Genomic DNA, 268,727 nt, shown 5'->3' on the forward strand with positions numbered 1-268,727 from the left:
TAGTACTGTTGATGTCATTGCACCATATTTAAAATATGAACACCTCTTTGTAAGTCTACAGCTAACAGAAGAGGGAGGCAGCCAGTCCACACCAAGGCCAGCAAGCTCCTGCCGGTAAACTTGCCACGCAGTGCCAGGTGACATCCTTCAGCGAGAGCAGGAAGGTGATGCAATGTGTGCTCTGGTCTCTGTACACGGAGAACAGCGCTAGGAAATGGAGCCCTGGGGCCTCCAGATGCCACATTGTGGACACTGACCCTGAACTCAGCTCCACGGCATGTTTCAGCAACTCCTGCACCTAGGGCCCTGGGTGCTTTTATCTGCAGCGTGTAGCACTGTGGCTCTGTATGCACTGGGAAGAGTCTGCCTGGAGCATATAGGACAAGGTTAGCATGATTCTGAAAATGGAGGGCTCAAGCTGCTGGACTCGGCCTCTTCCCAAGGACACATGGAAGCAGCCTGCAGTGTAGCCTGGCTTAAAGCAGCCGGCTGACACCAAGCTGAAGTTGTTATCCTGCACCTCCTGACAAAGAAAGATATGCAAACAACAAAACTCTGCCTCCTGCAAGCCAAGCACCTGGGAGCCAGCCTGTCTGGGTAGGACCTGCCCTTGTGCCTCTGCAGTGAGACAACCTTCCTGCTCCTCCACAGGAGGTGTTCATTACAGGCTGCCTTTGCCCTGCTCAGACTCCACTGGTTGGGCTGACACGTCATGTCTGAGTAGAAATTTCATTGATTTTATTATGTACAGCCAGTGTTTTACATGGCAGGATCAAGAGGCAGAAGGCAGAGAGTGATTAGCTGAAAAAGAGAACCAAAGCAGGAGGCCAGCAAGGGCAGATGCAAGGATGGGGAGGCGAGGGCAGACAAGAGCATCAACAGTCAGGGAAGAGATGAGGCTCTCCGGAGCCACAAGCCAGTTACACATAGGAAAGACATTGGCTGTTCACATGGTCTCATCTTGCTTCCCAGCCTTACACAGGCATCCTGATCCCAGCCATGGCCTTTCTTATCTCTGCCTCTTAGAAGGTGCATGTGGTCGCCTTGCTCGTGCAGTCCTGACCTGCTCTGCTGGCTGCAGAACCTCTCCTCCTCCTCCCTCAGCCCATGGTGCCTCAGGCAGTTGCTGGTAATTCAGAGGCTGAGCCCTGCTATGCAAAGGGGCTACAAAAATAGCTCCCAAAGGCTCTGGATGCAGCCAGCTATCTGGAAGGAAATGTGAACCCATGCAGAAAAGTGGACTGAGAACACTATAGAGGTCCTGACCAAGGAAAAAACTCCTCTCTGGCAAGCGGGAATCCCTTTGTTGGCCTCCAAAGGCAGAGCTCTGCATAGCTCTTGGCAACCCCAGTGGACACCCTTGTGTTCTCGGTATCCACCACCCCCTTCTCAACTGCTTTTAAGACCATCACTGTACATACCCTTTCTTTACACTACCAAGCTAGAGACTCTCAGTGCCACAGTTAGTCCAGCTGTGCTATACTGTCACTTCATCCCAGGAGCACAAATCAGGGAGAGCCAAGTGTAACTTACTCCTGCATGAGCACTCTGCAACACCCATGCCCGATAAACTGACAGCACAGAAGACAAACATGACAAGAGCTTGCTTTACAGATCACTTTATCCGCTCGATGGTTAACAGGGCTCTGGGGGCAAAATTACTGAACTCTCCAGTTCCAGCTCCCAGGCAGCTCTGCTGCTCCCTTGATCCAGGGCTGAACAAAATCAGCCAGTTTGCTGCATGCCCCAGCAAAGGCTCAACCTCATCTGACCAGTGCAGAGCACAGAACCAGCAGCTGCAGGGAGGTGAATTCGCCACTGGCGGAAGTCACTGCCTCCACTCCTGGCTGCGGGATTGCTCACTGTGGAGCCAGCCCAGCACCATGAATAGGCCTCAGCAGTGTCCATGTATTCCTGTTTCACTTCCAAAACAAATGAGCTGAATGCAGCGTCTTGATATTTAGCTGGTGATGAGAGCAGGATAGCATTCCATTTGATTTCCCCAGCAGAGATCCTCGGTAAATCTACACTGTGAAGGAGAGACCAAGTTAATCTGGAACTGAATCAGGCATCTCATTCTTCAGTACAGCAGTACAGATCAGAACACACTAGGGTGGAGGTTAAGCAAAGACAAGGCAGTACCCAGCCCTCAGCCCATCAAGGCCAAGCGCTGCCTGTTCAGAAGGCCCTGCTGGCACAGCGGGAGCCACCACCTCACAGAAGCTCTCCTGGGGCACGAGGCTACTTCCCAGCCTGACTTCTGCTGTCAGCGGGACACCGGCGGTCTCACCGCAGTTTCAAGAGTACATCAAGTCAAGCATCAAGCACAGTAAGCTCAGACTGCAGGTAATGAGTAACCAGCTCTGGCCTGCACTCCCTCCCAGCCCGGACCTGGCCAGGAGACCCTCTGAGCTGCACGCAGAGATGACAATCACCTGGGAATCCGCGAGAGACTGGGGTATTTCAGCAGTCAAGGGGCAGCGCAGCCTCGCTCCAATGCGCCTTACCGGCTGCCCTTCCTGACGTGGCTTAAAATAAACCACAAGTACCGACGGGGGCACTGTTCATAAGAACATGTTTGCGTACCTAACCAGCACGTAACAGTGCTCTCTGGTGTAACACTCGGAACACATTAAGCAGAGGCGTATGTGCCTAGGGTTACACACGCTTCCAAACCAACACTTTAACATGGATTGCTTTGAATTCCCTGAAATAGGAAGTACAACCAGTGCAGAGTCTCACCCATCCCATCCCCTCACAGAAGAGTTTGTGATAACACAACAGTCAGACCTTCATCGCTTTACTGCCTGTAAATACTTCGGTGCTTGTAGAACTGTCCCTGCATCACATCTCCAGAGTTCTCCTCATTTTTCCCAGCGAGGCCAGAAAACACCTCAGGACTAGGGTCACAACAGCGCTCTCCAAGCAGTTAAGCAATGGAACACCAGCATCCTTTCCGTCCACTCAGCCCTCCCTCTCCTCCTGACCAGGATCTTTTTAGGCAACTAACTAGCTAGAAGAGAGCCACATTCTGAGCGACTCCAGGAATAAGGAATAAGTCCACACTTCTTGTAGCGAAGTGCCAGAGCTGCTTATCACCTGGATGCACAGAAGAAACACCTGCACCATATATAAATCGCCTATCATCATCCTCCCTGGAAAACTCATTATTGTAATAATCTAATCACTACGCTATCCACTGGATCACTCCCACTAGCATCCATCCTGATTAGTTCCTCTGGTATTAATGTGGATGTCACAAGTACTTCCACGTGATTTTCCAGGCTTGTGTGCTTAAGGCCATCCTGGTTTCTGCTTCAAGACACAAAGCAGTTTGTTCATCACCTGTAGGACACCTGGGCACCAAAGCCCCAGGATTCATTAACTAAGCCAGTCGTCTTCCCTTAGGTATTCCTCTCAGTGAAAAACTGCCCTCAGAGCCCACCAAGCTCTCCTTGGCGCAGGAAACCTGTGTTCCCGTTTGGTTATTTTGGCTACCCTCCAGAGCCGAGTGCAACACAAGCATGCAACGCTCAGCAACCGCCTGCCCACAGCTCTGGTGCCTCATACCCATGCAATACGTGGGGTCAGTCTTTAAAGCGAGGGGAGCAGCCGGGGTTGCCTGCATTGCTCCTCCAGGGCTGTGCCCTCCCGCAGGCGCCGGGCCGCTCACGTCAGCCTGCGGCAGGCAGCACAACTGCTGGGGAGAGGCATCCTCTCCCGTAGTAACAGGAGCGAGGATAACTCTGTCTGCTCAGCCCAGGCATCTTATCACAGCGCCAAGAGTTTTACTACCAATTCCTTCAATGCTCTTTTACATTTCACTGGCTCTGCCTCAGACATGGCTGGAATATCAAGTGTAATTCCACGTGCAGGAGCATCAGCTAACCCATGCTGCCCTCTTCAGGAGCTGCTGCTGCTATTAAATCATTACCAGAGCACAACCCTGCGAGGCAGGGCGTGATTTGAACTGGTTTTCATGAACAGGCACATCACGAACTTCATTTGGGGAAGATACAGTGCTTCTGAAAAGGAAGGGCTTTTTCTATGGCACTAAACGCCCTAGTCTTTAGCTCAGGCTCATAGGAGCAAGAACCAGCTTTTCTCTAGGTAAAACATGCAGCCAGGAGGCACAAAGGAAGTTGTAGGAGTAGGGAGTAGCTGTACCCACTGCCTGTAACTCCAGGAGCAAGCAGATGGAAGGAGATGAAGGGTAGCAAAATCCATCCTCCCTGTGTCACATTCTGATGCAGGGGATTCCCTGATGGCACATGCCATCACACCCACACCACAGGCATGGGCTTGAAACACTGGCACCTCCTACTTCAGCAGAAGACTTCATAATTCAGGAAGCAAAGCATCCGGTGACAAAGCAGTCACTGTGAGACGAATATGCTGCCCCAGAACAAAAAGGATGGGCATGTGCTGCACAGGAGAGGAAGAATGCCAGGAGCCAGCACACGCACTGTGCTGGGCTTGTCCAGTCATGAACTCCTGAAGCAGGTGTCAAGAAGGGGTATCAAACAACAGGGACAGAGCCATCAAAATCCAAGCATTAATAGATCACCTCAAAGCTAGAACAAGGGAGGATTTTAGCATTACATCAGTACAGGGGAGGCCAGAAAGAAAGGCACTGAGAGAACTTCAACTAGTTATGTTTCATTAAAGAGCTGGAAATCAGCACAGCAAGGCTGTGTTTGAAGGGCACAGCTACATCAGGGAAGGTCATGGTCCAGCATGTGCCACAAAGGCCCACCAGTCACGCTGTCTCAGAAATGGGCTTTTAGCTTCTGCCCATTACACAGGAGGAAAGCGCTAGACCCAGCATGTCCAAAGCAGCTGTCTGGAGGCAAACTGCAGCCCATTTCAGAGATCATGTGTTTACAGGTCAACAACATTTAAATCTTTTGCTCCCATCTACCACCCAGAGACATCTTTGCATTTTCCTTTTATTTATTACCAAAGCCTATTCTCATTCCAGCCCATAGAGGCTGATGAAGAGTGTTTCTCTATTTTTCATTCCAGAGGATTATTACTTATGTTGAACCCATTTGTCCCTAACAGAGATGTAAGATGTAGTTCCCTAGGAATTCAGATGTTACTTCAAGTTCTTTTCCAATATCCAATTTGCCCTTTATTTATTTAGGGAGTTATTTCGGCAAGAACCTTGCTGCTGAGAGACACCAAGACTTGTTTACAGCACTGGTGCTGAAGGCAGCCTGGAGCTGGGGGAGTCGGGCAGGTGGCAACGTTACAGATCAGAGAAGTAATTACAACAGAGAATACAACATTAAATAAAAACAAAACCAGCAAAGACAAGGGAGGAAAAGGAACTATAAATTGGGACAAATGCACTGGTGTTCAGGGTAATCCCAGTGCAGAGGCTGGAGCGGGCTCCTGTGCAAATGCGTCCCAGTCAGACGTCACCCCATCTCGGAGCAGCTCTCCCCATGCACTGTGCCCCCACTGGGCTGCCCTGGCGGTGGCTCCTGGGCCACTGCTCAGCAGAGGGGCCCGGCTGGCTGCAGCGGGGAGCACGGCGCCGATAACTCCCAGCCACAGACACCCCAACTCTGCTGCAGACGCTGCGCAGCCCTGGGCAAGCGTCTCCAGCCTCTCTCGTGTCAGAGGTGCTGTGTGACAAGGACACTCCTCACCGTCTCACATGAAAGTGATGTCCTCGGGACCAAGCAGAGCCACTCTGAGCCTGCCTGACAGGAGAAGGGGGACTGAACAGAATCCTGCAGCTGGGTATTCGCAGGCCCCCTTGCAACACAGCTCACAGCCAGACCTGCCTGAGGAAGGGGCCTGGCCCCAGGCAGGTACCAGGGGCTGAGAAGCCTCATTCACGTGGATTAAGGCTCCTCGTATGGAGAATGGCCATGTCCCTGTCACAGCACCATGCTGCCAAATGGACCACCCCCCCGCGGCACTTGCTTGGCAGCACCAAAACCTGCATTCCCCTTAATGCAGGGACTGCTGGAGCACTGAGAAGGTTCGTCCCTGCCCCAAACACAACATAGCTGCTAATTATTCCCACTGCTGTTAGCTCCCTTTGATCTCGCTCTCTGATCATTTAATGGGAAGTAGCTTACGCAGTAATTGAATGTTGGAACCAGCAGACCCCCCCCAGCAGGGGATACGCATTATTTACCCATACAAAATCTTCCAAGGGTTATTACCATGTAAACTGTGATGAATTAAATTCACAAGAATTATTTCTGAGGCATGTAAATGGGAAGATTCCTGCAGAGGAAAAGCTGGGGAGCTGGCTCCATCCTGAGAGCAACACAGCCATGGAGTGAGAGGAAGCCCAGAACTTACCCCCACGACTCGTGCTACACAGTGAGCAACCAAGTGTGCAAAGGAATGGGAATGCTGGAGAGTAGAGCCAGCATGTCAAAATTTCCATCTAGAAAGACCACAAGCTCTGACCACTTTCGTGCTAGCATCCCCTTGCATAGGCATGAGGATCCCTCACCAAAGACTCAAATCACCATCCACCGCACAGAAGCCTCCTTAAATATTCCCTGGTCCTCAGTGCCTCGCAGAGAGCTCAGAATGGATCCCAGATGCTGACTGAACCTCTTCCTCCCTTTTCTTCCTCCACCCCAAACAACCAGAAAAACATCACAAGATGAGCAGCTCTCCTACCCAAGTCCGGTGGGATCTGACATACACACAGCAAGGCACTTGTCTCCTGTCTTTAGATCTGACTTCCACTGCTGGCAACACCAGTCTAACCTCAAGTTCCAATCTAAAGCCCATTCAGCCCAATATCCTGCTGTTGGCAATGACAGAAGAACGGCTAGAGAAAAACACAGCACTTAGAGCAGGTAGGCACAGGCCAGCCTCCAGTGCTGCACTTCAGAAGCTTCCCGAGCCAGAGGGCAGTGACTGCTTGGGATGTGATGTTCACAGATGGGTTTTTCTTCCAAATCTTACGCTTCCATTTTTTGAAACTTTTAGCACCTACAGCATCCTGGCACAAGATTGCTCCCAGAGATCTGTGAGACATCTCTTTCTCTACAGGAGTCCTAAGTCTTCAGCGTGTCACATTTACTCAGGTGCTACTGACTTCACGCATTCCTAAAAGAACAAGACACCGATTCCTCCCCCACCCCGTGCTGTCTCCAGGTTTTCCCTGGCTAAGTTACAAGGAATGGTGTCCAGGGAATTTTCCCAAGTGCCAGCTTTGACATATCTTGGGCATACTCAGCCAAACATCCCCACGAATTCCTGCCTGCAGCCGCAGAGAGCAGCACGGAACAGCTGGGAGAGAAGCTGCCTCAGGCAGGTGGGAGGGGAGAGTGAGCACTCTCATCCCATGGGCATGGTGGTGCTCCTTCTCTGAGGGCACAGGAAAGCCCCTGGCTCTGCTGGGCAATGGGCTGTTCAGCTGTGTCCCTCCTGCAGGAACTCCTACATGCAGCTCCAGCACAACGGGTTTGGTTCCCCACTGAGAGCAGTAGCGCAGGTGCAGTACAGAGCAGAGGGAAATCGCATGTGTAGCTGGGGAGCCATTCGTCACAGCCTTTAATTTCTTAGAGTGAAGAAGACAGAAGAATATAGGATTCATTACTTTAAATTCTATATAGAGACAAACCAGCAAGCGCATTTAACAACCAAAATATACTTTATAGACAGTAATGGATACTGTAAAAGTGTAACCTCGTATTTGGATTATCAAAGGCAGAGTCTATCAATTTTTTGTTTTGTATTAAAGTTGTTTTTTCCATCTGTTGAAAGTGGCTCTTTGTGATTTCACAGGGCATTACACTTTATGTGTCTCATTTGCTGCACCCAAAGGAATTTCATTCTGCTACATTAAAAAATACCTTGGGATGCTGGCTAAGCTTTTAACTTTCCAGAACACACTGTTCCACGTCTGTCTCCATCCCAGCAGCTACCTTCTTTGAATGCCTAATTTATACATACATATATGTATTCAATGCAATCCACATGTCACATTGCCTTTGTCACAATGAGGATTTTGTCTCTATCCCTTTGTGCCAAATCCATGCTCACCTGCCCAGCTGCCACCACTCTGATCCGGAAGGGACACCCTGAGCTTCGTAGCACACCTAGATCCCGTGCACTGCGCACAGGTGAAGCAGGGAGCTACATCAAAGTTCGTTTGCTGCAGATGTCCTACAGACACACTGCACACCCAGACGCACACAGTATGATTTCACTCTCCTGTTAATCTTACTTTATCTTTTAAGGTAAAGTGCAGGCCACGCTCGCTGAGCATTACCATGCCAAAGCAGGACTGTCTTAATAAAGGATCGTCTCCTTCGCAGCACCAGGACTGCCACCCATGAGAAGTGCCATCACAAAACCCACTTCCAAATGCATCATCTATCCTTCCTTTATAACCACGGCAACCAAACCGTTGAGCAATTTTGCCTCAGTAGTAATAAGCCTGGTCTCCCATTTGTACCGTGCACTCAGCTCTCCCTGCACACTTGCCCTTCCTCTTATTGTCACTACATTGAATTGGCTCAGATCTTGCTGGCTTTAGATCCTGTTCTGAGGGATTTTACTACAAAGTAAATTCGGGGAAGGCTTAGTACATTGCTGAAGCTAAGCTTCCTACTGGGCCTTCCCCAGCCACATTATTGCTTCACAAAGCAACGTGTTAACAATTCCTGTTAACAGGAGCTGAAGGTGTAGTTTCGTGGGTGACCTGGTCCTGCTGGGCAACACACACTGGCAAAAGCCGAGAGAGGGGCTTGGTCCTGCACAGTTGTGTGAGCTGGTGAGCACTTTTATAGAGCAATACAGCCCGCTGTGTCCTACCAGGAGCTGTGTAAAGCAGAGCCAGTCACTTTGAAATGTAGCTCACTCCCATGATGACGAGTGTCACATTCCTTCTAAAGTCATAATGGAGAGAATCTCCGGGGCAGAGGAAGCTGCACAGCATTTTCATTGCTACAACAGGCAGGGATCCCGAGTGCACGCTGCTTCTCTGATCTTCACTGCAGTGACCCAGAAAGTTCTCTTCCCCAAGAGCTCCAGCCTGCTTGAACTGGATATTTGCTCAAAGGGAGGATGCTCCTGCTCAGAACGTGGATGAAAACCCACCCACTTCTATTAATTCTCCTCACCGTGGCAAGCAGCTGCTCATTTCCAGAGCATGACCTGGCTTCACAGGACGCCTCGCTCTGCCGCCCTGGCCAGACTGTGCGTGTGCTCTGTGGGGAGCTCTGCCCCCAGCGGCACCATACGAGGTGTAGGGCAGCCGCTCAAGGAGTCAACACCGAGGTTCCACCCCATGCCAAGTGGAGCATGTCGGAACCAGTCAGGTGGAGGAGCCCCCGCACTGCCGCAGCGGCCAGCTACGACCTGCCCCGGTGGAGCGAGAGCAGCCCCTGCCCAGCCGCGGCACGCAGGCACAGCACGGGGCGCAGGGAGGCACTGACCCCGGGCTCCGCACAGAACCCACGCTGGGCGTCCCAGGCAGCACTGGGAACTCTGAGCTCGTTTCCTGCATTTTCTCACAACCTCCAATATTATTATAGTGACGCACAACACCAGAGAATATAATTGCTGCAGTGATTACTTACAGCCATTACATTAAGCTTTAAAATGCTCCTTTCAAATTGAACAATGTTTTTTCAAAGTCAACAGCTGTTTCACAGCTTGAAAGCAACAGTTAAGATAAATTAAATAAAAAGGGTAATAAAATCACAGACTAAATTTAATTTCCAAAGCACATGCAAACTCCAGCAAAGCCCTTAAAGTATCTTTTAAAAACATCCACAGAAACAAAAGTCAATACAACCAACAATTACACTGTGCTCATTAATAGGAATGTGATGTATGAGCACAACCGTGTACATCTAAATATATTTCAAACAGAGCACAAAAACAAATTCATGCAGCATTTATAGCACTATTCGGAGGGATAAATCAAACAAATTTCAAATGAGATTTGTAAATCTTGGGATGAAGAAAAAAAACCCCAACAACATTTATAATAGATATTCTTCCTCTTAAGGTACATCCATATATATAAAGCATGGTTAATGGTTAATCCCTGCCCTTAGGATAAAAAGGCGATCCGGCTTGTGCTCAAGAGCAGTACAGTGCCAGAGGCCTGTATCAGCTCTTGAAAAGCACCACTTTCCAAGGCAACAAAGGCAATCCAAAGGCAACACTTACTTTTCTAGAGTGTCTGACTTCGCCTACATGCCAAAAGACTTTTCTCCAGGCTGATTCCTGTTTGCGTTGGGAAAACACTATTCACAATTCAAATGGCCTCTGCTTGGCTAGTGATGAAGTGCCAACACTACACATCCATTTGCTGAGGCAGGAGCCATGCCCTGGCTTCCTTCCATACTCCTGGCAGAAGAGCTTCCCACCTGCAGCGCCATTCCAAGCAGGCTGCCTCCCAGGCAAGCTGCCTCCTTGCCTTCATCCTTTACATTGGTAATCAGCTGCTCAGCATTTTACACTCTATCACACTTGAAAAGAAAATGACACAAGAATCAAGAATACATATTCCACCTTCTTCATCACAACTGGGGTTTTGACATGTTGAAGGGCTGTTTCTCATAAATGCTCATTAGTAAGAAGAAATATCCCAAATCAGTTTTCCTCATGCATCTTCCCAGTAGGCAGCCAGATTTGGTGCCGCAGTTTTACAAAGCACAAGCATGAGCCAGGTATATTGCAACAGACAGGTACCTTCTCCAAGCTACACACCACTTTTCCTCCTTCCTTCCTCACTGCTTATCCCTTGCAAGCAGCAATAGGGACTTTGACAAGAAGAGATCAGCCAGCCACTTGTTCTAGAAATCACTGGGCCTACCTCCATAGGAAAAACTGCACCAAGTACATGTCCAAAGGAGTGAGGTGAATATGCAAAAGAGGATGTACCTCACTGCTCTTAAGGACGGGCACCTCTGTGAAGTGGATTACACAAAATATCTTCCTACACTTGGTGCACAAGCAGGATTTTAGCAGCCACTCAGAACAAGACAATGTGTTGGCATATATTCAGGATGTGATGCACTTCACCTACATTTATCTGCCAGAAACTCAAGAAGGCCACCTAAGCTAGTCTGTTCCCTTTGTGGACTGAGGAGACAGACACCCACAAAGGGCTGCTTGCCTACGCCAAGTATCCCACCTCAGCTGGGATGGATCCCTTTCTCTCAAACAACTCCAGAGAACCTAGAAGGTTGATTTAGGCTGCACGCCTAGGGGAACCTGGACTAGTCTAAAAGTAGATCTCCTACCTGAGGTCCAGCTGAGATGACTTAAAGAGTCCTCACTGCCGTGGAGATGCTTTTAAAGGTTTGTTGTAACAGGTTTTGGTTTCTTTCAATGCTGAAGGAGCTGTCTGAACATGTTTGCAAATATGAAGGAGATTTAAGTTGATATAAGCAAAAAAAAAAAAAAAAAAAAGAAATAACTAGATTTTAAAAATAGTCTAACTTACATATTTCCATGCAGCAAAGGTAACTAAGGCTACATATGTACAATACTAATGCTGACTGTGTCTCGGTTACATCTCAGCACTGACACATATGTCCCAGATGGATGTTACGTAATGTTTTTGGAAAAATAAGCATTTTCCAGTGATTTCTGAAAGTAGAACTGGGTGTGCTGTTATAGCCTGCTCCAGAAAGAACACTGCGTGTCCTACACACACTGCAATGAAATGCATTCCAAAGTGCCATGCAAATGTCACCTTATCTCACTTAAAGTTATTCCATCTAGTAATATCAGAGAAATGATGACAATATGTTGTTCTACATGAAAGTACATGACAGCGCTATTTTTGAGACCTGGCAGCTGCCACTCTTGGCACAGCAGATGGCACTGATAAAAACACAATGCAGGGAACAGGTTGATAAAGACAGAGCCCTCATCACATTTTCGCTCTGCAATTACACTCAGCTCTAGAATACAACTGAAGTGCATGGCAGGGTCACTCCTGAGCAGGAAGACTCTGCTCATCTGCGGAAAATAATTCTTGTAGAACAATTAACTGTCCGCACATTATTAAGCAGAATCACTTTTCATCTCCTGTTCACAGGAACAGGAAAGACATCCAAAATCTTATGTGTTCCTCGTACTTTCATTCTCACTGAGGGAGACAACCTTTCATGCCCTGTAATGCAAATCCAGACTCAGCCAGGATACCACTTGCAGCAACCTTCAATCTACACTCCACAACAACAACAACAAAAAACAACAACAACAAAAAAACCACAACAAAAAAAACCACACCCCAAAACAAAACCCCAGCTTTTTTTTAGGGGGGGGAGTTGTTAAACGAGAGCATTGCTCATGGGAGGTACCAGCCAACCACTCCTGGAAGCAGAAACAGCCTGCTTACCCCACGGCACACACGGCAGGACAGAAGCAGGAGCAGCCCTCCAGCCCCTTCATCCCTGCCCTGCAGACAGGGCACTGCTAACGCTGTGGGCACTTCTGCTGCAGTGGGCAGGGAAGCTGCACACATCCTGCTGGTGCCGACAGCTGGCAGGGACTCACTGCCATCATCTCACAGAAACACTACTGCAGAGAACAAGGGTGCTAAGCAATATTCACAACCTCTTAATGCCAGTGAGACTCTTGGTTATAGTAAGGCTTTCTTTGCAAGTAGGCAAACTAATAAAATCAACCATAATTTTAAGTTCTAGCTGAAAACCTGTTAGCTTTTGTAACAGAGAATCTAGAACTGGGGCACAAACATAAAATGCATATAAAATGTTTAATATACAACTTCGAACCACAATACCTTTTGAAGTTGATTCCATCCTTGCTTATTAAGTAATCAGAGTAACTTACACCAGAAGCTTGACACCTACTGCCTCCAACTCACAACTGCAATCGTTAATCATCATCAAAATACCACATGGTTAAAAATGTGGCTACAAACCTTCGACCTCTGCCAGGTTCACCTCACTCCTCATGCCCTGAGCAGCATAGGCTTCATCTTCCAGGTTGGTTTTGAACTTTTATGCTTTCCACTCACAAAGGCATCTATGGATCTATGCTCACCTCACATGGCTACAGAGTCCTTTTCTTTAATAGCCCACTTTAAATACTGCTGGACCCCCTTTTCTTTGTATAAATAATTGGTTTAGGGGTTTGAGGGTCCCACTTTACATACCACAGTGACACGGTTTAGGCCAGCTAACGGCAAGATAAGATATCTTCAAACATACTGATTTTTATAGACATGCGATTTATAAAATACCCAGACAACCCTCAAAACGTTATAAAATGTTCGGAAAGTTCAGTGAAACTTCCATAGCTTCCCCTTGGTTTCTCACCTTTACAAAACAGGAAGGTCATGTACCAACAACATACAGTTTTCATTTGTTGTCAAATTTGTTTTTCTCCAAGAGTACCTGCAGTAACTGAGGAGCACGATGTAAACTCCTGCTTAGGAAACCATCACTGCCAGAAGTCCTGGTGGAAGGGAACACAAACGCTCAGGACAGGCTTGCCTGTCCTGGCAACTGCCAGAAGCCACCAGAGAGAGCTGTGTGGCTGCACACCACGGCTCATGCCAGCCGAGCACTGCAGAGATCCCAGGATAACACCAGGGTGCTCTCCGGATTGCTGGATGCCACACAGTGGTGGAGAACATTTCAGCTTTAATGAAAACGCCAAAGTCAACTCATCTGACACTGCTCTGTCCATCAGCAGAGCAAGTAATTTACACATCCCTACTCAGGTTTATGTATTTGGGGCATCTGTTTAGTTTTTATTACTTCTGGCCTTGGCTCCCACACTCCTTCACAGATCAAGTAACTGCTTTCCCTTGCTGCTAATTTCAACAGCTGGTTATTACTCTCCAGCCTCCTGCTACACTCACCTGGGGAAGAGTCATAAATAAATGTGTACAAGCAAGCAGATGCTGTCATTTCGCAAACTGATCCACCTAGTAAAAATCACCCTGCTCAGGACTGAAGTGCTGAATTACTGAGCATGTATCTTGAGATCATGTTCGTAAAATCCAAAACCAATTGACTTTGTTCATTAAATCAAATGAGTAAATGAGGAAAGAGTGTTACGAAAGAGAATTTACTACAAATAAATAATTATATTCTGAACAGACCCAACACCTGCTCTTCCCAATAAACACAAAGGCAAAGTCAGATACAAAGCACGGGGTTTGGTATTTGGTGTAACTGACCACTTTTACATCAGTGGCAGACAAGGTAACATCAAGTAACCATGGGACCTGGAATCTCTGACTGCAAACAGAAGAAACACAGATGGCTCATCAGGCTTTGTTAGCTGTGCTGTGTGCTCCTTATTGGGGGGTTAACTGGGTCATTTCTTTTCAGATGTCAGTGCTAGGAGAAAGTGAGTGTGTGCTCCACATTTAGAATCCACACACACTATAAAAGAGAACAAGCAGTGCTTTGCAGGCTATGCCACAGGAAGATGCAGGGAAGAAATGGTTTCCTCTGTGTTTGAGAAGGGCCATCTTCCTGCAAGGTTAGGCAGTTTGGCTTCCACAGCCTTTAAAGAATTTGCTTCTGATGAGGCCAGCCCACCTTTCAGTGGCAGTGGCCTAACCCGCAATCACTTCTGCAAGTTACACAGGTGACAATAATCTTTGTCAGCTGGCACCAGGAATTAAATTATCTCTTGCTGACTTAAAATGGGAACATCTAGCACTGAAGTGCTCTGCTTCCTTGGTCAGACAGCTCACAAAACCCCCATCTGCACTAGTTTACAGCCATTTCTACACTAGTACACATGTACTGCAGGGTCAATTACTCTGACAGCAAAACTTCCCAGTTCTGCTTCTGCAAATCTGTTGGGGTTTTCCCAATAAAGACAATTCCAACAAAATGATAACATAGAGCAGAATATTATGAGATTTTAGTGGATTTTCCTCCTAAACTAAAAGCCAGACTCACACACTACAAACAAGGCTTCACGTCTGAAAACCTGTCCTATTAGTTTAGCAGATACACAGCTCAGCCCTTTCAAGACTATTGATGCTATGTCAGCATTTAAATCATTGTACTAAAACGCGACTGACCAGAAATAACTAGAGAAACACTGAACCTCCCCGAATACCCAAACCCCAAAATCTACCCAATACTTCTTCACCTACACTAAAACTGATAAAGCTCATCATAAACTTAACACCCCACGATTGCGTCAGAGATGGTGTGTTCAGAACTTGGTGCTATTTAAAATACCAGAAAGAAAACCCAAACCCCCAAAATGTCTTTTTTTTTGGGGGGGGGGGGGGGGGGAGGGTGAATATTAGCATTTAAGCTAGGAAAACTACCATTAAGCAAGGATTGTATGAACAAACTTGAAGAGGAATAAAAGTTACTACAAGTGGCGATAAAAATTGGGCAGTCTATAAGCACAAGCCCAGACAAACAAATTACAAATACTGAACACAAGGTCTAACAAGAAGTTTTCCTTAACAGTTCAATACTTCCCCTACAGCAGCATAAATTAACATTTAGCAATCAAAGAGGAGAAAATTCTAAATGAAGGTGCTAAAATCACACAGTCACAGGACGAATTTAGGTGCCAAGAGAAAGGAGATGGAGGACAGACGGGCCAGCAGGATAAGCTGCTGAAGTGTGATGGAAGTCATTCAAACCAGACAGCAGAACTGGGGCAGAGGAGAGGCACGAGCAACAGCGACAGGACTCACAGCAACTCTTTCTTCAGAGGCACTAGTAGCCACTGAGCAGGGGGGACAGAGGAATGGGTGTCTCTCAGTACAAAAGGTGATGGGTTCAGCTTTTTTCTGCAAAAGTAAGATTTTGCATCAAGCCAGATTTCAGCCCCAGACAAGCAACACTATCTCATGAGTTACAAATTCCTTGTTTCTTGTTATGTTGCTTTAAATTTTGGTTTGTGATGTTAAGACTTTCCTCAGAGTTGCTGAATTTTAAGCAAAATAACATTTACAGTCCCATATGAAGTACTGAGAACATGTTCAGGACACATCATCGAAGCAAAGTGGGGCTGAAAGACGCTGTGTGAAGTGCACTACAAGCCTGAGGTGCATATTCCACACCGGAAGCACGACCTAAGTATAGATTAGAACCATGCAGCATCAACAACCCAAAGGACTCCGCCTCGCAGCAGTGCTCAGTCCTGACGCTTCCAGGCTCCTCTCAGGTTACTCAGCTCAGCACACAAGGTCCTAGACAGGCTTTCTTTCTAATACTTGAGAACAACATTAACTAGAGCATCTCCTCATCTTACAGTAGTCATCTACTTGTGAATAGCCATCCCACTTTCAGAACAGGGAGGCTTCCAAAGCGAAAACAGCTATCTTCCTCATCCCACGGCTGTTAAGATGCCAGGCACAGCAGAATTAAGACTTCATCGGATTTACGTGTTTCTCTTTAACACAAACGGCTGCACCAGTTATAGAGTTACTGAATTCCAACAGAGCCGCTGGACAAGAGCCCACACAGCACTACCTGGAGAGTTTTACTGACGCTCTACTGCCCGCAGAGCCCTGCGCTGCAGTTTCACGGAGTCTTTAACCCGAAAAACCAGCGACGCCTCCGAAAGGGAAGGCCCCTCTCGCCTCACCCCGCCGAGCCCGCTGCCGCTCCCCCCACGGCTGCGGGAGCAAGGCCGGTTACGTGAGGAGCCGGGCGGCGACTGCTCCGGACCAGACCTGACCTGAGGCAGTGAGCGGGTTTTTACCCCGGGAGAGGCCTCCCCTGCCGTCGCGGCGAGCCCGGCGGCAGCGCAGGCCCGCGGACCGGCGGCGCCAGCCGGGGCGCCCCTCCCCGGCGAGCAGAGCGGCACCGACCGCGCGCGGCCACCGGCCCCCGGGGCACCCCGGCGCGGGGCGGGGCCGGGGGCGTGGTCGAGCCGCAGGAGAGCGGCCCCGCCCCCGGGCCCGGCGCAGGCGCGGCAGGCGCGCGCTGCCATGGCGGCGGCCGGTGGCGGAGGCGGCGCGCTGTGGGCCGAGGTGCGCGCGCTGCTGCCCGGCACCGAGGAGGAGCTCACCCTGGCCCTCAGCGGAGAGGTGGACGCCTGCGTGCGGCCGCTGCTGCGGCGGGCCCGCGGGCTGCTGTACGGCGCGGGCGGGCGGCCCGGCGGGGAGGCGGCGGCGGCGCTGCTGCGCCTGGGCGACGTCCTGCGGGACTACTCGTGGGAGAAGCTGCAGGCGGGCCCGTGGCGGGCGGTGAGCAAGGCCTGGCGGCAGGTCTACAGCTACGGCTGCCTCTTCGGGGCGCTCGCCGAGGTCGCCGCGGGCCGCCCGCTGGCGCCCGCCGTCCGCCTCTGCGACATGGGGCTGCTGATGGGCGCCTCCGTCCTGGACAACGTCCTCGCGCGCCTCGTCCGCGTCCTGCAGCGGCACCTGCCCCGGGAGCAGCGGCGCGGCGCGGCCGCGCTGGCCGCTGAGGTACGGCCTGAGGGGCCCGGCCCCCCGCGCCGCCCCCCCCCCCCCCCTCCCCTCCCCTCCTCTCTGCCCGGGCCGGGCCGGGGCCCTGCGGGGCCGCCGCTCGCAGCCGCGGGACCCAACCCGGTGTTGCAGAGCGCCCGGGCCGAGCCCCGCCCCGCCCCTGCCGTGCGGCCGGAGGACGCGCTCCCGCGGCTGCGGTGCCCTTCGCTGGAGCACTTCCGGGACAACTACCTCGTCCCGCAGAAGCCCGTGGTGCTGGAGGGGGTCATGGACCACTGGCCGTGCATGCGGAAGTGGAGGTGAGGAGCCGGCGGCCGGGCCCCGTGCTGGCGAGCGCGGGCATCGTTCTGTGGCCGGCGTGGGCTGGGCGCAGCAGCGGGGCTCGGGGCAGCGGAGGTGCGGGTCGGTGTTGACGGCTCCTTCGTGAGGCGTTTGAGCGCTGGGTTCCGACACCGCCGCTCAGCAGCGAGCGGTAACTGCCGCGTGTGCCGTGCGGGCAACGAGCCAGCGCTTCCAGCACTGAGAATCGGGTGTTTGCGAGGTAAAGCCACGATTCCCCAGAAAAGGGGGAGCAACACTTCTGCTCAGTTCGGCAGTTGCTTTCATTCCACAGCCAAGGGTGAACTTGACGTTAACCAAACGCGCTTGTTTCACAGGGGGTTTGTTCTGTTTTCCACTGCTTAACTTCAGACACTTAAAAAGATGAATGTCTCTGTTTAGTGAATGTCGCTGTCAGTGGTGAGATGTATGCCACCTTCCAAAGCAACTCCCCCACCTTTAGCCAGGGTGGGTATTACTGCCACCTGCAAACAGAGTTTGGCCCTGATGGAGAGCTGATCTGGCACAATGATGAAAACGTAAAACGTGTTTAGCAAATGTGGCAGCAGGCGGGAGAAAGATAAGCCATCTCTAGGCAAGAGGGACTAACAGCTTACATCTCAGCTTGTAGGAAGCAATAGTTAACTGAGGTGAACAAGGTTTGGAAACAAAACAAGAAGGACATTGTGGCATAATGCACACACAAACCCGACTGCTTGTTTCCTCGCTGCTTCCATCTTTTCCTGGTGCCTTTTGTGTCTCATTGGTTGATTTTAGAGAGAAAAACCTCATGGTAGTAGAGCTTTATTACTTTAAAAGATTGATTTTGCTCGATTGCCTTGCATTCAAAATCAGTAAGAGCAGCAGAATAAAGGGGTAATGGAACTTTCTTTATTTCAGTGTGGACTATTTCTGTCAAGTCGCTGGGTGCCGCACAGTGCCTGTGGAATTGGGCACCCGATACACAGATGAGGAATGGTCTCAGAAGCTCATGACTGTTGGTGACTTCATCAGCCAGTATATTGTGAATGAGGTCAGTTACTCGCATTTTGGTTCGTACAGCAATGTGTTACTGGTACCAAATTTCTGCTTAGGTGAATTCGGGGGGGGGTGGGGTGGGATGTGCTATAACCACAACCCTGAATTAGAAGGTTTGATGTTTTCAAGGTCTGAACCTACTAATAGTCATTGTAACAATAGCTAGGTTTGATTTTTATATATAATGAAGTGTACAGCAGCTGGAATTTGATGAATAGATGAATACCTTCTGCAGCACAAACCCGAGTGGCGGAGTCTAAGGATAAGGGATACTCAGCCAGCAGTTTTGTTTCTCTTGGCTATTAAACTGCTTAGTGAGATGTAGGATCCAAATTCCTGTGCCACCAGTTGAAAGAATAAAGACTTGATTAGCAATTGAATGTCCCTTTACTTTCCCAGATGAGGATCCAAAGCCCTCATTTCCATTTCCAAGCCTTCTGACAGGGAGGACCATGTGCACATGGTCTGTGGTACAGCCTGGAATCCAGGATGCTTACAGACGAGAGGGTCTGTGTTCTGGCAGGGCCTGGCAGTAATGATGCAGAGCACTGTCACAGGACTGGCAGCAGAGCTGGTGGGCGCTGCAGGGTTGTAACGGGGCTGCTTTGGGCGAGCTCATGTGTTGGGGGTGGGGATACAGCTGCACTTGCCTTTTTGCCATAGCTGGAAGTTACTATTTCATAAGACCCCTTATTCTAGTTAACTGTTGAAACAATTGTAGTACTCTGAAACAGACATCAGAAATGGTGGTTTCCTGTAAGTAAATTCTGCTCACCTATAAGAAAATTAATTGACTGAGAATTCTTACCTGTGTGTCACTCTCTGTTTCTGTGTTTTTTTTGTTTCTCTGCTGTGATTTCAGAAGAGCATGGGATACCTTGCCCAGCACCAGCTCTTTGATCAGGTAAAACTGAGTGAATGTTTTTATCTTTCTGCAGTCCAGTGTTCCTTTTGTCATCTGTGAGGATGTCAACTCTGCTAGATGGAAGGGCATATGGAGAATTTACAGTATTTCTTATGTTTCTAGTCCCACAGTTTGAAGGAAGGGTTTGTTCCATTTGGCTGAAAGGCATGGGGAAAAAAAAAACCTCTTTCAGGGGTAAAGACATTCAGTCTTAGTGCTTTTCAGTACAATGCAGCATAAACATATAGGGTATCACCTGGAAAGCAGCATTTCCCTAAAGAATATGTAAATCAGGGAATAGGTTTGGACAAGAAACAGACTTCATTGGTGATATGTTCACCATATTCTGAAATGTCGTTCCCGTTAACCAGAGATCAGGTTGATGGGAGGTGTAAAAAGGGATCTCGCAGAGATTCTCTGAAGAATGAGAAACCCCTTTCTTTCTCCCACCTCTCCTTCCAACAGAATCTGCTTGCTAGGACAGAAGGTGGGAGGACATTTCCTGCAGGTTCCTAGCAGTTCAGCTACTTCTCTCCTGCCTTTGCTGGACAAGCAGGTCATTTATTTTCTTTGTGTCAAGCCTTGTTCCTCTGTTCAGTGAATGACATACCTTTATCAAGTCAGCAGAAACCCTTTTAATGTCTATTTCTTTATGGGAATAGATCCCAGAACTGAAAGAAGATATCAGTATCCCTGACTACTGCTGCCTGGGGGAAGGGGAGGAAGAGCACATCACCATCAACGCTTGGTTTGGTCCAGAAGGCACTATCTCACCTCTCCATCAGGATCCCCAGCAAAATTTTTTAGCCCAGGTCTGTACTGTGCTTACTCTGTACATGCCGTTAATGCTTTACCTAGGAAAAGTGCTCACAGTGTGCAAGTCCTAGAGACAAGGGCAGCAGACAGCTTGATGAACAATTGAAGGGTAGGGAATATGCAGATATTGTTTTGCTATTCTATTGCATTTGTTGCTACTGCAACTTAATCTTGTAGGCCACAAGTCCTCCTCATTGAGATAGATCATTACTTATCCTCATTTTGCAGACGATAATTGGGAATCACAAGAAGCAGCTTTTCCAAGGTCACACACAGATTTTGTAAGAGTTGGAAAGAACACAGATCCTGTCATAGTATACGAAGGAATTTGCTTTTCTATAACTGCAAGATTTTGGGGTGGATATAGGGGCATACTTTAACAACTTCAGGCTACCTGGTAAAATACTCATGCACGCATTGAGTCAGATGAAGTAGTATTTGCACCGTGACCTCATTGCTGCTCAGGGAGATGCTGTCTGTAGGCTTCAGAGTGACACAGGTACACACTGGAGCCCTGTGTGGTATACCTTTACGCAAGTTCAAAGATGTATTCCTGGTCCAGGCAGCAGACAGCTTCAGACCCTTGTGGGATTTGTGTTTACTAGAAGGAGTTTGCTGTTTCTTAAATGGCTTACACTTTGAAACATCTTGCAGGAGGATCATGATGTTGAATGCTTTCTACTTGTCTATTTGTGGGTTGAGGCTTAGTTCCTCTGTCCCAAACAGTTGCTTGCTAACCTGTGTTTTCACTTGTAACTGAAGCTTAACTCAGGCCTCCTAATGTGAGTTTTTACAGCTCCAATAGTCTGATTTAACTTTTTATTATAGCAGTGTCTGTTTATTGTGAACAAAGACAATGATGTTTCTTGTAATCAGGTCTATTTTACTGTGAAGTGCCAGCCTTGGCCACAGTTTGTAATGTAATGTGCAGGTTAATGACACATGGAAAATGTTTACTGTCATATACACAGGTATTTGGAAGGAAGTATATCCGCCTGTATTCACCACAAGATTCAGAAAACCTGTACCCACATGAAAGTCAAATTCTTCACAACACCAGTCAGGTAAATAGTTACCTGAAATTTTAATATCAGTAAAATGTTGTTTTATCAAATTGAGTTTGAGAAAAGAGATGCTACTGATGATGGATTGTTTTGGTTTTTCATAGGTTGATGTGGAAGACCCTGACTTAGTTAAGTTCCCCAATTTCAGAAAGGCTGCGTTTCAATCCTGTGTTCTGATGCCTGGACAGATTCTGTTTATTCCAGTTAAATATTGGCACTATGTACGATCGCTTGACGTCAGCTTCTCAGTCAGCTTCTGGTGGTCATAGCTCTGAAGCATGCAGAAAGTCTGTTAGCATTGCAACAGGAATTAAAAATTCTTCTTAAGTACAAGAAGGTTCTTCCCTATCCAGAAGTTAAGAGGTCGATTAAAAAACCCAACAAACTCATGCTTCAGCATGGTGAAAGAATCTGGATGGATAAAAGGGAAAGAAGATGCTGCACCCACTTTATTGTTGTGGGTTTTTCAAATATGAACGCTTCATAAAGAGCTTATGTTAGGTCATCATCATCTGTGTGTGTGTGTGTGTGTATCTGAAACAGCTCTATCTATGGCCGCTGCCAAGACTCTGCTTCTAACTGTATTTGGCACATCAGGTTAGTGTTATCTTCTACTTGGATTTAGTAACAAACCGGCAGTTACACAAGCAGGGTGTAAATCCCAGTGAGGGATGGTACTACCCAAAGGTAGCAAGATGCCAGTCTCCTATACAGAAAAAGTTACCAGTGTTAAGACCTAGGAACATAATTAATTGTGGCTAATCCACAGTTTAATTGTAGTTAAATAAACTGAAGCTTAATCATGCTTTGAATATCTGCCTTCTGCAAATATGCTGCCATTCCACACTGGTACCTGGCAAGATTTGATCCTTCTGTTTTTTTAAGTCACTATTAAAATAAAAAGCATCCTTGCATAAAACTGGACAGTGAAGTGCTAATACCAAAAGCTAATTTTAATTACAATTTTTTTTCCACCCTTCACATACAAAAGCTGCCATTGCCCCAGTTCTGTCTGGCTCCTGCCCAGTCATTTTGACTGTGGGAATATCCCCTCTTTTACTGAGCACAGCTGCTCACAACCTGTCCTTCTGTTTGATGAACTCTCCTGTGTCTCCAAAAGGAACAAAACCCAAGCAATAGTGCCCACTGAAAGCATTCAGACTCTACCCCTAGGTAAGATATTCAGTTGTCCACCTTACTGAGACACCACAAGTTCTGCATTGATTTTTCAGCTGCTTGAAGCCCTGTGGTGCTAGGAACGGGTTTCATTTTCAGTTGTGTCCCAGCCCAAGAGCATGGAGAACTACAAACACAGCAGCCTCCAAGAGAGCTGTGCAGGCATAACTGAAGGAGAACAGGAAAGTCAATGATATTTTTATTGTAAAATTCTTAAAAACTTGAGGAAAAACGAGTACACTGACCTCTGCATTGTTGCTTATGAATATAATACAAGCCTGACTGTTCTGCAGGAGTGGGGAAAAGAGATTTTACTAAAATCCAGTTTTCCTAGGATCGTCTCGTGCTGAGCGTGAAGCTCTTCTCTGTTCGCATTGTTTTCGGTGGTGACTGGGTGTCTGTGCGACTCACTCCTGTGAAGAAAACAGAAGGAAGGTCAATGACAGGCACATAAAAAAGGTTGATACTATATAACCTCCAGATTTCTAAAATGCTTTATACACTCCTGCGTTCCTGTTCAGTGTCCAGTTTCCCTGGCTAAATAAAGGAATTCCAAAGAGATTGTGGTGCTCTTGGAAGCTCAGTATTCCCAAAGGTTTTAGTGTGATGTGCTGTGTCCCCTGCTCTCCTGTTACAGTCAATGTGCACATTACCTGCTCGTGACCACAAGGCATAACCCTTGTGTTTTCAGGGCTCAGTGTCGCCCCGTATGGTTTTCTCTATGAAACATACAACGGAAGTCAGAAATAACTGGCAACCCTGCTGGAGCTGTCACTAAGACAAGGCAGTGCCCTGGATATCAGCCCCTTCTTGAGTATTATTATACTCATCTTTTGTTTTAAATAGGTTCTTGGTACCTGGGATGTCACAAGTCCAGAAATCATTACACTGTGGACAGCGAGGTTCAGTCTGAGCTCTAAAGTACTTTCTGATACAAGGTAAATGCATTCCAATTCCACAGGATTCACATACTTGGCTCTGAAATCAAAAGCATTGAAAAAGAGAATCTTTATAATCTGTGCTTCAGTTTAACCTTGTTAAAAGGGCAGCAGACACACTGGGGCATTCCAAAGTAGAGCTGGTGGATACTCAAAGCTACTAAATAATAAAGGAGGTATTTTCCTGGAAACTAGGAAATACTATTTCCCTTTATGGGCAAAATCTACTTGAAAGACAAATTATGCTGAGGTATTCGGATGCAATGAAGGAGACTTCTGGGATGGAAACACTAACATGGATACTCCCATGGTACCTCAGCAGATGCCCCCTGAAGTAAGAAAACAAATGTTACCTGGATGGCAAGGCTGTGACAGATGTTGCACTTCCTTGCCACATCTTGGTAGTTGCTGAGAATGTATTGTTCCATCTCGATTATGCAGCGAGTATGCAGAGTAAATTCTCCATTTCTCTAAGGAAACAAGTGGCAAGACGAGGACTTTCTTTTAATTCCTTTTGCCTTCTTGACTTTCCTGGTCACCTGCTAGCAAGCATTTGACATCCACTTTCTTCTGCCATCATGAAACTAACATGCTGACACTGATGCAATGCAAAGTCAAAATACTTTTGAGGTAGCAGAATTAATGTGTTTAGAGGATCAGAATAAAGATCTCACACCTTTTACAGAGATTTATCTAGTCCTAAGAAGGTATGTATTAGCGGGCATGCCGTCCTTAAAGACGTGCAGTTTTTGGACCTTCCATTTGCCCATTAGCAGAAACTCTGCTGGCTTTCAGCAAAATCTAGGCATTTGCTGCTTGAGGTATCTTTGAAAATCTCTGCTAAATCACTAACATAAGTAAACGTGTGGCAGCAGGCTAGAGGCTATGATGCAAGGAGTCCAGAAATAAAAGGACGGAGGTCTCACTTGTCCTGTCAAGCAACTGCAGTGTCCACGTGGTAAGCTCATCTTGGTTTCTCCCTCATGAAAATCAAAGGAGATTTAAAACTGTGCACATTTTTATGCCCATGCATTTCTGGTACAGGAGTTTTCAACATGTTTGGCCTCACAGAAAGGATATTATAAACTTAACAGTTACAATTGACGTTTACCTTAACCATAATGGCACTGATCACCCTGAAAAGCTTTCTTCAGGTCTTGTTCCAAGTTTAAGTAAGCCATGCTGTTGTGACCCAAGGAGGTCTCTATGCCACAGTGCAGGGCTGCACACACATATGCATCTAGCTCATGGGCAAGGAACTAGAGTCATGTCCTGTATAGACCTACCCAAGGACTTCTTGTCAATGTACTACCTTTTCTGCAACAAACACTGAAGCAGCAATAAGCACATGCCCCACAAAAACATTTTTGCTGTCATTCATTAAAGAAAGCTCCAGTTTCATCCATAAGAAAGTAATAGCTGCACCTATTAAAATACAGACACTTGAAGATACAGCAGTTACCTCAGAGAGCCACTTATCCTCCACAAAAACTTTCAGCACTTGTTCCACTTCCTTTTTCTTCATTTTCTTTGTCTTAAGTTGGTCAGCCAAGTTTAAAATATCTGTAGAAGGGGCAAAGCCATTTTCTGATAAAATGATTAGGTCCATCTACAGAAAGAAACATGTTCAACTATTAAAAACACCCATGCAATTAGACAGACACACCTTATAGTAATGTGCAGCTTTTTTAGCTTCCATACATAGGAGATACATTACAGTATATGGCTTGGGCCAGAACTGTAACACAAAGGCCAAAAGCTGAAACAGCTGTCAGTACTTTGACAGCTTTAATCCTTGCCAGGAAAACGTTTCCACAACTGTACAGTGCTGCCTAAATGAAGCTGCATTCAGGGACCTCGAGCATACTCGGCGGTAAGAGATCCACTTCCTTTTACTTGGTCTTGGTCAAGGTTCTTTTGAGGAAAACCCTCTCCCTACTCAAGTAAGTGTAAGTTTGCCCATGCAAACTTACACTTAGAGTCAAACTTAGAGTCAGCAGCACTGCTGAACTTACCTGGCATTTGTTACCAGTGTAGCAGTGTTACCAATCTGCAGAATCTCTTACTGCAAACATTTGCTTCTCATTATCACAGAGCAGCATATAGAGCCAGTAGGATTGTGTGCCATGATAATGCCATCACTGCAGTGCTGACAGGCCTGCAGAGGTGCTTCACAAGTTACGGGGGAGGGCAGGGAAATCTGTGGGTTCTGTCCATGCAGACTAGGCTTTGCAGGTGGCACAGCACAGGCAATGCACCTCTTGCCAGTTTGTACAGGAAACTTTGTGAGTGTGGAAAAAATCACTTCCATTTTCATGCATTTTAGGATGGTACCTCCAGAAATAATGCGATTTGCTACCTAATAACTGACAGTAACTGCACTTACTGTTTTTCTGAACAATTCTAATTCATTTTCGGTATAGTCAGATGCCATTTTAGTTATTTCAGTTTCTGCCAAATTCACCTACAAAAAAGAAAATAATACTACTTAAATTGCCATCAAAGTTGCCTTTGTATTTCTGCAGCATGAATTGTAAAAGATCCTCTGGGGTAAAGAATACATCAATTCACAGAAGTGTCATTTCTTTAAGTGGCATGAAATAGGCTGTTCCTTAAACATGGCACTCGGTGGTACTCGAGTCCTTTCTTCAGGACTGATCTTCCAGCCACATGTTCTCCACAGCTGTCTCTGCCGAGTCCAAGCTCTTAAAACAGCCCGACCTCCCACATATAGCTCTAATACAGGATATTAGTTCCATGTAGTAGAACACCAGGATACTGTGCTGGACAGTAGCAGTAACTGTGTTATAATAGCCATTCTTGTTTTGCCCTGAAGAACAGTTGCTGTTATTTCATATTCTTACTGCATATGCTACTGCTATTGATTATTAGCTCAAATAAATTGGCAAAATGACCCAGAAAGGTTGAAGCAGCAGCTCATGCTAGAATACCTCCTGTACAGTCTTTTGAAATTCCTATATGACCTTCCCTCTCTGACATGCACAATGCACAGCATTTAGGGAAACTTTTATAAGAAGTCATTCCTTAGGAACCCTTTTATGCTAGGTTGATTTTTGACTAAGAGACAAAACTATGTTGGGGGGCTCTCTGTGTTTTCTAGGTTAAAAATCAGTCTTGTGAAAGAAAGCCACTGTGAAAAAGAAATCTCACTTCAGCAGTGTTAATGCTAAATAAATGAGCACTGCTGCAGTCCTGCTGCCATGTTCCATTTCCATGCACCTCAGTTGTTGCCAGTTTATCCTCCCACTTCCCTCTTCTGCAAGTAGCTTCTACAGCAGCTGCCAGCATAACAGGAACAGCCCCACTTAAACCAGGTGATGGCAGCATCACGTATGTACTTACTAAAGCATAATGCGCTCTCCCGTCATCTTCTGACAGTCCCTTCCGGATCTGCATGAAAAAAGGCTGTAGATGCCTGTTGATGGTACTGATGAAATCAGCCAGTTTATCATGCGCATAGTAGACTGAAAATAAATAAGAAAGAGCACATAGACAAACAACCCAAACAGTTCCACATCAGACAGATCTTTGTGTGTTTTATCTGCTAAAACTTTAGTGTAACTTGGTAAGGAACTGAACTTATTCAAACAGGTCTGTCCTGTTTAGCAGATAGGTCATTTTCTTTTGCTGCTGACTACTGCCTTCAGAGAAGTTCAGCTCCCAGACATTCTGCCACGACTACCCTACTTCCAAAGCACTGGATTAAACTGTTTGTAAAGCCTGAATTTCTAATAACTCCCCCTGTAAAATGCAGTACCTTAAAAAAAAAAATACAATTGCTGCAAATTATTTTTTATGACAGAAATAAATTACTTCCTTCTGTAGGGCATAAAATGCAACTCAGCTAATGCTGTAATCAGATGTCCAACATGTTTTCAGAATGCAAGTCAGTGAGCTGTGCTGCAGTCATATATTCAGTGCATGCTAGATCTCAGGATGTGTAGCTTAAAACAATGCCTGCTGGAGTTACCTGCCTTACAGTAGTAATGGTTTAAAATCAGTAATTTGAACAGTATTTGGGTGTTTCCTTTTAAATGGCACTTTTTGTTCTTGAACATTCCTTATGAGAACACTCCCATCACTAAACCTTCTTTAGATGGCACATGCTTTTCAGAAATATAATTATTTGTAACCAGGAAAAAAACAGTTCTTCCATCTCCCCACTTTTTCCCCAGAAGAGAGACACACCATTATGGACTTCACAGCAGCGTTTGTGTAATTTTCTTGCCTCGGATCCTTCCATTATCCCATGAGACATCAGGACCTGCAGGAACCGTCGATGAGCATCAGTCATCTGAGTTGCCATCGCAATACTCCACCAGGCTCCGAATGCTGCAAGAGGCGTACACATTATCAGCGCACTTGTTCATGCAGATGGAGAACGCACACTGCAAGCACAGGGAGAATTCAATTAAGCTAACACTGCCTCAGGGCAGAAAGAAAATCGCCAGGTTGTCCTCAGAACACAGGCAGTGACTAACTCCAAGGTTTTAGAAGGATGCAAAAGATAAAGTGCAACTAATTTTAGCTACAGAAGAGACGAGCAGAGGCACTGTTCTCTCACACCCACACTGGACATGGCAGTGCTGTATCTGTAACCACCACCACCTCGCACGGTTTGTGTCGACGCTTCCGCTCACCACATACCCCGGCGACTTGTGCAATGAGGAGCGCGGCTTGCTCCGGACAGAAACCCCCCTCTAAACGTCCTGAACAACACCGGAACTAAACAAACGCATCTCCAGATATCCCTGACCGCGGCGGCCAAACCGCCGGCAACAGCTCACCAGAACGACAAAGCTTCCGGGCCCCCGCGAGGCCCAGGCCGAGGTCCCGCCCGGCACTGGGCAGCGTCGGCCGAGCGCGGGGAGCAGACGCGGGCGCTGCCCGGGCAGGGTGACAAAGCGCCCTGGCTCCTCCTCCAGAAGAGCGACCGACAGCCTCCGGCCCGGCCCGGCCCCGCTGCTCCGCCGCCCGCTCGGCCTCGGGCGCCGGCCCAATCCGCTGCGGAAGCCTCGAGCCGCCGCCCCCCGCGCTCGAGCCTGCGGCGATCGCTGCGCACGCCTGCGATCGACCCGCTCCGTGCGGGGGTGGCTCCGCCCCGTCCTGCGTTCAGCGCCGTGCGGCGGGGGAGGCGGTTCCGCCGCTCGGGATCGGGGCGGAGGACGCGGGCCTTGGGAGGGCGGCGCCCGTGTCCGGCGGACCCGGTCCAGATCGAAGGCCGGGTGCGGGAGCTCGCCGCGCCGCGCCGCGCCGGACCCGGACCAGGCCAGGTACCTCCGGCGGCTTCTCCGCCCCTGCCGGCTCGGTGGCCGCGCGGGCTCCTCCCTGGTGCGAGCTGTGGCGGGGCCGGGTTCGCGCACGTTGCGGCCGGGGCCGAGCGGGCACCCGCGGCGCGGGGTGCGGGGCGCGGGCGAGCTGCGGGTGCTGCTCGGAATGTCCGGGGCGGCGGGGCCGGGGAGGGTTTCCCTTGTCCCTCGCCGCGGCCGCTGCGGCGAATCCCGACAAAACGGGTGGCATTTGCAGAGATGTCCTTTCTGCCGCAGTGCCGCCCGGCGGGGGCCGGACGGGGTGGCGGAGCACGGGCTGTGGTGCTCACGGTTTGCGCTTGGAGCGGGTGTTATTTCCAGCTTGTCCCGGTTCGGTCTGTGCAGTAACGGAACGCCCGCAGGGCTCCACCTGAGGCCCCTGCCGTTCGGGGCTGCCGTGTCCTTATCCCCTTTGCTGACTTCTGTCACCTCGGTACGCGAACATGCTGGGGAGCGGGAGCTCCAGCTGAAGTCATCGCCCAAATCTAAGTCGCCCGCGTTTTTCCAAGAGAACCCCTCTGCTCATTTTGAGAGGCTCTCCCCGTATCTGTCGGTAGGGGTTTATCCGGTTGTGCCCCGTCCAGCTCCAGAAATGCGCATACCCTTTTGTGTGGTGGTGTGTAAGACATTAGCTCGAGGTATCCCAAATTACATGAAGGAATTTGTGGAATGAGGATTAAAAGGACATTAAAGTATTAGTAAAATCAGTCGTTTAAAGAGAATAAAAAACGTCTCGGTCCGTTGAAATCCACCAGTCTGAAGTACAGTTTCTTCTTCAGTGATCCTACAAGACAGGAAATCCTGTGTGAGACAAACGCAGGGGCTAGCAGACAGCAAAGCTGTTCCCTGTTAACATCTCCTCCCTTTGCATCGGGTTCGTCGTCCACTGCTGTTGCTAAAAGAAAGCTTCTGGTTTTGTCAGCAGCGTTTTCCCAGTGTTTGCAGTTGGAGCCGCGGGGCACCTCCGCTTGCTGCATGCGCAGAGCTTCCCTCCTCCGGGGAGATGGTTTTGCTGTGCCGTCTCTGATTCACCCAGGCTTGCGTGATGCGGGACTCCGCCAAACTTTGTAGTTTCTTGGAACTTCAGTCATGCAGCAGTTACTTAACAATGGGCTGGAAAGCGAACACTTCCTCTCTTGGGAATTCCAGGGAAAACTGGGGAAAGCTGAAGGATTTTTGTATGCTGGAGCAGTTTGCTCTTTTTTTTTTTTCCTGAGCAGCAGCAAAGGCACTTGTGTTCTTCTCAAGTAATTATTACTATGCTCAGTCATGTTTTGTTCTGAAAATGTGAAAAGCTCAAAATCTGAACCGCATTGGGTACATTTCTAATAACATGAACGTTGGTAGCCACAGCTAATCCAAAATATGATATTCCCCTGTGTGGCTGTGTTGCATCAGCAAAAGAATCTTGGGGAATCATGTGTTTGAGAGTCTTAAATGAATTATTTCATCTGTTTCAGTTTACTTGAGCAGCTTCGCTGTGCTTAAGGAATTCTAATATGTGAAAGCTGCATAATTTTTCTCTCCAAAATTGTGCTGGTTATATCATGACTTAGGTATGTGTTTCACAGCTTCTAATTATTTACTGGTTTAATGAATCTGCATTCTGCTGAAGCAGGGATCAGAGGTCTTTACTAAAATCTTTTTCAAGAGAATGATATTACAGCGGCAATGACTTGGGGAAAACACTTTAGTAAATAGGTCAGACACTTTATGCTTAGATTCTTTCAGTTATCTGAGTGGAATCATAAGGCTCTGGAAATGTGTTGCTTGTCAGTGATTTTGGTCTAGTCTTTGCCCTTTCAATACCTCACTGGCAGCTTTGTTTTTCTGGTAGCTAAAATGGGTGTCTCCAGTGCCAGGCCAGGATCCTGCAACTCAAACTGCAGAAAAGTCTTCGAGCTCATTTGTATTATTCTTGTACACTTCTCATTGTTCCATGAACTGACTTTAGGGGGATGAGGTGCTGCAGAGGATCTGAATCCTAACATCTGGCAGAAGCAATAAGAACTACGCCTTTACCTTCACTGGGACACTGATGTAAGCTTGTAATAATGTTTTCTGTTGGCAGAATTTCAGCACATCTTGTCCTGCAGAGCCTAGCCAGTGTCAGTGATGGCAAGGCTTCCAAGTGCTGCGCCGCATACCCTGTGGATCCTTTTCTTTTCATATACAACAAATGAAGGTACATTTGTTAATGTTTTCAATGATTAGTCTGAGGGTTTTATCAGCAATATTTTCCCTGGCCAGTAGGCAACACCATTACCATTCATTAACTACCATATAGAAGTACCCGTATACTAGAGCAAGTCCTAAGGTTTTTGGTTGGGGTTTTTTTTGTTGGTTTTTTGTTTTTGTTTTTGTTTTTTTTTTTATTTACCTTTTCCTTATAGGCAAGAAAAAATAGGAATTTGCGGGAAGGAGGAACTGAAGTTTGGAATGTCATCTCCCTGCTTCACCATTACCTAACCTCTTTTGGACACTTTGCTCCAAACAAGGTGCTCAGCAGTAACCCAGGGACATCTCTAGAAATCCCATAAAAGTAGAACGCATCCCCCGTTTTCTGTAAATTTCCTTTACCAAGTTTTAATTTTACACATTTTTCCCCTGATTAACTGCATGTTTCAGGTTTCTTCAGCATGATGTTCTAGTTGGGGATTAAAAAATAAATCCAGTATTTCAGTTCCCTTTTTTAACTGTGTGAACTGAAATCAACCTCTGTGCTCTATGTGGTTTCTAAAGGAAATTCTTCTATGTCTGAGGTTTAAACAAAGTACGGTGTACCAGAGATGAAAACGGAGGTGACAGGAAAAGAGTAGAGAAAATAATGTACAGATCTGGAAAGACCTGAGGACACTGGAAGGTAAAGCAAAACTGCAGATCAGCGTAGCTTAACACAGCAGGAGGAGCTTCATTTAGTTGAGGTGTTCTTGTGAGTGTAAGATCATTAACACATTGAAAAATAATGTTGATCTTTAAAAGGCTTCAAAAGTCTGCTTTCTTCTGATGATTCCTGGGGCTTTTTGAAGAATCAGGGACTGTGCAGAAGGAAAGGGAGCTGAATGTGGTGCCGCCATCCAGAAAGGATACCAGTGATAGTTCTAACTAAACTAACTAACCAGCTAACTGATGTTCTAACTAAAAACATTTTCTAAGTATCTGAACACCAATGAAGCTGTGAGCTGCCTCACACCCGGGTTTAGAACCAGTGGATATACCAGACAATTCAGATTATTATTTGTACAGAAGTTTTAAATGGCTCTTTTACATTGCCAAGCCTCCTCTTGGCGTGAGTGAGCCTCGCTGAGGTGACTGAGTTTACTCACGTGACTCAGGCCTGCTTAGTAGCCACGTTTTGTGGGAGACCTTGCAGAAAGGCAAGCGCAATGATGTGTGCTTTTTAATGCGGGTGAAAGACCATACACTGAGAGTTCTCAACAGTGAAGTCTTCATTTGAATCAGGTTTTTATTGAAGTACCAGAGGGTCTGGTGGTAGATCCTGTTGTATGTTATGTATCTAAAAGGCATTTGAACATTGTGTTTATTTTACTTGCAGATGCTGTACTATATCAGAAGTTATATTAGAATGTTAGACGAGTGGACCACAGAAAAGTAGAAATGAAGGAAGGATAAAATGAAATTAGGTATTTTTGACAACAAAAGGTTTTGCTTGGAATAATCTGAAACTTAAGTATCCATTGGAAAGAACAAGCCTGTGAAGAAGCAGTGACTGAAGGACAAGGACCTTACAGGATGTGAATTGTTCACAACTTACTTAATCCTGAATTTGTAATGCAAATGACAAGAATGGAGAATTAGTAATGATCTGGGCCTTGTGAACAAATCTGGCCCTTGTGTAATTGCTGTAGGAAACCTTCTAGCAGAGCCCCTTAGGAAGCTGTCAGAAAAATATCAATTAATGGGATTCTAAGCCCCAGCAAAAGTTATTCTATATTCTGTTGACTGTTGAGCAGGAGAAGAGGATTTAGATCTGTACAACTTGTGCAGGAAAAGAGAGATGTTGTTAATATTTACCAATAACAGAGAAGTCAAACATTAGACCAGGCAAAGGATTGTCTGGGCTGATGAAAGTAGTGGCCATTTCTGACTGCTTCATTTAGGAATGGCTGCATTCTGGTCCCATATCTGGCTCACTGTCAGTCCTGATAACCGCATGACCTTACTGTCACACAGCTGCTCCTCCTCTGTGCTGTATTTCACTCATGTCAAGTGCATCGGAAGAGCGTAAAACGAGGCAGGGAGGGGTGCTGAGGGTTGCGTATTCCATTTCCCTTCCCAGAACTGGCAAAGAGAGTTTAACCAATGTCTTCTATGGTGGGGTTTTTTTTTTTCCTTAAATGCTGCTAGTGGAAGATTGTAATTGTGAACACTGGGAGTGCAGAGAGTTTGGGCTTTGCTGAACCTTCTCAGTGCCTGGAACAATGTGACTTAATCTCTCCAGGTCTCTGAACACTATCATAACAATGAAAAGTAGAAGACAGAACAGGAAATACTGAGTGAAATTAAGAAAAGGTGTCTACTAGGAGAAAGTCTGTGATAGGAATTTCTTCTAGGCAATGGGGGAACTGCTTTGGGGAGGCAGAAGACATGCATTGGGAGGCTTAGAACCATTGTAGGTAAAGCAGGTGTGCGTGCCTGTGGGCAGTGACTTTGAGTTGTTAATTGTCTACATTTTGGCTTTTGAACATTTTGTATTTAACACATAGGATGATGCGGTCTTTTAATTAAATGTTTTGTAATTAAACTGAAAGCTATCAGAGTCAGATTTTCTATGGTTGGAAGAATGTTGGCTGAGTTGTGCCTTTCTATTTCACTATTACTACTGCAGACCTTTATCCTGACAGATCGTAGACAATCACAGAATCATAGAGTAGTTAGGGTTGGAAAGGACCTTAAGATCATCCAGTTCCACTCCCTCTGCCATAGACAGGAGCGCCTCACACTAAATAAACGTCTCCAGAAAGGTGGAGACATTTGGTGACTTGCATCTCTGTCCGTTTACCTCGAACATGAAAAATAACGGTGCTTGCACTGAATTCACAGGGGTTGCTCTACTCCCTTTAGATGGAAAAGTGAATGTTTCTGCCTAGTGTTTTTTTTTTTATTCTTTTGCTTCTCCTTGTGTGCTGCTTCTCCCTAGTCATGGCTGCAGGACACGTGCAGGAATTTGCGTGCTTCACAGACTACGACAAAGAGCTGGTTTGTCACTGGAAGGTGCCTGCAAACATGAATTGCTCCAAAGAATTCCTCCTCTACTACAGGAAGGAATTTTTTTCTCTGCCGTAAGTATTTAATAAGATGTTACCAGTGTTGAAATTTCGTCTGTCCTGTAGCTGGTATCAGCTCTGATCCCCTCCCTCTGCCATGAGTGCCTGAGACAAATGTAATCCTGGTTATTATTCTTGCCCGGAGGATGAGGGGTTGCAGCACACTCTTCAGTGATCTGTTCTTCTGCAGACCTCTGCACACTTAGAATAGAGGAGTGATCAGGTCCCACCTGTAGCAGTGGTGGGGCTCACATAAGTTTACCAGACCTTAATTTCATGCAAGATGTTACCTCCTTCAGGAGAAATCTGACCTGATTTCCCCATACACAGCCTGTGTGAAAGGTACCCTGCAGCCCAGGTGATTATCTCTGTTCACAGTCTAACTCCGTGTTCAAACACAGGCTGTTGTCCCTGTTATGCAGCAGGGCCAGTTGTCATCTCCTACAAAGGAAGATGCATTTGTGCTCTGCTGTTCCTCTCCATGTGATTTCTGCACACAGACATCCAAACAACCTCACTGTGTACACCATAGTAAACCTGCTCATATGCTAGCAAGCTGTTGGTCTGCTCCTTCAGAGGTTGGAGCGTGATGAAGTGTTAATTTTCCCTCTTGAGATCAGTCCTCAGCCTTTCTGTCAGGTTTTATTTGTGCAATACAGATACCCAAAGGGTGTCTGGGGAGGACAGGCTTTTTGGGGGAGCTCAGTTTTGGTTTGGATTTGTTTGGGCTAAACATTTCCAGGAACTGAGCTTACGTGTCTCAGGTTTGATTAGCTCTACACATTGGGAAGCTTGATTTCACCCTTTCAAGAAATAGTGTGCCACACTCTCTAAACATCACGTCATTTTCTGTCTGTTTTCCAGAAACAGTGTGTGTGTCCCCAAGAATGGGAAAGAAAGTTTAAGGTGCACTTGCACAATATGTCCGGATTATTTTGTATCAGGCCTCACATATGTTCTAGCTCTACAGTACAATGGGACTGATATGTGGAATTACAGTGTTACACCAGCCCTGGTTGGTAAGAAACTGTTTACTTTGTCACCAGGACATCTGGCTGCAGGCTTTGCAATCCTAGCTGACTCCTCATTCAAGTCACTGGAATAGTTTTCCCTTATCAGAGGTGAAAAGTGTTATGCTGGCTTAAATGCAGACTCCATTTGGCTTAGGAACCTGATTCTGGAGTAGGTTCTTAAGAAAAGGGTCTAAGTAATGAGGCAAGCAGGGAGTGATTCTTTCTCTAGCAGTACACTCTCAGTTGCCAGGAAGCAGCAGTTCTGGGGCTTAGGCATGTCTTTAATGCATTTTTCACTTGTGGCCGTGGAATTCAGGGATGAAGAGGAATGTGCCACTTCTAGGTTCTAGAAAGACACTAGGTTATCCCTGCTGAAATTTCTTCCATTTGTGCCTCTGCCACACTCTGTTTTTTCATACAAATTGAGTCATCCCCACAAGCAGAAATTATTACAATAATTGCTGTTGGATTATAACAACCAGTGAAAAGAAGGTAATGACCCCACTCTTTACAAGACAGAGCATAGGAACAGTTTCTATTTTTCTACAGGCACCGTGTTTGTTTATAACAGCGTGCTTGTTCATAACACTTGTCACCTCAAGCACTCAGAGAATCAGTCACACACCTCAGGCAGGCATTCATCTGCATTGTTGTGTTTTTCCAGGCTGAAAGCTGCATCCAGTGCACCAAAAGTTTGAACTAGCAGTTTGTTCAGCCAGCTTGAAGAGTTAGTACTTGTTAATGAATACCTTGCAGTTGCTCTTTTTTTGGCCTCTGTATCCTTGTGCTATACAGTGAAAGGGCTAAATGCATTGACTGTGATGAGATTCTGGTCTCTAGTGAATGTTTGTCTCTGCTTCTCTCCATCAGTGCTTTGCTGTTGCCATTCTTTTTGATTGTATTTTTTTAATGTACAGTTAAGCCAAGGCCCCCCCAAAACCTTGCCATTGAGAAAGCTGAAAATGGTAATTTCAATCTGAGCTGGGAGGAGAGCTACTCTCCTCCATCCATGCTCTTTGGACAGCCAGTCATCCATGAAGTGAAATACTGGAGGAAACAGCACCCGACAGAGGTAAGAGAAAGCCAGTCTCTTCATTTTCTATCTCTCTCGAGTTCTCAGGCCTAAAAAGTCCTCTGAAAAGTCTAGAAACCTTTTAATGAATAATGGTATTGCTGCAGGTCACGTTGCCCCAGAGTGGTTCAGCAGGGCTTCAAAGGATTGAAATTCTTCTGATTGCCACCCCAGAATTGTCTGCTGCTCACAGTAGACAGAGCAGAGATTGAAAATACAACACTTCTGTTCCCTGAACTTAACTTGCTCCTTAGGCATCAGGAAGCTGGAAGCTGCTCATGACTCCGTGGTCCAGTTGAGGCATTTCAGCCACCTCTCAGCACTTTAGGAGAAGGCTTTTTCTGGGAGGGTGAGAACATGCTTGGTGGCATGTTACAAATGTCACCCACTCATGACAACAAAAGGCAGTATCTCATACACCAGCTAAGGTACACAGTCATTCATTTGCTCACTTGTCAAGGGCCACTGAAACACATAACACCATTGTTACTTAATTGTTGTCACTGACTCTTCACCTCAGAAGGAAACCAAAGGGAAGTTTCTCATCTCCTTTTCAGGTTTTTGTAAAAGCAATTAACTACCAGGCAAAAAGCTTTGAAATCACTGCAAGCTCCTTGAGGAGAGGCTATGATTACGTTGCAAGTGTGAGGTGTAACTACACGGACTACCCGGCCTATTGGAGTGAATGGAGTGAAGAAGTTGAATTTTACTGTGGTGAGTGTTGTAACAAATACCAGCCGGATAAAGGGATGGTGCAGTTTTACAAACAAACCCTCAGCTCTCCTCTCAGAGAAGGGTTATGAATCAACATCTCCATCCTTTTGAATGTATTGCGGATATACCTGTAAAGGCTTCCAAACAGACTGAACATAAATAGGGAAACTGAGGAAGAGAAGACTAATGGAAGTTGGATTGCTTAGCCTTGTGAAAAAAAAGCTGAAAGGGAATGGGTTTATTCTCTATTCTATTTCATGAAGTAGACACCAGGGAAGAAGAGAGATTTAAACTAAAAAACACCATTGACATAAGAGCAAGTGGGTGTGAATGAACAAGACATATTTAGGCAGCAAATTAAGCAATACTTTAGCCAGCAGAGAGCTGAGGGTTTTGGAAGCCTCTGAATTGCAACAGAGGGGACAAGAAGCATAGGTGCACTACAGAGGAGATGATATTGTTAGGGACTATATGAGAGGTTGTCCCCGAGAGCTTGCAAATGGCCTCACAGTACAGAGTGTTGGCTCCTGACACCATAACTGGTTGCAGTATCTGCACTGCTGTGTCAGACATGCCACACACCATCACCACTAGTAGCTGTTTATGTTCTGTTGTTTATCTGCTGGAGACTTGATTTTACATCCTCCGAAGGAGTGTTTTTTAAGGCGCAAAAGAGCAGCAATGAATTTCATATTGCCAGTACCTGTATTTAGATGCACATACACATGTAAGTGTACGTGTGTGTTCAACAGAATACCGAGTGACAGCTGAAGACATTCTGCAGATGGCTGTTCCTGTGTCCTGCATTCTGATTGTGGCACTATCTGTTGTTTGTTACTTCTGTTTTACCAGGTACGTAGCGTGCTGTCCACTGGCTTCCCAGAACGGCACTTTAAACAGATAGCAGTGTTGCTGTCAGTTAGCTGAGTGTCTTGGTCAGGAATCTAAGGGTTTGCTTTTCCTCAGCACCTGTATCTGGCTCTCTACAAGCAACAAACGTTTTATAAACATGAATCAGTTGCACTCCCATTTTCCGAGTTGTTCTCTATTAATGTTCTCTATTAATCTCATCAGAACGGGCTTGTTAGAGTGTCCAAACAGGCCGTACTTCTGGGGTTTGTCAGGTTTTGGCCCATCTTTGCTGGAGGTCCAATAATGATGGTCAAATACCTGTATTTATTTTTAAATTTCTTAATGTGAAAGTGGGATCCCAACTGTTCTGTGCATCAGTTCAAACATGATTAGAAGAATGTGCGACACTGGTTTTGTAGAGCAGTCATGCACCAAACGTACAAATATCTCTGCGATAGTTTAATGAAAAGCAGCACTTGAAGATGCACAGAACAAGCACTTCCTCTTGTTGCAGTGCAGGTGGCTAAGAGGGAGAGAAGAACAGAAGAGGGACATGCAAACTGATCAAGCCAAAATGCAGTCAAAGCAAACAATTTTAATTCTTCCCTTGCAGAATGAAGAAAGAATGGTGGGATCAAATCCCAAATCCAGCAAAGAGCCATTTGGTCGTAAAAAATTTCAAGGTAATTTAAAGGCTTTGCCAAAAAAAACTTTTTCCTGATCACCAGCAGTAGAATATATAATAAGTGCTATTGTCTGGCTGGTGCAGGGGTTCTGAAATACAATTCACATGTGTCCTAAATCTCATTTGTATCTTTATTAGTTTTCAGTTTTGTGCTACATTGATGAAATGAAGCTCCCTTTCCACGACTTAAAACAGGATCGTATGGAAAAGGAAATGTAGGTAAAACAAAGGAGGAAAAAAAACCAAACTGCTTTGCAACATGAAGTAGTTCCCTCTTACATAAACATTAACTCTCCTTTCCTTTTGATTTCTAAAAGCAGAAGTTGCAAGAACTGCCTGGCTCAAATCTTGTCAAGCCAAAACTTCAAGGGAAAAGACAACACCAGAAATGTTGAGAAATGTTGCAGTTGCCACAACAAGTCTGGAGAGTGGTTTCCAAAAGGCAGCAGTGCAGTTTTAACCCCTGAGACAGTTCTGGTTGAAGAGTCGATAGAAATTTGTGGACGCTTAACAGACATTGAGGCTGAGCACCAGGAAGAGACTAGTGACCATATCGCTGTGTTCGAGCCTTCCGAGAGCAGTGTCAGTGCTTTCAGAGAGCACACTGAACGCAATGAAGCACTAGCTAGCATGTTTATTAAGCTCGTGGCAGATGAAAATATGCAAGACCATAAAGATCCAGACATCATCATGGGTGAGAACAAAACCTTTGAGAAACTTGGGTCAGAAAATCCCTCACAGCAAAATACAAATGAAAGCACAGCCCAGAGCTGGCAGCTGTATGATGTTTCTGTTTTCACCAGAGCTTCTCAAGATGACTACAATTGTAGTACAGCAAGCAAGAAGTCAGAACAATCAGAAGAATCCTTTGAATCTGGCTATCACAGCTCCAGCATAAACTCTGCTTCTCTGGATGCAAGAGAACTTCAACATATGGTTCATCCAAGCCTTTTTCTATGGAGTTCCGAAAGTCAGCATGATTCGTGTGTCCTGATCCAGGAATCTCCAAATAAACCACCATTTGGAACCAAAAAAGACAGAGTCAGCAACCCTGCACGCAAGAGTTTTGATACCCTTCTGTCTCCATCCGTGGGGCTGTGTAGCTCTGCATATAAGAGCTTTGACACCCTTATGTCTCCATCCATGGAGCCCTGTGGTTCTGCCTACAAGAGCTTTGACACCCTTACATCTCCATCCATGGAGCCCTGTGGTTCTGCCTACAAGAGCTTTGACACCCTTACGTCTCCATCCATGGAGCCCTGTGGTTCTGCCTACAAGAGCTTTGACACCCTTACGTCTCAGTCTGTGGCTGACAGTAGCCTGAGTCTGTACTTTGAAAATGTGTGCTCCTCACCACCTTTAACACAGTTTTCAGACACACCAGAACTGAGCTGCAGAGATCAAATTTATCAGCCCCCTTGCAATCAGACATGTTACACCAACTACAGATCTCCGTGCACTGAGCTTGATGTTCACAGCACCTCTTCAGAACATAGTGATTTTCCATCTTTCCCCACACATGCAAATGACAGTGCTTCAGCTTTCCTGCCAGAAGAAGAAGTACATAACCAAGTAACATACCAAACTGTTCAAAAGAAAGCCAATGTCATTTCTTGTCCCACTGGACCTCAGCCATCTGGTTATCAACCTTTTGATAATGTAGTTAAGTGTAATGGTACATACCATGACAATGACAGTGAGGTTATCTCCAGGTCACAGTGCGAATCCTTTACTCATCTTTTGTACAACAGCCTGAGAGGAACACCTCCAGAAATGATGATCTGTGAACCTGACCTGAAGACAGATGACCACGAATGTTTGATTGCACAGGGTTTTGATGGCAGAATTGTCCCAGATTTAGTCTTTAGTGAGGATGTTGCACAGACCGGTGATGGCAGCCTTTGGATCATGACCTCTCATGAGCTGTCTGGTGACAGCAAAGATGAAAATACCAGCAGAGAGGAGCTGGTGTTGCATGTGTTAGAGCCAAAGTGTCAAGATTTTAACAGCAGAGAGAGAACTACAAAGGGGACAAAGTCTAACAGCTTTAAGTGTACTGGTAAAGGAATGCAGGAGAGCAGCAGTAACAGACTGAATACTGCCTTCCACAGCCACTTGAGGAAACATGGCAATGCAGGGGAAAATCAGGAGGTGATGGACCCCGCAGTAGGCAGGAGGTGCAGCTCTGCAGCTGCTTTACCAGAACAATCACTGGCCAGCACTGGGCTAAACTTAGAAAGAAAAACTGCAGAGCCCCCAGAGCTCCTGGTCTCAGACAAGTTGATGCCTCCTCTTTCTGTGGATAACTCCTGTCCTGCTGATTCTCACACTGTTCACAGTGAGGCTTCCAGACAGGCACCTGCGGTTCAAAAAAGACCAGTAGAGCTTTTGAGGGAAAACAGGGAGAATGAAAGAGAAATGATTTGTGTACAAGGCCTTCTCCAGGAGGACAACTGCTACATGAAGGTCGCCTAGCCATGTGCCAGGGCTGCACCAAACCAGTCCTTGGAAATAAACTGTATCGCAGATTGAAATGTTGCTTGTTCTTCCAGTCTTGACTGAAGTGAGGACTGCTGCAGCTCAGACAAGGGTTCAGTTGGGATGTGATACTCGTGCCTGCTGCAGGGCTGGCAACCAGTATGTGATGCAGGCCCCTGGGGAGGTAGGGGTTGGTACCTAACAATTGCAGCTAGAGCTCTGTCAGGGTTGCAAAGCCAGAGCTAAAGCTTCTCTGGCCTTGACTGTTCTCTAAAGTCAGAAGCAGCTGCATAATGTAGGAGTTCTTGGTTCAGCTGCTGTGGTTGTGCCCCAGCTCTGTGTTGCTTGGGAAGCACAGAGAGGTGATGCAGAAGATGCTGACACACTTGGAAGCAGGATGTAGGTGCACATCAAAGGGGAGCTTCCGTAACTTATTTATCGGGGTGAAGGGAGGAGGGAGGTCCTGTGTGCCTAGCCCCAGCATGGGGTATTGTTTCTACACATGCTCAATCAAGACCCAAAATAAAGATTCCTGTTATTTGAGCTTACACAATGCTGTTACTGATGATTAGTTTCTTATTTTGTAGAAGCAAGCAGTTACTTCATACTTCTACAACTGTCAATGGAATTGGATACTTCTAAGCAGTGTTTTCCCAGGAAGTTTATCAGTTGAAGGTCAGACCCTCTTAATTGATGGAGCTTTTTTTTGGGTTCTTTAAGGCAGCTTATGCTTGTTGTTGATTAATTATTCCAAAAGTTTTACTCATAACTCTGCACATTTCTAGGGCATTATATATTTTGATGTGGTACATTCCACCCCAGTCAGCTGGCAGTGGCACAGAACAGTTAAGGACCGTTAAGACACGTACTAAAATATGTATGTATGTTCTTATTAGGTTAGAAACCCTTATTTGCATTGCCATGCATAATGCTGAGCACAGAAACTGATTTAGCCTGCTTTGTAAGATTTTTGGTACTGCAAATCTCACTTCAAAGTTCGGTTTGGCCAAGTAGGAGAGGTATCTCCCCATCAGTTTTGCAGCAGTAAAAGAAGGTTTGTAAGCTCTGGGAGGAGGTGCACCGTGAAATATCTGTATTTAGATGTAATGGTTAATATTTCGTTAATATAGTTAATCATAGGCACTGGTTTGTAGCTCACTTTCACTAAGGTGGTGATTGGTGAAAGATCTCGCTGCTTGTAGCTAAGGTGCTGGTGAACATGTTATTTGTTTTTACTGGAAACATCAGGTTGAGTTTTATTTCCGCTCAGGTGAGGTTTATTTCTATCAGAATTACTCTTTCTTTGCACGAGGAGAGTCACTGCTGCATGTAACATGAGCACAAGCTCTGTGAAGTGGGAGGGGTGTGAGGCAGATGGATGAAGAGGCCTTCTAGGACCCATCAACCAAACCTACACTGAAATGGTGGAACGGGAAGATGCAGAGGCCATGGTCTGCCTCATGAGTAAGCCTCACTTCCCTAAATCCAAGCAAAGTCAAGCTGAAGCAAAATCCCATAGCTAGTCACTGGAGCTGCCCATAATGGGTGACTCTGCTGTGGTAGCACAGGGCTGTTAAGGGAGGCACAGGAACCAGTGGAGCTTTCTTCCACTTCTGCTCCTGTACTCTCCCTTGTGCTCTTGGTGGAATCCTCCTGGAAGGCTTGCGCTCAGCTGGATCAGCTTCATCCTGCCTTTCCCTGGCTTCTACATAGCTGTGACCTGTTGGATGGCTTTCTGTGTGTGGGTATTCTTCCCCTTTTCTCTCCCTTCAGTATTTCTCTGGTGAAATCAAACTGTAACTCTTCAAGAAGGGGGAGCCCTATTCCTATGCCTTTGCATAACCCAGAGCTGGTGATGGGCTTTGGGGCAAGTGGGCAGCTCGGCCTGTGCTGCTGCAGGCATGGATCATGTCTGCAGCTCATGCTCCATCCTCCAGTGCCTCCACTTCTGCTGCCCGCAGCAGTTGCAGCACTATAAAACACAGGGAGGTTTCAATGATGGGTTTCCAGCCTGAGGTGATCTGCCCAGAGTGTGAGGGGTTGTGGCTTGGGCTGGCGCCAGGCTGCCAGTGAGGTGAACTAGCCTGAGCTGCATGTGGGGACAGCCCGTGCTTGCAGAGCAGCCCTCCAGAGAGAGGAGCTTCGTTCCTGGCTGCTGGGACCCCCCAAGTGTGGCCCTTTCAGCTAGCGCAGGGCTCTTACCAGGACATAGAATTACTGACCACAGTAAGTATATTCTCTGTGTTTTCCGGTGTGCTTGTTAAGACTGCAGTGCAAGTGGGGGCTAGTGCCAAGTTTTAGCCTAGTTATAAAGCACTTCATTGCTCTCTCACCGTCAATCCGCCTCCACATCTTTTACCTGGCTGGCCTACCAGGTACTAGCAACCTGACTCACCATGAGTGAAATGGGTTCCTGAGAAAAGCAGGTGTATTCCCAGTTCAGGAGAAGCTAGTTCTGATACATGCTTTTCCTTTGCAGAGTGCCACAGCCTCGCCTTTTCTTTCTGAACAGTGTTGGCTCCTTAGAAATACACACCTATGTGGAACAGCTGTTGGCAAATCCCTGTCAATCATAAGGCTTGTCATTGCCTGTGGAAAACCAACAATAACCACAAGAGGATGAAACTGCTGTGGAGCAGGAGTTTGAGGATGTGGGGTCAAGTTCTTGGAGGTGGGAGCAAGTTAATTTAGGATACAGGAGGGGCCAGCTTTTTAAATAACGTCTCTGCATCTTGCTTTGGGAGCCTGCACTGTTCAGGCAGGATGCAAGCACTTACCCATCGTGAGCTACAAACTTGCATCTAAGAAAACGAGTTCTTTTAGGTGCTGCATAATAGCAGTAGCAGAGCAAAGGGTGAGAGAACCAAATTAAGGGGGTTGTGATTTCCAGAATCCTGCTCCCTAACATTTTCCTGTGTTTAGAATTATGTGACTCCTTAGTGAATAGGGACTGAGCAGACAGTTTGCTTTCTCGTAGCTATGTCTTTTCTGTAGAAAACTCCTTAGGAAGTGTGATGTGTGCCATTTGCATTCTAGCTCTGACAGAGGTGTGTAATTCTGCATACAGTTGCTTTCACAAAGAATAGGTGGTTTTGACTAATTCTCTGGGGAACTGTGCACATGCAGTGTACCCACACACACAGAGCATCCCCACTGCAGACCAGCCAAGTGAGGAAGAGGGTACTGTCCAGGTACCTCCAACACAGTTAAGCGAAGTTGAAGCTACCCCTCAACGTGTTTTGTCTGAGTACCCAGTAACAGCCATCGGCAGCACCACTGGTTTTCCAAGTCCTGAGTATTCTCATGCTTGTGACAAGCTGAGAAAGGAATGTTGAGAGGAACTTTGCAGCTCTGCTGAACTCTGGCCAAAGTTGCTTTGCTCTGTTTGTCCCTTGTGCTGTCCTGTTTTTATCTTGTCCCTCCAATGGCTTTCTACAACGAGTTGTCCACACAGCTGCCTTCTGCCCCACCAGCAAGACTGCAGGATAGAGAAGGAAAAATTGGCTGCAGCCCTGGATGAATATAGGTAGGAACCAAGTGCTGCTGCGGGGGCAGGAGCACTATTTCCTTTTTTGCTCTGCCATTAACAGAACTGACCATCTGTGCAGGAGCCCTAAAATTCTGTATACTGAGGCAGTTGTAATGGCAAGAGTTGGTAGAGTACAGCCTGTGACCCACAGCCTGTCCTTGATAGAGGGATGACTGTCCTAGACCTGCCCATGGAGTGTGGCAGGCGCCCTGAGGAGTTCCTGTCCCTGAGCTGTGGTGGATCAGCAGCTTCCATGGTCCTGTCTGTGCCCCATTGCATAAGAGCAGGCATTCACAGCAGTATGTTGCTTGTTCTCTGCTTGAAGGTTACGGAGTCAGTGCCTAACCTGTCACTGGGACTTTCCTACTTGAGGCTGTTTCCCCAGCTCTTAGACATGGGGGAATTTGGTATCAGCTGAAGAGTTTGAGGTTGGCTGCTCCTCCCCAGCTCAGCCACTGCTGGTTTCACCTGCAGTGAGCCACCCACACAGCAACAAGAATTACAACAGGGTGAGAAACACTGGAGTGCCTCTTGGGGGGAGAATTTCCACACCCAGCTCAGGGCTGTAACTGGTCCTCAGATCTTGTCCAGATCCTCTAGAGAGTTGCTGTGAGAACCAGGCCTGCTCTGGCCGAGGTTGGCCCCAATGTCTGCCCTCTTGGCCTTTGGTGAGTGAGGTCTCCAGGAGCTGGCTCTGGGAGGCTCTTGCTGTGCTGCAGTCACTGTCCAGTGCACCTGTCTGGCAGGCTCCAGGCTTGAAGGTTATGGAGGACAGTTCAGTGCTGGGTGGCACTGTCTGCTTGAGGCTCTCCAGAAGCACACAGAAACCTCCTCCACAATGTGAGCTAGGCAACAGAGCCATCATGTGCCTTGTTCCCTGCACAAGGCAGGAATTGGGACCTGCAGTTTAGCTCGCGTTCCACGGCCTTGCTCCGAGCTGCTGCAGAAGCACCAGGGATTCTTCCCACCTTTGCAGTTCTTATGAGATGTCTTATAAACCTCCACCTGTGCTCCGCAGCAGGAAGGACCAACACATTCAGCTGCTGTTCGTATTATGTCTATTTTGCCAGTTATCTGCCATCGGTTTAGCTTCGTGCTGCTCTTAGCACATTCCAGCTTCTCCACACTCTCTTCCCAACTTCTGCACATGCACAGTGGCAGGGAAGGGGTGTGGAAGCTGCAACTGTGCAGAGCTGGTACAGAGCAGCAACCAGCGGCTCAGCTTCCTTCTTCGAGCAGGAGCCTCATACCACAACCAGTCACTGTGGGGCACGGAATCCCCCAGCCCCTGCTTTTTGTAGGAATAAGCCTCAGACTTCTCCTCTTCTTGCAGAGCACTGGAAGCGTTTCCTAGTGCTGCTTTGGGTGCAGATACACTGATGTGACGCAATTTCATTGCATTAGTCTCTGTTCTATGGAGCCAATAACCCCATATTTTGGCTGGTTTAGCCTCAAACAAAGCAATCTCCTGCCTTCTGCCACCTTCCAATGAACTCCTAACACAGCATCATAGCAAAGCCACAGCTTCACAAAACTCGGACTGCCCCAAGAGTCTCACAAAGCCTTTCTGCTTCTCTGTGCAGGATTGTATTTTGAGTTTTTGGAAGCGCTGGTTACTTTGGAGCAATCTGTTTCCAAGAAAATCCTGTATATCTTCAATATTATTAATATACCCCAGCATATTGCAAGGTGCTTCCCCATCTCTGCCTGTTTGTCCAGCCTGTACCCGCACCCACCTTTTCCCCTAATGACACAGTGACGTGAGAAGCCACGGCTTATGTTAAGCCTGTTCTGTGGGTTTGGGATGGAGCCAGCAGGGCTGCTGGTCTGTGGTCTGCCATGCCATCACCTCCTGCAGCTCGCTGCTCGCCGCTGGAGGCAGCTCTGCCCTGCCAGCCATTAGCTCTTGCCCTGCAAGTGCCTCTGCAGTCTGAGGTTGAAGGTAGCCCCTGTGTTTTCACCCCATTAGAGGTAGCAGAGGGTTCCAAGGCACACTCAGTTGGAGGGCCTGCTGTGAGAGCTGGTGGCCGGGCAAGCTGCTGCAGGGCTGAGGCATGCTGGGTTGTGACAGCTGTGGCAAAACAAAGATCAGAAAAGCTCAGGTGGGGCTCTTGCCATAAAGAGCTCTGTGCCAGCCACAGGGTTCTGGCCTTGGTGCATCCCTGTGAGCAGAGACCTTGGGATCAGCTGGTGGATGCTGGCTCTACATGGGTCAGTTTCTGCCAACCTGTGTGGAAGGAGCAGAGTTCTACCAGCGCTGCTGACTTGGGTGAGCACTGGGGAATATGTGATGGACTTGCTGACCCCATGGAGGGTCAGAGCTCTTTGGAAGTACAGATGTGACCTGGGACCAGTCTGAGAACGGCTGTGGTAGGGAAGCGTGGAGAGGATGGGGCACATCAGTTCATCAGAGCAGAAGAGGCTGATGTTTAGTTTGTGAAGCTGCAGGAACCCAGCTGTGGGGCAGGGCTCCGATGGAGGCAGAGGACTGCCTGTGAGCTATCCACATGGGTCTCAGCTCTCAGAGTAGGCTGGCGTGGAGGCTGTCTTGGAGAAAGTATGCTTTCCTGTGGGCTGAATGTATTCAGCATAGTGAGGCATCTGGGAGATACTCTGGGCACAGTTTGCATGCTGTATGAGAGTTGTAGGTTTCTGTTTCAGATGGCCAGGGTGAGCTCACAGGCACAGTCATTCCTGTTTCTGTTTACCAGCATGTCTGGTGATTTCCTAAGAGAAGATACGAGCCTCTGTGCGATCCCCTCTGTGTGAGCAAAATGTTCACAGTCAAAGCTCTGTGAAGGTAAGCCCTTTTCCTCTGGCAGGAGCCAAAGTGGTGTCCTCATACTACAGCCTTCATGCAGAATGGGTTCAGACTAGATGTGTAAAGGGGAAAACAAAGAGGCTGAGCCCAATGTTGGTGGCTACAAAAAGACAACTGGCAAAAGCAAAAGGGAGGCGGGAGGGCAAGGTGCTGGGGTCTCTGCAGGTGGCACTCAGCATTCCCCAGAGCAAAAGCTATGCACTGCTTCCTCCTCTGCAGCATCCTGCCAGCTCCCAGCCTGCCAGCTGGGGGGCTTTGTTGTTTTTCAGCCTCTGCTTTGCTGACTAACACCTCCGCTTTCTGCCTGGCTCATTCATGTTTTACCCCATTTCCTGAGCTTTGAGGTGGTTTCTTCTATTGCTTTTCCTTCCACTAGAACACTGTTACTCGTGTTTCAGCTGTTCTCCTGCCATGTTTTACTCATTGCTTATCGTAATGTGTGATTATCTTCCTCCTGAATGTCACCAGCTAGTAAAGGCACCTTCTACCCTAGAGTTATACTAGCTGTGTATATTTGACAGTGCAGAGGATGTTGTTTTAATTCCATTGTGACAGGAAGAAAATACAGATATAGTACTGTTTTTGTGGAATTTTCACCCCCATATCATGAACTTGGTAACTGCAAGTATCACTAATTCTCTCTTCGAGGGAAAGGAAACGTCAGCTCTGATTGTTATTTCCTCTGTGTGTATTTATTCCTGCTTATAAATACTTAGAGTTGTTGCCCTTCTAGTTGTGGCAAAATGCTCTTGGGTCATCAATAGCTTTAGCAGAGTCTACCAAGACTTCCCTGATGCACCCTTCACACTTCCTTCTGGTGAATGTGATTACAGCTGGATGAAAGTAGTTGCCTCTTTTCTCAAATCAACATGATTCCATGGCAATTGAACTGCTTCAGGTCTCCAAGTGCTTTACATTTGGGGCTGGATTCAGCTGCCCTGAAGTGTCATGGAACCTCAGGTGTAGGGGAGTCAGTGCCCTCACAGCACAGAGCAGCTCTAGAGCTGTGTGCTTGTGGAGACAGGCACTGGGCACTGAGCCCACTGACTTGCTTTGTTCTGTGCAGGAGACATACCTATGTACTGTGCGCCAGGCGGGAACAAGTATCAGGGCCCCTAGAGATCCTGTGTGTGTGTCCTGCATGATGGCTCTTCCCAGGCTGTGTATGGTGGGTGCAGTCCTCAGCACTGAAGGAGGTCTGGTGGGTCACACTGCTGGGCTGCCAGCGCTGAAGAACCAGTTGTATGTTAAGCGTTTGCTCTGCAGAGGCAAGACTCTTTGTTGCTCTTCACATTGGATTACTTGCACAGCTTCACACGTGCACATGCATGTACTTGCACATGCACGCATGTACAGGCACTATGTACAGCCTGACCAGCCTGACTCTCCCATGTCTGTAATTTCCCTTACAGATACCTGAGGAGCCCTGAGGTCTGGGTGAGAGTTGACCCCTGTCCGGGTGTGCATCTGGTGCCTTAGGCTGCCTGGCCGGTCATGCTGTGCTGTGCCAAGTCTTTGCACCTCCTGTTGCAGTGTGGCAGGTGCAGCAGGGGCTGAGCACAGAATCTGCTCACCCTGCACCCAGCTGCTTTGTGCCTGCTTTGCTGCTGCAGTCTCCTTGGGTTATTCCAGCTTCTTATTCTTTACCCTCCTACCGCCACACTCTGCTGTGCGTGCAAAGCCCCCTTCTAGCGCTGCTCCATTCCCTCTTGCCCAAGGACACAAGGAGCATGCACTGGACTCCTTGCAGCCCCCTTTAAGGTACACAGGAGTGGGTTGGCCTGCCCTTCCTCAGTGTCAGCCTTGTAACCTGCAGAGCTCCAGCGCAGGCACGAGCTGCAGGCAGGAGGGCAGGGCAGGGGTGAGCCCCTCTCCCCTGCAGCAGCCAGACCAGCTCCCTGCCTGTGGTCTGAGGATTGGTGCTGCTGCCCTGGGTCCAGGGGCCATGCTGGGGACAGGCAGAAGTGCAGTGCAGTGGTTCCTGTCTCTGGCAGGATACACATTGTACTATATAGTTAGGTTTGGCCATTTAACGCCCTGACACTGATGCCTCCCCACTGCAAAGCTCTAATCTACTAGCCCCACTATGACCTTTTAGATTGGAGGCTTGTTTTTATCTGCTCTCCCACCTTTTTCTCACATGAGAGGAACAGAGCAGAGCAATACAGTAATAAATGCTGTGTGGGTGTTTAGACCCGAATTCATTGCCTCCTCTGCTCACCACATCCTTCTGTCTGCACAGTAATACTGGTACAGTGGTGACGTCAACCCCCATTTATCACTGTATTCCAATACCTACAGCCTGGGTTGTGCACAAGCAGGCTTTACCCTTACTCAGTGCTCATGAGACCCACCTGCTCCCCAGCTCCTGCGCGCGCAGCATCTGCAGCTGCAGTGGTGTTTTAGCCAGGCCAGCCATGGACTTGTTGGAAGGCTGAAGTGGACAGTTGAGAGGACAGGGACAGGGCAAGGTAATGTTCATGCTTCCTCCAGCTTTCCCTGCTGCCAGTTTGCTGCTGCTTGATATCTGTGACTTCACTCTAAAGCTTTCTTGTAGCTGACGTGTCACTTGTGCCCCTACTGTCGTTGCTGTTGGCCTCTACTGGACAGCTAGAGAATCCTTCTGTCTCCCTGTTGCTTTGGCTTTGTGCTTAGATGGTGGTGTACACTGATAATCAACTTTTCTTCAAGAAGAAAGCTCTGTTTTTCATACAGGGGGTGACTGAGAGGCTAGTACGGTTTTTTGCCTGGGTGTAGAAAAGACATTTATTTTCGCATGTTTGGAAATACCGAGGGGGCTGTTTGGTTTTGGTTTTTTACTTCAACTGAGTTCTTAATTAGGGTTCTTTTGGGGAAGTTTGGTAAGTATCTACGTTTCCTGGAGACACTTCAAACTGTGAGCTCAGACTGCGCCCGTCTTTGGCAGCTGACAGCACCATATTACCAGATCCTTCACTAAAATCATCTTTGTGTCTGTAAATGTCTGTCTGTATTGGTCGTATTTCTTATCCTCTGGTATATCAAAACCTTGTAGTATCATTTACATTTGCACATCTATATGAATGACTGATCAGCTTTATTTGTGTGCTCTCACACAGTGTTCCCTAGGACACTACAGAGTTTGCAGCAGTGGTGCTTAGGAGCTGTACAATGCTTGACATTTTATAAGAATTAAATAGCTGTGTTTCAAGGATGCATGAAGCTGTCTCAGAGCCCCCGTTTCACAGAGAAATCGAAATGAGGTGGTAGAAAGGACTTTTCTAATGCCAGACAGGGAATAAGTTCCTGCCTCTGCTGGTTGCCAACTGCCATTCTTCCCTCCAAGTGAACAACCACATGAGCAAGGTGCTGACACGGAAGCAAATGGAAGAGTGTAACAAATGGAGGGATGTAGGAAAGGTGGGGGTCTTAATCTCAGGCTGGGACTGAAGCTTGCAGAGGGCCTGACTGGAGGAAGCTTCAGAGCAGGGTCCGCTACCCATCTCTGTGAAGCCATGAGGTCTTTCAGCCAGCAAAGACCACAGAGACACTGCTGCAGAGCTGCATCTTTCCTAGCTATTCTACACATGCATCCGTGTCTTGTCATAACAAGCTGGAGCACAGCCAGGAGGTCAGACACACAGCACTGGTGCTTTCTGTGGTGCACTTAGAGGCAGCAGCACTTTCCCACCACACTGAGGTAGGAGAACTGTGCAAAAAGGGAAGAGGATAAGTGCTGGACTGATCTGTATGCACTGGCAAGGGTAAGAGACTGGACAGTGGAGCCCCAGGTGAGGAAGTATTACCTCCTTGCTTCATCCATATCAGCAGATCCTACTGCTTTTCTGTCTTGTTACTGCTACTGTGCTCTTACTCAGGAAGCTTCCTTCTAGATTACAACCTTGTACGTTAACCTCTCTCCAGTGTGTAATGGCAGCCTGTGATATCTCCATAAGACATCTTTCTTGATGAGCTTGTTGGTTTGACTTTTTCCTGTTCAGTCCTTCCTGTACTATTGGATTGATGGTACAGGCTATTCTCTGAGCAGAGGAAGGAAAATAGGGACGGCACTTCAAAGAAATCACAGTCCAGCAGCTAAAACCAGCAAAGACTTCCCTTGCATCGCTCTGGCCATTTAGGCAGGAATGGGGATAAAATGAGGGAGCTACAGAAGTATCTTGAACATGAAACACTGGGGCCCTGCGAGTTGGGTTCTGAAACAAGCCCTGGGGCTGCAGAGCCCTCCTGACGGCCCAGCCCTTCCTTCCTCTGCTGAAGAAGTGGCAGCAAGTTGCCTTTCGGCCCTGCAGGGTGGCCAGGACTGCAGAGCATGGCAGCCACGGGCAGTGACACTGACGTGGGCTCTGCCGCGGGGCCCCGCGCCGTGGCCTGCACTGGGTTGCAGCCAGGACGAGGGCACAAGGGCTGAGGGGAGCAGGCAGCGTGCTCTGGGACGGGAGCGGGCCCGTCTGGGCAGGTCGCTGTCCTCCTAAGGCAGGGCAGCCCTGAACGTTCTGAGCCCAGCAGTTACAGGTTCTAGGTATTTCCCAGGGAGGAGGAGGAGGTAAAAGGGCCGTGGACAAGTGCATGCATCGTGTCTCCAGGGCGAGTGACACGGCCCCAGTGGCCGGTTCTTGTGTGAAATGTGCTGCAAGGAACAGGGGCCGCGGTGCCGTGAAGTCCCGACCGGAAGCTGCCTCAGGAGCCTGCCCACCTTGAGGGCATCTGCTCTCGTGGTGCCGGAGGTCTTAGCGTGAAGTCAGGTGAGAGGTTCCGGCTGGCAGGAGAGCACTCAAAGGAAAGAGAATCTGGAGGAGCGCAGTGGAAGGGAGCACAAGGTGGGGTTAGACAGTGGCCTGTGTCTTAGTAATCAGAAGTCACCAGAAATAGCGGTGGTGACAATCGTTACCCTACGGAGGAAACTTGAACTGGGACCAGAGGGGTCAAGAGAAGGCCTTTCCTCAAGGAAAGGTGTGGTGCAGAAGGAAGGGCTGGAGTGTGTGGGAAGAGCCCCTGTCCTGCCACTGGCAGCAGCTGGGGCAGGCTGGCAGGGTGCTGGGGCCTGTGCAGCGTGCGCTTCACCCGCGCCGTGCCTTTGGCAGCAAAGGAGGGGCAGCAGCAGCCCGGGTGCCCCCACGGCAGGCCTGCGGCCATGAGGCGTTCGTGCACCTCCCGGGAGCCTTGCTGATCTCATCTGGACACTGGCGCCTGAGAGCAAGGCTCAGCCCGTGCGGGGCCGCAGGGGCTTTCTGGGGGCTGCTAAATTTATTTTGCTTTCATTATTTGAGTAACCCTGGGAAATTTTTCACCACCACAAATGTTCCGCGGGTGGGAGAGGCCTCGCTGGCGTTCTCTGCTGAGTGATGGCCTGCAGCTCGCTGCTGGTGCTGGGGAGGTATGAGGCAACCAGGACCTGCTCCTGCACCTGGGTCACGGCACCTGGTATCGGTATCCATACAGGCTGGGAAATGGAGGGATTGGGAGCAGCCTGAGGAGAAGGACTCCCAGTACTCGGCAGGGAGCTCATTTTGAGTCTTTCTGGGCACATCTGTGTGTTTCTGTAAATGTTAAATGCTGTGAAAACACAGCCTTAGTGTGTTATGTGGCTTCTGGGGTTGGTCTTGGAGTGGGGGCTGTGGGTTGAGCAGTCATTTGTATGTGATGCTGTTTCCTCATATTGTTGTAAACATCCTGCTGTCCTTTTCTGTGTAGGTTCTCTTCACCAAAGTGCATCAGGACAGCATTTCCCTGAAGTGAGTACTGTACATCATTCTCTTCTGTGCCATATGGGAAGCTTTTTGGTTTTTTGACTGGTTTGCTTTGCTGGAGTCGCTTAACCAGGAGCTCCATGCTTATTAAACCATGGGTAGAACAAACCAATGAGTTCTCACAAGCTGTGCTTATACAGACCCACGGTGACATTCAGACTATGACTAATTCACTGTACAGATATTGAAGCCACACCAATGTCACTTCTCCTATTTGCAAACCATTTCTAGTTGCAGGAAACCACTGAAGAAAAAACGGGTTAGTGCTTAACCCAAGTGCCTTCCTGTTGCATGGATAGAATGTGGCTGCAGTCACTTTCCTGCCTTCTCTGAGCACATGCCGCTGGCAAAGAGCAGAGATTTCACTGACTTGGTTATCAGCCATTGGCAGGGCTGTTGGTCAGTCTCCCTAACCCATGGAGTAGGTACACAGAGGATGACTTGCCTAAATCAGGCACTTCACTTTTAGACATTTAAATGAAAGCAAAATTAATTCTGCCTCAACTTTTTAACATACGAGAGATGGCACAGATGAACTTTTAATTGTTTGTTTGGGACTTTTTAAGGTGTGTGGTTTTTTGGTTTTGTTTTGTTTTTTTTCTCCCAGGACATCCAGTCAGAACCAACATGAGGAACAAACTGTGGCTCCAGAGTACTTCCTTCTTCCTCTTACTCCAGTACAGTAAGTTCCCAGATATCTCTCCCAGGCTGTACACCCATAGGATTTATCTTAGTGGCTTATGACAGAGGCCCTGCTGAGATTTACATGCTACTAAGTTGTCATGGGACAGCAAGCACAAGATAGCATACCAGGGGAGAAGGTTCCATGGGATAATGAGTTATGCAAGAAGCTCCATGGGCAGTAGAGAGCACACACAAGGAGCTGCACCGCTGAGCAGAGCTCACCCTGACTGCATACCACCCAAACCCCACCTTTGCCATAGGAAAAGTTCTGGTGGCCAAGACCAGGATATCCCTGGGGCTTACGGCTGCTGTTGGCAGGCCAGCCAGGGGCAGTGGAGTGAACCTCTCCTGGTCCAAGCCCCCTTGCTGAGGGCTGCATCATGCAGTCAGTGTCGTAGAATCGTAGAATCATAGAAAAGTTAGGGTTGGAAAGGACCTCAAGATCATCTAGTTCCAACCCCCCTGCCATGGGCAGGGACACCTCACACTAAACCATCCCACCCAAGGCTTCATCCAACCTGGCCTTGAACACTGCCAGGGATGGAGCACTCACAACCCCCCTGGGCAACCCATTCCAGTGCCTCACCACCCTAACAGGAAAGAATTTCCTCCTTATCTCCAATCTAAACTTCCCCTGTTTAAGTTTTAAACCATTCCCCCTTGTCCTGTCACTACAGTCCCTGACGAAGAGTCCCTCCCCAGCATCCCTATAGGCCCCCTTCAGGTACTGGAAGGCTGCTATGAGGTCTCCACGCAGCCTTCTCTTCTCCAGGCTGAACAGCCCCAACTTCCTCAGCCTGTCTTCATACGGGAGGTGCTCCAGTCCCTGATCATCCTCGTGGCCTCCTCTGGACTTGTTCCAACAGTTCCATGTCCTTTTTATGTTGAGGACCCCAGAACTGCACACAATGCTCCAGGTGAGGTCTCACAAGAGCAGAGTAGAGGGGCAGGATCACCTCCTTCGCCCTGCTGGTCACGCTCCTTTTGATGCAGCCCAGGATACGGTCGGCTTTCTGGGCTGTGAGCGCACACTGCAGCCGGCCCATGTTCATTTTCTCATCGACCAGCACCCCCAAGTCCTCCTCTGCAGGGCTGCTCTGAATCTCTTTGCCCAATCTGTAGCTGTGCCTGGGATTGCTCCGACCCATGTGTAGGACCTTGCATTTGTCATGGTTGAACTTCATAAGGTTGGCATCAGCCCACCTCACAAGTGTGTCAAGGTCCCTCTGGATGGCATCCCTTCCCTCCAGCGTATCAACCGGACCACACAGCTTGGTGTCATCGGCAGACTTGCTGAGGGTGCACTCAATCCCACTGTCCATGTCAGCGATGAAGATGTTAAACAAGACCGGTCCCAACACCGATCCCTGAGGGACACCACTCGTTACCGGTCTCCAGCCGGACATCGAGCCATTGATCACAACTCTTTGTGTGTGGCCATCCAGCCAGTTCTTTATCCACCGAGTGGTCCATCCATCAAACTGATATCTCTCCAATTTAGAGAGAAGGATGTTGTGTGGGACAGTGTCAAACGCTTTGCACAAGTCCAGGTAGATGACATCAACTGCTTTACCCTTGTCCATCAGTTCTGTAGCCCCATCATAGAAGGCCACCAAATTGGTCAGGCAGGATTTCCTCTTAGTGAAGCCATGCTGGCTGTCACCAAGCACCTTGTTGTTTTTCATGTGCCTTAGCATGCTGTCCAGGAGAAAGTGCTCCAAGATTTTACCAGGCATAGAGGTGAGACTGGCTGGTCTGTAATTTCCCGGGTCTTCCATTTTCCACTTCTTGAAAATGGGGGTTATATTTCCTTTTTTCCAGTCGTTGGGAACTTCACCTGACTGCCAGGATTTTTCAAATACGATGGCCAGTGGCTCAGCAACTTCATTCGCCAGCTCCTTCAGGACCCGCGGATGGATTCCGTCAGGTCCCACAGACTTGTGCGCGTTCAGATTTTTAAGATGGTCTCGAACCAGATCCTGTCCTACAGTGGGCCCAAGGTCTTCATTCTCACAGTCCCTGCGTCTACCTTCTAAGACCTGGGTGGTGCAGTCAGAGCCTTTGCCAGTGAAGACCGAGGCAAAGAAGTCATTCAGAACCTCAGCCTTCTCCAAATCCTGTGTAGCCAGTTCTCCCGAGAGCTTCCTCAGGGGGCCTATGTTGTCCCTAGTCTGTTTTTTGTTTGCTACGTACCTGTAGAATCCCTTCCAGTTATCCTTAACATCCCTGGCTAGGTTTAATTCTAACTGGGCCTTAGCCTTCCTAACCTGGTCCCAGCTTCCCGGACAATATCCCTGTACTCTACCCAGGCTGCCTGTCCTTGCTTCCACTTTTTATAAGCCTCTTTTTTCCTTTGAATTTTCCTCAGCAGCTCTTTATCCATCCAAGGAGGTCTCCTGGCCCTTCTGCCGCGCTTCCTTCTAGTTGGGATGCAGCACTCCTGAGCTTGTAGCAGGTGATCCTTGAATATCAACCAACAGTCTTGGGCCCCCCTGCCCTCCAGGGCTATATCCCATGGAAGCTTACTAAGCAGGCTCCTGAAGAGGCCAAAGTCTGCTCTTTTGAAGTCCAGGGCAGTGAGCTTTCTCACTGTCCTGGGGATCTCAAATTCAACCATCTTGTGATCGCTGCATCCAACACTGCCCTGGAGTACCACATTCTCATCAAGCCCTTCCCTGTTGGTGAGCACAAGGTCAAGCATGGCACCTCTCCTTGTCGGCTCCTCTATTACTCGCAGAAGGAAGTTATCTTCCACACAATCGAGGAACCTCCTGGATTGCTTGTGCCGTGCAGTGCCATCGTTCCAACAGATGTCAGGGTGGTTGAAATCCCCCATGAGAACAAGGGCCTGAGAGCGTGAGGCTTTTCCTATCTGTCTGTAGAGTGCTTCATCCACAGGTTCTCCTTGATCAGGTGGCCTGTAACAGATCCCCACAGTAATGTCTCCCACGGCTGTTTTGCCTTTAATCCTGACCCACAAACTCTCTGTAAACTGCTCACCTGTCCCCAGACAGAGTTCCATACTCTCCAGCCTATCCCTAACATAAAGGGCAACTCCCCCTCCCCGCCTGCCGGGCCTGTCTTTTCTAAAGAGCCTGTAACCTTCCATTCCAACACTCCAGTCATAGGAGCCATCCCACCATGTTTCTGTGATGCCTATTATATCATACCCCTGTAGATGTGCACACATCTCTAATTCCTCTTGTTTGTTCCCCATGCTGCGGGCGTTTGTATAGAGGCATCTGAGCCGAGCTCCAATTGAAGCCGACTCGTTGGCTGGAGCAGCCGGAATGTATGTACATTGTTCCAAGCATTTATTATAGGTGTTGGCAACTGACTGGGTGTGTTGGGATGGAATGATGCCCCCCTCCCCTGACACATGTGTGTGTGTGTCATTCCCCCCAACCCCCTTGCTGGTTCCTACTCACCAGGCAAGCTCCAGCTGACTCAGAGCTGACTTTCTGAACAGGTCATCTGGGCAGAAAAAGGCAGCCACAGCAGTGTCTGCAGGGAGCAGGCACAAGTTTAGCGTTTACAGGCTCTTCTAGGCAGGGTATTGGAAGCACTCCAAAGCAAAATTAGCAGAAAAGATGAATTCTGAGGTTTATCTTCCTGCCATACAGGATCATTGTGATGTCTGATCTCAATTTTGTGTAACGCTAGCCAGGGAATTATCCTCTACTAATTTCAGTTTGGACCAAGCTAGAGTCTTCTATTAAAAGTATTTGATTTTTGTTTCTGATGCTACCAAGGACGGACAAATCATCCTAGATCAAACTGGGTTTGGGACACTTGATTATTTCCTTCACAGTAAAAATCTGCCATCTTCTTAATTTTGTGAACAGATTCTTGCCCAAAGATACACTTGCATCTTACCAGCTACCTAAGCATAATAGCCCATGGCTATTATGGCTGATGAACATTATAGCATAGAAGAATACTAACTAGCTATTTTATGAGATTATTAATCTCATAAGCCTGGGAGCAGTCCTGATGGTAGGGGGGGACCACGTTACATGGATGTAACAACCTTGACATGTTCCCCTGGATGATGACAATTTTATTCCCATCAAAAAGGGGTGATACTTTATATGGAAGAGATGAGTAGTCACTCTAGCAGGCATGGTTTGCACCAGCACCTCCTACAGGCCTTTCCTCACTAGCATAGTAGCAGTGTCTCTTGTCAGCCCAAGATGCTGTCAGGAGAAGACTCACCAATGCAGACATTTCTCAGCATGCCGCTGTCTGCTCTGCCATGAAATCCAGGGAGATAACTTAAGTGTGTTATGCACAGAACAGCAGTGCTGTTGTACAGTACACTTCAGATACTGATACATGAGCAGAGCTCCTGCAGAACAATTAGAAGAGCATAAAAACTGCTTTGTGAACACTTTCAAATTAGCTCATTTTCTTAATGACCAGCATAAATCCTACCATTTCCTCTCAAGTTCTCTTTAGAAGTCTGTTTCAGTTTCCATGGTTAATACATTGTGCCTGTCATTTTACTATCAGAATGATTTATGGAAGTTCTAGTAACTACAAATTTACAATTTTTTTTTTTTTTTTTATTTTTTTCAAAATTCCATTAAAAGTGTATTCCGAGCCCCTGGAGCTGGACATGAAAAGTAATGATGCTGCAGATAGCGAGCTATAGAAAAATAGTACGCAGAGAGCGTGGTAAAGAAAGAATTATTAAAGTACTACTTTTAAAGATGTGCAAAATGCCCTGTCCATGCCATAAATGAAACCAGCAAAGAACAGACCTCGATTTAGGAAATGGTATCATTAAATTTGTTTCAATATGCTGCTGTTTGTTATGGAGTAGTCATGTGTCGTGCTGCATAAGCCAGGGCTCTTGCAGAAATAGTATGTGACTCTGCTATAGTGACTATAAAAGAGGGAACATAGATAATTTTGGCAACAATCTGAGCAGCTCCTGCACGCTGATATGCCATTTGTTGCCACTGCATTTTTAATAGATTCTTGTTTGACACTTATCTTGCTGTCAGTGACTTGCCTCCCTATAGAGGTGAATACACCGTGCACTCTAAGACTGGAGACTTCTGGGGGGGCTATCTCAGAGTCTGTTACCTTCAGATTTAGTGGGAGCCCTGAGGACTCTGTGTATTGATATAAAGTTCTGCTTGCTTCACCATGGAAGTTGATATTGTGTTTTCTCTTTCCCAACCTACAGCTACATGTTGTGAAAACCTCACTTGTTTTGTGGACTATGTACAGACGCTGTCCTGTGTCCTGAGGAATGACTTGGGTGCCAGTTCATATAACCTCACTGCAACATGGTGCGTCTCAGTAGGATGAGTAAAGTGAAGTTAGCAGGAACTTCTAACATGACCATAGCACAGCAGTGTCCTTCTGACCCCTTTGTTAGGTAGAATCTTGTTCTTGCTGCCATGCTGGTTTTTACTTGGTACTTCACACTAAAGTTATCAGCTGGCATCTCCCTTGGCAAAGGATCCCTGGTTCCTGTGTCCACTGACTACTCTTCTTGCCACTGACTGCTACACTGCCTCTGGTTTCTTTGGCACTGTTTTCTCTCCTGCCCTGAGAATATCTTGCCTTTTGCTGCTGCTAACAATGGACTTTCACTCCTGTGTGCTGGAAGGGCTCCTGCAGTTTGTTCAAGCCTCATGTGGCTGCTGCTCTGCCCCAGCAAGGAAGTAGGTGCAGTCCTGAGCTGTGTAGCCCTAGTCAGCACCTTTCCTTTCCACAAACACTTTCCTACTGCTCTCAAAGATCTTAAGCTGAACAAAGAGAGCGGCAGGGGGAGGGACAGACAACAGATGGACACAAAAACTGTCAAAGTTCAAAGATACATTTTATTTGAACATGTTGCTTTTATTTTCTCATAATTTCCGTGCCTGGTGCTTTAGTCAAACTACAGCATGTGGCAGATTTGGACTTGTTTGGGTTTTTTGGTGGTTTTTAGGGTTTCCGAGGAAGTTCCAGAAAACACTGTGGCTGCCTGCAGTCTCCTGCAATTGTCCAGGAACACCAGTCACACAGAGTACATGTGCACTGTGGATATGACTGAACTGCTGGCAGATATCAAAGTCCAGGTGGATGTTACAGAGACAGCTGCTAAGCAGCGCGTGATGTCCAATGGCTTTTATATGTCTGAGAACAGTAAGTAGAAAAATGGTGGATTTCATAAATACTGTCTGACCTTTTACCTGTCTCCTAGATAGTCTGGGCAAGGAGCAAGCATGACAGGCAGTGCTGGGGGCCTGTGTTTGGTGTGCACTCATCTACACACCACTGTGCTCTTATTGTAAACTACAGAAACATTTACGCTTGAGGCTGAGCTTAGGGCTGGCTTGGTCCCAGCCTTTTTGTGTGGAAATTTCTTTTCCCCATGAAGCAAGAGTGATAAATTTCTACCTTAGACCAGTCTCATATGTAGACTATGCAGGTGTTTGTTCTTGGCTAGAACCTGAAGGCCAAGAGGAACTGCTTTAGTTGCAAATGCCACAAATGTCCTCACAGGAGTCCCAAAAAGGCTCTTGCAGTGGATACCTGAACCAGCATGACATTGTGGGTGGCACAAGGTGTCCCAGACATAATGGATGTGCCACTCCTTTCTGGGGCAACTCCAAAACATCTCTTCTGCATGACAGGAGATATGGATACAGCCATTTGGTTGACTTGGTGGAATGCTGGTGTGTTCCATGTTGTGCAGCAAACTGTGACGAGAAGGGGTGGTTAGCCAGGCAGACAGGAGCTGTGTGGCCATGTGAAAAAGGATTTATCTAGTTGGATTCTTCTCAAATTAAACTTTATTTGAGAAGTGTCATCTCTTTAAAAAATACCATAACATTTCAGAAAGCCTCTTGTCTCCATTGACAGACTATTTTGGTGCTTTGCATGTCTCCTGGATGTCCCCATACAAAGGCATCATAGCTTAGTGATGGACCCTGTAGACCTAGGGCTGGAGTTTGTGCATTACTGCTTTTCGATATGAAAACAGCCTGCAGGGGATACAGAAGCTTGTCTTTTAGGCACTTATGACACAGGGATTTGCACTGGGTTTATGCAGTGTCCACTCTCGTCAGCTTTTCCTGATGTCTCTGTTACACTGAGGGATATTTCCCTAACTGTGCAAGTGACTATGACTACACAGAATCCTCCTATGCCATGAGAAGAACAAGGTGCTATACTCTATGTTTGCCAGCTGGTATTAGCCCCTTGTGCTATCTTCTCCTGTTCCTTAGGTGATGAGGAGGTTCAGAGACAGGCAGAAGGCATGTTTAGAGAGACATGCTGAGGTGTGGGGTTCCGTGCATGGCGGCCCAGCCTGAGAGGCAGCAGTGCTGTTGATGTTGTCCTGGGAGGGGGGCCCCACCCTGCCAGGGGACTTTTGTTCGCTCTGCACTGCTGATATTACGCTGGGCCACCTCTTGTCTGCAGTAATGTTGGGAAGGGTAACACCATCCTGTCTTTCAGTCAAACCACAGCCTCCATTCAATCTGACTGCTGTGTTCTCAGAGGGTTACAATATTTCTTGGGAAACCATCTACCAGAACTTTCCTTTCTACTTTTTGAATGAGGAGCTGGAATATCAGCTGCGTTACAAGAGAAGGACCGACACCTGGGAGGTGAGATGTCAGTTTACCATCAAGTAGGATGTAGTAGCAAAGAGGGGGCCCTCACAACCAGGACAAGAGCACTGGTGGGGAGGAGGGTTTTCCTGGTTTGGAAAAGGCATCTCTTTGCTTGCCGGGACTGAAAACAGGTAAAACTGAAAAAAGAATTGAGAAACTGTTTCAGAAGTACTAGGTCCTGTGGGGAAGGCTGACAGTTCATTTACTTCTCATGCTGTCCTGCATGGAAGGATCCCTGAGGGCCCCATGCAGCTGCTGCCCAACCAGAGCACAGCCTTGCAGAAACAACATGAGAGCAGAGGAAATGACTTTGCAGGGCTCCTCACTGGGCAGCAGTGAGGGTAACGTAGGAGCAGTCACTCCAGCCCTGAGTATTTGGTGTTTCATCATTCACAGACTTGGAAGACTAAAGCTGTTCATGAAGATAAAAGGACACTGGTAATTCTGCCATGGGAACTCCAGGCAAACACTGAGTACGAGTTCCAAGTGAGAGCCAGACCCCGAGAAGGCACTAGTTATCATGGATTTTGGAGTGAATGGAGTCGTCCGCTGATGTTGACAACTGGCCCTGCCGGTACATAAAACCAGCTCTCCTTGCCCTTCCAGCCCAATGGCAGAGAATACTTCCAGAACTCTAATCAAATCTAATTAATTAGAACAAATAGTCTAGTAAAGACAGGCATATTTGGTTTGCTTAGTGAGTACGTAAACCCCAGGGCTAGGCTGATATGTGCTGCCTATACTGACCTTCTTACTGTCCTTCAAAGCCTAGTCCCTAAGAGAAAGTCTGGGGTAGAAGCTGAGAGTGTCTCCTCACTGTCTCTTGCTTTTTGACCAGGTTAAAAATGCAAGGTGAGCCTGAATGATCCTGTCTCTTTCTCTAGCAGTGACACAGACAGCAGACATGGGATGGCTGCTGCTGTTGGGTGGTGTCGTGGCAATCACTGCCTCAATCACAACCTTTCTGGCCAAACAGCAGAGGTAAGAATGCTTCAGGAAGCTGGAGTAAATACTACAATTCTGTTGCTACAGATGGATTATTCGCATGCAGCCTTCTTTGCATCTTGTGTATCCATGCACAGACAGCAAAGTATGGTCTCCAGCTGATGTACTGCCAAGAGCACCTTGCTTTTCTCTGGGACTCTGCTGCCATTCAGCTGGCTGGGACAAGACAACGATACATGGGGATGAGAAGGGGCTACCCAGCCTCCTGGGCTGTTCTCCTGGTCCTGTCTGTGCTCTGCATTTGCCAGACGGGAGCAATAGCCATGGCTGGCCTGGCCCTTTGCAGAGCTGACACAGGCTGCTCAGTGCTGGCTGAAGGCTCCCTACTTTTTGGAGGGTCAGGTGCCATTGCAGAGGGATGGAGTGCCTGCAGCACAGCGGGAATGGTGCTGGGCTGCTGCATGACAGGGCTGGCACAGCCCCTGTACACAGAAGAGCACAGGGCAGAGTTCTGGCCTGCAGGTGCAGACCAGCGGCAGCCTGAGGGGAAAATGCATTTCCAGCAGCTTGTGCCTTTCCAGGAAGGAAAGAAAAACCTCTTTCCTTAGCGTGAATATTGTGTGCTCAAGTCTTGAGGGCTGAGGCCCACCTCCTGTGAGGCTCACAGGAAAGGCCATTAGATAGCTCTCATAGCACAAGACATCCTTGGATCCTCAGCCACCTGCTAACTTGTGAGGCCAGTGAGGCTGGGCAGGTGACTGGGGCTGCCTGAATCATACCTGGAAATGCCTTGATTTGCATCTGTAATGTGTACTTAACCACAAAGCCTTTCTCTTTTGTCTTCCAGATTATGGAAGAAGATAGCTTGCATCCCAGACCCTGCTCCCTTTTTCAAACCCCTTTACCTGGTGCATAATGGAGATTTCAAGGTATTAATGGGCTACGAGAAAATGGAGCACATGACAAAATTAAACTAAAAATCGCATTATGCTGTCCTGGGCAAGGGGTTCTTATTAGGGCAGTGAGAGGTGGAATCTATCTCAAGGGAATACCACACAGCTCCAGATATAAGGACTAGCACTCCAGTGTTTACTCTGTGCCCTGAAGGCCTTTATGTCACATCCGTGCTGCTTATTCCCTGTAGGTTTCAGTGGGTGAGCGGAGCTCATATATAATCTGTGAAGCCTGGAAGCCTGAAGGGTGTGGACAAAGGGATACCAGGACAGTAACTGGGATTTTTCAAAAGCTCCAGTCCCATCCTGCATCAAGGTCATGGAGCAGGCTTCACTGTAGGGCCATCTCTTACTCCAGCCTCTGCACATGACATGAGCACAACACCAAGACTTGTAGTTCCCGCTGAGGAGTCACTGATACGGACAGTAGTTCTGCATATCAACCTGGAAAAATGGCTGGAGCTCTGTGGGCAGATAGCTGCTGTGTGATAGTACAGTGCAGCTGCCTCCCTGTACAGGAAGTGTCTTTGAGTAGCCTTGCCTAGCCTTCCCAAATTCTCTTCCTATTCAACAACAGCCAAACTTGCTCATGTGGCAAAATGGTTTGCAAAGACTGCAGAGTTTGCTGGAGTTCTTAGGCTACAAAACTAAAACCACTGAGCATCCATAAATAATGGTTGTATTAAGCTGAACAGCAGCTCACAATGCCATTTATGAAACTGTAAACTCCTGGCATGTCAGTGCAGACTTCACTGCCTCTTTCTGGACAAGTTCCTGTTGCTACAGCAGCACTGACCTGAGACACTTCACTGTCTGCTTTTTATTTCTGCTTTTTCTTAGACCCTCTGGGAAAGGGACACCAGCTGAGCCCTTATGATCTTCATGTACTTTCCCACTGCTGCATGGCTGATGTTTGCAGTTAGGTTAAGCAAGTAGTCTTGGAGGGTTGCCATCCAACCCGAAGTTGGCAGCGACTGCCTCCCTTCCTTCCTGCCTTCCTCTTTCAGCCTTATTATGGCTTCCCATATCTTCTCCAGAGGGGTACTTGCATTCTCTTGTGAGGCAAGTGGCACTGGTTGCTCTTGGGGAAATGAGCCAAGACCAGGTGGGCTCTGTGGGAATTCCTGAGTGTCACAGGCTATCTAGTGCTCGCAATAGATGTGGAAGCACCCTGCATGTCAAGAGCCACGCTCCTCTCGGGTTGAAGCCGTATGGGATTCTCTGTTCTGTGGGAACTACATTCTTGCTAATTGTGCTGTTCAGTGCTGCTGAGAAGGGAATGAGCTTCAGTTGCTGAAGCTGAGTTACTTCTTAATAAATGTGCAGATGAAAGCAGTACAGCATCTTGTGCTGCTGTCCCCACAGCCACAGCACAAGATGCACAGGCAGGGGCTGTCAGAGGATGTGGTGACATCACTGGTACATGAACAGACTCATCCCTTTCAGCTGGCAAGAAACCAGCTGATGCAGGGCTTGTTCGACTGCACCCTGCCTGCCCCAGAGCAACTGGTTAGGTTATGCCTGTGAATAATGATCAGCAAATTACAATACTGATGCTCTGCAGACAAGAGTCCTGGACTGGGTAGGAAGCAGTGAAAATGTTATAGGAAAAGTTAAGACCTAAAAAGAGAAGGGAAAGCAGAGAAACATTGTTTGCTCTTGTGTGTACACAAGATCATGTTGGGCAGGAACTTTACAAAGGGATTTCCTGCTATTTCTTCAAATAGCCTTTTGCACCTCAGATGCCTTTCTGACCATTACAGTTTTAATAATAAGGTCTTCATAGTTTAGGTTAAAAAGAAATTAAAATAGACTTGGTGCTTCCTACTGTAATGAAGACTTTTCCATGCTCTGTCTCAGAGGGTAATAGGCTGTGTGAAGATGTTCTCTTCCCAAATTCTTTGCTCATGTCTAGTTACTCTGAGTGCAACTTTTGCAGGAGGCTGATAGGATTAAGGCAGTCTGGCAGCTGTGGCAACACACAGCTCTCATGCAGCTCTCTGGCAGAAGCCTTCACAGTGTTTATGAAGCCCAGTGTTGTCACCAACATTATACAGGGCACCAGGCTACCATCTGTGGGCTTATGACTGAATGCCTCTAAGTCAGAATCCTGCCTAGATGTTTTACCCTACTGCTGTTGTGTTGTTGCAATAGTAAGAAACTGACCCAAGACATGACAGTCTTGTTTGGAAACATCCTGAACACTAGCCTTCGGGCAACCATCCTAGGAGAAGGACAACTCTAACTTCAAACCCGGGCAGATGAAGCTCATTTAGCTCTGTAAGGCGTTCCATCTAAGAGAAGGACACTCTAACCAAACCTACAACCTGAGGACTTTGCTGTCACCGTCCAAGCTCTCTAGGCCCTGGCAGATAAACCTCAGGTGTAAAGGGTGGGGCCAGTTCCGCGCATGCTGTGCCTCACCTAAAAAATCCACTGTGCAGGCCTGAAGGCTTTAACCACACTTGCAAAGCCCTGTAGCAACAGACGACGGATGAAACGGCAGGTGATAAGGTGCACTGGAAACCGCAGACTCAACTGTGCATGCATGCGGTTCAGGACATTGGTTGCTTGAGATTGACCCAGGAGATGATAGTCATGTTCGGAAACATCCTGTGTGACCAAGCAGCCTTTTCCAACTGGATTTGCCTATCTCACATTGCCCTTTTAATCCTCATCATGCTTGTAGTAAGTGTGAGTAAAGCCCTTCCCAAATCTTTGTTCATGAAGCCAAGCCATCAGTCAATGACAGGGCAGAAGGTGGTGCACTTAGGTGGGCCTTTACACAGCTCAGCCATTAGGTAAGTCTCAGACAGGGAGCAGAACCAAGTCTTGAGTCTGGGGTGAGCCCAGCCTCTGGACTGCAGAATCCTCTAGTGGGACTGGCATTTATTAGTGGCACACGCCTAAAGCTTGTTGCGATCTTAGTGTCTGATTCAATGACTTCTAAAAGAACAGAAACTTTTACTTTGTTCTTAGATCAGAGAAACCCAGAGGTGCCTTTGTTCACACATGTGACTGAATGCAAGGGGCTTGTGACCTAGAGGTAATACAGGGCAGAATATAATACTAATGGTGATACAGAAGGGTAAGAGCCAGTGTGCGGCACTCCCTAATCATCTCAGTAAGAGTAATCTGCAAAGGCAGTGGTTACAGCTCTTTGAGGTCTCCATTCCCTGCCTATTCCTGCTTCCTTCTTGTCACTGTGGGAGAAAAGGCTGGTCTGGGGCATGGTTGCAGACAGAAGATTGGGAGGAGCCTTGCCTTGACCACCTTCCCAGGGAACTCGGGTGGGGGAAGTGACAAAGCAGGGCTGTGTTGTAGGGTGCCAGTGCAGCACACCTGGCAGGAAGCTGACCATCCCTCCTGAGAGAAGCAGTGTCCAGGACAAGAGGGCAGAGGAGACGTGGTGGCTTGGGACCGCTGGCTGATGCACAAAGGAATGCTGCCATGGGCAGTGGCATTCTTTGCAGCATGGAGAAAACTGCAAAGCCACATAAACTTCTCAGAGCTAATCATTGTCAATCAGTTGAGTCAATTCACCTGCAGCTGCTGCGTGTGGTGACATCAGCATCTCATACCCTGCTCGCTTTGAGGAGTCAGGGATTTTTAGAGTTTGACTTTGCCTCTAAAGATGTAAGAATTTTGATAGTTTCTGTAGAACCTCAAACCTGATGACACTAACCTCTCTCCTCCCTCTCTCTTTCCCTCTGTGTCCCTTTGTGCAGAAGTGGGTTGGTGCACCCCATTCAAAAATCACTTTTGATTTCTTTGAATGGGGGATAGGCCTTCCAGAAGTCCTAGAAGTTTACACCATGTGTAATTCCAACAGCACCTCATGGGAGGAGCTGCACGAGATGAGAAGAGATCTGCCTTGCAAGCCCTGTGTGTCGTGCCTGACTGCCCCAGGTCAGGATGGCCAGTCCCTTCTCTCTAGTGGGACTCAGGACCAGTCATACGGGCATTTGTTCATTGATACTGTGACTGTGGCTGATGAATTCACGCCTTGTAATTGCCAATGCAACTGTAACCGTGTGTACAGGGGACATGAGCATACCAGGGAGGAGGATAGTGCTGGAGAAACTGGTTACCCCAAGGTTAAAGTTGATGATGAAGACAGAAAGATACCCAGTGACTTGCCTCTGGCTGACCTGAGCACTCAAGACAAAATACTTGCTTCAGGCTCTGTGTCTACAGACCGCCTGCGGAGTACAAATGTCCCAGCCCACCAGCAAGTAGAAAGGGCTTTGGAAGGAAGGATGGGGAGCATCCTAGGAGTCCTTTGCTTGCAGCCTAATCAGTGGGATTTGGAAAATCCAGGTTCTCTCCCTTCCCCTGATGGTGAAAGTGTTTCCTACAGTGAAGGTTCCTGTGACTCCTTCCCTCACATTGCAAGGCCTGGTGACAGTTACCCTGCGATCTGCATAGATTTGGACACTATTGACAGTGGCTTTGTGGACTCAGACTGTGGGAGTCCGGTTGACTGTGAATTTGAACAAAACCGTCAGACCAACTGTGGGTCCATCCCTCTTGAGCAGGAGGGGGAGGATTTTCCACGGAGCTACGTCAAGCAGTGGGTCTCCTGTCGCTCTGACAGCCCTGTCAGTGGAGCACAGACAAACTAAGGACTTGATGTTGCCTTGTAACAAGAGTGTTCAGCCTTTCCCATACTGTGCCAGGAGCAAAGCGTTAGAAAAATTCATAAGAGAAGCAAAATTTACTTCGTGTAAGCTGGATTGCGTACTGCTGAAAACTGTTAGGTGCATAGAAATACATCTGCCTATTTCTACTGCCCCGTATTCTGTTCATGCCTCACACTCAACATTATTGATTTTATTATTTTTATCCCCCCACCCTCAGCCCCCTTTATAATGGCAGAAAAAGAACTGTACCTTGAAAATTACCCCTTGGCTTATGTATATGTGCAATTGTTTTTGACAGTGACCTTATAAAGAGTAAAACAAAACTTCAAATTACTTTCCTTGGTATTATCACATGACTTGAGAGTTTGGATGCAGATGGAATCTTAGAAGCATAACCCATGCCAAGCATGTTTGTTACATTAAAGTTCCCCTACCCTTTCCCAACAACACACATGGTATTACTTTTGCTACTAACATCTTTGGCTCTTTGAACCCAGCTATAATCATTAGTTAAATATGGAGGGTCGCAGCCCTGACCATACGTTGTGATCAAACCCAGTTGTCATATGATCATCACAGAAGTCTGTGGCCAAGAGAGCAAACACAACTCAGGCTCCAGAAACACTTTGCCTTTCCAGGTGGAGTCTGCTAATGAAAAGTCTTCAAAACATATAATTCCAGGTGAACTCTTGCTATGGTGCTCTTCTGCTGCAGCAGCATCTCTCCTAGTATTTTCCAAGCACATTAACTGAAACATTGAGCAGCTTTTAGAGCTATGCAGAAATTCCAGAAGTGTTGTACTACCTGCACGTGCCTGCAGCTCCATCTGCTGCCTTGGACCTGGTCTGCTGCAGTCAACAGGTCAGTAGCCCAGATTTTGAGCAATCTCTGCTGTCTAATAAAGCCAATCATGAAATTGTTATTTGCACTGTAACTGTAAATATATTTCTGCCTGACATCTCTGTATATCTGTTTTGTCTAAGATAATTGTCTTTAAAAGTCACTGTAATAGTGATGCTGAATGAACCTTCTGTAGGCATAGTGCTCCTGACCCATGGGCTGCTTGGGTCCAGAAGATCTCATACTGAGAGAAACTTTGTGGTGAATGATGTGTTGCCAGCGCAGTAATAATCTGTTGTTGCTGTGATACCAATAAACTCTCCCCCATCTGTCACCCAAGACTTTAGCCAACCCCACAGCTCCCGAAACAAGAGGGAGCACTGTAATGAAGAGAAGCTCTTCCTTTCACAGGTGAGTGCTGGGGGAGTTTTTCTATGCATCCACGTCCCTGGTTTGATTATACAACATAGTAGGACCATGGCTGTTGTTATTTTGAACCTACTGGGCTTAGCTTTGCCCATATTGTTGTTACTCCCTCAATATACCCCGAGCTTAGGGGCTTCCTGGGCACTGCTCCAAGATAGTGGGGCTATTTTTGGTTCCTTCTCTCCTTATTTTCCATTTTTCTTGTGGGAAGGTATTGTCTTAGCATGTTTATGTGTCCTTCCTGCTGCACTGCAAGTACCCTGCATGCCCTTCACGAGGCAGCAGAGGACTGAGCCGACTCCACTTCCTAACTGATGAGCTGATCCTGCCATGCACTGTCTTACAAGGTCTGCTCACGCTGTGCTTACGTCTATGCAAATGTGTAGTGAGCAGAAGCATCTCTGATGGTCTGTAGCACAGTCTTCTGCTGCTCATCTTGCAGTTTGCATCTCAGAAACTACATTGTGGTAACTGACCCCAGGCTGCTTAAGGGAAGAGGGGACAGTTGCCTAGCTTTCCTTGGGCCCCTTAATTCTGTGTGCTCCTTGTTTCTGTGAGTATCGTTGGCCCCAGAACTGCTGAAGGAGCTGTTTCTGTTACTGCAACACTATCTAGCTGCACATCTGGTAGCTTGTGGTGGTTTGGTGCTACCTTGGCCTAGAAGTTTCCTCTGGTCACCCTAGAAGGCAGACTTCATGGGCAGAGAAGAACTCGCTTTGATACATGGTATAAGGATACTAAAGTAAGGGAGACTGTTCCCTTTGAAGCACTTGTGACAATTAAGCTTTTGACCAATGAGTTGATGACATTGTGGATGTGGAGGGGTTGGAGGTGGGCTTTTTTCCCCGTGGCTTCTAGCCACAAACTGCACATGTCCCTGACCCAGCAGTATCTGATTTGGAAAGACTGTTTCTGCAGGAATGCTAGGGTCATTGGTGGCAGTGCAAGCCCATGGTTGTGGGTTCTGGGGAGGCCTCCTGGGCTCTCAAACAAGCTGTCTCTAAAAGGTCTCATTCCACCCTTCTGTGTCCTCAGAAACATGCAGTGGCAGATTCCTGAACAGCAGCATGAAGCACAGAGTGATGACAATCGTGTTGTAAGAGCAGTTGCTGTTTTGCTGCTTGGCCCAGCAGGCTTGCTTAAAACAACAGTTGCAATACGCAGCCTGCAGCTGAATCTGTTCAGCCGCTCCTGCCATGCTCAGGTAACCAGGTGATTTAACCTAAGCCTTGCAGAGGTGAGGTTGGTCATGCACTGAGCAGTGGGGTGAGGTAACAAGAAGATGCCAGCAGCACCACCCATGTAGATAAAGCCTTTAGGTGGCTGTGCTCTTCTGCGCTTTGCTCAGTATTCACAACAATCAGGGACAGGAGTTCAGTTAATGGCCTGGGTTGGGTGGCATTTGGGGCATGGGGGAAGTATGAAAAAAGGCAACTGCAGAGAGCTGTGATGTTCATGTTCCATATACTGCTCTGTAGTTTAGAATAGTAACATGAAAGGAAACGGAGGAAGAGCATTTTGCTTTGGCATTTGAACCAAACTGCTGCTGAACTCCTGTAAAGATCTTTTCCTGTCTGACCTGTAGGCAAAATATTGTAAAAGATGTGAGTCTTACACGGCCATTGCATCTTTCTGGCGACCTGCAGCAGTAGGCAGGGAGGATACAGTTTGTCTCTACAGGAGACAAGATGTCCTTTTCTGTAGCAGGTTGAGCTGCAAGCATCTGGGCAGTTCTGAGGCAGCAGTTTTTACTTGCTTACATGATGCTCTGAAGGCTGCTTGCATGTTAGGGGCTTTCAATTTCTGCTCCTGTTCAGGCCTGTTGTAACAATAAAAAGTGTAATATACATTTAGATGGGTAACCATGAGGCCTCATGGTAGTTGGCAGGAGTCTTACTGGAGGCGGAATGCCGAAAAGCGGGTACTGGGAGAAGCACCCTAACTCAACCTGTAGTACCTATTTGGAAGTGTCTGTCCTCATTTCTGCGCAGCCCCTGCCTTCCTCTCTTGGCTGTTAAAACTAATACTGGCAGCCTGTTATTCAGTCTGTGTTTTGCCTGCTTCTCCCATCCCCTTCTCCGGCACATGTACATAACAGACTTCATAGATCCTGACTGTAATACAACCACTGCAGCATTACAGCAGGGTATAGAAAGATCTGTTCCTTATACACTCTAGGATTTGGACATGGAAGTACTGCAATGCTTGTTTGCCTTTGGCCCTTCAAGCACAGTGCAGCAACAGGCTGTGGAAGAAGCACAGGACAGGGCAGCTCAGGAGTGCCTCAGGTGTCTGAGCGTAGTTGTGCAGAGGCCTTGGATGGGAGTAGTCTTGCCCCGTATCTGGACAGGGCTAGGAAATGGTTTAGGGTCACTAAAGAGCTCTTCTGTTGGCCTTCTATTATATAAATGTTGCAAGCAGGTACTTTTATATTCAGCAAATTACTTGGCCTTTTAAATGTTAACCCTTTAGCAGAAATTCCTCAGTTTCTCCATCACAAATGAGTAACTGCAGATGCAGCTACTTTAACTCAATCTGATAATCTGAGCAGGTTTTCATTGGTTCTTGAGATTATCTTCAAAATCAGGCACAGCAACTTCTGCTTTATTATGCCATTGCTGCTACTGCTCATCACCAAACCACATAGCCAAAGCTGCCAAGGGGCAGAAGCAGTGTGAAAAGTGAAGTTTCCTTTGAGCTGGTAAGACAGTTTAATGTATTTCTGTGCTATGCATGCCTCTAAATAATCATAGGATACATCTACTAAGCTAAGATATTGCAAAATGGTTTCTTTACCTAACTCTGGAATTCTGTATTGTCTCTTGCACTGGGAACCTAGAGAAATAAAATTAACAAGAGGGCCCCTGCACTTTTGTTCTGCAAGTTTGCTGAGCACAAATCCAACTATTGCAGTAACTCTGCTATGGGTTGTACCAGAAAGAAGAATCATCTTGAATAAATGATTTTTATGTTGTCCTCTCTGACTGAAATAGATGAATGCAAAGGAATCCAGCCAAAATAGCCCTTGGCATTTGAGACTTTACAGACAAAAATATGCTTTTTAAATGTACGTATGCATATGTGTGCGTATGAATATTGCTTTACTGCAGTAGTTATGATTTGTAGCAGCCTCTAGGATGCAAGTCTGCCCAATCTAAAAGCACATAGCTGTTTCTGAGCATCAGATTGTGGGAAAATGGCTCTCCAAAGATGAAGGGAGAAAAAGATTGGTGTTACGGGGCTCTCTCTTACCATCTCTGCAAACGAGGAAATCATACTACTTTTCCTTATTCTCCAGCAGTTCACATGCCCATCATGTGAGTCTGTTATGTGCACTTGATGTGGTTCTGTCAGACATGTGCTTAGAGGCCAAGGTATTCAGGAGGCAGATAATTTGTCATTGTATTCTTCTTAAAGAGCCTATGAAATATTTTCCTGCAAGCAGGGATGAGTGAAAGAGTGCCCTTGATGAACAATCACTCTTGGTAGCACAATGGATCACTCTGGAGAATGTGCACTTGGGGCTAACCTTAGTGGGTGGAGGGATGTGCCTGTCGGTAGACACACTTTTGCCTGTTGCTGTTTTACTTCATGGGTGCAAGTCAGACCACACAAATGAGCTGTAACAAGAAAAATTGCACTGACAAAAGTATCTACTCTCTACAAAAGTTGATGGCAGATGTGAGATAGAACCTAGCAGTCCTGTCTGGCTGCTGTGTGCTGGTATATCATTACATGTATCAAAGGGTACCTGAGCATGTTGAAGAATCTTACGCACACATCTCTACATGAAGTCCTTGCTTTTGCATGACACTTCAATTTCATGTTTTATCAGGCGTTTGTAAAGCTGATCTTGTCTTGTAGTCGTCTGATGGTCGGAGATGCATGGGTCCGTCACTTTGAACTCATTGTGTTCTCTACACAATTCTACACATCAAATGTAAGCTTCTTGTCCCCACTTTCAAAGTCATTGACAGTTTCTCCTTGTCCTCTTGTCATCTCCTACTTCCATATCAGGAGCTCAACCCTTCCTATGATCATCAAATCAACTCCTCCATCCTCCATGCTACTGCTTACACACTGAAGGTGCTGTCTACAATTCTCTCAGGCTACCTCAACCTCATTCGTAAGTCTCTCCTTAGCAATTCAGCAAAGCAGAGCTTTAAACCCCAGGCGATACCTAGGCTACCCACATGCTGAGACTGCCATCACCTTCTTGTATTACTTCACCCTCCCAGTGGTATCTGTCAAATAATTTATTCTACCCTATAAGTTCTTAAAGGCAAAGTTCATATTTTTATTGTGTGTTCTACTGGACCACTAACATTGGGGTTAGCCAGAACTTCGATTATGGTTGTCTGGAAATACAATCAAACACAGCAATAACATTTGATCTCCTGTCCTGTTGATAAGCAGTTGAGAGCATTTGGAAAATCTGTGTTGTACAGATTTTGGTTAAAATTACTTGAAATCACTTTTGGGAAATGGGGACAGCTGATGGAACCATAAGTGGGGAGGCGAAAGGCATGGCTGCAAGGCCTCATGTCCTGGAGCAGGTAGCAGGCAGAACAACTCTGCCCTGGAAACATGCAGAAAGAATGGAAACACCATTGCAACCAGCTTGAGACCACCTGGGAACTCGGAGTCACCAGTCAGCTTCTGGTACTGAGCCAGTCTTGCACTCGTGGCTGCATAGCTGGAGTATCATTTCAGGGCTCTCTCCCAGGTCTCTGCAGAGTGAAGGTGATTCTTCTCCCTTCCTCTCCCACATCTACATTTTTCACAGGGCTTTTCTGCCTTCCCCCACAGCTCAGCAGTGTTGCAGAAACTGGGCATTAGAACAAAAAATAGCATCAGGCAATCTTGGCTAGGAAGACAATTTGTCTTCCAGTCCCCAGGTGCTGCAGTTGTGCCCTTGCTGCAGCATCTGAGCTGAGGATTTAACTAAGATCTCTAGCAAAGATTTATAGACAACAGGTCTTGGGCCGTATCTGAAAGCAAAAGGTTCCAGCAATAAAGGTACTTCCCCTTTATCCAAATTAGAATCATAGAATAGTTAGGGTTGGAAAGGACCTCAAGATCATCTAGTTCCAACCCCCCTGCCATGGGCAGGGACACCTCACACTAAACCATCCCACACAAGGTTTCATCCAACCTGGCCTCGAAATTCTGCATTTTGTTTCAGTTTAGCTGTATCTACCTTCCGTATCCAACTATTGGATTCTTTCCATCTCGAGGAGATTGAAAGGAAAAACCAAACTCACCCAAACAAGAACACCACCAAAAAAACAACTCCAGAACTTTTCTCATACCCAAAATCTTTTTCCCATGAAAGGTACTTGTGGCCAGTGTGAAGTTACAACTCAGCCTTTCCTTTGGTTAAGTTAAAGATATTTTAGCTCTTCATTTCTGAGGAAAGTTACCCAGGATTCAATCATTCTTACAGCCTTTTCCACAACTTTTTTCATCTTTTAAGCAACTTTTTGTCAGAAGTGTGGATCCCAACAGAAGGGATGAACTGATAATGCTGTTACGAATGCTGTGTGTACCTGTGGTAATATTTCTGTTAATTGATCTGCATCCACAGGCTGTGTGTTGGCCCCTCTAACGGCATGGAAGTACTGCAGGAGCTTTTTCAGTTGGTTATGTGCTATTTCCCAAAATAATGTTCTGATAAAGCCTTTCAGAATTCAATGTTCCACGACCTATTTATGACACATTCATGACTAACACAAAAAACTTGAATTTAAACATGCTCTATTTGTTTCCAGGTAATTTAGAGAGCCAGGAAACGTCCAGCATGTTTCAAACATTGCAGAACTGAATAAAATACTTCTGTAGGGGAGAGCAGATATGAAATTAGCAGCAATTACCTGGAAATTGTCTGTCCTGGTTTAGTTGTCTTGACTTAGATTTATTTGTTTGTGTGCCTGAACAAGTTCTTGTAAGCACACATACAATTCTATTTAATGCAGCTCTCTCTATTTCATATTTAGTCAGTCTTAATGTGTTTATCACAGGGATCATACACAACCCTGATTAGAATGATAAGCAGGAGAGCCTTCATGCCTCCCAGCCTCCCTCAGCTAAAATCAGCTAATGGTGATGCTTCCTCTCAACAACCCCCACTCTGAAGAAGGTCTGCAGCAAAACAGGATATTTATGAAAAACCCATGAATGAAGAGGTGCTGAAGTGGAAGCCAGCAAGATTCTGAAACACTGTGATTATTTTACTATTAATTCAGAAAAGGACACTATAAGCAGGCATAATTACAGGAAATAAGTTGATATGTGGATGCTGCTGTCTAGCTCTGTGAAATCTGGAACTGAAAGTATTTCCTGCTACTGTAGCCACCAGATCTTAATTTAATCTCTTCAGTAAAGCAGTCCTAGTGATTAAAATACTGCAGTCCTTGATAAGTGTAGGCTCTTTCTCACTCAAACCTATTCTAGACTACTTCAAACCCTTTGTTGGTTAAAAACTACAATCTTATTCTATAGCCAGGCTGTACTCATCTGGTCTTCTGGCAATGCTGAACTTAGTGTTTTCTCCTATCCTCACACTTCTCTCTCCTTTTCCACAGCTGCTTCTGAAAGAGAGATCATAACCCCTGGCAAATGAAGAAATTGTATAACTGAGTTGGTGCCCTGCCTGACAGAGCCATGGTCAGCTTGTGTTGGGGCTGGCAGCAGCAGATATTCAACCTGCTGGTATGAATACTAACAAAACTGCTTCTGTATCTAGAACTGGCTGTTCTATTTTAGATACTGTCTGGAATGGGAGGAGATGCGTGGCAACTGTGCCTCCAGCTGTGCATTGCTTCTGTGCTGCTCTTTGGTGGAGGAAGAGGGAGAGGTAAGAGGAGATCTGGAATAGGTCCGCTGTGGGAAGGGGGACATGCATGTGCTCATCTTTCATTCACAGACCCCAGAGTACGCAACACAAGATCCTGTGACTGCCCTTCCCCCAGTCCCAGGAACCGGTGCCTGCTGGTAATGCCAGGCCTGGGGAACCCAGCATGTACTGGACAAGCTGCGCAGCAGAAAAATCTTAGACAGTGCCCGAGGTCCCTTCCCTAAGATCATACACTCATCTCATGCAGTGAAGTGTGGTGCAATAGAAGGGGCATCATGAGGAAGGACAGATGAGGCATCACTAAAGGAAGCACTAGAAACAAATGCATTTATTTGACGTACCAAGCAAGGCCTTGTCAGGTGATGCACAAATGCAGCTCTGGTCTCCTTCCTCCGCAGAGCTCCAGGGCAGCCTGAGCTGCCTGAATAACTATGTGACTACTGTAAGCTGCATGTGGGAAATGGAGGAGCCCATGGGAGAGGGACCTTTCCACCTGCATTTCACCAAGTAAGAGCCTGTCGTGGTTGAACCACAGCCACAACCCAGCCTCCCCGGCGCGATGGGGGCGAGAATCAGAAGAGTAAAAGCGAGAAAACTCATGGGCTGAGCTTAAGACAGTTTAATGGGTAATGCAAAAGCTGTGAGCACAAGCAAAGCAAGGAATTCATTCACCACTTCCCTCTGCAGGCAGGTGTTCAGCCATGTCTAGGAAAGCAGGGCTCTATCATGCATAACAGTTACTTGAGAAGGCAAACACATAGCTTCAAACATCCCCCTGCTTCTTGCTTATTCCCCCAGTGTTACATGCTGAGCATGATGTCCTACCGTCTGGAATCTCCCTGGGGTCATTTGGGGTCAGCTGTCCTGGCTCTGTCCTCTCCCAACCCCCTGTGCACCCTCAGCCTGCTCACTGATGGAGTGGGATGAGAAGCAGAAAAAGCCTTGATGTTGTGTAAGCGCTGCTCAGCAGTAACTAAAACATCCCTGTGTTACCAATACTGTTTTCAGCACCTATCCAAACACAGTTCCATGCCAGCTATTGTGAAGAAAACTAATTCTGTCCCTGCCAAAACCAGCACAGCACCAAGAGCTGCTATGGCAGCCACAGCCCTGGCATGGGCAAGAAGAGCAAAGATGGGGCCCGGCTGTGGGCTTTGCTCCTTCCACAGCAGGAGACTTGTGGCTTCCTTGGAAGCTGCTCTTCTTTTGTGGGCCCACTGCCTTGGAGGGTGCAGCAAAGGTTCAGCACACCTGGCTGCACGCATGCAGCAGAGGTTCAGCCCATCCATCCATACAGCCCCTCTCAGCACAGAGAGTCCCCCAGCCCAGGCTCTGCTCCCCATGATCGGGACACTTCCAAAGCCCATCCTACATGATGCTGCCTAATCAATTTCTAGCTGCTTCTTGTCTTGTTGCCTAGAAATTAAACCCCTAGGGGTTTGATCTAAATGATTTAATATATATGCAAAAGGATTTTGAAAGTCTACTGAGTTATAGTAACACATTTAGAATACTATGTGAATACTTTTTCCTCTAACAGAAGAAATCAGGTGAGTGGCTTCCTAGGTGATAGGATAATAAGCACTGTGATGTGCTAATCTTAGATGAATGAGTTTTGATTATGTAATCATGTTATCTTAACTCCCAGTAACTAGTGTTGCATGAGGGTAAGCCATGCTGCCATTAGATGCCTCATATATTCTGGTAAAGTTAAGTCACAACCAACCTAACTCTTAACTATAGTAGACTTTAAATCTATGAACAAAAGCCAAGCTGATAAACTGTGGTGTCCCACTTTACTGCGGGGTCACGTGCAACATGACAAATCTGATGATAAATGCCTGCATTAGACAAGTTAATAACATGAGACTGTTCTTCGGAGCCCTTTCTCCAAGGTGATATTTTCCATCATTCATCCCGTTATGCTGTGCTGGAGCTTGTGAATACTAAAAAAACCTTAAACCAAGCAAAAAATAGCACTGAAAAAAAAAAAAGAAAAAAACAATTGACAAACCAACCTCTGAGGTGTTCTGCTGTCAGCGCTGGTTTGTTCATAGTGAAAGAGGCTTTAATGTACAACTTGTTAGCTCTGTGCTGTGTGGTTGTAACCAACTGCACACCCCATTTTAACCCCCCTGTACCAGCTGCTTTCCTGGCAGCAACATGTAGCAGCCTTCTTGCTTTCAAGAGGGAGCAGGGGGCAGGTACTGGGTTGTGCGTGCAGCTGCTGGGAGATGTAGTGCCCTCAGCAGTGAGGTTATGAACCTGGTTCCCTCCACCCTTTTCAGCTCTGCCATCCAGCCAGCTTTAGCACTGCTTTCTCTGCTGGCTGCTCTGAAGAGGTTCGTGTTCTTCCAGAATGTGGTGCTGTGCTAAGCTGCCACCCATCTTCCATAAACTGAAAAGCACTTAATCATACAACTTAAAAGAAACTTTCAGCCCGTTTATTCTTCTAGCCTCTGGTCAAAGGGCCACAACGCCAGCTGCAGACTTACTGCCAGAGAAAGTGTGCAGAACCAGTATCACTGCATAATCCATTTAGCCAGCCAGATCTTGGAAACAGATGGTTATAGAGTTGCTCTCCAAGGCAACTTCTTTGGACGCAACCACACGTACATCATCTTTCCAGAGTACAGTCCCCGTGAACACAGTAAGTATGAAGCAGGGCAGCTGTGGGTTGAGGCTCTGCCTTCAGCTTTGGGGTACAAAGTGAAAATAATGGAAACAGGCCAGGCTGCTCATCCCTGGAGAATGTACTATGTGGACTTCATCATTAGGGATGCTGTCCCAGTGTCTCTCCATTCTGACTTTTCCAGGACTTCAGAGAGAGCTGGCTCTGGAGTACCTTTTGACTATACTTCTTATTTGCATCACGTTTTCTTGTGCCATGGTGATGCCCAATTAGATTGCCTCTGTAGCTGTGGGTTTTTTTCTAAGAAATGAAGCCATGAGGAATCAAAGTCATGGATCTAATTCGATGTCCCATGGCCTGGTACCTCAGAGAAATGCTCTAGTATTTGGGATCTCAGTTCCTGTCTGTATTAGTGGTATGCTAGATGAGCAGAATGTGACATCCAGAGTCAAGCTCTTCGCTTGTAGGATTATCCCTAGGGGCTATGTGAGTTATCATTAATTTATGTCAATTCTGTAGTTGTTCTGGCCTACCCTGTAAGCTAATTTGGTCTACTGCTGGTCTTAATATGACTCTTTAGACCCAGCTTTATCTTCCAAGATTTCATTCAGCCTAGTATCATGCATTTCTGTCTGTGGTGTTCATGTCCCAAATAGTGTGAAAAAACCTACCTCTCTATTTGCAGTAAAACTTGACCCCCCTTTGAACATCCTGAGCAATGCCACTGCCAGCAAGTGTCAGATATGGTGGAGTGTGCCTTGGTACCTCATGGAAATTCTTCAATATGAGTTGCAGTATAAGGAGTACAGCAAGTCCTGGGAGGTAACTGAATGAAGCACACACTGATACTGCTCTAGGCTTCCTGTTCTAAGCTGGCCTTTCTGTTTTCCCACATCATTGCTGAAAGATTTTATGTTAATTGTCAATACTGAAGATCAGTAAATCTTCTCCTGGACCCTGCATTCAGAAGTTACCCATCATCACACATGCCCTCTTCTTGCATCTGAGAAAAGATTTGGAAAAGGAGTGGAGGGGAAGAGTATTTAAAAGACCATCCCATGTCCAGCCTCATTTACAGAAATTCTTTGCACTGCTTTGCAGGTTGCAGTGAACAAGACACCCCCCAGTTCACTGCCCCAGGTCGAAATTGAAGCCACCGAGCTCCGCAGCGGCGTTGCTTATGCTGCACGAGTTCGGTGCAAGGTTTCTGAGAATGAGGATTCGTACCATAGTCAGTGGAGCGAGTGGAGCCAGACAACAGTGTTTCAAACAGCAGGTACAAAGAATGTTGCTTTTACTTTAATTCATGTTTTCTCATGAGTTCATGTTCAAAAAAGGAAGATACCTGGTAAAATGAAGCTTTTCAAATCCGAACTAGCTGCCTTTAGCAGCCTGTTTCATTTGCATTGCTTGGTTATTCGGGGTTCAATCTTGACTCCCAGACTTTTTATCCGATATTTTTGTGTTGATTCTTCTAGAACTGCCTGAAAAGATCCTAAATACCAGAACTATGCAGTTCTTGTTTATTCCTCTGAGTTTCGGCATGCTGCTGTATTTATTTTGGAACTGCAAGCTTTCTTCAAGGTATGTTATAGTTTTTCAGTAAGTTCCCCTTGATCTGTACAGCCTGAAGAAGGTAAATCAGCTGTCCTTATACTCCTCTTGCTTCCTGTTTGTGCTGCACAGACTCAATCATTTTCAAAAGTACTTCTGACAGTCTTAGGATATGACATGTTCCTTGGCTGATGATTGTAATGACCCACTACACAATCCTTAAAAAGAACAAAGTGCCTTTGTGGCACTCAAACTCAGCTAAACCTCGAGGTTGAGGGTCTCTTTGTCTCAGAGTTAAAGAAATTTAAGCCCATGGAAATTACTTGTTTTCATGTAGATAAAAGTGCAAATACACAGCAATCCGTAAGGGTGGTTAAACTGCTTTCAAAAGTTAAGCTACTGGTGACATACCTGGCAGTAGTCAGTATGCAAAATACCAATACAAGCAAACTGAACTGACTCCTATTCTGTGCTCCTTAGGTTTTGGGACCAAATTGTACGGAGAAAAATGTGTCTCTAGAACTTTGGTTCAATTATCCTCTTCAATTTTTTATGCTGGAAGAGCGAAGGTGAATCTCCTACCTCTTCCTTTGCTGCCTTGACATAGATTATTCTGCTATGTACACATCACTCTTAGAGAAACGGAACGCATGATGCCTGTATAGCAAAATATTTTTACAGGATAGACTCTCATAAAGGGACTAGGATGTCTGGCAGAATTTCTGTGTCTAAACATAGTGAAACTAGAATGCTCTAAAACAATTCCAGAGATGCTGTTTTAGATCGAGCTAGTTGCTAAACAAATACATAAATAGCTTAGTCATATAATGAGTAGTAGACTAGTACTGAGTTTGCAGCATATAGCATTCCTCAGAATTTTTATGACTGTGCTGCAGGCTAGAAACATTAAATACATGCTCAGGAGTCAAACACTTGCAGGAGATGTCAGAAACCTTGTGAAATGGACTTCTTGTGCAATTTTTCTAATATAAGTGTGGAGCTCTCATCTAACAGTGCTACAGCATCGAGACAGACACAGAAAAACTGCTGTCGTGTTCTGCTTTTTTTAATTTGAAGTGTTGTTTTCTCACTTCAGGGCAAAAGACCTCTCCTGCTTCAACATTCCCACACCAGCTGCTTTCTTTCAGCCTCTCTATAATTTGCACAATGGGAATTTTAAGGTAAGAGATAAGTTTCATTTCTTTCTTATGACCCTCAATTCATGAGGAGAGCACTTTTTTTTTTTTTCTTTTCTTGGGGATTAATCATTCTAGCTCCTGAGCCGCTACTGACATGGTTCTGGTTTTTCTGGAGCTTTACAGTTTCTCAGTGTCCTGCCTCCACATACTAGCGACACCACCAAAGCTTCTATCCAGCTTCTCTCTCCTTAGAAATAAGCTCCCTCCACTCAGTCACTCCTACCCATGCTGAACATGAGCAGTGCACTCTGTCTTTGCAAAGCCAAAGCAATATGAGCAGCTTGCAGTACATTCTGGAGGTGAAATCTTGAAAACTTCTTGTGACATTAGCAGCTAGATTCTATATCCTATTACCCTGTTTGCCCAGTAGATCTGCACTAAACCTCTGGATTGTTGTGCCAAAGCCATACAGAAAGGACAGTTATTTTGCAAGTTCCAACTCTAAGCAAAATGTGCTGAACTTACTGATCCTTTCACTAGGACTGGGTTGGACCTCATGAGGCTTGTAACCAGCTCAGAAGAGAAGAGGCCAGCAACTCAAACAAAGTGACTGCAGATGGTGTTTCTGATCTAAACACCCAAGATCAGATTTCCCAGCTTTTTTCCTTGAAACCTATGGAAAGCACAAATCTGGCTGCTGCAGAAGAAAATTTAGTATTTGCCTCAGTTCCAAGCCAGCAGTACGTCCCCAGCAGGTATGTAAGAGCAGAAGAGACAGAAGTGAGGCTGGGACTACTGTTTGCACAAGCCCGTGGTGATGATACAGTTGGCCTGAAAATCTCTGAAAAAATTAAAGCCAACCTTGAGAGCTCCAGCACGGGAAGGAATTCTTCCTCTCACTCACAGCATGGAAAGGGTGACTTCCTCATGGTTCAGGAATCTTTAGAGATAGCAAATGTGTCCTTCAGCAGTAGTGACTATTGTACCTTATGTGACAATCATACCACAGGAGGTTTGATTCCTGCTGAACTACTGAAGCTCTCCAATGGCAATAGTCTTCTCAAACATCAGAATGATCAGAGTGACCTTCCCTGAGGAATACTGTCTACAAAGATCTCTGTGCGGTCCTCTCACCTCCCAGCACTGTCTTCCCAAGTGGCTTAAATAGTGACCGTGCAAACAATTACAAACATACCATTTTTAGGTAAATCCTCAATTTCTGTACTTTAAAAGTAGATTGTGACAACTCCTCTGGCTAGCAAATACTACTACAGGCATCACAAGGCCTGACTCCAGCAGTACATGCTGTCTCAGGGGACACATGACCATACTCTTCCCTAAATTAAGCACCTGTCAGCCGCAGAAGTCCAGCAATGCTCTGGCTAAGGAAGCGGCAGCAGACCTGCTATTTTGCCTCAGGAGGAGCTATTGGGATTGGGCACCTCTCAGAAGCAGCAATACTTGTAATATGCTGAACCACAACTTAAACTCCATCGTTATTTTATAAAGTAGTAAAAAAAATCAACAATTTTTGCTAAAAAAGGTAATTTTGCTTTTTAATATTTGCTTCTTAATATGATATTGATGACTTCAAATGGTTCCCAGTTTCTTCAGAATTTGTAATTGCTCTATTTAATCAGGCAGTGGCCTTGTTCTTTATTACTCTGAATGGCTCTAACTTTCTATTGTGCAGTAACTAAGCCCCATATAGTGCTTTGATTTTAACAACAATTTATTCCAAGGTTAAGTGTCTGACCTGATCTACTGAAAAAAGGTGAAAAGCAAGAATAGAACAAACGAGCTTTATTTAATCAAAAAGCAGGCCAGGCCAACTGCTTCTCCAGGGCTTTTATTATTTCTCCAGAACTGATGAGTTCTTTGCCTATCTGCTCAACCGAACAGTCTTTCTGAGATGAACCTCTGGAGGTTTACTTCTGCCCTAGACACAGAAAACCCTAGATGTGATTGACTGCCCACCAAGCAGGTTCCTGACGTCTTAGTTACATCTCCTAGGCTTAAAGGGCTCAGGAGTTTTAGCAAGCATACTAAGAAATTTACAGATGCAACTACACTAGCTGGCACATGCATACATACAATCACACACATTCATTCCCTCCTCTTTGGGAGTGCTTCCCTTGACTCTCTGGTGATTGTTAGTATTGATTAGTTCTGACAATGAAAAGAAAAATTCCAGTTATCAGTAAGCAGATTGAGACACCCTTCCCAAAAAACATGTGCTAGGCCAGAGAACCATTGTGGAAAGTCTTCATCTGGGAGAGAAGCAGCAACAGAATGAGGAGTCCACATCCAGCTTATGTGACAGCCACAGGAGGTGCCAGCACTAATTTGTTTCTGGAGTGGTAAGCAAAAGGCTCTTCTGACATCTGAAAAAATATCCCCTTTCTGGTCCTTTGTGATTTTTATCTTGTACAAACTATTTTCAAGGATGCTTTTTATACTATACCACAATGTAATGGCAGAAGAATATGATGTTACTGTAATTAACAGTAGCGATAATATCCTCTGGAGAAGAAAAACAGTAAAATAAGACCACAAGTCTAAAGGATTTTGGTGATCCTAAACTCTTAGACCCCCTAGTGTGGCTTGATGTAGTGTCCCAAAATTCAAATCTTCAGAATCAGATGGATGCTTCCTGAAACTGTCAGATCAATTGTATCTTAAGTCTCTCAGATCTTTACAGCCTGAGCTTACAAACAGGTCTGCATAGAAACTGATCCGGTTTCATAAACTCTCACTCAGTTACCAAGGTATTCTGTACTGGCTACAAGATATCAGCAAAAGGAGAATGGGAACAATTATATTCAGAGATGAGTAGGAAGCAGCAGGTCAGGCTATGGAAGGGAGAGCACGAAACTTAATGAGATATAGGAGCAAAAGGAAACAGACTTAATGTGGTAGTAAATTACAACAGGAACGAAGCCTCATTCTTATCCAGCCAATGAAAAACTTTTTTTTTTTTTTTTTTTTTTGGAAAAGCAGTGTAATATAAAAGCCATTTTCCTGCCTTTCTGCTTCATGTTTTTGTTTTAGTTCGGGGTTTTGTTGTTTGGTATTTTTGTTCTTTTTGTGTGTGTCATGATTGAGGCTGGTATTAGATTCAAGCTATGGTTTTTCACAGCTTCTCCCAGAGTCTCTGAGCTATCCTAAGGATGAATTTTTGCCTCTAAGTGCGATATGCATCTTTCTAGTAGAAGACAGAGAACTACCACCTACTAATGTGGGCTCTGGCCAAGCCTTTGAAGCCCTTCATTTCCTGGGACTACTGAGTGCATGCAATGTGATTTGTCTGCAACCAGAACGAAGTGGCCAGTACCATCCCCTTTCTTTTCTTCCTGTTGAATTTTGCCACAGGGAACAATTTTGGAAGATATTTAAGTAATGCCTGTAAGCCACTAAGGAGTTGAAAATGATCTGTGCTGAAGATTTTCATTTAGTTGTGAGTTTGGCTTGGGGGGGAGGGGTGTGTTTGAGAACTAACACTGTACAATTATTCAGAATAAAGGAACTGATGCAAACTTTGATTTTTCAGAAGTTCGTGTCCAAGAGTTTTTGAAGAATTTTAGAAAACATTGGCTATACAAGTATTAGTAAAAGTTGGTTTGAAAACATCGTAGGAGAGGGACATACTCCCTTGTTTGGAGACCAAAGCACTAAGCCAGTGCTGCTGCTACCACCACCAACAGAAAGAGGGGTAAGAAGGTTCCTGATTGAAAATGTATTTTACAGCTCATAAAGCCAAGGGGGACCAGCATGGTGAGCAATCCCATGTGTCTAGCATGTGAACATCAGCATAGTTCTGCTAGTGCCCACCCAACAGCTATGGAAGTATTGGTGTTGCCAGTAATGAGTGATAGCAGCTGTATGTGTCATTCTGCTGTTTAGTCATTTCAAGAGGGGTGAGAAGCTCAAACCGCATGTTTGTCAACAGTGTAGGTATCACAGCACTGACACAAACTCATTTTGAAAGAGAAGAAAACAAGTCACAAATACGAAGACACAGCACTCAACCTGCTGTGTCCTCTCACTTAGGATGACTTGTCTTCACAGTGTGGCTTTTAATGCATCAAAGCAAAGCTCAAGTAGTGGTGTTCGGCACGCTGAAACAAGATCAGTGATCTGCAGACCCCTGCTCCAAAGTGCAGAAGCTGAGCCTGTGAAAACAATCTTTTTTCCTGAGACTGCCATTAGTCAAGGTCCAAATAAACCCATAAATCATTCCCTTGTTAAGTAAGCAGACAGGAGGAAAGTAATTCCAGAGTCCAGAGAGACAAGTTTGCCCTTTTTAGTTTACTTCCGTTAAATTTGATCATTGTATAAACAAAGTACAGGGAATGTTGGTTAGACTCAGAGCAGCACCATTTTACCAACTGCCAGTGTGAACTCTACCATTTCCAGCTCCACAGCCCTTTCACTCCATCTTTTCTGTATTGCTGTGCTTCTTTGAGTCATGAATCCTGTGCTGCAGTCTTTGTCACCAAAGGCCTTTCCAGACAAGCATAGTCCCTTGAGTCTCCCAGAACCCCTCAACAGGGTATATGCTCTTTCACGGCCATCCACATGTTCACTCATCTTGCCAGTAAAAGCACCAGAAATTAAAAATAGTCTGTTTAATCTTCAGTAATTTAATCTAATCTGCAGATCTGTTCCCACTCAAGGCGCAGCAGTTCTAAAGACAGAAGCACTAATCAAGTGCAGAGATCTAAACCATCAGTTCTAAAGCAAGAACCGTACCATTTGACGACATGCATATTTATGTACTGCTGATTGTAACTGGAAAGGAGGAGGAGATGCTATTTTTAATGCTAGGAAAGGGAATGAACACACAGAGGGGTTGTTTGTTTTTAACAACATGCAAGCCAAGGATTAAGTTGCAACACAAAACTACAGCACTTGGATTGCTTCTTCCTTGCTGCTCACGGAGCCAAGTTAATTGACAAAGTCCCAAACCCCAGTGTCAAATCTTATCACTTTAGGGCTGGCGAACAGATTGATTTAATCAACACACTTCCTATTTTCAGTGCGTACTGAAGTGCAGCACAGAATCTGCTGTGACAGCATCAGCTCTGATACCACAGCCCACTATTATGCCACATTTGCCTTTGTCTAGAAGTAGTATATTTATATGGTAGTACAGGCCCAACACAATATGGATTTTTGAGCCACACTGATTCACATGCAGCCTGATATAGGCAGTGCCAGAGGGCAGAAGTAACAGTCATTACAGTGTAAAGGCAAGTAATAAACTGTCTTTTCTACTACCAACACTGGCTGCTAAATGCTGGCAAAGTTGTAAGCCATAGGCAAGTCTAAATAAAGCACTAAAGAAAGGAACTGGGGCATCAATGTAGACAGCTTACTAAGCTAAGACTTCTTTGTGACATACTTTTACATTCAGAAATGCATATTCGCTGCGGTGCCCGTGCTGGCACTGTGCCTGCTGCACTGCCCCCTGCCCAGGAAGCACAGCACTGAGAGCCCACAGGCCTTTCCAGAATGGTCTCGGTGCTTCACAATAATCCATTACATTAATACCATGTTTTCCCTCAGCTTGGTAATTAAATGTCTGTCACCAGGTGGACAGCAAAGATACTTAAAAAACCACCACTGCAATCACTCAGCAGTGCAGGGGAGATGCAGTTCACCTCTCAATACTGTCTTACCCAAGACGACACATATTTTCTCTAGGAAAAGAGTTCTTCCTTGTATCACAAACCAGCCCCTGCAATGCTGAAAGTTACTTCTGAGAAGTCATGCAGAAAAAGAAATCCAGAGAACTCTGAAACAGTGTCATCTTTAAATGCAAGCAAAATTGGGCCCAAACCCCAAACTCAAGCATCCAAACTTCTGCCTTTAAAAGGATTCTGGAAGAAGTTACTAAAAATACATATTTTTTAACAATCTAGAGGATTAAAAAGTGATTCATCCACATGAGAGTTCAGCTGCTGCTGCTGCTAGCGAAGAAGTAGATCCTACATACTTTGACTTGGGTGAGATTTTGTATACAATTTTAGAGGAACAGTAAGGACACCAGTTGGCCTAAATGATACCACCTGGATTTATGAATGAATGATTACACTGTTTGAAAATGCCTTAGAGTCTAATCATTAACAGTTCCCCATTAACTGATACAACATTTCAAGTGGTACTCCAGGAGTCTATCCTGACGCAGTCTTGGTCTGATTCAGTAATTTTGGTGATGAAATAGAAAGTATGCACGTACAAGATTTGTTCTGGGAAAGACTTTAGCAAAGCATTGAAACAGGATGTGAGAGCTGCAGTGAACCACCATATAAATAATGAGTTACTAGTGAAATGTTATCGCAAATACTGTTATAGCTCATAATGAGACAGGTAATTTGGAAATGGTAGCCAGTACTTATTTTATTCTACTTGTAACAAATGAAGCTGCAGTTGAACAGTGTATCCAAGTCTAGGCATAGTACCTTCAGGAAGATGCAGATCAGTTGGAAAGAATCCAGGGAAGAAAACATTGCCTATGAGAGAGAACTGGGATACCGGCTGAACACAAGCGCAGGTATACTTAAAAACACCTCCTCCCACTACCTATTACGAGATTCTGATCAGCAGTTCTACTCGTCTGCTGAAGATGCGAAACTCGCACAGGAAAGCCGATTCAGGCTGGCTGCAGCAGGAATCTCCCTGCGGAAAGCAGCTCAGCTCCGCTCTCGGCCCCTGCCCTCGGCCCCAGCGCAGCGCACGGTGACTCTGTCCTGCGGGCCGCGCTGCAGGGCGGCGCCCTCGGTGGCCCTTCCGGACGCGGCCTCCTGAGCAAAGCCCGGCAGCCCAGCAGCCCCCGCCGAACCCAGCTGCGCCCCGAGGGCCCGCCCCGCCCGCGCAGCACCGGCCCGGCCGAGCCCCGCAGAGACGCGCACGTGCCCGCGCCCCCGGCAGGCCGCACCGCCGGAGCACGGGCGCGGCGCCCCGCAAGGGCCGGCTGCTGCGACACCGCGCTCGGGCGGGCGGGCGGGCGAGCTCCTGCCCGGCGCGCTCGGCCCCCCCGCGGCAGCGCAGCTCCGCAGCGAGCCAGCGGCCAGCTCGCGCCCCGGCGGCGCCCCGGCTGCCCCGCGCCCTGTGACGTCACCACGCCGCCGCTCCCCGCGCGCCCTCGCGCTGCGGCACGAGCCCGGCCGCGAGCGCGCGGCCGCTTCCGCCCTCACCCGCGCCGGGCCCGGGGCCCGCAGCTTCGCTGCCGCCACTGCGCAGGCTCGCCGGGGCCGGCCGCGCCGAGCCCGGCGGGGAGCGTCCCTTCCGGGCGCGCGCGCGAGTTGCGGGTGGCGCCGCCAATGAGCGGCCGCGCCGAGCGGAAGTCCCGCCTGCGGCGGCGGGGAGGGGGAAGCGGGGTATTGTTGTGAGTGACGTCACGGGCGGGGGATGCGGGCGCCCCATTGGCTCGCGCTCGGCGGCCGTGCGCCGGGGTGCTGAGGCGCGGGGGGAGCGCGGCCGCGCCGCCGGCGGGCCCATGGCCAGCACCAGCGGCTCCCTGGTGAGTGCGGGCCCGGGCCCGGGCCGCCGGCTGCTGCCGGCCGCGGGGCGCCGGGCGGAGAAGTAGGCCGTGGGCGCCGGGTCCGGCCCGCTCGGCGGTGGCCGCCCGCTCCACACGCGCTGCCGCGCGGCGGGGGCGCGGCGGGGTTTCGGACACGCGGGGCGGCCGGGCGAGCGCTGCCCGCCGCGGGGCCGGGCTCGGAGCCGCCCCTCCCCCGCGTCCTGGTTCTCCGCGGGCCTCGCGGGAGGGCCCCGGTTCCGCCCGAAGCGCCGGCCGGGCCCGAGGTGAGAGCAGCGCGCCCGGCCCGTCCGCGGGAGGAAGCGGGGCTGCGGCCGAGGCTGCAGCAGCCGGCCCGCGGCCTCTGGCGGAGCTTCGTCCTCGGTTCCGGGTGCCGGGCTTTGGCGTGGCGTTGCCGGGCCGTCCCCCACCGGAGCGCCGGCGTTGTTTCCTGGGGGAGCCGCCGCGTCGCTCGAGTTCCCTCGTAGTGGAAACAAACGCGTGAGGACGATCGTGAGGGCCGCAGCAGGACCGTTTCGAACACGGTTGTTTACGCGAGTCTGACAGGCTAAAACTGACGCTCTGTGAGCACTGACTAATGCAGGATGGAGCTGCAGCCGGTACACCGCATTGGTAATCGTAAATCCTTTTTTAGTAAAGTGTAGTAGTAAGTCGCAGTTTACATTGCAGATTACACAGCTTAGTTAGTGTAGAAATTCCCGTGTGGAAAGAATGCGTTGTTTTTTTACAAAAGTAACTGCCAACTTTCCTTGGTGCCGGTGTAGCTAACTTGCAGTGATCCGTTTCTCGTCCGTGTGCTTTTGGGTCTCGTATTCTTGCTGTCACTTGCAAGCTGCCAAGCTCCACTGTGCAGCGCTTAAAACTTTTCAGTCGGTTGGAATTGGCTGAGGAGGTTCTTCTCCGTGAAGAGTGGCTATAGCTGTGTTGAATGCCCTGTTCCAGTGTGTGCTCCTCTTCATGCTCAGTGCTTGTTTCATCAGGGTGTTACACAGAATCATACTTGTTGCCTGAAGATGAGAATGATTCTGTGGAATAACCCTGCTGGGGAGAACACAGAATACTGCATTGGGGATTATGAAATAAAGCCATGTTTGATTGTTAAAGGAATTAGTTTTCCTATCTTGCCACTTGTTAGAGCTCCACATGGCTGTTTCTCAGCATCAGAGATGACTTGTGTTTACTTGGGACTCTTTTAAACAGGGAGCATGCTTCCCTTTGTGCTTCTGTCCTCGATAGTTGCCTCTCCAAAATACTTGCGGTTCTGTTCCTTTTCTATGTACGCCTTAGGTCCCTGTCTGCAAGAGAAGTGTACAGAGAGAGAATAAACGAAGAACAAAGGTGACAAAGTTTTGTTAAAGCGAAAATGTTTTATTAGCATAACTTATTTTGAATTCGCTCTCTTCGATCCTGTTTAATACTTCTGTAGCTGGGTGGGTGTGCTGACTGGCAGTAGCACATAGAGGTGGACTGATGCAGCCAACCTTTTTGTAGTTGAGATGATATAAAATATGGGAAAGGCGGTATTTCTGATGTTCTGAGCAAGTTCCTGTTAATGCCTGTGTGTTGCGATTATTAATGACATCAGTGAGTTCTGTGATCATTCTACTATAAACGCAAAACACTGCAGGGTGAGGGGAGAATATAGAGCACAGCTTTGGAAGGAATATTCCTGCATTCCTCTGCCAAAACAGTTAATTTTTTATGCTTGTATGTGTGGGGACAATTCCTGAAACATTCTGCTATTTTCTGAAGGCGTGGTCCAAAGGGAAAAATTGTACTTTTAAAAAGGGAACAACTTTAGTGCTGCTTTATTTGCAGGTGTCAGTGTGGTCTCAGTTATTTGCTGTTAATGGCTTCATTATAAGCATGTTGGGTCTCGTGTGGATGGGCATTTTCAGCAACATCTTCGCTAGAAGGTTTAGCTGCTCTTGTGATTACTAGATTTCACCAGTGTTTCTGTCGTGATAAAAATTACAGTATAGTCGTGAATATGTCTGAACAAAACTTCTAGCTTCTTTTTTTCCTCTGTTGAACTAGTAGAAATTGCACTTTTCAAAGAACTGTGTTCTGCATCTATGCTAGGAATTAGACTAGCCTATCGCAAGGGTTCTGCTTGTGCTTATTTGTAGGTGTAAAACTTTCAGGCAGGCTTCAGAGGTGTTCCCTACATGTCTGTCTACTTAATACTGTCTTCTCTTGGGTTTTTGGCATAAGGCTGTGACTAGTCTTACCACTCATGGGATAAGATTTCTGTGAATCTCTAGCCAAAGAAGGCTGCAGGAATAAAAATTGGTAAAAAAATCAAGGTGCTGAGAAGGTGCTCAAAGGTGAAGAAATGGTATCAGTTTAAGAAGAGCAATTTTATATGCATTCATGTTTCTAACATAGGAAGTGCTGGTAGCTAGTGGAAAAGGAGATAATCCAGAGAATAATCTGGGTATAACAGTGATGTTCAACTAAACAATGAATCTACAGTGGGGGTAGGCTGGGTTTTTTTAAGGCAAGTTATTCTTTGGGTTATTGGTCTGTTACTTCCGGTGCTAGAAATAATATCTGTTTCATATAGCTCTTGAAACTGCAAGCAAATTGCTGTAGCTGGACATTGCGGGGCACCCTGCAGACCTGGGCTCATTTCACTTCCCTAAAGTAGATCAGTTGGAAGGCAGCGTTGCAGGAAACATTTCGAAAAGGGACACTGACTACTGAAGTACTTGCAGGAATTCTGGTGCAGAAAGCATGAAACCAGGGACATAATCACTTGGTTAGAATGAGAAAAATAATGCAATGGCAAAGTAGTAAAAATAGGTTTGATCTCTGAGGATGTGAAATATTTTAATAATTTCTGGGTTTTTAACTGTAAACTTGTTTGGGTTTTGTTTTGCTAGAAAAGCTGTGTGGATTGCTGTAGAACTAGCACATTTATTGCATCAGGAAATATGCAAACGAGAAATTATTTTTTAGTATAGAAAGAGAAAAACTCACTTCAGAAAACACTGTGTTTGAGAGAGGAAATCCTTGAGTTCTTCCTAGTGGAGCTTCCTGAAGAATTGGTATGAAACCAAGGAATTACTGTTTCTGGTATTTCAAGTGGGAAACCTTTTTTTGCAGGTGGCTAAATTAGATTATGTGTATGTAATACAGAAGCAAAAGGGGAAGGAGCTGATTTTTCTCCCACCCCACTTCCCTTTCTGACATCTTATTTGCAGGTAAGCTTGTAGAAAGTTAGTAAGGTCTAACTGAAGTGGCTGAAAGGGCTGAACACAACGCTCCCAAAGTTCGCTCTTTGCTCTAGAACTGTATTTTTCACACCTGATGGATTTTACTCAACTGTGTTGTGGAAAACAGCTGGCTTGTTTTGTGACTATAGATTGAAGTTGAGACTAGCTTTCTGGCTTTAAAGATAAGCTGTAAATATGTCACCTGGCAAATGCTCTATAATTCTTTATAGTGAAAAATTGCAAAGATTAACTTCCTTAGCACATTTTCCTGAAAAGAAAGTATTAAAACTTATGTTCAGTTCTTTAGTAATCCTACAGGAATTCAATGTGCAGGTCTTGCTGTCCCACCTTTGTACACCCCATCTACTGCCACCTCTGTGTGGCTGCTTTTCTGCTGTTCACCCAAAGCAGTTCTCTGCTTCCTAGAATTGCCAACAAGAGTTAAGTATAGGAAGTCCTTTTGTGTTTGCTAAGGTGAGCCCCCATCCATTCTGTGCAACACTTCTTAGTATTGGTGTGCTTCGTGAGATAACTTGATGGTGTAGAATGTGATCTGTTATATTGTGATTGCAGATGGCTTTTTATTTTCTTGTGAGCTGGCCTAGATCTGTTTTGTGAAATGAATTCTCAATGGCTTGTTTACACATACAGCTATTTGGGCTACAGGCTGACTTTAGGTTCTTAGAGATTTTTGTGGTTTCCTGTTTCTGATCTGTTTTGAGGCTCTGGGGGTGTTTGTGGGGGTGGGGGGCTGATGGAAGGAGGCTTTGCATAGTCTCTGCCTCTGAAGGTGCTTGGAACTTGAGTGCTTCGGTTAGCAGCAGAGGAGGTTAGAGAACACTGGCTGATATGCAGGTTCTTAGGAAACCTTTAATTAGCTTTAACTCCTGCATGAATTTGGAATTAGAATTCTGGAAATGAGTGACGGAAAATACCACCATATGTGTGAAGTTGTTAATTTAGAAAAAGGTATTTGCATTAACTGAAATTTTGGATCAACGCTGCTCTGTACGTGGGAAATTTATTTCTGTAGGTGCAAAGTCAGTCTTGTGGATAAAATACCTGTATGCCCGAAGTGAAGAGTCCAAGCAGTTTAACAACACAGAGGTGTTCTCTGTGCTTCCAAATCCTTGAGCCTATTGTATCAGAAAAAATACAGCCAACTCAAGTCTGATTTCCCCATTACTCACAGATAAACTGTGTTACTGATTTACTGCAAAAAGTAAGGTGATCAGTTCAGTTGTGAAGGAGGTGGTGTCAGAGCTGAGCTTTGTTTCTGGTGTTTTGAGATTTTATGAACAATGTAATGTCTCTTCCCAAACTTTAAAACACCTCTTCGTATACCATGAATTTTGTGAGGATGTATGTCCAGAAAGCTTAAGAAGAAAAATCAATTAAGTTTGATTCTTCTTCAAAGTTAATATTTTTGATTAGATTTTGAAGATAGGACTAGTATGTTCCAAAATTGATTTCACATATGAGGCAAGCAACTGCCAACTTGGTACTAGTCTGTTTTAACAACCTACTTGGGCTTTACAGTAATACAAAGAAAAGGTTTGTATAGGTTATTAGAGCATGGCAATATGTCAGGCTTAGCCAGGGCTTTACATGTATTTCCTCTGAAATAGTAACTGTATCTTCTGATGATTTATTACAAGTATTTTCAATATTAGCTTCATATTACTGTGTGGGTTTTTTTCTTTAAATCTTATTAGAGCTGTTTCTTTAAATCTTATTAGGGCTGTATCAAGCAGGCTACATCAACTTGAAATACTTTCATGCTTCTGTTTCCTACTATTGCAAAGGTCCCAGCCGGTTTAGATACAATAGTATCTTTGAAGAGCTATCTGCTCCAAGCTTTCTCCTTCCACTAATACAACCTTAAATGTTAAACATATTACCAGGACATAACTTTTAAAGAAGTTGTCTATTCTTTTAAATGATGGTCATTTCTATCAAAATAATTAAAGGGGGGTGGTTGTTGTTTTTTTTTTTTTTTTTTTTTTTGTTTGCCTCACGTGAATGCAAAAATTGCATTTGAGAGGTTTCAAATGATGCTGTGCCTGAAGGTGAGCATAGTTGTTCTGGTGGGTCAGAGCCTAGGCCTCTTTAATCAGCTGCGTGGCAGTCTGTTTTAACAGCAAAAATCCTCCTTTATACAGGTGAGCACTTCTGAAATTTGCATGCTTGATTCATAAAATGGTCTATTAAGCAACAGATTTTTTTCATGTGGCAATTTCTGAGATCGAAAAGATTTCCAGATAAATGTGTGATTTCAGATTCTTTTGCAAAACAAAGTTGTGTTAAAATAGCTTCTGTAAGTGAAATACTAGATGTCAGTCTGCTCTTTTAAACATAGTAATCATTAAGCATTTATGAACCTGGATCAAAGTATAGATTTTGACAAATTGTTTGGCTTCAGGCTCTTTTGCTGACTGTAATGGTCAGTTTCTTCAAGATGTGGAGTTGATGGGCAATTTGCTGGGTTGTGAGCTAGATCTTAAGCTGTCTGCAGTAATCTTTGCCTACCACTTGATGATGAGGTTTGAAAGAGTGCTGGTGCAGCTCTACACCACAGAAACATAAATGACTGTGCTACAGAATATTAATGTTTTATGTTCGTGATTTATTTTTTTTTAAATCTACAAATAACTGGTACTTGGAGAGTAGGGTTTGTTTACAGCAGTTTGAAGAAAATGGCTTACTATGATCTTCAAAGGACTTCTCTGTATAAAAGAGCATCCTGTTGTCCCAGGACAATATCTTCAGCATCTTTGTAACCTACCTCACTTGGTTCTTTGGAGAGGAGTGTTTATTCTTAGAGATGCCTGTTGGTTTTGTTAGTTAAGATTTTTGTTAGACATTTGGATTACCTGCCTCAAAAGTTGAACAAGTTCCATCATTTCAATATAAATTTCACTTCTTGTGATATGTTGAAGATTAATCAGCTTGTTCACTGCTTTGTGTTGTACCTGAAGCCAGATTTTTTAAAAATGCTTTGAGATCACCCCTTTTGCTCAGATTCTGTTTTACTAGGGTTTGTTTTTGTTTTTTTTTTTTTTTTTTTTTTTATGGTACCTTTGGCACTCTTTGCTGCACAGAGATAAGTCATTGAAGTATGACTTAATGTTTCCATCCCAGAGAAGACTAGGTATTTGCCAACTTAGTATTTGGTTACTCTCTCTATATATATTTAATATATTGCTTCTTTTCAATAAATGAATGTTGGGTGTGGTTCTCTAAATCCCTTCCATCCTTTTCCTCAGATTTCCGAATCTGAAAGCATACTTCTAGGTCTGTTTTTCCTCCTGATCCAGTCTAGTGGTACTCCTTGACTGGGGAAGACAAGTGAGCTTCATCAAGCTGAAAGTGCACAGAGTACATGGTTTTAAATATCTCCCAGTTACATTGAGGCTTGGTTTTTGGTTGCTTTTTTTATATGGCTGTATGTATTTTGAGTGTCAAAGTTAACTGTTAGGTGTGTGAACAGTTTACTACTTGTGTAGTGTATTCAGAAGTACTCTTTACGCTTGCTTTAATCTGCCTTTTGTCCTGTCCATTACAGTCATGATTTTATGTTGTAATGTTAGGCAGTGACAGCATCCAGTGATACTTTTTAATCCATGTGAATGGATTTTCTCTTTAGGCAAATGTTTTAATTTCTTAAAGGTAATAACAGTGTTGACAAATAGGTGTATCAATACTTTAAATTATCTGTCAAGCTTCTAAGTGTGTATAAATGGAAACTGACATTTCCATTTCCGAGTGAAGTTTCATGAATTATTCAGGATGTTGTTTCTCTCTATACACACACACATGTGGGATTGGTTAATAGAAAGAGGATGCAGTTGGTCACTTAGAAAGTCTGAAAGTCCATTTTTAGACAGAAGTCCAGAGCATAAATAGACAAGAACATATAAAGTATGAGAACTGATGTTTACTGCAGTTTCTGAAAGCACATCATCTATTGGTATTCTGGATTGTCGTCATTCATGGCAGTCACTCTGGTGTAGCAGAGTTTATGAAAATCTGAATATTGATAGGGATAACATCATAATCATGACGCTTCCTGCAAAGCATTCGTGGATGGGATTGGTGTGTAAGTGGAATCGCCACCTATGCTTCCTGTGCTCTCTGCACTGGAAAATGAGGCTTTTGGTTGGATGTTGTTATTTTGAATCAATGTTTCTTCATATCTTAACATTTCTTCTAGCTGAACTACCCTGGTTTTGCCTGCATTCCCTTTTTAGGCACTGTGAGGAGTAGTTTGAGGACATATATTTAGGCTCATCTTAGTATCTGACCTGATGAGTTCCTTTTTTCTTTTGAAATATGCTGGACCTTCCAGGATGTGTTGCACTCTAGCCTTTGAAGTGGAGGCTGTCACGAATACACGTTGGAGAACCTGGAGAAGGTCAAGGGTTTTCATTGTGGCATATGAGGGGGGAGGAGGCCATTGGAAAGACAAGCATAATATCTGTTAATTGCCCCTTCTTACGCTTTTTTTTCAGATACAACGTGTGTGCCAGATGCAGTTGCTGCATTTTTGTCACCTCTCTGAAACACCATTGTGTCATGAAAAGAATATATTAAATATAACTGCCTAGCTGTTCATTTTTATCCTTTGAATTTTGTAGATAAATCCTTAGGAGACCCCGGGTTGTCAATATTTAAATTATAAGCAATACAGAATGAATTTAGTTTCAGAATTTGTGGCTTGTGTGACAATATCAAAGTACTTTACAAAACCTCTCAGGCCAAGCCTTTCTAACTTAAACTGTCTTCAGCAGAATCTCAGTATTGGTAAGTAGTAGCTTTATCTCTAAAACTATGAAACACCTTTGCAGTGAAAACAATTACCTACTTTCTGTGTGAAATAAAGGCCTTTATTCTTCCTTAATTGCACAGATAAATAGATGGTTTTACTTAAAGGCAAATGTATTAAATTGGACATTGAATCTTACACTCGTAGATTTTTGGGAGATCTTCCCATTTCTGTATCAAAAGGCTATGTTTGGCAGAAACATAGAAACTGTGGTTTGCTGTTGTGACAGTGGTGAGGGTATCATACTGTATTATGTAGTACCTATTTTGAAAGCCTCTCAAATTCCATTTGCAAGTGAAAAGGTTAAGTCATAGATAGCCTAGGGTGCTGCTGTGTTGCTTTCTGAATCTTATACTTCCTTAAGCAGACTTTGCTGTTTGTATCTTCCTGATAGTCTGCCAGCTTTTTACTGTAATTCAGTCTAACAATTATGACATTCACCACTCTGTGATCCATAAATGCAGTAGGACTTGAACTGCAGGTGATCCTAATTTTTAGAGCTCTGTATTTCCTAATACTACAGGGCCAAACCAGTTGGATTATTTAATAAATACAGATTTCAGAAGCTAACTCTAGCCAGAGGATTAGATGATTTTTCCAGGAGTTCAGTGTCTTAATTTTTCTCCTGAAATCGGTTTGTTTGGTTTTCTCCTTGATCGTTGCACAGTACTAGCGGCAATGCGACTTTGCTTCTCCTAGGTGATGCTTTCTAGTTCTGTATATCCAGGTATGGATCAACTTAAGTCCTTGTCCACTTGTTTCCTACCGTTGTGCCTAAGTTCTTGGACCATGTTTTAATTTGTAGTAATGTTTTGGTAGAAACAAAAGTAAGGCCTCACTGTTTGTAGATTGCTTTAGGTAAGAGATGAATTTTTTGACAAATGGTATGGGTGTTTGGGTTTAATGTTTTTTGTTTGGTGTTTTTTTTTTTTCCCCTCAGTCTTTAAATTTATGCAGTTATTGTTCTTTCAACCTTTTTGATTTGAGAGTCAGTCCAGGTGTGAACTGAAGAGATCCTTGTTTGGGGATGACTGTTAATTATAACCAGTGTTACTTAGAATATGTCCTATATTCACTTTTCTCAACAATATTCCATATTTCAGACATCCTATAATGCCAAGTCAAATGCTTTATAGACATCTGTTTGCAGTATTTCATTGAGTAGACCTGTAATTCAGTTTTCCATTAAAAACATTCGTGAGAAGCTTATTGTAATGTTCTGGCTCATAGGGTCTCATCAGCATTGTTTATAATCAAAACAAATGTACCAGTTGAGGTGTAGCGCTCATGTTGCTTTGTGTAAGTGATACTTGCAGTTAGCAAGATCTCCTTCCAAAAAATATTTGCCTTGTAGGTAAGTGAATGGAAGAGCTTTTCTCACCATGTCTGCCCTATGTCTTAATGCAGTTAGAGTCAGTAATGACAGACACAGTGCTATCAGACAAGCAATAGGTTAGGACCCTAGTCATGCTGACTTTGTAGCAGAAATGTGATCTTGCTAGTAGAGTTTCAGTAGTAGCAAAGATACTCGGTCATCTTCAGAGTTCAGTATCATGTCAGTTAGGACAGAAGACGCTGGAAGCTTCAGAAGGCCCAGTCTCTACAAATATTTTTTGCTGCTGTTGATGTTGATAGCGCTACATCAGCAAAACAGCACTGCAGATTGTGCAGGGGGAAGAAGCTAGCAGAGATGCAGTTGTTGTGGCTGTACTTGCTTCAGAGCAGTGGGGTATTTGTTTGATGCTTATTAAGTGCTTAGATACATGAAAAGTTGTAGTGGTAGTGCTAATGTCAAAGTGCTGAATTGCAAAAAATATTCCAAAGCTGTAGCTCCTTTTAGGTAGCTGGAGCTTTGCCTGTGACCGGCCTTTCACGCAAAGGGCGAGGGGGCGAGAAAAGTATAAACCGAAAAATATAGTGATATCTAGTGGGCATCTTGGATTGATTCAAGTTCTCTTAAGGTTTATTTCTACTGTTTGCAGGCAAGAGAGGAAAAGAACAATATAAGGACTTGCTTCACAAGGCATGTAAATGGAAAGGAAGCCTCTTTCTAGTGATTTAGTGAAAATAAGTTAATGAAGGTTTTTATGTGTCTGTTGCTATAATTCTACTTCAGCAGATCTGTTACTTTCTTTCTTACTAGGTTTTCAAACTCATAGTATGTTGCACTAAGAAACGATTTCTATATGGATGCAAATTAGAAACAGTACCCTTAAGTACCTGGGGAAGTAGATGGTGTTAGTAGCTAGTTTTAAAAAGCAGGCATATAAAGATTACATCAGTGGTTATCAGGGTGGCCAGCGGTGATCCGTGACGCACAATAGATAAGTCTGTTGTGACTGTGTGAGGACCTGTGCTTTTGCTGGCGTGCCAGTGGAGCAGTATTGGTAGTTGCAGGAAGGAGCATCCTCAGGCTTCTGGGAGCTGCAGACACAGTTTGGAACATTTTAAAATTCTTCAGTGATGGACTTCATGTCTCGCTAAAAAAAATCTGGATCTGTCAGAGTCAGACTCTTCGGTCTGAGCTTTGCGGGAGAGTGGCTCTAAGGTTAGACTGGATGAGCTAGCCTGTGCTCTTGCATATGTGAAGACATATGCAGAAACAAACATGTATAGTCTCTGCAGATGTGTTTCTTGGGGTCTCTGAAAGTAAAACTGAGAAGGTAAATACAGGACATAAGCTACTAAAACAAGAATGGGGAGTGTGGAAAGAGAAGTGTAGGAGTAAGCTTCTTTTAAATGTTCAGGTGCAGCATACAGTGTTATATACAACATACAACATAGTTGCGCAGTTCTGTCATTTCTTGGGTAACTGATACCTCAAATCTATTACATCTGCCTCTGTCCTTGTTGTTAATCTGAAATTTCCTTTGTACTTGCTGTTTTCTGGGCTACACATCTGGTTCTTTGTTTTGGCGTTGGGATGTCTTTATGTGACCCTACGTATCATTTATATAGTGTAATCTCCCTTGTTTTAAAAGGTCATGGACCAGAGCATTCTTCAAAAAAATTATTAGATATTGCTGGTTATTAAACAGTGCAGCTGATCTGCCTCTTGTATGTTGTTCTCTCTTTTCTTCCTGTCTTTCCTCAGTTTGTATTAGAGAAATAGTATTGGAGAAAGTGAGATTCCAAGTAAAAACGGAGTAAAGTATCCTCTGTCTCCATTAAAGTTCTCATGCTTTACTTATTTATTTACTGTTCCCTGTAAGTGGGATCTCTAAAGTGATGTTACTTGTGAATACAGGTGTTCATTGCTTAAAGATACAATTTTTTTGCTTTCAAAAAAACTACTACTTACTAAGATTGTAGATATGGCTCTGCCTGTAAGCAGGAAATAAAGTTTAAAGATCATGTTATTCGTAGGAGAATATACAGCGAAACTCAATTCTTTGGTGGTAGGGAGCATTTTTTTGAGCTTGGGGGAAAAAGCGTTCTTGAATTAAGGTGTTCAGATACTTGGCTTATGGCTGTTTGTATGTATGTGCACAGCATGACCTGAACAGAGTTGCGTAAAAAAATTAAGAGTTGCCATTCCTGAAACAAATACTGTCATTCCCTCCTAAATACATTTTAATGACAACCCTTTCAAATAGGACTTCACATGATGCTCGTATGGAAATAACGCAACTCCGTGCGGTATTTATTTGAAGGTATAGGAACAACAGTTTAATTTCTCTTTTCAGTATGATGCTGTTCCAATCCAGTCTAGTGTGGTGTTATGCTCCTGTTCATCCCCATCAATGGTGAGGAACCAAGCAGATTCCAGCACTCCATCTGTCATTTCCACCTGTGGCAGCAGACAGGGATCTAACATGGAGGGCACTGCAGCTGAATCGAGATCCAGTTCAAATGCCTTGCAGCAACATACAGGACAGCAGCCTCCACAGCCTCGAAAGAAACGACCTGATGACTTCAAATTTGGGAAAATTCTGGGTGAAGGATCTTTTTCAACGGTAACTTTACTTTTTTATAAGAAGTGCCAAATACCTTTTTTGAAGATGAGCTTTAATATATGTTCCTCAAAAAGCTTTTCTCTTTAAAAATTATCTGCTTCCCTGAAACTTTATTCCTTGCTTCTACTAATTGGAAATCCTCCTTCCCTTGCTTTAAAACATGTTCTTAGAAAGCTGTAAATAGTTGAAAGCTCTGTCTCATTTCCTACTTTTGAACTTTTAGGTAAAATTCAATCTCTCAATATCTGCCATTTATGTTAAGGAAAAGTACTGTGACAGCTGGATTTTTATAAATATACTTCAGCGAAGTTGTTGCTTTTTTTCCCCCCTTGAAGAAGCTTTGGCAATTCACTGTGGCTTATATTACAGTCCTCATAATTCTTCTGGGGGGAAAAGAAGAGCAAATCTGTGTTTACCCAGCCAGATGTGTAAGTCTTCTAACAAAAAAAATGTCGTTGTGCCAAACTGAATGTCTGCAGATGTCTTGCTGAAGCCAGCATAATATGAAATATGCTTAAATATTTTGCTGCTTGCAGTTGTGATAGCTTATTTTGGACAATCAATGCCATAAATACCTACTGACAGATCAAAATCCACATTAGTGTATGTCTTTAATGAATGGTTACAATAATTTTCTTTCCTCTGGCAACAGGTTGTCTTGGCTCGAGAATTGTCAAGTTCTAGGGAATATGCCAGTAAGTATTGTCTCCTTCAACATAAACTGCTTGCAAATACAGTAGCAAAGTAGTGCTGTTAAAAGACACCTGTTCAAAGGACAGAATTAGTGGGTTTATGATAATTTTACCTAACAAAAAGAACCAACCAGCCAAGCCACGTGGATGACTCAGGTGGCTCCGTGGGGCTGCAGCTCCTGACTGCACTCTGTCTTCTTTTCATTAAGTTAAAATTCTAGAGAAACGTCATATCATAAAAGAAAACAAGGTGCCATACGTGACACGGGAGAGAGATGTAATGTCCCGTCTGGATCACCCTTTTTTTGTGAAACTCTACTTCACCTTTCAGGACGATGAAAAGCTGTGTATCCTTTGGATCTTCAAACTTGCTGTGATGCTTTCTTGAAAGAAACAATCCCCACTTTGGGTTTCTTTGAAACATTGTCTAACAGGAATTATGAAAATAACTCCAGGTATTTAAATCATCCTCATGTTTACGATACCAATTTTGCAGTCGTGCTTTTAATAGAAGTTAAGCAAACGGTTGGAGCGTGCCCCCTCGAAGAGCAGAGTTGGCGACTTGCAGGCCAGGGGAGATGTCTGTGCTTTTTATTGTTTTATTTGAGTCTGTTGCTGGGGTCAGTAAGTCGTGTTTTTCACAGAGGCTGCTAGCAGTTTTAATAGGCCCTGCATCGTGCATACACATATACATGCACTAACAGAACTCGCACTGCCTTTTGCAGTGAAAACTTTAAAAGCTCTGGAACTTTACAGATGATGGGGCAGTTTTAAACTTGGGTTGAATGTTTGTTATGACTGTAAGTAGCTCTCTTTAAGGGCAATTATATACACAGTTTAAATGAATTATTAGGTCACTGTTTGGAAAATTACAGAATTTACCATTTACGCAGTAGTCTTTGCCATGATAAGAACCTGGGACATGGGTCCTAGGTTGTTAATATATTCAAGAAATTGTTTTGAGTTGCTGCCATTTAAAGTTTCAAATGAACTGACTTCAGTTCTTTTCCCATTGTTTGTGTATGTTTAGTATTGTTCTTGTCTCTGAAATGAGGTGTGAGGACTTTTATTTTGGATGGTTTGTTGATAGACCTTAACTAACTTACATTCAGATTTTGGGCTTAGCTATGCCAAAAATGGAGAGCTGCTAAAGTATATACGCAAAATTGGCTCATTTGACGAGACCTGCACCAGGTTCTATACTGCTGAAATTGTATCAGCTCTGGAGTATTTGCATGGGAAAGGAATAATTCACAGGTAATCACAAAGCTGAAACCAGTGTGCATTTGATAATGCGCAAGGTGTTTTTCCTGGAAGTGTTCTTTATGAAGTCTGAAGCAAATACAGATTTTGTGGAAAGTTAATGAGAGAATAATAGCATTTCATTAACATTAGTACTGTTGGTAACATTGGGAGCTAAACAAAGACAACTTTCAGAGGAGAGATTATCTCTGTTACTTGACCAACTATTCTAGTGGGGAAAAAGTAAGAATTAACATTACCAGAAGTTTGTCGTCTTCAAAATTGATCAGTTGGTGTAAAGCAGAAGACGACTTTTTGTTTAAGTATGTTTCTTCTTTCTGGGGTGTTATGTACCAGAAGTAACTAGAATTCTGCTGGTGTGAGTCAGTGTGCAGCGTGTCATCAAGAAAAGTAAAATGAATATATGTCAGTGAGCAATTTCCACAAAGCTGAAGCGGTAACTGGGCAAATGGTAAAATTTAGCAAAGTTTTTAACAGGACCTTTGCAGTTGTTCTGGATGTAATTACATTGTCTGGATAAGTGTGCTTTGTAATTCATGTTTGTTAAACTACTTAAAGCTGTAAATGTGAGAAATTTGAACTGCAGAACTTCTTTTTGGGTAAGAATTCTTTTGCATCTGTAGGTTCCCAAGCAGTTGTTAAGGGAACAGCAGATGCTAATTGGGAAAAAGATGGCAAATTATAATTCTGATAGTAGTATTACTTCTTTCAGTTACATTTAAAAGGACAAAGTATTTTCCTAATACTTTACCGTGAAATAATTTGGAATAAAAGCTAAAGGGGCTGGATGTGGAGAATACCTAAAGCATAGAATTTTTTTCTAATTTTTTTTTTTCAGGGTTAAGAAAGGTTCCAGAATTCCCAGTTTCACTTTGATTCTGTAGCCCATGTGTTAGGCTGGAGAATGCTAATAAAATTGCTATAGCATGATTGTCAGTATTACTAAGTCTATATTGGAAATCTTGTATTATGAAAGAGCTTCAAGTCTTTCTCAAAAAAACCCCCAAAACCCACCTTAGAGAATGGGCTTTTCGCAGTCTGTCAGCAGTTTGCATGTTGACAGCTCCAAGTTTGGGGAAAGTTGACACAACAGTGTTTATAGAATACCTGCATCGTTTATGGTAGCATTATGTACATAAGTCACTACACAGTTTTGCAACTTTAATTTGTGTGCTCTTTAAATATAAGAATTTGCCTTTTCCAGGGACCTCAAGCCAGAGAACATCTTGCTAAATGAAGATATGCACATTCAAATAACAGACTTTGGAACAGCAAAAGTATTATCTGCAGATAGCAGACAAGGTATGCCATTATTTACTTCGTAGTGTGACACAGACAACTATAGCAAGTGTTATTTTGGAAGTGTACGTACGTACCAAATTGTAACCATCAAATACCATTACCTCTTACATAACAAAATTACTGAGAGATCTTGAAACAGTTTTGACTGTCACTGCTTAGATTATGTCAGCAGAGGTAATATTTGGTGTAGTGGTATAGCCAGCTAGATCACCAAATGTAGTGGGAAGTTGAACTACTTCAAATTGCTTTTCATTTGCAAGACAAGCACACAAGCAGGTACTGTGGCTTAACTGAAACAGTTCTTTGCTTATGTATTTAAGCTCAGTGGCTGATTATCAGAGTTGTTCAAATGTGAAGGTTATAGAATTCTCGTGTCACTAGTTGCTTAGTATTAACCTGTGAATCAATGATGCTGCATACAGTTCCTGGTAAAAAGCACCAGGCTGAACTGAATTTGATGAACTTAATTTTTTACTTTAATGTAGTAAGCTCGTATTGGTAGATTTTATATGTAGTGAAGTGCCCAAATGAGTAGCTTCTTGAACTAAATAGGTATCACTGAGATTGATTTGGCTCTTCCATTTTGTGAATGGGTAGAGAAATGAAACGCCTGTGAGTTCTTTGTAGTATTACATAACTTGCAATAGATTGCCTTAGTTTTGTGGTTTGTTTACTTGTTGTGGGGTTTTGTTTGTTTGGTTTTGTTTGGTGGGGTTTCTTTTGTTTTAACTGGGTGGGAAAGAGGGAGGTTGGCTTTTCTGTAAGTATGTGTTGGCTTATTTCTTTCCATTTTCTTATCAGCACGGGCAAACTCATTTGTAGGGACAGCACAGTATGTTTCTCCAGAACTGCTGACAGAGAAATCTGCTTGCAAAAGGTGAGGACTACTGTATTTCAGAACTTCACTGACTGTCAGGATACTGTCAAATGGGGAAGGGATACATTAAGCAAACTGAGTATTTCAAAGAAACAAGGTGTTCAATATAACTTTTTGTTAAGAGTTTGAAATATTTTTTTCTGCACAAGTATTGCTACTTGCCTGAATGCAGGTTTCCTCAGTTCATATACCTTCTGGAGTTACAGACAGGATCAGGTGCTGTCAGGAGAAGGTGGTGTGTAATGTGCAGTTGAATTTCTCTTACCCATAAATAAATCAGAAAACCTTTTTCTGTTATCCAAATACTGTACTTGGTTTAATTGTGTTTTATATGAGCTTGCTCTAAGACGCTAATCCTTGCTGTAAAAGCAACAGAATGTTAGATTCTGCCAGTTGGGGAAAGGCTACAGCTTGCTTTGACCTGTATTTAGATCAGCTAGCAGTTATCTCTGCTAAATTCTGCTTGGGAGTTGCAGTGGTTTAAAGCTCATCTTTGTGCCTCATATGAGTGATACCTGTAAGGAATTTCTTATTTAAACTTGTCCATGATGGTAACTTACAGACTGTTGTATATTTATTTTATTGCAATGATGAAAGAATAATCATAGCAATCACTGACAAACCACAGGGAAAAAGATCTCTTATATGAGTAACTGTAACAATTTGTGCTACCATTTCTAGAAACGATAGAAGTACCATTAGACTTTCCACTTTGGCTTCTAGTAAGCATGTTTTGGGTGATGAAAAGACTTCATTAGGCTGTCATCTCCCTTTAAAAGTTACATAATGCTTCATCTTTACAGAAGACTCTTAATTCGAGTAGGCTTGAGTCTTTATTAGCATTTTATTCTTCTGTTTCTAAGCTTTAAACCAATCTGTGTATAGTTTTCCCAAAGGCAAAATGTTAAAAATACTCTTTCAGACCAACACACAAAACTTAAGACCTTCCCTCACCCATGTACCATATAGCCTGGTTTTTTGTATATTAAGAAAAGCTTTACATGAAAAAGTTGTAATGTGACACTCCAACCCCCCAATATTTTGAAGAAAGGATTTCAGTTCTTGAAGGAGTATATATTGCACTGTTGGATGCATGTTTGAATTGTCATAGTGGATAATAAGTATTCTTTTCAGTCTCATTACATACCTATTGATTATTTTGACTGAGCACTCAGTGTTTTTGTAGCTGTGCTTGTAGACAGTTGTTGTGGGATGGTTACAGTATACTTGCTTTTAGACTTCTGTTGCTAGTCTACTCTTCTGTCAAGGGATGAAGTGAAATCAGTGTGGGGGTGACGACAGTTCGTCTCCGTGTGCTTGTGCCATGTTCTAACCAGCGGAAGCTGAAGAATTTTTTTAAATTGTAGTTTAAAGACTACCTGTAGGAAAACATAATCTGTTTTTTCCTCTCATTTGAAGCTCTGACCTCTGGGCTCTGGGATGTATAATATATCAGCTTGTAGCTGGATTGCCTCCATTTAGAGCTGGGTAAGAGATTTAAGCTATTTCTTTACATGTGGATCATAAATACATTGACTTGGGTTTGGTTTTTACCTTGCTACCAGTTCTGAAGTACAAATTTTCCCAGTGCAGTGTTGGTGTTAATGTTGTGCCTGCTTTTATTTGTCCTTTCTGATGTCATGAAGATGCTTATACAGCTGTAACTAGAGTTCCTGAGAGAGATTCCTTAGTTTATCCTAGGGTTTCACATGTAATTTATACCATAAAGGTAACTATGTCTACATGAAGAGGGTATGAAGCACCTCTGCATTGAGCCCTTTGAAATTTTCTTGTTATTATTCAAGTATCTGGTGTTTACAGGATCATAGGTACTTGGAAGACTGTACTTCTTTACCCTAGACAGATCTGTGGGAATGTGACTTAACCTGTAGATCTCCTGTTTAATATTTGTCCAGGTTATGCACTGTTAAGGTGAAAGAACCATGGAAAACTAATAACAAGAACTAATATTTTTCTCTTTTGCAGAAATGAGTATCTTATATTCCAGAAGATAATAAAGTTGGAATACGACTTTCCAGAAAAATTTTTTCCCAAGGCAAAAGACCTTGTTGAAAAGCTGTTGGTAAATATTTGCTGCTGTTAAATGATTTGTTTGCATTGGAATGTAATCAGCTTATGTAGTTCTTTTTTCCTAAAGTTTTATGCACTCTGTAGCAAATCCTGTAATAAGAAAGAGTGTGGGCATTATTGAGTGCATAGGTGAGTGTCTGGAAAATCAGCATCCGTTGGTAAACAGTACTTAATTATTTTGAATCTGAATTCTAAAGCGTGGATAAGGAATGCCTCTCAGTGAAATGCAAGTAAATGGTTCTAAATGCCTAAATAACACACAGAAGTTAAAATTCAAATACTTACATAGTACTCAGGTTAATTGTTGAGTTGTATAATGAGTTTTCTGTACATCACAGGGAGATATATTCATTACAATGTACACCTACTTACCTTGCAATTTATTAGGCACTTACCTTGCACTTAATGCATGTCTCAATAGTATGAGCCAGAGAATTACTCTGCATGGGTATATTTGACAGGAAGAAAAAAATAGTTCTATCTCATTAGTGAGATATAACCATAATGCTGAAATGAATATGCAGAGAACATTTTGGGTGGGATAAGCTTTTTGAAGTTCAGTAGTCTAGTGTATTAGCATGGTACAGGAGGAAACTTTTATGTCTCTGGATGATGATCAGTGCAACCATTGTAAAGGATCTAGCAGTGTGTTCCTCTCTCCAGGCCAGCTTTATAACTGAGACAGTGCATGCTACAGGGTAAGGTCCAGGTTGCATCAACATCCTGAGAAGCGTGCAGTTTCAAAGTGCTTGAGAGGCTGACGTTTGACACCAACCATAGCTCCCATAGCTGCTTGCGTCACTGGAATGTGATGCTGGGCTATGCTTAAATGAGCCATGCTCCATCAGGACTTTATGAAGAAACAAAGCCAAAAAATTGTGTGGACTCAAAGAGGCGTTCCTTTCATTAGATCTGTGAACTGGTCTAATACAAAATGTTACTACAAGGCATACTGATAAATAATTTCTTGTATTGTAAGCAGTCTCCTTATATTCTAGTGATGTATGTTTATGACCAACTGGTTTTCAGTTTTTGCATGCTGCTGTGCAAATGTAAATGGTGCTCACCCCTTCCTTGTCATTATTTTAACTTAAGTGTAATTTGCTCAGGTACTAGATGCCACCAACAGATTAGGTTGTGAAGAAATGGGAGGATACGGACCTCTGAAGGCTCATCCCTTCTTTGAATCTATTGTGTGGGAGAACCTGCATCTTCAGACACCCCCAAAACTTACAGCGTATTTACCTGCTATGTCAGAGGATGATGAAGACTGTTACGGAAATGTATGTTTGCCTATTGCTGTATTCAGCTCTGATGCTGCCTGAGCCTTTAAGTAAAGCATAATCATTGCATCTTAAATATTTTATTGAAACTACTTATATTTTAATGAAAACTCAGTTATTAATAATATAAAATTGATGGTTACAGTGGTTTGGTTTTTTTTTTTTTCCCCTGATGAAGTTAGTGTTTGAAAAAAATACTGCTTGGCTTGCTCTTGACCAAGCATACTTTTTTTGGATAAGTTAATCTTGCTCATCTGTAGAGAGCAGACTGTCTTTTTGTTGATGAAAAACAGAAGCATGCTTAAATTACACGGTGCATTTTAGTGCAAAATAAGCTGTTTAATCAAAGAAATTCCTTTACTTCATTTTGTTTCCTCCTTTAGTATGACAATCTCCTGAGTCAGTTTGGTTGCATGCAAGTTTCTGGTTCTGCCTCTTCCCATTCACTGTCTGTCCCAGAGACAAGTACACCACAGACGTCAGGAGGAAATATTGAACAGTACATTCATGATCTTGACAACAATTCCTTTGAGCTGGACTTACAGTTTTCTGAAGATGAAAAGAGATTACTTCTAGCAAAACAAGCTGGTGGAAATCCTTGGTAAGATCTTTGAATACGACTCATCTGTTACTTGCACAGCAGTAAGGAATCCAGAAAAAAACAACTTCGTTTGTCCATCTTAATGCCTTCAAGCAAACGATTAGCAATTATATTTTTATTGACTTCTATTTTTAAAGCAACAGCAGCAAATACCTGATGTTATGTTTCTAAAATTTACAAGGTCTAGAAGACGTCAAGTATGTTTATAGGATAGGCAGAAATGGCGCTATATTAGAAAAGTCTTCCCTCTGCAGAGGCCTAGAACTAGAAAAGGTCCTTCTTAACATTGCCATAAGTGATTTATTTTTAGTGATAATATTCTGTCAATACCTAAGCAAAATGCCTCCGAATCATGTAATTATTAGTGTTTCTCTTCACTCTTGAGAGGAGCTTCTCATTTGTGATTTCCCCCACCCAACCCACATCAGATTTTAGAAAAAACTCTTTGGGTTGGAACGAGGAAGAGTCCAAAACTCATCTAGTAAAGTTGTTGTTCAGGACTCCTTGCTGGAAAAGGAGACAGTAGGGAGAGACATGGAAAATTGCTTGATAATAATAGTAATAATAAAAGCTGCTTCTGTGGAAGAATTATTTCTGAAGTAATAGGGTTTTTTTTTTTTTGTTTTTTTTTTTTTTTTAGGCATCAGTTTGTAGAAAATAACTTAATCCTGAAAATGGGTCCAGTGGACAAAAGAAAGGTAAGGGCTTCTCTTCTTCTCTTAATTTCCTGTAACAAGATTCAGGTGTTGTGTATTTGCACAGTTGCTCATAGATAAGGAACAGGTTTCAGAGCTTCCTTGTTTAACTTATTTGTAAGTATCAGATTGTTTCATTTGTGTTTTAAATCTAGGATTGTGAATAGATTGTTTTTTCTTGATTTAGTGGTGTGCTCTTGAGTTTTGGGAAAGGCTAAAAGTGTGCTATTGATACTTTCATTCTGAGACTGTAGTGAAGGAGTTTTTGTCCTTCCTTCCCAGTCTGGTACAGTCCTTAAACACTTTGTATTGATATATATCTGTGTGTGGATCAAGCTACAAAGATTAGGGCCCATATTGACCTTAACTGTGGTATTTTTTCTGGATATGACTAATGCCTGTATCCTGAGAGAAGCAGAGGTGATGTTACAAAAGCTTTTAAGTATTAGCTTTAACATGGTATAGATGAACAGCTATAGTCTGCATCAGCTTTACAGGACTGTAGCCTGTCTTTGATCTAGGTTACTACCTGCTTGTTCCTAATTTTCTCCACAAAATCATGAGCATCGATTTCTGTGCTGGAATCTCTGACAAGTAGATTTTGCTTCACTCTGTACAGCTAGTTGTTTTATGTTAGAACTTTGAAGATGCTTTCTGAAAATTGTACTTAATGTTTTGCCATGTAGTAGGAATGTACTGCAAACCCTAAACAAGGGGAGAGGTCAAATAGGTAAAGCAAAAGGAAAACAAAGGTTCCTCAAACACAAATGTACAGTCCTATGACTGAACTCTTTTAATTCTACCTCTGTTGTTAAATTCAGGTATCTACACACCCCCCCTCCCCCCCCCCCCCTTTTTTTTGCATTGCTGCTGCTGCTTTTCTTGTTAGGGATTGTTTGCACGTCGGCGCCAGTTGCTGCTCACAGAAGGGCCCCACTTGTATTATGTGGATCCTGTCAACAAGGTTCTAAAAGGAGAAATTCCATGGTCTTTAGAGTTGCGGCCAGAAGCTAAAAATTTTAAGACCTTTTTTGTTCACACGGTGAGTGACTTTCTCTCATGTCTTTGAAAGTTGCACTGAGGTCCTTGGACAATTCTTATAAGTTGTTAACAAGCAGGTGTTTCTGGAGAAAATAGAATTCCTTAAACACAAGTGTTGATAGTCTTAATTTATGACAAAGAAAAACCCATCCCCTCAAGGGCAAAACAAACCAAGCAAACAGCAACCACCCAATGTACCCATTTCCCACAGAAATGCATGTTTTATTATTCGTGTGTAAATAGACTCTAAGTGGGTTTGGGGATTTGAAGGAGGTTTAAAAGAAATACTTAAAATTTAGCCCTTTTTTTATACAGTGGTTCGCAAGGAGTGTACCAACTACATATTGCCTGTTGACTTCTTAACAATTTTGAGATGCCAGATGTATGGTTATTCAGTGATACAGAATATTATATAACTAATTGAATTAGTTCTGGGAAAGTTTATTAGTTGATTCTGAATGATTATTTCATTGATAGATGCAGACTAATTACTGCTTTTTTTGTTAAACTGTATTTGGAGTACTCATTACAATGTTGTCCACTTACAGCCAAACAGGACGTACTACCTGATGGACCCGAGTGGGAATGCTCATAAATGGTGCAAAAAGATACATGAAGTTTGGCGGCACAGATACCACCAGAATGCTGCTAAATAGTAAAGCTTATCCAAAACTTCCCAGTTTCCCTACTTGCTGCTAGAACTCCATGTGCAGCCGATCAGAGGAATCTTTTCAACCCACCTATTACCATCTCAAGGGGAAGCATATGTCTGAAATGTTCTGCTTTCGGGTTTTGTTTTGGTTGTTTGTTTGTTGGTTTTGGGTTTGGTTGGCTTGTTTTTGGGTTTGTTTTTTTGTGTGTGTGTGGGGGGTTTGGTTTTGTTTTTTTTTTTTCTTCTTTTTGGTTCTTGTTTGGTTTTTGGATTTTTTTCTTTTTTGTTGTTTTTGGGTTTTGTTTTTTTTTTTTTTTTTAAGAAAAAAGAAAAGCAAAAACCTAATGGAATTCAGGGTCACTTTGCTTGCTCATTGTGCTTCTGTTGAGGCTTCCACATGCATATCATTGCAGTGAAGATCTTGCTTTTGTGCACTTCAGCTCAACTTTTGCTGCAGACTAGTGGATAGACCTTGCATTCCAGCTTCACTTAAGATGAGTTAAAACCAATCCACACGCACACACGCCGAATCATGTACCAGCCTTGCGTTTTATAGGGCTGGAGTTGTCTGTGACTTTCAGATTATCATTAAACTGTATTTCATCAGGGAGCTTTTATATGCCTCTCCTAAGCACCACCTCTTTGTTTTCTCTTCCTTTCCTCACAGTCCCCCAGCTTATTGGTATATGGCATTTGTAGCCAGGTCAGTCGCACCCTTGTGTAATTCCTAACATAGTTCTGGTTGCAGGATTTATGTGGTACTTCAGTAATTATGTGAATGAATCAGATGTGCCTGGCAGACAGGCTCCAATGATACAGGTTTTAAGAGAGTAAAATGCTGAACATGGCACTGGGAGTTTTCTAAAATTGAAATGTTGGCGTCTGAAGCATAGAAGATTTTAAAGATTAAATTTTAATATGAATCATGTGTTTAATCAAGGGACAACAAACTTACCAGCATGCTTTCAACTAATGCTAACTGAAAGATTAACTAGTTAGTATTGGGGGGCGAGGGTTGCTATTGAAGTAGTAAATAGTTTTTCACCTTTTCAGGAGGTAAGGGCTAGACGCTTTCTTTCCACGGTGTGCATGTACTGTGCATTTAGCTGGGCCACCCTATTTACCTGGGTAGAGAAGGACGTGTGAAAGCATTGTACAATTGATTACTTGACTTTTTTTGTCTCATTGTGTAATGAGATGTACAAATAATACTATTTTTGGTCCTTGGCCAGGTATTTAGCAACTCTGAAAAAAATATAAGCAATTGAAATATTAGATCCATATAGTAATCTGGTTAAAAATTCAAAGGAAAATATTGATGCAAAGGGGAAAATATATGGTACTTAAGGCATATCTATAAAATGAAATTATTTTGCATATCAATCTGCTTTATTCTCTTCAAATTAAGGTTTTTTTGTGGTCAAACATTTCTTGTAATGTTGCAAAGACATAACTTTCTATGTGCTGAAAACAACTTCCTTAATGGCATTTTCAACATGCCCGTGTTCCTGAACCTTGCAGAGAGGAATGACCTGGGTCTGGACAAAGGCATTCCTTCCTTTTTTTTAAAAGCAGTATAAACATCACACCTATTTATTCTTCTTCTACACATACTATCTCTTTGCATTTTGAGGTCTCTTACTATGGTGTTTTTCCTTCCACCAAAGAAAATATGTTCCATTGCAATGCTGGAAGAACTCATGGGCGGCTGTTCTAGAAGCAGTATTTTAAAAGCAGTGGTTAATCAGGATTTCTCAGAGAACACATGAATGTTGGATATTTTGTTGCACGGGGCAAAGGAGATATATTATTTCTCTCTTAAACTGTTACGTGTTTGAACTTGATGACAGTTCAGCTTTTTCAATATCTTTTGTTCTTTAAAGGAGGGAGTGCATTTGCCTTTTCTTTTGGAGGAAGTACATTCTTGTAGTCTTCTGTTATCTCCTCCTATGTATGCAGATTTGATGAAAGTAAATCACTGGCCTGCAGTGCCTGGTGTTAAGGGAGATGAGGTGTCCTGTAAATGGCTGAGATGAGCAAGAATTTTGTTCCATCTGCATCATCAGAAATTTCATCATATACAGGGTACACTCCTTGTTGCTAAAATTCAGATAGCACAGCACTTCTGTCTGTGACTGTGTTAATCCTATATGGACCATTCTAACCAAGATTACATGAATTGTAAGTTTGTTGCGTTTGCTTTCTGGCTGTCAGGGTCCATTTTTATGGGGGGTCCACTGGAGGCTACCCTATTGCTCTTGGTTTAGTCTTTGATATAGAGATGTAAATGCGTTCTCAACTTTATACAGGAGAATGTGGCAGTGCTGGAAATTCATGGTGCCACTGCTGTTTTGCTATGACAAAACCTGGCCTCACATAAAATGTCTGGCAAAGTTGTTTTGCTGATAGTGAGCACTGTGGCTTCGGTAAGAGGTGGGGTGATCTCCATTGGCTTGTTCACTAGGTGGAAATTTAGGAATGCTAAAACATCTTTTCTGTAATACTTAGACTTGTAGTCGTTTTGCCATAAAATAGTCACTCTGCTTTTTCACACCTTGAAAATCCTCTCTCCGTAGACTTCTGTCCTGCCCACCAAAAGCTTTCAGCCAAAGAAATCTTGATAGCAGTAAGCTGTCAAGGTGTCTGGAAGGCTGATATCTGCATTCTAGTATTCCTTTTTTCTTTTGCTAATGCTGTCATTAGGAAACTATGAGTATCTCTTATAGGCATCCCTTCCCTGTAGAACTAAAGTGTTCCAAATCAAGTCTTCCTTAGCTGCTGCTTTTTTGGGAAGGTACTAGAACTTTTCTGGGAGAGGTATTTGTCTTTCTTGGACTGTAAGTGAAATCTGTGGTTTTGAAAGATGACAGAAGAATAGTGAGGCAAGACAAAGAAATCGTGTGGATTGAAGTATATTTCACCACTTTGTCCACTTAAAGGTGTGTTGGCAGGTGCTGCTTACCATGAAGGGCTGGTTCCTGTTTTAAATGCTTGTACCTGAAGTGGGGTAGCTTCAGATCTTTGTCCTGAGGACCACTGTTGTGGTTCATGGGAGTTCATGGAATGAAATGTACAAGGAAGGTTCTTCAAGCTGCAGATGAGCCAGTTAATTTCTCTATTCTTTGTCTGAGATCTTTCAAAGCGCAGAAAGGGTTGTTAGGCACTTAAAGACCCTTCTTGGACTCCTTAATGCGAATCTACGGAAAACCCAATCTGATTGATTCCATCTTTTACATTTTCAGCATTTGCCAGTCATTTATAAAGAATCTGGTCAGTAATATGCAATTTTATTTCGGGAAGATGTTTATTGCATCTGTTTTCTGTGGGATGGAACTAAAGAAAGGGTGAAGTACTACTGTTAGAAAAGACTTTTGAATCACACTGTTAAACTTAGTGTCCAGCCTAGTCACAGGAAGTTTAAAACTACTTTGATAAACTGGAAAGATGAGTTGATTACCGCTGGCCTTAAAAGTCCAGTTTTGAGAAGGGTTTGTATTAAGGAAGACTTGCTTCACATGTGATGTTGAGGCATTGTGAGCAGACTGATATTGCTTATTAAGATCTTGTTTGCTAAGCGCTGGGATGATGAAGGCATCAGGTTATTGGATAGTACTGTGCTCCACTTTTCACCTTCTTATGTGATTTAGTTGTGAAGTATCTGCTATATATAAGCCTACAAAAAAACTTCATAAGTTGAAACAAAGATAACTGTAATGCATTTTCATAGTTCAAGATGCTTAATTTAATGTGCTTGATATCACTACATTTTGTGATGGGAACTTTGAAGAATCTCGAGGATTTCCCACTTGTACATTTAATAGCTTCTTTTGAATGATTTAGGAAAGTCAGCACAATTACTTCATTTTAACTTTCTCCTAGTTAATTACATGAATAGGTGTGGTATTTATACCTGAAATTTTGCTGAATTACTCTAATATTTTATGCAAATACTAGTCAAATGGAAATGATCCTGCAAAGCTTCATGACACGGATTGTCCATCAGCTGATTAAGGGAGCTTACAGACAGGTAATTCTCTGACCCAAAATAGCACGCTTTCCAGTAAGCCTGGTCATTTAACAAAGTTTCCTCTTTCTTAGAAGAAATACAACTTCTGTACAGCAAACAATTGGAGAGGTTCTTAAGCACCTGTTGATCTGGTCTGTCTGTCAGCATGGGAGTGAATGTAGATTCACAGGTTGCTGTTTGTCAGAGCTTCCTATGACCATGACTAACACTGATTGGATGTGGCAAATTTCTAAATTGTGGCAGAACTTACAATTCCTGTATCTGACAAAAGAGGAAAAAAAATAGGAACCAGGAACCATAATCAGTTTTGATAGTTGTATGCTAGCTGTTTTCAGGTTGGTGGCAGTCAGTTACGTGTGTGATATTCTCTACCTGGTTTGTAGCTGTAACTGTGATGTACAGATAAAAGAAAAAAAAATGGGGAGGGGGGGGAAGCCAAAAAACCCACAAAAAAAAAAAAACCACACAACAAAAAAACAAGCAAAAAAAAAAAAAAAGGAAAACAAAGCCCAACCACCCCCACCCGCCTCACCAAGCACCACAAAACAATCTCCCCTCCTCCAAGAACTCGTGAAAACAGAAGCAAATAATGCAATGATATAAGATAAAACACTTTTGTATTTTTATTCTTATAAGGTTATTTGCTGGCTCTTGTTGGCCTCTAGTTCAGTCTGTGTTATTTAAATTCTAATATATGAATTATTTGGATTGAATTCATGTTCGGGGCCATGGTGTTGTATGTATTGATGTACAGCCTTGAATGTGAATAATTATTGTAAACTATATTTTACACCTTTTTCTGGCTTTATTATATAAATTTTCTATTGGTCGATGATTTAATCATATCTCATAATTTAATGACTGTTTATTCTCCTCTCGACAGATCTCTGTGCTGTAGATGTGTAGTTAGTGACTGGATGATGGATTTCACTTACGCTTGGTAGTCTGTAATAAAGGCATGTAGGGTCCTGGCGCGGCCTCGCCTCTTCCTTTCGCGGAGGGCTGCGGCGGGGAGCGGGACGAGACCTCCGGCCCGGTGGCGGCGCTGTCCTGCCGGGGCCTGCGGTCGGGACGTCGCGGGGGGCCCCGGCGGACGAGGCCTCTGCGGCGCAGGCGCGGGCCGTGACGAGCTGAGGGACGCTTCCGGGGGAGGTGCGCTCGGGGACCTGCGGTGGGGGCAGGCCCTTCCGGCGGCGGCGAGGATGGCGGCGGAGAACCACTGCGAGTTCCCGGTTCCCCCGGGCGGCGGCATCGGGCTGGGAGGCCCGGGCGGGCCCTGCCGCCGGTGCAGCTCAGCGCCGCCGCCCGGCGCGGGGCCGGGCAAGTGGGTGCGGCTGAACGTGGGGGGCACCTGCTTCCTTACCACTCGGCAGACGCTCTGCAGGGACCCCAAGTCCTTCCTCTTCCGCCTTTGCCAGGCCGACCCCGACCTGGACTCGGATAAGGTGAGCCCCTGGGAGGCGGAGCGGCGGGCTCCCTGGCCAGGCCGCGCTGCTGGGCGAGCCCTGCACTTGACGGGAGCTCAGCTCGGGGGGTGAGGGCGGGCGGACTTCCTGCAAAGCGGTGGGGGTCGTGGGTGACAGCTGCTTATAACTGCCAGAGGCCGCGCGGGATCGCTCGCGTGTTGGTTTAAGTTCTCTTGTCGTCTGATAGGGCTTAGCTGTAGCGTTTACATGGAGTCTGCCTGCGCGGCTGTCATTTCTGCACTGTCATCACTCCTGTTCGGTTTCAAGAGCCAGATCGAAGTACTTCTGATAATAACCTCTCGCGCTTACCCATCACATTCTGTGCGTCGCAGTTCTTAGGGAGGAATGTTACTTATTCTGCGCGGACTGCAGTGGTGGGTGATAACGAATCCGGGTATCCGTTCTGACTCATTTTTAGTAGGGGAAGACAAGTTACTGATTAAGATTTTATTTATGGAGTGGCATGTAATAATGGATATAACATAATCATATATAGTGCTGGCTCTGAAAGAGATTATGGAGCGTAATGGGCAAAAATGGACTTCCAGTATGGAAAAGAAGGAAACAGCGTATAATATGTAACCAGCAGTTTAAAAATAAGGGGTTGATTTTTACGTATCAGTTTGCTTTGGGTTTTTATTTCCCAGTGAGACTCCTGCATAACTTCCAGAAGGGAGGTTTAGACACTGAGGAAGATAGGGAACAGAACATGAACAGTGTTCCAGAGTTAGAGAAAAAGACCTCAAAGTGTGGTGGTGTGGGGATTGGGTTTTGTTGTCTTTGGTTTGGATTGGGGCTGTTTTTGGAGAGGATTAGCTTCAACTGGCCTATAAGAATGAGTTTTTAAATGCAGGTGGCTGCTGATAGGTCAGAAATGGTCTTTACTTGGGAGGGAGTAAGAAAGTTTTCTTCTAATATTTCATAAATAAAAGATAAGGCACACTTAATTATTAAGACACTTGTTTCAGGTGTTCCGCTGCAAAAACGTGCTTATTTCTCTCAGTGTGGTCAGAGAGAAGGTGTATTTTTAGACTTTAGTTCTAATTAAAGCATTTGGCTTTTTCTTTTTTTTTTTTTTCCCCACTATTTGTTTTCACTGGTTGAAGAAATCAGCCATCCTCCAAGGACCATCAGGGAGGTGTTGTATCTTGCAAAAGTTCCCTGAGGCTACTAATCTAAAAGTTTTTACTGTGCTTATGTGTGGGGTTCTAGCAGCAAATCACAAGTTTATGCTAAGGTTATTTATCTATTTGGTAGGATGCAGAGAGACCTGACAAATTTTTTTCATGTTTCTGGACTTAGGTAGTTACAGGTGTCACAGCATAAATGGCAATCTAAAGCTAGCTGCAGTCACAGCTATAGAAAGTTAACCTTTGCTTACTAGGAACATGCTCGTGTATTACTTGAGCTGCTTAGGTATTACAAAGCATCATCCTGTATTGCTAGCATATAGGTCTAATGGAAACTACTTCAGCAAGATGCAAATAAATTGCATTGTCCCGTCACTGTCGGTAGCCTTTCTTGCAAAATTGTAGGTGGTGTAGTTACCTTGAATGCATTATTGTGCAAATCAGTAACGTGGGGCAAGCAGCACACAGAGAGAGAGCTACAAATTGTTGTAGAAAAATGGATTTAGATAAAATCCTGTTATTCAGAGATGCATTCTCTAGGCTTATGAACCTGGACGTCTTCAATTTGATGTACAAAAAGCAAAGCCTTTCCTTGTTAAGTATGCACTAAGGTCATCTTTTCAGTACAGCATTTGTCAGTTTCATGTCTTCTTGTTCTTGACCATCTGTAGTCATTGATTTTGACTTTAAACATTCAGAGCCTGGGTTCTGCAGTCACCCGTTCTCTTGGATTTTGCAGAACTGGCCTGCCTCTTAGATTACCCATTGCAGCGTATTAATTACAGTAGCTAAGGTAACCTAACCACAGCCAGCCTTTCTTCCAAGGATCTGATTCAGAATCTTTAGGTTCATCATCTGTAAACAGCAAAACATAATCCAATCAGTCCCTTTTTTTTGTCCTCTGAGTGGTAACAGATATCATAGGTGACCTTTCCAAGAGAAAAAAATCTTTCCCTGACATCTCACCAGCTTGTGAACGTACCATCTGATGCAACAGCACATCAACAGATTGTCTGTATGCTTTAAATTTGAAATATCAGATGCCTTTAACTGATAAGCACAGATATTTCAAGGGAATAATTGGTGATATTCGTGTTATCATCCTGGACTCCTTTGCCACGTACATGTAAATCAAAATGTGATAGTAATAATTTTTTCCCCCTTGTGGTTTTATTTTTTGGAGTCCCATTTTGAACTGTAACCTGGTACTAAGTTGACTTGTTAATCATGAGGTAAAGATTGTTTACAATGACTGCTATGCAGCATAGTTTTGTGCTCATAAAACAGTTCTTACACAAGGTGCAGCTAGTAGATACTGGCCTCATAAAGCTTGGGGCATTAGAGCTGGTCTTTGACCTGTAATTCCCTGGGTTTGATTCCATTGTGTTTTCTTCCTAAAAATCACATGGGTTTCAAACATCTTGTAATTTTAAACTTTAAAGTGAGAGAGAATGCATATTTGAGCTCATATATAGGCTGATGCTTGTTACAGCCATCCCAGACATACTTGTCCCTACCTCTAGAGGAGGATGTGGGGGAGGTGGGGTGGGGGGAATCCTGAGGGATGAGCCAGCAGTGGAGACTGTGAAAAATGATAGCCACAGCCCCCTGTTTGAAAGAACTATGAAAAATCTGGCCTCAACAAGGTGTATTGTGTTTCCTGTATGGGGAATTTGTCAGGGATGCGCTTCAGTAACTCACTTCGGGAAGTTTTAGATGTATTTTCAACACGTTAATACTGAATTGCACTCATAGTAAAAACATGCTTTCTAGTTGACAGACACATTTCATATTCTCCGATCGTGCTCCATTTGATGAGTGTGTAACTCAGCAAAAATGAAGGAGAGGTGTATTTTTTAAAAAACTTCAGTGAGTTAAAGCAGCTTTTGGAAAGCTCTCGCATTGTTGCCACTGACAAAAGGGAGGGAGGCAGATCGCACATCTAGATGCGAGATCAAGGAGAAGAGACAATAATGAAGTCAGCTTGTACACCAGTAAATATATGCCTTTGAGGAAAGAGGCTTAGTTCCTATTCTTTCTTGCTTTGCCTGATTGCCAAACCAGAATCTTTAGAAATAGAAGCCATAAGAAAATCGTATGTCAGATGAGAACAGACCCATAAGCAAACCCAAAGACTAGTAATAGAGCTGTTTCTGCCTGAACTTGACAAGTGAGGCATATCATAATTGTCCATATTGATGCATTAGGAAGTTCTGCAAGAAATTAACTGGATGAGTTTATTAGAAATGAGAACAGGAAAATGAATTAGTTTCTAGGTTGTACTTTACAAATATCAGTTGCATATATAGCTGTCTTCCTCTTCTGTAATTTCCACACAAACATGTTTCTTACTTAACTATATAAATAATAAGATTTCCTTAATACTTGTTATTAAAAAGAATTTGAAGGCTTCAGGAATAGTAGCATGTTCACCTTCAAATTATCTTCAGGTGCTAATGTTGAACAAGTTTATGCAGCCTATTTCTTGGTATCAGACATGTTTCCGGTTGCGACAGAAAAGAGATTAACCTTAGCACACCCCCAGAAAAACTACTGTTGAATGGAATGAGCTAGTGAAGTTTATTCTCTGAATCTAGTATGTTTCACAATGTCACATGCATCTTTGTATTTAAGACTATTTGAGAATCATTTCAGCAAATGTGTGATAGTACAAGTTTCTCATGTTCAGCTCTGTCAGTCAGCACTCGCAGCTCCTTTCCCATGAGCAGTTTCCAGCTGCTCTTCCCCAAGCCTGAAGCATTGCAGGGGGGTTGTTGTGGCACAAGTGCAGGAGCTGGCACTTTGCCTTCTTGAACCTCATCCCATTGGCCACAGCCCATGGGTCCAGCCTGTCCAGATCCCACTGCAGAGCTTCCTATCCTCCAGCAGTTCAACACTCGCACCCAACTTGGTGTCATCCACAAATTCACTGAGGGTGCACTCAATCTGCTCATCTAGATCATTAATGAAAATATGAAACAACACTGGCCCTAACACAGAGCCGCGGGGGACACAACTAGTGACTGGTTGCCAGCTAGATGTGACACCATTTGCCACCACGCCTTGGACCCTGCCATCCAGCCAGTTTTTAACCCAGCAAAGAGTCTACCCATCCAGGCCATGAGCAGCCAGTTCATTTAGAGCTTTCAGTTAATTTGCTTCTGTGACTCACCTATGTCTGTAATAGTGTAGAGCTGGTGGTTCGTGTTGCTTCAGAGGGTCGTGTGAGAAAACACTGTATTGTAAAAGATTACAATAATTTTACTGAAGCTTGCTTCTAACTTACTTCTCTTAGCTGAAATGATTTCCGGTTTTGTAAGCCTATATATTTCTTAATTCAGTTCAACTGGTGACCAAAGACTGTGCTTTTTTCTTTAAAACAGTGGGGCTTTTTAATCAGTTTTAGATCTTCCTTTCCAACTTCACTGGTTTCTGTTCCTGTATGAAATAATACTTTTCATCTTATAATCCATGCAGTTGTTAGCTGATTTCTTTGGGTTGTACCTGTATGCACATAGAACCCTTGGTACGCAGCTGTTCTCAGTGTCCTGTGAGTATTTGTACATCTGAGCTAAGACAAAACCACATGTTTTTAAAACAAAGTGTTGAGGTTTAAAACAAAGTGTTGAGGTTAAAGTGAAGGTAGGTTTGTTTGCCTTTAATTTCAGAAACAACGAACAAACAAAAGTTGGTATCCAGCCTTCACTGTAATGTAGCCTTTGTTCTGAGCCTTCAGGTTTCCGACTAAAAAAGATAGTTTCCTGGTTTAAACTGTTCTTTTTAAACTTAATTTTTAGTATTCTCACCACTTAAACGTTTCATGCTAACAGTGTTGATAATCTTTTGATAAGGCTATAGGAAATAGATATAGGAATAGAAGAGGTAAGAGAAGTTGTGTAGTACATGATTGAGTTGCGTGGTCAGTCTGATACAATTATGACATTGTGGAATTCCTTTTAATGTCTTTAATAAAGTTCGCTTTAAGGGATGTGGCTGTGAATATCTGCTTGCTATTCAGATGCCAAGCTGAATATTAGCTTCAGTTCCTGCTTGGTTGTTCAAGTCATTCTGGGTTTTTTTGGCTTTTGTGTTTGTTCGTTGGGAGGTTGTGTGTGGGTCTGGGTTCTTTTGTTTCTTTGGTTTGTTTGTTTTGTTTTGTTTTTCTACTCTAGGATGAAACAGGTGCCTATTTAATAGACAGAGACCCAACCTACTTTGGGCCAGTGCTGAACTATCTCAGACATGGGAAACTGGTTATTAACAAGGATCTAGCTGAGGAAGGTAAGATGTTACTAAATCTCTTGCTTATTATTTTCACCATTTCTGAGTCACCAAAAGTAATTTACAGGTGCATCTTAATCAGTGTAGCCTTTCAATCTGTTGCAAGCAAAGCTGATGGGTTTCGTGCAGTTATAGTATATGGTAGTATTTGAGTGGTTTGAGTATGATTCCTGATTTCGCAACCCCCATTGCCAGTTCGAACATAAATACACGAGCATGAGGGCAGATGCCTTTTAATCTATAATTTTGTCTCTTTCCTGTATGTATGAAATATTTGGGTTTAGTCCTCTTCAAGCACAAGAGTACTGTCTGTGAAACAAGTTTTAGAAGTTGTAAAGTGAAGTAATAGTGAAATTCTGGGATGTTCAGATGCGTGGAATAAGCTCTTGAGGAGTAAAATCTGCCACCAGATTCTCTCTCCCTGACTCAAATTCATACCAGTTTTGCCCTGATGGAGGATGACTTTTTTAGACCATAGTACTAAAACTGTATTGACAAGGTGTTGAAGAAATTGTTCAAAAAGAAATACAGTCTAACAGTAGTAGCAGGAAATAATGTGAAATGTTCCCGAGTGCGCTGTTAAACACATAGTATGTGCGGAGAGCAAGTAAGGCTTGAACATGTGAGTGGGAGCTGTCTTTCGTAGGTATATTTAAGCTTTTGTTTCAGTGACAGAAAGAATTTTTTTCTGCAAACTGCAGAGCTTTCCAGTAAGACAAATTGAATTTCTCTTTCATATTCTGGCCTGAGGCAGGGCCTGAGCTGTCGTGGGCCATCAGTCTGCTACCCATGCATTTGTGCGCCTTTTTTCTTGTTTGTTTCCTGCCTCTCATTCTGTATGTGGATTGGCATGTTTTCTTTGGGGTTTTTCTTAGGACAGTTTTTTGGAATGAGCTCAATGTTGAACTGCATGTATCTGAAGTCATCCAGAATTGTTACATTAGTAAATGAACTTTTCACAGGGCAAAATAAATCATTTCTATAGCTGTAGAGAAGATAATCTTAGGAACTGATCGGTGGTTTTGGCCTGGAATCTTTGGTTACACTGTTTTCCAAAAACTGTTCTCATCCTAGGTGTACTGGAAGAGGCTGAATTCTACAATATCACATCACTAATAAAACTGGTAAAAGACAAAATAAGAGAAAGAGACAGCAAAATCTCACAGGTGAGGCTGTTTTCTGGGGTGGTTTTGATTATTTTTTTCTGTGGCAAATAGTGGGTGTGTTCCATTTTTATTTTTTCCCTTAACTACTCATTTCAAGATACTAAGTGGCTGCCTCTGGCACTGGCTGAGCTGGAGCCAGTGCTACACGAAGATTGATATTCTTAATTGCTAGTATCTCCCATTCTGCTTACACAGAGCACAGCATATGGTTCCAGTTCTTGTTTAAAACATGAAAACGTTTTAAAGAATTTTCAAAATATTTTCTGAAGGGTTTCAGCTGAAGTGGCCCCAGTTATTCATTGCTCTGAATGGGAAACTTTCACAGGGAAATAATGACATTTTTCATATGGTCAGACATTCCTTAAGAGTTAGGTAGGCTTCTCCAGAACCTCAGCCTTCTTTTTGAATGATGAGGTTCGCTACTACATGGAATGACATGTAAGTCTTAAGATTATTTTGTTCTAACTGTTGAGTAGCGCTTTTAGTCTCTGAAACGTTCATGAAGCATTGAATCTTCTGGAAAGTGATTCTGAACAGATGAGATTTCTTAAACAAAACACTACAACAACAAAAAAAAATCCCCAAACCCCAAAAGGACAAGGTGTTCAAGGTGGTGTTTTTTACTTACCATTTCTAGAGAGTAAGGGCAACTTTAGACGAGTCACAAGCATAGTGAATTCCATGCTGTACTGAGCATCTTATATTTCTTCTTGAAGGTGCCAGTCAAACATGTGTACAGGGTGCTGCAGTGCCAGGAAGAGGAACTCACTCAAATGGTTTCCACAATGTCTGATGGCTGGAAATTTGAACAGGTAAAAAACCCATATGGGATATAATTACAAAGTCTTCTGAAAATGCAGTTATGTGAGAGAGGAGTGTAAAGTCAAATCTATGCATCTTTTTAAGTTCAGTCATTTTCAGAAATTGGATAAATATACACAGTTAAGTTAAAATTTTATATTTGTATTCTTATTTGTCAGAGAAAAAAAAAAGCCCCAAACCAACTAAACTAGCTTTCCAGGAGGTAAATTGTGCTGTCTTTCTACAGAAACATCTACCTCATGTTTGAAATGTTATTCTTCAGTGTCTACACATGAGCATTTTTGAAGGGTGAATAAACCAAAATGAACTAATATAAGTTTATATGAATCAGATATGAGGAGCTGTGGGTAAAAGAGACGAGTTTGGGAGGTAAATGCTTGTCAGGCCGGAAAAATGGTTCTTCAGATAAAAGACTGGTACATGTAAGAGGGTGAATTTAACCATCATGGATGTGAAGCTGGATAGGTACGAACTACGTGAATGTTTTCATTCTTTGCACCGCGTAAAAGTAGCTTTGTGTGTACATTCAAGAATACATTGTAAAATTGCAAGAAGATCTTTCTGTTATCTTTGCTAATCTTTGTAATTAAGAAACTATGTGGCATCTTCATCCTTCACATTCCTAACCTACGAGGATATTTAAACCTTATTGGAGCAATGAAGCTGTTAACTCTGGAGTGAGACAGAAGTGCTCAGCCGCCAGCATCTTTTTCAGTGTCTGATGCTAGCCTTAGAAGAGATTGGAATAAGCACAAGCCTTTTACCCTGTGCAGTCTCACTGTGATAATGCAACAAAACAACATTTTTTAAAAGTATGGCACACAAAGGTGAAAGAGAATATTTTTCTTATATTTGTTGAAATGTGCAAGGTGCTGGTGTCGGGGTGCACAGCCATGATACATAATCTAAACCAGCAGTGAGAACGTTTCTTATGCTTCAGTTCTCTGGCTCAAGTATTACCAGGTCTGTTTGGTCTGCCAGGAGCCAGAAGCTGGTTTAAATCCATGAAAAAAGCTCTTACTTAATGCACATGATTTTTTTTTTCTTTTTTTTTTTTTCCCTCCAGTGCATTTACAATGTTTTTTGGTTTTTGTTTTTTAATATATATTCTTTGGCATGAGAAACCAGAGATATAGCAGAGATCCTTTACATTTTAACAGTTTAAATGATACTATGGCTTTTACCTGTCCTAAAGCCTTGTATTCTTTGGGGATATTGTATTTGGGAGTAATCCTGCTGTGGCAGTGCAACTGCTAAAAGAACTATGATAATCTCTTCTGGATTTTAGAAGCTCTTTTAAAACTGGAAATTTCCAGTGTTTTTCTTGAATATTATGTTCTTGTTTCATCCAGCTTTCTCCCTACTGCCTCTCTCCTCCCCCGTGTTGCACTCTCTTGGGCACATAGGTTGAAGTAGATAAACATAACAGCCATATAGTCTCATAGTGCTCAGCTTCTTGTTACCTCAGATTAGGCCATTCTCTCCTTTGGTTGTATTGCATACCTGCTTTTGGCAGACTTCATTCCCTTGAAACATTATCAGAATATTCTGTATAATCTAAGCAGTTTTATTATTAAGATTTCAGAACATTGTAGCATTTCTGTAATTTTTTACCTTTTCTAAACCTGTGTTGCTCAGCAGCATGCTTCCTTCAGAAGCAGTCTTTGGGGTGGCACCTACTGTGCTTTTTACATATTATTGGTGGGAGAGAAATCAGCAGTTTTTTTCAGAGGAGTAATATTCCTATGGGTTGAGAGTCCTTGTGCTCTGCGCCCTGTGTAACATGTTTAAGTGGTTGCTTTTGATCAAAAATATTTCATTCCCCATGACATTTCAAAGTTTTCTTGTAAAATATGATTGTATCTGATGATTAAATAGGAGTGGAAGGTGTTAAACTTCTGGCACATTTATGCGGATGTATTGGTGCACTTTCCCAAAGAATACCAGTGAAAGTGCTGCCAGAATGCTGCAATTATGCAGCAGTCCCAGCCCCAAAACTACTGCCAATTGTTGTGCTGCCCCACTTTGTGATACCAATGGGTTATTTTGAAGATGATTTTTAGTTTCACTTGTTACTTTTTCAGGCAATCAGAAAAAAAACAATGTTTAGGCAATACTGCATAATGAGAAACTTTGGGCTGTACTAAATTGCTACACACAAAGGCTTCAGACAGCAGTGGTGTGTCAATCATGTAAATTTTAATGATTAATGTAACCTGAGTCTGTCACCATAATACTGTCTTAAATATGTTCACTGCGTAAGGAGGATAGTATTTAGCTGCTGCCTTCAAAATTATTCACATAACAGTAGCAGGATAAAAATAAAGTTACTGTTCATGAGCCTTCTCATCAGTAGTAATCCCTACTCAGAATAGGCAGTTGTCTAGTTCTTCGCACTTAATTTAAAACGCTAATCTTTCTCAAGTGCACTGGCAGGCTGTGCTTGAATTTAAATGGGCTATGAATTGCTGTGTATTATTAAGATAAAACATTTTTTTTTGTGATAACAAGTTGAGAAATTCAGCCGATGGTTTGAACTTCTGAATTCTTAGATGTTTGGCAAGTGTCAACAGAGTTTTTGATACTGATATATATGGGAATGAGATAGACAATTTTTTTTACTCCAATTATTTTCTTGGATCTTCTATAAATTACCCCTTCTTTTTTTTTTTTTTTTTTCTCTAGTTGACTTAATACGTTTCCCTAGCTGTATTTTGTTTATCAATGTCTGGAACACAATTAAGTTCTTCCATACCCAGGCTTGTTATATTGCTTTACATGACACCTTCCAGTCTTACATCCACAGTACCTTCTGCATTTGGAAAGTATGACAGGAAAATAATGCTCACTTTCACAATGCACCAAACTTGGTGGTTTTCAGAGTAGCTGGCTATACCACAGTGAGTTTTCTGATTTACTATCAGTAACTCTTAACTTCCCTTGAAATGACAAAGGGCTTTGTAGCTACCTTCATAAATTTTAGGTATGTTTAAATGAAAGTTGTAGCTTGATAGCAACTTGTTCTAGTGGCAAGTTAATGTTACCTGAACGTTTGAGCTCATCTATTATTTGTACAATTTGGATAACAGTATGTGCTTCAGCTTTACAAAGGTTTCTTTTTGTGTTTTGCTTTGATTGGTTATTTCAGCTTGTCAGTATAGGTTCCCAGTACAGCTGTGGCCGGGCCCAGCAGTCAGAGTATCTGCTGATAGTGTCACGGGAAGTGAAAGGGGAAGAGAGATGCTTCCAGAAATGCTGCAGTGAGGTGTGTCACACCATTCTTTTTGCCCTCACACTGATATGCTTGGCCTCCTTGCGTTTCTGCTGCTTTCAATTCATTCCACTTTATTCCTGGATGTACAGCACATAGTAATTTGTGTGTATTTGTGACTGGCTTTTATTTATATTCACAGTATTTCATGATACATTATGAATGTTCATATTGTAAAAATAATAAAAATACAACCAACCAAACCCCCCCCCCCCCCAGTTATTTAGTTTAAAGTTTTCTTAAGAAGAGTTCTTACCTTTTCAGTAGGTATCTTCTTTTCCTTAAATCTTCCTCCAAAGTTAACAGCCTTTGATTCATATTTGTTAAGTAAAAGTTGTACAATTTAAACATTAGGAGCCCTGTTAATAAAGCTTTGGGTTCACTGGGTTCAGAAAGGGTCATTTCTGTGTTAATCATTGTTCCAGTTTGGGTGTATTTCATCTACTGAATAGCCAGTTAAGTTCTGGGTTGGAACCCTCTGTTTCTGGTAAGTCAAAACTTAATTGCTTTTTTTAGCTGAGTGAAATATGTTAAAGTTGGGACAATGAGTAACAGATTTTTTTAGAAATAAAATAAGGAGCGAGAGGAGAACAAAATCAGGAGGTTTAAGTTGTGTCTCAAATGGAAAGAACATCCCGGGTTTTGGGGTTTTGTTGGTTTGGTTTTCTGGGGTTTGGTTGGTTGGTTGGTTGGTTGTTGTTGGGTTTTGGTTTTGGGTTTTGTTTTGGGGGGGGGGGGGGGGTGTTGGTTTTTTTATTTTTTTGTAGCTTGATTTTTTTTTTTGGGGGGGGGGGGTGTTGTGTTGGTTTGGTTTGGTTTGATTTGTTTGGGGAATTTTTCAGGGAAAATTTTATTGCTACCCAAATGAATCATAGCTTCACTCACTGGCTTTTTAGGGTGTCTCGTCCTTCCTGCTCCTCTCAACCTCAGATCACTGACTTTCAAATTGCTGTGTTACTTCCCAGTGTTCAGGAGTTTGGGAAGAGTTTTTTGCTAACCAGTAACACTGGAGGCAGTTTCCAGTTCTGTGCATAGCTGTGCTCCATTCTGAAGTGTCTTTTGTGAATTGATTGGGGAACCTGGTGTTCTCTAGTATTTTCCATCGATAAAATACTTGGAGTGCTTCTTTTCCTTGCTGTATATATGGTTATTCAGTCTGAAAGATCAGTATAACATCATGAAAATAACATGACAGTAAAGTGACTTTACATGAGCAGAACCTTATGTAAGAGTTTACATGGGCACTTAACCATGCAATTGCAAATTTTAAACCTGGACTGTTGCCTAGCTGTATTCCAGAATCAAATTTCAAGTACCAAGCACTGTCTGTTTCTTGCTGCTGTATAAATAACATTTGGAATGCAGAATTAATGCATTGGGTTTGTAGACTTTCTGGAACTGACTAGGAAATGTGGCCCATTGTTAAGGATACCTGGGGTACAGGCAGCATGATGTGATTTCCTGTGTTCATGTCCTAGATCGGTCCAAGTAAATCTCAGCATAATCAAATGGGAGATTTTAAACAAAACCAACAAAAATCAGGAAGGGGATTAATTTTCCTTCCTTCTAGATTTGAAGTCTGACAATTGCATTCAAGGACCTGAAACAAATATGTTTGCAGTCCTGGTCTCAGTCGTCAGTGCTGAGTTTACCACCTGATGTGTATGTATCTTTACAGCCCTTTGCAGATCCTTTGAGAAGGTAGTAGAACAAACACCTTATATCTCTGAAAGGTTTAGAGGCCGTTCTTACATTCATTCAACTTGATTTTTACAAAAAATTGGACGGACTTTCATTCTATCAACTGTTAGTATAACTAAAAAAACCCAGAAAGACAAGCTTTCCAAGACTTTCCAAGCTTTCTGGGGTGGCAGGAGTTTGTCATAGCTGACACAGAAGCAGTAATGTTCAAAGTACAAGAATATTTAAAATATAATTTGAGAATAATTGTTACGAAATTTACTCAGTTTTGAAAATCAGACCATCACAGAAAGAGAAGGAAATTGGTAGTCATGAAGTAGGTTAGTTAATATGAGTAACTCCAGTGCAAAACAAAGGAAGACAAGGATGCTGTTTGTGCAAGTTGGAGTGATTGTCTGTGATGGTAGGTAATGCTGTTGCTAATTTGTCCTCTAAATACACTGTATAGATTCTGAATCAGTATTGTTAAATCAGCATAGCAAATCTGTAGAGGCAAGTTACTGAAATGTGTCTGGTTTTGAGAGCTGCCTCAATTCAGTTAGGCATGAGAACTGTTCACTCCAAAAATAAGGTTCCTAAAACTGATCCAACTATTTTGCCCATTCATGGGGATGTTTTTAGCTGTACAGTCATTATTTTAAGACAGGAAGAGATTCGTGTTTTGCTGCTGTTGAGTAACTTAATTTGACCTATTCGCTCAGCTATAACACTTCTGTCATCTGTTTTTCTGAAGTAGACTTTTTTGAAAGATGGTTGTCCTCTCACAGAGCTGCAGACTTATGAAATAACTATCTGAAGAACTTTTCCTTGTTGTCCCTGAAATCATCCTTAAACCTTTCTTCTTTGAAAACAAGCCTGACCGTAGCAAGGCACCAGGTACTCTCTGTCCACCTTTCTTAGTCCGAACTGTTAGTTGTTTTTATTTTTCACTTTGCTTCTCTGATGGTCATCTCTTATTTTACTTAGAAGTTCAGACTCTATGAGACAGGAGCTTCCCTGTTGTTATTTCTTCATCTTTTCAGGAAAATCCTGACCTGTACTAGCACATCAAGCAATAGAATACAAATAACTATAATAATAGTAATAATTATAAGAATAATGTAATAAACAACAACAGCAACAAAAAAAAGCTTTCCTTACCTGCCATGTGGTAGTTACGTCAGTCTCTACTAGTGTCAGCACCCTTATTCTATGCAAACAGTGAATGGATCATGATCTACTGAATTTAGGTGATAAGTAACATTGGCATTTTCCTCTGCTTGCTTATGACACTGGGGCTCACATTGGTGCTCAAGCAGGATCACACTGCTTTAGTAAAGAGTGTAATGAAACAAGTCATGGAATGAATGATGCAAGGAGGAAAAATCTGTACATGCATGTATACATCTGTATATATAGTTATACAAATGATGTATGTGTCTATATATATAGTTATGCAAATTATATATATTTATAGCTATACAAATGATGAAATTCACAGTTTCAACTTTTTTTTTTTTTTTTTTTCCTCAAGTTCTTGGTCATTAAACCTCTCTGTTTAAGTCCCATGAGCGAGAGTTTGTCTTTTTAGGAAGTCTGAGAAAGAGTAGGCTGGATAATCTGAAATCCTTTTGCTATGCATTGTAATGCATGTTTTGCTGGCCTCAGATTACTCTGTTTTGTTGTGGGTTTTGTTTTTTTTGGTGGGGTGGGTAGTGCAGGGTTGGACAGACGCAGGTTAGGGGAGTTTAACAGTTACTTCCACTTTATCAGCACCCTTCTTAAAGTATTGCCACCAGCACTGGGAACAAGGGGGAGATTTTTGGAATACAAGTGCTAAAATACTGCCTTATTTCTGATCATACTTTCTAGCACAACAGTTCAGTTCTAATCTGCAATCATTTTCCGTTGTTTCTTTTTCTGCCATCACCCGTATTGTTGTTGATGCTTCTCAAAAACCTACGATGAAGTTTCTGGCATGCTACTGCTAAAATAATGCAAATAATAAATGCAGACAATAATTTTTTAGTTGCACACATATGGAGCTGCTTACAAGAGTATCGTGTTGGGAGTCTTGAAGAACTTCTTTTTAATGTTGCAAAAGTAACTTTATCTTGAAGTGTGCCAACTGATTAATAATGGCAAAAAGTCATCCAGATGTTTTGTAGTTGGCTAAATCAATAATCCTGTCCAATAGCTAGTAATTAGTCTGTCTGCCACGTCTCCTGAACAGACTTACATGCAAACAATCAACTTATTGGATTATGAAGCATTAGTGTGGGATATTAGTATCTACCTTGTTGAATAAGTATTGATGATTTGGCTGGTGTTTGGATCTTGTATCATATCTGCTTTCAGAGAGGTCATTTATTTTGTTCGAGTGTCAATGAGTAAAGAAGTATTTTTCTTACTGGTAATTGTTATCATAGCTTTCATAGTTACCTGATACCAAGATCTTGCCATTTTGCTAGAAGAAAACTTGACTGTATACTAGATCAAATCATATGCTTGAATTTTATTCTTCAGATCTTTCTTCAGAGAAGCTGTGTCTTCATTTAAATGTGTATCCAACTTTTTTAGTGTTTCCTAGCCTTTAAATGAGTTTAAATTGCTGTTTAAGATAGTTCTACGTATTACCTCAATAATTGAAGCAGTTACTGTATTAGTATTTTTGTAATTGCTATATAATATATAGGATAAATTTTATACACTTCAACAGGCTTGGAGCCAATGTATCTTAACTGCCTTTTCTTTTCCCCCTGAAAATTTATGCATGGTATTTTTTGCTGATAGGGAAGAGAAGCAACAAATCATCTCTATGTATGAAGTACATCTGGGTTTATTTTCCATCTTTTCAGTGGACTTTCTTAGGCCAACTGAGCAACTAGTTACCTTACAGGTTTTGTGATTCTGTATTACACAACTATGTTATGGTGCGGACTGCAGAGTGGAAGATTAGCTGACTTACTGTCTCAAGATAAATAGTGCCTTTGTATTCCAATGAGGATGTATTGGTGCTTCTAAAGGAAAAATGGAGTTTTGTAACTTCATTGCATGTTTTTTTCTGGAAAAAAATCTCTTTACCACATTAATTTTTGATTATCCTGTGTTCATTATTGAGTATGTATGTATTTTGCAAACCTAGAGTGATGTTAGGAGTGGAGAAGGGAGGGAAAGGTTTCTGGTGATCACACCCAGATAGTGTAGTTAGAGAGTGCTGAATCTTGATTGTCAGTACTGTTCATTGAAGGCTGAGCCTTGTATGCTACTGTCAGGGTCCAAAAAATTTGACATCACCTAGGCCTGGCATTGAGTTGGTTCACTGTGCAGGCATACTGCCTGCTGCTCTTTGTAGACATTGGCTCTGTCTGTGGAGGTGCTTGCTTAGCTGTATTACCAAGTGCAGGCACATCTGAACATCTCTCTCCTCTCTCCTTAAAAATACAGTGAGGCTTTATTTTCTCCTGGCAGTGCTATGTGGAAGCTGGTTTTAACCTAGGTCTACCTTCTACTTTTGTTGGAGGAATAATCTTATCCCTCAGGTACAGATTCTGGACCAAGGTTTCATCTGTGCTGCATCTTCCCTCCTTTAGCAAGGCTTTTACTCTCTTTGGTACTCTGCTAGACTACTAATGGAAGTACACAGTCTGGTTTTAGACAGATAATGACAGTGTTTCAAGTGCTGTTGCCCTAAAAAACAAGTCAAGCATTTTCTACGGGACCATTAGGAGGGCACTTTAATGATATAATGGATACTGGGGAGTAGGACACCCTTATCACATGAGTATGGTGGTTTGGTAGGTTAGATTTAATACAGTTTTGGTAATGACATTTAGATACACTGTATCTGTGCAACAGGTTGATTTTTAGGACTTTGATCTGTGTCAGGAGTAATAGCATCATACATTCTTTTGTCATGCTTTTGAAATAAACCTTCAAAAGAAATGAACCAGCTACATCTGACTCTATTCTGGCTTGGAAAAGAGGCAAGCTAAGTAAAGGCACTGGGGTGAGACTGACCAGCTTCTAGTTCCCTGTGTCTTACTTTTTTCCCTTTTCAAATATGGGGGTTATATTTCCCTGTTTCCAGTCAGCAGGAACTTGATGGAACTGCCTTGACTTCTCAGATATGATGGATAATGGCTTGGCAACTTCATTCACCAAGCCACACACATTTTTGGTATGAATTCTCTCACTTTACAATGCTGGTTTGGCAGCTGCTGTGCAGTTTATCGGTACATGATGTCGTCATGTTCCCACACCTGTAGGGAGGAAAACAGAGCCTGGCCACAGGGCCTTGGCTGCACTTCCCTCCAGTTTCTCTCAGCATATGCTGAGGTCACAGGGTTGCCTGGGGAACTGTCATAAGGTAGATACTGTGCATGTCAACCATACTGCATCCCAGAAGTAGCAGCTGCATTTTACCCTAAAATTTCTTTAATACTGTCACATAACTTTGAGGATTTGGGGAATGGGAAAGGGTGTCTCTAATTCCCCCGTTACTCCACAACTTTGTGTGAGGTAAGACAAGTTACATGAAATTTCTGCCGTTTGATAAACACATTGCATACCCGGTAGTACTGGTGCTGAGTATATCCTTCGTGCTCAGTAAATTGTCATTTATCATTCAATCGAGACTTGTAGAAGCGTGTAAACAGGTCACATTACATTACACATGGCTTCTGCTTGTAGTGCTTCCTTAATTAGCTTTCTTGTAGCAGCACATATGAATTTCGGATGTTATTCTTGGTGTCCCACCATGCTGTGTCTTGCTGTTTTCTGATCAAATGCAAATTTTGTCTTTGTACCCTCAAAATATGTTTTAATAGAAGTACTGTTATCTGTAAGTAAAGTCGTGGGTATCCCTTCAGGTTAAAATGCTTCCTGCATGCAGCCATTTACATGTTAAACCCCACCACATCAAGGTACAACATACAGACTTTTTAAAAATCAACTTTGGAGGGTGGGAAGGTTTCCAGTAAATAACAGAAACAGGAAGGGGCTACTTCTCCGCTGGCCTGCCTCTGTAGCCTTTTCTGTCACAGAATGATCATAACCATTCAATTATTAGTTCTGTAAAGGTTTAAAAAGCAAAACTGTGTTTATCTTATCATCAGAGTGTCAGTGTATTTGTCAACATCCAAATGTATTTGCATTGAAGTGGAGAATCATGCTTCAGATGCAGCCAACAGTCTGAAGAGTGACGAGTGTTTGTATTAATGATGAGAATTTGGAGTTTGTTTTATGTGGAAATGCGGTTGACTTTTTTTTCCCCTCCCCCCCAATCTTTCAGCTGGTCAGTATTGGTTCTTCCTATAACTATGGCAATGAAGATCAGGCAGAATTTCTGTGTGTGGTCTCAAAGGAATTGCATAACACTCCCTATGGCACAACCAGTGAACCAAGTGAAAAAGCAAAGGTAAGTCATGAGACATTGGACTAAAGAAATGGTGTTAAGTTACTTGGGCTTCACTAAGTCCTGCTAGGCCTGTCTCTGTTCTGGACCATTGTTTAATTGGTTTTTTCCCCCTCACTCATGACTAATAATGTTTCCCTGTCGATTGTATGACTGCAAATGGTACAGTCAGCATGCATTTGCTATACCAAATGGGTTCTTTAAATCCAGTAGTCTGTGACGTTCCTGATACCTGTCTTGATGTTTTCAAGTATTGGCAGATATTTGCTGTTCACAGTTGAGAATCTAGGGTTCGTTTCTTAAAAAATTGAATGCTTCCTTATTCTGCCACTGGTTCAGTTGAAAACTATTTTTCTTGCTACACTTCAGCAGGAGAAATCTTACTGTCAAGACTGGAGACTGTAATATGCTGTCTCTGAAAAGCATAGTCATGTGCAATATGTTATAAAATGTAGGTGTTTGTTAGCTTAGGATTTTCAGGTGCCTACCTAGTTCTCTTTACTTTCTGTAGCTGGCTTTCCAAAAAGATTGTAACAGGCACAGTATCTTAGCATCTTGCTCAGTTGTCTTTCAGAGTTTGTACAGGGAAAATGTAAAAACACGACAGAATAGTAGTAAGGCAGGCCAGTTATATATGTAAGTATATTCTTCTCTTCCATGCGTATTGAACAGTTTTTATCACTGTATTATTGCTTTGTATGAGATGACTGCAAACAGGATACTTCTATAGTTTCCTTAAAAGCTTTTAATTTAGTATATGTAGATAGGAAACAACTGGTAAAACATCAAAGCTTGCTTTTTCAAGAATAACTTTCGAAGAGACGAATTTTGAAATAATGTTTAAGAATTGATCTGGGTCTTGGCACTGAGGCCTCAAACAGATAAAACTTCACTACTTTCTATGCCTTGTAACTTGGTTATGCGACTACGTATATGGGGGCATTTTTGTAAATTGCACTGCAAAAACACTCCAAGCTTTATGTTGGATTCTTAGTGAAATGATTAATTTATGCTCTTTTGTCACTGTTGAGATAAAACTTCCAAGGGAGTTGTAAGGGATTAATGTAGTCAAGGTAAACACTGAACCTGGCTAAGCCAGGTTCACTGTTTCCAGTACCCCAGGTCAGGGTCTGCTTTTGCCAAGATGCAAAGTTGACAGGTTAGAGGTGTGTGGTAATAATTTAGGACTGGGCTATGTACCTGAAATAAATCATGGAACTCTAGAGTCTGATAAAGATCTTCATAAGGAATGATAGCACATCTTCAGGGAACTTCAGAAGTTGCCAGAGTTATACTGCAGCCTTAATGGAAACGAAAATACTGTTAAAATGAAATTATTAAACCCTAAATACACAAGCTAGTTCAAAGGGCAGTACAGCTCTGCAAATTCAGTAGCTCTGAGAGGGGCTAGATCTTCAACCTCTGCACTGAAGTGCTTCTTGGTCATTGTTTCAGAAAAGAGGGCAGGGCGTAATTTGTCCAGGTAATGAATCAGAATTGATGTTGATTAAGGTTGGAGATACAACATTCACTCCTTTTGTCCTGTTAGCACTGAGGTATTGCTAGCAACTAATACTAATACTTGAAGAATAATCTTTTACATCCTGTGTTTTTCTAGTTGTCCTGGGTTCAGCTGTTAACTGTTCTTCTTCCTAGCAGCTGGTGCAGTGCTGACTTAAACTACAACTAGTAGATCAGATATTTTTAATAGGCATGTGTTATGCCTGAAAAGAAAACAGAAAATTCTTTTTGGTTGAGAGGTTTCTGAGAGTTGTGTTCAGGAATCTTGCCTGCAGCTTGGGAGCTGTTGTCTCAGTAGCTCAACGGTCTTAATGAAGTTCATATGATTGAAATTCTGGTATCCAGTGGTATATACAGGATAATATGTTCATGTATTGGGGCTGACTTTTAGAAGCTATGGAGAAAGGTTGGGTTAGAGAAAACAAAAAACTGCCAGTATGTAATTTTTATTGTCAAGCATTTCAATTTTAGTTGATAGTACTGGACTGTCAGAATAGGAAAAGCCATTTTCTGGTAGCCCGTATAATCAAGCTTCAGCTTCATTCCTTGTCAGAGACTTCTTTTCCTTACGTTTCTTCTTTTTTTGAAAACAGTTTGCATAGTAAATTAGTGGTTAACTTCTATGTAACCTTCAAATACACTTAAGCTAAGGAAATTGATGGCATTTGGGACATTTACTTAAATGGTTCCAGTGGGTTTCAATGGTAGCCATGGCACTACTAAAAGATAACCTGTATTCCCACAAGCATTATTTTCTTTTGTAATGCTTTATTGATCTGTCACTCTTTGGACAAATGACCAAAGGTTGTTCATAACATCTACATCCAAAGTTTGATTCTCAAGTGCTATCCTTTCCTATCCTTGATGAAGAGTACACGGACTAAAGGTACCGGCTTTACAGTTTTATTTAATTTTTCTCTATGCTTACGGTCCCTATTGTTATGTTGCATGGCACTATTGGCTTCTATCTGCTAACTTTAGGACATTTAAAAAAGGAAATTTTAATGAAATCTGTGATGTTCCTTCTTGAAATTGTCTGCTGTTGTACTTTCTTGCAAAGTGTGAGAGTCCCAGATAAAAGTAAATAAATGTCATTCACAGATGCTTCAAGTGGACTGTACTTTGTTGCAGCTTTGACTCACTCGCAATCTTTTCTTTTCCCTTCCTTTCTCTATACTTGCTGCATGCTGCATGCCAATCAGAGTGAGGATGAAGAAACGGATTACGATATGAATGACTCAGATTAAGTGTAAATGTCATGGTGAGCATTAGCTGCCCTAGGAATTTACCCAGATGCTTTTCTGCTCCATCCAGTTCCTACCCCACTAGTGCTGTTCTTTGGCTAGTCCTGGTGGTATGTGTGTTTGTGATTATAGTGGTGGCATGGTTAGCAAACAGAGAATTCCCGATCTGGATATTGCTTCTTGGACAGAATAATTGCTGTTGCTGTTACAAGATGTATTGTGAGTGGTTCCTTTACAGCTTTGCTGAGTAGAAAACTTCTTCATGTAGATCCTAGGGTCAGAATTGCTTTTCATTTTTATTTTCTGTGCACCAGCTTTTACGTCAAATATTTTTTTCACGTGTAGAGTCATCTGGTAGGAACCTACAGGATGCACATTCAGTACAACATCATCAAAGATGGTCTTAGCTGATAATTTTGAAATTAATAGTTTCTGAATCAGGATCTGGCAAATTAAATAGCATGATCTCAGTGCTACAGTTATATTTATCATAGGAAACAACTGTCTGGGGAGGGATCAGGTCCTTTCCATTTGTTGTGGTTTAAACCCAACCACAAAGCCCGTCCACTCACTCCCCCCCTTCTTTCCCTCCCCCTGCTCCTGGAGGGATGGAGAGGAGAATCGAAAAGAATGCAACTCCCACAGGTTGAGATAAGAACAGTTTAGTAACTAAGGTATAACACAAACCACTACTGCTACCACCAATAATAATAATGATAAAGGAAAGAATACAACACCTCAACACCAGCCGATCGATAACTTGCCCCACTCCCCCCAGCCAAGCACCAAACGATACCTCGTCCAACCCTGCAGTCCCTTCGCTTCCGGGGGAACTCCCCGTTACATCCTGGGCATGACGCGCTGTGGTATGGAATACCTCTTTGGTCAGTTTGGGTCAGGTGTCCTGTCTCTGCTTCCTCCTGGCCTCCCCTCCTCCCTGGCAGACATGAGACTCAGAAAGTCCTTGGCCAGACCAAACATTCGAGCAGCAACTAAAAACATCAGCACTGTTCCCAGGCCAAAAGATCAAAACGCAGCACTGTACTAGCTCCTAAAAAGGAGAAAAATGACTGCTGCTGCTCAACCCCAGGACACCATTGTACAACATCTTATTGAAGATCAGGTACTTTAAAAGTCACAAATGGAAGAACACAAAAATTGCATCAGAAAGCACTACTTCTGCGACTTCTTATGCGTCTGCCAGCATTACTCGTATTTATTCTACTATCCAGTTTCTAGAAGATAATTTATTGAATGTTCAGTTACACGTTTAGTATAGTCACTTGAGTAGTATAAATTTGAGATACTTAGCATTGCATGAGATTGAATTCAAGCTTCTTACCTGCACACTTGAATTTTTTAGCTGTAAACCAGCCTTATACTTATCTCTCAAGTTGCTTCCTCATGTTTAAGGAAGAACCTACATTATCTTCTTGCTGATGCTAACAGAAACTACTGCTGAGATAGAATAAGATCTTTTGCCAAGTCTTCAGGAGTGGCTGCAAGGAACAGGTCAAATCTGAAGCTTTATGGAAAAAAAGATAAACTGGCACTGTGCTGGAAGTGAACACAAGATTTTTAAGCTGCCTGAGAGACAAACAGTCCTTAAGTTGCTGTTCTGTGTGCAGCAGATTTATTTTGAGTGGGAGGAAATAGTTCTCATGTTCTGCTTCCCTAAGAAGCAGTCATACTCGGGCCCCTTGGATATGAGAATGCGTTCAGCAGTGTTTACAGTTTATAAGTTAACTTTGTATCTGGTGCACCTGGAGGAAAACCAGAAAACCAGAACAGAGCATGAAAAGAAGGAAAATTCTGAGCACAGCAGATCTGCACTGGGGTAGGGACAGTCTCTAGTACCAGTACAGACTGGGTGATGAATGGGTTGAGAGCAGCACTGCAGAGGACAACTTGGAGATACTGGTAGTATGAGCCGAGTACACTTGCAACCCAGGAAGCCAGTTATCCAGAGCTGGTCAGCAGGTTGAGGGAAGGAATTTTTGCCCTGCGCTCTGCTCTCATGAAAACCCAACCTGGAGCATCTGGACTGTCCAGCTCTAGGGTTCCCAGTACAAGAAAGACACGGGCCTGTTCAGAGTGGGTCCGGAGGAGGGACACAAAAATGGTCTGAGGGCTGGAACACCTTTGCTAGGAAAAATGGCTGAGAGAATTGGGGTTGTTTGTCTTGGAGAAGGGAAAGCCCCAGGGATGTCATTGCAGCCTTCCAATACCTGAAAGGTGCTTATAAAAAGACAGAGAAAGACTTTTTACCAGGTTCCATAGCAACAGGACCAAAGACAATGTTTTTAAACTGAAAGTGGGTAGATTTAGATCAGATAAAATGATGAAAGTCTTTACTATGAAGTTGTCCAGAGAAGTTATGGATGCCCCATCCCTGAAAGTGTTCAGAGTTGGGTTGAGTGGGGCTTTGAGCATCAGTTCAAGCATTTAATGTAGTGAAAGATGACCCTCCCCAGTGCAGGGGATTGGACCAGATGATCTTTAGAGGCCCTTCCAACCTGAATCATTTAGTAATTCTGTGATCTAAAATGTGCAGACAGAGGAGCATTATCAGTGAAGTCACCTGTTTAGCTAGTAGAGCATGTCCTCAAACAAAAACTTCTTCTGCGCCTGGTTCTGCTGCAGACATACTCCACAATCCTGGCTACTAGCAGATTAGGAGGAGACCTGGCATAACTGACCTCTCTTAGCTTTGAAACATTCTCTCAGCATTTTCACTCAGTAACCCACTAAAATCTTTAGGAATAGTATTAGTAAAGGGTTTTCAGGAGAGAAAAATAAATAAAAATAAAAGATTAATTTCAAATTGCAGCAGAGTCAGTCTTCCAGTGGTTAGTAAGTAAGTACAATTTTTGTATTTCTTCTTTGGACAAAGTCTCTGCCCATGACTAGAAAAGATCCTCTTTCACACAGTTTCTGAACACCTCTCCTGAGAGTTTGCTGGTCAGAAATCATTTCTCCTTTTGTAAACATAGGTCTCATAGACGAAGTAACAAGCAAAATGCGTTAAAATGTTGCCTGATCTTACAAAATTTTCTACTTCATGTTGGGTTTACTGGCTCTGTAAAGTATTCAGATTTCAGTGTCCAGATCTGGCTTAGCTTTATCTTGTTGTACATGTTCTGAAGCTGTAGAAAATAGTTCTGTTAATCTTGGAATTATCTTTTTATTTTCTAGGAAAGAATAAACTCAATTGTTCCATTTTAAATTGAAAAGATTCACAAAATGAATAGATCAAATATTTTCTAACTGCACAGGTACTTAATTAGACATAGTTTTGCCTCTGTTGGAGATTTAACTTCCTGACTACTTTTGCTGGGTCAGGCTGTTATCTGCTGTGTGGGCATCTAGTCCAGCATTTTGTTGACAGCTGTGAATAACAGCAAATAATCAAGAACAGAGCTTAAGTATGAAGCATTCATAAAATTAACTCCTGGTATACTTCCCCACCTTCCAGTGAGCCTCAGTTTAAGAATTTCAGCTTCAAGCCTGTATGCAGATCATTGAATGAAAGCTACCATGACACTATGGTCCCATGAGTAGGTACCAATGTCACTACCTTCAGTAAGCTTGTCTAATCCCTTTTGAATGTGTTACACTAGCAGTGGCTGAGCAATTTCCAGGACCTGGCTTTTTCTCACATAATTCACTTTTATCTTAACTAGTTTCATATTAAATGCTTTTTGCTTAGTACACACAGTAAATTATCTTCATGAAATAAGCAATGTTTGCATCTAAATAACATGCTAAAGTATGTCATGGCCCATTGAAAACATTTTTCTGTATTTTGGAGATTTATCAGAGTAGCTGCAGTGACATCTGGCTTCGTAACTTCAATAATACTGAATTTGAAATGAGAAAGAACTTGGTGAGCATCCAGGTACTGCAGGAAGTGCAGTGAGCAGGTGATAAAGTGGAGTATTTCTTTCTTTTTTTAAGCTAACACTGACCTGTGTCTAAATTGTCCCTGAGGCACACTGGTGGTAGTGAGCTCTTTATGAGCTCCGGTCCTTAAAAAGTTCCATGGAGTTGTGCAAAGGAGGTGAGACCCTACTTGACTACACTATGGAAGACATATAGGCTCAATGACCTACAAAAGCTGGTAGGTTAAATTATCAACGCTTTAACAATATTAGAAAGAAAACAAATACCTTGATGGTTTTCTAATTCAAGCCATACGTGCAACTGCTCTGCTGTGTTAAGTGATCGCCAGTTTTTACCTTACGAGCGCAAAGACTGAAGTGTTTCTGTGTGCTGTCAGATTCTGTGTGTCCTCTGGGATGGAATGTGCTACTGTGTGCTAGGATCACACTACACTGTATCAGACTACACTGAAATCATCATAGAAGGAAATTCTACGTTGAAGACAGCTATGCCATTGTCCAGGGATTGTGCCTTTGCTTCCTGGCAGCTTTTGAAATTAACAGCCCTTTCCAGTAGCAAATGAAGTATAATTAGAGATACTTTTACTTGTAGATTAACATTATCAAGTAGTTGTGCTCAGTATATTTGAAGCTTCTTGTAGTGCTTTATTTGGCTACTGGCATGATTGGTTCTATAATTTGCTTATGCAGTTTCACAGTGCTACACAGCCCAAGAGCTGAGCTCATTATTGCTGATTGCCAGTCAGTGTAGAGTAGCAACATGAGAAACATTGCTTGGACAGTCAGTCTTCTAAGACTTAGATACTTGTGCCAACAGCCAAGCAGAATTGAAACAGAAAAACCTTTGTATGTCTGAATAGCATAGTAAAAATCTGTGAGGAAATGTAGTTGTTTGAGGTGAAATAGCTTACTTTTTACATCTACCAGTCCTTAATTATTATATTAATCATACTTAATTCTTAGCTTTGATTTACATCTGTTTTAATGATGTTTGATAGTGGACATTACATCTATCAACCTGTCTTTTTCAGCCTTAAAGCACAGACTTCAGAATATCCTTGAACCAGATCCCTGACACTCTCAGTTATTTGAAATAGTCATGATTCTCTTCGACCTCCATGCTTTAGGAATGACATTAAACGAATTTTCATTTATAGAATTTTCATTGGTCTCTTTCAGATTTTGCAAGAGCGAGGTTCCAGGATGTGAAGACAGTATTGAATGGTGACAATTTTTTCGCTTTTATTCCAAGACACAGTGAATTGTCACACTGAAGAGGCTCGGCTGCAAAAGAAAAAATCTGATTTAGACAATACTCTGTTGATCTGGGTTCAACCATTTTTGCCTATAAGCTGGTGTCAACTGGCTGAAAGCATTGTGAGATTACCTAATTGGAATAGATGGTGTGGGAGTGTGTGTTAAGTTTTGGTTATAGTGCATGGTTGTACTCTCCTGTGGGCTGACAGACACTGGTCTTTTGAAATGACCATGCACTCATATTTTCCTCTGAGACATGTAGCACTTGATGTCTGGTGCTGGATGACCCAATGTTGACCAGTTTGGAGACATTTTCCTACTAATCATTGCAAACATTTAAAGGACAATGTAATTGGTGCTACACACACGTTACAGCCCACAAATGCAAATATTTGGGGTCTACATTGTTTCAGAATCAGTGGCAGCCCCTGTTGACTCTGTTATACTGCACATTCCTTATGGCTCTGTGACATACTCTATGATGTAATAACAGTCTAGGAGATCAACTGAAACTAGCATGTAAAAAGTTACACAGCAGACAAGAGGTTTCTCTGAAGGAAGGGTGTATATATTGACTGGGTTACTAGCATATTTTAATGCCCAAAGGGAAGACTAAACTCAGAGAAAATGGCCTTAATCTGAGTTATTCTTGACGTTCCTTCTATTGAAACAGTCTCCTCCTGCAAAAGTTATGCTCCAGTCTTAACCAGATGTTTGGAAAGGGAATCAAAATTCACTGAAAATGAACAACTGAACATTTTGTTTCTTTTGAGATGTTTGTACTCATATGTGTGGTTGTGCTTTCATGAAATGCCTATAAGCAATGAATTCTGTGGATTATGATAGACATTTTTCAAGAGCTGGAGGTTGTACAGAAATATGGCTGGCTAGTCTTAGATCCCTGTCTCTACGACTGGGGTTAAAGTCAACCTTGAGTGTGAACACAAAATCATCCCATTGAAAAGCTTAATTATATCAGACATTCAGGATACCTGTCACCAACCTTTCTCTTTCTGTACTGTTTCAACTATGCAGTTAAAGGACACCGAAAATACCTGGTGCAGCTCTATTAGTTTGTCCTTGATGAAGGTTAATACACAAGACTGGAGCTTTTTAATACACTATATTTTAAGTAAAATCTTTAGCACATCTTTAAAACACTTAATGAAATAGTATAAAACTCAGCTTCATTGACTTATGAAAGCAGTGGGAGTTTCAAAAAGCTACAAGATTGTTTTGAATTCTAAAGATGTTACAGTTTCCGTTGTCAGTAACTTCAGAATTCAGGCGTCTACTCTAGGTAATCCTTTACACAAATGCCTGATTTCCAAACAGCCAGGCTCTTGGCTGTTTGAGATTGTTTTGGTTTTTCTTTTTTGTGGTTATTTTGGTTGGTTGGTTGGTTGGGGGTTTTTGTTCATTCGTTTGGCTTAGTTTTGTTTTTTTTAAAGGACTTCTTCTACATTGATAAAAGTTTGGCAGAAACGATTTGTAAAAACCATTTCTACTAGGCAGATTAAGCAATGGGCTGAATATTTTGTCCATGCTTCTAATGCTTGAAAGGGTTTGTAATGCATTTTGCAACTTGGATGTGGTCTGCACAGGAAGCTGCTGGCCCCTCCACAACAACACCGAAGATGTTTGTCTTTTTTTTTAAGATGTTAAAACTGAATTGAATTTACTAAAAATGTAATTGTGTAGGGGGAAATATTTATACTTTTATACTTTTTTAGGCACCCATATTTTATCAGCTTAAATTGAGCACTCAAATTTCCCCAAATAGTAACAGATTATCTTGTATATCTGAAAACAAGCGTAACAATTGTCTGTGTTAACTGCATATTAAAACATTTCCTCTGCTGCAGTAGTCACTGTGTTTTTAAGCAGTATGACTCCACTGAATTCTCTGAGCTCCCAAGCTCATGGAATTGCAGCCAGCCATGTTTCTTGTTGTTTTCTTGATGTGCTCTGCAGAGTAATTTGGCACTGGCTGAAGTGGATTTTAATGCCTGAAATACCTGTTTTGCAGTGCTCCTTCTGAATCAGCATTTCTGTTGTCTCTCTTATTTAACCCAAAAGAGACAGAATATTTTCTTTCAAATTTTCAAGAATGACAGCAGCAAAGCGTGAGTAACAAACTGAGCAAACTGAACAAATGTAGAACATGTAAAAGAGTGGCCTTTTCTAGGTGGGTCTTTTTTTGTTTGTTTGTTTTTTTTTTTTTCCACTGGAGTATTTTCAGTTTAAAAACATGCTTTTACAGTGAGATTACCTGCAGTCCAGTTTATATTGTGTCCCTGTTGTAGCAAATCTGGGCAAATGAGTGGCTAATCATTTTGCACTTTGTTTCCAATACCTCACAAGGATGTTAAGAAAGAAAAACAATAAACTTTAATAGGCAGGTATCTTGCAAATTATTTAAATATGCTGTTTGAGACCACCTGAACTAACCACTTTCTTGTTCTTGCTAATGTCATTATTGCTTTGATTTTTGTGAACATGTAGAGCTTTCAGATCAATGGAAGTGCTACCGTATGCCTTCTTCAAGGCATTAAGAATTGATCCCTAAGTTTGGTTTCCTTTTATTTGACTATTGTAATTTCAAATAAAGCCAGCTATAGTAACGAGGTAACTGCATGAGAGTCCAGTCTACACCACCAGGTGTCGTAAACATTGCTTCATCTGTTAAGATCTTGCAGGATGAGGTGATGTACTGATACAGCTTAAACTGGAGTCCTTTGCTTCTCTTCTGTCATTTGAAGAGTAGTTACTTGAAGAGACCTGCCTATGACTGTGTAAAGCTGATGGGTTCATAGATGTGCTGTGGAAGCCTCTGATGTGAACTCTGGATTTACACAGCTCCTGTATTCTTGAAACAGTATTCTAGGTTAGAATTTAAGATCCTGAGCTCAACAAGATCATAGCAGAAGAAAATAAAGCAGGAAGGAAGAGATACCAAAATACAACAATTAATCAGGGTGACCTCAGACGGAAATGTAAATTCTGCGATTTAACTTTCTGCCCTTTTGCTATATGAATATTCAGTGATGTTCTTTGGTGTGTTGTCCATAGAACAGGAGGTTACTTCAGCGCATGATTTTCAGTGAAATTCTTTAGAGGCTGTTACAAACTTCTTGCAAAACTTGTTTAAAAAGCGAGAGGTTCAAATTTGCCATAGCAATTTCTTGCTTTGAAGAAGCAAGGAAACAGGTAGCATACTATTGGCTGTAAGCTTTATCAGAGGCTCATTTTCTGTACTGGTGATGACAATTTTGTATTAAATGCTTTTGACGTCTTCAAGCAGCAATCAAATCAGGGCTTATCTACATGGAATGAGTCATCCTGAGGCCTCCAAGACGTGAATGGCATCTGGTCTATAGTAACTGTCCAAAAGTATAGTCTGGCCTGGCAGCTCACACAGAAACTGTGAAAGAGATTATTTTATAGGGTTTTTTAACTAAAAGACAAGAGGTTACCTGGATTTTGACCCCGACTTCCTGTGGGGTCACCGTGGATTATGTGCAGTTTGTTATCCTGCAGTAGTTTATTGTCTGTCAAAGGCCTGATTGTATTTAGGAGCTTATATTAATTCTCTACTAAACTTTCACCCCTCAGAATCATATACTCAAAAAATCTGGACAATTTACTGTGTTTTTTTTCCAAACTCAGGTTTCTTGTGATGATGAAGGTTCCTTTTGTCTTTCATTGTAGCATTAGTAAAAGATATTTTTTAAGAAGCTGAGCTTAAAGTCTCCATCCACCATTTATTTTCTTCAAGTTTTCCTTACAGGAGCTGTATTGCTCCCTTTCTAGCAATGTGAATGCACAGTTATGGCTGATTAGAAACAGGATTGTTTCCTGAAGATACCAAAATTGAATCAATCTCCTCTTTCTCTGGGAGAGTTTCATTGGTTGGGTCTTTTTTTTCAGGAGAAAAAACTTCTAGCAGATAAAACAAACCCCCCGACTGCAGGTGTGCTGAGGGAACTGCTGCTCAGGACAGAACACTGCTCTTTGAATACCTGTTCGTGAAGAGCTGTCAGTCTCTTTTTGAGCTGTAGAGCCACCACCAGCAAGTTAACACACATTAATTGCAAACTACTATTCTTATTAGTATTAAAAAAATGAACGTGGAATGCAAAACCACAGTAGTATCTGGATGAATGAGATGACCTTAGAAAGTGGATTACAATGTGTACTGTCCAGTCGTGCAGGTATACCGGAAGAGATTCCTTCCGAAGTACTGAGACAAAAGTGAAGTACTGGGCTTTTCATGGAGATGAAAGTATGAGAGAGAGTCTGTCCACTTGAGATGTGATAAAATCAGAAAGTGTCACTCTCTTATTTTATTCTCTCACCACATCAAACCATCTTCCAAGTTTTTCAAATTAAATTCTTCAATCAGCCCTGAAAGGTGGGGCACTTGCAAAGAGATGAGATTTTGTTACACCTTTAGAAGTACCTGGTAGCTCAGGACGGGAGGATTAAAACTTCCTGGTTTAACCCTACTGTGGTCATTGGACAATTGTCTTTTCTAACACAACAATTTTGAAATGCATATGGTCTGAGAATTCTGCCTGTTGCTTCATTACAGTTGAAACTGCAGTTATTTCCAGCTTGAAGGACAATGTCAGGATCTTACCTGGGTTTGTGTTTTAGAATTATAGATTCTTAAAATAGTGTAAATATGCAGTTTAGAAAAAAAAGAAAAAAAAGGTGGAAGGCTCTCTGAAATCAGTGGCATATAACTTTCCTTTGGCTCACAACAATCAGGATCTGTCTTTAAAGGCTTCTTACTGAACGGAGGCTTTAAAGGGCTAAGTAGATGTTAATTTTCTTAAATGAGTGTCAGATAGAAGAACTCTTTCCATTTTCAGTGCAGAAATGCTAAGGGCTAAAATCCTTTCCAGGGCTAACCTGAAGTTCCAGAGACACATAACATTTAAAAAGCAGCTGCTCTGGTTTTCTTTCAACTCACAACTCCAAAATCATCTTTACAAATGGCTGAAGCAGTTGCAGATATCAGTGTTCATGTATGGCTTGGAATTTCAGTATCAAGGTTGGTCAGAGAAGATGTTACACTTGCCCAGCACTTTGTTTATTGCCTGTGCTAAAATCTAACAACTCTCATGAACAGCACTGGTGACAGACCTTGAGATGATTCTGCCCCAGGAAATTGTTGCTGAACATTGCATTGCAGCTTAGCTGCCCTTTACTTTAGCAAGGTCTGCTAAGGCATAAACTCAAAGATCGTGTGAATAGATACTGCTGCAAGCATAGTTTTCTGGGCCCATCAAAGGGTTCTTTTTAGGATGTTGTGTGTTAATAACTACTATAACGAGAGACCTTTTAGAAAGTTATTTTGCTACTTTGGGGGTGAAGAGACCCTAGAAAGCTGAGCCTAAATTTTGACCTGACCTGGCACCTGTTGAGATTTCCAGGTCTGGTCATCTGAAACGTAAGAGTTAATGTATTTATGTGCATGATTCTTGCTCCTTCTGAGGATTTTCCAAAAGCTTATGAGCAGCTTTACTCAACTTGGCTCATGTGTACTTGCTAGGATGAAGCAAGTGCCAAGGCACTGTAAGAGAAACATTGCAGCCTATCTACCTGAAACTGAAACAAGGTTTCACCAAGGTTTCTACCTGAAACTGAAACAAGGACACCAAACTGAAGGAGCATCAAATGGCAACTATTTCCAATTGCTTCCATCCTAAGTCTCATCTGAGCCTTCCTATGGGAGAGCTGTTTCCTATGGACTCTCTAAGCCCACCTACCCAATTCTGCAGATGTTATTTGGTTTTTTTAAACTCTTCTCCAAAGTCACTGGTCTCAACATTAGCTGTGCATCAGCTGTTTGTGTTAATATCCAAGTGGCCATACTTGCAACGTTATTTCCTGGATAGTGGATTAGCAATAACACTTTATTTTGTGCCAATTCATTATCTCTGAAGTGTTCTTACTGCAGCAAAGTTTTGATCTGGTTTTAATGCTTTTGCATTAGCCAAAACTCTTAGCACAGACATAGACAAGAAACTGAATCCATGGAATTTCCCTGGATAAAAAACTGCTAGGGCTTCCCAAATCATTTGAAGGTGGTTACAGATAACCATCATTTTTAAAACAAACATACAACTAAAATGTGTGTGGATATTTTTTTAACCTCCTTTTCATAACACTAGTGTATTGTAAACTGCATGAAATAAACCTGTTTTTCCCTTTTAAAGTCTGATGTCTTAAATCTGTGTTTTCTAAATCCATTAATGTTGACAGTGACAGCGTAATTTCACTGACATTCCTAGTGTAGCACTTCAGGTATAAAACGTAGTTGCATTTTTGTGCAGTGATTCAAAGCAAGAATATTTTTCCTTTGGAAAGGAGACACATTCTTGTCTGCTGTCCCAAAGACGTCGGGAAAAAGGTCATGTTTATTCAGATTTATATCCACTGGGAGATTAAGGTATTTTCCCTTGCATTTACTATGACTGTTGCTGATCATTGTAGTCGGAGATAATACAATCACACAAAAAACGCCCATGTACCAAGTTTTAACTAATCACTTTGCTTACATTTTCTTTCACACAGCTCCCAAATAACTCCACCTGACATCTCAGATCTATTTTATAATCCAGTACTTTGCTTTTTAATATAAAAGCTTTTGTCTGAAAAATTAAGCTAACTGAAATTGACACTTTGTAGTAAGGCCAACATATAACATAAGAAATGTAAACAAGAAGCCACTTAGTGCATGCTTGCAGCAAAAGTTTTGAAGATAGAAACGGGTGAAGGAAGTAAATGATTAAGTACCAAGTACATTTTGGTGAAATTACTCAGGCAGTTTGACAGCTCTGCCTTCTACAAGAATAGGAAAGTTCATAATTCAGTATTAGCACTGAGAAGACCACTGGACTGTTTTTATTTTCCAAACTGCGGGTAAGAATTTAGTATGAGAAGCTAAGACCTGTGAGTTCTGAAATCTTAGAGGCTGTACAGTTATATAGGAGGTGAATTTCATCCTAACAATTTAATCAGTTTTAAATGCAAAGCACATTCTAATATTTCCTTATATATTCCACAGCTTCGGTAAGATGGTGTCATTTTACTAAAATGATTCAAATTGCATTTGAATTTTACTAAAATAAGTACTAACATCTCTAATAGAAGTTAACTAAACAACATGTGCATCTGTTTTTATCAGTGTTAAAGTATTTGCACTTTACAGTCAAGCAGCACTACTTTGAATCCAAATTCTTACTATACATACCTATTGCTTCAAGTGTTTTCATCAGTTAGCAAAAGTGAGAGCATGTGTACCCTCAACCAGAAACCAGTTAATAAGGAGGACATAAACAAGTAAGCCACTAACATCCTGTTTGTATCTTTTATAACATTCAGAGTTTATTTGGAGTTAGCTTCCCTTTCAGCAGGGAGTTTCACTTAAGAGAGATGAAAATGACCATGCAAATTCACCTTTCACTGTGCTGAAGTCTTGCCTGACAGTCAGAAATGCATAGTCTGTATTTATGTGATGTTCCCCAAGTCTGGAATCTGCACAATCCCATGAGATAAATCCTGTAAGCAGTGTGCTAACAGCTTCCCCTAAAACTCATTGCTTTTGGTAATGTCACTGGAATCACTGGGAAAAGTATACAGGGGAGTACATGTCCTGGTTCTACTACGGGCATTTGCTACTGGCAAAAGATTTCTTAGCTAGAGTGATATTCAGTCTGATTTGGCATAGCCACTATAGCACTTTAACAATCCCTGCTGAAATTTTCTGTTCCAAATTAGTGCAGAGACACCACCAGACATTCAAAATAGATTTTCACCAAGTAACATCCTAGTGAGATGGCATCCAGTGACTGTTCAATGAATCAGCCTGCAGCTGGTGTTCTCATCAAGATCGTTGAAGCTCCCCTGTTTCCCCAAGTAATTTGTGACTGCCGGGATGCTTTCTGTAGACATAGCTGCTGTCTTCCATCTCTTCTCCAGCACTTAACTAGTTAAAAGGAATAAAGAAATTAAGGCAGATGCTGCCATAGGTGTGCATGCATTAGGAAAAGAGAAAGCTGGACAGGAGCGAGGGCCCACAGGCAGACAGGTATCCATTTTACATCCTTGTGATACATTATTGGCTAAAGCACAAATGTGAACAGGAACTGTTCATTCCAAGAGAACATAATTACTGTTAAATAGTTTACAGAGAGACGCTAAACGAGGACTTGATGAGAATAGGGCAAGTGGCCCAAGGATTTGATTTGTTTACATGAAAGTGCTTTCATTCTTAACGCTTTTCTGTGATAAGCCACTTTTCATATTTCTCACTGCAATAGGAAGATGCTGAAACCACCAACCTTCAAGGGAGGAATTTGAGCCTAAGGCCAGCCCTCACCAGTGGAGGTGAATCCAAAGTCAATTTCAACTCGTTCTCTGCACTTGACAGATGTGCGATTCTGAGGACAAACTCGGACCCATCCTGGAATGAGAGTTTTTGTTGATGAGCTGTTACAATAAGGTCTGTGAAAGCTTTGGAAGCAGTTCATCCTTTTCCATCTCTGCTGGCAATAAGATGTCTTATAACATTAGCTAGTTGACACAGATTTGAGGTTTAAACAAAGATCTTGTTATGTCAAGCAATACCCATTGCTTTGTCAGCTTGATTTTCTTGAGACCAGCCTACAGAGGTAAAGCCAGAAAGAATACTCACCTTCTGCGTCCCTTCTGTAGGATACAAAACCAAAATAAAAGTAAACAAGAATATAAATTGTTCAGAGGGAAAAAAAGCCTGAAAAGGGCTTGTCCCCTTGGCTAAAAGCAGGAATGGCAACAATTATAACACCCACAGTCTAACTTGCCTTTAACGCCCCAAGTGATGAAGATCCTATACCCATGCTCTCCCCATTAGGCAATCTACTGTTGTGGTATCTTTGCCAGCAGAAGGATTCTACGTCGTGTTGGAAGTGATACAGAAAGAAAAAAAGGAAATAAAAATTTAAGTGGGAATTTTAAAAGTGAAATAGAACAAAATATAGACTAAAACATCCAGCAGCGCCCAGATTCATTCTGCCAGCCCTAGGTGCCAGCTGTGACTGATCCCCAGTTGCCTGCCTGGGGTTATGAAGAAACAGAATTCCTCCAGCAGGTATTTAAATGTGCCCAAGGTAATCACTTGCCAGTGCCTGCTCACCAGGTGGGATGTTGGGCAACAAGGTTCCTAAGAAGATGAGCCATTTCGAACTTTAGCGCTGCCTGGAACACGGCTCAATAAAGCACTGCAAGGCATGGCCAAGAGGAGGTTTCAGCACTTAAGTGGCTTCTGTTTCATTAGAATCAGTAAAGATGAGAACAGAATGCGACTCACACCGCTCAAGAGGCATTCCTAAAACCCGAACGGAACCCCCCGCCCCAGAACCCAACGGGGAACCAGAAGCGGAGAGCACGCAGCGCGCCGGGGCTGCGCCGCGCACCGCCGCCGCGGCTGCCGGCGGCCTCCGGACCGGCCGAGGGCGGGGCGCTTGGCCCCGCCCCCTGCCCCCTCTGATAGGCTCTCCTGCCTGCCCGTCACCTGCGAAAGCTCCGCCCGGGCAGAGGGCCCCGTTCTCCAATCAGAGGCCCGGCTGGGCACAGTGGGGGGCTAGGGGGGGGCTAAGGGGGGCACGGGGGGGGGGTTGCTCTGCCGAGGTCAGGCGCGTGCCGCCAGCACCGCGCTCGCGCACTCCGCGGGACCGGGGCCGGTCGGGGCGCGGGCGGCTCGCGGCGCCCGAGGTAAAACTTTGCTCGGCCCCCGGCGGGGCCGGGCAGAGCCCGGCTGGGTTCCTCCCCGCTCTCCCTGCTCAGGCATTAATTTGGCCACCTCTGGGTCCTGCGCAGCGAGGATGCGTAAAACGCGGTGGACGGATCGGGGTTAGGGTCATACCGCGCCGGCGCAGTGGCACGGACGGGTCGGGCTGAGGGACACGCGGTACGGCCGCGCTCCGCACCGAGGAGGGAGGGAAACTCCGGAGCAGAGACAAAGGGGGGGAGCCGAGCCGGGAACATCCGGGTCATTCGCTGCCGCTTCAATCCGGGACACGCGCGAGTGCTGCGGCCGATCACGGTGAGGCCTGGTCGGGCGCAGGGCCTGGGGTGGTGGGGCCCGGCGCGGCTCGCCGGCGGCCGCGGGGCCTGAGCGAGGGGGACGTGGGCTGGCGCTCGCTGCCCGTGTCGCGAGGGGACGGGCGGCTGCGCGGCGCGCGGGCCTAATGGCTTCTGCTGCGGCCGTGCGACGGGGCCTGCCAGCGCACTGCTGCCGCCTGAGGCGGGCTCTGCGTGTCCCGCGGCCCGCCCCCGGAGGCCTCCGTCGCCGCGGGCCGAGCTCTCTGGGGGGGCCTGCGTTCCACCGGCGCTGCGCGGAGCGGCCCCCGCCCCAGCGAGTACACGCCCAGGAGCGAGCGGGCGAACGCCGGGGTGCCTCGTGTAGGCCTCGGACGTTGGCCGTGGCCTCTTCGCAGCGGCCCTGGGCGGAGGCAGACAGGGCTCGGCCCCGCCGCGGGAGCCCCCCGCACCGAGGCGAATGGCTGTGCGAGTCCTTTTGTTGTTCTGCGCCTCGGGTAGCCGTTCGGCTGGTGCCGCCTCTGTCTTTTCATGCCGCAGACAGGAAGAGACTTTCCGGTCCGGAGTTAGAGCGCTCCGATTAAATGTCAGACCTTGGCTTCCTCCACTCTCAGGAAAACAAAGTTTGCCTCGTTTTGGGGCAGACTACTCCAGTTGGGTCTTTTTATTTTTTTTCCCCTGTGCCGGTATTTAACCTGCAGAGTAGAAATACGGGGCTAAGAATGTTACCGATTTTTCCACCCTCGCTGTTCGGAATTAATAAGAGCTACTGAAAGTTTTTGAGGCTTAAAAAGCACGTCGTTGGTGTGTTTGGAGACTTGTCATGGGTCGGAATTGTGGGTGTGATAGCTGGAACGGGAATGCTTCTTTAGAAGACTTGCCTTTTGTGTGTGGAAGTAGGTTCCCCTGCCCCCCAGAAGATACAGATGGGTAAGATGATGTGCAAGGGAACGTAGTTAGTGCCTATGAGTGTTTTGGTTTGGTTTTGTCCTTTCCAAAATAGCTGGTAGTAACAGTAGCTGAGTTGAGCTACTGAGTGAATTTGGAAGCTTGTGTTAATTTTCTAATGAATTCATAGCATTAAAAGGGATGTTGCTACCTCTTAAAGCTGGGCTGTGTTAAGGAAGGATTAAAACCAAACAAAATGTGAAGACTGGTCTGTTAGGTCTGTGTAAGGTAGGCGTGGTATAGTTCCTCCAGCGCAAAGTTTGTGTTCGTCCCAGTGACATAGCACATAATTGCCTTGGGAATTCAATAGCAGTAAATTTTTTGGGTGAAGAAAACGAATTTGATGCAATTTAAAGAAAAAAAAAAAAAGACAAACCCCCCCAAAACAAGAACCAACACAACTAAACCCTAAGAACTGGGTGGGGAGGAGAGAGATGTTACTTGTTTGTGTCATTTTGGTGGGATGTGCTGCGCTTACGCATTTGCTTTTAAATTGTAGCTATTTCAGGTTAATTGAGATTTCTTGCATTTGTGAGGTATTTCAAAAGCTTACAAGAGCTGAAGTTCACGTACAGATATTTGGGCATGCTCCTATTCCAAAGGAGAGACATGGAAAAAAACCCAGACAAATCATACACATAAATTACTAAAGAAGTTAAAAGTAGCAGTGAAAATATCATATCTTCAGCTTTAATACTCAGTTCATGTTCCTTCATAATGTCTGAAACCAAAATACATACTGAGGTGGTCAGTCTCTCTCCTATCTTCAAGCTCCAGGAGAACTGAAGTTAAATTCTTCTATTGAAGAGCTGCTAGAGAGTATGTACTGGCTACTTGTTAACGGATTGATTTGCTTGTGAGGGGATGCTTACGTAACAGGAACTTAATTTTTGAAGTGGGCTTTCAGTCGTTTTTGTCTCTGATCTGTTGTTGGTAGTAGTTTGTACTGATGTTTTAGATGTTTGTGTGCCCTTGTTTTAGGGTAACCAAAATCTGTGGAGACCATATACATGAAGCGCATTGTCTCATACACACTGAAATTTTGTGTGTATCCTGTCGGTGCTTAACCAAGACAAATGTCCCAAGACTTGAAAAGGTATTCATAGAACATGGAAGAAAAAAAAAAAAGTTTAATTTACTAGGACAGAGTGTGGTGCATGAGCAGCTGCAAAGCAAGTGGGACACCTTCCCCCCCTGCCCGTGAAGTGGTTATTGACTGGTGATGCTCTGCAGGACACACATTGTTTATGTGCTCTGAGAAGTTGGCATTCCCCCTTAGGTGCACGTCATTAATTGGCTGTTGGCCACAGGAAATTCAGTTCACGTATTGGAAAGTATCCTGTAAGGCGTGTCTTAGCAGCAGAGGCAGCCTAGTTACTGGACTGTGGAATGACATTGGAGTGGTTTATAAGCAGAAAGAGTTTCTCAAATTGTTAGGGCAGGTTTGTGTTTGTGCAGGGGACACACCACCAGGTGGAAGTACCACTGAAATTCTGATGCATGTTCAATAGCTCATTGACATTTGTTAATGTGCATGGGCTCACAAAATCCTTATAACTACTCTCTGTATAATTTGCGTAAGGGAGAGGGGTTTTTTGTTCTGGTGGTATCTTTTCAGTGATTCCACATCTACACGTCAACAGGCTAAAATCTGAAGCGGTATGTACATGCATGGAATAGGTTAGTGCTTGGTTAATCTTTTAAGCATGAGCACCATGTTAAATGATGTGTGAGATTTTTAAAATAAGGATCTTTGTGAGCTACAGTTCATATGGTTCTAGTAATAGACTGCAATATTTTTACAGGTAATTACATAGTAATAGAATGTGAGCTTTGCTTAATTACTGGTGAGTGATTAAACATTTATTTTAATGGAGTGGTAACACCCCTTTCATTAATTCTGTGAGTTTGTTTGGTGGAAGAATTCTGCTCTCCTGGCTGTCATAAAGGCTTGTTCGCTATGTGTAGAGTTGAGAATAAATTGACCTGACTTCTCCAACTGCCAGTTATCAGCTCTTTCTACCAAAAATGGGTAGAAGAGCAGTAGGGAGGAGGATTAAAAACCTTTACTGGAGTTTGTTTTGGCCATGTGGCTAACGAAACCCTAGGTTTAGATACAGTTGGACAGTGAAAAATAAACTCTTACTTTGATTACTGTTCTGGGTGAATGGAGAATCCTCTGTGAATTTGAAAGCACCACTCTTGCAGCCATTGTGGCTAGAACTGTTCTTGTGTCATCTGTAGCAGTAACCTGTGCTGTATGTGTTTCTTCTGTAGTCTCAGTCACAAAGTAAGACATGCTTGGCTGTCAGTAATGCAGTGGAAGTGTAGAAAGATCATTCAGTTTATACTGGACTTTAAAACCTGCTTTGTAGAATGAGTGCGCCAGTGGCTATTCCTGAGTGCTCTTCAGTATTGCTGAGCTCTCTTCTGTATTGCTGTCTACAAGTTCTATAGTGGCATCGCTGTGAAACTGAGATGATCTTGTTAATTGCTGATAATTGCTGTGTCTTTATTGGTTTTGTGTAGAATACTGGCTTTCAACAGGAATTTTCAGTCTAAAAATAACATGTGTTGTTCCTCTGTTTGCCAGACAGGAGCAACGCAGGCGTTTGCCTGCAGAAGACAGCTGAACTTTGTGGTGTAGGAAGGAGATAGATAGGTGTTTTATCAGTTGTGCAAGTAGGATGCCAAGTTGTGCAAGTGTTTCTGTCGCCAAGCTACTGTTGAAGTAGTTTCTAAGATGTGATTCAGATATAAAACACAAGGTGGGGATAGTATTTTGTAGGTCAAGACCAGTAACTAAGAGGTTGCTGATGTGGGGAAACTTCATGTTATTCCTGATGTTAACTTCTGCAGGATGTGCAAAAATGTGTGTCTTGGAAACACACATTGAAACTCCTGAGTGAGCAGGGCTTACAAACAGATAGTACAGAGTTGTTTACACTATAAGGAAAAGTTTATACTAAAAGCAATTATTTTCTTTTAGAAGGACTGTGAATATGTCTGGCATAGCTCTTAGCAGACTGGCACAGGAGAGAAAAGCCTGGAGAAAAGATCATCCATTTGTAAGTATGAGAACTGTGAAATTTCTGACTCTGCAGTTGGTTTGGAGTTCTGATGAAGATTTTTTTTCATTTTCTACCCTGATGTGATTTTTCTTATATTGCTATTTTTTTCTTTTTTTATTTAATAAAAAAACACTTAAAGCTATGTAGTGCAAAAAGAAATAACTCTAAAGATAAAATATGTCATGAAGTATTCCAAGTACATCTTCCAAAATCCTCACCTTTTGGCTTTTTGCCTTAATTCAGGGATTTGTAGCAGTACCCACGAAAAATCCAGATGGCACAATGAATCTAATGAACTGGGAGTGTGCTATTCCAGGAAAGAAAGGGGTAAGACTCATCCACTTGCATTCTGCCAAAACAAGATTATCCCTCATAATAGCCAGTTATGTACTTTATCATGATGTCACTTTTAAATACCTATGTAATATCTTCATGCTAGTGCTTTAAAGTGTTATAAACCACAAAATGGAGCAAACAAGATCCTTAAAGCCAACATCTTGCATCCTAGGAAACGCATCATACCAGGAAAAGGTTAGTTTTGCTCATGTGATTCCTGGTATTTTAAAAATTGGGGTTTTCACTTGAGTAAAAATGCTGTCTCTAACAAGAAGCCGTGTGCCTTGTTTGTCTCTACCAGACCAGCCAGCGGCTCTTTGTTGCCTTTGTGTTTGGAGGCATACTGTACTGCACCTGCTTCCCCTGAGACACATGAGTAGCTGAAATCACCAAAATGATTTCTTGTCAGTCAGATCAAAAATTGAAGTGGTGTTAGTCCTAGGATATCTTTGTTCACTTCTTTTTTTACAGCAAATCACTTGTTAACTACCCAGAATCTGACTCCAAGAACATCTGCAACCTGTCCAGTTACACAATACAATCTTGCTGTCATACTATTATCTTAGTAAGGCTTTTGAGTATCTGCTGTCTTTCATCGGTAAGGTATGTTACTCTGTGAGAAAGACAGTAAAAAAACTTGACTGACTGTCTGGTGTTCTACTTGAAGAAATTATTAAAAGCTATTTGTTTTCCCCTGTGACTGAAAGCAAACAGAATGGGAAAAGTTCATCATACCAAAAGGCTCCTCTCTTCTAAATGGGCAAGTTTGTTTCCTCTGGGAAATACCGGAGAATAGATATTTCTAGTTGTTAACAACTGACTATAGCTGTTCAAAACAAGTTCTTCAAATATACAACAGCAAATGAAATGAAACTTACTTGCTTTCTAAAACATGGTTATTTTGGTATTCATAGCACATTTTCTTCCTATTCCAGCTTGAGAATTATGATTTCTAGAATTCTAGATTATGTGAACTTTTTGAATAGTGCTGTCTTATTTTGTCTGTAGCATGGGAGCTGCTCTTATCAGTGCTCTTCCCAGTTTCTGATGGGGATAAAAAGCTTCTGTAACCCAAAAAGATGAAATCTGAAACTACTTGCTACCAGGTGCAGACAGGGTTAGTTTAGGCTAGTGAACCTCATATTAACTACAGCAGTACTACAGTGCTGTCTAAATTTTTTGTTCATTTGTGGTTTTTAGCCACGTTTTCATGAGGCCAAATAGAAGCCATTTACATCCACGTGCTTAAGGGGTGTATCGACATCCTATCTTCTCAAACTTATTTTAATTGGGGTTATAATGCCGCCTTCCTCAGTGAACGTGTGTCATCTTGCATGATTTAAGCCCAGCCGGTAGCTCATTTCCTGCCTTCCCAGGTGGGATGGGCAGGAGAATCAGAAAAATATAAAACCTGTGGGTTGAGATAAGAACAGCTTCATAAACGCAATTAAGTAAAATCTAAGGATAATAGAAGTAATACCAACAGTAACAATACTGACAATAATAATAGTAGGGAACGACAACAAAGAAAAAGAGAAAATTCAGCAAACCAGCAGCGCTGCACAGTGCAATTGCTCAGCACCCGCTGAGCGATAACCAACCTGACCAGGGCAGTGATTGGTCCCTTCCAGGTAACTCACCTCAGATTCTATCCCCAGCATGACATGCTGTGGTATGGAATATCCCTTTGGCTAGTTTTTGGTCAGGTGTCCTGTCTCTGCTTCCTCCCAGCTTCTTGTGCCCCTTCTTACTGCAGAGCATGAGAGACTGAAAAGTTCTTGATCAGGGTAAGCACTACTGAGCAACAACTAAACCATCATTGTTGTGTTATCAACATTCTCATATTAAAGCCAAAATCAGCACTAGGACCAGCTACTATGCACTGTGTCAGCTACTGGGAAGAAAATTAACTCCAATACAGCTGAAACCAGGACACATGTAAAACTTCAGAAGTATTCTGTTCATCTGTGTACTATGAAAATTTTACTTGTTTATGGAATTATCACCAATGATCCTGGCTCTGTTAAAGACTCAGCAACAATTACTAGCTGTAATGAAATGGAAAAGCAGGGTTTTAATTCTTCAGCTCGTTGTATAGGTAGGATAACTTGTCTCAGCCTAGAGAGCATGTTACAGCGTAGGACAGCTATTTCCTACTGTATAGCAAAAGGATGTCTTGCACTTTGTCTGAGAAATTATATTCCTGATAAGCTTTTTTCCAGAAGTTTGACTTCTCTTTGCTGTGATCTGAACTCTACCTTAACTCCTTATAGACACCATGGGAAGGAGGCTTATTTAAATTACGGATGCTTTTCAAGGATGACTATCCTTCTTCACCCCCAAAATGTAAGTAAAATGACTAAAAACCACAGGTTTGTCGGAACAGTGTTAAACTAGTCCGTGAAGTTCTATGAATGGTTACTGCTTTCTTACAGATATCTTTTCTTTAACAGAAAGTTGCTTTTTTCTTTTTTCATCACCCATCACTTTGCGTTTAGAAAGTTGTGATGAAATGAGTTAAGGGCTCAGTATAACAAAATTGTGATGGGAGGGTAATTACTGTGTGTCTTTCCTCAAAGTTTGACAAAAGCAGCACTTGAGGTGTTCACTATTTTATCAGTACTGTTTGGAAACTAGCAGGTAGGCATTGTTAGACCAAAGCCCTTTGTGTGTTCTTAATGTTAAGCAGGTCTTCTAAGCCAAAAACTCAGAAGGCAAGAACTTAGAAAAAATAATAAATAGAAAAAGTTTCATCAACTTTAACCTTTTCATCAGCTTGCTCTAAAATATGGATCTGTTCTTTTTCTGACACTATGTGCAACAGATATCTTCAGGTACCGGTGTTTGAGGTTTTTTGAGTTTCCCTTATCCCATCTCAAAAGTACTTACTTTAGAAATCTGAAAGTATTTATTGCCTTGCCTAGTTTTTGTTTCTCAAATTGGCTTCCATTTCAGATCAATGACAGTGAATACAGATGGCTCTTTTGACAGTGGTTCATTTCCCATTTCATTTTAGTGTTTCAGCTGTATTGGTTGTCTTGGCAACTCCTTTTGTTACCATCTAAATACACAAGGAAACATGTTTTAACTAGAAAATACTTAACGTTAATATCTTGAGAAACACCAGCTAGCACATCGTGTGAGTGTTAAATGAAATGCCATGCCTTAAAATACGATGTGTATGTGACTGGTAAGACTTCATACCAATGCAGCTTCCGAGTTCCTACTGAACTTCACAAGTAAATCTTGCTTATGATTGCTCAGTGATATCAAATAAATTAGAAAACTGTACTAACATGTAGGTATTTCATAGTGGCTGTTGCATTTAAGTCCTGTAAAGATTAAAGAAATGGCAGAATATAGATTGAGTGGCAGAAGAAGAGTTGCACAAGCCTAATTCTTCAGTGAGTCAGTCTTGCAAGTTGAATTTGATTCCTCTTGTTTTATACGTTAAGAAAATGTGAAATTGAAAAAAATGCTAGGAGCTCAAGTCATCTTTGTGTAGAACTTGCAGTATTTTAAAGTGAGAAGAGATAAGCAAAGGGCATTCCATTCTGTAGGAGTATGTGAGGCTGTAAAGACAGGATTGGTTAAAAAGGTCTTTATCACAAAGCTACTACAGACTATTTTGGTAGTTTTCATTCCTAGCCCAGAAGACTACAGATCACAACAACAGTTACATTGCTTGGGCTGATACCACAGGTGTGATGAAGTTACTGCTTTAGGTGGAGGCTGAGCCAAGAGGAAAACCAGTATCAATAGCACCAGAAATCTGTGTGGGTTTTTTCTGGGAGTAGGGGTGTCTTTGCCTATTGCTCTCCTGCCCTGTATAAACCAGCTTGCTGATCTTGGTCTTAGTGCTGCATGCAAATAATTCTCTCTTCCTCATCAGGTAAATTTGAGCCACCATTATTTCACCCAAACGTGTATCCTTCAGGCACAGTGTGTCTCTCCATCTTAGAGGAGGATAAGGACTGGAGGCCAGCAATCACAATTAAACAGGTCATTATGTGTACTTAGACATTTTCTTGGCCCTTTTATTTGCTTTGCTTTCTTATTTGATGTGAATGTAAGATATTCACTGTTCTACAGTTGGTTTCTAAGGGGTTTTTTTGTTGAATGTCTCTTAGTAATATCTATGCCTATGTTACTTCTATTCCTTCTGCCACAGATCTTGTTAGGAATACAAGAACTTCTAAATGAACCAAATATTCAAGACCCAGCTCAAGCAGAGGCTTACACAATTTACTGGTAAGTATCTTTACTTACCAGCTTGAAAGCTTTCATATTGCCTACAGCTGTCTGTTACTTAGAGTATAACATCCTAATATTTTTAGGAATGATGAGGGGAATTTTCTTTGTGACTTTTATCCTGTGGAGATGCCTAGTTTGTGCTAAACTTGAACAAAACAGTAACTTCATGGTTAATAGGCTAGTGGGGCTTTTAATAGCATTGCAACAGCAATGAAGTGTGAAGACTCCTTCAGTTAGATCATGATTTTCATGCTGGTTCTAGCCCAAAACAGAATCCTTTCCCCTAAAGGCTGAGTAGTAGTGATGAGACATGAGACCAGTGACAGAGGAGACTGAATTAGGTGATAAGTCCTATTCATCAGTGTAGGAGAAATTTCTGCCCAGTAATGGGTACCTGTAAGGGTAAGGGAGACCTGCTGTGATTGCTGTAGGAAACGTGGCATTTTGTGAAAACTAGATATTCCAAAAGAATAGGTTAAGAAGTACAAAAAGCTCGTAGCTTCAGCAGAGTGAAGCTTGCACTGGTGATAAGGCAGTGATCATGTGGGAGCTAAAAAGGACCTTTTTTTCTTTTAATTTCCTCACCATTAAAAATAGATCTCTGGGGCTGATGCAGAATCTCTGGGGCTGATGCAGAATCTCTGGGGGAGCAAAAGACTTTAAACAAATGCTTTTGGCACTGACAACTACTGAAATAATGACAAGATTGAAATTTGGAATTGCCATTCCGGACAGAAGAGAGGGTGTCAGGAGAGAGCCAAGTTTGAAAAATGACATTTCATGAGACTTCACATGTCAGAAATGTCTGCTATAGGATCCTAGTGAAAAGGAAACCTAGGGATGGGTAGCAAGTCCTGCATTTAATTAAAAGTTTTGTTCAATGTTAAGTATCTGCTGAAGACTTGATGGGGACTGAATGCATATGGAGGACAGTTAGGTGGCCACAGTTGTACCAGCACTTCTAGGAGCCACTAATAAGGAGGCAGGGCCCCCTCCCCCACCCCCTTTTTTTTTTTTTAAGCCACTTCTGAAGGAATATTGAGCAAAATAGTTTTATACATGTATAGACAGCTCATGTGGGGTTTTTATCAGCTTCTACCTGCATATATGTGTATATATATATATATATACACAAAACCAATCTTTTCTAGTCTTGTTTCTGCTTTATTGTGCTTCTAGAAAAACAAACAACACTGAGAATAAATATTGCACGTACGTTTTGCTACATCAAATATATAGTCTCCCATTTATTCTCTTCATGGCTTTTGGACATGCAGAGTATTTGAGGTGAGTTACTGTATTTCTGTAGTCTGAGAGTACATCTCTTACTACACAGTGGGTAGAAGCAGCAAAACAGAGCAGGATTATATATGCATCTGTAATTTGGCAGTTGATAAATAGTGGGGAAGACACAGAGCTGTTTTAAATAGATGTGGGCTTATCAAGTTTAACCATGCCAAGTGCAAGGTCCTGCACCTGGATCAGAGCAGTCCCAGGCACCGCTGCAGGTTGGGCAGAGAAGAGATTCAGAGCGGCCCTGCAGGGAAGGACCTGGGGGTGTTGAGCCAGCAGTGTGCCCTTGCAGCCCAGAAAGCCAACTGCATCCTGGGCTGCATCAAAAGGAGCGTGACCAGCAGGTCGAAAGAGGTGATCCTGCCCCTCTGCTCTGCTCTTGTGAGACCTCACCTGGAGCATTGTGTGCAGTTCTGGTGTCCTCAACATAAAAAGGACATGGAACTGCTGGAACAAGTCCAGAGGAGGGCCACGAGGATGATCAGGGACTGGAGCACCTCCCGTATGAAGACAGGCTGAGGAAGCTGGGGCTGTTCAGCCTGGAGAAGAGAAGGCTGCGTGGAGACCTCATAGCAGCCTTCCAGTACCTGAAGGGGGCCTATAAGGATGCTGGGGAGGGACTCTTCGTTAGGGACAGTAGTGATAGGACAAGGGGTGACGGGTTAAAACTTAAACAGGGGAAGTTTAGATTGGATGTAAGCAAGAAATTCTTTAAGGGTGGTGAGGCACTGGAATGGGCTGCTGGGGGAAGTTGTGAATGCTCCATCCCTGGCAGTGTTCAAGGCCAGGTTGTACAGAGCCTTGGGTGACACGGTTAAGTGTGAGGTGTTCCTGCCCATGGCAGGGGAGTTGGAACTTGATGATTGTAAGGTCCTTTCCAACCCCAACTATTCTATGATTCGGTGGTTTTTAGACAAGTTGTGAGCTAATACAAGAATAAGCTTTGCATTCAAATAAGAATACTTGTTCTCATTCTCAGGATAGCTTTGGTGCTGTCACTGTTACTTCGGCACCTTGAATGTGCTAACCCCCTTCCTGTCCTGCAGGCGTGCAGTCTAGTATGGCAGGCATTCTTCTGTGTGGATTCTGAGGGTGTGATGTCCAGCACCTGGGTTGTATTCCCATGTGATAACACAATAGAACTGTGAGAAATATTTTAGAATAAGGTCTGTATGCCTGTTTCTGAGAAGCAGCTGGAGTAGTTTCAGTCTGGTCGCTCCTAACTGTTCATTGGTGTAATCAGTTTGCTTCGTTTCTTCTTACCCCCAAACCATTGACTTCCAAGGAGATAACGTGCTGCCTTTGTTTTTTTCCTTTTACTGCAGCAAGCCTTCACAGCTGCAGAGTTGACTTCAGTTTTACTGCAGAGCTGTCGGCAAAAGCCACTCACTGTAAACTACTCTTGGTACAAGAGTAATGGCAACAAATTTTTGTTTGGCTCTTGACTGACACTTCTGATGGCCAATAATAAAAAACATGGTGCTGAATGTAAATGGATGTTCTACTAAGCTACTGCCATCCCTTGTTGGTCCAAGAATAGAAAACAACTTGCCCTTTTATGTATTGAGGCTGGGGCTTCATAACTGGTCACAATTCTGTAGCTAGACTTGGGGAACTACAGTGTTTTTTCACAGTGTTGAGCTAACTTTTGGAACTTGGGGTCAGGATAAGTGTAACGCTGGGAGTTGGGGTCTTCAGAAATGAAGGCTGAAACTACCATACTGTTACCATTGTCCCATTTCTTAAAGAGCACTTCCTCTCTCTCTCTCTCTCTCTCTCTCTCTCTCTCCAAAGCAGTAAAGATGGTGCTTTAAAATCATATGAAGTGTACTAACTGTTAGTGAACTGCTCTCATCAACCACTTCGTACTGTTAGGATACTGTCAATTATAATAGTTAATGACTTCAGGTCTTAACATGGGGAGTGGAAAACAAATGCTTAACATGTAAGGTAAAGCTGGCCTTGAGAAAGAGCAGGCACAGAACTTTTCATAGAGACTGGTGTGGTATGAATTCAAATAGTACAGTCATTTGACAACAGATGGAGATTGGGAAGTAACTAGTTAAATAGTACTTCCCTCCAAAGGAAGTTATCCAAGTAATGGTCCAGAAAAAACTTTAATATGTTACATTGTTCAGTGAATTCCTATCTAATTGCCTTCAGCAATGACTTGGTTTCATATTGAAAATAACTAGAACAATAACTGTAATATAGTCTCTTGATTTCCCAAGATACAATTACCCTTTTTCCTCTCTTCTATTCAGCCAAAACAGAGTGGAATATGAAAAGAGGGTTCGAGCACAAGCCAAGAAGTTTGCACCATCATAAGCATCTGTCATGCAGCATCTTAAAAAGGAAGGGATTGGTTTGGCAAGAACTTGTTTACAAAACTTTTGCAAAATCTAATGTTGCTATGTACAATTAATATCCACTTAGGGGAGGGGGTTGTATGTGTGCCATTTTCCATATTCGCCACTTGTATACAGTTCTAAATTTGCTGAATTGCCCCCAGTTTTTTCATACAGGGTCTCTTCCTTCAGTCTTTTGTATTTTTGATTGTTATGTAAAACTTGCTTTTATTTTAATATTGATGTCAGTATTTCAACTGCTGTAAAATTACAAACTTTTATACTTCTATAAATTCACTAGTATCTCTAGTTCCTTTGCTCTCTGATGCAGGCATGCTTTAAAATGTTAGAACTATATTTAGCCTCTAGCTGGCTGTATGGAAAAAAAACCAACAACCAACCACAAAAATCATGCCCTCCACCCCCTTCCCTCACTGAATTTGGTTTTGTATCTTTGAGAAACTAGGCTGTTACTGCTTAAGAGCCGCTGAGATCCAAAGTCAGCCAGCATCCTTATTCTGCATCACTTCCTCTGTGTTTATATGGCATTCTGTCTGTGTTGCTGTTTAGAATAAATAAACTGTTTATATAAAGGGCTTTGTTTCATTTATCTTCATTAAAATGATTAAAAGATTGCCATTTAAATGGCTCTGAACACAATTCAGTGCAAGTCCTATTTTTAAGGCCTGTGATGCTGCACTTACATTTTGTTTAGATGTTGCCCTCATTTGTTTTTCCTGCCTCCAACCCCAAAATGAATGCAGCCCCTCTTTGGGCCCTGAGTGGTAATTGCAGCTATTCAACTTTGAATACAGAATTCTGATTAGCTAGAGACCAGTTGCTTACTGTGCATGATGAGATCAACATGCTGGTGTGATCGCATTAACATAAAATAACACAAGCATTAGACTGATACGAACAATAATAGAAGGAATGTCCAAGGAATGCAAGGGGACCTACAACAACCGGGCATTTTAAATGGTACTTGTTTATCAGGAATACTTCTGTGCCTTCTTCCATATGTCAATGTATAGAGCTTTTAGGAAAAGGACATGCATAATGCAATTAAAGTTCCCTTCTGTAAAGGAAAAGTTAAATTATGTAAGTTATTTTCATGTATGTCAATCTGATGTGCCCTCCATTAAACTTTCACTGCTTTTTAATTGCATTTTTTTAGTCAATTCTGCAAAATGTGAAGTGTGAAAAGTTTTGTTCTGAGTTGTAGCTTCTTCAGTGGTTTGTTTTGTTGGTTTGTTTTTTGTTTAAAAAAGGAAAGGTTGCTGCTGGAGACTCTAGTCATTCTGAGTGTGATACAGCTCTTCTCAGGTCTGTATCTCAGTTCTGCTTTGCCTGCACTTGATTACGTGACAGCTTTAGGACATGGAAGCTTTCCCTAGATTAGAGCAGGTAACACTCTCATGTTATTCTTAGTCCTTGGAAAACTGTTTGTGTAGGATTATTTCCTTGTCACAATTGATTCGGAGAAATCCTTATTTCAACAGCTGAGTCAGGAGACACTTCATATGCTTGGGGTGGGAAAGTGAATAACTGACCACAGCTGAAGGGAAAGATTCACCACTAAATTAATTTACTTAGGATTTTTTTTTTTTTAAGGCAAATGGAATATTTGTACCACTAAAACCGCTGCTGTTGCTCCTAATTCTGTCTCAAGTAGGCTTAGCATTGAATCGTTCTAGCAGAAGAGGGGTGAGAGGTGAAAATCTTGTTGTGACTGGAAGAGCTTGTATATCTGAAAGTAACACTAGAAATTGTCCTCAGTATCACCAATTCTACTCAAGGGTTGCTGAAGTTTACATTTAAATAAACTCCAGTAGGGTGCTAGGAACTCAAGAGCATTCCATTTTAATGTACAGAGAAGCCCTAAACAACATACAGTGTTTTGGCACTTTATATTTGGAACTGTACCACAAAATTTCAACTGCTGACAGCTGCACTTTTGCCTGCACACTGGCAGGTATATGGAAAAGTGAACCAAGATACTAGTGCTGATGAGAATCTCCGACTCGCAGCTTTAAGGAGCATGTATTTCTGCATGCATTTCAGCATTTCTGCATGCATTTCAGAAATACATTTCAGCATGTATTTCTGACTTGGCAGTGTCACTTTCAACTAATGAGAATACAGGCAGAAAGCGTTGCTGAACCTGTTACCTGAAATTTTATGGTACAGTTCTGAATTCCCTGAACGATTAGCTACAAATTAAATAACCTAAAGCCTTTATATGCATACATGGACCTATAAACCCATGTATAGCCAGAGACTCACCTGAAGGAAGGCATTTGCTAAGCATGAAGTTACAGGTGAACAGGCCACACTATCTGTTCACAAGGAAATGTCTTCATAAAACATGTTACAACTCTTTAGGAGTCTTGGATTGGGGTTTTTTTTGTTTCTTTGTTGGGCTTCTGGTGGGGTTGGTTTGATGATGACTTTTTTTTTTACTTTTCAAGCAGTTGGTTTACTGGTGGTTGCAGCAAGTCTACAGTACCATGATCTTCTGGGCTGCTCTCATCACTGCTTTCAGTGGCATCATCTGGAGTGCTCGCACTGTCCTCAGATTCTTCATTACTTTGTGCTAGTCTGGAAACATTTTTCATGATTATAAAAGCAAAGCAACTTAAAATAAGAAAAATGGTATTTAAATGTCATTACCCAGAGGAATTGAGCGGTCTGTTGGGATTACAAAATTCTTTCCCCGAGTCAACATCAAATGGATCTGTGAAAAGAAAGGGAAAAAAAGGTATGCATTGATGAAGGTGGCAAATGTTAGGGGTCTGCCCCCATTTCCTCATTTTCATTTGAAGAGATTACTGGCAGGGAGGGGTAGGCATAAGAAGTCTGTTTGAGCTTTCTGGTAAGTTTACCATTGTTCAGTCTGAAACCAGGGAAGGTGAGAAACAGCTACCAAGTCCTGTGTCCCATCCCACCCCCACCTGCATTCTAGTCTTTTCACTCTTCTGTGCCCTTGCAGGCCCCAACCACCCAGGCATTTCATAGCTCTTTAGGGGTGATCAGGCTGCACACAGATTTCTAAGGGTTTTGGTAAGAAAACACGGATGTTCTCACAATGGTTTAGTTCCAAAAAGGCTACCTGGTTATTTCAGGTCTACTGAGAACTGAAGTACAGCTGTGCAGGTTTACCTCTTGCTGAGCAAGGGCAGGGCTAGATTTACTTTGGCTTAGAAAGCTGGTGAGAACTGGCACCTCAGAAAAGTAAAACAAAGCACAATAGCTTTGATACCACTGTCTACCTGGTAAATGCATAGGATTGTGGGTGGAAGTGTGTTTTATTTGGTATAGTAATTTTGTCCCTTAAGAAATGTCTTTACTTTGATGTAACAGTAGTTAGGCTTCCACCAAACAAGGTAACGATTTCATCCAGCCTAGCACCTTACGGCAAAGAGATCAAAGTTCAGAGGAACTAAAAGCTGTCTACCATCTCCTTACAGTGTGATCCACTAGCCAGTTTTTATGGCAGTTAACCACTGTGAAAGGAGGAAAACATTAGGAGAATCTCTCCATGTTGTTCGTGATCATTTTGATTGGCTTTTTTGTCCTATCTAGACTGAGACCAAGCACTCACCTCTGAATATAGTCTGAAATACTGGGATACAGGTAAGTTACTGGAAGAAGTTGGGAATAAACTACTCATTATTTTTATTATCTATTATTGGCTATTTTCATTATTTTATAGGTCTGATTTTAAATATATTGATTAGTGACTGCATACATACATCTTTTCAAAGTCTGTCTTAGGTTTAAGTAACTGGCTGTTGGACTGTATGCCTGTATTTCTCTTACAGTCCTGAATTACTACTCTGTTTTTAACACTTTTAACATCAGATAAAATGAGGAAGCATCACATTTTCTTTTTACTCCTTAGTTCTCTAACATCCCTAATTTGATCACGGTGGCTGCTCCACAGCTCCCTGTGGGATACGCTCCATGTGCACTCAATTGCTTTGGTCATTTTCATCTTTCTGAGTTGGGGGAAAAAAGAAAAAAAAAAAAAAAGTAAACTTATAGAAAGAATAGAGAAAACACAGAGCACAAGGAGAGAACAACCAACACATCTCAGCAAAGCTCTGATCTTGTACCTTGACAGTATTTTCATGAGATTAAAGGAAAAGATTGTAAGAAAACTAGTTAGGAAAAGAGGGTGTGTTATGTGTCTGGTTTTTCTTACCTATTTCTTCCTCTTTTGTTTCTTGTACACTGGCTAAAAACTCCTTTTCAACTCTGAGCACTTCCTCCTGGCACTGACAGGCTGCATAACTTTCCAAGAGATTTTTGTTCAAGTCAGTAAATGCCTGACCCCACTTAAATTTCCTTAGAAGAATGGTGGCTAGGTCTGGGAAGCCTAAAACAGAAAATAAACAATCAGTTTTCTTGTTCAGTGTGAGATTTCATTCAGCTTAGGAAGGTCCGTACACACCAATGTATCACCACATGACTGATTCAAGCTCTAGCTCCCACAGTCCTTCAGTTAGACAGCAGTTGTAAATACAGTATTTTCAGGAGATAAGATTTATCTGCAGTCTAGTCCTGTCAGGAAAGCTGTGAGTCTGCAGAACATCACAAAAGGGGCCAATTAATTTTGTTCTTAATCAGAACCCAGCCTATTAAGAGCCAGCTGCCTTCCTGTCATTAAGGCAGAGGTGCCAAAGGATTCATGCTCTGTCTTCTCTGGCTTTTTAAAGAGTTTTTAGGTTTTTCTTACGTGAAGTGCCATCCTGACCAAACCGGGATTATCAGTTTACGCGTCCAGTTTCATGGCTGACACGAACTCCCCACAGATACCTCAATACTGCTAGATACAAGTACTTGGAAGAAAGCTAGACAATCTGATTCCAGACTCAACATAAAATGATGACCAGTGGGACAGCATTACAGTTTATTCTATTGCAGATTATCTCTTCTGATTTATTAAGGACGTAAGAATTGCTGATAACATATTTCACATCAGGTGCATTACAACCTACCGACAATGCAAAAGGCTGCAGCAAAAGCTTCCACACAGGATAGTTTGCACGGGCGACCATAGTTCACAGGATTTGCAGCCACCAAGTAAGGCAGCAGCCGTAGGTGATTTCCTCTCATTCTCTTAAAGGGAGTTTCTTCTAATTTGGCCCATGAGCAATCTATGACTGCAATTCCGCTCTGGGCAACGACACGCCTGCAAAACCAAACATCGCTGTATCTGAAAAATCACCATCATAGTATTGATAACTGAACGTGAGAACTACAGTTGCCGCTTTACACTGACAGATCTGCATACCCCCCTTTTGTCAATCACAAGGCGTACGTTTTACAATGACCTAAAATACAGATGCAATGAGAAAGAGTAACAACCTGCTTTTCCTCCAAACATGCATGTGGTAAAAAGGTTTATCCACACGTTTCATACTGAAAGTGAAAAGTTCTAGGTTTAAAAATACGATAGGAGAGTGCGATTAATTGTAATGTTCACATTCTTAAAAGTACACCAAAATTCAGATTTAAGTTTGCTGCCAGCTTCTGAAGCCTCAGCTTTCCTCCAATGCGTTTTTATAAAAATTCTGCAGGCACATTTGAAGAAAATTCTCAGCATTTCCCTCAAATAAATTTTCCAGCTAATGCACTGTGTTGCCCACCTGAAGAACCTGGATATGAAGTCGTAAAAGATCCAGTAGCTACAGGCCTGTGATTTTGCACAAATTAACCTACAAACCACACGCTCTGATTTCTCTCCGGGATCTACAGATGCTTTTTTCACCTGGTACCAGCTGTGTAAAAATGTTCCCCTGATTTAATAAAGTGCCTCTATTTCTCACGTTAATGCATCAGTGTAACGCAACAGGAAGGTCAGATTTATTCTGTAGCGCAGTTTTGGCCACGAACAAGCGGCTGAAGCGCTCTCCTCAGTGTGCGATCACTACAACACCTGAGCCACGTGTGCCTCCGCGGGCCTTGCAAACGGGCAGCGAGCTCACCCGGGCCCCACCGGCACCCACCTGTCAGCCGGAGAGATGTGCTCGGTAGCCAGAGGGCTGAGGACGATGCCCGGGAATCTCTGGCTGAGGCGCAGCGTTCGGAGCAGCCCTTTCCGGGCTAGTTTCCTCCCGGTGCACTTCTTTGGATCGCAGTGCCCGAGCTCCCACATGGCAAGAGGGCACGGGAGCTTCGCCTCTGGGCCGCCCTCCTCGCAAGCTGGAAACAGCAGCAGCGCGTTAGTTCCCAGCGGCCACTCGGCCCGGCCCGGCCCGGCCCGAGCAGGCTTCAGGGCAGGCCCCGCGGCCGCTCTGCCCACAGGCCCCGGCACGCTCCCGCACCTCTCAGCGCAGCCTCCGCTTCCGCCGCGAAGGCGTCGAGGCTGCCAGCGCCGCGCCGCCTACCACGCCGAGAGGCGCCCGGTCGGCCCCGCTCCATGCTTCCGCGGCTGGGCGGAGCGGCCGCCTCCGCGCCCTTCCGTTTCCAGCGGAAGGGGCCATGGCGGCGGCGCTGTTGCTGCTGCTGCTGGTGGCGGCGGCGGCGCTGGGTGAGCGCGGGGCCGGGATCGGGAAGGGGCGGTGGCGGTGGCGGTGGCGGCGGCGGCGGCGGTGGCGGCGGCGGTGGCGGCGGCGGTGGCGGTGGCGGCGGCGGTGGCGGTGGCGGCGGCGGCGGGTTCCCTTGCAGCCAACCGCTCTTTGCTCTGCAGGGCCCTTCTCTTTGGCGGGGAAGATGAAGATCGTGGAGGAGCCGAACACGTTCGGGTACGCGGCTGCCCGCTCGCCGTGGCCGCGACCCGCCCGGACTTGGCGCGCTCGGGGTCGTCGTCCGCCTCAGCCCGTTTCTTCCTCCGGGAAGCGGTCGGGGCGCTCCTGCGGGAGCCAGGCGGGGTGCGGGTATTGTGGCACTCGGGCAGAGGGAATGCGGGTGTCCGGGCGCGTAACTCCTTCTCGAACGTTTAACTTTCCTTCTTTTGAAAGGTTGAATAACCCATTCTTGCCTCAGACAAACAGGCTGCAGCCAAAGGTGTCCCCGTCTGCAATATCAGGTATATGCTAGCGTTACCTTTTTTGTATAGATTGCATCATTTAGTGACAGCCATTTGCGAAGCAGTCTATCTTGACTTTGTGCAGACAAAGACCTCTTTTACTTGTCATTTTTATGAACGTTATGGAAGATAAGCATGAGCAAATAGTTTTATTGTGCTTCCGAAGGGTTAAAACCTAGATTAATCACTTTGGTTCTCAATGGCCCAGTGCTATTCGGACTGCTTTTCTACATACCAGTCCTATCTATGTGTTTTATTCCGTGGTTCTTTTAGCCAGTCGCAGATCCTTCTGATCCTTACTAAAACCTTTTTTCCCTCTCAAAACAATCCCTGCCATCCTTGACATTGACATACAGAAATCATCCCATCATCTGATAGTTCTCAATACTTAACCATTGTTTCAAAAAAAGCCTAAGAGTAGTCTTGGAACAGGTCACAGAGGCTCCGTTTCACACACAAAGCCTGGGTGCTGCGATGTAAATCCACCACTTTTGCAAAAGTGAACAGGGATTGAAAAAATTCTAGGCCGTATATAGAAGAGAGTAAACAGATAAGATAAACAATGCAAGGAGCAAGCAAAAGTCTCTGCCAACCTTAGGCACAGACTTAAACCTTGTTCAGCTTCAGTAACAGTTCACCTTTCTGATGGTGACATTGGGCTTGATTATGCTTAACGTCTTCTGTCATGTTTTATAAACTCAATTCAAACGTATAAATTTTGCATGCACTGCATGTGAAAAGTGAAATAGTTAGCAATAGTTAGAATGCTGAATGGAAAGACGCAAAAAAATCAGGAAAAAAGTTAAAAAGACAGTCTGCTAAAAATACATCTTTCCTGGATGTGGGAACTTATGTGTAGCCCAAAATTGTAAGCGTCTGTGGAACTGGAATCTAGGGCATGGAACCCTGTCTTGCAGAATTATTTCCTTAGAGTGGAACCCTTACATGTTCTTTTCTTTAACAAGACAGTTGAGGTAACATTTCCTATAATTTCTTTTAGAGCATCTGCAAGGAAAGGGAGGCATGAGTTTAAAGCATTACTCAGGGACATTCGAATCTGCTTTTATTCCTCTGTGGGGAGAAGATCCTAATCATTAGGGCACAGTTTGCATGTAGTAGAGTGGCAAACCCTTTGGCGAAGCTGCTGATAATCTGTAGAATTAAATGCGTGATCATGCAATCAGAAAAAATCACACGGGAAAGAGAACCTGCCTTTATCCCAGTGGTTAGGACATTCTGGAGAGCATGATTCTGGTTGTCTGATCTTTGTTTCTAGGATTGCTTGTCTAGATCTTTGCAAGAATTACACTGGTACTCCTGGCAGTGGGACATTAGAATCTAGGATGGCCTTTTATTTTATTTGCTGCTTTTTTTCTTTTTTTTTTTTATTTCTCCTTTCCTCACAAATACTTAGTCACTCCATGCAAATTATGTTAAGAAAGGGACACTAAAATACCCCTGTAGCACACAGTTAAGAACTTTTGGCCATTTTTTGAGTGACGAGTTACCTGTCTTGAATTCCTTTTGACAGCAAGGCTGGAATGGTCGATTTTGTAAGACTAGAGTTGTAACTGCTGGCCTGTCTGACAGTAAAAAGTTTATCTTGTTGAATGCTAACTGGTTAAGACTGTGAAGACAAACTGGAAAGGAGTATCTTGTCCAAGGATCTCAATAAAACTTAAATATGAAGTACTGCTGACATTCTGAGCAAATGGGCTTTCCTAGTATAAACTCAAGGAGTTTGGATGACTTTGGGGACAGACAGCTGCTAAGCAAGAGTTCTAGTGATTTCAGTGTTAGATTTTGGCAAGATCTGATAATTCCTTTTATGGATCTGGCCCCCCAAATATTTGTTTGTATACAGGTTTCTTATTTCTGTCATAGAAAGAGGCTTATATATGTTAAGATCATTATGCAAACCAATAGAGCACTAGTGGGAGCTTAGCATGATCAGTATGGAAGATACAAATTTTCTTATGTACAGCAAAAAACTTTGTCACATACTTCTTGCAGTTCTGTCATCACAGTAACTTGCTTAAATTTAACTAAAACATTAATCTTCCTTGATGTCATTTTATGGTGTTTTTAGGCCCTGCACATCTCTTTAGGCTTGCTGGCAAGTGTTTCAGTTTTGTGGAATCAACGTGAGTAATGGATTTGGATATTGAATTCTTTATTAGGAATGAAGTAGTTGCTTATTTCACACTGAAACATTTCTTTTTTTTCTTTTTTTTTTTTTTTTAACTCCCCCTTCTCAGGTACAAGTATGAGTTTTGTCCTTTCCATAATGTCACTCAGCATGAGCAGACTTTTCGATGGAATGCCTATAGTGGGATTTTAGGGTGAGGCTTTTATACTGTTAAGTTTTACCTATGTTGTTAGCAGACCATTCTGTAGATTGCTAAAAGGAGGCAGTTTTAAAATTGAGATTCTTTTATTGGTCATGTTAGGTCATTGTAGTTCCTGAGGCCTTATGCATAAAAATACCTTGTCTTGAAAAATCCAGCTTTTTCTCTTGATAAACGCTAACCTCCTGCTGTAGCTGGAGGCTGATTAATAACCAGTGACAACTGCACAAGTGATATGTTAATGTGAGAAATTCAGTAATGTATAACTACAGCTTATATTAACAAAGATTTCATGTCTCTTAACAATTTTTGCTTTGAGTTTAATATAACCTTAAAAAATGAAATGAGTGCTTTATGCCTAGTGGTCCTGTTAAACATATTTAATAAAAGGTAACAAAAGACTCACTGTAGACCCCAAAAAGTATAAGTATTAATGATTATTATTAAAAACCAGAGCACTGCTTTAAAATTAGTGCCTATCTGAATATTTTTTATAATTATCTCTTTTGTTTTTTTTTTCTTTCTCCCCTCATGAGGGGAAAACTGTGCTGAGCATATCATTTGCTTTAGGACTAGCAGAAGTAGAGACTAGGTTTTTTAGGTGCTTTCACCAGCACTAAAACCCCTGAAACAATGTGAGTTGCTCAGAGTACTTAGCATAATCGAATTTGTTGTGGGGTTGATCTACAGTTGTAACAACCCATTGGATTTAAATATGGGTTTGTAAGTGCAGATGGTTTGCAAACTGAAAGCTGATCCAAAATTGCTCTCAAAATAATGTTTATATCCCCTGTGTAGCAGCCTGGATAGCAAACTACGCTGTTTGTACTGTTTGTAAGGTCTTGGCTGTTAAGATATGGGAACACTGAGACAACGAAAATTAAGTATATACAGTTAAGCTCACCATGGAGTAGGGTATTCTTGGTTTGTTGGGGGTTTTTTTTGCTGAGTGTTCACTTTTTTCATTCCAGTAACTTGAAGTAAAATAATGTGTTTTTTCAGAATCTGGCATGAATGGGAAATTGACAACAACACATTTATTGGAATGTGGATGAGGGAAGGAGACTCATGTGAAACTAAGAGCAGACAGACGAAGGTATAATAATCTAGACTATGCTAATTCTGACAGTATGGTTCTCTACACACACTCATGACACTCTGCAGACTGAAACATTCCTACCTTGAAACAGTCATCATTTAAGATGTAAAATAAAATGTAAAGATTAATTCCTGTAGGAGCTAGGTGAATGGATGGAGGAGGGAAGCTAAAAGCAGGATAAAATTTTGAAGGAATTTAGGTATTCTCATTGGTTACTTTTAACTCTTTTTTCATTGATAGAGTGGAATATTCTGGTATCACCACTGTAGAAACATACAGGCTTTGTAATTTGTGTAAGGAAAAATAAAGAAATTTGTTGAATTCAGCATGCCAGCCTAAAAACATTCAGGAAAAAGGAGGAAAAAACAGTAGGCAATCAACAGCATGCTGAGAAGCTAGGTAAGGTTTAAAAACTGCAGCAGAAGGTATGAAAGGGTTAAGGAAGGAATCAAATACATGGGAGCCGCAAAGGAACAAAGTCAAGAGAAACAGATTCTGGTGTGAGTACATTTTAATGAAAAAAGTAAAACTTCTTATTTTGTGGAGTTGCTAAAATGTTTCACATTCAAACAGTCTCTGTGCCCAGTAACAATTCAGCTACAGCAGTAAGGAATGGTGTCTGACACTTGGCACATCATTTGTGTGTGTCCTTTATCCTTTTCTTTGTTGATGTTTTTCTTTTTCCACCTCCCATTTCTGTGTGTTACACAGTTTTGCAGATACAATGAATTCCATGGTGATGTAGATTGCTGTCATGAAGAGCAGTTTAAGTATAGGTCATAACAGGCTGCTTTTCATGTAGGCTATTAAAATGATGGGTGACAGTACAATACTTAAGAGAGAGGGTTATTTAGTTGGAATAATAATTGATCTGAAGATGGGATAAGGAACAAAATCTCTTGGCAAAGGCGAAAATATTTGTACTGTGATGGAGGTGCCTTGTTAACATCTTTATCTTCCATAGGCCTGCAGAAAGAGTTAGTATTCTTGTATGACCTTTGATACTGGGATTCAAATCTTTCACTGGTATTTAGTTTTGGACAGACAGAAAATACTGATGCTGCAAGTTTCAAGATGAAAACAGATTTCTATAGGCTAGTTCTATATTGTTCTCTTTATTTAGCACATTGGTCAGAACTAAAATTTGTTGTTTGAATTATGCTTATGTCAGGTAAGTTTCTAAGGAGTATCCTATTTACCCTCATTTTTACTCTCATTCTTGCTGGAAATGTGTTGTTTGGGAGTCCAAGGAACAATGATAGGCGAAGGGATCATTTCCCTTTAGAAGAAGCAATTTTCACATTTGATAAAGCAATTTGAAGATGCGCTTGCTATTATTCTTTTTCTGTGGCTGACAGCGCTGCAACCTTTGACATGACAATGTGTACAGAAATGCATCTGCTAGCATTGGAAGACAGCAAATTGATTATTTATTCTGGTCCTGTTTCTCGTGGAGGTGTTTTGCTCATCTTTGTTTTTACTGATGTTTAGGTTCATCTTGTTTGTGGAAGGAGCAATAAATTGGCTTATGTGTCTGAGCCAAGTACATGTGTTTACTCTCTGACATTTGAGACTCCTCTCGTGTGCCACCCCCACTCTCTTTTAGGTAAGACTTAGGAAACCATTTGTGTATGGAGCAGCTGGCATATTACACCAACCTCAGAGTGTAAATTTTTAGTTTCTTTGAGTCTGTAGATTGATATAAATTAGTATTAAATGTAACATATGAAGTGTATTTTAAATTATAATCATTATAAACATGTAGGTATTTCTCAGAGAAAATGCCATTGCTAGCATAGATCCAGTGAGAGATGGGGTTTGGGTTGGGTTTTGGTTTGTTTGGGGTTTTTTTTCCTTTCTTTTTTCCTGTACTGGCTGTAGGAATCATCCCTGTGGTGTCTCCTCATTTATTTACATTACTAAAAGGCACAGCTTAGTTAGAATTACATTCAACAAAGAAATAGGAGGCCTTCTAGCTGGAAATATGAGAAAAAATTTTGGTTGGTGGCACTCTCCAGAAACTTTAAATATGTGAAGCAGTTTAAGTTTAACCCCAACTCTTGAAAGCAGTAGAGGCTGTATACTGTATAGAAACATGGAGTTCTTAAAACAAATACCCTTGTGTGCTACTAGAGGAGCATTTAACTAATGCAGGACAGAGCTGTTGATTTTTACATGGTTTGACTTCCATTTTTCAGTTTATCCAACTCTGACTGAAGCACTACAAAAGAAGTGGGATGAAGCAGCGCAGCTTCTGTATGATGAAGTAATAACTGACCAGGTTTGTTAATGTCTTCCAACTCTTATTTGGTAAAAAAACATTTCTGTCAAATATCCAACCTTGGCATTTGCCAAGTTTCTCCTTTTGGACTGGATGCATTTGTTCTGCAGTTGGCAAATAGTCATTTTTGTGCTCTGTAACTGCTATATCAACTGGTAATAATAATATTTTCTGTAGTGAAGCTTGAGGAGTTGGAGTGGCTAGTGCAAGTTACAAGCAGAGATGAGAGTGGGGTGGATTGATCTATTGTCTTTTTGAAACTTTTTTTCCTAGGGTTACAGAAAAATACTGAAAGAGATTTTTGAGGAAGCAGGACTTCTAAAAGCAACAGAAGAAAAGGAAGTTGAGAAACAGAATAAGAAAATAAGTTTTGAATTTGAAACAGTGGAGAAGTGCAGTAAGGTACAGAGTATAATCTTTACAATGTGGAATTAAGTTGCCTCCTTTTTACTGGATAACAGTATCACTGACGGTGTTACCTAAATACCTTTGGATTCAGCTGAAATCCATTAATGGGATTTTCTTTTCTGGTTTTAGCATGTAACAGGCCGCATACAGAGTGATTTGATATCTTTATTCTGTCTCTTAAGTAAAAACCAAACCAGCACAACTGAATGCCAGTGAGAAGACAGAGTGTGGGTATGTAGGAATTGGTGTAGGTGCTTTGGTTATGAACACTTGCAAGTACTTTTTGTGGGGAATAACAGTCTGGAAATAAGAGAGAATTACTAGTGAAAATAAATGTGTAACCAGCCTTGGGAACGTTGACGTTTCTCTCTGGATAATTACCCAGACTTGCGTCAGAATGCATTGGCAGAAGCAAAAAGCAAAAGGCAGAATGATCTATGCTGTGTCCATTTCTGAATTACTTTCAGGTGTGTGAACAGTCTTTCTGCAACAGAATCAATATTCCCTGTAAGTTAAGAGAAACTGCTGAAAGTGAGAACATGAAGTTACTAGGTCGGGAGTTGTGGAGGTGGTGAATTTCCAGACTTTACCATGATGATATAAAATAAAAAAAGGCTGGTCCTGTAGCAAACTTATGAATGCAATTTTGTGCTATAATAAAATGCTAGTTAGAGAGTAGATCCAAAATAGTCACAGAGAGCACTCCTAAATTTTACTCTCAGGACTGGAGGAAGCTGGCTCCTGTTTTGGCAACATAGAAATAAAATTATAAATTTTGTATCTTGTTCTTGGAATAAGCAGTTTATTTTTATGATCTTTTAAGTAACACCTGTTAACAGACCCATTATTTTTTATAAATTCCCGTTTTATGTATGCATTTGGAGAGTGGGAGAGCCATTTAAAATGTATTTTGTTTCTTAGGAATACAAGCAACTTTCTAAAGAAATAAAAACCCTGAAAGATTTATTAAGTCAGCATGGTATTGCATACAAAGGAAATTTTGGTGAGTTTTTTGGTATTGTTCTTTTTTGTTATTGTCTGTTCAGAATGTGAATACATAAATGATGTTTTTGGATACAGCAATAATTACATAATCTGTCACATATGCAGGTAAGATTCAGTAGACAAAACTTTTAATAAGTATTTAGGTCTTGGTTCCTGTGGAAGAGGACTTACTTTAAACCCCAGAAAAATCTGTTGATGACATGAAATGTTAGCTTTACGGAAAAAATTTCACTGCTGTTGTAATTGAAGTTTGTCTCCAGTACTTAAGGTGCTAAAGAAAAAGGAAGTCCATGTTACAGCATTCATAGCACATAAGCAGCTTCTAAGTAACTCTATTTTCTGCATAGTCAACCACAAGTCCTGACTTCTTCAAGAACACTTGAAATGTTCTCTGTATCTGTTTGAATTGCTTTTATCCCTTTTTAGTCACCTTTTTTTTCTTTCAATGTCTGTTAGGTAAGTACCATATCACATGCAGTTTTTGGAAGAAAGGACTGGTCCTGGAAGCAAAGCTTATCTGGATTAATTCCAGTCAAGTTGAGGTTTAGTTTTGTTGCGTTGGTTGGTTGCTATTTTTTGTCCCATTCCTTCCAATCTGTCATACCTATTATTACATGGAGTATTTGTCAAAGGAGGATTTAATTTCTCTGTATATTTACACCTTTTATGTTCAGAATTGGCACCTCAAGAAAACAATGGACCTTTGAGCTGATTAGCTTAAAATTAGTGACATACGTCTTTTTTTTTTATTGTTGTTGTTGTTTTGAGAAACTTTCTTCTCTGTTCTTTCTTTTCTGGGGAAAATTCATCATACTAGAATTTTTGTAAAACATTTTGTCTGCATGTTTAAACTATTTATGCAATTTTCACAGTATTTCTGCTGGTTTGGTAGATTATTTAATTATGTAAATTAGAACTGTATAATCAAAAGCTGAATTCACAGCTTACTGTAGGTGACTTATTTCAAACTACTTAGTGAATTCTGTGACAAAAATGTCTTGATATTTAAAAGCAGAAATAACTGATGTCTTAAACTAAATATTACAGCTGAAAATACCAGTGTTGAACATATAAGTCACAAACTGGCAACTGCAATGACAACTCTTCTTAATGGGTCAAAGGATGATGAACATCTCCATGGCGATACAGGAGTTTGGAATGACACTGTATGAAGAAACTTGGGTGGTAAACAGTGAGTGTGTATGGAACATCAAGCAAGTTGAATGTGTATCACGCCACTGAGATGACTTATCTTCTGACGGTATTCTCAGCTTTCTGAATTTCTGCCTTGAAGGAAAAGGAGCGAGGGCTTTCCATTGCTGAGAACAGTTGGCTAATTTCTGAGAGCATTTGTAAAACTTCTTAGCTACAGCTGCTGTTGGGCAGAGGTTTACAGGTTCTGTGCCTCCAGCCTCAGCTTTATTTTCTTTGATCAAGCATAGTACCAGGTGGTGTAAATACAAAACAGTTCAAGACCAATGCTGTAAGATGTTGTATGAAATGTAGTTAGTTTAATATTAAGAATACGTGTCTGTATGCTAAAAGGTTTTCTGCCAGAGCAGTGCACAACGCACCGCTTCCCCCAACCCCGTTCAGAGGCCGATGTCATCTTTGGCTAGTGGGTGGATAAAATGGAAGCTGTTTGGCGTCTGACAGAAGGGTCTGCGTAAACCCCAACTGTCATAAAAAAGTAGTTGTGTTAAGGGAATACATGGCTGTGCTCTGTATGTGATATGGAACATACGTGGCAGTGCTCTGAATGTGATGGGGCACATACATGGCAGTGCTGTGTATGTGATGGGGCACATACATGGCAGTGCTCTGAATGTGATGGGGCACATACATGGCAGTGCTGTGTATGTGATGGGGCACATACATGGCAGTGCTCTGAATGTGATGGGGCACATACATGGCAGTGCTGTGTATGTGATGGGGCACATACATGGCAGTGCTCTGAATGTGATGGGGCACATACATGGCAGTGCTGTGTATGTGATGGGGCACATACATGGCAGTGCTGTGTATGTGATGGGGCACATACATGGCAGTGCTGTGTATGTGATGGGGCACATACATGGCAGTGCTCTGAATGGGATGGGGCACATACATGGCAGTGCTGTGTATGTGATGGGGCACATACATGGCAGTGCTCTGAATGTGATGGGGCACATACATGGCAGGTCTCCGTATGTGATACGGCACACGGCGGGCTCTCCCAGCGCCGGCAGTACAAACGTTACTGCGGGCGCCGGGAGCGCCGCCGGCAGCCGTTTTGCCCCGCCTCCGTGAGCGTGTCCCGGCGCTGCGGTTCCGCTTCCGCTTCCGCTGTGCGCGGGGAGGAGGCGCGTGTGCGGCCGGGCGGGATGAGCTGGGCGCTGGGCCGCTGGCGGTGAGGCGGCGGCCGCGGGGCGCGGGGCGCGCTGGCGCCCGCCGCCCCTGACGCGTGTGTCTTTGCAGGGCGCGGCGCCTGCGCTTGCCCGGCACCCGGACGTGTCCGGCGCGGCGGCGGGGCCCGGAGGGCGCGGATCCGGAGCACGGGGCGCCCATCCTCTTTTCCACCAGCAAGGCCAGCCCGCGGGTGTGGAGTGTCAGCCAGTCCATGGGGAGCGACCACGAGAGGCCGTGGGCGAAGGTGCTGCCCCTCAGCCTCCTGTGCACTGGGCTCCTGCTCTGGTGTGTGTTCAGGGAACCAACGGAGATCGATGAGCGACTGGAAGCAGTTTTCTCTGGTCAGATGATGGACTCTTCAGATGCGGCGCAGGGAAGCAACGCTCCCTTGCAACTTCCGAAGGAGAAATGACGAGGACGGGAGTGTGGCTGCGGTGAAGGAGCTGCCAAAAGTTTGCTGGCATTCACTTCCTTAAAAGCTGTACTAAATGTAATGGGAGAACTTGTTTTTGCAGGCTTGCCATATAAGCTTGATTCCTTCAAGCGTCGTGCTGGTTTTAGTAATCTCAACTGATAGCACAGAGTAGATTCTTCCTGCTCTGCACCGCAGGGGTGGACAGGATGTCTTGCAAATCCACTTGCATTTGAAGATACTTTTTATGCAACCCATCTCTTTTTCATTGATCATTTTTCTTACATGCACAGTACATTAGAATATCGAAGCTGTAAGTCTCTAAAATTGTTGCTGAAGGTGACCTTCATTTGACATTTTGCTAGTCAGGGAGTGTATTCAACTTGCATTGAAGACAACTGTATGTTTCATTAATACGTGATTCTGTATTTTTGGGTTTTTTTTTTGTTTGTGTTTTGGGTGGTTTTTTTGGTTGTTTTGTTTTTTGTTGTAATTCAACTAAATGGTGTAGAAATCATCTTCAACCCTTAATTCATACTTGGTGCTTGCTTCCTGCCTATAACCTTTTAGGCATGCCTGATTTAGGTTATTACTGGGAGGAGAGGTTTTGTAGGGAATTGAGATGATTGGGTTGCAGTGTGTTAGGAGGAAACCCCTAATTTCATGAACAATGTAGTATGTTTTTTCCTTACAGGTGTACTGATACTCAAACTTGCACACTCTGGACACTTTTCATGGAGAGGAGGAATTTAAGCTACTCCTACAACTTATTTCCCTTCAAAGTCAGAGGCATTTCTTTCAAGCTTTCTAATGTAAAAAATGAAAAACTTCATGTGCCATTAAAATTCTTAATCTTTAAAAAAGAAAAGAAAACAAATAAACCCGAAACACCACCATCACCACCCCTTCCCACAACAAACGTGGCAGCAGCCAGTAAGACTACAGCGGAAACTGGCACAGCATCATGTTTGTGTGACACTGCCAGCGAGTCTCTGAACAACATGCACACTGCGCTTTAATTTTGCTGTTGAGACCCCCTGTAGTTCATCCAGGTGATGCCTAATAATTGAGTATGGTTGGTTTGCTACTGCCGTAAGGTTCAATTAGTTCTAGGATTCAATTTCTACTGCAGTAGACTGTTGCAACTGAGATATGCTTGTAGGGGCGTCCTGGTGAATAGCAGTGATTCTGAATTATATTGCCCTAAGGTGTAATGCCTGTTCCTCTGCCTGCTTTGCTTTCTCCACGTTCCTTAAATCAGTGCACCCAGCAATGTACTAATTGTATTGAAGGAAATAAAAGAGCTGCCCCTTCGCGCGTGCCTTATTTTCTGTGGTGACAGGTGTTTGATAAAGATGATTACCTACAGAACTGTTCGCGTTGTCTCGTGTTGAAGGTGTCGCAATTCTCGCCAGCTCTGCCTGCAGCGCTTTGCTGGAGCGGCGCGGGAGGCGCGGTCCGCACGGCGAGCGTGGGGCGGGGCCGGTAGGATCGAGCTGCGCCTGCGCTCTGGCCGGCGGGGGAGGATGCCGTCGGTTGCGACGGTGGCGCCGCGGGGCGGTGGGTCTGCGCAGGCCGAGCAGCCGGCGCACTACACGTAGGTACCGCGGCCTGCGGGCGGCCCGCGGCCGGGGCCCCCGCGGCGCCTGGGAAGGGCTCTGGGAGCAGAGGCGGAGGGCCCGGTCGAGGCCAGGCCTGTTCCGCGCGGCCTGCTGCGCTGGGCGGAGATCTGTGAGGAGACCTGGCCCTGGCCGGCTCCCGCCCTGCCCTTTTCCCCGCTCCGGGCGCCTCGGGGAGGAAGCCGTGTTCTGTGCCCGCCCGTTGGGGGTGGTCCGGGCACGGCTGCCTGCGGGGGCCCTGCGGCGGTTCTCCTCGCCTTGCATCCGCTCCAGCGGTCGTGCCGCTCTGGGCTGCGCTGCGTGCTCCGGTACCCGAGCCCTGCAGCACCCTTTTGCTCTCCGAGACCGCTCTCTCCGAGCTGTAACAGCGGTCTTCGCACTTCTGCGCGTTTCGCAGCCAGCCTCAGCTCGAGTCCTTGGGATGTTTCCGTGATAAGTTTTGCAGACCTTCCCGTGTGCTCGCCGTCCTCTCTACAAGCCCGCGGGTTTTCTGTTACGGTCTATAAAGTCCCTGCAGCCCACTGGCATTACTGATAGCCCATGTCGTGTAGGAGCAGGTGCTCCCCACACATGCAGAATGATTTGTCACATACCTTTACTCCCATCTGTGCAACTTCACTTCTAGAACGTCACATTTCTGTCATGCTCAGAAAGACTGCAGGAATGAGGCCATTTACTCAGATACTGCTACAGCCCTTAACGTACAAATAATCTAGTGTGGGGTGTTTTTGTTTGGTTTTTCCCTTCCCCACAGCCCTGGGTTGTTTGAAGATTCTTGTCTAAACTTCCAGGCACGCTTCATCATTTTGTGTCATGGTATCCCCCATGTGCCAATTTAAGCACCTGGGAAAGAAAAGATGCCCAGTTCCTCTTGCTGATCCTTTCTTTGTGTGTTATCTTAAGTTCTTTCATAGACGTCTTGGAATTCTAAGGTTCTTCTGTGAAGTCCCCATATACCCTTTCCTCTGCAAATACTGCATAACTTTAGCTAAGTAATGAACTTGTGAAGTTGGATAATAGACATATAAACTGAGGCAGGAAGAAGTGCTGTCTTACATTCTTTGACAAATGCCACAGTAGTGCCCAGTCTGGCATGATCTTGATATCCTGTGGAAAGAAGTATTGGACTTTCTAACTAGCTTTTGTGCCCTGCATGCCAAAGAAGGACTCCTGCTAACACCTAAGTAACCTCCAAAGTTCGCAGGCTTTCTCAACAGAAACATAATAGTTGCTGAAGTAAGCTTGATGAAGCTCTCTCATAGCCCTGGTGACTTTCATACTTGAGTTAAAAAGCTCTTTTAACCCTTTAGCTTTTTATACAGTGTGCCCGTATTCTCTGAATGTTGTGATTAAAGACTAGTTTAAATTAGATGTGGGTTTTTTAGGTAAAATAGTCTTTGTAGGACTACCTTGTATGGTAGCAAGCAATGTGAATGCTTATTCTAGTAATTTGTTTGTTTTATAATCTCTTTGGTGGTTACTTTGTACAATATTCTAAATGTTGTTCTTTTTAAACTAACGTGTTTATTTGATTTTAGCTTAGTTACAATATAGTATAATTTGCCAGGTGTTCCACTGTATTTTATTAGTAATACATGTATCAAAATAGTGAAAGTCACTTGTGTGCAACAGCTAAACAGTGCGTTGTGTGTAGAACTAGAACTGTATGTAGGTACATTTGTAGAATTTTTCATGGGCTATGGGCACTGAATTGTTAAGTGACTTGTTAATACTGTAAAAATGTGCCTCCAACAAGATAAACCTGTAAAAATGTGCCTCCAACAAGATAAACTTGTAACACAGTTTAATTTTTTTAGGTATCTAAAGGAATTTAGGACAGAGCAGTGCCCCCTATTTTTGCAGCACAAGTGTACCCAGCACAGACCATTTACCTGTTTTCATTGGCATTTCCTAAATCAGCGTCGTCGTAGACCTATACGAAGGCGTGATGGGACTTTTAACTACAGTCCAGATGTTTATTGTACAAAATATGATGAGACTACAGGAATCTGCCCAGATGGAGATGAGTAAGTGATTTCTTTCAGTCCTAAGTGTTTATGGTATTATCAATGACATTAAGGAAAAATGATAGTTTTTACTTAGCAAAAGTGATTGATAGAATCCTGCTGCAATTTATTTGGAAACAGATTTCAATAAGTGATTTGTTAATTTTTGGTACATACATTTCTATATAAGCATGTATTCTTGAGGCTATTGTAGGGTTAGAACTATGATTTTGCGTTGTGGTGATCTTTAAAGCATAACACAAGAAACTGGTTTTCTGCTAGTATTGTTCCTGTACATTTGTCTCAGTGTTGTTGCTGATCCTTTTTTACTTTTCCAGTTGTGCTTTCTTATTCTCCTAGCAGCTTTAAAATTGACGCCTAGGTGCCAGCCATACTGTGTAGGGCTGGCTCCAGGATTTTAAACCTGCCTAAGTTTTGTGAAGGTTGCCGGGCAGTAAAGGAGAGTGACTGTTCCATGATGCTTCCAGTGAGAAAAGGCAAAGGAAGGAATTTACTGTCAGCTGTCCTGCTAAGCCATTAGTGTTTGCATTTCCATGGACATATATCTCTTATAGAGAAAGGCTACAGGGGCCTGCAGTGAACTTGGGGAGGGGAAGAAGCTTTGTGGAGATAAGAATGAGCAAATAGTACAATATGGCAGGCAGGCATACATAGAGGAGCTGGGTATATTGTGGTTATATGTCAGAAGAGCTACCTTCCTCTGCAGTGGTGGAAGCAATGAAGGACTTCTGACCAAAAGAAAAAAAACAACAAACAAAAGGCAGGAAAGCAACTGGAAAATACGTAGTTTTGCTGAGAAGCTGTTTAAAAAAATGTCAGATTAATTATTTTGGTTACTGTGGTGTATAGTAGCACTTGTCACAGATCAGCTGCCTTTTGTGTTGTATGCTGTAGTCACAGAAAGAAAAGGTGGATTTTTCCCAGAGGCTTTACAAACTAAACAACAGAGATAAGAGAAGGTAAGCAACAGAAACGCCCGAGGCAGCTTGAAAACACAGAGTACCATGCCTAAGCAATAGAAAGAGCAAAAAATGTCTCTGAAGTATGATGTAAAAGGGAACAATTAATTACCTTTTCAGGCGTTTGTACAGCATTCCTGCCGATATAGTAGGCATAAGACAATATTGAAGTTGGAAGATACGCTGCAGGGAGGGATCGAGAGGAAAGTGTGAATATAACTGAATTCCCATAAATGAAGGAGAATAATGTTTCAAGGGGAAAAAAATTAGTAAGAGCAGACAGTAAATTAAGAAAACAAAGATAAATGTGAGTAGAGAAAATGAAATGTTTTCTTTGGCTCAGTTATAAGGTGACATTATTGAAGACATTTGTGAGGGAAGTTTCAGAACTGTGGAGGCCTTATTTTAGGTCTGATCCTGGCTAGAAATCACAGCCAACTATTGTAAGTTGGTAACTGAAATTAAGTCAGAAGAGAAAAGGCATACATTGCAAATGGTTGGGAAGGGCAAGAGAAGTCTAGGGTAACTTACTTAAAGATGGACAATACCACAGCATATCTGAAGTGGCAGGAGAAAAAACTGGAGGAAAGCATCTCCGTTTCTGAGGACATGCTTACAGTGTTGTAGTATTCCTGTTTCAGAACTTGGCAAAAGAGTATGTTTTGACCCTGTTTTGGTGTCTGCCTAAAATTTAGCCTTTTACTTGGAGCAACTTCAAATTCTTATACGAATAGGTTATAAGCAGTAGTGCCAGGAAAACTTTAAGCTATCTGTGACAACCAACATGTTGGTACTTTTTTGCCTTCTATCTATATCTCTGTTTGTCTGTTCTGCTCATCTGAATGCATGGTTAAGTTAATGCAGTTTATGAGTTGATAGAGAACTGGCAAGAAAGGTAGAGTGATAGAGTGGTGACACCCATAATTGTTCTCAGGAACACACTTTCAGGACAGTTAAAGTAGAAACTGTTGGTTTACCCAGGCTTGATTAAGGTATTATTTGTTTCCACTTTTCAATTTGTACTGAAAGGAAGCCCAAAATTTTAAAGCTGTTTAGAAAAGGGCTTTTCTAAGGATTACAGATTAAAACAATCTGTTCTGAGAAAGGGCCTGTGAGAAAGGCTCGAATACTCAGAGTTAAAGGCGTGCATTTTTAGCAGTGGCAAGTGTCTTTCTCGATTTAACACGTGATAATAGAAGTGGGATTTTTTTTTTTTCTTTTTTTTTTTTTAAATCTGGTGTGATTTTCAACCACTGTCAACTGATGTCAGATCCAAAATAACTTCTGTTTTAGAATATGTATCTGTAATGTTAGACTGCTGTAAGAGTGAATGAATTACAGAAGAGCACTTCAAGTAGTCATAGGAAAAAATATATCAGTGCCTCAAGGTTTTAACAGAAGTAGAACTACGTAGTCCTTTTCATACACTTAAGAACATCTAGCATTACCTTTTAAACTGAAACAGTTCTATTCTTAAAGGATATCTTGGGAATGTTTATGATGTGAATTAAGAATGTGAGAAGCAAATAATACTTTTCAGTAATCAGTTAACCTTTTAAGCTTTTTATTAATGTACTGTTTCATAGTGTTACATCTACTTTGAATAATGTAATGACAGTTTTATTTGAGAGATCTGGATGGAGAAAACAAAGCTGATTTCAATAGTTAAATGTTATGTGTAGAGTCGAATAGAACTTAAAAATGCAGAGTGATGTTCTTTACCAATTCATGATTACTTTAGAAGTAAAGCATCGGTATAGTTATTTTAAGCTGGGAGATGGCTGTAGAGATATGGGCTTTGAAATACATTTCTTATTCTGCCTGGCAACAACTGAACAACTTTGTTTTGGCTTTGTTTTGTTTTGCAATAAAAACTTTGTTCTTAAGGAATAAGTGATATCTGAATAACCTTAGTACCGAACTAAGGTACATAAGACAAATTTATCAGTTTGCAGCCATGTAATCCAGTGATAATTAAAATCAGCCATTTGAAATCAAAATACTAGTTTTGTTTAAAGCTATGTATTGCAATGGTTTATACTCCTGTCCTGGGTTCAGCAGTAGCAGTCGTTTTACTCCTTCTTGGTAGCTGGTGCAGTGCTGTGTTTTGACTTTTGGCCTGGGAACAGCGCTGATAACATTGATGTTTTCAATTACCGCTCAAATGTTTTAGTCTGACCAAGGACTATATCTTGTTAATATCAATATCTTGTTAATAAAGTGAAGGTAAGATCTAACATCACTCTAGTTCATTAAAGGTTGAATAGGACATCCATTCTGTGGATATTTCAGTGCATTGGCTTAGTTTGATACTGTGTGTGGATAAGTACAATCTACCATCTAAAGGTGCTTTTATTAGGGGTCTTTGCCTTTCTGATCCTACCATGAACTACAGCTGAACAGGGGAAGTTTAAATTGGATATAAGGAGGAAATTCTTTCCTGTTAGGGTGGTGAGACACCGGAATCGGTTGCCCAGGGAGGTTGTGAGTGCTCCATCCCTGGCGGTGTTCAAGGCCAGGTTGGATGAAGCCTTGGGTGGGATGGTTTAGTGTGAGGTGTCCCTGTCCATGGCAGGCGGGTTGGAACTAGATGATCTTGAGGTCCTTTCCAACCCTAACTATTCTATGATTCTATAAGATGTCTGATTAATTGCATACGTATTATTCTGGTATCGTATGAATAACACATTTTTATGTAAAATGTATGCATGCAAAATTGTTGCTATTGGTTTTGCTCTTTGAAGCTTGCACGCTGTTTTAGTCCCCCTGAGTCACCTTTAAAACTAGCCCTCATATAGTTCTTTACAAGTCGTAGACAAAATTCAGACAAAATAACTGTTCTACTGGGTAGTCTCGTTAAAGCATTCTGTTACATTTCTTTCCCAGCTTGTCTCTGGAATCCATGTTGTCTTTTTGTGGGAAAAACTGGGACCTGAGTATTTCTCCCTCTCTCGCATTGCATACAAGGTGTGCCTATCTTGTTTGACAGCTGTGCCTCTATTCATAGAATCACAGACTGGTTTGGGTTGGAAAGGACCTTCAGATCATCTAGTTCTAACCCTGCTGCCATGGGCAGGGACACCTCACACTAGACCATGGTGCCCAAGCTCTGTCCAATGTGACCTTGAATATTGCCATGGATGGAGCATTTACCACTTCTTTGGGCAACCTGTGCCAGTGCCTCACCACCCTCACAGTAAAGAACTTCCTTATATCTAGTCTGAACTTTCCCTGTTTAAGTTTTAACCCATTCCCTCATGGCCTTTTGCTACAGTCCCTGATGAAGAGTACCTCTCCAGCATCCTTGTAGGAAGGCTGCTCTGAGGTCTCCACTCTCTTTCTCTCTCATTTAAAAATAATAGGAGGCTTTCTCTTTTTATTATCATTTTTTTAGTGGAGTCCTTCCCTGATAAGGCAATTTCAGTAGGGAAAATCTGCAGATATTTAAGCAGAAATGTTTGCTTTCTCATAAGGAATCGTGGATGTAGAGACAAGCAATGAGATGTAAACACCTTTACGCTTCTTGCATGAAAGTTAAGACATTTAATTCTTGTTTCCAACAGGAATAAGCATACTTCAGTTGAGACAAGGGGGACACAAAATCACAAAATGGAATATATAAACCTTTAGAATCAGTTTTAAGTAATGTTAAGTTTGATGGCTTTGTAACAGTAGCAATGGAAAATTACTAAAGTGCATGATACATAGAAAAAAAAATAGAATGCAGCTAGAGAACACACTGAGCATTCTTGTACAAGATAAATTGTTATAGTTGACACAGTTGTAAGAAAAACAGTCTAGAAGAACAGGACACAGGGATAAGGAGTATCTGGGAACGGCAGGTGTCCAGGATGGGCTACAGTTAAACTAACTGATACGTAGGAGGATAGGAGGATTATTATGTCTCTGGTGCTAACGAACCAATTAAACTGGTATGAGCATCTACTGTGCATGCTCCAGAGGCTGCCAGAAGTGATGAAGATTGTTGGAAGAAGTGAACGACCCTCGGAGACCACCACCACAATTCTGTACGCATGCGGGGAACTTTCTGGAAAATGGCGTAATCTATGTATGCCCAGGGACTATATAAGGACGGCTTGTGTAGCAACAGGGGGACACACGTTAGGAGGAGCTATCCCCCGTGTCTCCCAGCGCCGCAATAAAGAATACCTGCTTGTCAGCTTGAAAACTTTGTTGGCAAGTTTGTTCCTGGAGTTTTCTCCGAATCATAGTAGACAAAAATTGAGCATAAACATTATGCATGAGAGTATGACAGAGTATTCCCACCTTTGTGGGGTGTGCAGATGTGAGTGGAACACCAGAGTTTGTAATGAACAGTCTGAGGGGAAAATGGAAACATTTGGCCCCTGCAACGATTCTGGACGGTTAGCAATAACAAAAATATAGTCTCAATTGCATTTCTTTTTGTTTAGAGCTCTGTACAGGACTGGCACTGGCAAAAATATTTGTTTGACTCTTGTGGATTTTCTCATTTTTCCATATCAGTAGCAGTTCTAGCAGAACAGGAGGTCTGCATCAGTGCTATTCACACATCACAAACAATTTCTCACGAAGTTCGGCTGAGACAGTGTAATGGATGCAGTAAAGATTGCATCATGACTGTCTTTTCATGTGGAGCCAAGAAGTGCAAAAGAACTACTTTCAAATCCTGAGTGTAGACTATGCTTCATCTTACACTGACAAAATGAGATGTAGCACTGAATTTGGTATGTGTAGTCTTCCCACTAATTAATTCTGTTGGGATTTAAAGAGATATGTATAAATCACCAGCTGAAGCCCATTCATCTTGTTTATCAGAATGCTGGTCTTAAATTTCTACAAGGAAGCATCTTGACTCTCAGAAATCATAAACAGTATAAATTCCTGGAAGTCAGCAGAAGCTGCAGATGTTTAGCACAGCAGGAAAAATGTATGATGTTGATGTAACTATACAAATACCAGATTTGTAAATGTTTGCAAATGATTGCATTTGCTTAGTTTCCAAGTAACGTTTTTTAGAATACAGTAAGTAAAGCTTAATCCAGCATAAATTCTTGTGAGTGTGTAAGTCTACTTAGTTCTTCACTATTCTCCCTCCAAAGTAGAATATTTCTGTGAGACTTTTCATTTATTGTTCTGTATCACTCTATTTTTTTGGTGCAGTTTCTTTTTACTTTGGGGTGGGGGAAAGTTTTTGGAAATTAGTAATTTTTCAAAACCAGCAGAGACCAAAATTAATTACGCTGAAATAAACTTGGAGGGAACAGACATCCCTTTGCATATATTTTTGTGGGGTTTTTTAAATTTGTTTACTGTTGGTAGTTGCAGTTATAACCCATATATGATGCTAGCCATTTTGAAGTATAGACTCTAACTCACATAACTGTGTCTGAAAAATGGTTAGTATATGCACGAAGATGTATTGCTGATGTAAAAATTGTTCTCTTCTTTTAATAGATGAGTAATTGTAGATTTCCCTTGAAATTGTTCAATAAGTCTCATGTGTATAAAAAGCAGGCAGGGAAAAAAAAAACCACCATGCTTCAAGTACTCCTTGATTTTAGATGATGATAACATTAAAAAAAACAAGACCATCTTCTACCTCCTACTGCAGAAATTATTTGAGCTTGTATCAGTATGGAAAATGTCATTCCTTAGCTCAGATGATGTTACAGGGGTGTTTACTAGACATAGTAAGCATTGACTAGCATGTTTGTGAGCTGGCCTTCTTTAAATTCTGATAACATTAGCAGAGACTAAGAAATAAATATTAATGTTTTTAATTTTGAAGCTGATCTGTGATGGTGCTATGTTTGGGGCAATTTTTGTTTGAAGAATACTGCAAAGTTACTTGTTGTAAGTTAATAAGAGATACAGCATAATTCAGAATTAAATAACAAAACTCAAAATCAACGCTCTAACTTTCCTGTTTCTATTATGTAGTTGCCCTTACCTTCATCGAACAACAGGCGATACAGAGAGGAAGTATCATCTCCGATATTACAAGACTGGAACATGCATTCATGAAACAGATGCCCGGGGTCACTGTGCAAAGAATGGAATTCACTGTGCCTTTGCTCATGGGGCACATGACCTTAGACCACCAGTATATGATATAAGGTAGTTTTGTTTCAAATTATTCAGCCTAATTAGCAGGAAATAGCACATCTATTATATCACCACAAACCAGAAAATGCAGTATGCTTTGCATGAAAAATATACTTGCTCCTGTAACTGTAAACATAAAGATACAATTCACTGAATCATGATAGCAGATAGAAGCACACTGAGAAATACAAATACTGAATTTTTGTAACTTTCAGTTTCAAGAACCGTATGTGATAATCTTATGACTGATAAAGGACCAGATACTCTGCCTTTTGTCATTTATGCCTTGTAAATTTGCATGTGGTTTTTACATTCACAAATGTATGATTTTGTTAAGCCATCTTTCAGCTTCTCAGCTTGTCTGTCATTTTCCCTACTGATGTTCTGTTTTGGTTTTTTTGTTTAGTTATGTTGTATTTTTTCATGTAGAAGATATCAGTATTATTTTGTACCTCTCTAATTTGTAGTCAAGTAGGTATGAGTTTTAGCTTTGGCCAATGGTGGGAGATAAGCATGCTGTTGGGAGTTATTATAAATGGGTGGAGGCAGAGCTCTTGCTACAAAAATTGGTCTGTATATACTCACTAAGAAAGGATTCCAATTCCTGGAGAGCTTTGAAGCCTTGGAGGTCATAAGTGTCTCTTATCGGGCACTGGAAGAACATTCTGGGGAGGTATCACTATACGCTTGCCCTATTCTTATACTCTTCCCTAGGAATCTGCTATTGGCCACTGTTGGGAGACAGGATTCCAGGCTAGATGAACCTTTGATCTGAGCTGGTATGGCTGCTGTCTTACATTCTTAACTTTGTTTTCGCTTATTCTCAACGTTCTGTTGGGAGATAACTCTCCCTTCACAATAATTTTAGTAAAATTAGTGCTTTTTCATAATTATAAAGTCATATTTTGCCACAGAATTCACTGCTGCATTGCCTGGTCACACACTGTTTAGTTATATATAGCTTTTCTTTCCAGAAGACTTTCTTCAGTTAGCTAGCTGATGCTTCTTTTGCAAGACGTCTATATATTTTCTCCTTTTTAGCTTCCCTCATTTAGCACATGCAGCATGAGGCCACGTCCATCTGAATAAGGAATGCTTAACATCTTTGTTATCTTTTGTATTGAGTTAGAATAAGGAGCCAATGTATGGCAAGACTGAAATCAAGCTCTATTCTCTAAATGTCTTTTAATGTATTACATGATTGTTTATTGGTGATTGGCTATGTATACAGAGTCAGGAGGAGCAGAAGACACTTGTGATAGGAGTCTGCGTTTAACAGCTTGAACCTACAAGTAGGCTGCCTTAAACTTCTTTGATGTTTGTGAAAAACAGTCGTATGCTGTTGCTTCTGATGTCAGGTATCCAGCATTCATAAGAACGCCCAAACAGGTCTTTTTCTTTGGTGGTCTTTTTGCGCTGTGGTGGACACAGATACTAGGGTTGCTTCATTTTAGCTAAAGAGCGGAGAAATAATAGTAGGATCACTGGTGCACACGATAAATTTATTCCCCTTAATAGCCTTGTTCTTCCATATATCCAGCTTAAAGAAAAGCATTCTCTAAGAACTGGTTTCCTTCTCATTGCCTGCACCTTTTCTGAATCTGTAAAGGAATATTTTGACTGCTGTAGAGGTTTTAGACTTGGCTTTGGGTCTGTCTTGTTTTCTTTCCTTTTGAAATTTTCTTTTTTGAGATACATGGGGTTCTAGAAATAATATGTGAATTATTTCGTAACTATTTACATTATAAACCACAACCTTTCAAACTGCTTTTCAGAGATCCTGAGTAGGAGTATTGGTATAGGAGGCAAGCTGTTTGATTATTTGTATCTCAAGAAAGAAGTGCCAGTTGACAGCAGAGGCCTTTGATTCTCATAGAGTAGAGAATATATTCTCATGTTATAGGTCCACCTCTGGTATTTGATTTCTCATCTAGTTCCTCCATTGCTTGTAAGTCTACCAAATATAATTATGCTATAGTATTTTTTTTTATTTTAAATCTTATATACTGGTTTGCTATTGTTGAATCTCTGTACAGCTTAATTTTATTAAAATGGTGTAATAGAATTGTCTTCAGGCATAACTTTTCTAAGGCAGAGCGTCTTATGGTATTTAATTCTTTCTCATAGAGTTCTTCTCTATTTCTCATCACCTTTATTGTCCTTTCTATATCTTTTTTCATTCTACTGTGTCCTTTGTGGCAGTGAAATATCAAAAAATAATAGCATATTTGAAATGTCAGCACACCAGCATGCAGAGGTACAGGTGGGCATTGCTGGTACAAACATTGTCTGTGTATATAATGCCGCCATTCCTTCAAGTGTTCTTTTTGATTTGTATAACATAGTAATTCCTTACACTTGTTTGCCAGCTTCAGTGCAAGTCATGGTATGAAATACAGTCATTTTTTTATTTTTTTAAACTTAGGCTTGTTAAGAGCTGGATCAAGTGTTAGAATTCTGGTAGATTTGGACAGGTTTATACCTGCAGCAAATAGGGTTATTTTAGCTATACATGTACAATTCAGCAGTGTTATTTTCTTTTCCCCATTCCAGAGAACTTCAGGCACAGGGAACATTACAGAATGGGCAGCTAGGATGTGGTGAAGGCATTCCAGATCTGCAGCCAGGAATTTTAACAAGCCAGGCAATGATTGAGAAGATCCTTAGTGAAGATCCAAGATGGCACGGTAACATTACAGTCTCCTTTCTCTGTTTCTTTATTGGTGTTTGATCCAATTTGTCGATCCTGGATGTTTATCTGGGAGAAGTTCAAAAGCCTATTTTAACAGAGTAAAAATTGGTTTATACAAGTAAGATATTTGTGAACAAGTTGTACTCTCTGTCACATTTATGTTCAGATTGCGGTTTGAAAATGTTTTGTTTTGAAAATGTTTAAAATATTTGGTCTAATAGGGTCTTTGAAAATATATAATTGGTGAGTTTATTCAGTACAAGTGCTGCTAGTCTTTGCCATTGTATTGTTCGTAAGAACAATGTTTAAGAACATTGAAGTGTTAAAATCAGTAGGAGTTCTGGTTTGTGCTAAGTAGTAGTAATGATTGGAATCTTGGTTTTTTGAGTCATTAATATGCAGCCCAGAAAGCCAACCGGATCCTGGGCTGCATCAAAAGGAGTGTGACCAGCAGGTCGAAAGAGGTGATCCTGCCCCTCTACTCTGCTCTTGTGAGACCTCACCTGGAGTATTGTGTGCAGTTCTGGTGTCCTCAACATAAAAAGGACATGGAACTGCTGGAACAAGTCCAGAGGAGGGCCACGAGGATGATCAGGGGACTGGAGCACCTCCCGTATGAAGACAGGCTGAGGAAGTTGGGGCTGTTCAGCCTGGAGAAGAGAAGGCTGCGTGGAGACCTCATAGCAGCCTTCCAGTACCTGAAGGGGGCCTATAGGGATGCTGGGGAGGGACTCTTCGTCAGGGACTGTAGTGACAGGACAAGGGGGAACAGGTTAAAACTTAAACAGGGGAAGTTTAGATTGGAGATAAGGAGGAAATTCTTTGCTGTTAGGGTGGTGAGACACTGGAATGGGTTGCCCAGGGAGGTTGTGAGTGCTCGATTCCTGGCAGTGTTCAAGGCCAGGTTGGATGAAGCCTTGGGTGGGATGGTTTAGTGTGAGGTGTCCCTGTCCATGGCAGGGGGGTTGGAACTAGATGATCTTGAGGTCCTTTCCAACCCTAACTATTCTATGATTCTATGATTCTGTGATGCATACCCAGAATTAACATGTGTAGATCATACCAAAGAACTGAATGCTTTCTTGAAGAAAAATGGTTCTTCTTCCCTTTTTCTATATGTAAGTTTGAGTGCAGTGAAGAAGAAAGTGGGCTATGGAGGAGAGTACAGCTGAAAATTTTCTGTGCTCTTTTCCAGTTTAGCTAAGGCCCTACTGCAAATACTCTTACCTGAGAAGTTTACTGTAGGTTTCGACAGGACAGTTAATATATTTTAAAAGGTCAAGTATGTGTGTAAAAATTGCCAAATCAAGCTCAAAAAGTTGCAGGGACAAGCTGCATTTGTAAAGAAAAGCTATACAAATTTTTCTGCTATACAGAATCACAGAATCCCAAGGGTTGGAAGGGACCTCAAAAGATCATCTAGTCCAACCCCCCTGCAAGAGCAGGGTAACGTAGAGTACATCACACAGGAACTTGTCCAGGCAGGCCTTGAATATCTCCAATGTAGGAGACTCCACAACCCCCCTGGGCAACCTGTTCCAGTGCTCTGTCACTCTCACAGTAGAGAAGTTCTTCCTGATGTTACCGTGGAACTTCCTATGCTCCAGTTTACACCCATTGCCCCTTGTCCTACCACTGGATATCACCTAGCTCCATCATCCTGACACCCACCCTTTACATACTTGCACCCCTCAGTCTCCTCTTCTCCAAGCTAAAGAGACCCAGCTCCCTCAGCCTCTCCTCATAAGGGAGGTGTTCCACTCCCTTAATCATCTTTGTGGCTCTGCGCTGGACTCTTTCAAGCAATTCCCTGTCCTTCTTGAACAGAGGGGCCCAGAACTGGACGCAATATTCCAGATGCGGCCTCACCAAGGCTGAGTAGAGGGGGAGGAGAACCTCTCTTGACCTACTAACCACACCCTTTCTAATGCACCCTAAGATGCCATTTGCCTTCTTGGCCACAAGAGCACATTGCTGGCTCATGGTCATCCTCCTATCCACCAGGACCCCCAGGTCCCTTTCCCCTTCGCTACTTTCCAGCAGGTCAACCCCCAACCTGTACTGGTACATGGGGTTGTTCTTCTTGGTAATCTTTGCTATGTGAATGTGTATCATTAATGAAATTTTGAGAACATTTCTTCAGCTAGTTTTTCGCAAATCCTGCAGGAGTCTTGTAGTATTGTGCAGTTCATTTTTGAGAACATAAGGCTAAAATGCTGAATTAAAGATACATGACATTGACTACTTCTGTTTTACCTATATCCATTTTCCCATCTTAGGAAGAAGTTAGATTGGATTGACATGATTTACTCCTCACAAACCCATGCTTGCCATTAGCTGAATTGTACCTTCTAATTTATTTACTTGCTCCATTGTTTCTCTGAATTTTTCTGTCTCTACACAGAAACTTGTTTGTTATTTCTTAGTTCCTCCTTCCTGGAACCAAAGGTGTAGAGACAGAGGCAAAGCCTCTTCTCCAAGGAGGCTTAAAATTTGTCCAGGAAGATTTTACTGGACAGCCTTAACATGCCTTAACATGAAAGCAGTTTTGGTGAAATAAGGACTGTCAACACTAAACTTAAAGAGAAACCTAGATATGAAATTGCATGAGCTTTTAGTCTTTGTCTTATTAAAATGAATAATTTATTTTCAAATGTTTGTTTTCAAAATGTTGAATGTATATAATTAGAATTCCTGGGTAGTTTCTCTACCAGTAGATTGCAGTGCTTTATTTGTGTACTCTATTGTAATATTGGTATTGAATATAAAAGCAATGATGATTGCTTTGCATGTAAATGTGTTAAGACTTTTATTAAAAACTGCAGAAGTCAGTCTTGAGTTTATACGGATGGAGTGGTCTATAATTTTACACCAAAAAATCATATTTTTTTTACCAAAAGCAGTATGATACCCACGCTCACTAAAGACACCCTGAATGCAAAATTTAGTTGTTTATTTCTTTTAATTGTTGACCTGTTTACAGACACGAATTTTGTATTAGCTGGCTACAAGACAGAACAGTGTACCAAGCCACCCAGACTCTGCCGCCAGGGATATGCATGTCCACACTATCACAGTAGTCGAGATAGAAGACGAAATCCCAGAAAATTCAAATACAGGTACATAAATACTTATTAACAATAGACTTGTTGGTCAATCAGACAGCTTTTCTTTAATGGACTGATCAGTTGGGTTCTTCTATAATGCAATTGGATGTTTCTATTGGAATACAGCCATGTTTTTCCCAATAGCCGTGCTAAATGTTTTTTGTGGGAAAAAAAGTGTATGTTGAGAATGATCAGGCAGTTCTATGAATCTGTAATGAAAATATCCGTCTTGTGAAGAATGAAAGCAATTTCTGTAAAAACTTGGAATCACTAACTCAAACCTTTGTAACAGAAAGATCGATTAAAATTTCTGTCTTGTTTTCTGATTTCGTTCTATAAATTTCTATTTCTGAGCAATATTTTTAAGAGCAAAATTTAATGCATTCTTTCTTTTTACCATTACATCACTCATCATTATGTCGTTTTTCATAATTCTCTTACACTCTGGTTTCTTCATTGGTTTTGCTGGGTTTTTTTTGTGGAGCAATACAAGGTTTAGAATTGATGAGCTTTGCTTGATAGTCTCAGGACTGTGAATAAATGTTGTTAGACAGAAGATAGATAGAATCCTAGTAGCTCAACTTTCTATCAAAGAATTTACAGAGTCAGAATGTCTCAGAATTTGTAACTTTGTAGGTCCCAGAATCTAAGGTGCTGAGATTTTAGTGGGAAATTCTTTGAGACTTCTGCTAAGGATTAGATGCAGACATGCTCTGGACATCACATTTTTTTAGGTCCACTCCTTGCCCCAGTGTAAAACATGCAGATGAATGGGGTGAACCTTCAAGGTGTGAAAGTGGGGATAGCTGTCAGTATTGTCATTCTCGTCCAGAGCAACAGTTTCATCCTGAGGTAAGAACTACATCTCTGCTTATTTTTAGTGATTTCAAATTTATTATGGATAAGATTATCAATTAAGATATTACTTATGAAAAAAACATGTGACATGCATTCAAGACTTAAGTTGTTGAGGTATTTGCTTAAGCAAAACAAATTTTTCTAAGAAATAATTACTTGTACTGCTGTGGTTTTCACTGATGATAGGCATTTTTATTTTATTGCTTATGAAAAAAGAATTGTTATTCTCTGGATTTGGGTTTATATGTGTTCTCTTTTTTACCTAACCTCTTGGATTGGTAGGGAAGTCAGAGTAGTAATAACTTGGGTCAAATGTCTATTTTAAGTATAGTTAAAAAAGTTATATTGCAAAGGATTAAGAGAAACCTGAATAGATCAGGAGGATGTGGAAAGACCAGGAAACAGTGGTTAAAGTAAGACACTCCAGAAAAACAATTTAAATAATTTTAGATTCTTCTGTAGGCAAAGTCTTTGTAACTTTGTTGGATGCTTGAGTGTAGTAGTGAAATGCTTGGGAAGACAGAAGTGGTATGCAGTCTTCTGAGGTTTAATTCTTATGCAACACTATGAAAATGTTAAATGTGCCAGTTAATGGAAACAAATGTGATACTGAAAAATACATGTTATGCTAGAAGCTGTCTGTACAACACTGTATGTCTGTTTTCATTTTGGCACCTTTGAATGGACATGAAGGATTCACAGCAGGCTATGATTTCTTTCACTAGAAGGTTTAATACTTAGTAAGCTATAAGCAAAGACCATTCAATTGCTAATTTCTCTTTGAATTATGAAGACTATTGAAGGCATTTCAGTATCATCCTGTAAAAGGAATTCTTAGACTATTGACTCCAGAATTGTTGCAAGCTTCGTATCATACATTTTCTATCATAAGTTGACCAGCTACATGGCACTAAAAAGGTGTCAGCTATCTCTACTCTTGAGATGCTGCTCCAGAATTTCACTGTCCTGATTACTGGGGATTTTACAGTCCAGATGTATTTCAGATCATCTAATTTCTTCTGCATCATATTCCAGCTTCTTTTTCTGTACTAAAGGTGTCTTTTCTGCTCAGTATTGCACCATACTTTTATTTACGACAAAGCTGCAAATTAAAGTGCTAAAGTCACAAGGCTGAGCATTGAGTTCTGCTCTTAATTTTGTCAGCCGCTTTCCTCTTTCGTACCGTCCATCATCATCTCTCCATTAGTCTATCTAGCAGCAGATACATAACACTGTTAAGAACCATGTTTTTCATTATCTTAATTAATCTTACCACGTTCTTTATTGAAATCCTTATTAGAATGACCAGATTTCCATTTTAGAGGACCTTCGATTTCTCAAAGTTATATGGTGAATCTATGATGATGTGCCTTTGCAAAATGTATTTTATGTTTTTATCCCATTTTTTCTGTTTTTAATCTGAACGGCAACCGACGGAATAATTAGTGGACATACAGTGACCTAAATCAGCTATTTTTTCTCTTCTCAAATATGTGTGAGCTACTTAAATGCTCATATAAACATATGTGGCCCAACTTGCAAGCGCATATAGCATGGGGAATAAACAAAGGGAGTTAGAGATGTACCTGTGCCTGCAAGGCAGTGATCTTACTGGCATTATGGAGATGTGGAATGGCTCCAATGGTAGAGTGTTGGAATGGAAGGATACAGGCTTTTCAGGAAGAGCAGGAAGGGAAGACATGGAGGAGTTGCTGCCCTCTATGTCAGTGACCAGCTGGAGTGCACAGAGCTCCACCTGGGGTGGATGAGAAGCCAACCAAGAGTTTAGGGGTCAGGATTAAAGGGAGGGCAGGGACAGGTGATATTACAGTGGGGATCTGCTACAGTCCCCTGGACCAGGAAGACTTAATGGGTGAAGCCTGCTATAGACAGATAGGAGCAGCACAAGCTCTGGTCCTCATGGGGGACTTCAGCCACCCTGGTATCTTTTGGGAGCAATACGGCAGGGCACAAGCAATCCAGGAGGTTCCTGGAATGCGTTGGTGGTTAACTCCTTCTCCAAGCGATATAGGAACCAATAGGAGGGGGCTGAGCTGGACCTTGCTCTCACCAGCAACGATGGGTTGGTGGGGAATGTGAAGCTGAAGGGCAGCCTTGGCAGCAGTGACCATGAAATGGTTGATTTCAGGATCATTAGGGCAGCAAGGAGGGAACACAGCAAGCTCACTACCCTGGACTTCACAAGAGCAGACTTCAGCTTTTCAGGGATCAACATGGTAGGGTACCATGGAGGGAAGAGGGGGCGAAAAAAGCTGGTTAATATTCAAGAATCACCTCCTCCAAGCTTGTAAGTGATGCATCCCAACAAAGGGGAAGTCAGTCAAGAATAACAGGAGGATGAAGAGCAACAACATGGATGAAGAAGAAGCTCCTGGACAAACATAGACACAAAAGGAAAGCCTACAAAGAGTGGAAGCAGGATAGGTGGGCAGTTTGGTGGGGATAGTGTTATGACCTCATCTAATTTTAGGTCTAGTATTTAATTTCACAGAAACTAGCAATGTTGCCTGCATTGAGTTTTCTTTCAGCAACTTACCCTGTGATCCTTTCCCTCCTTTGCTCAAGCTCTGACTTTCATCCAGTTGGGTGGTTAGAGTGGAAATTCCATACAGCTTTTGCATCTCTGACTTGAGGATTCACAGCACTTATTTGATCCAGTTTATAATGAAATTCAGTATTTTCAATGATGTTAATCAGTTACCTTCATTCCTCGGTCTACTTATTTGATATCCATAACTTTAGTGCATCCTTAACTTTTTAATGTCCTTCAAGTTGAATTAATAGGCACTGCATTCAACATTATCTTCTCTCATTGGCTGTTTTCATGTCCGTGCTCTTTACCAAATTAAAATAAAGAATATTGTCATTGCCTCTTAGCTCAGTGACTGTTGAAGAAATCTCCTGGTTATCACACTCAGGAATAGCTTGCTTCTACTGTTAGTAGATAGCAGCCATGTTTTCATCTACAGCTGGGAAGTTAGTCTCCTGTAATGATTTGGTTCTTCAAGTTTTCTGTCTTGTCTTGTGATATCGATATACAAAGATGACATGGCCATCTCTGAGATCTGTCTTTTGAGGTGCAAGCTCTGCCCCAGTAGTATTTTGATATTATTTACATTATCACTTGTATCTATAGCATTTACCAGAGGCACTGTGTATCATCTGGGTAGGTCACAGAATCAGGTGAGGCTGGTTTTTTTGGCTAGGAACTCAAACTAAGAGTGAACTTCCAATTATATGTTTTGTTGAAAGCATTTGGAAGTCAGCCCTTGTCTTTGTTTGTTTCGTTTGGGTTTTTTTCTTCTTTATCATTAGCATTGTGCATACAGCATTGGGTTTTATATTTAAACAGTAAATAGAGAACAGGGAAGAAAGATGGGCCCAGCTTTATTTCCTAGTTTGAATGTGGTATCCACAAATGACTTCTATGTTTTTTTCAATGTCTGTGATAGTTCCCAGTGAAATTGGTGAAAGGATCAGTCCTGCTGTTTTGTCTAAGTGTGTCATTTGGGTGAATGCTTGTCCGCAGTGTGGATGTTTTGTCACTTTTTCAGTGTTCAAGGAAAAATAAATTACTTGGAGAATGTTAAGCATCAGTAATATTTTTGTGATTTAGCATTTTACTATAGTTTTCTTGGATGACCTTTGGATTATGCATGAACTAGTGTGAATATAGCAAATAAGTTTTCAGCCTTTGATTCAAAATCACTTATGAGAGGGAAATTTATCTAAGATACTTAAAATAGCTCCAAAATAAAGAGCTTACAGAACTAGTTTTTAATCTTTTTAATATATATTTCATTTTTCATGTTTGCTGTAAGGTAGAAGTCCAAGGTACAATTTTTACACAGCACATGCAGAAGCATCAAAGAACTTGCATTCTGACTTAAGAATTATTACTTATGGAGCCGTGAATCATTCAGCTGATACTGAAAGTCAAAGTACCAAGGTTTAGGGAACAAAAAGATCCCTCTGCTATTTGCAACAGACTTGCAAATCACCAGAATTAATTTTCTAAAGAATCTATGTGATTTTAAATAGGTTCTTAGTATTGTTCCAATATGACAGCTTGTCAGCCCCTCCTCACGCTCTTGTGAGATCGAAATATCATCAGGGTCAAAGAATCATAGAATGGTTTCAGTTAGAAGGGATCTTAAAGATCGTTGAGCTCCAACCCCCCTGCTGTGGGCAGGGACACCTTCCAGTAGAGCAGCTTGCTCCAAGCCCCATCCAAGCTGGCCTTGAACACTGCCAGGGATGGGGCAGCCACAGCTTCTCTGGGCACCCTGTTCCGGTGCCTCAGCAGTTGTAGTGAAGAATTCCTTTATATTTAGTGTAAATCTACCCTCATTCAGGTTAAAGTGATTATCCCTTGTCCTGTCAAAATGTGGTTTTACAAAATCCCTCTTCAGGTTTCTTGTAACCCCTTTAGGCACTGGAGCTGCTCTAAGGTCTCCCGTGAAGGAGTCTTCTCTTCTCCAGGCTGAACCAGCCCAGCTCTCTCAGCCTGGCTTCAGAGCAGAGCTGCTCCAGCCCTCAGAGCAGGTGACTATCCAGCCAATTCCTTGCTCACTGAGTGGTCCATCCATCAGATCCATACCTCCCTAGTTTAGAGACAAGGATGTTGTGTGGGACAGTGTCACATGCCTTGCACAAGTCCAGGTAGATGATAAAAGTCGTTCTCCCATTATCCACTAATGCCATAGCCCCATCGTTGAAAGCCACCAAATTTGTCAGGCATGAATTTGCCCCTAGTGAAGCCATTTTGGCTGTCTCCAATCACCTCCTTAGTTTCTATGTGCCATAGCACGGTTTCCAGGAGGATCTGCTCCATGATCTTGCTGGGCACCAGGGTGAGACTGACTGGCCTATAGTTCCCTGAGCCTTCCTTTTTTTTTCTTTTTATAAAAATGGAAAAGCCTGGTAGGCCAATAAACTGAATCCAAATCTTACTGGCATCTTGATCATTACTGTCATGAAGAGTCAGCATTATTTCAGTTGCTGCGCACCCAGTCACGTTAGGGAAAGATATTTGAGCATTAGGATGATTTGGATGTTGGAGGTGTCCTAATGAAGGAGCTGTGTTGCAAAAAACGTACTGTCGTATCTGGGTTTTTTCAGTTCCGTAAGCTGCTCTACAGCATGTATCATTTCTCCTGCAAGGTTTCTTGGAAGTGGTGTAAATTACTTTGAAAATTTTATTCTCAAAGGTCAACTTCTTTATATACAACGTGGAAAACCAAAGCAGTTTAAATGCTGTTTTTCTAAGATATTATTGTTACTTACTATTTGTTATTATACATAAGAGGGTTAAGGTGCTCTTGTCTCAGGTTTACTTTTCTTAAAATTCTGTTCTCTTTGATTTTTTAAAAATTATGAGAACAATTTTCGAAGGAAACTGTGATACATGTTGTTAGTAAATATTCAAAATTTTTCATGTAAAGGCTTTATAATTTTCTAGCAATTTTGTCATTATGTAACAAATATGTTTAGGTTAATCACCATTCTGTTTTGTTTAGATATATAAGTCTACAAAGTGCAATGACATGCGCCAAGCAGGTTACTGCCCACGTGGTCCATTTTGTGCATTTGCACATGTTGAAAGTAAGTAAGAGAACTGTTATTTTGTATCAGTGTTCATAAAAGTGAACCATAATTTTGAACCATCAATAACAGAAGCGACTTAACATCATGAATTTTAATCTATAAATGGATTTGATGTCACTTGCTTTTAGAAATTTAGTCCATATTTTCTAATACCATACATTGCTGTGGGAGCTGGCTGCATTTGCATCAAATTTGGGTGCCCTGGAGACAGAGGATATAAAGAAGGCAGAGGTGCTGAATGCCTTCTTTGCCTCTGTCTTTACTCCTGCAGACTCTCCCCAGGGGCCCCGGACTCTTATAGCCCCAGAAGGAGTAAGGACAAAGGAGGAGTTTGCTTTGGTAGATGAGGATTGGGTTGGGGATCAGCTATGCAATCTGGACATCTGTAAATCGATGGGTCCGGATGGAATGCACCCACAGGTGCTGAGGGAGCTGGCGGAGGTCATTGCTAGGCCACTCTCCATCATCTTTGGTAAGTCGTGGGAAATGGGAGAGGTGCCTTAGGATTGGTGGATGGCAAATGTCACACCAGTCTATAAGAAGGGCAAGAAGGAGGACCCGGGTAATTATAGACCGGTCAGCCTTACCTCCATCCCTGGAAAGGTGATGGAACAACTTATTCTTGACTCCATCTCTAGGCATATCAAGGATGAGGGGGTCATTAAGAACAGCCAACATGGTTTTATGAGGGGGAAGTCACATCTGACCAACCTTATAGCCTTCTATGAGGAAGTGACTAGGTGGAGGGATGATGGTAGAGCGGTAGATGTGGTTTTTCTTGATTTCAGTAAGGCATTTGATACTGTCTCTCACAGCATCCTCATAGATAAGCTAAGGAAGTGTGGGCTTGACGATCAAGTAGTGAGGTGGATCAAGAACTGGTTGAGAGGAAGAAGGCAGAGAGTTGTGGTCAATGGCGCAGAATCTAGCTGGAGGTCTGTGACTAGTGGAGTTCCTCAGGGGTCGGTGCTGGCACCGGTGCTGTTTAATATTTTCATCAATGACCTGGATGAGGGAACTGAGTGCACCCTCAGCAAGTTTGCTGATGACACAAAACTGGGAGGAGTGGCTGACACACCAGAGGACTGTGCTGCCATTCAGCCAGACCTGGACAGGCTGGAGAGTTGGGCGGGGAGAAACTTGATGAAATTTAACAAGGGCAAGTGTAGAGTCTTGCATCTGGGGAAGAACAACCCCATGTACCAGTACAGGTTGGGGGTTTACCTGCTGGAAAGTAGCGAAGGGGAAAGGGACCTGGGGGTCCTGGTGGATAGGAGGATGACCATGAGCCAGCAATGTGCTCTTGTGGCCAAGAAGGCAAATGGCATCTTAGGGTGCATTAGAAAGGGTGTGGTTAGTAGGTCAAGAGAGGTTCTCCTCCCCCTCTACTCAGCCTTGGTGAGGCCGCATCTGGAATATTGCGTCCAGTTCTGGGCCCCTCTGTTCAAGAAGGACAGGGAATTGCTTGAAAGAGTCCAGCGCAGAGCCACAAAGATGATTAAGGGAGTGGAACACCTCCCTTATGAGGAGAGGCTGAGGGAGCTGGGTCTCTTTAGCTTGGAGAAGAGGAGACTGAGGGGTGCAAGTATGTAAAGGGTGGGTGTCAGGATGATGGAGCTAGGTGATATCCAGTGGTAGGACAAGGGGCAATGGGTGTAAACTGGAGCATAGGAAGTTCCACGGTAACATCAGGAAGAACTTCTCTACTGTGAGAGTGACAGAGCACTGGAACAGGTTGCCCAGGGGGGTTGTGGAGTCTCCTACATTGGAGATATTCAAGGCCTGCCTGGACAAGTTCCTGTGTGATGTACTCTACGTTACCCTGCTCTTGCAGGGGGGTTGGACTAGATGATCTTTTGAGGTCCCTTCCAACCCTTGGGATTCTGTGATTCTGTATAGCAGAAAAATTTGTATAGCTTTTCTTTACAAATGCAGCTTGTCCCTGCAACTTTTTGAGCTTGATTTGGCAATTTTTACACACATACTTGACCTTTTAAAATATATTAACTGTCCTGTCGAAACCTACAGTAAACTTCTCAGGTAAGAGTATTTGCAGTAGGGCCTTAGCTAAACTGGAAAAGAGCACAGAAAATTTTCAGCTGTACTCTCCTCCATAGCCCACTTTCTTCTTCACTGCACTCAAACTTACATATAGAAAAAGGGAAGAAGAACCATTTTTCTTCAAGAAAGCATTCAGTTCTTTGGTATGATCTACACATGTTAATTCTGGGTATGCATCACAGAATCATAGAATCATAGAATAGTTAGGGTTGGAAAGGACCTCAAGATCATCTAGTTCCAACCCCCCTGCCATGGACAGGGACACCTCACACTAAACCATCCCACCCAAGGCTTCATCCAACCTGGCCTTGAACACTGCCAGGAATGGAGCACTCACAACCTCCCTGGGCAACCCATTCCAGTGTCTCACCACCCTAACAGCAAAGAATTTCCTCCTTATCTCCAATCTAAACTTCCCCTGTTTAAGTTTTAACCTGTTCCCCCTTGTCCTGTCACTACAGTCCCTGACGAAGAGTCCCTCCCCAGCATCCCTATAGGCCGCCTTCAGGTACTGGAAGGCTGCTATGAGGTCTCCACGCAGCCTTCTCTTCTCCAGGCTGAACAGCCCCAACTTCCTCAGCCTGTCTTCATACGGGAGGTGCTCCAGTCCCCTGATCATCCTCGTGGCCCTCCTCTGGACTTGTTCCAGCAGTTCCATGTCCTTTTTATGTTGAGGACACCAGAACTGCACACAATACTCCAGGTGAGGTCTCACAAGAGCAGAGCAGAGGGGCAGGATCACCTCCTTCGCCCTGCTGGCCACGCTCCTTTTGATGCAGCCCAGGATCCGGTTGGTTTCTGGGCTGCGAGCGCACACTGCAGCCGGCTCATGTTCATTTTCTCATCGACCAGCACCCCCAAGTCCTTCTCTGCAGGGCTGCTCTGAATCTCTTCTTTGCCCGATCTGTAGCTGTGCCTGGGATTGCTCCGACCCAGGTGTAGGACCTTGCACTTGTCATGGTTGAACTTCATGAGGTTGGCATCAGCCCACCTCACAAGCGTGTCAAGGTCCCTCTGGATGGCATCCCTTCCCTCCAGCATATCAAGCAGACCACACAGCTTGGTGTCATCGGCAGACTTGCTGAGGGCGCACTCGATCCCACTGTCCATGTCAGCGATGAAGATGTTAAACAAGACCGGTCCCAACACCGATCCCTGAGGGACACCACTCGTTACCGGTCTCCAGCCGGACATCGAGCCATCGACCACAACTCTTTGTGTGTGGCCATCCAGCCAGTTCTTTATCCACCGAGTGGTCCATCCATCAAACTGATATCTCTCCAATTTAGAGAGAAGGATGTTGTGTGAGACAGTGTCAAACGCTTTGCACAAGTCCAGGCAGATGACATCAACTGCTTTACCCTTGTCCATCAGTTCTGTAGCCCCTTCATAGAAGGCCACCAAATTGGTCAGGCAGGATTTCCTCTTAGTGAAGCCATGCTGGCTGTCACCAAGCACCTTGTTGTTTTTCATGTGCCTTAGCATGCTGTCCAGGAGAATGTGCTCCAAGATTTTGCCAGGCACAGAGGTTAAGACTGGCTGGTCTGTAATTCCCTGGGTCTTCCATTTTCCCCTTCTTGAAAATGGGGGTTATATTTCCCTTTTTCCAGTCGTCGGGAACTTCACCTGACTGCCATGATTTTTCAAATATGATGGCCAGTGGCTTAGCAACTTCATTCGCCAGCTCCTTCAGGACCCGTGGATGGATTTCATCAGATCATAAGATTCTTTCTAATAGTAGTATCAGCTTAGGCTACCCCTCCATTCTTCCTGTATTCCAAAATGTGCTGTTGCTGCAGCAGCTATTCATGCCTTCTTCTCAGCTGTGATGCAAGGTAGAATTTGAAGCATTTCTGTGTAACTGGTTTTTATAAGTGATAATTTTTTTTTAATTATGAAGCTTTTGCTTGATTATGTAATCCATAAAAAAATAGTCTGCTCCTATCTTACTTTTTGCTTTCTGCTTCTAGACCTGGAAAGAGGGATTTGAAAGCTCCAAATGTCTGCAATTTAGTACTATTTATCTTAGGATTCTCTAAGGATAAATAGTGGCAGTCTCCTCTCTCTGTCTAACCTGTCTAAGCAAATGTGATGTCCTGTACAACCTCTTACTGTATCACATGCTTACCTAAAAGACTTTCAATGAATAGAATCATTCTTGCTGCACACAGCTCTTGTTTCTGAGAGTGTGTGGTATGGTGACCTTGTCTTTTAATTTCTGTGGTATGATCCATTTTACTTTTATTAGGTTTTGTTCCTCAAAGAAGAAGAAGGATAAGTAACCTCCTGTATTTATTTCAACAAGCCCATTATTCCAAGACCTAACAAGCTTTAAAAGCATTATGGCAATGAAGTCTCTATGAACTGCTTCTTCACATCGAAAGTACCTCGCTGCCTTTATTTTCATGCTGTTGAGGCTATCTCCTAGATCAAGTCCTTCACTGTTTGCCAGTTTTGGCAAGTATGTATTTGACTCAGGAAATCTGAAAATGCACATTTTCTTACAGAGGTGATTTATGGCACTAAGTCTACTTTTCTCTTTATCTGATACAAGTTTTTCTTTCCTGAAACAGCTGAAAGAGTATGATTTAAACAAATTTACTGCGTACGTGCAGCATGGTATAATTGTGACACGATGAAAATCTCCTGTGGAGTGTTTTCTTGTTTCCTTTCTTAGAGCATAATGAATGCTGCCTCCCCTCTTGCCTGTCCAGCATGAAGACTGTGCAGGATAAACTCAGCAGAGCTCTTGGAGATTAGAGTTCTTTTGAGACCCCAATCATGATCTACTTCTGTGTGTCTTGATCATTAGTATCTTTTAACAGTCCAGTTGATGCTTGAATCATTCTCAAATGAAGCTCTTATTGACAATAAACAAGATTTCCATCTGTAAGGAAAAGTTAAGCTTTGCTCAGGCTAAAGATAGAGGGCTGAAGGAAAGTGCAAACTTAACAATTTGCTGATCTTATTCTCCCTAAGGGGTATCTTTCTAATCTATTGCTAATGTTTTACCCCCGCCCATTCTTTCTTTCACTCTGTAGGATGAATTCTTGTACTCTTTAAAAATCTTCAGAACTTTGAGAGAATTCCTGAGACTTTAAACTTGTTAGCAGTGCTAACTGAGAAGTAGCAGCTTAATTTTCTGCACATAGCTGTGTTAGAATTTTATGTCCATCAGAAGAGACTTGCGATGTGCTCAGCCAGCATGCTCTGGAACTCTGGCTTTCATCATCTTGAATGAAGACTATATAAGCAGGGAATTTCAACAAATGGACTTGAAATCTTGCAACAGTACCCACCCCCTGTCTCTGGTAGTCTGAATAGAAGTTAGATGTTTGTTTACTATCAGCAAGAGTGCCTTTCTGCTATTGGCAGCAACTTTAGGCTTAGTTTAGCAGCTCTGACATTCTGTCTCCTCTGTTAGTAGAATAAAATGATTTCTATATTAGGGAAGGGCAGAAAATGGTTTCAGAGTTGTAGATCTTATTATCAGTATGAAAAACATGGAACTCTTGATTCATGGATCTCTTTGAATCACAAATTACAGGTGTTCTCCACCTAACTTCATTGAAGCCCTGCCTATGTGGAATGGGTAGAGGAATATTTCCCACCATTCATACGTGTATCCCAGCAATTTTTATTGTTCCGTGTGAAATAATTTGTGGGAGCACACATTCTCTATAATTGCATTCCTAGTGTTCTCTCAGTTACTTCCTCAGAACCAGCTGACCGTTTCCACCCCCACCCCCTTCTTCTTCCAAGACTGCTTTTCCCTTCAGGCCCTGGCTGCAGACAGTATTATCCTGTAAATGTCACCTGCTGATTTTTTAACCCGCTTTGGCTGAAATCCTAGGTACAACTGTAGTCCCAAAGACAACTTGTGATGACAGGAGAGAGGGCACCTAATCCTGAAAAGTACAGAGGTAGTGGGATCTGACATATCTCCCTTTGCAGAACAGAGGGTAACCAGGCTATATGGGGACACTTCAGTAACAGATTCTTTTAAAGTAATGAACAGCAATCTGTGGCAGTCATTTGTGCACTGACTGCCTGACTACAACTGGCATCTTAAAGAAGAACAGATTTTTTTTTTTTTTTTTTGAAACAGAAACATGGGCAGACTGAAACTCTGCTGGCAAGAGTTTGGAAACTCTTCAATCTCCTCTGTAACAGCTTCTGTTACTGAAGGCATTTGCCTTCAGGTTGTTCATCCAAGACTGTTCTCTCCTATTGGTACCAAGACTACAATAATGAAAACACTTCTGACTTCATGAAAGATGGGATTCTCCAGGCCAGATGTAGCCCAACTGTGGTAACTCTTGTATGCATAATACCCAAGTTAGTGCAAACTCTAAGGAGCCTGTATAGCTGAAAAAATTGCATCTCATAAAGAGTACAACCCTATTCCTATATAGGCTACCGATACATTATCCCTGAAGCACTGCTGTATTAACATTAGATAGTTGAAGCTCTTTGAGAACTGTGCTAACCTCCATGAGCTTCAGGGATCACCATGAGATAGGCCACCACACGAGACTGTTGCTTTTCTGTCAGTTGCAACCTCCTACAAGAGCTATAGGTCTTTGAGAAAATATGGCTAGATTGGGGGAAGCTTATGCTGTAGAATTTGTTACTTTTGTGCAGCTGGCCACAAACTATGATGTACATTCCTGGAAGAAATTAGAATTATATAGAAGCATACATTCTGAATTTAATGTGTCTGTCTGACTTAACTATCAATAAGCAGAACAGCAAGAATTAATAATGTTATTCTCCCTAGATACCTTGGAAAGAGAAAGGAGAGACCATTTCTCTTTGAAATATTTGGAAAGCAGTCTTATACTACCCTTTTGGGGTGGTATGACTACTTGCACTCATTTACAGAATATTGGACGGATGTGTGGTTGTGTCAGGGAAAAAATGCTAATGGAAGATGTAGGAGAGAGCATGAATCAGATAGGGCTTTTCCTGTGACAGTGTGAGGGTTTACTGCATATAAGGTGGCTGCTCTGGCCAAGCAGCTCTACAGTAAGATGATACATAGTGGAAGTCAGGTAAATTACAGTTCTTGTCTTCCCAATTGTTCTTTGCACTCCCGTTCTGCAGGAGGAACAGCAGGACTCTAGTGACATCATCTTTGTAAATCCTGTGGTTGCTTTTTCCTTTTTTTGGGGGGGTGTGGGTGGCCTTGTGTGCAGAGTGGTATGCAGTGGAGCTTTTTCCTTTCTCTTTTGTGAGCCACTTTCACAATTTTGTTATTTATACAATAGGGGAAATACTTGGTAAAGCATTGAACTGTGTAGTCAGAAGGTTGCAGAGTTGTGATGAATAAAATACCAGGTAGAAAAAATCTGCATCATTAGAAACAATCCTCCACTAAAGAGAGGCATCTGTGTATCTCATGCTGTTTCTTACTGTGACTTGTACTTTCATGCACTCTGTCAGACCTACTTACTGTTTCTAGTAGAGACAAATATTTAAATTTGATTTTTGACTGTAGTTTATCATTACTCATTAGATGCGCAGGAGTGGCTAAAGATGAAAAAAATCTTGCTATACCTGTAGAATTTATTAAGAGATTTTTGCTTTCAGTTCTGACTTCCTTGCTTTGATGTCTTGTGTGCATGGATTATTTGGTGAGGAATGTTAGTAACAGCAATTGCTTACTAAACTAAACTTTTTTTGTTAGCTCATCATTTGCCTATAAAACTAGAATTCTAAATCTCCTTAGTATATTGCAGATTTAGAGAATCAAATATCCAAGATGTGTAATGGTTTAACAAAGTAGCCTTTGGGGAATTCCAGAGTAATTGTTCAGTCACCTTGAGCTGAATTTTCTGGCATGAAAATTAACAAATCATTGGTCACCATTTACATGTAAGTTACTAATGAACTTTCTCAAAGTTTTTTGTTCCTTTTTAAGTTAAATTGTACAAGTCCCATGTTCTCTTCAAATTGTTTTGTGATTAAGTCAGTTAATTCTAGTCTGGAAAAAGAAAACAAAGAGCCCTGCAATTATGATGTTACCTTTCTGGTCAGGAGTTCTAACAAATATTGTCTTTAAACCCTGGTGTGACAGATTCTGGAAAACAAAACAAAATCTAGAATATTTTAAATATATCGATTCCAATCAATGTCCCACCAGTTTTTGATGGAACAAGAAAATAAGAGTATCACATTTGTTAGTAGCCACAAGTACATAATGGTGAATTATATATTTATTATATATTCTTACCTTGGCTTTTACGCTTATATTAAAAAAGAGACATAAGGATTTCTTGTGTGTGATTAATGTTTCCATGTGACAGGTGCATTGTTTGGTATTAGGTATGTACTTGTTTAATTCACACAGCTAAGTATCAAATCTGTGTGTAATTTGTTGGGGATTCCTTCAACAGAGGACACCATGAATGTAGTCATACTGCAAACTGGTTGTCAATCAAAGCCAGGCGCTCACCTGCTTTCAACAGACAGCATAGGAATTGCAAATGAATGGAGCAGCAGTCTTAACTCCACAAACAGCATTACAAATAGCAGTGGGCAGTCTGGAAATGTAAGTGTAAATAATTCTGGAAAAGTTACTAATAATCACTGTGCCAATATACAATGTTTATTTTACTTCTTAAATATCTGTTTTTTATTTCTTTGTACTTCAGCAAACGAGAAGAAAAACACAGCTATAGTAAATATCAGGCAATAATTCTTAACTGGTAGTGTAAGCCTAACTGGAATGTATGCCCGGCACCAGATTTAACTATGTATTATTTGTGTTTTCTCTTCTTGTTTTTTGTCTTTAGATGCAATATTTTGAATGTGAAGAACATCATTCTTAATCAAATATACAACTACAGGACAGCTTAATTTGCATATGTCTCTTTTTTCTGAAGGAAAGGTTTTATTCATGGAAGATCTTGATTGATCCCAGCCCTCTTCTCTGCCCTAATTTGTTAACATTAGAAATGAATTGATAACCTACTTTAACATGCTTTATGCTTAAAGCCTCTTTCAGTGGTGCAGTACATGTAGTGTGTTTGGTACTAGAGAGTTTAGTTACAAGGGTGATAAATGTATATTTATATTGGCAAATTTTATCAGCTAAAGGTGAGGGAGAGGAAGGAGAAAGATATATTGCAGAGATTTCATTATTTTCCTTCTAGTATTTGTTGGAATATATTGTTTTGTTAGGTTTTCTGATTGTTGCAAAGTAATATATATAGTGACATCTCTCTTGTTCTCTCCTGACCTGTGTTTTTCTTACCTTGTTTCAGGTGCAGAGTCATAAGTACATACACATTTATTCCCAGAATTTTCACTACTTCTAGCTTTCCAGCACTATCGATCGATACTGTTTGGTTAGAAATCAGATAAAAGGATGTATTTAAAATAATGTTTAAAAGGAATTGCCAGTAAATAATCCAGAAACTCCTGGGTTTCTTTATGTGGCTTCATATTGCTGTCCTGTAGATCAAGAATAAGGGTACTAATATGCCTACCTTTTATCTTAAGTTCCCAGTGCAGAAGTCTGCTTCTTTATATGAAAGGTTCTGAGACAGGATCTACCTTCTTATCCAGGAAGCTAATTTTGTTGTTGCTAAGGTTCTGGACCTTTCAGGAGAGACCCATAAAAGCATGTCTTCTCAAAGAAGCTTCTCAGCCTTTCATGAATGATTTAGGTACAGCTGAAAATATTACCTACACCCGCCAGCCATACGGAATCTTCTTCAATATGCATATATTTTTCTATTAGTCACTAGGAGTCTGATGGACATTGTCTACATTTTCCATTCCATTCTCAGTGAGTCTCTGCCTGTGCTACTGTTCAAGTGTGAAAATGGAAAAGTTGGCCCTACCTCCTTCTTCTACTTTCTAGTTAGAGTTTTATTGCAAGTGTCCACCTTTTTTTCTGATGTCTGGCAAAATGTTTTGTTGTTCTTTCAGCTGACTACTTAAATTGACTGCATACCTGCAGTGTTGGTTGATGCACTTCCTTTTTTGTATTTTTTATTTTCATTCAATATTCAGTCATTAGCAGGTTGGTCTTCTGTTTTTCCATGTTTACTTCTTGAATTTTGTTGCTTGCTTGCTTTTACCTTTTCCATCTGCCATAAACTGCCTAATTTTATTATTTAAGTAGTCAATCTGTTTTCCTCCCTCCTCCGTTTTCCATATCCCAGCAACTTAGTTACATTCATAGTTCGTGTTTTTCTCTCTGTTCCAGTAAGCGGTTTGCTTTTCTGTCTCCTCCTTCATCTTCATTCTCATCACTGTCAGACACTGACCCTGAGTAAAGTTAATTTTAGAGGTTTTTATTGTGATGAAATTAGACTTTCCATGCCTCTCTTCCTATGTGTCTTCAAAACAAACTCTCCGTATTTATCCTACAAAACTTCTTTCACATATCCTGTTATAGTATGTTGGGGGAGTATCTTGCTGTTTCTTTTGCTTCTAGAGGAAAAGGATGATGTAGTATTTGAGACAAACTCAGTTCTTTGCACAATCATAATATTCCTGTTTGAGCAAGTGGCTTAGGTTCCCATTTGTAGATTGTGATAGTATCTATTGGCCTATCTATAAATGTTATTGGAAGAAGCTTGGAGGAGACTGAGGGGTGACCTCATCAGTATTTACAAATATGTAAAGGGTGAGTGTCAGGATGATGGAGCTAGGTTTTTTTCAGTAATGTCCAGTGATAGGACAAGGGGCAGTGGGTGTAAACTGGAGCATAGGAGGTTCCATGTGAACATCAGGAAAAACTTTTTTACTGTGAGAGTGACAGAGCACTGGAACAGGTTGCCCAGGGGGTTGTGGAGTCTCCTACGTTGGAGATATTCAAGGCCCGCCTGGACAAGTTCCTGTGTGATATACTCTAGGTTACCCTGCTCTTGCAGGGGGGTTGGACTAGATGATCTTTTGAGGTCCCTTCCAACCCTTGGGATTCTGTGATTCTGTGAATGAGTCCATTAAGATTCCATATGATTCAGGTTGATAGTGAAGGGAGGCTGTGTAACTGTTTTAAATATATACCTTGTTATCTTACCTATACTGTATTCTTATGTCTTCATCTTAAATTGCCTTGTCAATTGGACTGTCATCAGTCATTCATCTGCTGTATCTTTCATTATCATTTCAGTCTGTAAATAATCTGTTCTTCAGCCTTTTTTGGTAAGTATGAGTTCAGTTTCCATGGAGAGCTTATACATCTATGTTTCTTTACCTCATATTCTGCCTTCTGGTTTGAAGCATCTAACATTATACTTTTGTCAGCCCGTTCACCTGATCTTTGATAGTACTGTTTTTCATCAGTGTCTCTTTGCAGTTCCCTTTGCTTTATACTCCACCAATTGCAGCATCTAAATACACTTAACTGACACAGTGCAGTTTACCCAGTGTGGTACAGTATTTCCACTGATTGTAATTTTTCATTTCAATTAGTACTACTTGTTTCTCCACACTTCGCATCATCTCTTTCTTTTTGTGTGTTGCTCTAGCAAGTCCTAGATTGGCTTTCTTGGCATACCCCCTTTATTCTCTTACTGCGTGAGGGCTGTGTAGTGCCTTTGGTAGGATTCAGAGTCTTTATATGCATTGTAGCAACAAGTTCACTCATACTTTTCCCAGTCCTATGTGTCTTCTTTAGGAGCATTTACACCAGCAACTTTTACTTTCAGCTCTTGCTGCTTGTTCTTAACCATTACGTGTCTTTTGTGCTCTGGTCATCATCAACTAATTGTCAGAAGGAATACTTTTTACTCGTTCTCCTACTGCTCCTTTTCTTGACATAAATTTGTTTTCTTTCACTCTTTCTTTAATTTTTGAAAGAGTCTTCCTTATATCATCTGTTGAGCTGGTAAAATTCATGTATCTGAAGTCCTTGGTTATGGGAAATGACAGTAAACAAGGTTTCTTGAATAATTCTGTGCATGTAAGTCCTGAAATAGTTTGATTCATATTTCAGATACATTGTTTACATCAATTAAACTTTGATGTCCTACTTGGTTAAGGAAGTTGGTTATATTCCACTTCTTCATGTTTATTCATGTTTCCATTACTCCTTGCATATCCTTCCATGAATCTTCAGTTATGTAATGTTTCATCATCCAGTATGCTATGCACCTGTCCTAGAATCATAGAATAGTTAGGGTTGGAAAGGACCTCAAGATCATCCAGTTCCAACCCCCCTGCCATGAGCAGGGGCATCTCACACTAAACCATCCCACCCAAGGCTTCATCCAACCTGGCCTTGAACACTGCCAGGGATGGAGCACAACCTCCCTGGGCAACCCATTCCAGTGTCTCACCACCCTAACAGCAAAGAATTTCCTCCTTATATCCAATCTAAACTTCCCCTGTTTAAGTTTTAACCCGTTCCCCCTTGTCCTGTCACTACAGTCCCTGACGAAGAGTCCCTCCCCAGCATCCCTATAGGCCCCCTACAGATACTGGAAGGCTGCTATGAGGTCTCCACGCAGCATTCTCTTCTCTAGGCTGAACAGCCCCAGCTTCCTCAGCCTGTCTTCATATGGGAGGTGCTCCAGTCCCCTGATCATCCTCGTGGCCCTCCTCTGGACTTGTTCCAAGAGTTCCATGTCCTTTTTATGTTGAGGACACAAGAACTGCACACAATGCTCCAGGTGAGGTCTCACAAGAGCAGAGTAGAGGGGCAGGATCACCTCTTTCGACCTGCTGGTCACACTCCTTTTGATGCAGCCCAGGATATGGTTGGCTTTCTGGGCTGTGAGCACACACTGAAGCCGGCCCATGTTCATTTTCTCATCGACCAGCACCCCCAAGTCCTTCTCCACAAGGCTGCTCTGAATCTCTTCTTTGCCCGATCTGTAGCTGTGCCTGGGATTGCTCCGACCCAGGTGTAGGACCTTGCACTTGTCATGGTTGAACTTCATGAGGTTGGCATCAGCCCACCTCACAAGCGTGTCAAGGTCCCTCTGGATGGCATCCCTTCCCTCCAGCGTATCAACCGGACCACACAGCTTGGTGTCATCGGCAGACTTGCTGAGGGTGCACTCAATCCCACTGTCCATGTCAGCGATGAAGATGTTAAACAAGACCGGTCCCAACACCGATCCCTGAGGGACACCACTCGTTACCGGTCTCCAGCCGGACATCGAGCCATCGACCACAACTCCTTGTGTGCGGCCATCCAGCCAGTTCTTTATCCACTGAGTGGTCCATCCATCAAACTGATATCTCTCTAATTTAGAGAGAAGGATGTTGTGTGAGACAGTGTCAAATGCTTTGCACAAGTCCAGGCAGATGACATCAACTGCTTTACCCTTGTCCATCAGTTCTGTAGCCCCTTCATAGAAGGCCACCAAATTGGTCAGGCAGGATTTCCTCTTAGTGAAGCCATGCTGGCTGTCACCAAGCACCTTGCTGTTTTTCATGTGCCTTAGCATGCTGTCCAGGAGAATGTGCTCCAAGATTTTGCCAGGCACAGAGGTGAGACTGGCTGGTCTTTAATTTCTCGGGTCTTCCATTTTCCCCTTCTTTTCCTCAGTCACTTATGATCTACCCATTTCCTCAGCCACCTTAGCCAAAATAATGTATCTGGCATGTAATTCTCTGCACCCTGTATATATGCATCATTCTCAGCTGGAAGCTTCTGCCTCATCTTAATTTCATTGCTTCATTTCTATGGTTATCATCTATATCCTTCAAATTTATTGGAATTTAACATACCCAAATGGCCTTCTCCAATGTCTGTTTTTCTCAGTGCCATGAAAGTCGGATGAACTAGGCTGTCTCAGTGCGTGCAACCATAGTCATAGTTGCTGCTTCATATGCTTTCTCTAGCTGGTTGATTAGCTTTCCAGTGTTACTATATCAGTACAAAATGCATATCCTGTTGAGCAACTTTTCAGCCAAAAAATGCAAAGAACCTTATCACCTTTCCCTAAAAACATGCTCAGCTCACACTTCAGGATCATATTGTTGATCTCCATACATCAGGCCTCTGTTACGGGTACCTAGTTGTGGTGCACCTAAGCTACATAGTGGTACAGAGCAAACACCTAACTGTATGATAAAATTTTGTCTGCGTGATAAAATTTTGTCTGTAAATATTTTTCACGTTTGTGGCATTGCAAAATTAACAGGAAAACTTGCCGTTTATTTGGGAGATTAAGTAGGAGATGCATCAAAGATTAATTGCATTTATCAATTATAGAATATTTCTGTTAGCCCTTCTAAGCTCAGAGCAATAACTCATAGTTTCATTTTGAAAAGTAAAAAGAAATGGCCATCATGTCTTTATTCCCATGATGTATTTAAAAGTGAATATTTACATAGTATGTATGTTGATTACAACAGATGAAGATAGGATGACCAGCACCATCTTTGTTTTATCGAATTTATCAAACATGTGTAAGTACTTGATCACACATTCAAGTTAGCACAGTTAAGTCAGTGTTTGTCAGTTCAGTCGTGGTAAAGATTGTGTGCCTTCATACCTCATCCTGATTGCAGACTCAGTGCTGATATTCTGTTGCCTTCATTAAGCCTCAAGTTGTCTGTTTTACTTCATAACTAAGATGGCTTGACTGTGTGCACATGGTCAGTTACCACACTCATTTGGTAAATGATAATCTATTAAACTGTGATAATGCAGCTGAGTTTGGTTACATATGCATAGTCTAAATCTGAACAACGGTGGTGAATCATACATACTTCCTTTACTATGGAATTGGTGTTCTGAGACAGTGAGGGATGTAGGAGGACATAAGTTACTTGAGAGCAAAATTAGTTTTATAGCTTAATTAAAAACACGTTTCCACTTCCTGTCATCTTCTTCTTCACCCCTCTCAAATGTAGGCAACATAACAGTACATTTAAAGCTACAAGATATAATGCAGATCAAAGAATTCAAGAAGCTTCTATTTTCATAGGAAATACAACTAGTTTTATAGGTATATGTTTTCTCATTTTCTTTGTATAAGTTCAGCTGTAGGCAAAGGCATAGAGCAGACAAGAATTAAGGGAAAGAATGCTATCATTTGTTCTACATGCTCATTTTCTAAGCAGTTTAGCTGCAGGGATGAACAGTGATAAATTATTACTTTATGCATTATGAGGATGTAACCCTTGTTAAGGTAAGCTTATAAAGTAAGGAATGTCTCCAACTTCTAGTCTTTCATTAGAGTAGACTCTAAATCCTTAGGGGTTGAACTGTGTCCTTCCTGTGCTTATGTCTTTGACTGCACACCAGAGCAGATTTCCATTTTTAGGAGGGACACATTCCTGAAGAGTACTAAAATCTCTCAGGCCCCTATCCCACACTTGGAAAATAAAAAGATACAAGTCTTCAGTTGCACTTGTAGATCAGTTTACAAAGATACTGCTGAAGGCTTCCTCCAGAGTTGAGGCAACTCTGGATTCTAGCTTCTGTTTGTGCTTGTCTTAATAAATAAGAAAAAGCCCCTCCCAAAAGAGAAACCCTAAATTAAGACTAACAATTGGCAGTAGATTTTTGTAGCGTCAGTAGTGCTGAGGACATTGCTGTTCATGCCAACACGGATACCAAAATGTAAATTCTTCAGCACTGATTAAAAATTAATCATTGACAGTTTCCCTTCTTCCCATTGCACTCTTTTTCATAGAATCCCAGACTGGTTTGGATTACAAGGGGCCTTAAAGATCATCCATTTCCAACCTCCTGCCAAGGGCAGGGACACCTCCGAGCCCTGTTCAGCCTGGCCTTGAACACTGCCGGGGATGCGGCAGCCACAGCTTCTCTGGGCACCCTGTGCCAGTGCCTCATCACTCATCGCATTATATTTTATGTAAATCTACCCTCTTTCAGGTTAAAGCAGTTACCCTTTGTCCTATCAAAACGTGTGGTTGTAAAAAGCCACTCTCCAGGTTTCTTGTAGCCCTTTTAGGCACTGGGAGCTGCTCTAAGGTCTCCCCTGAAGGAGTCTTCTCTTCTCCAGGCTGAACCAGCCCAGCTCTCTCAGCCTGGCTCCAGAGCAGAGCTGCTCCAGCCCTCTGATCATCCTGGTGGCCTCTTTTGGACTCGCTCCAACAGCTTTGTGTCCTTCTTATGTTGGGGCCCCAGAGCTGGACACAGTACTCCACGTGGGGTCTCCCCCGAGTACAATAGAGGAGGAGAATCCCGTCCCTTGACCTGTTGCTCATGCTCTGGGGATGCAGCCCAGCACACAAAGAGGGGTTCTGGGCTGCAAGCACACCCTGCCAGGTCATGTTAAGCTTTCTGTTAACCATCATCCCCAAGTCCTTCTCAGGACTGCTCTATCCAGTCTCTGCCCAGCCTGTGTTTGTGCCTGGGATTGCCCCAGCCCAGGTGCAGGACCTTGCACATGGCCTTATGAGGTTCACACAGGCTCACCTTTCCAGCCTGTCAAAGTCCCTCTGCATCCCATCTCTTCCCTCCAGCTTGCTGACTGCACCATACAGCTTGGGCTCATCAGCAGACTTGCTGAGAGTACACTCAATACCACCGTCTGTGTCACCCACAAAGATGTTAAAGAGTGCTGGTCTCAATATTAACCCTTGAGGGACACCACTTGTCACTGGTCTCTACTTGGACATTGAGCCGTTGACCGCAACTCTGCGTGCGGCCATCCAGCCAATTCCTTGCCCACCGAGTGGTCCATCCATCAAATCCATGCCTCCCTAGTTTAGAGACAAGGATGTTGTGTGGGACAGTGTCAGATGCATTGCACAAGTCCAGGTAGATAAGTCATTCTCCCATTATCCACTAATGCCATAGCCCCATCATCAAAAGCCACCAAATTTGTCAGGCATGATTTTCCCTTAGTGAGGCTATATTGGCTGTCTTCAATCACCTCCTTAGTTTCTATGTGCCTTTAGCACCATTTCCAGGAGGATCTGTTCCATGACCTTGCTGGGCGCTGAGGTGAGACTGACTGGTCTTCCTTTTTTCTGTTTTTAAAATGTGGGTTATGTTTTCCCTTTTGCAGTCAGAAGGAACTTTACCAGATTGGCATGACTTCTCAGACATCATGCATAATGGGAGCTTTGCAACTTCATCTGACTGTTCCCTCAGAACCCGTGGATGCATCTTGTCAGGTCGCATGGACTTCTGCACCTTCAGTTTTCTTAGATGTTCTTGAACCTGATCTTCAACTACAGCGTGTGGTTCTTCACTCTCCCACAGACTGTTTTGGATTGTGTCCCTGCCTTTATCTTCTTCTTGGGTGGTGCGGCTGGAGCTCTTGCCAGTGAAGACCGATGCAAAAAAAATTCAGTCTTCTCCATAGCCCAGGTAGTCAGGTCTCCTGTTTCCCTCCCGTTTCCTTCCAGAAATGGTGCTCATTCTTCTGTCAGCTCTCAAGGTATATGTACATTTCAGACTTGTATAGAGAAACTGTCTTTGGACTTCAGAAGCATTCTAATTATGGAACTCCACATACATAAGGTTCATGACTGGAGATTTTCTGTAGTGATAGGAGTGAATGCACAGGTAATAATCTTCATCAAGTATAGGACTTACAGTTATTGGAGGTGTTTTGTTTTTCTTTCCAGAGTTAAGACCTCATGAAGGTTCATGTGGGTCCCCTTTCTGATTTACAGGAATTTGAATGTGAAATTCCTGCTGTGCAGGAAGGACGTTTTGGGGTTCTATGATTGTGGGGAGAGAGGTGTTTCCTGTTAAAATCCTGATTTGCTTTAACATAACTTTCACATGCTTTGGAACACAGAATAAAATTAAGGGTTAGGGTTAGCCCTAAGGTTTGAGTTCAACAATAAACGATATAGTTATTATGTAGTCTCTCTGGTTTGGTGTGTATTTTGTGTTTAAACAAACCAAAACCACTTTGGCAGAAGTTCATTCTGTTACTGTATCGACTAGTTCAGTTCCTTGAGAGCTGGCAGTTTCTGTTCAGAAACAAACATAGAAGGTATTGAAATGTGTATAATTACTGAGGGTTCTCACCCTTTTACTGTTAGGCATAAATGTCGGATGCAACTGTTTCCATACTGCCTTTGTGAGTCTAATTATGAATCTACTTTAAGAAAATGGAAGAGTTTACTAAAAAGATGTTTACTAAAAGGTAACAAGCAATGCCCCCAATTCCAGTCAAACATACTATTGTAGGATGCTGGCACCTGAGTTCATAAATTCCAGGTTGATCAGAATTGTACTTTTAGCAAAAAAAAATCCAGAGCTGCTTACAGATTGTACCTTTAGCTTACGTTTTCTACTTTAGAAGTTTGAAACTCTATGGAAAATATACAGCAGAACTAAAAATTATAAATTCAATAATGTCTAAAATCTCACAAAACAGGCTTTTGAGATTAAAAAAAAAAAAAAAAAAAAAAGCAATTGAGATGCTTTTTGCCAAGATTCTATGTGTCTTATTCTTTTTGAGCTGCTTGGCTTGATCCCTATGAGTTCTTTTACAAGAGTGAAATGTTGTATAATGCTTGCATTAAACTGTAAATTAAGAAATATATGAATGAATGGAAATCAGCGTTGTCAGAAAGCAAGTATTCCTTTATTGTAAATTAATATCCATTAAGTAATCTCTGTCTATGATTGATTTTGTGCTTAGAACCAAACAAGGCTATATTCTGGTATGTACAAATGCATCTCCTTTTAAAGTCTGTGCACTTCAAAAGGCTCCATGTTACATTTGTCATCTGCTACTTTTTAAGCTAATACCAAAAATACATACAAATAAACGAAGTTAGTGTTGCATTGACATAAGACTGAAATGAATTTATAAATTCAACAGATTGTGTTACGGAGGAAGACTATAGCTGTAAATAAAAAAAATATCCTAGAGTATATTAGACACTGTTTTCTGTCTTCTACAGGTTTCCTGTTCTTCAAGTCCAACTGTAACATCAAGTTCTGGTAGCAGTAGTTCTTTATCTCCCCTTGGACCTCTTTGTAGACAGAGATCATTATTAGCAAATGGTGTTTTGTGTTCTGAGTCTAGCACATCAGGTGTTTCTTCGCCGACATCTAGCTATCCAAAAGCACCAGGCTTTGAACGAGAAGATCAGGTATGTGAATAACACATACACATCAGTGTACAAATGTGTACATTTGTGTACAAATGCAATCTTAAGTTAAACGAGATTTTGCAGAAGATGTTGTCTGCTTCATATATCAGCACTGATTTTTGATCATTTAGAACACAGAGTTTGAATTACCATCTTTAGTGAGCTAAACTGCATCAAATTACAGTTATCACAGGCCAGGAACACTCACATGAACAGTCACTCCAGCTCAGAAGACGTGCAATAAATTGTAACTTTGCAGAAATGTTACGATTTTACGATTGTCACTTTAAGCTTGTATTGCCCAGAGCAGAAGAAGATAATGGGGGGGGGGGCTTCTATCCCACCAGCCTCTTGGAGAAGTATTCCCCAGCTGGTGAGCATATGGGACATGTTACTTCTGTCACAGCAGTAACATGTCCCATATGCTAACATGGCTGCTCAACATGCTAACATAATGCTAATATGGCTGCTCAATTTTTGGACCAGAAATTTTCATGGGCTCAATTATGCATCTAAGTGGGACAACCGCAACTGCTGCTCCTTTTTCATGTAGATTTACTCTATGATCATTAAAATTTAGTTATCCATATGGGACTGCAGTGAAGGAAATTAAGTCAGCCTGTTGAAGATATCATTACAGAGATGTCCCTGACCCTTCATAAACTAGTAATATATTTTACAGCAATGACTCATTAAGTTCATATATTACAGAGATTATTCTTCTTCCAGGCAAAGCATCGAAGCTTCCCAGCTGAGAATCAGCAGAAATCAAATGAACAAAAAAACAAGCAGGTATTGCCAAAAGCTAAATGCTGTAAATATTTTTCCTTTCTGATAATTTATTAAAGCACTATCAAAGTTATGTGGCACTTTACAACATAGTCTAAGTAAAATCTGTGCTCAGTGTCAGCAAAGAGGCAGTGGGCACATACTGAAACACAGGAGGTTCTGTCTAAGCATGTAAAAATAGTTTTTACTCTTCATGAAACACTGACCATTGGAACAGGCTACCCAGATAGCTTGCAGAGTCTCCCTCCTTGGAGTTAATGCAGAAGCCGTTTAAACATGGTCTTGGACAGCCAGCTATAGATTCTGTGGAAATGTACGGTAGTTGCGTACTGCAGGGATGAGAAGATTATGAGGCAATTTGGGGATGCTTTCGATTCTAGCAATTCTGTGGCATAGTGAAATTCTTGATTAATGTGATTTGAGCATGGATTGATAAAGTTTAAGGAAGGCCAGAAGGAATATGATGATACAGTTATTCAAGTGTCAGATCACAGAATAATAGAATCATAGAATAGTTTGGGTTGGAAGAAACCTTCGAAGCTCATCTAGTCCAACCCCCCTGCAGTGAGCAGGGGCATCTTCCTTTAGATCAGATTGCCCAGAACCACATCCAGCCTGGCCGGACATATCTCCAGGAATGGTGCATCCACTGCCTCTCTGGGCAAAATGTGCTAGTATTTTACCATCCTCACTGTAAACAATGTTCTCCTTACGTCCAGTCTGAATTTTGCCTCTTTTAGTTTAAAACCATCACCCCTTGTCCTGTCACAACAGGCCCTGCTAAGAAGTCTTTCCGCATCTTTCTTGCAGGCCCCTTGTAATAACTGAAAGGCCGCAGTAAGGTCTCCCTGGAGTTTTCCTCCAGGCTAAACAACCTCAACTCTCTCAGTCATTCCTCACAGAAAAGGTGTTACATCCCTCTGGTCATTTTTGTGCTCAAAAACAGTTAAAGTGACAGGGAAGAGAGCATAGCTTTGACCTATTGAATCTAACACTAAGTGTTAGAGGTGATTCTGTATGTGCAAAGGAGCTTAAAACTCTGCCATCTTTGCCCTGCTAGAACAAGAACACTGCTGCTTTGCTAATGACAATGATCAGGATAAATGAGAACAGAAGTTCTACTGTTTGCCATTCATGCAGCCATACAGGAGTGTATAAACTGAAGTGGAGGATTAAAATGTGTGCTACATTTAAAAAGCAGGAGGAGTGGTGCTGAATAAATAAGGAGAAAAAACACAAGATAGAGGTGGATCCTGTGACTTCTGTATAGAACAATGAAAGCACATGAACCAGTTTAAAAGTATACATTGGGTCTTTTCCTTTACACATCTATAAATTAGAGAGAGTGGCAGCCTTGGAAACTCTTCACATTTTTTGTGATTTGCCTGAGAAAGTATTTCTGCATGACTTTTTACCACTAGAAAGAAGTAGCACAGGTATGGGTCATTATATAATGTATGTGGGCAGTGCAGTCATGTTTCTTGGTTGTTTAAACCAAAGATAAGTTTATGCACCAACTGCATTTAGATTAAATGAGAAAATTTAGAGACCAAAACTCCAATATAGAATATAATTTGTGTGTGAATGCATAATAAAATGGTACAATTCCTAAGATATTTTCCCTTTGAAAAAGAGCATCATACTTCAGCTAATTATGTTACTATATAATTATGAACTTATTTGCTAGCCTTTAGATATATTTTTTCTGAAAGCAGAATTCCATTTTATGGTAGTGATGTCCAGCCACATTGGAGAAGCGCATTTGCTGATAAAGGATAAGTGAAATTTTCCTAATGTATTAATTCAGAGGGTGGTTCTTTTAAAAATACATTGTTTATTTTACATGTTTGTACATACATCTGTGTAAAAGTGTGGTTTTGTGCGATTACATATGCTGTTTGTTTCTTTTTAACAGAACCATCTCAGTGTTTTTTCAGCCATTAACCCACTTGCTTCACGTATAACTTCTAGTCTGGCCTCCAGTGTTGGATCAGATAGTTCATCTCCTATAGCTGTCCCTTCTATTAGTGCCAAAGCTCTCCCATTCTATTCTGGCAGTAACACAGTTGAATCAGTAGTTGGTAAGTCTTAACATCTAATCTCTGATTGTAATATTTTGTTGCATTATTCAAGTTCTTCTTGTTTCAGCTTAGATTCAAAGAACTTATTGGTAAATAACATATTATTACATATTATAAAAATATATGGCAATATCTGAAATTTAATGTAAATGCTTTAACCCCAAGTTATTATTTTTCACCAAGTCTCCAATGTGAGCATAGGAATGAGTGAATAGGACATTCAAATTGGAATTTTAGCCTTTGTATTAGCCAGTGATAAAAAAAAAAAAGTGTCAGACTTTCATAATGCACCTCATTGTTGCTGGAAGCACTGTCTCCTCAACTTCTGTTGGTGGGCTGATGAGATTTGACTTTTTTTAATGTTAAAATAGCAGGTGCAGTTACAAATCTGGCCATGTTCTTGCAGTATGGCTGACTGCATATTCTTCATTCTGGTTATTTGTATGTTCAAGGACAAAATCTTTTGTTCACACTATGCGGACCAGTTCTGAAAGGACACGAAAAGGAGGAGCCCTTCCTTTCTGGGTGCAAAAGACAGATTCTGGGAGATAGTCCCAAAATTTCTATTATTAGCCTGAAGCTTTTCCTATGCTAAGTATTTCAATAATAATTAGACACTGGTATTCCTGCTGTGATCTCACAGGTGCTGGATAGAGAGGAATAACCACTTCCCCCAACCTGCTGGCTACACTTTTGCTAATGCAGGCAAATACACCATTAGCTTTTATTGCCATAGAATATGAACATGTTCATCAGAATTCCTAGATATTTTTCTGCAGTGCTGTTTTCCAATCAGCCTTTACTGTTGCAAGGGATTATTCTGTCCCAGGTGCACCATTATTGTATTTGCCTTTGTTGAACTTCAGGGGCTTTCTGTCAGTTTAGTTCTCCAACCTTTTGAGATCCTTCTGAGCAGCAGTCTTGCCATCAAGTGTATCAGCTGCTTCTCTTAATTTAGTGTTACCCACAAACTCATTGAAATTTGTGGCACTTTTACACTAAATGTGGTTTATTCAGGAGGCTGTGGCAGGGAATGTTGTGATTTGAAAAATGCACTATTTCACATTCTGTGATGTAAGTCATGTGATCAGGGAGTTGCTGTGATTAGCTGGTGTACTTTAAGCTTTCTGTATTTAAATTGATGTGTAGCAGCGAGCAGGAGACTGCAGACAGTGAGTCAGCACTTCAGCATGGTAAGTTAGGCATTCACTCTTAATTTTTTTTAGGAAAGAAATTATGCAGAATATTAAATTATGGATCTTTTTCTGCAGTCTCACAAGTGTATAGCTTGCTTTCCTTAAATGTTTGTTCAATGATCTTGTTTTAGACAGAAAATAAATTTTGACTCTAATTTCAGTATTAGAATGAGCAGAATTTTAGTTTTTATTGTATGCAAGTAATATAATTTAATTGGCTTACAGTTATTTTAAGATATACTATGGAATGAAATCACATTTTTGTCAAGATAAACATTGCTTCTGTAATAATCAGAAGCTAACTGACTGTAAGAAGTTACTCATACAGTAAGAACCATGGTCTAATTTCTGTATACTAGATGTGGTGCTAATTCAGTATAATTTAAAAATTGTGATATACTAAACAAGTGTTGCAGAATCATTAAAACAGTGATGTGCTATGTTTCGCATGTCCTAGTGTGATTATATTATTGCACATAAGAGACTCTTGATTCCTTTGAGATAGAATATGCTTCTGCTATCTATTGATGTCTTTATACATCAGTTTTTAGTATACTGTGTTTGTTAACAGAATATGTATCATAAAACACACTTCATGTATGTGTAAGTTAGTATACTTTATGGTAACTGCGTAGATTAGGCCTTTTTTTCATTAAAAGAATTTCATAGATACATGTAAATTATTTTTCCAGAGTTTTGTTTCATGAATATATGGGATGGCATTGAGAATAGTGTTGCATGTAATCTGAATACATTATTGTAGAACAGAAAATGCATTTATAGTGTTCTTGTAGAAATCCATAAAAAAAAGAATAGAAAATGAGCTGCAACAAGGGGAGGGGCTTGGTGGTTATGGGAAAAAGTGATGAATGTGTTTGGAGAAGGTTTAGGGAAAAGTCAGGAGAGTTATATTAGCAAGGCCTAAAGAATCTTTGTCAGGCAGTGGGGTCTATAGCCCTTTCTGTGGCCCTTTATCTTGATCTCCTGGGGAGTTACAAGCCTTCTCTGTCTGCTCCCTGAGTAATAGTCCCCAAGAGCTGGGGCAGAAAAGGGCGCAAGTCAGACCCGTCAGATAGAGCTAGTATTTAGCATAGAGGCTTGGACAATATGTTCAAAGCTGAAGAATGATGGAGTAGAAGATACATTGTTGCAGTCTTCTCCTCTCAGGGAGATTGGTTGAGTTGCCTGATTTTGTTCTGGTAAAAAAAGAAAGAAATACAGTCAGAGAAGGTAAGAGCTGCAGGGTATTTGAAATCCTCTTGAAAACTTAAAATAATAATAAAAAACACTAAACAAAACCCAACAAGCAAACAAAACCCCACACCCAAAAAACCCAAACAAAACCAAAACAGAAAATATAAATGAAAATATTTTTTTAGAGAATAGAGACATTAGATAAGAAGAGTTTCAAAGGAGACAGATTTGAAGAGGAATAAATAAGGAATGGGCAGCAGTGAAGGGAAATTACTCCATTGATAGTAGGGAGAAAGCGGGACATCTGCCATCATCTGATACTCCACCCTGTTGTCTGTGTTAGGTTTCTGGGTAGGCCTCCCCTTGGGAATGTTCTGGTTGCTTCTGTTGCTTTCTGTTGCATACTCGAGCATGGGAATTTTGCCTATCCGGCAAACTTGCCATTTGAGGAAAATTGGTGTTTCTCCATTTGCTTCCCATATATGTTGTTATCTGAAGATGTTGTCTGTGTTCTTTCCCTGCACTCCACTGACTTTCCACCATGTGATGTGGAACCTGAGAGAGCCAGAAGGTAACAGAAATTAAGCTTTGAAAATCCAGATAATAAACACTAAGGAGACATGTCCATCCTTTTTGTGGTAGGGGAGGACAAGTGTGGCAGAGTGAGTTACGGCCTCATGAGAAGAACATGACAGGTTACTGATTAGTAGGGTGCAGGCTTAGATTTGATCTGCTATTTGAGCAGCATGATTTATGTCAGCCTCATTGTGTTTTTTTCCTGCTAGCAACTTACTGAGCCAGACACCACAAATAACTTCAAATATTAACGTATGAGTGATGTGGGGAATTGCAAGACCTTGGAAAGAACCCCGGTTTGTTTTCCTGTTTAAAGATAATGATGGTGCTAATGATGGGATTTTAAAGCCTCTCTTTTCATGATTGAGAGAGTTTTTAACTTTTTGAAAGAAAGCGGAACCAGCTTCACTTGGTGGAAGTGAGAGGGATCTCTCCCAGAACATCCTGCAGCATAGTGATGAAAAGTTTGCTCTCACAGGTGTATGGTGGTTTTGCACAGAGGAAGTTGAGACAAGTTCACACGTGGGAAGATTTATTAGTGGGTGGCATAGCAGATGGCACATAATGGTGAAAATTATTTCTAAACAAACAAAGAAACATAAGAGTGAGAGAGGAAAGGAGAAGAGAAAACTGTCCTAGTGGCTGGATGGAAATAGAAGTGACAGGGAGGCTGGATGAGCATCATCTCTTGGGCATCCTCTTAAGTGCAGCAGCTGGTTCTCTCCCACATAATACTTTTCCTATACTAACTGTATTAACTGTAGTTTTTCACCAAGACTGTCCCAAAATCCTTATGGGCTCTTCCTGCTTATGATGTTAGTAGTGTTAATTGGAGCACGCTTTGGTCAGTGGATGATCTTGCGTGCTAATTTGTTATTGAGATGTCCGGAGATATTGTATGGTCCGTCTAATGTAAATCAAAAGTTACAATCAGAAGTAGGAGAAGAGGAGAAAGGAAGCATGGTTCTCACACCAGCGGCAGTCATTTCCCCTAAGAACCTACCATAGCAGTGCTCTGAGGGTTGGTAGGTGCCGCCAGATGGTGAGCATATCAAGATGGTGAACATGAGAACAAGAAAGGAAACATATACTGCCTCAGAGATTCTGGAAGGCGCTACCAGTGCAGTAGGGTGAAAGGGCGAAAGAGGCAGGCTACAGCGTGGCAGATGAAAGACCCTTACTTATATAAAGCAAAGGTAGGGAAGGCACAGTGCAGCAGTGGGGTTCCAAAACCCAGTACGGAAGAGGGACTTTTAAGCTGGGTTTCACACAGCGCTTGTGGCCACTTGATGTCATCAAATAAAAGGAGGCCATCTCTCCCATCCTGACTGTATCTTATAGAATGACAGGCTTGGGCATCTGTCTCCTAGAGAAGGTTATTGCTGGAAAACTTTAAAAACCTAGGGTATATTCCTTCATGCCAAAACGATGATGTAGAGATGAACTTCCTTCCTCTGACTGCTGGACACTAAGCTGCTCTGTCAGTACTGCTGAAAGATAAGTAGTATTGTTAGGGTACTGATAAAGTTGTGTTACTTTTGAGACCTAGATTAGTAACTCTTCAGAAAGAGCTGTATTAACTCTTCAGGGATCTTTGTCATGAGTGTCATTATGTAGTACATGAACTTCATCTCTTGGCTCGTATTTTGTTCTGGACAGCTGAGGCAGCTTTCTGCTGAGCACTGTAATGTGGATCCTGCTTCTAGGTCACTAGTTCTGTTTATGTATCATCTGGAGCTCCAAGTCTGTGGAGTCCATTAGATAGCCTAGTCAACATCAGAAAATGCCTGTATATAGTAATAGTGTGCTGTATATGTATTAATGATCCAAATGGTGCTTTGAATTTCTGAGTTTTAGCACTTTTACAACTATATAGTACTTCTGCCAAAGATTTTCTGCCATTTACAGTGCACATTGTTTCGGACTACGCTATGAGAGAGGAATCAGTCTAATTCCAAAGGGATTGAGCGATCTCTTTTGGATCTTACTAAAACTTTTATACAAGCCAGTGTGTCTTTTATTTCTGTTGGTTCCTTTTCATTTAGGCTTTTTGCCAGTTTGTAATAACGATTTTCAACATAAAATAAAAAAATTCTTCATAAAGGTGATTGCTATCACTAACCACAATGACTGGGGTATTCACTTTCCTGACTGCAAAATCAGTATTTCTGCAGACTTCTCTTGTGTCTTGCTGATTGTTGAGTTGTTCAACATTAGATAAAAGTATAGGAACAGAGGGATAAATTCCTTAATTACACCCCTTTCTGCACAGAAAAGAAGTTAAGAGGAAGAGAGGGAAAAACACTTGTCTTCTAACGCTTTATAAGCAGTGGACCTAATAAGAAGTATACTATTTAGATCTTTGTCATTGCCCAGAGAAGTCTTAGACTGCCATAAGAAATTATGAAAGGCAGTCTAACGTTCAGTCTAAAAGGAATACTGATACTTGAATTTTAGTTAATTTATTTTAAAGTATTGCACATTTTCATTTTAATATTGTGACATTCCTTACATCTGTATGCCCTGATATGTAACTCTGTTACCCCAAGGGCTAATTGTTGTAAGGGACCTTTGCAGTCTTTCTGCAGGTTTCATACCTGCTTTTATTCAATAATAATAAAAAATATGTTTACATAGGTGTCTAAATTTTGTTTTTCCTCTTTTTCTGTTGATGTAAGCACACCAGGTGACACAGATTTCTTAAAAATCCAGATAAACAGCCATCTTTCCATTATTCTCTATTCATCTCACCAACTTAAAGAGCTGTAATAGCTTATATATGAGAGTTTTCCCTTTTAGTAAACACAGATATCCTTCATTGTGTGTCTGTAGTGTGCTTAAGACCATGACCTAGATGCAAAAGTGTTCCATGAAGGAAGCACTAACAAAAATAGTCAAACTTTCCTCATTTCAGCCATCGTGATTTATGGGTAATTCAAGGATAATGTATTGATACAATGTTTTGTTTGACAGGTTCTGCCTTAGATTTGCATTTTAATGATGTGAACGTCGCATCTGTAGATAGAGACTTAGAAGATCAAGAAGGCAGTAACCTTGGATTAGCAAGTAAGAGGTCCAATTTGTAAAAATTATGCTAATTTAAAATATCATTCTTTTCTGGCTTCCTAAACTTTTACTCATCAAAATAGTTACAGACAGCAAAGACTTTGAAGAAGACTCCTTAGTTTTGTTCTGGCTGTTTAACATCAAGAAATTAAAATGACACCTTTTCTTTGTATAAGTAGAAAAGAGAAAATAATTGAGATAAAAAAACAGAAATATAGTGAAAGCTGAGAAACTATAACCCTTTGAGAGATACAGCAAGAGAACAGACATGTTTTTATAATACTTTATTTTCTGATACCTGTTTTTCTAGCATTTCTTTGAAGGAGGTCTGCAGTTATTAAGTTGGTTGTGCCTATGTGTTGGGCTTCCACTTGCGCAAACAGAACTGTATTCTTGGATGGCAGACATGTTCCTCCCATGTCCCTCTTGACCTGTGGCTGTAGACTCAAAGGGTAAAACAGCTATAGCTACACCCTAGTTCATTATTGCTGTCCCTTGTTCCAAGTAGAAAAGCTTGCACTTAGTGTCTCTATATATTATGCAGTTCTTCTTCCTTTAAGACAATTATTGTATCTCTAGTCCATGACCTTTAAAAAATATACAGATGTATTTGATGTTGTTGAAATATGTATGCTGTCACTGGGACTGCAGTGGATAGGACACTGCCCAAGTATTACAGATTCAAGTCTTTCGTAAGGCTTGGAAATCATTTTGACCCAAGTGAATATCAAGTGCCCTCACTCCCTCAGGAAAGCATAAAATATAAGCAGCTGTAAGTTGCTTCTTTTCAGAAATAACACACATGTCCAGAGAGATTCCGTTTCAAACTTTTCCTCTTCCAAGTGCTTCCTTTGCAGTGAAAGGAGACAGTTTGAGGCAAGATCACTAATTTTATCACCCCAATAGAGTGTGGATACATGAAGCTTCAGAGCAAACAGAATTAAGGAAGGTTACTTGGTTTGGAATGAACTTTTTGATTTCATTACCTTGCTAATTTGAAGGTTGGCAGAAGATGTCTCACATAAAGTGACTGGTGACATGTTTCTGTCTTCAGATCTGAGCAGAGCATTTGGGGAGGCAGCCTACAATTCACACTTGGTGGTGGTGATGTTTTGGCTTCAAGTTAGGTATAAACAGATTGTAGCAGTGGCTTCATTACTGATAGCTAGAGCAAGAGGAAACAAGTGCTAGATAAAACGGATTAAGAAGCTTCTTACGCCAAATACTAATTTCTGGGATCTTGACAGCAGTGCTACAAGCTGTGGTGTCTCTCCTGCCTTGACTCTGTTTCTTCCCAAGGTGGTTCTTTTCTACTAGAGACTATATTTGTGGTACCTGTGTACTTCAGGTTATTAGGGAATCCGTACAGAATGACCCAAAATGTTACAGTCTCAATAGGTAGTCATCTAGTTTTATGCAGATTCTTGTCAATAATATTAGTGGGAATACCTTCAGAGCTTTTAGGGCTTTACATTTATTTTGGTTGATTGACTTACAATTTTCTGTCTAGTGATGATGGTAACAGGTTGTTTCTTCACAAGAACAGTTTATATGTTATCTGTAAATGTTTTCCATTGTTGTTCCTGATACTCCCATTCATACAGACCTGGAAAGAAACTGATAATGTGTGCAATTTCAAATGTATTTCTCTGCTAGTCATGACGAGTTCAACAATTCTCCTGCTGCTATAGTTTGTTTGACTGGTATTTAATTTACTGCCTTGTTCTATGCTGCAGAAATGATTATGTGCCATTAGAAGTACCATGAAGTATGGAACAGGAAGGAAATAATTTTACTTGTATCTGGAGGATAAAGTTCATGCAGTGTAATAGGTTGACCTTGGTGGGTAGCCAGACACTCATCCAACTGCTCTCTCACACTCCTCCTCAGCAGGACATGGGGAAAAAAGTAAGATGAAAAAATTTACAGGTCAAGATAAAGACAGGAAGATCACTCAGTTGCTGTCATGGGCAAATAGACTTGATTTGGCGAAAACTCATTTATTGCCAATTAAAATAGTTGGATGGTGAGAAGCAAAGAGAAAGACTAAACTAACTCCCTGCCAGGCACATTTTCCCCAGATTCAACTTTGTTCCCAAATCTTCTGCCCCTTCCTTCCTGTCCCAAGCAGCGCAGGAGGATGGGGAATGGGGGACAGTGGTTAGTTCGTAATAGTTCCTCTCTGCTACTTCTTCCTCCTCACACTTGTCCCTGCTCCAGTGTGGGTCCTCCCCATGGATCACAGTTCCTGTCTGAAGAGCCTGTGCCAGCATGGGCTGCAGTTCTTTCAGACAATATCCGCCTGCTGCAACCTGGTCCTGTCCACAGGCTGCAGAGAAATTCCTGCTTTTACTGTAGTCTCTTCCACGAGGTGCAGGAAATACCTGCTCTTACTGTGGTCTCTTCTAAAACCTTCCATGGGCTGCAGGGGAATCTCTTCTCCAGGCAGATGTATGCTCTGGCCCCGGGGCACCTCCTTCCCTTTTTTTTTTTTCCTGACCTTGGTATTCACAGGACTGTTTCTCATAGTTTTTGTTTCTTCATCCTCTGCCTGTGTGACATTTTTTTTGCTTTTCTAAAATATATTCTCCCAGAGGTGGTACCATTGTGGCTGAAGGGTGCACTGTGTCCTGCAGCGGATTTGCTGGAGCCATCTGGAGCTGGCTGTGCTTCTCCTAGCCATCCGTGCAGCACTGTCTCCCCCCAACCTTGCCCTGTGAACTCAAGACATGCAGGCAGATTGCATTTGCCAAAATTCAGCTGGATTTGAATATTACTTTAAGAACCAGAAAAGAGATGGTTCTTCTGTTACCATTCCATGTTGTTTGGGTACTTTATTTTGGCTCTTAATTAATTTTTAAAAGAATTCTTACTTGGCCAAATTTTTTAACAAACTCCCTTTATTTTGTTGCTTCCTTGCTCTTGTTGTGAAAAGTGGTATACTTTTATTGTCTGGTGTATTACGTACATCTGTGGTTATATGTGTGTCCTGTGTCTTCATCATATATTTAGTCATGAGGCTGACCTTGGTAACATTTACTGAGTATTTCAAGATATATATTTTTTTTTTTAAATATTGTGGCAGTGCAGCTTATGATGAGCATCCCTATCTTTTTGTTTTGAAATACTTCTGAAAGGAATGATGCCCCTGATGATATGAATTCACCTGTTTTAAGCAAAACCAGAAAACTAGAATCATGACCCTTGCTTTAAGCATAATCATTTGACTTTTAGGTTTGGGGTTTTTTTAGAGAAAAGGTAATGTCATTTTTAGTTGCTAGTCAAACGTATTGATGAATAAAACCTTCAGAGTAAATATTGAACTGTTTCCTGACCAGGAAAACACATTGCATCTGTGCATTTTTATGTAAGTAATTACATAATTGATTTCCTTTTTTAATACCTATTTATTATTATCATTTGTCCTGGTTTCAGCTGGGATAGAGTTAATTTCCTTTCTAGTATCTGGTGCAGTCCTGTGTTTCTGCTTCAGTCTGAAAACAGTGCTGATAACACAACGTTTTAGTTGTTGCTCAGTAGCGCTTACCCTGGTCAAGGACTTTTCAGTCTCTCGCTCTCTGCGGTGAGAAGAAGCTGTGAGGGAGCAGAGACAGGACACCTGACCCAAAGTAACCAAAGGGGTATTCCATCCCTCAGCACATCATGCCCAATATATGAACTGGGAGGAGTTACCCAGAAGGGACCGATCACTGCTCAGGTCAGGCTGGGTATTGCTCAGCGGGTGCTGAGCAATTGTGTCATGTATCACTTGTGTTTATTGTTTTCTTTCTTTTGCCTTTTAGTTTTATATCTCTCTCCTTGTTATTTCCCTTAGTAGTAGTAGTTGTACTATATTTTACTTTATTTTAGTTGCTAAACTATACTTACCTCAACCCGCAGGTTTTACATTCTTCTGATTCTCCTGCCCATCCTGCCCAGGGAAGGGTTGGGGTGGGTGAGTGAGCAGCTGCTTGGTACTTAGTTGCTGGCTGAATGTAAACCATGACATCATTATTTTGGGAAATTATGAGCAATACATTTGTTTGACTAAATTATTATTAATTTTCAGTTTGTTTCAAACTCAGTTTTTATAGAGAGTTGAGTACATTTGACAGGTAAATCTATTGAACAAAAGCAAAAGTATGTAGACCAAAGAAATTGAGCTATATGTCTGATAATTACTCTGCGTATGATTTTCAAGGTATGTAGTCTCACTTGCTTATCCAAAATACATATTTTTCTTAATTCTTTAAGTTTCTGTCAGTTTTTCCACTTGCATTAATTGTTGGCTGTAAAAATGAGTAAGCTGAATAACTTGATCTGAAAAGCTTTGCTTTGTAGCTGCAGATGAGGCCACTGCTGTATAAAGCTACAAATTCTGTTTTGCTGGCACTAGGAAAACTATTGCCTGAAAATGTTCAATTTCGAGTGCTCAATTTAAAAAAATATTTTTTCAATAGGAGATAAATAAATGCTGGGTTATTTTAATGGAAGATGTTTGAATATGTAATTTAACTTACATTTGATATGTCTTTCAGAAAATTGCTTACAGAAAGCTGTGTACTGCTTTGGAACAAATTTTTTTTGTTTGTTTGTTTTTCTTTCTTCCCCTACGCATACGTAGGTCAAAGATTACTGGGAAGTTCAGCACCTGTCAGTATTCCAGGTTCTCTTGCTCGTTCCTCATCTTTACATTCATCATCATCCCTTTCAACTTCTCCACTCAGTTCTCTTTCACAATCGCTGTCTCAGTCTTTTGTTTCGTCTGCTACGGCTCCTTTCCACCAGTTGTCTTTGAAGACAGAACATAGCATGTTAGGCACCTCAGCCTCTTCCCACAACTCTTTAGGTAAGTAAGTTGAAGGCTGCACTTTGTGTATTGTAAGAGGGAACTTAATAGCAGGTAAGAAATGTTTAGTTCAAAGCTTTGCATGTTTCTCATGACTTCATCTAGACAACAAGGCCTTGTGGTTGTAATCGATCACACTACTGATAATGGAGTGTATGTGATATGTGGGAGAAAGTTCAAGGAGTGAACTTCTGTTCCTAGTGAAGGGAAAAAAAGAATTCTTGGAAGAGGAGATATATTTAGAGGTGTTTGAAAGGAGTAAAATATAGAGATTGCATACAGGCAGCACGAATGCATTTTAGCTGCACCATTTTGCTAGAGGAAAATGCAAAACAGAGAAAGAGGAAGAACTAAAATTACATATAAGCTGCTAGGAACAAACCATTTTGTATGAAAATGAATTCTCACTCTTCCTTCTCCTTTTGTGGACTGTACTTTTATTAAAAGTGGCAAGAAAAAAAAAAAATTGGTAAGTCTCGTGAATCACTGAAAATACCAAAAACATTTTCCTGACTGTCACGTTTCTGAAGGTAGTGAAATAATGTTATGAGTCTTTCAGATGAAAGTACAAAATTTGCATATGTGGCACATCTGTTTTATTCAAATGTGAAACATTTTGCAGCAGTGTGTGCAGAATAATTGGTTTTTTCTGCCTTTGTTTTACAGGTTTAAATGGTGTTACAGGGAGCACTTGGGACTTCATAACTGAGAATTTCTCTCCTAGTCCATCCCCAGTACTAAGCAGTGGCACTACCCCTTCAATAAGTTCAAACACAACTGGGAATGAACTAACTCAAGTTAGACAGGAACTTGATGATGCCAAGAGAAAACTAAAACAATGGGAAGAATCTTGGCAACAGGTAAAACAGGTATGCTAATTTATGGTAATATTAAATTATATACCTATATATTTTAACAAGCAAGCAGTTACTACTCTTTTTCATTTTTACATATCTTCTTATCCTTGGACACAGTTTTATTACAGTCTGTCAAAGGAATGTTTTTCCATCCTTGAAATGCTAGCAATATAAAGGAAACAGCTGTTTAAAGTGCAGTTTATTTTCCCAAGGTTAATCTGCCTGTCTAGACAGGGACACTTACACAGATTCAGGATAGTGCTGAACAGCAACATATCTTGATGTTTCAGTAAGGAAAGATATGTATTCCCTCCCATAGCTCTTTTACATGGTAAGGATGCAAAAAAGTAGAGGCTTGTCAGCAGCCATGGTTGTATAGTGTGCCTGGACATATGTAGCCACCTCAGCAGTCAAACTGAGGTTGTTGATAGCTGCCAGTCATGCATTTTCTGTAGTCCTTTCCTTCCCCTCATGTTGTTCTCTCTATGATGAGGAGTAGCTAAACTAAATTTTGATAGGTTTTTTTAATGTCTCTTGACATTAAATTACAAATTTAACATCTAAAATACGTTTTGTTTATAGAACTCCCAAAAGGCTTCTGGCTATTTACAGACAAGTAACAGTGACATATCTAAAAATCACATTACAAATTACAAAACAAGAACAGTTGTTATTTAGAAGGTAGGATAAGTAGGGAGAAGTGTGAAATGGGCAGTAAATGCATTGTTATGTCTTTTTGCCTTTTGACTTTTTCTTAGTTTGTTAATTTAAAAAAATTATATTCTGGAAATCTCCTTCTCCCAGGCATGCGATGCATGGCAGAAAGAGGCTCAAGAAGCAAAAGAACGTGCTAACATTGCAGATGCGGACAAACAGCTCGCTCTTCAGAAGAAGGAGGAAGTGGAAAGCAAAATAAAAAAGCTAAAGGCGCAATTAGCTGCTTGTCTGTGTACTACACTGCCTTATATGAAAAACTATGGCGATATAGATAAGATATCCTTGCCAAAGCTTCGTTCCTTACAAAATCGGCTGCACTCAGATTTAGTAACAATAGATGAGGTGAGTTTATTCATCTGCATAACTATTTTTGATTAACTGAAAGTGGCAGCTCAATAACCTTCAATGAAATTGTTATGCCAGGTTTCATTTCAAAGAGCAATATTGCTCTGTCTTAATAAGTCTTTCTTTTCATCCTGCGTTCATCCTATAATAGAGGATGCAGTAGATTTCTCAGCCTAATGGATTCTTCTAAGAATTTGTTCAGCTATCAGAACAAATTGCAAGTAATTCACAAGAATTCTTGGCTGATTAAAAAAACCCCAAACAAAACGTTTAAAGCCAGCTTTTACCCCTAACATTTTGGTCACTAGCTAAATAAATAAAAATAGTTGCCCTAAACAAATGGAAGTAGTTACATGCTTTTCACTTCTTCAGATGGTAAGTGGTGAGATTCCCCACTAGGACTTTGTGTCAGAGTGGCCAGTACACACTTGGTGTGGAGAATCGTTGACATTAGAAGGGATGTCTGGAGATCATCCAGTCCAACACCCTACTAAACCCAGAGCCTATTTGAGCAGGTTGCTCAGGGCCTTGCCTTGTGGTGTTTTGAGGATCTCCAAGGATGGAGAGCCCACTGCCTCATAGGGCAATCTTTTCCAGTGTTTGACCATCCTCACAGTAAGGAATGTTTTTTCTTATGTCTGTGTGGGATTTTAGCTTGTTCCCGTAGGCTCTTCTTTCATTGGGTACTACTGAAAAGAGTCTGTCCCTGTCTGTTTTACTCTCTCCCATCAGGTGTTTATACAGACCAGTAAGATGCCATCTCTTTGAAAAGGCTATGTAATCCCAGCTCTTCCAGCCTCTCCTCGTATGTCAGATGCTTCAGTCCCTTAATCACCTCAGCAGCATATTGCTGTATTTCACCTTCTCTCAAATCCACTCAGCTTCTGCCAAAATTGAAGATGTTCTTTCACTGCCAGATTGAGGGCATTTCTCAGGGCTCTCAAAGCTGGGAATATCAGGTGCCACCCCTCTGAGCACATCAGTGAAGATAATAATGACCATGTACTGTTCCAAGCACCATACTTCAAACCTTGCTGGGCACAACTTGGTTTCACATCACTTTCTTTCCTGCAGACTCAAGCGCAGCAACACCACATCTGACTCAAATTTTTATTGTTTTATTTTGACTGTGACAAGATTGTCCAGACCAAAAGAAGGTTTCCTTTCGCTACTGGGACCATCTGCCATACTTCAGTACTTGTTTGAGTTCTGCACTGTCTTCACCAGGCTCACTTTAGAGGAGTTTAAAACATAAATATTTTTCAGTGAAGAAGGTGGACAAGGGCAAAACTTGCTAGTTACCAGGCTCCTGTTATCAAATACATTTATAGAATTCTGTATTGGATTAGGGACTGCTATTGATTTTCACTTAAGGGAGATTTTAAAGAGGAGCAAGAGAGTCTTGGGATCACTTACCAAAAAACTCATTACATCCTGGAATGGAAGTCATCAGAACCATTGCTACCTTTGCCAGCTTCTCAAATTTTCTGTATTATTGTTTCCTCTTCTCACCCAGGTCTTCCAGGAGAAAGTTGCTGTCTTAGGCAGTGCCACACATAGCATTCTGGTCTTGCTCTTGAAAAAATAACACAGCTTTTAGGTGGTTTTATTTTTTTTCTTGTTCCTTAATAGGGCCGATATGACTTACCACATGGTGACATTCATTTGCAATCGTAACGACCTCCCCAAAGTCTGTATCTTTATTGAAGCCTGTAGCTTTATTGAAGGGTCACACATTTGGGATGCTTCCGTTTTGTCCTAATGCATGGCATAAAAAAAAGTGACAGTAGTTTGAAATAGCAAAATGAGGGAGTATACTAATCTCTTTTTTGGTTATTTGGTTTTGGGGTTGGGTTGTTTTTTTTGTGTCTATTTACGTAACTTCTCCCAATTATGCAGGAAAATTTCAGTGAAGAGGTTTAATCCTACCTATTTTCCTTTCTAAAAGCACTTACGCTTCTCCAGCTGCTACTTTAAAGGTTACACGAGCTTGGCATATATTATGATACTTAATTCAGCTGTCATACAAAAACATTGTGTTGTTAATTAAAAGTTTATTCAGGACTACTACGTGTAAAGCTGCTAGAATGCAACTGTCTACTTTGGAATTTTCTTCATTGAGTGCAACAATCTTTTTACAGGTGATTTTTCAGCTTCAATCAAAGAAGCGTATCATTTGTCAGGAAGGTGATCGTAGCATTACCCTGAATCCACGTCAACATTATGTACTTTGTGATCACTGTTCAGCTGCACAAGAGGAATGTCCCTGCTGCCAGAAAAAAAAAAATCTGTGGTAACATACATGGATAGTACTCCTATCATGTTTATGAATTAAGTAATTTTGTGGGTTTGTATTTTGTATAAGAATTATATCACTCATAATTAATCAATTTAGTAGTGCTAGACTGATTTCTATTTTGATGTAAGAAACTTAGTCGCTTTATAATAGAGAATAAGGCCTGCTCACCTTTACGCATCAATCATTTGATGGGGTTCTATAGTCTTGATTTTTTTTCATTCCCCCTCAATCCCATTATAGCCTTTTCTGACTCCCACTTATATTCGTAGTGCACAAGCTACTTAAGTTCATTTGCACTGTAATCACTTTGTATAAATTTTACTGTAATGCCTGAATGAAGTGTTTATACCTGTTTTTTTTTCATTAACAGAAGATGGATACATAGATACGGTAACTACACACACAACAGTACAAATGGTCCCTTTGCCATGCCTGTTGTGTGTTCAATATCCAGAGCCAGTATTTGGAGTTGGTCTAACACTATGTTTACGTGGATGTTTGAAAAACTCTTAATTAATATAAAAGCACATTTTAATTATTGTATTTTGTTAGAAGATATGTTTTAAATTGCCTCAAGCTGCTTTCTAGGTCTTATGCTTATTTTTTTAATATTCAGTAATATGATGTGTTATATGTGTACTGTGAGAATAAATATTTCACATGGTTTTACTGTTAAATCACAATATGATTAAATAGAAATGACAATTTACGTAGTTTTTTTGCAATTAATAAGTTAACTGCGTACTGTAGTATTTATAAATGTACCAGCAGAGACAAAACCAGATCAGTTTTAGTGAGCAACTGTGCATTTGCATATTTCCCTCAGTTTGGATGTTTGTAGTCCTAAAGTTTTTGTATATCTCCTAACTTGTGTGGTACACATCAGGCACAAATATGATACATACAATATTGCCAAGTGCCTATGCCCAATATCCTATGAAATGGCAGAAGACATAAAAAAAAGAATTTTGCAAATAATTCTATTGCTTAATTTTGTATTAAACAATTTGACAATAACTAGACTAAATCTCTTGCTTTTAGTAAGTATTTTAAAACACTTTTTTCAGAAATGAAATAATGCATGTTTGAAAGGAACTACAGAATTACTTAAGTATGTACTCAAGCAGTGGCACTTTGACACAGTGATTCTTTTAGAAGGTGGTAATATCCTTACTTCAACCTGGTATTTGAGAGCATGCAATTCAGGAAGAGAAGGTAATTGATTACTGCATGTATATTTTTACTTTTCTTACCTGGAATAATTGCCTGCATTACTCTCTTTTTTTTTCCCTATTAAATTCAGGTGTGGCACTGGTAAAGCTTAGACTGAAATGACCTACCGCTGTGTTACATGATTTGTATCTCCAGATTACTGTATTCAGTACAAAAAGTGAGTTCATACATGCAGCAAAGAGTTAATATATTTAAAGTTCAGTCATGGTAAAATAAGAAGATGTATACTGAAACTATTATTGACAAAATAGAGCTTTTAGAACTGTGTCAGCATTAAATAAAGGGCCAAAGCCAGTATTACTGAAATCACTGTATCCTTTGGGTTTTAGCATTCTTTGTACAAAGGCTTGAGTTAACAAAAAATCATTATACGTTTTCTGTGAGAACTAAATGCACAGACTTGCCACTGCTTTCCTAAAAGATGTCAATCCTGAGGAACATTGGAGACCTTTTGGGAAGAGACAAGTACAGTAAAGTATGAAATATATTTCTAGTTGCTCCTGTTTCAGAATTTTCTTTGAAGATCACTTCAAAGGACAAAGTTGGATTTAATAATGGGGTTTTGTTGCTTTTAACAGTTTCTCTAAAATGTTTGACTGAGAAAAGTATAAAATTGGACAGTATTTTCATTTTCAAACACACTTTTCTGTCCTAAAGTAAAATAGTGATGTTTTAAAGTTATACCCAGCTTTGGACTTTTAAAAAAAAGGAACTTGGAACATCAAGTTTGGCTGTAGATATTAATGGTTTGGGTTTGTTTTGGGAGGTTTTTTTGCATCTGTGCAGTCTATGAACAAAGACTGGTTTTTGAACCTTAACAGCATTTTGGACTAAAGCAAACTTAGTTATGTCAGGTTTTGTTGTTTGGAGGGTTTTTTTTAATTTGGTTGTTGTTTTTTTTTAAGAATGATCAAATCAAAGAATAATATGCAATTATAGTTTGAAATTATGGTACATATTTTTCCAAAAAGCAGTTATTTTGGACCCTGGTTTACTACATTTATCTAGTGTGGAACAGCATTCTGCAGCCACTGTGCTCATGAAAGTGTTTAGAAATGTCTTAGTGGAAATTTTTGCTTTAATATTTTAGAAGAAACCAGCTTAGGCCACATTGTGCTGCCTATATGCAGCTAAATGACATTTATTACCCACGATACAGAAGAGTGACTTCGTGCTGTTTTGTGCAAGTTTATAGTTCTTCTTGTGTATTTTAGTGTATTTGCCTATGTCGTAGGGCTGGTTTTGGTTCCTGGTTTTTTTTTGGTAGTAACAGGCAATTTTCCTAATCTCATGACACTAGGAAAAAAAGAATATGAACAGCACTAGCAGTGTGCATCATCACATTCACGCTCAGTTAAAACGTGCTTCGTTTTTAGAGGCAATGAGCTAATATGGTTAGTCTGTTGCTTTTTATATTTTTATGTTTTGTGGTTTACAATGATGAATCTTGGAAATAATTATGTGTCCTAGAATAATACCAGTACTGAAAATTTTACAGGTGATCCCTGCAAGTTTCTTTGGTTCTTAATTACAGACAAATTTAAGAATTACTACAAAACCATTTTTTGGAGAAAGAATAAGCACATACCAAAGAAACATACCTATGTGTGAAATTCTCAGACTGGGCAGCCTGCTAATCATACACCATCATACACTGCAGTCATATGGGAAAAATACAGTTGTTCTTCACAAAGTTACTTTTGTGAGGAATTGAAAACAAAATTTCTGTATCTTATTAAAGCAAGATAATTGTGTATACAAATACATACGTGACTTAAAATGGAGGATACCAAAATACATACAGTTGGCTAGTTGGCAACTACTTGGAAGAAGTCAAAAGAAAAACCCGACCCTTGTGAGTATTTGTCCTTATGCTTTATACACTATCTAGAAACAGATACATTAAAATTATATTTCAGTGACACTACAGTATAGTAACTTGCTGAATTCACAAAATGCATAAAAGCAACTAAATAGATTTTCAAGATTCATTTTGGTATTTGACAAATTTCTGTGTAAATTTTTGTAAGAATATAAATTTTAATGTGAATGCAGTTATGTTGTTGCAATTATTTTAGGCTGGGGAATAGTACATTAAAATTGTGATTTCTCAGGGTTTTTACAGTTAGGAGCTGTAATTTAAACAGAAGTATGCTAATTACAGGTAGATCCCGAGATGCATATTAGAGACTTATTATTAGTCTTCTTTGAATAGCAGATTATTAAAGACATATTGGTTTTGTTCTGTATCATTTTCAGAGCATCCTAGTATTAAATATAGGTAGTAATATTATTGTCACACTATGCATATGTAACCATGGTCATCATCAGACCCTAAATAAATACAAAAGTTTTACTCATGTCAGTTTATGGAAGCCATTAATGTTTTGAGTGTAAAGACAGAAATGATTTTGTGAATTAAATTGTTCTTAATACATAACATTTTATTTATAATGAATACTTATTTACTTGTAGTGAACTGTTTAAAACTGGTAACACTTGTTAAAACTTTTTATGCTATAGCATTTATGCAATGGTTTACAGAAGTAATGCAATTATTTTTATTACCAACATGGAAATAAAATTTATATTTTTATTTCTGAGCTACATGGTGTTTAGAGACTCAAAAATTTATAGATGTGTTTTCTTCTGCAGTCTCGTTATGGCATTCCTAATCATTTCAGGGATTGGCATTTACTGTTTCAGTGGAGAAAGAGGTTTTAACTATGATACGAAGAAACTGATTCAGCAGAAGGGTCTACAAGACAGAGGCTGTCAAAGTAATTAAAACATTATCACTTTTCTGTTCCGTTCTTATCTGTACCGCATGTCCTAAGAACATACAAAGTGATCTTCGGGGCTGGAGCTGTTGTCATAAGTCTGTACCTGTGTTCTGTCCCTAACTCTGGCAACAGGAGATGCTATTTAGGAGGAGCATGTAAATCTCACCACTTTCTGCAGTCCAGTATCTGTCTCTTCTATCCTCCAGTGTTAAGGACATTAGAAACTGCAGACTGCTTAGGCTCACCTTATACAAGATGGTAGCCTTGCGCCTTTCTAACACAAATCTTTGACCTTCATAATACAGAGAATATGACAACATACATTAAGTACTGAGGCTGTGGATTCACCGAGTTTTTCTGGAGATGTGAAACAGTAGCTTCATGTCCTGCTGTCATCCATATCCCTTCTGATAATGGCCAGGACTTTTTCAGACATTCTGTATTTTTAACCCAGCAGCCACTGCACATGCAGCAAGGCAAGTAAATTGAGGTTGGTTACTAAAAGTCTGTTTATATCCTATCCTTGCACGAGAAATTACAGGTACACCATCAGTTTCCCTGGTTGTAGCTGTGATTTCAAGTAATTGTCAGATGTCTAGAGTTCTGTTAAATCCATGCATTCTGCCTAAAAAAAAGAAGCCTGCTGAGGCACAAGACCATTTAAATAGACTATTAGCATATGTCTGATGTCAAGGGGAAACTGAAGCACCAGCAGTATGGTTACCTACACTGTTCAAACAATTTTGCAGGTTGTTGGGTTGAGGGAACGTTGATTGGTTTGGTTTTGTTCTTGGTTGGGGGGGAATGTGTGGGGAAGCTTCCATTTATTTACTGAAATCTAATCTGGAGATACAGAGAAAGTGGCAGATAATAGAGGGGGTTTGCTATTAAAAGAAAAGAAATGTAACACATTTCTATACCATTTTGTGATGTGTGTATCAGGCAGAAGTTGGTTGGAGAAAACTCAGACTTGATGTGGAATTTTAGAAAGCAGCATTCTTTATTGCAGCACTGCGTGCACATGCCAGTCATTTCACAAAGGTGAGTACGCCCACCACTTGCCGACAGCGGCTGTATGTTTAGCATACTCGTGTATTTACAGCTTTTCCAGGAAACAGTTTACAATAACTCATTATAAAATCTGCATTTGAATTGCGCACACGCTTTCTTGCTGAGTGAGGGTCTCTGCTGGTCACCCATAGTCTTCCTCACTGTGTTTACTGAGCGACCTCAGTGCTTGCAAAGGCTCGCAAGGTCCTAGTGCCGAGTTAGCAGTTGGTACGTCCTCCCTCAAGGGTCAGAGGTCAGATACCAGGGACCAGAGGTCAAAGGTAGGGGACAGATTCCAGGGGGCAAAAGGTTAAAGGTCAGAGGGCCACAGATCAGGTGGCAGAAGTAAAAGGCCATGACGGGTCAGAGGTAAACAGACAAAATCTCAAAGATCATATATTAAGGGTTAGGGATCACATGCCACGGGTTAGAGGTCAAAAGGTCAGATACCAAAATGTAGTTGTTCAAAGGTAAAGGTCATAGGTCAAACAGTTGTCATAGACCCCGTCTCGATATTTGACATTTAACCCTTGATCTCTGTTCCTTTGATCCCTGAGAATTTAACCTTTGACCTATCACCCTGACCTTTGACCCTCGATCTTTCACCTCTGACTTCCTTACAGAGACCCACCACTTCCTTTGGCTGTTGCACTGGCTGTCATCCTTACTACTGCCATTGGCCCGGTGCCATGCCCCACCCCCCGCCCTGCTGCAGTACCAAGTTTTAGCCACAGGAAGGTAGCACCACTACAAAAAACCTCGAATGGGATGGGTTTTCTCCCTCCCCCCCCCCATATTCTGCAGATTTCACCACCACCACCATGCAAGGCTTTGGCACGATGTCAGAAAGGGGACAGTCACTTTTTGGAAACAAACTGTTCTTTCTCATGCAAAGAGGGTCAGTTACTGCTGTACAGGACAGTGTTGATTTATCCTTATGCTCTGTCCCTACTGCCATCAAAATCCAAGCTCTTGAAGAACTGCATAATGTGCTTTGTCAGAGGTGGATGTGCAGGAGAGACTGAGTCAGCTTTCAAGGTTATTCCCCTTGCCCGTTCTGGCCATGGCATACAGCTCCGGGATGAAGTCTGTCTTAGTTCTGTAAGTAACGAAAGTATTCACTCTTGTCTGTGACCCTTCATACACATCTCTGCATAGCAAGAGTGGTTTTTCTGTGACCAGCACAAGTGTTTTAGAGCTCGTGGTTACCCACTGCAGACTCCTGAGTTGCTCAAAGCCTGCAGTTCTGTGATTCCTCCTTAAAATAGCTCATTCAGTTTTCTGGCTACATCAGGAGAACCTGTGTATAAAGTAATGGCTAATCAAACACTGTGCAAGTATGCAGTGCTGACTTGTGACCCAGACGTAGGTGTTAACAAATACTTAACATGTAGTGAGAGCTATACTAATTGTATTTCTTAATCACGATTAAATGCAGTGTGAGAAAATGTGCCTATCTTAATGATTCCTTATGTTAAATCTGAAAGTAGTGCTTCGTGTTCAGCTAAGACTCCTTTGTTCAAAGCAATTTAGAGACATAAAGGAGTTTTTTTGCTGCAGTGTCCTGTGAGCAGGTGAGTATTAACCAGTCTCATTTACTCATGGGTGAGAAAGGAGGATGCAGAAATACAGGTTTATTTGGAAAAGTGTTCCTGAATTCATGAGGATTTCTGGTTTTGTGGTTCTCAAAAGGCAATGGAAGAATATGAAAGCTGTGCTTCAAACTTGCCCAAAGACCAGCCAGGTTTCAAAGCAGAGGCTTGGCTGCTTTTGGCACAGTGATGACCTTTATGAAGCTCCAAAAATACTTGTCTTTTGACTTGAGTGTGGGGTTGAATTGAAGTCTTTCTTGAAAACTAGAAATATTTATCAAATGTTCTGTCAGGGTTATTTTCAGGTGTTTAAATGTCAATGTACTGCTGAGCTTAGGTACATCACAGACAATTCCCCACCATCCTGCTACCCGAACACTAAAAAAGAAAGGGATTAGGAATTGACTGGTTTTTTTTTTAACACTCAAACTGAGCAAATACGTGAATTGAACAACAGAAGTAGGAAAGAGCAATTTGGTGTTAAGACTACTCCTGTTTTAATACTGTGAGATAGTTAAGGGAAGCTGTGACACTTGCACAGCTTGTATAGAATGGCACAGCTCAGTTGTTTTCAGTTTGGTTGTGGTGATTTACAGAAGCGCCAGATTTGGCCTCTGGTTTTCAAATATTCCTTTTTCCTTACTATTACTTTTTATGTGAGTGGCTTTTCTTTAATGAAACGGAAGTGTTTGTGTATCTTAAAAGTGTATTTCTGACATTCAGATTCCATATCTGTAGGTTTCAGGCATGTGGTAAACAGCCCTGTTTGCCAACTGTATAGTTTAAGCACCCGCATAAGGCATTAGTAAGGAGGAAATTATTTCCTGTTAAGGTGGTGAGGCACTGGGATGGGTTGCCCAGGGAGGTTGTGAGTGCTCCATCCCTGGCGGTGTTCAAGGCCAGGTTGGATGAAGCCTTGGGTGGGATGGTTTAGTGTGAGGTGTCCCTGCCCATGGCAGGGGGTTGGAACTTGATGATCTTAAGGTCCTTTCCAACCCTAACTATTCTATGATTCTATGATTAATATGAATCCTTATATATGTAAACAGGTTGCACAGTACTGGAGTGCAGTGTTGAATGATCTAATGAGACATCAAGCAGAATGATGCGATTGGTATTAAGCTGCTAAATTTCAGAGCTTGTGAACCCAGAATTCAGTGCTTATCACTGTGCTGTTGGTTTTTCTTCCCGTACAGACTTTTAGCACAACCACGGTGACTAAATTGTGTCCAAGTGCTCAGCATACTTCTGCTTTTCATGGAGGAGAAAGCCTGTACCGTAAGTACACCTTCATCTTCCAGTTAGCCGATGCCTTTGTCTTTCTCTGGCTGGTGAACTTTGCAGGCAGACACAGCACTCAAACACCAATAATATGGCTTACCATAAGGCCACGCCCCATCCCTCATTGGCCTCAGGCTAGCACAGGACCCACCCCTACAGTAACCCCACCCTCTAGCGGAGACCACGCTCACAACCCCTCTGCCAAGGCAACGTCCCCTGCCTTTAGTCCCCGCCCCCAGGACAAGCCGCACCCCCTGCAGTGACACCTCCCTCAGCTCTAGTGAGGCTCCACCCGTGCCTCGCCTGGACCCGCCTCCTCGTGTGGCCACATGCCCCGTAGCTCCGCCCCCAGCGCTGACCACACCCTCCTCCGGAGGTGACCCTGCCCTAGCCACGCCCCCTTCCTTGCCAAGGAGATGACTCTAAGCATGGCCTCACCCTCTTGAGGCCGCCCCCTCCGCTATTTACTAACCCCACCCAGAGTGCTGACCACGCCCCCGCCCAGGCCACGCCCCTTGTCACCCCTCCCCCCCAGGCCAACTGGAAGTCTGCCCCTTGCTGAGACCACACCCCCAGTCAGCAACCCTACCCTAACCCCGCCCACAGCCCGGGACACGCCCAAACCCACCAGAGTGGGATCATTACAGGGTCTCTCTCAGTCTCTTTCAGTTGCTGTGCGTCTCTATGGGACATGTGTAGGGTCTGTGTGGCTCTAGGACTTTCTTTGGGTCCCTATAGGACACCTGAAAAAAAACAGTTACTAAAAGAGACTAAAAAGCAAGGACAGCTGAAGAAAAACATGAATAAAAATGTAAATAAATACAAAAGCATAAAGACAGTAAAAAGCAAAAGAGAAGAACGCAATTATAAAAGCCTACAAAGTATATACAAAGTTACAGAACTAAGCAAGCCTGAAAAAATCTCAAATAAAAGTTCCCTTAGCAACTTAGCCCCAGCCCCAATATTGCAGAGCCTCTTCCCGAATAGGCAAGCCCAACAGCGTTTCTCTCGCAGCCATCACTTACACATACAGAGCTCCTGCCCTCTCTTGGCCATCTAAAACTCCATCTGCGCACGGCCTCTCTGGTGCCCACTCTCCAGCATCCAGGGGTGGGAATGTACTCCTGAAGAAAGCACACGGGAGCTTGCTCTATCAAGGAGCCCTTTTCACAGAATCCCAAGGGTTGGAAGGGACCTCAAAAGATCATCTAGTCCAACCCCCCTGCAAGAGCAGGGTAACCTACAGTACATCACACAGGAACTTGTCCAGGCGGGCCTTGAATATCTCCAGTGTAGGAGACTCCACAACCCCCCTGGGCAACCTGTTCCAGTGCTCTGTCACTCTCACAGTAGAGAAGTTCTTCCTGATATTAACGTGGAACTTCCTATGTTCCAGTTTACACCCATTGCCCCTTGTCCTATCACTGGATATCACTGAAAAAAGCCTAGCTTCTGGGCTACAGACATCAGCCTAAAAGCACAGTACTGCTCATCTTACCTCTTTTATCCCAGGTGGTGGTTTGCCCCACCCCTGCCCCAGGGCATTGAAGGAGGGGTTGTGGGTGCTGCCTGGGGTATAAAGGCACAGATGTTGCAGGGAGAAGCTCCTTTAACTCCTGGGCTTCAGCGGGGGGAGTTCTCTGGAATTTTCTTTGTCTTCCGTGGCTTTAGAGCCTTGTGCTGTTTTGTGCTGTTGTGTTTTGATGTTTGCCACAATGGAATCAACTGAGTGAGTGTAGAGCTTCAGGACATGCCAAGGTTTCCTAGTGTGTGTGTTAACAAGTGTTTCTGTAAGGTTTTCTTTTTGGAGGTGTTATATTTATAGGAGGGGTTTAGGTTTCCTAAGGTTGCTTATTGGTCTGTTTTACTATTTTGTTATTGGGCTCTGAGTGTTTTCTTTACTGGAAGCAGAGTTTTGAGGTTGCTTTTTACCACTTGTGTTCTGTATTGGATTGTTAGCTGAAATCTTTACTGCTGGGAGACCCAAAGCAGAGCAGTGACAAGGAGGTGGAAGCAGGAGTCATGTTTTAAATGTCAGTAGCTTGGGGAAGGGAGCAGCATGCCTGGTGGTTGTTGCCCGTCATCTCCAGCTAGGGATCTTGTGAGCAGTTCTACTAGCACAGCAGTCCGGCCATGCTTTGTCCTCTTTGTTTTTTCACTGCCCTTATGTTGAGTGCTCTCGAGTATTCTCAATCCCAGCACATGGAGCGCAAGCATCCAGCCCCTGCGCCCACAGTTGAGGAGCTGCTACGGAAAGCTGGTGCTGGGCATCACATACACCCGGAGGCACCCGGACCGGTGCCACCAGTATGCCGAGCAACCCCGTGTAGGGGATGGCCAGCGGCAGCTTTCTGTCCCGGCTCCTTGGCTGTGGGAGCAGGGGCCGGACACTCGCACTCTGCATGCCGTGTTCCGGGAAGCCTGAGAGCGGGTGCCGGGGAGGCAGTGCGCAGATGGAGTTTCAGGTGGCGAAGAGAGGTCTTTAGGTCGAAGGAGGATTCAGGTTGTGTCCTTGTAAAGCCCTGCTCCATGTCTTTGTCAAGCTCTCGACCTCTCCCCTTAGAGCTTCTCTGGACAGATTTCAGCGGTCTGTGCCTCAGTTTCCCTACCTGTAAACCGGGAAGAACAGCAATTTTCCCCTGCTTCTCTGTGTTTTCCAGGTTGCTGTTTTTATTTAATCTCCCTCTATGCTTCTCTGGAAGGCAGCTACCACCCATAAGCACCAGATAGTCCTCGGCCTCAGGTCTGAGGCAGCTACACAGGCACCGGCCCTTCTGTGCTACAGCGAAAAGAGTGTGCTGGCGACACCAGTTCTGCATGGGCAGTAAGCAAAGGGTTCAAAGGAAAATAGGGGGAAACAGAAAAGTCTAAAGCCATTTTTCAGGGTTCCAGCACATTCTCCAAAGTGCTTGCATCTTTTTGGCACTCCCTGCTGTTTCAAAGAGCTTTGATGCTGCTGGATTGTATTAGCAAATAGGCTTTGAGCACTCCAGTAATGCTTTTGCTGGGCTAATGTTGTCAATTCTTGTTTGGTTTTTCTCAGCCTTGTTGCCACTCTTGTCTGCGTGTGATTTTCCAGAGCGAGACTAGGGGAAGTCCAGGGAAGACTGCTGGGATGCCTTCCATCTTCTCCCTGTGTACCAGGAACTCGATCATCCAACGGTAAGTAATACCTATATGCTTCTATACACCATACACAACCTGCGAAATTGCTTTATTTCCAAGTTACGATCATGTATTACCCAGAAGCACCTGAGAAATTAGGGGTTAGCTTTGCATCTAGATACAGATGAGGAATCTGAAGCGTGTCTTTCTGTAGAAAATACCTATGTTTAGATCAAACTCAAATTTATCTGGAGAAGATGTTGTTGCTTATGCTCCTGCTGAAGTCCATTTGGAAGAGATCCCAAGCAAGGATGGCTCTGTCTAAATAACAAGTATTATTAGTTTGAGCCCGTTTTATTGGCTGGAGAGGCTTCTGAAGAAACACATCAGCGTACTGGGAATCTGATGGGAGGTGTAGAGGGTTTTGCTAATGTTTACTGGGACTTGAATGCTTGTGATGGAGGGAAAATGACGAAGAAGTAGTTGCATAGTTGCATGAGCTGAAGCAAGTGAGATAGGTGCTTAGTAGCTTTGAATGCTGAAAGTCTGTTCTGAAGGCAGTGTCATTGCTCCTGTTGGTTAAAAGACAGGTTTCTGCTGCCCTGGGAAAAGCATTTCTAAATATTAGTTGTCAAGACAGAGATTTGAAGCGTGGCCCCTATCTCCCTTCTCTTCCCTAGCAGTTAATCTGTTTGTTGTGGTCCAGCTTTGTACTGGGATTTGCGAGTGATGTCCAGAAATGCCCGGTCTGCCTTGCAGTGATTTCTCTCTAAACTGGACGTGCAGAGGAGAGGCCACTGCAGGCTCTAAGGGTTGCCTTGGTAAGACGCATTTTGTCCTGGTCAGTTGGAGGCTGAGTTGGGAGGAGGCAAATGGATGGAGCGATTCCTCGTGAGCAAGGAAAGGGCTGATAATATCTCCTATTAAAGATGGTGCAAACAAGCTGAGGAATGTTGGGATGGTTTTGACTGCAGATTGTTGTGTTGCTGACACTGAAGCCAAGGTTGTAAGTTGAGTTTTCGCAGCGGGTGGGAGCCCTTCTTGTGGTGGAAAGCATTAACATGGGAAGGCAAAAAGGGGTGGAAGAACTGAGGGGTGAGGAGCTGATATGGGGCAGAGAAGCAGGGTCATTTTGTAGCTGTTCCAGCTGTCTGCTTTGTTGCAATGCAATGATCCCCTTTAGGTTAGCAGAGACTTCAGCCAGTCATAGTTTAGAAGGGTATGAAAGATGATCAAGTGTCACCTCACTAGGTAGCATCGGGGATGCTGCCTAACTTCAGTGTGAGCTGTTCTTTACTCATTTATTTCGCAGTGGGGCTTTGCATTTGCAGCACAGTGGTGTTTCGCCTATAGATTCTTCTTGGTTTGGTAAGAGTATCATATTAGGGGTGTTTAAAATCTCAGCACTTGATTTCCTCTCCATAGTCTTTCAGTGTGGGAAGTGTAGAAGAGCATTCAAAGGCTCCCACTGGCTGACCTTTTAGGGAGCTCTGGATCCCTGAATTCGGTTTGTTGTGTGCTCTGTTGCATGCAGGGGCAGTTCTCACATGGCGTTTTCAGTGGCAAACAAGGGCGCATCACCACGTTGGTGGCACCGATCCGGGCAGGTCAGTGATAGCTTTCTGTCCTGGCACTATGGGCATGGGCAAAAACAGCTGTACATTTGCCTCCTGTAGCTGTGCTCTAGGACACCGGAGCTCACTGAGCGGAGGGGAAATAGGCAGATGGTGTGTAAGGGGGCAAAGGAAGGGCAGATTGCCATGGTGGTAGCACCGTTCTGAAGGTCTCCACGTGAAGGTGCTGCCCAGCACCAATTTTCTGTCCTGGCACGCCTGGTCTGGGAGCAGGCTCTGGACATTTGCACTCTGGAGCCATGCTCCAGGACACCCAAGTGCCCTGGGCAGAGGGGAAGTACACAGATGGGGTTTTAGGTGACAGAGCAAGGGCGGATTGCCACGATGGTGGTGGCACTGTAGAGGAGCTCGCTGTGTGGAGGTGATTCCAAGCACAGGCAGAGGCAGCCCCAGACCTCTCCTCCTCTCCCAGAGCAGTTGATGCTCGAGGGGACATTTGCTAGCTGACTGCTACCCTGGCTCCCTGACTGTCAGAGAGCAGAAACAAGCTGGTGATTCAGTGTTAAGGGCAGACAAACAGACCTCAGGCTCAGGAAACAGGCAGGGACACCTCACACTAAACCATCCCAATGAGCACTAGACATGGAGTACTCTTAGTGGATGCCATGGCTGAACTTTGTGCTTCCCTTGAAGTTCGCACTTGAGGAGCTGGTTTGTTGGTCACGGCAGAATGCTGTCCAGTGAGGCTTTACACAGGTGGAGTTTTAGGTGTGCAAGTAAGTGAGCACATCCATATTGGTGGGACTGTTGCGTAGGGTACCGTGTGTAGCACGTGCCCAAATCATGGTTTCTGACCTAACACACTGGTCTTAGGAGGAGGGTCTGGAAATTCTCGCTTAGGGAGCTGGTGTCTCTGTTACTGGAAAGTGTTGTCCAGTGAGGCTTGACACAGGTGGAGTTTTCTGCGACTAAGCAAGGGTGGATTGCCATGTTGGTGGCACTGTTCCGGAGGGCACCCTGTGTAGAACGTTCCCAGTTACTTGTTTTTGTCCTAACACATTAGGTTTAGGTACAGGGTTTGGACATTCACACTTAGGGAGCTGGTTTATGGGGTGTCTTGAGAGCGCTGCCTTGCAAAGTCATACACAGATGGAGATTTACGTGGCTAAACAAAGGTGGATTGCCATGTTGGTGGCACTGTGTCGGAGAGCACCACGTGTAGCTGATGCCCAGCACCAGCTTTCTGTCCTAACACATTAGGCTTAGGAGCAGGGTGTGAATATTGTCGCCTAGGGAGCTGTTTTCTGGGTCAGCGGAGAGTGCTGTCCAGTGAGCCTTTACAGAGATGGAGCTTTAGGTGGGTAAGTAAGTGAGGATATCCCTATTGGTGGGACTGTTCTGGTGGGCACCATTTGTAGGAAATGTCCAGCTATTTGTTTCTAGCCTAGCACATTAGGCTTAGGGGTAGCTTCTGGACATATGCACTTAGGGAGCTGCCTTGTATTTCACCGGAGACTGCTGTCCAGTGAGGCTTTACACAGATAGAGTTGTAGGTGGCTAAGTGAGGATATACCTGTTTGGGGCACCATTCTGGAGGGCACCCTATGTAGAACCTGACCAGGTATTTCTTTTTGTGTTTACACATGAGGTTTAGGCACAGCATCTGGACATTCACACAGGGAGCTGGTTTATGGGGTGCCTGAGAGCACTGCCCTGCGAGGTCATACACAGATGGAGATTTGTGTCACTAAGGGTGACATGAAGGGTGGATTGGTGAGCCCAGCACCAGCTTTTTACTGGCAAATTAGGCTTAGCATCAGGGTCTGGACATTGGCACTTGGGGAGGTGGTTTGTGGGTGAGCGGAGTGTGCACTCCAGTGAGGTTTACTCAGGTGGAGTTTTAGGTGTGTAAGTAAGTGAGCACATCCATATTGGTGGCACTGTTCTGGAGGGCACCAATGTGGCTGACTTAGAAGAGCTTTATTAGGCTGGTTATAGCAGAGATGTGAGTTGAGAATAGAGATAGGGAACATAGGGGTAGGAGGAGTTAGGGTAGGAGGGAGGGTTTGCGGGGTGGGATGGGTGGGTTGGAGGGGGGTGGGAAGGAGAGTGGGGGAGTGGGGGGTGTCGGGGGAGTGGGGGAGGAGGGGGGTGTCGGGGTGTGGTGGTGGGGGGAGGGTTGGGGTGTGGGGGAAGGGGGGGGTAGGGAAGGGAGGTCACTGACACACTTTCCTGTTTGATAACAAAAATCTTATTTACAAGTAGAAACAGCACAACTTACAGCACTCCCTCCCCCCCTAACTCCTAACCCCCCGCCTTCACCCCTCCCACCCCCCCATCCTCCCACTCCTCCCCTATCTCTCTTTTAGGGACAGCGACGCCCTGTGGCCACCCTGGGGACTGCATGGGAGAACCATTAATGGGGACATCGATTGGGACCTCAATGAGGATGGCAATGGGGTGAGGGATGGGGACGTCAATGGGGACAGGTATGGGGTCACCCCATAGGATACCCATAGGGACCGCATGGGGACAATGGGCATCACCCGCCCGGACGACCTCCTCGATCTTGACGCAGGTGGCATCGATCTCGTGCGCAAAGTCCCCGAGCGCCAGCCCTGGGTCCTTGTATGTCAGTGGGTCAATGAAGAGCTTCCCCTCTGCCACCAGCACCCAGCATCACCCAGTGGCACCCAGAGACACCCCATGTGTCAATGAGTTGTCAATGGGTGTCAATGGGTATCAATAACTGTCAATGAGTCAATAAATGTCAATGGGTGTCTGTCAATGGGTGTCAAGAAGTGGCAGTGGTAGTCCATAGCTGTCAGTGGATGTCAGTGAGTATCAACGAATGTCAATAGATGTCAATGGGTGTCCATGGGTGTCAATGGGTGACTCTCACTCTCATCCTCTCCTGTGGGTTCTTCTACATCCTCCTTGTGCCTCGCTGGTACTTAAGGATTTCTCTGGCACCTCCTCCTCCTGCGTAGGAGATTTTATCCCCGTTTGGTCTTCAGTGTCGATCTGCTGGCTAAATAAATGGTGGCAGAACTTTCCACTCGGCACTTCCCAAACCGGTGTTTGGTGGCGAGCAGTGGTGCTCAGCAGCTGTGCTGAAACCTAAGCTAAGCGAGGTGGAAGATGTGATAGCTGGTATTAGACGCACCAGCCTGTCAGCCTCGTCAGTGTTGATGCTGTGGTGGACTCACGTCAGCGGTTTCTTGAGCTGAAGAAAAACCCGGTTCTTGTTGTTCGGTAAATAAAAGAACCCTTCTGTTTCAGAGCAGCATGCTCTCGCGTGGACACTGTGCGTGCCGGAACAGACCCTTTCGGGAGCTCCAGAAGATTTTTTTAACCTCTTTCTTTCAGCTGCAAGACCAGAAAGAAAAGAGAAGTTTCTGCTAATGGGAAGCAACAGAGGAGAGCGGAGGTATGTCTGGTAATTGTAGCAGATGCTCCTCGGACGTTGCCAAGAGAGGAAATGCATTTACCCTCTGCTTTCACCAATTGGTCTGTAGTTACCCTCCCCGCTTCTGCATTTTATAGAATCCTGGAATGGTTCATGTTGGAAGGGACCTTAAAGCTCATCCAGTTCCAACCCCTGCCCACAGGCGGGCAGGGACACCTCACAGTAGAGCAGCTTGCTCCAAGCCCCTGTGTCCTGCCTGGCCTAGAACACTGCCGGGGACGGGGCAGCCACAGCTTCTCTGGGCACCCCGTGCCAGCGCCTCAGCACCCTCACAGGGAAGAACTTCTGCCTGAGAGCCCGTCTCAGTCTCCCCTCTGGCAGGTTCAAGCCATTCCCCCTTGGCCTGTCCCTACACGCCCTTGTCCAAAGCCCCTCTCCAGGTTTCTTGTGGCCCCTGTAGGCACTGGAGCTGCTCTAAGGTTTCCCCCCCTTAAGGAACCTGTTATTCTCCAGGCCGAACAAGCCCATCTCTCTCAGCCTGGCTGCGGAGCAGAGGTGCTCCAGCCCTCTCAGCATCTCCATGGTTTCCTCTGGCTCACTTGCGCGGCTCCACGTCCCTCTGGAGTTGGGGCCCAAGATCTGGATGCAGGACTTTGTTTCCTCTTACATTGGCATAAATGCAGAGTGTCCCTTCAACAGCTGGACAGATCTAGATCCTCCTATAGAAACACCTGGGGCCAGTAAATCGGAGCAAAACCATGTCCTCTGCTTGAACAAGGATGGAATTATTTTGTTCAACTTGCTTGTGTGCTTAATTCAAGAAGTTTTTTTCCCTTCCAGTCAAGTACATTCATGTAATTGAAAGCATTGTCACAGGAAATCTCAGCTTGATTTGCTTTCCTGATTTGAGACCATTGCATTGCTTTTTGCCTAAGCAGCAGTCGGTTTGCTTGCAGGCTGTTTTGCAGCAGCTCTGCGGGGAATTACCACTATTTTTCTCATCATCCTGTTGGATGTTGTAACAATGCAGCTCCCCAGTTTCCTCTTGACGTTCGGGTACTGACAGCAGAGTTTACAGCCCTTGGTATTGTCTTTGTTGAATTAGTACCCATGCAGTCTTTCCAACCCGATGGGAGTCCACCAGAGTACTCCCAGTGTGCTGTCCTTGTTTACGGTGTCTTCCGTCTAGGTGATGTGCGCGACAGCTTGACAAAGTGTTGCTATCGTGACCCGCTTGTGTGGGCGGAGACTCGTGGGGCAGTTTCAGGGCTCAGAGTTGATTTTCCTGAGGGGGATCCCAGCTCTGCAGCAGAGGAGCTGCACTGCTGAGGAGAAGGCAAGGGCCGGAGGGAGGGAGAGCCGGGCACTGCAGGTCAGTCCAATTATTTTTCTGTAATGAGGGTGGTAAAGCACTGGCACAGGTTGCCCGGAGAGGTGGTGGATGCACCGTCCCTGGAGACATCCGAGGCCAGGCTGGTTGTGGTTCTGAGCCCCCCGATGTAGTTGGAGATGTCCCTGCTCGTTGCAGGGGAGGGGTTGGACGAGGTGACCTTTAAAGGTTCCTTCCAGCCAAAACCGTTCTGTGATCCTATGGTTAGAACCCCAGGGCATGCAGGTGTTTCCCTGCAGCTGCTGAGGGTCTCTTTAAAACCCCAAAGCCACAGCTATCCTTCTTTCTTACGGAAGGGCTTCTCCTCCTCACGCTCTTTGGTGTGTCTGGTGCGATTGTGCCCTTGCTGAAGCTCGTCTTTGGTACCTTGAGCTAAAGTGCTTTGCTGGCATGACGTTCGGTTCATCTGGAGGAACATAGTGTAATGCAGCCAGGGAGGGGAAACTGGCTTGTTTGAAATACTGAGGTCTGCTCAGCATGTGGTTCTCATTAAATGTTTGCTACCACAGGTACCGGTACCAGCGGGAGTAACACCCAGCTCTTGGCAAATTCACTTGCATTTCAGCCTATTTGAACTGGTCACTTACCAGCATAGCGAGTGTCACGTCCTGAAAGCAAGGCTCCTCTGGTGCAGCTGATGGACCCCTGAGCCCAGCAGGAGGCCTGAGGCTGCTTTGCCATCTGCCTATAAGAACAATGGCACTTAAACCGCAGCAGGGTGTAGAGCTTTCGTGTGCGTAGCCCCAAATGTATCTGCCTTTCCTAGCCTGCCAGGCACGCAGCATCAGTGCGGGTTTCTAGTTCCCTAAAGGGTATTATCTGCCAAACATTTTACAGTGACAGGACTTCCGCTGTACCACAGCTGACGGGGGGCTCACAGACCAGAGCACACGCAGCCTAGTCCACAGATTCGCTTTCCCGGCAGCCCTGGGCACCACTCGCAGGGACAGAGATGTGTATTTAGCCCCCGATTTCAAGGAGGTGCCATAACAGCGCGGTGCCTGCAGGCAGGCAGCACATTTCCAAGGGACCCCTCTCTACTGCTGCCTTTGCCGCAGCCTGGTGATCACAGAGCCCCACAGGTGATGCGGGCTGCCCGGTGCGCGGTGTGCTCACGAACCCAGCCGTATAGGGACAAGGTCCTCGGGTGCCGCAGTGAAGCACAGCAAAGTGGCACGGGAGGAGGAGGTAAGGCCACTGGGGATGTGAATGGAAAACTCTTGTTATTGCTACTCAGTGCACACGCAGCAAGCGCTCTGCCTCTGCGTTCCGTGCACGCAGCAGCGTCCCCTCCTGTGCGGGGGCTGGTGCCAGAGCTTATCTGCTCCGTTGGTGGCATTCGTGTCGCCGCGCAGCTAGACATTGATGGGTGGCTGTAACAGGCCGCTGCTCAGCTGCTCGCCTTAGAGAAAGGATTCCCTTTGTGCAGCTGCCTCTCACAGCTGGATGACTGCTGCAAAGGTTTGGAGCTCCACGACAGACAAGACTATTTATATTTACAGATTCCTGCTTTTAATGAAGTCAGATAGTTGTCCTGAAAAAATAAAGACCTTACCAAGCCAGGAGCACATTGCTTTTGTCTTCTCTAGTACTCTCTTACAGTCTCTTCCCTTCCCGTCTGTCTTCCCTTCCCTTCCCGTCTCTTGTACTCTTTTCTCTCCTGTTCTCCTCTATTCTCTTAGTCTCTTCCATTTTCTTATAGTCTCTTCCCTTCCCTTCTGGTTCTGTTTTCTCAGATTCTTTTATATTCTCTTTCCATCCATTCTCCTAGTCTTTTCTAATCTCTATTCTCTTCTCCTCCCTTCTCTTGTATCCTTTCGCATTTTCTTCTGTTCCCTTCTCTTTACTCTCTTCTCTTGTCCTGTATTCTCTTAGTCTCTTCCTCTCGCTTATATTCTCTTCTCTTTTATTCCCTTCTCTTTTCTTTTAAATTCTCTCCTCTTACGTTCTCTTCCCTTATCTTAGATTCTCTTATAGTCCCTTCTCAGATATTCCTTTCTCTTCTATTCCCTTCTCTTTTGCTCTCTTAAGAGTCTCTTCCCTCTTTTATATTCTCTTCCCTTTTTTTGTAGTCCTACGTTTTCTTATTTTCTCCTCTATTGTCTTACAGTGTATAGTGTTTTCACTTATTCCTGTCTCTCTTCTATATTTGCTTACATATTGTTCTCTTAGATTCCCTTCTGTTTTATTTGCTGGTATACTCTTACAGTCTCTTCATTTCCTTTTCTTAGCTTCTCTAAATTTCTCTTCCCTTTTCCTGTATGCTCTTCAATTTTTCTCTCTTGGCTTCTCTTAGATTCTCTACTCTGGTAATCTTAGATTCTCTTCTCTTCAATGATACTCTCTCCCCCTATATTCTCTTCTTAGGTGCTCTTCAGCTCTCTAATCTTAGATTCTGTTAGATCTCTTACGTTCCCTGGTATTCTTTTCCCCTGGATGCTCTTCTCTAGTAATCTCTTAGGTCCTCTTCCCTTCTATTCTCTTCCCCGTATTCAACTGTGTTCTTACCTTCTCTTCCATTAGATTGTCTCAGAACCTCTGCTCTTGTATTCACTCTCATTCCGAGGGAGGGAGGGAGGGAGGGAGGGAAGGAAAACAGGAAGGAGGGAAGCAAGGAGAGAGGGAAGGAGGGAGAGTAAAAGGGAGGGAAAGAAGGAGCCATTTACGGCCATTTCTATCCCATTTTTGCCCTGTTCTCACCAGTTTAAGCCATTTTTTGGCTATTTCTCACCCATCTTAAACCTTTTTTTCCCATTTCAAAACCATTTTTGGCCATCTCTAACCCAAATTTGGCCCCTTCTAACACATTTTATGCCATTTTTTGCCACTTCTAACCGATTTCTGATCATTTCTAACCCGTTTTGAGCCATTTTTTGTAATTTCTAACCCATTTTAAGACATTTTGGCTTTTTTTTTTTAACACATTTTTTTTCCCGTTTCTAGCCCATTTTAATGTTGGTTTTGTTTTTTTTTTTTTTTTGTATTTCTGAAGTGGTTTTGGCCATTTTCAACCCATTTTTGCCAAATTCTGACCCATTTTAATGCTTTTAACGCTTTTATGCCCACTTCTAAACCGTTTTAAGCTTTTATTTGCAATTTCTAAACTGTTTTCGCCGTTTCTAACCCATTTTTGGCCACTTCTAACCTGTTTAATGCCATTTTTTTCCAATTTCTGCCTCTTTTTGGCCCATTTCTGAGTCCGTTTAAACCACTTTTTTCTTTTTCTAACGCATTTTTGCCCATTTGTCACCAGTTTTAAGCCAGTTTTGACAATTTCTAACCCATTTTTGCCACTTCTGACATCATTTATGCCGTTTTTAGCCCTTTGTAACCCTTTTATGTCCGAGGCTATCCTTTTTTAAGCCATTTGGCCCTTTCTAAACCATTTTTCTTTATTTCTAACCAATTTTTTGCCACTTCAAACACATTATTTCCCATTTCTTACCCATTTTAAGCCTTTTTTTTTTCTGTTTCTAACCCGCTTTCCCCCATTTCTAACCTATTTTAAGCCATTTTTGTCTATTTCTAAACTGGGCTGCGGGCGGAAAAGTGAGCGTGTGCTGCCACCAGGTGTCCAGACTTCGGTACTGCAGACGGTGGGAGGGGTGGGGCATGGCGTGGCGCGGGGCACGGGTCGCTGCTGCCCTCCTGTGGCCAAACCTCGGTACTGCAGGTGTTGGAGATGGGGGGGCAGGTGAGTGGCTCAGTGCAGCGCTAGCTGCTGCCATCATGTGGCCAAACCTCGGTACTGCAGCTGTTGGAGATTGGGGGGCAAGTGAGTGGCTCAGTGCAGCGCTAGCTGCTGCCCACCTGTGGCCAAAACGCGGTACTGCAGGTGTGGCGGGGGCGAGCGGCTCAGTGCAGCGCTAGCTGCTGCCATCCTGTGGCCAAAACGCGGAACTGCAGCTGTTGGAGATGGGGTCCTCCGGCTCAGCCAATGGGCGCGTTGGGGGGTGGTGCGGAAACGGGGCGGGACGGAGAGTGACTGACAGGCGCCTCAGCCAATGGGAGCCGTGGGGGGGCTGAGAGGAAGCGGGGCGGGACGGAGAGTGACTGACAAGCGCCTCAGCCAATGGGAGCCGTGGGGAGGCGGCGCGGAAACGGGGCGGGACGGAGAGTGACTGACAGGCGCCTCAGCCAATGGGAGCCGTGGGGGGGCAGAGCGGAAAAGGGGCGGGACGGAGAGTGACTGACAGGCGCCTCAGCCAATGGGAGCCGTGGGGGGGCGGCGCGGAAACGGGGCGGGACGGCGAGTGACTGACAGGCGCCTCAGCCAATGGGAGCCGTGGGGGGGCGGCGCGGAAACGGGGCGGGACGGAGAGTGACTGACAGGCGCCTCAGCCAATGGGCGGCGTGGGGGGGCAGAGCGGAAACGGGGCGGGACGGAGAGTGACTGACAGGCGCCTCAGCCAATGGGAGCCGTGGGGGGGCGGCGCGGAAACGGGGCGGGACGGAGAGTGACTGACAGGCGCCTCAGCCAATGGGCGCCGTGGGGGGGCAGAGCGGAAACGGGGCGGGACGGAGAGTGACTGACAGGCGCCTCAGCCAATGGGCGGCATGGGGGGGCAGAGCGGAAACGGGGCGGGACGGAGAGTGACTGACAGGCGCCTCAGCCAATGGGCGCCGTGGGGGGGCAGAGCGGAAACGGGGCGGGACGGCGAGTGACTGACAGGCGCCTCAGCCAATGGGAGCCGTGGGGGGGCTGAGAGGAAGCGGGGCGGGACGGAGAGTGACTGACAGGCGCCTCAGCCAATGGGAGCCGTGGGGGGGCAAAGCGGAAACGGGGCGGGACGGAGAGTGACTGACAGGCGCCTCAGCCAATGGGCGCCGTGGGGGGGCAGAGCGGAAACGGGGCGGGACGGAGAGTGACTGACAGGCGCGTCAGCCAATGGGCGCCGTGGGGGGGCAGAGCGGAAACGGGGCGGGACGGCGAGTGACTGACAGGCGCCTCAGCCAATGGGAGCCGTGGGGGGGCTGAGAGGAAGCGGGGCGGGACGGAGAGTGACTGACAGGCGCCTCAGCCAATGGGAGCCGTGGGGGGGCAGAGCGGAAAAGGGGCGGGACGGAGAGTGACTGACAGGCGCCTCAGCCAATGGGCGCCGTGGGGGGGCAGAGCGGAAACGGGGCGGGAAGGAGAGTGACTGACAGGCGCCTCAGCCAATGGGAGCCGTGGGGGGGCGGCGCGGAAACGGGGCGGGACGGCGAGTGACTGACAGGCGCCTCAGCCAATGGGAGCCGTGGGGGGGCGGAGTAGAAACGGGGCGGGACGGAGAGTGACTGACAGGCGCCTCAGCCAATGGGCGCCGTGGGGGGGCAGAGCGGAAACGGGGCGGGACGGAGAGTGACTGACAGGCGCCTCAGCCAATGGGAGCCGTGGGGGGGCGGCGCGGAAACGGGGCGGGACGGAGAGTGACTGACAGGCGCCTCAGCCAATGGGCGCCGTGGGGGGGCAGAGCGGAAACGGGGCGGGACGGAGAGTGACTGACAGGCGCCTCAGCCAATGGGCGGCATGGGGGGGCAGAGCGGAAACGGGGCGGGACGGAGAGTGACTGACAGGCGCCTCAGCCAATGGGCGCCGTGGGGGGGCAGAGCGGAAACGGGGCGGGACGGCGAGTGACTGACAGGCGCCTCAGCCAATGGGAGCCGTGGGGGGGCTGAGAGGAAGCGGGGCGGGACGGAGAGTGACTGACAGGCTCCTCAGCCAATGGGAGCCGTGGGGGGGCAAAGCGGAAACGGGGCGGGACGGAGAGTGACTGACAGGCGCCTCAGCCAATGGGCGCCGTGGGGGGGCAGAGCGGAAACGGGGCGGGACGGAGAGTGACTGACAGGCGCGTCAGCCAATGGGCGCCGTGGGGGGGCAGAGCGGAAACGGGGCGGGACGGCGAGTGACTGACAGGCGCCTCAGCCAATGGGAGCCGTGGGGGGGCTGAGAGGAAGCGGGGCGGGACGGAGAGTGACTGACAGGCGCCTCAGCCAATGGGAGTCGTGGGGGGGCAGAGCGGAAAAGGGGCGGGACGGAGAGTGACTGACAGGCGCCTCAGCCAATGGGCGCCGTGGGGGGGCAGAGCGGAAACGGGGCGGGAAGGAGAGTGACTGACAGGCGCCTCAGCCAATGGGAGCCGTGGGGGGGCTGAGCGGAAGCGGGGCGGGACGGAGAGTGACTGACAGGCGCCTCAGCCAATGGGAGCCGTGGGGGGGCGGCGCGGAAACGGGGCGGGACGGCGAGTGACTGACAGGCGCCTCAGCCAATGGGAGCCGTGGGGGGGCGGAGTAGAAACGGGGCGGGACGGAGAGTGACTGACAGGCGCCTCAGCCAATGGGCGCCGTGGGGGGGCAGAGCGGAAACGGGGCGGGACGGAGAGTGACTGACAGGCGCCTCAGCCAATGGGCGGCGTGGGGGGGCTGAGAGGAAGCGGGGCGGGACGGAGAGTGACTGACAGGCGCCTCAGCCAATGGGAGCCGTGGGGGGGCAGAGCGGAAACGGGGCGGGACGGCGAGTGACTGACAGGCGCCTCAGCCAATGGGCGCCGTGGGGGGGCAGAGCGGAAACGGGGCGGGACGGAGAGTGACTGACAGGCGCCTCAGCCAATGGGAGCCGTGGGGGGGCTGAGCGGAAGCGGGGCGGGACGGAGAGTGACTGACAGGCGCCTCAGCCAATGGGAGCCGTGGGGGGGCGGTGCGGAAACGGGGCGGGACGGCGAGTGACTGACAGGCGCCTCAGCCAATGGGAGCCGTGGGGGGGCGGAGCGGAAACGGGGCGGGACGGAGAGTGACTGACAGGCGCCTCAGCCAATGGGAGCCGTGGGGGGGCAGAGCGGAAGCGGGGCGGGACGGAGAGTGACTGACAGGCGCCTCAGCCAATGGGCGCCGTGGGGGGGCAGAGCGGAAACGGGGCGGGACGGAGAGTGACTGACAGGCGCCTCAGCCAATGGGAGCCGTGGGGGGGCGGCGCGGAAACGGGGCGGGACGGAGAGTGACTGACAGGCGCCTCAGCCAATGGGAGCCGTGGGGGGGCGGCGCGGAAACGGGGCGGGACGGAGAGTGACTGACAGGCGCCTCAGCCAATGGGCGCCGTGGGGGGGCAGAGCGGAAACGGGGCGGGACGGAGAGTGACTGACAGGCGCCTCAGCCAATGGGCGGCGTGGGGGGGCAGAGCGGAAACGGGGCGGGACGGAGAGTGACTGACAGGCGCCTCAGCCAATGGGCGCCGTGGGGGGGCAGAGCGGAAACGGGGCGGGACGGCGAGTGACTGACAGGCGCCCTCAGCCAATGGGAGCCGTGGGGGGGGCTGAGAGGAAGCGGGGCGGGACGGAGAGTGACTGACAGGCGCCTCAGCCAATGGGCGCCGTGGGGGGGCAGAGCGGAAACGGGGCGGGACGGAGAGTGACTGACAGGCGCCTCAGCCAATGGGCGGCGTGGGGGGGCAGAGCGGAAACGGGGCGGGACGGAGAGTGACTGACAGGCGCCCTCAGCCAATGGGCGCCGTGGGGGGGGCAGAGCGGAAACGGGGCGGGACGGAGAGTGACTGACAGGCGCCTCAGCCAATGGGCGGCCGTGGGGGGGCAGAGCGGAAACGGGGCGGGACGGAGAGTGACTGACAGGCGCCTCAGCCAATGGGAGCCCGTGGGGGGGCTGAGCGGAAGCGGGGCGGGACGGAGAGTGACTGACAGGCGCCTCAGCCAATGGGAGCCGTGGGGGGCGGCGCGGAAACGGGGCGGGACGGCGAGTGACTGACAGGCGCCTCAGCCAATGCGAGCCGTGGGGGGGCGGAGTAGAAAACGGGGCGGGACGGAGAGTGACTGACAGGCGCCTCAGCCAAGCGTGGGGGGGCGGCACGGAAACGGGGCGGGACGGAGAGTGACTGACAGGCGCCTCAGCCAATGGGCGGCGTGGGGGGGCGGCACGGAAACGGGGCGGGACGGAGAGTGACTGACAGGCGCCTCAGCCAATGGGCGCCGTGGGGGGGCAGAGCGGAAACGGGGCGGGACGGAGAGTGACTGACAGGCGCCTCAGCCAATGGGCGGCGTGGGGGGGCAGAGCGGAAACGGGGCGGGACGGAGAGTGACTGACAGGCGCCTCAGCCAATGGGCGCCGTGGGGGGGCAGAGCGGAAACGGGGCGGGACGGCGAGTGACTGACAGGCGCCTCAGCCAATGGGCGCCGTGGGGGGGCTGGGAGGAAGCGGGGCGGGACGGAGAGTGACTGACAGGCGCCTCAGCCAATGGGAGCCGTGGGGGGGCAGAGCGGAAACGGGGCGGGACGGCGAGTGACTGACAGGCGCCTCAGCCAATGGGCGCCGTGGGGGGGCAGAGCGGAAACGGGGCGGGACGGAGAGTGACTGACAGGCGCCTCAGCCAATGGGAGCCGTGGGGGGGCTGAGCGGAAGCGGGGCGGGACGGAGAGTGACTGACAGGCGCCTCAGCCAATGGGAGCCGTGGGGGGGCGGCGCGGAAACGGGGCGGGACGGCGAGTGACTGACAGGCGCCTCAGCCAATGGGCGCCGTGGGGGGGCGGAGTAGAAACGGGGCGGGACGGAGAGTGACTGACAGGCGCCTCAGCCAATGGGAGCCGTGGGGGGGCTGAGCGGAAACGGAGCGGGACGGAGAGTGACTGACAGGCGCCTCAGCCAATGGGAGCCGTGGGGGGGCGGCGCGGAAACGGGGCGGGACGGCGAGTGACTGACAGGCGCCTCAGCCAATGGGAGCCGTGGGGGGGCGGAGTAGAAACGGGGCGGGACGGAGAGTGACTGACAGGCGCCTCAGCCAATGGGCGCCGTGGGGGGGCAGAGCGGAAACGGGGCGGGACGGAGAGTGACTGACAGGCGCCTCAGCCAATGGGAGCCGTGGGGGGGCAGAGCGGAAGCGGGGCGGGACGGAGAGGGACTGACAGGCGCCTCAGCCAATGGGAGCCGTGGGGGGGCGGCGCGGAAACGGGGCGGGAATAGGGCGGGTCTAAGAGTGACTGACAGGCGCCTCATCCAATGGGAGCCGTGGGGGGGCGGCACGGAAACGGGGCGGGACGGCGAGTGACTGACAGGCGTCTCAGCCAATGGGAGCCGTGGGAGGGCAAAGCGGAAACGGGGCGGGACGGAGAGGGACTGACAGGCGCCTCAGCCAATGGGAGCCGTGGGGGGGCGGTGCGGAAACGGGGCGGGACGGAGAGGGACTGACAGGCGCCTCAGCCAATGGGAGCCGTGGGGGGGCGGCGCGGAAACGGGGCGGGATGGAGAGTGACTGACAGGCGCCTCAGCCAATGGGAGCCGTGGGGGGGCCACA

General features: G+C 43.4%; 12 protein-coding genes and 2 long non-coding RNA genes across 43 annotated transcripts; 10 read left to right on the top strand and 4 right to left on the bottom strand.

Moving 5' to 3' along the window:
* Nucleotides 1-1,603: 1,603 nt before the first annotated feature.
* On the bottom strand, nucleotides 1,604-4,393 carry LOC136017058 (uncharacterized). Its single transcript, XR_010613816.1, has 2 exons — nucleotides 2,436-4,393; nucleotides 1,604-2,029 (listed from the first exon to the last, which is right to left on the bottom strand). It is a non-coding gene; the product is annotated as an uncharacterized LOC136017058 (long non-coding RNA).
* Nucleotides 4,394-16,881: 12,488 nt separating this feature from the next.
* On the top strand, nucleotides 16,882-23,260 carry KDM8 (lysine demethylase 8). Its single transcript, XM_065685001.1, has 7 exons — nucleotides 16,882-17,383; nucleotides 17,516-17,682; nucleotides 18,602-18,734; nucleotides 19,602-19,643; nucleotides 20,306-20,455; nucleotides 21,431-21,523; nucleotides 21,628-23,260. Exons 1-7 carry the CDS (start codon nucleotides 16,904-16,906, stop codon nucleotides 21,790-21,792), a joined length of 1,230 nt encoding a protein of 409 aa, XP_065541073.1. The 5' UTR covers nucleotides 16,882-16,903; the 3' UTR covers nucleotides 21,793-23,260.
* On the bottom strand, nucleotides 22,869-28,743 carry NSMCE1 (NSE1 homolog, SMC5-SMC6 complex component). Of its 3 annotated transcripts, none has more exons than XM_065685004.1 (8): nucleotides 28,446-28,743; nucleotides 27,847-27,990; nucleotides 27,001-27,122; nucleotides 26,024-26,101; nucleotides 25,100-25,246; nucleotides 23,991-24,107; nucleotides 23,557-23,677; nucleotides 22,869-23,112 (listed from the first exon to the last, which is right to left on the bottom strand). In XM_065685004.1, exons 2-8 carry the CDS (start codon nucleotides 27,962-27,964, stop codon nucleotides 23,030-23,032), a joined length of 786 nt encoding a protein of 261 aa, XP_065541076.1. In that variant the 5' UTR covers nucleotides 27,965-27,990; nucleotides 28,446-28,743; the 3' UTR covers nucleotides 22,869-23,029. The 3 variants fall into 3 exon arrangements, with proteins under 3 accessions (XP_065541076.1, XP_065541074.1, XP_065541075.1); XM_065685002.1 differs by having other exon boundaries at nucleotides 27,847-28,046; nucleotides 28,446-28,532; XM_065685003.1 differs by lacking the exon at nucleotides 26,024-26,101 and having other exon boundaries at nucleotides 27,847-28,046; nucleotides 28,446-28,532.
* A 168-nt stretch (nucleotides 28,744-28,911) lies between these two features.
* On the top strand, nucleotides 28,912-41,622 carry IL4R (interleukin 4 receptor). Of its 6 annotated transcripts, none has more exons than XM_065684983.1 (10): nucleotides 28,912-28,931; nucleotides 31,039-31,152; nucleotides 34,129-34,270; nucleotides 35,120-35,274; nucleotides 36,186-36,340; nucleotides 36,898-37,054; nucleotides 37,807-37,906; nucleotides 38,520-38,589; nucleotides 38,730-38,806; nucleotides 38,909-41,622. In XM_065684983.1, the coding sequence occupies exons 2-10, from the start codon at nucleotides 31,083-31,085 to the stop codon at nucleotides 41,064-41,066; spliced, it is 3,084 nt and encodes a 1,027-aa protein (XP_065541055.1). In that variant the 5' UTR covers nucleotides 28,912-28,931; nucleotides 31,039-31,082; the 3' UTR covers nucleotides 41,067-41,622. The 6 variants fall into 6 exon arrangements, with proteins under 6 accessions (XP_065541055.1, XP_065541056.1, XP_065541060.1 ...); XM_065684984.1 differs by having other exon boundaries at nucleotides 38,912-41,622; XM_065684988.1 differs by having other exon boundaries at nucleotides 38,730-38,810; nucleotides 38,912-38,998.
* Nucleotides 41,623-41,680: 58 nt separating this feature from the next.
* IL21R (interleukin 21 receptor) lies at nucleotides 41,681-68,343 on the top strand. Of its 9 annotated transcripts, none has more exons than XM_065684994.1 (10): nucleotides 41,681-41,744; nucleotides 53,111-53,151; nucleotides 53,774-53,848; nucleotides 59,045-59,150; nucleotides 59,798-59,994; nucleotides 61,312-61,463; nucleotides 61,866-62,043; nucleotides 62,354-62,450; nucleotides 63,262-63,343; nucleotides 67,096-68,343. In XM_065684994.1, exons 3-10 carry the CDS (start codon nucleotides 53,794-53,796, stop codon nucleotides 67,990-67,992), a joined length of 1,764 nt encoding a protein of 587 aa, XP_065541066.1. In that variant the 5' UTR covers nucleotides 41,681-41,744; nucleotides 53,111-53,151; nucleotides 53,774-53,793; the 3' UTR covers nucleotides 67,993-68,343. The 9 variants fall into 9 exon arrangements, with proteins under 9 accessions (XP_065541066.1, XP_065541064.1, XP_065541063.1 ...); XM_065684992.1 differs by lacking the exon at nucleotides 41,681-41,744 and adding an exon at nucleotides 46,709-46,867; XM_065684991.1 differs by lacking the exon at nucleotides 41,681-41,744 and adding an exon at nucleotides 47,310-47,398.
* A 7,615-nt stretch (nucleotides 68,344-75,958) lies between these two features.
* LOC136017911 (interleukin-9 receptor-like) lies at nucleotides 75,959-82,928 on the top strand. The gene is made up of 8 exons (XM_065686637.1): nucleotides 75,959-76,132; nucleotides 76,531-76,639; nucleotides 78,589-78,782; nucleotides 79,450-79,586; nucleotides 79,866-80,040; nucleotides 80,243-80,348; nucleotides 81,415-81,499; nucleotides 81,998-82,928. Exons 1-8 carry the CDS (start codon nucleotides 76,054-76,056, stop codon nucleotides 82,550-82,552), a joined length of 1,440 nt encoding a protein of 479 aa, XP_065542709.1. The 5' UTR covers nucleotides 75,959-76,053; the 3' UTR covers nucleotides 82,553-82,928.
* Nucleotides 82,929-87,862: 4,934 nt separating this feature from the next.
* PDPK1 (3-phosphoinositide dependent protein kinase 1) lies at nucleotides 87,863-116,495 on the top strand. Of its 3 annotated transcripts, none has more exons than XM_065685018.1 (14): nucleotides 87,863-88,013; nucleotides 100,730-100,999; nucleotides 101,652-101,694; nucleotides 101,901-102,038; nucleotides 102,804-102,948; nucleotides 104,159-104,256; nucleotides 105,058-105,133; nucleotides 106,553-106,621; nucleotides 107,120-107,216; nucleotides 108,334-108,507; nucleotides 108,891-109,108; nucleotides 109,749-109,806; nucleotides 110,693-110,845; nucleotides 111,393-116,495. In XM_065685018.1, the coding sequence occupies exons 2-14, from the start codon at nucleotides 100,787-100,789 to the stop codon at nucleotides 111,498-111,500; spliced, it is 1,590 nt and encodes a 529-aa protein (XP_065541090.1). In that variant the 5' UTR covers nucleotides 87,863-88,013; nucleotides 100,730-100,786; the 3' UTR covers nucleotides 111,501-116,495. The 3 variants fall into 3 exon arrangements, with proteins under 3 accessions (XP_065541090.1, XP_065541089.1, XP_065541091.1); XM_065685017.1 differs by lacking the exon at nucleotides 87,863-88,013 and adding an exon at nucleotides 88,863-88,982; XM_065685019.1 differs by lacking the exon at nucleotides 87,863-88,013 and adding an exon at nucleotides 89,369-89,612.
* Nucleotides 116,496-116,666: 171 nt separating this feature from the next.
* Nucleotides 116,667-148,905, top strand: KCTD5 (potassium channel tetramerization domain containing 5). 4 transcript variants are annotated; one of them, XM_065685029.1, is made up of 8 exons: nucleotides 116,879-116,968; nucleotides 121,597-121,669; nucleotides 122,292-122,400; nucleotides 123,475-123,566; nucleotides 124,283-124,378; nucleotides 127,537-127,653; nucleotides 134,633-134,758; nucleotides 142,602-148,905. In XM_065685029.1, exons 2-8 carry the CDS (start codon nucleotides 121,628-121,630, stop codon nucleotides 142,629-142,631), a joined length of 612 nt encoding a protein of 203 aa, XP_065541101.1. In that variant the 5' UTR covers nucleotides 116,879-116,968; nucleotides 121,597-121,627; the 3' UTR covers nucleotides 142,632-148,905. The 4 variants fall into 4 exon arrangements, with proteins under 4 accessions (XP_065541098.1, XP_065541099.1, XP_065541101.1 ...); XM_065685026.1 differs by lacking the exon at nucleotides 121,597-121,669 and having other exon boundaries at nucleotides 116,667-116,968; XM_065685028.1 differs by lacking the exon at nucleotides 116,879-116,968 and having other exon boundaries at nucleotides 119,715-121,669.
* Nucleotides 148,906-150,051: 1,146 nt separating this feature from the next.
* LOC136017068 (uncharacterized) lies at nucleotides 150,052-152,175 on the bottom strand. 5 transcript variants are annotated; one of them, XR_010613821.1, is made up of 5 exons: nucleotides 152,041-152,175; nucleotides 151,867-151,951; nucleotides 151,535-151,623; nucleotides 151,034-151,155; nucleotides 150,052-150,678 (listed from the first exon to the last, which is right to left on the bottom strand). It is a non-coding gene; the product is annotated as an uncharacterized LOC136017068 (long non-coding RNA). The 5 variants fall into 5 exon arrangements; XR_010613819.1 differs by lacking the exon at nucleotides 151,867-151,951; XR_010613820.1 differs by lacking the exon at nucleotides 152,041-152,175 and having other exon boundaries at nucleotides 151,867-152,004.
* Nucleotides 152,176-152,377: 202 nt separating this feature from the next.
* Nucleotides 152,378-165,614, top strand: UBE2I (ubiquitin conjugating enzyme E2 I). 3 transcript variants are annotated; one of them, XM_065685033.1, is made up of 7 exons: nucleotides 152,378-152,444; nucleotides 156,709-156,787; nucleotides 157,034-157,117; nucleotides 159,400-159,472; nucleotides 161,019-161,128; nucleotides 161,298-161,377; nucleotides 164,938-165,614. In XM_065685033.1, exons 2-7 carry the CDS (start codon nucleotides 156,722-156,724, stop codon nucleotides 164,999-165,001), a joined length of 477 nt encoding a protein of 158 aa, XP_065541105.1. In that variant the 5' UTR covers nucleotides 152,378-152,444; nucleotides 156,709-156,721; the 3' UTR covers nucleotides 165,002-165,614. The 3 variants fall into 3 exon arrangements, with proteins under 3 accessions (XP_065541105.1, XP_065541104.1, XP_065541103.1); XM_065685032.1 differs by lacking the exon at nucleotides 152,378-152,444 and adding an exon at nucleotides 152,593-152,775; XM_065685031.1 differs by lacking the exon at nucleotides 152,378-152,444 and adding an exon at nucleotides 152,693-152,775 and having other exon boundaries at nucleotides 156,712-156,787.
* On the bottom strand, nucleotides 164,772-171,488 carry TSR3 (TSR3 ribosome maturation factor). Its single transcript, XM_065685025.1, has 6 exons — nucleotides 171,354-171,488; nucleotides 171,036-171,231; nucleotides 170,025-170,218; nucleotides 169,229-169,402; nucleotides 167,695-167,758; nucleotides 164,772-167,622 (listed from the first exon to the last, which is right to left on the bottom strand). The coding sequence occupies exons 1-6, from the start codon at nucleotides 171,448-171,450 to the stop codon at nucleotides 167,481-167,483; spliced, it is 867 nt and encodes a 288-aa protein (XP_065541097.1). The 5' UTR covers nucleotides 171,451-171,488; the 3' UTR covers nucleotides 164,772-167,480.
* GNPTG (N-acetylglucosamine-1-phosphate transferase subunit gamma) lies at nucleotides 171,455-180,677 on the top strand. Of its 3 annotated transcripts, none has more exons than XM_065685021.1 (11): nucleotides 171,455-171,559; nucleotides 171,719-171,773; nucleotides 171,990-172,057; nucleotides 174,147-174,201; nucleotides 174,316-174,399; nucleotides 175,408-175,501; nucleotides 176,996-177,110; nucleotides 177,703-177,785; nucleotides 178,059-178,187; nucleotides 179,115-179,196; nucleotides 180,246-180,677. In XM_065685021.1, exons 1-11 carry the CDS (start codon nucleotides 171,511-171,513, stop codon nucleotides 180,368-180,370), a joined length of 939 nt encoding a protein of 312 aa, XP_065541093.1. In that variant the 5' UTR covers nucleotides 171,455-171,510; the 3' UTR covers nucleotides 180,371-180,677. The 3 variants fall into 3 exon arrangements, with proteins under 3 accessions (XP_065541093.1, XP_065541095.1, XP_065541094.1); XM_065685023.1 differs by lacking the exon at nucleotides 180,246-180,677 and adding an exon at nucleotides 178,323-178,424 and having other exon boundaries at nucleotides 179,115-179,200; XM_065685022.1 differs by lacking the exons at nucleotides 179,115-179,196; nucleotides 180,246-180,677 and adding an exon at nucleotides 178,323-179,103.
* A 98-nt stretch (nucleotides 180,678-180,775) lies between these two features.
* On the top strand, nucleotides 180,776-183,324 carry LOC136017062 (uncharacterized). Of its 2 annotated transcripts, XR_010613817.1 has the most exons (3): nucleotides 180,776-181,587; nucleotides 181,656-182,076; nucleotides 182,693-183,324. XR_010613817.1 is itself a non-coding variant. In XM_065685020.1 (2 exons), exons 1-2 carry the CDS (start codon nucleotides 180,932-180,934, stop codon nucleotides 181,996-181,998), a joined length of 999 nt encoding a protein of 332 aa, XP_065541092.1. In that variant the 5' UTR covers nucleotides 180,776-180,931; the 3' UTR covers nucleotides 181,999-183,324. The 2 variants fall into 2 exon arrangements, 1 of the variants encoding a protein (XP_065541092.1); XM_065685020.1 differs by having other exon boundaries at nucleotides 181,656-183,324.
* Nucleotides 183,325-183,513: 189 nt separating this feature from the next.
* Nucleotides 183,514-243,426, top strand: UNKL (unk like zinc finger). Its single transcript, XM_065685015.1, has 17 exons — nucleotides 183,514-183,595; nucleotides 185,435-185,644; nucleotides 192,547-192,723; nucleotides 195,265-195,398; nucleotides 198,387-198,522; nucleotides 199,245-199,362; nucleotides 204,909-204,993; nucleotides 213,456-213,610; nucleotides 223,876-224,067; nucleotides 224,797-224,859; nucleotides 226,772-226,937; nucleotides 232,877-232,969; nucleotides 237,594-237,818; nucleotides 238,485-238,687; nucleotides 239,480-239,734; nucleotides 241,879-242,030; nucleotides 243,340-243,426. The coding sequence occupies exons 1-17, from the start codon at nucleotides 183,525-183,527 to the stop codon at nucleotides 243,359-243,361; spliced, it is 2,457 nt and encodes an 818-aa protein (XP_065541087.1). The 5' UTR covers nucleotides 183,514-183,524; the 3' UTR covers nucleotides 243,362-243,426.
* Nucleotides 243,427-268,727: the final 25,301 nt, after the last annotated feature.

This window comes from Lathamus discolor, chromosome 6, assembly GCF_037157495.1.
Source record: "Lathamus discolor isolate bLatDis1 chromosome 6, bLatDis1.hap1, whole genome shotgun sequence".
NCBI lineage: Eukaryota > Metazoa > Chordata > Aves > Psittaciformes > Psittacidae > Lathamus > Lathamus discolor.

What these genes read in the sequence shown, in the direction of transcription:
- KDM8 (XM_065685001.1), top strand. Translation starts at nt 16,904, where the DNA reads ATGGCGGCGGCCGGTGGCGGAGGCGGCGCGCTGTGGGCCGAGGTGCGC. An exon ending in CGGCCGCGCTGGCCGCTGAG is followed by an intron (nt 17,384 to 17,515) that starts GTACGGCCTGAG and finishes CCGGTGTTGCAG; the next exon opens with AGCGCCCGGGCCGAGCCCCG. An exon ending in TTCTTCACAACACCAGTCAG is followed by an intron (nt 21,524 to 21,627) that starts GTAAATAGTTAC and finishes GGTTTTTCATAG; the next exon opens with GTTGATGTGGAAGACCCTGA.
- NSMCE1 (XM_065685002.1), bottom strand. Translation starts at nt 28,009, where the DNA reads ATGTGTACGCCTCTTGCAGCATTCGGAGCCTGGTGGAGTATTGCGATG. An exon ending in TAGAATTGTTCAGAAAAACA is followed by an intron (nt 25,247 to 26,023) that starts GTAAGTGCAGTT and finishes TTCTTTCTGTAG; the next exon opens with ATGGACCTAATCATTTTATC. An exon ending in AGGATAAGTGGCTCTCTGAG is followed by an intron (nt 24,108 to 25,099) that starts GTAACTGCTGTA and finishes TTGTTTCCTTAG; the next exon opens with AGAAATGGAGAATTTACTCT.
- IL4R (XM_065684983.1), top strand. Translation starts at nt 31,083, where the DNA reads ATGGCAAGGCTTCCAAGTGCTGCGCCGCATACCCTGTGGATCCTTTTC. An exon ending in GGAAACAGCACCCGACAGAG is followed by an intron (nt 36,341 to 36,897) that starts GTAAGAGAAAGC and finishes TCTCCTTTTCAG; the next exon opens with GTTTTTGTAAAAGCAATTAA. An exon ending in TGGTCGTAAAAAATTTCAAG is followed by an intron (nt 38,590 to 38,729) that starts GTAATTTAAAGG and finishes TATCTTTATTAG; the next exon opens with TTTTCAGTTTTGTGCTACAT.
- IL21R (XM_065684994.1), top strand. Translation starts at nt 53,794, where the DNA reads ATGAGGAACAAACTGTGGCTCCAGAGTACTTCCTTCTTCCTCTTACTC. An exon ending in CTTCCTCTTACTCCAGTACA is followed by an intron (nt 53,849 to 59,044) that starts GTAAGTTCCCAG and finishes CCCAACCTACAG; the next exon opens with CTACATGTTGTGAAAACCTC. An exon ending in GTTGACAACTGGCCCTGCCG is followed by an intron (nt 62,044 to 62,353) that starts GTACATAAAACC and finishes CTCTTTCTCTAG; the next exon opens with CAGTGACACAGACAGCAGAC.
- LOC136017911 (XM_065686637.1), top strand. Translation starts at nt 76,054, where the DNA reads ATGGGAGGAGATGCGTGGCAACTGTGCCTCCAGCTGTGCATTGCTTCT. An exon ending in AGTACAGCAAGTCCTGGGAG is followed by an intron (nt 79,587 to 79,865) that starts GTAACTGAATGA and finishes ACTGCTTTGCAG; the next exon opens with GTTGCAGTGAACAAGACACC. An exon ending in AACTGCAAGCTTTCTTCAAG is followed by an intron (nt 80,349 to 81,414) that starts GTATGTTATAGT and finishes TTCTCACTTCAG; the next exon opens with GGCAAAAGACCTCTCCTGCT.
- PDPK1 (XM_065685017.1), top strand. Translation starts at nt 88,959, where the DNA reads ATGGCCAGCACCAGCGGCTCCCTG. An exon ending in CCAGCACCAGCGGCTCCCTG is followed by an intron (nt 88,983 to 100,729) that starts GTGAGTGCGGGC and finishes TTCTCTTTTCAG; the next exon opens with TATGATGCTGTTCCAATCCA. An exon ending in ATCTGCAGATAGCAGACAAG is followed by an intron (nt 104,257 to 105,057) that starts GTATGCCATTAT and finishes TTTTCTTATCAG; the next exon opens with CACGGGCAAACTCATTTGTA.
- KCTD5 (XM_065685026.1), top strand. Translation starts at nt 116,726, where the DNA reads ATGGCGGCGGAGAACCACTGCGAGTTCCCGGTTCCCCCGGGCGGCGGC. An exon ending in TCCAGAAATGCTGCAGTGAG is followed by an intron (nt 127,654 to 134,632) that starts GTGTGTCACACC and finishes CCAATCTTTCAG; the next exon opens with CTGGTCAGTATTGGTTCTTC. An exon ending in AACCAAGTGAAAAAGCAAAG is followed by an intron (nt 134,759 to 142,601) that starts GTAAGTCATGAG and finishes GGTCTCTTTCAG; the next exon opens with ATTTTGCAAGAGCGAGGTTC.
- UBE2I (XM_065685033.1), top strand. Translation starts at nt 156,722, where the DNA reads ATGTCTGGCATAGCTCTTAGCAGACTGGCACAGGAGAGAAAAGCCTGG. An exon ending in GGAGAAAAGATCATCCATTT is followed by an intron (nt 156,788 to 157,033) that starts GTAAGTATGAGA and finishes GCCTTAATTCAG; the next exon opens with GGATTTGTAGCAGTACCCAC. An exon ending in TCCTTCTTCACCCCCAAAAT is followed by an intron (nt 159,473 to 161,018) that starts GTAAGTAAAATG and finishes CTTCCTCATCAG; the next exon opens with GTAAATTTGAGCCACCATTA.
- TSR3 (XM_065685025.1), bottom strand. Translation starts at nt 171,450, where the DNA reads ATGGAGCGGGGCCGACCGGGCGCCTCTCGGCGTGGTAGGCGGCGCGGC. An exon ending in CACATCTCTCCGGCTGACAG is followed by an intron (nt 170,219 to 171,035) that starts GTGGGTGCCGGT and finishes TTGGTTTTGCAG; the next exon opens with GCGTGTCGTTGCCCAGAGCG. An exon ending in TGCAGCCTTTTGCATTGTCG is followed by an intron (nt 169,403 to 170,024) that starts GTAGGTTGTAAT and finishes TTTCTGTTTTAG; the next exon opens with GCTTCCCAGACCTAGCCACC.
- GNPTG (XM_065685021.1), top strand. Translation starts at nt 171,511, where the DNA reads ATGGCGGCGGCGCTGTTGCTGCTGCTGCTGGTGGCGGCGGCGGCGCTG. An exon ending in GAGGAGCCGAACACGTTCGG is followed by an intron (nt 171,774 to 171,989) that starts GTACGCGGCTGC and finishes TTCTTTTGAAAG; the next exon opens with GTTGAATAACCCATTCTTGC. An exon ending in TGCATACAAAGGAAATTTTG is followed by an intron (nt 179,197 to 180,245) that starts GTGAGTTTTTTG and finishes TAAATATTACAG; the next exon opens with CTGAAAATACCAGTGTTGAA.
- LOC136017062 (XM_065685020.1), top strand. Translation starts at nt 180,932, where the DNA reads ATGGAACATACGTGGCAGTGCTCTGAATGTGATGGGGCACATACATGG. An exon ending in TGGGCGCTGGGCCGCTGGCG is followed by an intron (nt 181,588 to 181,655) that starts GTGAGGCGGCGG and finishes GTGTCTTTGCAG; the next exon opens with GGCGCGGCGCCTGCGCTTGC.
- UNKL (XM_065685015.1), top strand. Translation starts at nt 183,525, where the DNA reads ATGCCGTCGGTTGCGACGGTGGCGCCGCGGGGCGGTGGGTCTGCGCAG. An exon ending in GAGCAGCCGGCGCACTACAC is followed by an intron (nt 183,596 to 185,434) that starts GTAGGTACCGCG and finishes TAATTTTTTTAG; the next exon opens with GTATCTAAAGGAATTTAGGA. An exon ending in ATCTGCCCAGATGGAGATGA is followed by an intron (nt 185,645 to 192,546) that starts GTAAGTGATTTC and finishes TCTATTATGTAG; the next exon opens with TTGCCCTTACCTTCATCGAA.